This window comes from Aptenodytes patagonicus, chromosome 4 (assembly GCF_965638725.1).
Source record: "Aptenodytes patagonicus chromosome 4, bAptPat1.pri.cur, whole genome shotgun sequence".
Lineage (NCBI taxonomy): Eukaryota > Metazoa > Chordata > Aves > Sphenisciformes > Spheniscidae > Aptenodytes > Aptenodytes patagonicus.
In genome coordinates, this window is record NC_134952.1 from 27,416,241 (window position 1) to 27,619,564 (window position 203,324).

A 203,324-nucleotide genomic window follows, 5' to 3' on the forward strand; every position below is an offset into this window, starting at 1 on the left:
TTAAGCACACCTTGATGCCTGCTTCGCTTTTGAAAGAAGAGAAATGCTGTCAGGTACTGTGCTGACCCTCACACATTTTTGCAAGGCCACGCTCACCCCTTAGCAACAGGAGGAGACGCCTGCAGAGGCGTCGGAGGCACCTGCCGGGGCCCCGCTCCTGGGGCAGGAGCCCCACGGCCCCCGGGTCCGAGGGTCTGGGCGGGGGAGCAAAGCCTTTTCCCGCCGCGGGGGGCTGGAGGCTCTCAGGTGCTTCGTGCAATAACGTTAATTAATCTTAAGGTGTTCAATGCAACAGCCGTAACCAGCAGCTCGCCGCGTGCACGGGCGCCTCCGTGCCCTCCAGGAGCCGCGGGGTGGGGGGATCGGCTGCCCCCCAAAGCCGGGGGGGCCTTGCCACCGCCACCGTCCCCCCGCCCCGAGGGGTGCCCGGCCCCCGCCGCCCCCCATCCCCCCCCAGTCGCAGCGCCGCCTGCGATGCGATGCTCGCGGCGGGGAGGCGGCGGCGCGGGCATTTGCATGGGCTGAAGGCAAAGCGGCTTCGCCCGTCTGTTTTATTTTTAGCTGGCAGCTCAGCTCAGCGCAGCTCCGCTCCGCCGGCGGGGCGGGCGGGGCGGCAGGCGAGGGAGGACCGAGCCGGCAGGGCGGGCGGACGGGGCACCGGCGGAGAGAGGTTACCGCAGGCGAGCTGCAGCCAGCCGGGCTGCAGAGCGCCGCCGCCCCCGGCCCCCGCCTCGGCGGCTGCGAGGCAGGGAGAGGCAGGCAGCGGTCTCCGGCGTCTCCCCGCTGCCGCCGCGGCTCACCTCGGGCTGGCGGCTCGGTGCCTGGCTGCTCCCCCGCCGCAGCCGCGGCGCGCCGGGGCCCTGCAGATGGCCAGTCCCGGCCTGGAGCTGGGAGAGCTTCAGCCTCCCCCCGAGTCCCCGCAACCTGAGCTGGCCTTCACCGAGGCTCAGAAGTGGATCGAGGTAAGACCGCGGGATGGCAGGGGTGCGGGCGCCTGACCCCCATCGGGGCGACCCGGTGTCCTTCCCTCCCTCTTACGCGGGGTCTGTAGGCATTTTATTCCGCGCCGAGCTCCGTTCCGGCCCCCTGCCGCCCTCCCCAGCTTTGCTCGCTGCGGGAAAGCGACTGGGCCCCTCCGAGCCGCTGCTCAGCCCCCGCGCAGCGTGCGCGCCTCTGGATGGATCCCTGCCCCCCTCCCCCCTGCGCATCTCTTCCAAACTTAATCTCTTAATCGCATTTCCCCTCCCCGCCCCCGGGGTTGGGATGAACGGGGCGGCCGTAAACAGGAGCCGCGCAGGTGCGCGGAGCCGCGGAGCGGGCGCGGACGCGTCCCCCTAGCGGGGCTCCCAGCCGCGGCGTCCCGGGGGCGGCGAGGGCCTCCCGCTCTGCTGGGGAAACCTCTGGCCCTGCGCCCTTCCAGCTCCCTTCTCCCGCGGGTGGTGGCCGCGGCCGCGCAGGTAACGCTCCGCAGTGCGCGGAGAGGCGGGCCGGGGCGGGTCAGCACCGCTGCGGCGTGGGGGGGTGCGCACGGGGGGCCTGGGGCAGCGCGTTCCGCGGGGGAGCTCCCCCGCAGCCCCTTCTCCCGTCGCTCAGCCGAGCCAAGGAGAAACGTTCAGTCTCGCTCCTCAGGCAGGGCAGAAAAGCAGATCTGCTTGCTGTTTGCTCGTGCCATAAAATGCAAAGACAGGCAGGTGGCGGGTGAAATTTAATAGTTAAATATTTTGGCGTGTAACAATAGAGACACTTTAAATAGCTCTTCATCTGATTGCTGGTACAGAACATGAGTGAAGGTGGTATAAACCCAGATACCAGGGTAACAGCTCCCTTCAGCTGCAGGCTTGGAATTTAATCTGCAGCTTTTAGTAAGCCTCGGTGGATTCTGTTTTCTGACAGTGGTTAGGCAAACTCTTGTTAAAATTGTTGTGACTTTAAGATTCCCTGGAGCCCTGGGAATTTCAGACCGTAATGGTTCACTCCAATATCAGCCGGAAAGGTAATGCTGTGTCAGGCTTCAGGGAATTGGTACTGACACAGTAAGCTGGCTGGTGTAGGACCAGAGGCAGAAGAACAATGAGGAACGTGAAAAGAAGGGCTTTTGTGCCAAGGAAAGGTGAGTATGCAGCCTGGAAGAGGAGAAGTGAAGTGCGTGTAATCACCGATTGTCTGGGGAAGATGAATATGGTGGTTTCTATATAGCCTTCTGTAGGACTAAGAGAGAGGCACATGACTCCGTCATATGTATGGTACATAAAATACCTTGTGACCATGAGTTCTGCCAATGAAGCCAAGAACTCGATGGCGAAGCAATTCTCTGTAGGTAATGAAGCTGCCAGCAATCACTCCAGGCGTGATAATAATTAAGGGACTATAAGTCTTCCTGTATAAGAGCAGAAACTTGTGGGTCAGGCGGAAACTTCCCTCTTGGGCAGTTTATTCCGCAGTTCACCGTGACGGGAGGTCTCGCGCCTGTTCCTGTGCAACCCAGGGCCTGGTGAGCAGGGCAGAAGGGCTCTTACCTCCTTGTACCCTCCATGCAGGCCCGAGAGGTCCATGTGTACAAAGGAAGCTGCCTATAACTTGTTGTGCTTCGTCCTTCACTTTCTTAATCTGCTCGATGCATGAATGACAAAGCTGTAATGTGCTGTTACTATTGCCACCGTCCTCTTGCCTTGGGAGCCTGGAGCATCACCATGGCTGTGGTGCGAGAGGGAAGTATCTGCCTTTCCAGCAATGGCCAGAGTGGATGCTCCTGCTAAGAGAAAGGAGGAAGAAGCTGCCAGTGAAGCAAATGTGGCTTAATTTGCCTAACACATTATATTTCCTTTTAATCCCAGTTTGGCTTAAGCTCTGGAGCATGAGGGTTATTATCTCTTCCAAAAATCTGGTCAGCGTTCACTGTTCTAAGTCTGGATGATTTGGACTGAGCGAATTATGCAGAACTTGACACATTAGTCCAAAATTACTGCAAAGCAATGTCAATCTTAAAAAGAAATAAAAAATTGAGGAATGTTACAGGTATCAACATTCAGTGTGCCAAGCCCTATTGATTTGGGTGAAAACCAGAAATAGGGATCATGCTGTGTCTGGCTACTAGACCCATCTGCTTCAGCTGGCTCTGTAATTGTCTCTCACCAATTTATTCTTTGGCCTAGAGATGTTAGCAAATGTCCAGTGTGTTGTGTCTTCCAGCTCGCTTCTGACCATTTAAAATGACATCTCTCTCAACTGAAAATAAAAGAAACCATTATGGTTGCAAGCAGGGCTGGTGGACCTCCCTAGTATGGAGAAGACAGGCTAGTGAGGATGTTAGCAGTGTGAGACAGCTTACAACCTGTCTTAGGCTGTAAAATAGTGCCACGCAAGGAAATTAAAGCAGAAATGGACAGATTGAAAACTCTGAGCGTGCTGTGTATTTTTATTTCTAATGATTGTGTGACTCGCTAGTTCGATTCCCATCTGGTTTAAATCCTCATGTGAGCACTGTCACCATTGTGTAGCACTGACAGGAATCCACCCTGTGGTCTGCAGTGCATTTCTCCTCTGGTGGGGCTGGAAAGGGAGGCTGTCCTCTTTTTACAGATGGGGAGCCAAGACACGAAGTGATGAATGTCTAGATCTGCAAGGATCGAGGTACTTCCCTTCTTCTGGTCCAGAGGTCTTAGGGGTCTTTACTCCTTGGGTCTGTGACCTTTCACCAGAGCAGGTCTTCTGGGTGCCAGAAGTCGTCTTTTTCCTCTGCCAACATCAGTTTAATCTGGATGCTGCAGGATAGGGAAGTCTAAGTTGCACTGAAGTTTGGATGGACCCTCATAATAATCCTCTTGTCTCTCACTGGAGTTCTGAACCAGTAGCACTACGGTGTTCCGCTGAGCAGGGAAAAGGGCCAGAGCTCTGACTCTTACTGCGAAGCTGCTTATATATTTAACAGTTTGTGTTTTGTAAGAGAGTATTTTGAGTGGTGATAGATTTGGTGTCATCTGTATGTTGCAGAAGGTGAGATTTTGGAATTCTGTGGACTTTTTGCTTTGATCGCAAGTCACTTTGGGTAGGAAACAGGAGTTCAGCCTTGCACACGTATTTAATTTTGCACAAATATCAACCGTGCTTCCCTCTGTGTAATAGTAAACCAGTCCTACTATTTTAACTTGGCATGTGCTACTTAAGTGAAGAATGCCCTCTTAATGATAAAATAAACCGTATTAGTAGCACTCAGAGGAATTAAAATAAAGGCACCAAATGAAAAACCCTGTGAGAGTGCTACATCAATCTGCATTATTAAAGGTGAGGTATCTTGTTTCAATTAAAGCATCTCAGTTTCACTGAAAGAATATATCAGCCTTGTAAAGCCTAGTGGGTTACTACAGCAAAATAACAAATCTAATTTAATCTAATGGCCTGTAATTTTAAAATGTCAAGGTTCCCTGTATGTGTGTTTAAACTAGAATAACTGATGGTTGAAAGAACATCTGTATAAACAGAGTTATATTCTTGCTGCAGAGATTCGTAAGAAAGTAATACAGTAATAAAGTCGCATTTAATACTGGTGTAACTCCTAAGGGTATTGTTATCTCCTCATCGCACCTCCTAGCCTTGCCTCATTAATATGCTCTCTCCTCATTGTTGAGACTTGGTTCAATTAGGGATGGCTTTTCTGTAGACTTATATTCCTTAGAAACTTTGCCAGCTGATAAGAATGCTTCCCTTGTAGTTGTATGGTAATAATAAACGAGTCATGTTTTTCTGTCCCCTATGGTCAGCGCTTGACTTTGCTGTTCCTTCTCGATGTGTATAGGCTAAAACCCATCAACTTATAAGAAGTCCACTACTTTTCTTCTATATATATATTCCCTTATGAGAATTCTCTTCTTAAGGAGAAATTTGCCAGCCAGAGGGGTTTGCTGAGTGTGTGGGGGTTATTTTATTTTTTCCTTCTAGCAGAACACTTACCTCTGTTAGATTTCCATATTGAAGGTGGCAGTTTTGAGTTGGTAGCAGTGGCATCGCTTCTTGGAGAAGTGGTGGGGCTAGGTGTATTTCTAAGTGCTTCTGGATGTGTCACATCATACAGCAGAATAGGCCTGCCACTTCTTCACCACCCTCTCTGTGAAAGAGTATGAGGGGTATCAAACCAGGAAAGTGACTGAGGCAAATGAACTTCATGTGACTGTCTTGTGCCAGGTAGTCTGGAAACAACGTTTCTTTAGGGTGTCTCTCCTTTGTGGGGACGAAGTGCGAGAGAACTGAGGCTTATGGCTCCCATTGCAAAAACATAACTTCAAAGGGGATGAAGGTAGTTAATTGACAAAATCTTGTCTACTTGATGAAGGGACTTCATTGGAAAATCTGCTGGGGGGGTCTGCAACTTGAGAAATACACAAGTTTGTTTATATGACCTTCAAAATGTGGAATGACACTAACTGGGGTGCCCTCACTTTGAGGAACATCAGAGATAAAGCTCTTTTGATGAAAAGTATTGATTAAGCTAACTAATTCACAGATTACACAAGTAACCTATGTCCCACAGGAGTGTTTCTATTTCCAAATATGTGTAGATATCAGCTTCAAAGCAAAGGAAGAGTAGATGTTAAGATCCTTGAATAGGCATTGTAGTTCCACCGGACATTGATACAGTTCTTAGAATGGTGGTGCCTCTAGCCAGACTGGGACCTTTGGGTGCCACTGCAGTCTTGCTGTTACTTGGATAGGAGTGGATCAAATCCAAGAAGCATTTTCTCCAGTGAGCAGTTCCAGAGAAGGCAGTCCGGCTGCCCGTGAGAGTATTTGAATACAACCATTTAAGTATAGAATGATGCACTAAGCTTTAAGACTGCATGGTTTTATTGATCAAATATTGTAGGAAAGTTGTTGAATTAGCCTCCAAGCAGTGCCTACAGTTCAAATTTCTCAGCATTTAGCCTTTCTTTATTTTTTTCTTTTTTTTTCTTCTGCTGGAAGAGTGTCTTACCTATATACTTTACATAATGTATTGGGAATGAATTTATTAAAGTGAGCAAGTGTATTCTCAGACTAGAAGAAACCTGTGCAAATGGCTTAGACAAGTTGTCTGATTTGTGGTCAGCTAAAGTTAGGCCACATGAATCCTTCCCACAGTGTCTATGAAACAACCATGAAGAGTCAAAAGGCTTCTGGTCCTAGATGGATGTGAATGCAGAATAACTTTACTGTGGTTATAGTGACTGGACTTGGAAATGAATTCTTCACTGCTATCTCTACATCTCCGGTGGGCAGTGTTTAGGGATTGCAGACAGGGCAGATGGGATGCTCTTCATTCTGGCTAAGTTAGTCATTCAGTGGAATGAAACTAAATTGATTTAAAGTGGGTAGAAGAACCCGCCCAAACTCTCTGACCCTGTCAGACTACCACCTTCTAGAAATTTTTTCCTCTCCCAGTTGCCTGGCAGCCAACCTCCTGTCCTGTATACATGGACCCAATTCCCTTGTCATGAGATCCGTTTAAGCCATGTTACAAGTAGCGCTTGGCACTGGGGTGAGAATAATCAGAACAGCAATGCTATTGATAAAGGGATAATGTCAGGAAATGCCGGACTGAGCTGTTAATTGTCTTAAAACTGAATTAATTTCTCCTTTCAGTACTGAAATTTTAAAATAGGTAAAAGATCTGCCCTTAACGCCAGTCTGGAATGCCATTATGCAGTTGGTGATGAAGATCAGTTAACGCAGCTATGTAACCTCATTGCACTTTTTCTGCTAGTGTTAACTACATCTTTTAATTATTATTTTTTAAGTATTGGTCCTCTAGAAAGGAAGGTGGAATCTTTTCCCAAGTATGGAGGATAAATAGCAGACTGATACAGCAGAATTGTTTTCTGGCTTCTAAAATGTGTTGGCCAATCTGAGAAGTGTTATTCTACAACAGGTTATGAAAACTGTATTACTTTTTGTTTGGAAAAGCTACCAGTCTAGAAGCTTTTCATCCATGGATGAATGCTTCTGTGTGTTCTCTGCAAGCATCCCAACAAGAACAGTTTTTAAATAAGGTTACAGAAAAAGTAAGATTTATAGGGGTGAAGTGTCATTTAAAAGGGCAGCTGCATAGGGGGAAGGTATGAACGTTTTGGTATGCAGACTCTGAAGATCTAAGCTTTCCCTCCTTCTCCTCCCAATATATCATTTAAATAAGAAAGTACTGTCTTTCCTTGCCCCGCTCAGTCCCTTAGATCACAATGACTACAACAGCTACTATGGCACCAATAACATAACATCAAAATTGATAGCTGAAACTTCTCCCAGCTATGTTAATTGCTGTCTCAGGGGAAAGGGCTTCAGTGTGTGTCCTCGAGACAGCCTTGTAAGAATGTGAAGAACTATTACACACCCCAGCTTAAAATGAAAAAAAACCCCAACCAACCCTGCGTATTACTGCCTTTTGTTTTATAAACAGAATAAGTGTACTCCCTGTACCTGGGACAGGGTGGGGGGTGACCGCTGGGGCAGCAGCTCTGCTGGAAAGGACCTGGGGAGACCTGCGGGACAACAGGCTCGGCATGAGTCTGCAGTGTCCTGGCAGGAGGAGAGGTTAGCCCTTTATGGTTATTCTGGAGCCGGCAGATTGATGGACATAGTTGGTTGCTTCTGCTTGGCACTTGCTAGGCCACACCTGGAAGACTGCATCCAGTTTTGGGGCCCAGAGTGCGGGAGGGACATTGGTAAGCTGGAAGGAGTTGAGCAGAGAGCCCCCAGGCTCGTTGGGGCTGGAGGACTTGCCCTGAGAGAGAGAGACTGACGGAGCTGGGCTTCTTCAGGAGAGGTGGCTTTGTGGGGACATGGCAGCAGCCTCCCAGCACCTGTGGGCAGGTTTTTGAGAAGACGGAGCCAGGCACTTCGCAGAGGTATGTGGCAGGAGGGTGAGATACTTGTCATAAACTGAAATAGGGTTGGTTATGACTTGGCATAAGGAAAAGTTTCTTCGCTGCAAGGCCAGTTGAGCATTGATGCAGGTCGCCCAGAGAGGCTGGGAGATCACCATCCCTGGAAGATTTCATGCCCGACTGGGCAAAGCTGGAAACGGCCTGGTCAGACTTGAGAGCTGCCCTTGCATGGAGCAGGAGGTTGGACTAGAGGCCCTCCGAGGTCCCTACCAACCTGAATTACTCTGTGCATCTATGACTTCTTGACAGTGGGTGAGTGAACATCACTTAATTTTATTTTCAATGCTACTTTATTTGTTGCTTATATTATTGTAGTGCTTAAGAGCCTGTTTACATGAACAAGATCCTTCTCTATGCAAAAGCAAAACTCCTATGGCTTACGGCAGGCATTTTCAGGGTATGCTACTGAGTTTCCTTTGTAGAAACTCCTCAAGGCAGTGTAAAATATGTTTGGCTTCCAAACTAACTATTTTTGCTAAACCTGTTTTATTTTAGAAAACTGTAAATACGACTGATTTCCTTGGCTTGGTGAGACTTTTTTTCTTTTGTTATTTAATTCATTGTGTACTGCTATAATTGACCAGTAAGGAATTAAAATTATTTCCCTTGCTTTTCAGATCTCGAGAAGATGATGTGCAGGCTTAATTCTTGAGAATTCAGATGCTAAATCCTTAAGAAGTTTTTTGTTTGTGGTATTAGTTGGTTTTAAGAATCCTCTACCTTGATAGTCACTTTGCTCAGTTCTAGTGTAACTTGCTACTGTTCACTAGTTTTTTTTATTGTATGTGTGTATATGATGATTATTGCTGGTAATCCTTACCTTAGCAGAATGGCTAGCTTAATGATAGAGTTAATAATAGAACTTGCATCTGATGTTAAAATAGACTTAAAATAGTCTAGTGACTTCTTGGTTGGTGAGGAAAGGAGACAATCCACTTCATTTGCCCATTTTGCTGGTTTCTGCTGTTTTGAGGTCTTGTGCCTAGTATCAAAGACAGCTTGATTTTGAAATCAACTTTGACAAACTAAGATCTTGAAAAATAATACTGCTGTGGCTTCTTGGCTCTGGCGTCGTTGTCAGTGATTCACAGAGCACTTCACAGGCTAAGGAGCAGCGTGGTGGAGGCAGGGGAAGCAATTCTTTAATTCTGCTTTGTACGGCTGAATGACTAAGGTAAGGGGGAAATGCTCTTCATTAATCTCTCCTTCACAGAATTTTCTCCATGATCCTGGTTCGTGCTGGAAATCAGACAGGGATTTTTGCACTATGTGATCCCACAGTGAGTTTCAGGAACAGCATGAAAGGAAAAATTCTGTGATTTCTTTTCCCTATACTATTCCAGCCTCCAAAAATCTCCCTACCTCCATCTGACCTTCCCATGAGATTCAGAAGAATCCCAGCCCTCCGGTTATCTACAGGCTATAGGGAAAGTGGCTGCACATACTCTATATAGTGCAAAAAACCAGGAGTCCTCATCCTGAGACTGTAAATACATTCCCTGTTGTTTCCTTTCCTGTAGGCATGGGTGGATCTCAGTACAGTATTGCAATCATGAGCAATCAACTCTCTGGCTGGATTACAGTATAATTTAAAAGATAAATTAGGCTGTTACCTCCCTTCTGTTCCTCTGATCACACATTGCTGTGATTCAGGTTTTTCTCGCCAACAGTGAGGAGCTGAAATCTCTAAAAAGATTAATACAGAAAAGTTCCCAAAATTTATTTTAGATCCGATACATTCAGCAAAAGTGCAGGTCAAGGGCTTTAACATACGGTATTGGTAATACCTGATAGCACTGCATCATGTGAAGTCCCTTACACAGGATAGGACTCTTGAAAGGAGAAGTTGTGAACTGAAGATGAAGAAAAGTGTATCTTCCAGTATTGGAACTTTCCATTTCCAGAGTGGCAGAAAAATGCTCCAAATGACCTTTCCACTAAAACCAGAAGGCCAAGAAACTCAGATGAATTTGTACTTCAGGAGCAGGCCACAGACTGGCACAGATGACTGTAACCTTTGCTCTGACTTGAGAAGCACAGTCTTGCTTTTGCGTAAGTGGAGGCTGATGCCCCTAAATAACTGATTTCAAGCGGGAGCAGAATGATTGCACAGCTACAGAGGACAGGGAGCTGAGGTTAAAATCTCTTTGTGGTGCTTTGCTTTGCAAGCACTGTTTTCCATGAAATGCACAGAGCTACGTTAGGCTGTTGTATCACAGCAGAAGATTGTGGCTCTGGTGGAATTGAGAGGTTGTCCTACAATGCCTTAAAACAAATGTAAGCCCCAAATCCAAACCTATCACTTCAGTCTTTAATAGCGTATAAATATTATAGGAAATTGTGGAACTCATAATAATTTAATTTCTTGAATGTCAGTGATGCATGTTTTATACCTGACATGGGTGTATTGGGTACTCCCCTCCATCTTCTCCCAAACAAACTCTGAAAGTCCTTCATCCAAATGCCTACTTTACTAATCTAGAAAATTCTTAAATAAGAGATTTTTCTTCAGTCTGCTGTCAGAGAAAGCCTCAGTGTCTGAGGAAAAGCACTGAAGTCTCCTCTCCCCTCCCACCCCCAAATTTTCTTGCATAATTCTTTGTTTTAAGTATTATTAACTGCTTGCCTTTGTTAACAGTTTTTCTTAGATTTTCCAATTTTTTTTCCAATACAAAAAGGAGACATGGTGTGTTAGCTAAAGTCTGCTATTTGTCAATGAGCATTTTCTGACTGGGTTTGGGGAAGGGGAGGGAGGAATGAGGAGAGGCAGAAGCGACCGCCTCACCTCTGTCAGACCGGCATGGGCAGGGATGCCCAGTGTGCCAGGGCATTCAGTGCTGAATCCCTTGGCTCTGTTTCCGTGCAATTGTTGTGATTCATTTCAGTGGGCTAACTTGCATGTATTGTGGCAACAAAAACAACTTTGGAAACTTTCTTTCAGTCCAGAAGCATAACTGTAAATATCTAATCTAAATAGAAAAAAAAATGACAGCAGCTAGATAAGTGTTTTTTCTGTTTATCGTTTTCCTGATTCTGATGAATTGGTTTTTTAAAGTTGTGGTTTGGAAAAAGGAAAGTCCTGATTTGGGAGCATGCATGTACGGTGTCTGTCTTCTGCCAGTGTTTGGATCAATTAACGACAGCCAAGAAAATAAACTGTTTTCCAGAAAAAATTACACTGGCAAGAAAAAGGAGGTGTCAGAATTGGTGAGTCATAAAGGTGACTCTCTTCTGAATTGAAAGAAATCATATAAAAGCTTAGCCTAACATCCTACCCCTCCCAAAACCAATTTTTATTTCAGCAAGGGGGGCCTTCAGTTTTGGAATAACATGAAAAAACTCATAAATCAGCAAAGTTCAAGCGACTCAAATGATCCTTTATTAGAAACAGCTTGTCTTTTCTGAAGAGAAGCAAAAATACGCTCAAAACATTTTAATTATGAACATGCAGATCTTCAGTCTTGCTGGGGCCTTATTTTCTCCTTCCCTCAGATCAGTGCCACTCTACCCATGTCGCTCCTCTGCCGAGGGTGCTGGGCTGATGGGTGCTTTCTGTCAAGGTGGGCACTTCTGCCTGCTGGAGGTGCAGGCTGTAGGCAATGTTACGTTTTTCCCTCCAAACAGCCCAGGCACGTGGCCACTTCTGAAAGTGGAGGCGGTGGCTGTTGCGTTGCGGTTCCTGGCATCCAGAGCCTCTTAGATTGGCACAGCACAGCTGAGGGTTTAGATATTCCCTTTGAGGAGATGAGTGTAAAGGGAGCAGGGTGTTAAAAATAAAGCTAGTGAAGCTGCAAAGTAATTTCACCTCCCTCGCTTATCTTTCAATGATTATTTTCTCCCAGGAAGCAGTCCCCCAGTTAGATTTGCAGAGGTTCACTTGGTATGGGTGCTCTTCAAAGGCGAACATCAAACTGGATTTATTCCAGCCTCGCATATGAAGGATGCACTGCAGTTGGTGCTAGAGCCTTCTCAGAGTATCCTAAACAAAAAGATCCATACTTGCCTTGAAAAATGCATCTCGGTAATAAATGCTTTGCTACTTCATTCCTTTCCCTCATTTTGTTTCTTGTGAGTAGCTTCAGGGGAGAAAGTAAGCAAAACTGTTGTAGATAGCTGTGGGATAACTTAATGAAAATTCACAGGGGTAGCTCTGAGGTGACATTCCAGTAAGATTTAATAGAAAACTTGTCTACCAGTGCTTGTGGGATTTTTTCCATTAATTTCCACTCATTGTAGTTAGGTAGTGTCTCTGATGTAGCACTGCTGAATAATAGTTTTAATTCTCTACTTTTTATTTTTGGATTTCAACCGAGACTCTTGAGTGCATATTCTGGTTATAGGCAGATCTGGTATTTGTGGTTTTTCTGCCCCCCTCAATATTTCTTAGTTTTTCAGTGCAGCGCTTAATTCTCCAGTGCCATACTGGGTTTTCTGTTTTATTTTAGAATTGTGTGGAGAAAACTTGCATTTCAGCTTCCCACATTAAGGGCCTTGAAATCAATAGATCAAAGCCAGAGCAGGCTTCTTGGAAGTGGTGCAATCTCAAACTGTGTTGAAAGCTTTTGTTTTCTGCATTTTTCCTGTCTCTTGGTATCTCCCAAGAGAAGGAATAGTGTAAGGGGGATCTCTGTGTAGGGAAAGGGGAGTATCCCATCACTGTATGCTTGGGGTACAGGGCTATGTGACTAGGAGGAGCTGACTTCCAGAAGTAGCAGTCGTGGCAGCCTTTGTACGGGATGGGGAGCTCCAATATGAAGCATCAAAGTGACAGTTCCCTGCAGCTTGAAGTGGGCTCCAGTATTCCCAGTAAATAGGTGCTGTTGGAAAAAGTGCTAGTGGAGAAGAGGCTGTCAGTGTTAGCTATGGGCAGTGAACATTTCCAGTGTGTGCAACCCCAACCAGGTTAAAGTTTTCTTTTAGGATTGAGCGGGAAAAGATAGGCATCTCATACATGAAAAGGTATGGAGACAGCAAAACATAAGCTCCTATTTTTGTATTTGGTGGGGAGGGAGAGTGCTTTAGACTTAAAACTGCAACTGCATGCAAGGTATAAGTGGTTGGTGAAGCAGATGTGATAGAGTCAACAAAGTTGAGATGCCTACGCATGTCAAAAACTGTTGCTGGTACTCTGTTTACTTTGAGGAGAAGCTTTCATTTCTTCAACAAAAAGCAAGTTAGAAAAATGGCTCTTCTACAATGTAGAAAGCTTCTGGCGAGGGGAGAAGTCACTCCAACTGTGTACAGTCGTGTCCTGTGTTGCCCAGAGGTGTATTGCAGCAGATTTCCTTAGGACAATGGCATGAGACAGAAGGAGCTGCTGTCTGACAATTCTTCCACAACCAATTGCATTTATGGATTGCCATGAAAGTGTCTTATAAATGACTGAGCTCAAAGCAGTATTTGTTGGCCTGTGCACTTGTTCTGCTCCTCAGAGCTGTGATTTCTTCCTGTCAGAAGTCTAATGAGGCTGTTGGAGGGAAAGAGTGCATTTGGGAATTTCTAGAGTGTGGTAACTATAGCTCTTTCACTCCCAGCACAGTGACAGGTTATTTGGACTAATACAACTAGGAGAATTATGATTTTGTTCTTGCTAATAAATCAAAGTGCCTCTTTCTTGCTCATCAACAACCCATCTGATTTCAAATCTGACTTTTGATTGACTAGAGGGCTCTGGGCCATTTTACTTGCTGTTTGTGTGGGCAAGGTTGGGGGATTTTGTTGTCTGTAAATGGCTGCCCAGTAACCCATCTGTTAATGCAGAGCAGTATAGGTTGCAAAAGGCACTCACTTGATGCATCTGTCACATGTATGCTGCCAGCTGTCTGCATCCTATGTGCCCTAAGTGCTTTAAATATCCTTATGTAGGGGAATGGCTATTGCAAGCTCACTTGAATAATTTGTGTGTAGTTGGTCATCCATCCTCCTTGTATCTTCCTATCTTCTGGTGCATATAGCTTCAAGGTTTTTCTTCCAGACTTGTTCCTGGGTTTCTGAATGGGCCCTTCTTTTTGGTGGTGTTTTGAAGGACTGATAAAGCTGCATTGCCACTGCAAGCACCATCATAGGAATCAGAGTATATTTCTTAGGTAAGAAATGCAGTATCTCTTATTTCCTGTGCTGTACGTTGGAGCTTAACCAAGTAGGTAAGGTCTTGGCTCAGAGCAACTGCTATGCCTTGAGCTTCTGATGAATAATCTTATACTGTCTTATCATTTGGACAAGCCAGTCTAAATATGATATAGAGGAAAAAAAGGTTAAGCAATTTAGTTGAGAGAAGGGAAGAGATGAGGAGGAGCAGAGTCTGGACAAAGAGCATCAAGAGAACGCAACCTGTAACAGATAGGCACTTCAGAAGATATAACTTAGATCAGGCATTTCTAATCCACTGTAAAATCCTTTTATTTTTCTGGGGAGTTCTGGTTGGAGTCAGGATCATGATGCAGGGGAGATGCAGCTCTTTCTACTGGAAATATAGGATAGCAATTCTACCTTCACTAAGCTGCTCGGCAGAGCCTGATAGAGCTCCTCTGGTACATAGTTTCTGTGAAGTTGTTTCTTTTCTGAACAGTTACTCTGTGCCAGTCTTTAGTATCCCTTTGCACCTTAGTGGAAAGTGAGAAGCATTGAGTACAGATAGGTGCTGACTTGCCTCATCTTCTCTTTGGAAGAGACTTGGATAACTCTCAAATTCATTCCAGAGTTACACTGCTGTGTTTCTGAAGAGAACAGTTGCTTCTTTGCTTTGCTGCTTTTCTCTTCCTCCTTCATACTCCCATTTTTAAGGTAGAAGGTGGTGGTGGAGGCAGATGTTAGTTAAACTGTGGTGTCAGCTCCTGCTCTTTTGCTTCGAGGTTGGGCTGAACATACTGCTTTCCAGCTCTAGGCGGTTGTTCCTTTAGTCAACTTGAACAGCGTTTCATCCTGACAGCTGTTTTGCTGACATTATTCCCAGTTAGTTATTCATTCGGATTAAGGGCTTTCTGCAGCCAGAACTCTTTGCCGGGAGTGTGTCGTCGTTTGGCAGACCCATTAAACCAGTCATTATACAGTGCTTAAAATTTTTAATTTGCCCTGCATCCTTCATATTTAGAGTTCCAGCTTCATTGTCCCGCGGGCAAAGAGTAAAGACTTGCCATACATACTCTCCTTTTTCTAACTTTCCCCCTCCCCTACAGTATTTTTCAAGCCAAAACCTTAAAAGCCAGACTTTGTTCAGCTTTGCTTGTTCTTGGGGCACCACAGATATCATGTGTGTGTGTTCTTGGGGCTCTGTATACAACTGTTCCCTGAACACTTAGTGAAGTCTGTAAGCAACAAGAAGGTCTCCCTCAGCATGTGTTTGTATTGTTCACTCCCTGAAGATGATTATTGCAGTTTCCAAATTTGGTCATATGGGTAGCACAGTCTTGGGAAGACAGTTCTTGTAATGGTGGTGATGGTAGCACTGGTTGCCAGTGCCTTCTGACAGTGCTGAAGGTGCAGGTGGTGTCCCTCCGACCTGGCATCCTCCTCTCTCGTGGAGGTGGCAACAGTGGTTCTTGTCAGCACGGTTGGGCTGGGTGTAGCTAGAGGAGAGTACTCTGTTTTTTGGGGACACTTGGTGCTTGAATGGCCATTCTTCTTGCTTCTCTGCTGCTCGGCAGTCACGCGGAAGTAACTTGTGTCTTACGGTTTAGGAGCTCCAGTTTTAAGCTAAGGTGCGAGCATTCCTCCTGTAATTAAAATCAAGAATCAGTTCTATTTTGCATCTGTAGCTTAGTTTGTCTTGGCACTGGTCCAGGCTGGATGGAGAGGCTTTGTTTCCTTATGCAGGTGGTTTTGCTGCTGATAAGCAAGTAAAAGGAAGAACTCTGGGGTGCGTGCTCTCACCACATCTGTTTCTTTTCTAATACGTTTCTTGCTGGGCTTGGATCTCTTGCATGATGAAGAGAATGTTAAGCATATGTATTGGTCTCTCATGGTCTGCATCTGACTTCAGCTCCAGTGACACCTATTCACACATTGTGTCTGTAATGTTCTGTGCAATTCTAGAAAGAATTGTGATAACCCCTTAATTTTTATCATACCAATACCCTTTCCCTAGGCTCATCAATTTGTTCTGATTTATCGTGCTGCCAGAGTGCACCGAATGAATTTGATATGCTTCTGGTGAGCAGTTCTCTCGTGGGCTAACCATGGGTGTGAAAGGAGAAAAACAAAGGTGGTTTTCATTATTAGAAAGAACAAAGCTATGAATAAAAGGGCAAAAGAACTGATGTCCCTTTCAACAGGAGATAAATTTCCAATACTCTGTTCAGCTGATATGTGTTGTATTCTTAGACTTAACTGACTTTGATTTAAGACACTACTAATTTCAAATACCAGCCCATTTTATATTTGGAAAAGCAGGTGTGTGTTCATGAGTGTGATCTGACGCAACAGAATTCTGTCTCTGGAAGGACAGAATAATGTTAAATCCTATTTAAAAAAAAAAAAATAATTCCTGCTACCATGTCTGTAATCAAAAGGTTCATCTTCTTGAAACTGAAGACTATAAAAACTGACTTGCTTACTTAAATGTCATCAGCAGAAAGACTTACTAGGTGAGTACTGAGAAATGGATTTTTTTCTTAAATGGGAGACTGAGTTCACGTGTCCAGCTTTCTCTCAAAGACCAAAGAATTTTAATCCCATGTCTTCTGTTTGTACTGTCTTGTACTTGGCTATCCCAAGGATAGGTTTAGAGCCACATTGCAGACCAAGCAGATGATCCAGCTAAGCTTGGTGGAAGTGGGAGTGGAACATGGCTTTCTGAGCCTCTGTTTTTTTGCAGTTAAAGTAAAAACTGCCAGCCTTGCCCTACAAACCCAAAGCACATCAGCATCCAAAAGCCCACCACTTTGCTTCCATTTTCATTTCAATTATAGTTTTATAAAGTAGCCTACAGAGATTCCTATGTAATATGTCTATTACCAATTTTGCCTGGAGTTTGACAGCCTTTGACAGTGGTCCAGGCTGGAGTCAAGATTCTAGCTCGAGATGAGCTCTTTAATCATTTAGTCCCTGACTGGAAGATTGCGTAAGTGAGTGTCTTGAAAGACCACATTTTTTTTGCATTTCCATCATTGGTGGTGGCTTCTTTCCTTGTTGAGTCCAGGCATCCACTAGCTTTGTTTTCTAGCACTCTGATGTTAGGATAAGTTTTGTAACTTTAGATAGTGACTCCTTCTGGTTTCTTGATGATTGTTGTTGTTACTGTAAGATTATATACTTAAACTTTTTCAGGAGACTTATAATTTTGCCTTGGAAATTTGGTGTGCTAAGACTAACTTGGCCGTAGGTCAGTTTGCTCCCTTTTGTTGTGGCTTTAAGTTAGGTTAACAGAAGTAAATTCCATAACCCAAAGGATGAAGAACTAGCTGTTTGCTATGCAAAAAGAAATTATTTGTGGTTTTACAATGTACAAGTACATTGATTTTTTTTTTTTTTTTTTTTAATCTATTATGATGGCTTCTAATACCATACAGATCAGCTGGTATAATATTGCAGAGAGCTGAGGAAGGCTCAGTGTATTCTTCTGAGCATACCTGACTTTCTACGCCAATAGGGCTTTCACGTATACAGCACCAGAAGATCCAGCTTCATACTTTCTTACGAGCTCTGCTGTAAGACAAGTGAATACTAATGCAAATGATAGTTAGCTGTATAAATAGAGTATCTCTGCTATGCATGGGCTACTGTTGGAGTTTTAGTCTCCACCAAAGCCCAGCCAAGCTATTTGACTTCAGGACAGCACAAGAAAGCTTCTTCCATTGGACTTAATTTTTTTTTTCTTACTGTTTTTCATTTGAGCATATACTTTGCCTGACCGTTCACTCTTTTGGTACTTCATCTCCTGGCCTGTGCTTGCGGCATTTGTTAGACTGAATTGCATGTACAAACTTAAAAATGTTAAATTACCGAGAGGTGTGCTGTATTTTCTCTGGGGAAATAGATAGGTTTTTACTTTACTCTTACAGTGCCCAGCATCTTAGAATCTGATCTCACTGAAGACTGCTAAATACAAGTGAAATAAGAATTATCTGAATAATTACATGTGTTAGTTTCTGTCTTCAGTCTTGGAGAACGTGATGAAATTTGCAAGGTCAGGCCTGCTAAAATAATACAATAGTGTTGTCTCTGCAAGCTCAATTCTCCTTCATGGGCATGCATATTAAATACGTGGTCACTGCTGTGTTTCTTCTGGGTATCTCTTTAGTGCACAGAATGAATAGCACAGCTCGTAATGAACAGCTATTCAGTGTTTCACTTTCTCCTTACTGTTCAACATGCAGTTCTATGCCATGTTTATTATGTGCTATTCAAACCAAATCCTGAGGACAGAATTACTTTCTCGGACTTCTGTAGTGCTCATCACGACAGTATCTTTGCAAAAAAGTTCTTTGCAAACATGAATCTTATTTCATGCCATCACTGTAAGTACCAGGACTGTGGTACGGAGAAAATAGATTCAAGACTGTATGCTAATTTGAGACTTTTAAGACCTTGTATTCTTTGCTGCGTACTTAGCATTCTGTAGCATTATAGAGGCACGGCTATGGCTCTCTTCCATGTGCTGGGTTGTCAGGCACTCATAGCAAATGAGCAACGTGTGACTAGTCATCAGCTATCAAAAGCTTGATAAAAATGACTTGACTAGTAACACAACTGAGTACAGTGGCACAAGTCAGGAGAGTATTCAAATCTCAGAGCAAGCCATGTAGCTGGCTGAAATATAAGATCATCTCTTCGACTCCCTGCAATTCTATCCTACTTTTGCTGCCTATATACAAATTATACAGGCAAGGAAATACCAGATTTGTCCTTGCCTGAACTGTTTCTGTCTAAGGCTTTCACTCTCAGTCTCCTGTGATATGAGTGACCTAATGAGTTTTTCTTGTTTTAATACCGGTTCTTTGTTCTTTATCATTCTCAGGCAGTTTCCTTTTCATGTCTTCTCATTTCCATTGCTGTCATACCTCACTGGACTGTGTGCTTTAAAGTTGGCACCAGCCTAAATGAGAGAGCAGCGTGGGTGCTGTTGAGTCACAAGATTTGGGACTGTGTGCCACCCTTACCTGTTCTAACAGGAAAGAAGCAGGGCTGGAATGCCCTTAGCTAGGAAACTTTTTTTATCCTACCAGGATACAGTCCTAGTGATTTATTTCCCTTGCTAACAGATAATAAACTGCTGTAATTATTAGCACTTTTCTGACTAGCATTGCAGACCTTCTGTCTTCACGTCCCTGGATAAAGCTGATCAAAGGCCTTGTCCAGCACGAATTTTCTGGCTTACTATACGCTTTTCAACTGGAATATAACATTTTTCATGCTTATGATCACTTTTTGGAAGAAGTCATGATGAATTAGGAGTCCATACATTAGGAGTTTTGAAATGACCTGTGGTAGGAGAGAGGGCTGGGCAGACTAGTCAGTAACATCTGTCCTGTTGTGTGGAGTCATCTGTTCCTTGGTATTCAGGTTGTCTGAATTCTTTGCCTGAAAATTCAGCATGTGGAGGTTAATAGATGAAAATTTGTCTGTCATAAAGGCTGTGGAAGCTTACTCTGTCAGTTTGTCTTGGTAGTGGATCTGCTTGCTATCACTATGCTAGTCTAAATCTGCTTTATCTCAATAACATCTTCACTAACTTCTGTAGTTAGAATGAAAAGCCAAACTGAAATGATTCATTTAATACTCACTATGCTCTCTTTTTTTTTTGGTATACTGTACAAGAGTATTCATTTGGAACTCTCTAAAATCTAAAATATCTTGTGGCAGATTTATGTTATGGAAGTAGGACGACTTAGAGTCCAAGTGGTATGTCTGGTGTGACCCACAATACAACAATGTTTTGAACTTAGTGTGCTAAATGTTCACAGGTAGTGGGCATTCAACAAAATAAAGGATTCATAGGGAATTTGGTGTGGGACCTGGGATCAACCTAAACCAGTATAGTTGACCTTTTTACTTTTTTGTCCCCATAGTCCTTCTTTGGGCATGTACAAGTCAATGCAGTTTTAGGGACAGCACTGTCTCAATGTATAACCCTTCACTTGTAAAATATGCCAAGTATTTTTGAGGCAAACTGTTGATAAACTCAGGTCCTACTAGCTGGTGATTCTTTGTGGTACTGGGAGGTCTGAAGAGAAGGTGCGTGTCAAGTGAGTACACAGGCACACCAACCATGCATTTAAAGTGATGTCACATTTCCCCGCAGCTAATTCTTGGAAGGCTGTGGGCACAGCAAAGTGATACTATCACATACAGGTAGGAGGTAAATTTCTGGCTCATCTCAGAGAATAACTCTTGCCTTGGAGACTCTTCAGGTTTTAAAAAAATTTTGGCTGTTTCCAAAGTACATGGTGACCCTTTAAATGTTATGATAGAAGCTTGGTTTTTATATCTGCTTTTGTGCTGCGACTGTAACATGAGCTGGCTTATCTCAAATAAAAGCTTCAGGGAATCGGAAAACTATATATTTAAGTTAAGTTTTAGGATGCCATTGTAAGACTTCTGTTACCATTTTTGTAAGATAAGTGTTGGTCAGAAAGGAAACCTTATCTGTCTGGCTTTGCAGTACAGGGTCTACATCATGAGTCTCTTCTGGTGTGTTGGCATGAAATCATCTCTCGGAACAATAGTTGCACTATGACAGTGGGCAGAAGTAGAGGATAGACTCCCAAATGGGGACACAGGTAAACAGAATAAAAGTTTTGGCTGGAACCCTGGGAAAATGCTTGCAGCTAGTGTCTCTTGTGGAAATGAGGAGAAACTTGAGATTTTAGCACAAGGTAGCTTTGTGCAGGTTTCTGCTGATGGCAAAGAGAACGTGGAAAGTTGCATGGCAGACACTTGATAACCAGGCACCAAGAAAAATACCTTTTGATGTTAAATCCTGTAGGTCCAGGTGGTTTCTGAAAAACTGAGAATACACCTTTTTTGCCGAAGTAGCTGACCTTGAAGTAAGGGGAGGAGCTGACAGAATGAAGCTACCCGAAAGAGAATTTTTGCAGCTGGAGTGTGCCTGTTGCACTGACTTCATCCAGATATTATCTTGTGTGGGCTCTAGAAAAAGCCCCAAATACAGTAAAGATGGTAGTTGTATCCTGCTGGCAAGAGTGTGGTCATCATATCTGGGGCTTGTTTATTTTTTCCATTCCTTCATATGTGTGAGCACCATCAGTTTCCCATCTCTGAAAATCAGACTTTCTATTCTGTAAAGGGTGGAAGAAGGCAGCTGGCTAACTCCCTCTGTGCTTTCTTGGGTGCTCTTGCAGAAAGCCTTACAGAAGACAGGCACAATATATCAGTCTTTATCTAGTTACCCTAAAATTTTAGGGTTGAGGTTATGGGCAGTAGGGTATGTTTTTGTAGGCTCATTAGTAGCTTTTTTCCTGTGATTTCTCTGACTAGGGTCTCGCAGCATTTGCCTGAAAGCGTTATGACTTTTCTAAGTCCTGTTGTGGTTTTGTTTAATGTGGTATTAGAACAACATCAAGCATTTTGAGTAAAAGACTGTGCTTTATTGATATCTTCTACTGTATGGCCATTCAGTTCACCCATTAGATGTTACTAAGGACCCAATTTCTGAATACAAATATAAATTGGGGAGGAAATAAACAAGCAGACAAATACACATGAAGAAAAGATTTGCAAAGTAACTCTCAGTCACAAATTTGAATAAACAAAGTTGATTAATAGAATCATAGAATAGTTTGGGTTGGAAGGGACCTCTAAAGGCCATCTAGTCCAACCCCCCTGCCGTGGGCAGGGACATCTTCAACTAGATCAGGTTGCTCAGAGCCCCATCCAACCTGACCTTGAATGTTTCCAGTGATGGGGCATCCACCACCTCTCTGGGCAACCTGTGCCAGTGTTTCACCACCCTCAGTGTAAAAACTCTCTTCCTTCTATCTAGTCTAAATCTACCCCCCTTTAGTTTAAAGCCATTCCCCCTTGTCCTGTCGCAACAGGCCCTGCTCAAAAGTTTGCCGCCATCTTTTTTAGAAGCCCCCTTGAAGTACTGATAGGCTGCAATAAGGTCTCCCCAAAGCCTTCTCTTCTCCAGCCTGAACAACCCCAACTCTCTCAGCCTTTCTTCAGAGGAGACGTGTTCCGTCCCCCTGATCATTTTTGTGACCCTCCTGGACCCGCTCCAACAGGTCCGTGTCTTTCTTCTGCTGAGGGCTCCAGAGCTGGACGCAGTACTCCAGGTGGGGTCTCAGCAGAGCAGAGTAGAGGGGCAGAATCCCCTCCCTCGACCTGCTGGCCACGCTTCTGTTGATGCAGCCCAGGGTACGATTGGCCTTCTGGGCTGCGAGCGCACATTGCTGGCTCATGTCCAGCTTTCCATCCACCAGTACCCCCAAGTCCTTCTCGGCAGGACTGCTCTCAATCCCTTCATCCCCCAGCCTGTATTGATACTGGGGGGTTGCCCCAACCCAGGTGCAGGACCTTGCGCTTGGCCTTGTTAAACCTCACAAGGTTCACACAGGCCCACTTCTCGAGCTTGTCCAGGTCCCTCTGGATGGCATCCCTTCCCTCTGGCATGTCGACCGCACCACTCAGCTTGGTGTCACCTGCAAACTTGCTGAGGGTGCACTCGATCCCACTGTCTATGGCATTGATCAAGATATTAAACAGTACCGGTCCCAGTACGGACCCCTGCGGGATGCCACTCGTCACCAGTCTCCATCTGGACATTGAGCCGTTGACCACTACCCTCTGGATGCGACCACCTAACCAATTTCTCACCCACCGGACAGTCCACCCATCAAATCCATACCTCTCCAGTCTAGAGAGAAGGATGTTGTGGGGGACCGTGTCAAAGGCCTTACAGAGGTCCAGATAGACTCAAGACTTAGTCACATCTTACCACCTCTTAAAGATCTTGATGGTTTTTCTTCCAGTACTTAAGTAAATGTGGTAAATTCTAGCTTTAGAATTTTCATTTTTCTGAATTGGTTTTGTCAAAAAGTAGACTATTGGCTCACATGAACTAAATATCTGAGCTTTATGTAAACTATTTGCTTGGCATATTAATTTTTGACTGGGGAAAGATGGTGTTGAAGCTTAAATTTATTCTGCAAATTCAGTTCCTGTGGAGACTTTTGTGACTGCCAGAATGAGGAGCATCACCGTCTTTATTTCAGGGGAAAATGAGTTTCAACATAACAATGTTATGACATACTCAGTTGAAGTTTCTTTTACAATTGTTCATATGTGTTTATGAGTCAAAGCAGAGACTGCAGTAGGATTTTGATTGTCAGTCTTCAACTGACTTTTATTCTATCTAGCCATATATACAATGTGGAATATATGTAGGTATGGGACACCTGACCTTTTCATCCCTCCCTCTTAGATTCAGTTAAGGAATTGAGGTTAGAGGAATGAAGACAGTGACCAGCTTCACACAGCTGGAGGCAATGCCACCTGCTCTAGGCTGGCCCTTAGCTCTAGCCAAAAGACCACCCGTCTCTGAGGGCTGACCTCAGAGATGGACTTTGCTATGAGGTGAGGCTGCCTGAGCACAACATCCTTTTCCATCGGGCTTGGCTGGCATGCTGGGAAATAGCTTGTTTGTGGATTTTCTTTTTTAATTGTGAGGGTTTAACTCACTATAGCACAGATCTCATTGTTGCTGAACCTGGGAACATGCTTAGCTATTGATGTGGGCATCTGCCAGTCTTCTGACCTAACTCTTGGCTTTCAAAAAATCCCCAGGTGCTGTTGTTGCATGACATGTTTAAGAGCCTTGATGCCTCAGTAAGGTTAAGGGTCTGCTGTTTGCAGCCCTTCCACCCAAGCCACTGAGCCCCTGTGGCAGTATTTCCCCCTTATTTTTCTCCTGCTGTTATTTTCATGCTGTTGGTTCCTTGGCCTTGCAGCTGTGACCCCTGAGAGTGTTATTAGGCAGGTTCCCCTGGGAGGTCATTCTCCCTGGTGTGAGTCATGGCTCTTTCCCTCCTTTTCTTTATCTCTTGCTTTGTCGATTTTAGCTCTTATTAGAGGAAGAGCAAGACCTAGTGCACAGCAAAGTAGATGAGTCATTTGAATACTAGATAACTGTTATCCCATGGTATATATACACAGAATCTTAACAGTTAAACAGTACAAAACACTTGTACCTAATCGACATTATCCAATCAGCACTAATAGCATCATATATGGGAACAACTGTACTGCAACATTCAGGTGCAAAATCTGCCTCTAGTTGGGCAGCTGTGCAGGTGAATGGGCATTGTCTCCAGCTGGACCTAGGAATGGGCCTTTTGAACTTGGAGGTCTGAAACAAGACAGAGTATCGTTAGCCAGCTCTGCTGCCCAGAAAATGTTCTGTAATAAATGGTGACATGTGAGTGCCTTCACTGAAGTGCCTCGCCTGTCAGTTTGGTGACAGGACTCACCCAGCTGTATCACTGATGCAGCTCAATGGGGAATACTCCAGAAGGGGAAGGCTGTATCAAGAGCACAGCTTGACTGATGCCTGTGGCCATCTTTAAGCATGCCATCCCTTTTCTAAAACATACATGGAAACCAAATATCTCTGACGTGTCCAACTGTTCCTGGAATTCCCTCCTCCTCCCTCTCTCCCCAGATCCTGATGCATTCCCTCCTCTTCTGTCTCACTCAAATGGTTTGTTGGCCTCAGAAAAGACTACTCCTAACCTGGTGTCAGCCACTCTTCCTGGCCATGAGACTTTCAGTGTTTTCTCTCTGTTTTTAAGCGCTGTCCCCACTCTGCCAGCAGAAGGGATGCCATGGAGATGGCTTGCTGTCTTAGGTACCTTTTTAGCCCAGCCAAGACCCATTCTAGCGATGGGCTGACCCACTCAAATGCTGAGCAGGCCCTGCAACAGCCTTTAGGCAGGGCTTTATCAGGGGAAAAGTGTCAACTGGAAATGTAATAGATCAAAATACACCAGAATGTGGATTTAATGTCTGATTTCATTGCAGCTGATATATGGGTAGATGGTTACCGCTGCCATAGTGTCATCCATCAAAGAGAGAATATGGTGGACACAATTATTGACCTAGCCTCTAGCTTTCTTAGGGGCAATGAGCTCAAAGAAAGGGTGTATAAATTTGTATTTTTTAAGTGTCGTGTTTAAGTTAAGCCAGAAAAATGGCGTGTCCTTGCTATTCTCAGAGCTACGAGGGAAAGGCTGTGCCGCAGTGGCTATCTGGTTAAAAGCAGGGTGGCTGCTCTTAAACGTGCTGTCAGGTGATGCTTCACCGCAGCCTCCCAGAGCCTGAGGTTAACCTCAGACTGCAGCTGCGGTGCTTGGCTCTGGTGCAGGACTTCCCGGCTGCTCCCGGGGCCAGAAGTGGGCTCTCATGGTTTTTCTGTTTAGTTCAAAGATGAGAAAAAATTACCTGGCTGGAGAAAAAAAGAAAACAAACCCAGAACTAAGAGGACTGCAGGATGATGATTGATATACACAGATTTTTAAGGAAAACATAGTTTGTAAACTACAGCTTTGTCTTCACACATATGTTCTTTCAGAGAAGCTAAAGACAGCTCCATCCTTTTCTTCTGTACGTCAGTCATTTAGAGATGATATATGTTCAGGAAATCAAATTTTGCAATGAAATGAGCTCCTGTAATGGGCTTGGCAGGTGCTCTGCAGGGTCAGAGCATTTTGGAATTTGTGGATTTGGGTTTTTTCCCCCATTTTCTTAATCCCCGCCCCCTTTCTAGAAGCTGTGTTTGTGTGTGGCTTTTTCAAGTTGTGTTTGCATGTGGTTTGTTTTTGGTTTTTGTTTTTTTTTCCCTTTAAGGGGTAGTTATGAAACTCTTAGCATTTCTGGGTGTTCTTACTTGCAGTTGTTGTGTGTCGTTCATTTTCATCGCCGAATGGGAAAGAAGAGGGATAGGTTAAGGCTCCTATAGCAGTCTGCCTAAACTTACTGCAGAAAAAAACCAGCTTTGCTTGTCTTTGAATATATATGAGTAAAATAAAAATATCTCAGATTTCTTTTGATTGCCCGTTGTTTGCTGGCATGTATATATATTCATTAAACTATCTCTGCAGTCCCGGGGAGGGCAGCTGAGTCCTGCCTTGTGCCAAGTCCAGCGGCGTGCTCTTGTGTCATTGCTTACAGCTGCTGGGCTGAACTGTCTCAATTAGTTGTGGAATTAATCTGGTAGCAAAGGGCATTGTTTGTCTTTTGCCAGGGAGGTCTTCGAAATAGTTCAGGTCTGGAGCTTCTGACTCTATCGGGGTTTTTTTTCTGTCCTCTATCCTTAAGCCTTTGCAACAAGTCCAAATGGCTTCTTCCTTTTGGACAAATTTAGGAACTGCTGTCATGTAGCTTGTGGCATGCAGCAGAACCGCGAACAAATGTCTGTACAATGATATATTTGATACCATTTGATCTATGGAATGCCACGCTCCACCCCCATCCCCCAATTTTTTTCTCCATTTCCCAACCCCCTCACTCCTATGGAGCTGCCTAGTAATTTTAAATTCTGCCAGCTCTTAAGAACAACAAAATCATCCACATGTTGTACTGAAAGACTGAGATAACGAAAATTTTCTATTTGCAGAACATGACGCTAAAGCCTTTATTACAAAAAAAAAAAAAAAATCAACTCCTTCAAAAATTCAAAAAGCCTGGTTATAAATCAGGAGTAAAGGGGCATTCTTAGTGTGCATGTGTGCTGAGTCTGTGATGTGAAAAACCACTATGAAACTGCAGTTACTTAAACCTTCCTGCACTATGCTGGCTTGCATTCTTGTGGGATGTTGAAAGCTTTCATTGCTATGCAGTTTCTCCCTCTGTGGCTGATGCTGTGATCCTTCTGCTTTCTAACTCTTGTTACTTAAACAAGGGGGAAATGAAAGCTCTTGTTCACAGATTTACTGTCCCAAAGAATTCATTTTAGCAAGGGGTGTCTCTGTTTTTTGGTGTGGGGTGGTGTGGTTTTTTTTTTCCTTCCCCTTTTTCCTGGCTGTTCAGTATTAGCAGTGTATTGGAAGAGTGTTTCTAACTTATGGCCATAGGGAATACAGGTGTCAGCTGTCTCATACAAGAGTTGTCGCTGATTAATTTGGAAATTAGTAGTAGACTGATTTCAAAAGTGTGGTTTTCCCACTCAGCTTTACATGGCTTATCAATTAAAGGGGTATTCCTAGCAACTAAATTGTACTGTATTCTTTCAAACCATAATGTTAATGCATTTGCATTATTAATGAAGGTTGGATGGGCTTTGGGACAGCCCTGTTGCTGCTGAATTTTCTCCTCTTTTAAAGCTGAAGGTTGCTGGATTTATTAAACGGATGCTACCTGGCAACCTTGCTCTTGGCATTGACTCCCGCTGTACAGGTCAGCGTTGCAGCATTCACGGCAGTGAGGAGGTGATCCAGCTCACGCGAGGCACCTGTAGGCAGTGCCGAGTCCCTGGCAGTGCCAGTTGCCTTAGGCCGGTCACGGTGACTTCTGTTCTGTATTACGGTGACCAAAGGTGTAGCAGTAAGCCGGCAGCAGGTAGAGGGTGGTTGCATTTGAGAAGTTAGCTGTGTGCTAACTCAAAGGAAGGTTTGACTCAGAGTAAAGACTTCTCACTAGTCTCCAAGGAGACCCTGGGAACTCAGTGAAAAGTAACCATTCTTCTTCAGAGACATCTGCTCTGTGAAGTGTGGGGAGAGGACATGGTTTGAGAATGGATGTTCTGCAAATGGTTCCTGTGAGTCCTTCCAGGTTTGTTGGTTTTTGTTTTGTTTTGTTTTGTTTTTTTTTTTTTAAATGCTTAGCTGCTCTTCATGTTTCAGTCTGGTCCTACCATGAATGGTCTCTTGCACTGTGCAATCTCTTACTGGGGAAAGGGCAGTCAAACAATAAATAGTAGATTTATGTTTGGTCTCTGACTGTAGATTGAAACAGTTCTTTTAAGTTGGAGTAGTGCTGAGGTTTGACTTTCCATAAGTCATATCTCATCAGTATTTTGCCAGCATTTCTGGCCAGATGTAACACAATGGTTTAAATCCTCTGGAACAGAATTTGGAGGCCTTATGTACTTGGATACTTCACTTACTAGTGACTGCTATGAAATGCCATCATCAAATTTATGCTGGTGTATTAGTTTTGCTCAGCCCTACAGGTCAGAGCACACATTGGCAGGAAGGGTCCCAGGTTTAGGGGACAGGAAATTACACCGGACAGGAAAAATGGCACTGCTGATAAAGGCGTGATTTCAGCGTAGGTCGTGGTTGTCGAGCGTCAGGATTGGAAAGGTAGCTTTTGGGTTGTGTTAAATGAAGTTATGATAAAGGATGTGGACAAGAATATCCCGTTTAGACTAGTCAAGCGAAATGGCTTCTGTGCAGAGTTTGTCTGAGTATTTTGTATGAGAGCTTTTCAAGTGGTAAGTTAAAATTGCCCGCTTCTTTTTCCTTACTATAAAATCACCCTTATTTACATACTTTTAAAATATCTGTAGTACAGTAAGTACATACAAATGTATAGATTCTTTGCTCCTGTTCCTTGTTTATAATATCGATTAGCGTTTTCAAACAATAAACGGAAATAAGGTCAAAGAAATTATTTGTATTGTGCTAAAGAAAACACCATCATATGGAAAAATGTAACAGCTGCTTATCAGCAAGATAACACTTCTGTCTTAGATGATATCATCTCTGTCTGAAGATAAACTACTGACAGTGTGTAAAGAGGTCAATATTAGGAATTATTAGTTTTCAGCAGCTTTACAATGTTTCTCCTTCAGTATTTTAAGTGTTCTGTATGAAATTATATCTGTGCATGATATTGCAAAATGTTTGGGAAAACTCAAAAGAAAACACAGTGGCAAATAACTAGAATAATCATTTGACCCTTAGAATTTCATATACACTGATGATTTGTGGTGGTTGTAGTTATTGTCCTAAAGGACTTATATGAGGCATGAAAAGATCTAGAGGAGGAGGGTTGTCCTGCCAGGAAAATTCTAATAATTAAAGCTATTTCACAAGAGCAAATGACTGAGGAAATATTTGTATGAATATTGTTTTGTCCCTGTAGAATTCTAGTAGCTTTGAAAATGTTTACTATTCCTTACTTGGTTTCACTTATGAATTCCCTCCCAAGTACTTTATGGCATTCACTAAAATTAATCTTGGGTTTGACCTGGCATAGAAGCTCTCCATGAAGAACTGCAAATGCAGAAAGATTTGGCTATGCTAAATACACAGTTAATATAAGTCACGACTAGCTAATATACACATAGATATCCATAGATATAGGGTACTGATTTTGTAGAATCCCATTATTTGTCTTTTAAAACTTTTTTTTCCCAACAAAATTATTTAAAATACCATTTTTGTACCTTGTTTAAACCCTCCTTCAGACCCGTGGGTGCTGCTTCAAAACCAGAACTGGGGCAGAAATGCAAAAGTCTGTTAAGTGTACATCGAGCTAGGAGAGCTCTCTGACCCTCTACTCATTACAAAATTACATTGTGTAGAGACTGATAGTTAAGTGGGAGTCCTCCCTTTTATATGACTTAAACCAAAATGAAACTGGCTGTGTCTTTCAGTTAATCTACCCAAACTCTTTTGTAAGAATTGTAGATGGGATGCTCTCATGACCAAGGTTCTTATGGGACTGAAGTTAAAGACAGTCTCCAACTTGTGGGTTGCTTGTAATCAAAATAGTTGTTTCTTTTGCAGTCTGGTGTTAAAGGCAACCTTTATAGGCACTGTTTTGGCCTTGTTTGATTTAACAACTCCTTGAATCAGTATGACTTAACGCCTCTCATGGAGCTTCGTGTAGAGCACAGAGTCCTGCCAGGTGGATTTGAGCTGGGAACTACTGTCTTCACTAGGTCCTTGGGGTACCCACCACTTGAGCTTGAATTGGTGCATTACATGAGGCAGGATTCAGTGAATGGAGAATGCAAAGGGTACTTTGGAGCTTTTTCTAGACCTTAACATTTCAAGGAATATAGTTGGCTTCCCTTGCTCCCCACACCTTCTGTTTGCTTATTATAGTCACAGCTGTATATAGAAAATCAAATCTTCTTGCTTATTGCAGCTCTACATCTAGTTAATCAGATCAAAGATAGCATCACACTTATCTTCACTGGAAACTTAGGTAATAGACCTGAGCTTCCTTTGAGTTGTTCCTCAAGAAGCTGGTATGATACCAGTCAGTAATTCCCACTAAAAACATCTGTCTGTTGTATACTTCATACTAACTTACCGGTTTCAGTCCCTAAACCAAACTTTTACTGACACTTTAGTTGAAGCGCAAAACAGTCTTGGTATGTAGTAACTCATTTTTGCAGCTCGGTCCTCCTTCTAGGAGGACCCTCTTAAATTCTCTTAAATTTAAGAGACTCCCTCTCTTGAATTCTTTCTGTCTCTTTGGTACAGGTTGTAGTTAAAGGCATTTCATGTGTCTACTGTGTAGGATTTCCTTAGTGTAACAATTGAAAGCAGATGTGTGACTACGCACACTCTCCCATACTCGCATACAGGCATACGGAGCTAATGAATTTTGACTGAGCCACAGATGATGCAATGAATCTATATGGCAGGTTTAGGAGTGTTGCCACTTGTAGATATACGCATATGGTATGTCCACTTTCTGCTCTCTCCTCCAATATTACTTGTATCTAAACAAGAGGCATATCAGAATGACCCTTGGGAACGCTAGTATGAACATATTTCTTTTAAATTTTGTGACTTTCAAAAAAGTTTAATGCAATTCTGGCTGGATTTTTTTTACAATTTTTTTTTTCTCCAAAATTATGAAAGGTGTTGGCTGATTTTCTTCCCATTAACACTGCCTTTCCATAGCATTTCATTATGGTATAGAATGAGACCAGTGTATAAGTTTTGGTGGGTGGCATTGTTTTGTTTCTGACGTGGAGGATTTCAGAAGATAAATGCTTGGAATTTATGCTCGGAAAGAGTGGAGTGATTAGAGTTCTGTATGGAAACAAAATCAGCCTCCCTAGCCATAAAGCTTAAAAATGACATAATCTTCTGTATCATTCATTTCCATCAGGTTCATCCTTTATGTAATGCTTTTGCTATGGACAAAATAGTTGGTGGCTGTGTCAGGATACCAAATTAGGCTTCTCCTTTTGAGCAAGGAGAGGAAAACCAAGCTGCTTTCTTTACTTTTAAGACATTTGCTTTCTAACTTGCTTCTACAGTTCTTCCTGAGTTCTCAAGTCCACGTCAGTTTTATAGTGAAGGCTTCGTTACAAACACACACCCACGCCTCCTGAGGAACCTTTACCCTTTAGACAGCAAGTCAGTTTTAGCCTGCATTCCCGTCCCTGGCCCCTTGCCATGTTTAAGTAGCACGGTATCTGTGCTACTCTCACGCTGTGCGGGTTGTACTCTTCTTCACCATTAGCGCTGCCTCTGTGAAGCAGAGGAATGAAACTGCGAGCCAAGAAAATACTGATTGAAAGTTGACTTGGGACTTTGTTGTGGGTGATGACCACGATGAATGGTTTGGCTATTTGAACATCTTTTAAATTAATTGATCATACCATGTAGGGTCCCCTCTCTGACTCCCACCCACAAGCTGACAGGAGAAACCCACTGCAATTATGTGTGACAAATCCAGCAATATTCATAGCAAAGCTGCTGTCTATTGCCAGCCAGCGCTGACTGGGGGATATTGTTGTAACCCGTTAGCTCTAAAGAGTTTAGGACTTGGTTTCTCTTGACTTTTAATTGTTTTGAGTACAGTTTGGTATGCAGTTCAACTTGCGCCTTAAAGGAGACAAAGTGCAATTATGAGCATGAAAAGCTGTCATAGGTTTTACTCGAGTTTCTGTTGATCCTTACCAAAGTTGTCTCCTAGAGGCTACTGAAGTCCTGTAACAGGCAAAGAGCAGGTGAGGAATTTAAAGTGGGTGTTTGAGCATCAGAGACCACTTTAAGTTCTGCACCTTATGAGCTGCAAAATTCCAGGAATTGCTTCTCTTACCATGAAGATAGCCCTGATGCAATACTGGAGTTTGTGCTACCTGTAAGTTCAAAATGGTTTGTATGTAGGAGTGAATGATCTGTAGCTGTTGGAATACGAGTTAGAGAGTATTTTTAATGTATTATTCTGATCAATTGGAGTTTTTTCCTCCTACAGCCCAAATCCGATAGTCTGTGAAGTTTTGCATAAACAGCTTTTCAGAGTTGATTTTTTTTAAACGGTTATTTCAAACTAAGACTTTGTCTTATTTACAGTTGTTTGGACTTGAGTCATATTGCGTGAAATAGACTGTCTTTTTAGCCTCTAATAAAACACAGTTGGTGACGTTTGGTGTATTGAACGTGGTTGAGAGGCTTTAGCGATATAAATGTATATAGATCACCCCCCAGTGCAAATTTGGTTTTGAGCTGACTGAGCAAAAACCTGTTAAATGAATGATTTAGCCACAAAGCCAATAATTTCATAATGTAAACTTTAGTATCTAAGGCTGTTTCACCTTTCCCACTTCCTAGATCATGACTGTTGACGTACATTTGTGATGACTTCTGGAGAAGGTGTTTGTGGCACAAGATTCAAATAAGTAGCTTAATATGTGGTTTCAAGTCTCCTGATACATCAGGAGGGTAATATGAACAAATTCATATGCTTTTTGTGAAATTAATATGAGCAAATTCCAGAACTCCATCTAGATCTGTTCTCAGTGGTAGATGGCAGGAAAAAATGTCTGGCTTGTTGAAAGGTTGACTAATAGCAAATTTTCTGCTGGAGAAGATAGAAGACAGGTATGCTGGAAAATGGTACAGGAATTACTCTGACTGTAGGTGAGAATATCTCTCTTTTTAAGCCAAGTTTTTTTAACTGAGAAAAGTGAGTAGGTCTTACGAATTCTCTTAATGTTAGTCAGTGCAGTGTCTGCTTCACGTCTAGTGGTAAAGCTTACAAAGAACAAAGGCTTCAATAGGAATTACTCTCGGGGCTGTTACAGCCAGTGTTTGCTGATTACAGCATGTGTAATACTGTAATCATGCTTTGAACAAATGCCTTTTCTAGCAATATAGCAAGGTAGCCCTCTGCCCCCCGAGAACCCTGCCCATACACTGCATGGTCTAGTTTTTCTGGTTTCCCTACTGACCTGCAATATTTAAAAAAAAAAAAACAAAAAAGAAAAAAACAAACGCTCTAAGCTTAATACAACAGGGCTACTTAGTAGTGGGAACAGTGCAAAAAGTCTTGCTTAACTGTCTCAACCTTGAATTTCATTAATGGTATTGGCTGCAACGTGAGCAGCTAATACATGTCCATTGCTGAAGCTTCATTATTGAGCACTGTGCCTTCTGTGGTGGTTTTGTAGTTAGAGAAGGGAGAAAACCTGAATACCATTGAATTTCAGGAAGACTTACATATGCATCCCTGGCTTGGAGCCTGCACCTGTGGTTTTGGAGCCTGCCTGGACATTCAGATATGGCCAAGTTTTCTCCAGAACAGCTGTTCTTATAAGATTTAGAACAAGAAGAGGAAATCTCCCAAGAACTGCTGATTGTTGTGAAACTCCTTGCCATTTTGGCAGAAAACTTGCTTTAAAAATTAAGGACAGATCCTAAAGTGCTTAAGCGCATAAGTAACTTTACACACCCGAGTAGTTCTACTGCACTCGGAGGACTTCCATCTCTATGCAGAAAACTGCTGCTGCACTTGAGTGCTTGCAGGTTCAGGCTTGAGTAGTATTTTGTTGATGAGCCTCATGTTCTTGAAACTTGAATCCACAGATGGAAGACATGTAGGCGGGAGTTTTGAAGTCATGGGAAAGGCAGAGGCTGAAATACAAACAACGTAAAACTAGAACTTGAGCGTACTTATGCATATAGAAATGAGGGCATCAGTATTGCTCAGGTCTTAAAATTGGGGAGGGAAGAATGAAAACTAAGTAATGTTAGATGCCTTAAGTTATATGGGACATCAAGAAAGGGAAGGAATTAGTTTTCTTAGGTGCCTGTAAATCAATGGAGTTGGGCCTCTTAAGTTGAGCTTCTGGTGGAAAGACCTATAAAGTTAGGTGACAAAGTTGGTTGGTAGGAATCACCTTCCTTGCCAAGTGTCAAAACACAGCCAGTGTAGTCAACGCTAAGAGGATGTACCTCCCAGGGATGGCAAAACCCAAGTTCAGCCGTTATTTTAAATGGCCGTACTACAAAGTAACCAGTAATTGTCCATAAAAATGAGCAAAAGTGGGGAAGTGACTTCTTATGCCAGATGATCGTACTCAAATAAGTGTAAAAAGTAAAATTTTTTGATGGGAGCTGAAATGCAATGGGAAAGGCAGTTAGGATGAGGTATTTATGGTGGTGCTGAGAAAGGGGCTTTCTTCTGTTTCTTTCTTCTTTGTGATGTATGCATAACTGCATGCAGGGAGAGCTGTCCATACTTGTGTTGGGCTAAATACAGATCCCAAAGAAAAGCAAACCAGGTCAATGATAATGCTGAAGGCATATTATACATACTCTTTGTTCAGGAGATATACCACATATGATCAAGTTGTAATTGTGCTACTAGTTACTCTGATGCTTGAGATCATCTGTTTTGTGTAAAAGCTCGTAAGGGGAAGTTCTATGATAATTTTTACTGGTGCTAAGATGCTAGGATAGACCAGCTTGGGGTTCCCCCTCCCCCTCCCTCTCCCCTTTTTTTTTTTTAATGAAGGATCTTTCCTCCTCCTCACACAATGTATAGGCACATTTCCAAAACACTGTACTAATGAACGCACTAATTTAAAAGCATGCAGTCTGTAGTGCCGAATTTGGGAACTTTCTATGGACAGATGGAATTCCCCCCCCCGCCCCCCAATGAACAGATGAAGTGAGAGACAAGACAGGCTTCTTGGATTTCCTGAGGGTTTTCATTGGTAAGATGCTGAAGCCCTTCTTTTGTAGGGGTAGACTGTGCTTTCCTGTCAAACTTCCATGTTTCAGTTCAGAGTAGTCCGTGGTCAAGTCAAGTCTGTGACTTGCTTTCAGAGTTCACTTTCTGAATATGTGTGGCTTCCTATTGCAGGCTCACGTTAAAAAACCCCAACACTTCTTAAAATGTGGAATTCTTGCAGCTAAAGCCAACTTGTGGAATTGCTTTGAAATGAGACAGCTTAACTGCTTGGAGCTGGGAGATGGAGTCAGTACTTCCGTGCAACTCCTTGAAGTCATTGAAGCACTGCTTTAGTCCAAGATATTTAACTTTCCAAGCCAGTGAAATTTACTGCAAGAGTTATAGGTTATTGCTTCATTTGGCTGCCCCAGTCACATCTGAGTTACTAAATTTTGTGGAGGTGTCAGCAGAGAATCTCATGGGATGAGGACAGTAGATTGATGGATGGAGTGGGAATGCTTAACCAGTTTTAATAGGGTGGGGGGGTAACCTAATTAGATGGTAGCCAAGGCAGGAAGAGCCTTTTTCAGAGACAGTGCTGTGTTAAAACAAAGGGATAAACTTTTACGTTAGTACACGGGAACTAGGAACTAGTGGGAATCACTTTATATCATTGCTGCAGTTACTCTGCAGATGTGGTTCGTTGAGATTTTTCAAGCTTCTTTCCAAAATGAATCTGGCTCCTTTGGCTTTTAAAGAATTTTTTTTCTTTCGTCTGTGAAAGCATGTGGTATCAACTCATTTAAAAAAATAAAAACAAAAAACGAATGAAAAACCCTTTACTGCATATTGCCTTTAGCAGTAAATGGTTACCAACTGTATAAACAATGAAAAATTTTATGGAAGTCTCGGTTTGCATATGTCTTGGTGTGTAGCATGTCTTCAAGTATCTGAGCTTTGAGTTAGCATGAACTGAGACTGTTATATGCCTATCAGGAAGTCTTGGTCAAATTGAACCATTTTCATTTTGTTACCCAAGTTAATTTTGTAAAGGTTACAACATAACTGATGCAAACCTATTTTCTCTGAAACTTGTTCAGTGCTTTTGCATTGTGATAGGGGCAAAACTTTGTCCACACTTGAATCCTGTGTTTTGGTCTCAGATGGTTTTTGAAAGGCATGGTTTGTTATTCCTAAATGAAGTTTTAAGGTTGACGTAGCAGATGTCCTGTGTACTGATTTTTGAATTCAGTAGGACATCCCATTTTTGGGGCACTGGGGGTCTCAGAAGTTCATTAGAACCATTCTCTTGAGCTTTTTTATCTGCAGTGCAGGCTTGCTGATTCTTGGGTATATTTTACCTGCAACGAAGTGGAAGAAAAGCAGGGACCAGACGCCATCTCATCTGGGTGCGGCTTGGGTTGCTGGGCCAGTGAGACTGACTGTAGTGTTGGATCTGCTGGATGGAGCAAAAAGAGCAGGTGTTCTCTGGAATTGTGGGCCAAACAAGAGTTTTTGTTGGGTAGGGAGAGCTCATCAAGAAAAGGTAAGTATCACTAGCATGCCAAAACCCTTTCCTGGAAAAACTTTACAAAGAGGCTAGTTTTTTGGGATCCATCAGGTTGCATGCATGCTGTTGGGAAAGATTTGTGCCTTGGCCATAGCAGGAGCACAAAGGACACAGGAGCAAAGACCTCATTGACAGCACTCTTGGTTTTGGGGTTTTTTTTGAGTCACCTTACATTTTCACAGGGGGCAAAAATAAGGAACTGTGTTTTACTGTAAAGCAGATAATTTAGTCTTGTCCTATTAAATCCAAATTAATATATTCTATTTTGACTTTCCATTGCTTTGAGCTTAGGCTGTTTGAACTTGGGCAGATGTTGGCATAGCTTGTTTCTGCCATTTTATAGAAGCCATTGTGGCTATGAGGCAGATATGACGTTTGTATTGCTAGCTAGCCATCACAATATTTTTACCATTTTCTCTAAATGTTGTACATAATTTAATGAGTAGAGCTCAGATGGTTCTAAAGTGCTGTATTCAGTGACTTACTGTATTTGAGCTTTGGTGTTTTATTTTTTGTCCCTTAAACTGATGGCTTAGTGACTAGGAGATTATTAACCTTGTTTTCTTCTGACACTGATTTAGATTTGTCATTTCTGAATGGTATTATATGAATTTCTTAACTATTAATTATTTTAGTTTTCTTGCAGTCTTAATGCATGCATGTGAAGCCTTCTCTTGTCCCATGTGTGCATTTTGGTAATGTAACAAACTCAAGACTTTCTTTTTGGTTGGTTTTAACTAAGTGAAAATAAACAGGCAGCTGGCTATGTAATGACATCAGAAAGCCCACATAAGCCAGGAGAATGTTACAGTCATAGCTAAATTGAAAAGAAGCTCTCAGAAAATTCTATTCTGATGGAAGAAGCAATCCTTCCACCTAGGAAACTGCAATATTGCTGTTTCTTTTTTTTTATCTCAAGTCCTAGTAGGCTTGAACAATAGTGGAAAGTATCGTGTAGCTTAAATAGAACTGGTTCTCTTTCTCTGGGTTGCGAATGCTTACTTTGGTCCAAAGGTACAACTGGTTTAATACTACAGAATGAATGCAGATGAAGTTAGGTAGATAAAACATAATTTGTAAGATGAAATATCATTAAATATGTTATTTATCTGTCTATCAGTAATTAGTGATAACAGCTGTTGATTATCTGTTGCAAAAATCCTCCCTGTGTTTGCATAAGGGGAAACTATTCTTGAGTTCCTTTCTTTTTGGTAGCCTTTCTACTCCTTTTGATGCCTTTGCATCAATCCCTTCATACCATATTCTGTGGGAGTTTTATGACTGCACATTTATGACTGTTTATTATGACTATTTGTGCTTATAAATGGGTCTGGAAAGTTTCACAAACTGTTTGCTAATGCTGCATGCTAGAGGTAGTTGTGTGCGATAAGGGATGAAGAACCGTCACTAGGGAAAAGTAAGCCCATGTCTTTCCATCTCTTCTTGTGCAGAGATGCTATTGAGGAAAAATGTGTGTGAGGGGTGTTACATATCTTTTGAATAGAATTGTGTCCTCATGAATATAGAGGGGCCTTCATAGATGTACAGAGCTTTATTTCTTGTAATCTATGACCTTAATGACCAACTATTCCCACATGTGCCATATTGGAAGGGGAAGGGGGAGTATAAATTGCAAACTTACTCTGTCCTTAAGGAAAGTATTGTTTCACAAAACAAAGAGCAAGGGCATGTAGAACTGTTATCACATGCTGAGGGGTGTGTAAGGTGTCTGTATTAAAAATATTGCCAGCTCTGCGCAATAATTACGTCGATGCAGGGCTCTACTGGATTATTGGACGTCTTACTGATGAGGAGCTTCCCAATCCTTCCTTCTGTTCTTTCAGTGTTGTTTTTTCCCTGTTACACTTCTTTTCCTGAGCTGCACCCAAACTGTAGCTTTTCTGTGGGCCTGATACAACTCTTGCAATGCTATAGTATGCATTGTGGGGATAGAAAACAGGGACAATCATGTTATTCCCACAGCAATTTTGCAAATGCACATCAGATGACTAAAGTTCCTTATTTATTTATTTTTAAGCCTCTTTGGCAAGGATTTATAGGTCTTAGCACTAACAACTATTTTGCCAGGTGTCAGTAAAGATTATGCATTCTTGAAATTCTCAGTATTTTTCACTATCTGTGTAGTTCGCTTCGAACTTCCAGTTAGACCTTAAGTGTGGAGTGACTTTCAGTAGCAGGAAGGTAGCTTGGGAAATAGTGAAACGTTGCTTACTACTAAAGACTGTTCCTGTGCGTAGCTGCTCCAGAAGTCCTCTTGGAGGGCTGCATGTGTGTGTTGGGTCTACTTCTTCAAACTGGAGGATTCAGTGTTTTCATACTGTGTTTCATACTGAGTGTGGTATGAAGTTTCATTTCACACCTTTGACTCTCATACAGCTCTCTTGCTTGGAGGGTAAGCTCTAAGCATGGCTAGGGTTGTCAGCCTTTAGTTGGGAAAAGTATTGATTGAAAAATAATATTGGCAAACGTCTGTCTTCAGCTGAATGGTCTGTACTGTAGACTAGCAGAAAAGCAAACACGAAGCCACTTTGGAGAAGATTGTAACGTGCATGTCTTCTGACAGTCTGCCATCAGAATAAGATGGCTTTGCAGGGAGCAGAAGCCTAAGAACCTGGAAGGTATTGTCCACAAAGGCCAAAACCAAAGCAAATCCACAGCTAACTATCTAAAATGCTGCAGCCTTCTGTAGGCTCTTTGAACCATGACCGTGTGACCCATGGCAGTATGAATGTCCAAGCAGAGGAGATGGCCTACTAGGCGATTTCAGAACTCTGCCACTTGAAAAGCCTGAGGAGAGGATTCCTGATTAAAATCTTCTCATGAAAGATGACCTCCGTATTTTACCCTTCCTTGATCGATGCTTGACCTAAAAAATAAAATAAAATAAAAAAACATAGTACTTGAACATTAGTCTAGACCTAGTGCAGTATATTAGCGGTCTCCAGTTTTTCAGAGACCTCCTTTCTGTTGTCGAAATCCAAACATTCATTCAGGTTTCTCATCAGACAATGATATTTTAATACTCAAACAGAACATAAATAGACCAGACTTCTTTCACTGTGGCTCCCCAACGACTGTACACTGGCTCTGTTATTTGTGTGTTGGACATCTGGACTCTGTTTCCCTTCGTGACAGTCAAATCCTTCTGAAAATTCCATGTATGCCGGAGATAGAGATCCTCAAAATGATAAACAAAGACTATGTTGTCAAATTCCATAACTGTCTCTTTCATTTCTCCCTTTTCCATTTTCTTAAGAATACTGAAAAGCTAGACTGACATCAGTGCATATTCCTGATGCACTTAAATTAAGCTCTTCAGCCTCCAAAGAATTCAGATGGCCGCTAAAGGTATGTTGGACCTCTGTGGAAGTCACGCCTGAAGTTGTGCCTGGGAAATGCCCTGTGTTGGATCCTCTCTAAACAACCGGTGGTTCTGTGCATCGTGAGAGAAGAGCAAAGGCAGAGCACTGATTTTTGGCTGTGCTTTTTGACTGTTAGCCCACCAAATCTTATGTAAAACAAATGTAATCATACAGTTTCCCATATGATGAAACTGTGCATTGCCTGGAAGCTGCAGCCCATACCCCTAGTAGTTGTTTCTGGGTCTTTTGACACAGGTGCTGGACAAGCTGATTAGCAGAGCAGTTCTGTCAGACCTACTACTCGTGAATAAGGAAGAATGGATTTGGGGTTGATGACAGCTTTGGCAGCAAGCAACTGTGAAATGGTGACATTTAAAATTGTCAGGGAAGAGAAAGCTGATAATAGAACTACCACCTTGGACTTCAGCAGACTTCAGCTTGCTCAGGGAACTGGTAGGGAGGGATCCTATAGGAGGCTGATCTGAAGGAGAGGGACCAGGGGAGCTGGCTGGTCTTCAAGGACAATCTCCTCAACTCCATTCCTCAGTCTCTTCCACTCTGATGTGCAGGAAGTCAGGCAGATGCCAGTGAGTAGGGAATGCAAACAGATTGTATGGAAGGTGAAAAGAAGAATGAGCAGACTGTCTGGGAGGAATACAGAAACTTTACCTGGGCATGCGGGGAATGAATTGGAAGGGCCAGAATTCAGCTGGAGTTGAGATGTATGGGGGGTGTTAATAGCAATAAAAGGGTCTTCCACAGTACACTGGCAGTGAAAGGAAGACTAAGGAAAATGTGCACCTTCTGCTGAATGGAGCAGAGGATATAGCGATCAAGGACATGGAAAACACTGAGGTGTTCATTGCTTTCTTTGCTTCAGATAAGGTCTTCTTTCAGGAACTCACAGTTCCCTGTGCCTAGTGACAGTGTTTGATGGAGTGAAGTACTATCCATGATGGGAGAAGATCAAGTAAGGGACTTGTTAAATAAAACTGTACACGCACAAGTCCAGGGAATGTGATGGGGCGCATCCAAGGTCCTGAGAGAAATGGCTGATGTCACTGTAGTGCTGCTGACTGTCACTGGAAGGTCATGGCGATTGCGAGAGTTCCACCATGGCTGGAATTGGGCAAATATCAGGTTCGTCTTCACGAAGGGCCAACAGGAGCCCTGAGGGGGTCAGCCTCACCTTAGTCCCTAGGAAGGTTATGGCAGAAATAGATTTTCCTGGAAGCTGTTTGCAGGTACATGAAGAACAAGGAGGTGATTTGGAATAGTCAGCTTGAATTTTCTAAGGGCTAATTATAGCTGACCAACTTGATTGCCTTCTGTGGTGAGATAACTGGCTCAGTGGCTCAGAGGAGTGCAGCAGATGTCCTTTGCCTTTATTTTTCATGTTGTCTCCCACAGTGTTCTTCAAGACAAATTGGAAAGCAATCGACTGAGGTCTGCCAGACAGGTGGAAAACAGGTTGGACACAAGGACCAGTGATTAGTAGTTGTTAAGTCCAGCTGGTGGCCATTTACTGCTGGTGTTCCATATTGTGACCAAGTTTGGTCCTTCCATTCTTTGTATCTTTCTGTAGGCATCTGCCTAAGAAAATTGTGGCTACGTAGCTTTCTGTCAGGAAGCTTGCGGACTTTCAGGCTGATTCATCATTATCCACCTAGCCATATACAAGTACACTTACACTGTTTCTGAGATCCCACGCTTGTTCTTCTTTTGCTACTACTGTTGGCAGTCATCCAGCTTCCTCTGCAGGAGCCATGCTAGTGCTTTGGATTTTGCTTTCTACTCCACTGTATGTCATGCAAGTGTCCACAGCCCTTTGCTTAGCAGTGTCTTTACATTGTATATTAGTTCTTGCACACAGTGACAGGACCTTGTGTGTTTTGCTGAGCTCAGTTTGGTTGCGTGGTGTGATTTGGTTGGGTTTTGGGTTGTTTGTTTGTTTTTTAATGCAGAGTTAGATGTGGATAATGCATCTAACAGATTGTGCCGTGCTATATGGAAAGCCAAAGGGAATTGCGTCCTGACTCGCTTAGGTCATTGGCTTTATGCTCGGAGTATCGTTACCATTAGCTGGGCTTGTGTAGCTTCACAGCTACTTTGCACATCTTGGTTCTGTTAGGGACACCTGTTTTGTGAGGCAGAAGGGGAAGATAAGAAAGACCATAGAGACCAGAGCATGGTTTCTCTGGCTTCTGTCCACAAGCAGCCTTTAGGAGGAATTGAGAGCAAGCTGGCTGAAGATGTCAAGTGCCCATTATTGTCAGTTAGGTATTTAATAGAACCCCAGAAAAAGGAAATGGGAAGAGAACAATTCCCTTTTAAGGAAGGTTATTGCTTCCTTGTGAAAAAAAAAAAAACCCTCTCCATTTAGGGCTAATATTGTTTTTGGATCATGTTTTAGTCAGGTCTGCAGCACAGGTATGACAAGTCTTACATGTGGAAAAGTGGGAAGTATTTCTGTGTTCAATATGTGTCTTAAGAGGCATAAATGCCAGAGCTCAGGCTGGACTCCATGCTTAGACTCCTTTGATGCCTGACATTTAAAACTATTATTGGTTCCATGACAGGTGAGCTGTGATGGCCAGTAATGGTTTTCATTACAAATCAAAAGAAATCTTTATGTTCGATGCAAACCTCTGTTTATCCAGCTGCTGCATGTGTTGGATGATGACTAGTGCAGAAGCATGAACTAGTGAGAGATGCAAGATTTTCTTAGCAGTCTTCAAACACCAGAGCAGGGCGTTCAGTCTGTCAACTCCAGCGTCTTATGTGAGCTGGATTGTGGAGCTTTGCAACAGAGACTTTGGATTGTCCAGCTACATCGGCCTTTTTGGTCAGGAGCTTTTGGTCTATCTAACCATCTTCATGTACAAATTTTCTGGAGGCTGTGATACTCCACTCTCCTCATCTCTCTCCTGTGAATAAGGACCAAAGCATTTAAAAGCAGAGGGAACGCGGTGCCTACTGTAATCTGATTCTATAAAGCATAAAAGTGATTTCATATGCTAAGTGATCCACAAATTGGCCTCTTTGTTACAAAATGGGACTTAAAGTGCATTGAAGATATGTACTTCCTTAGCTGTTCTTTCTACTGCCGCTTGCCCAAAGCACAGCTTTGTTTTTTCTGACTTGTAAAGCTGTGTTGAGGTTCATTGTCTGTGCACACCGTTTCTGGTCCTTTTACCTAAACCCTAAAATCAACTCTCTAGAGTTGCCTGGAGCAGTCTAAGATCTGGCAACCTAGGCTGTGTTTTCACATCCTCTTCCAAATAACACTTTTGTCCTTCATGAAGCATAACAAATGTAGAATTGATGACTTCTCTGGTAGTTCATATATACTTGTCTAAATATCTAAACTACCTGTTCTAGGCAAGGGCTGTCCACTTGGCATTTTAGAGCAACCCTTGAAAATGTGTGCTTATCTCTGTAGGTTTTTCTTAGAATTAGGAGAACTTCATACTGAAATAATTTAGGTGGCTATGTGTTTAGGAGTTGCTCTCAAAGGCAATACAAAGAATTAATCATTTTCCTAATTTAGCTTGCAGTTTTTAGGGCTTATCTAATTTCTTGCAGTTATTAGGGCTTACTGAATACTTTAGACTTCTGTGTGCAAATTCTGCCATGGTTCAAACAAGATCTAGCAATATTCACTTGTGGGCATTCTAATAAGATGTCATAGCTATAACATTCTTCAGAGGGTGTTAAATTTATATTCAATATTTGTACATGAATTGCATTACAGTAGTAAAAAAAGCAGAGTGAATTTGAAGGTAAGCACTCAGAAGTTGCTGTGGGTATTTAGGTTGCCTCTCTAGTCTGACTTCTAAGATGCAGCATAGGTTGTGATCTTTCCTTACATGATCTTTGTCCAGCAGTCTTTGTTTCTTTCAATGTATAAGATGCATAGAGCTAAGGCAGCTGTTCAGTATTGATCTTCTTTATTTGGTGTGTGGCATCACTTCAGGCTTACTGCACAATATCTAAACACGGTACTGAAAACAGTTTTGTTAATTCATTGTTTTGAGTTTTCATCCTTGTCTTTTTGATAATATTTCAGTGTCCCTGGGCAGTTACGTGAGCTCACAGATAGGAGAAGAAAAATAACTACTTGCCTGTCCTATTGGTCCTATTCTTAGCTTATCTAACCTGTTAGGTCTTCCTCTACAGTGGGGTTGACTGTGCTTCACAACCTAATTCTAGCACAAGTGAATCTTCATTCACGTACGGAGAACCTAATCCCAGCACAAGTGTAATTCAGCCTTGAAATACCACCAATAAAAATCATCATATTGCAGTTCAGAGTTTGCACGTTTGTAGTAGAAAGATGAGGAAGATACTAAAAAAGCTGAAATAGGTGCACAGAAGAGCGCTGTACAAAGTCATGGGTCTATAATAGTTGTGAGAGGAAAACTCGGTATGTATGGATGTGGCCAAAATCTTGGCTGCTGTCAGCACTAGAATAGTTTTGGAAAAAGAGACCTCAGAATGCAGGACTAGAGAGGATTGACGTCGTGTGGGAACCCTTGCTATTACAGACAACTGGGGCATGTAATTCCATAAAACCGTCAGATGGTCAAGCTTTGTCTTAAAAGTCATAAGAAACAGCGAAGCGATGCACCTACGAAATGCTGTCTGAATAGCCCTTGAGTCTTTCCATGGCTAGAAACACTCTAATTTTCAACATACATCAGTGACAACCCCATCTAGACCTGCTTATTCCTGTGCCACAGTGTTGTCCTTTGACTTTAAAATAACTCTCCTGGTTCCAAATGCACCGCATTCTTTAACATTATCATATAGCTCAGCAGTCTCAACAGGAAGTTGAATGACTTAAGAGTGGAAATAATTTCCCTGGGTGAGGTGGTAGTTTGAAGGCTAGCCCTGCCTTGGGAATCTTTTGATAAAGAATGGAAAAAAAAAAAATAAATTGACTACAAAGCAGAACTCATGAGTGTATGTATAGGTTACTACCATGCAATGTATTCCACGTAGGAAGAGGTGATGTCTCAGCCCCAGGCTCATTGGAACATTATTAACACAGGTTGTAATGGGAAACCAGAAATAGGCCATCTCTGAAATATAATTGAAAATAGACTGCTGTTAAAGATTTTGTGTTTATGTGTTTATGTAAAAAATTGATTACATACCATTCCAATTCAGAATATAATTTTCTTTTCTTGTGGAAACTATATTTCAAGGGGGGTTGCTTTTCAATTTATTTTGCTTGTGGATAACACCATCACAACCCCTTCATTTTCTGACTCTTCATACAGCGAGACTTTTCAACAGCCAGTGAACTGGCTTTGGAATTGTTGAGGGGTGAAGTTATCTTTGCCTTTATGTTTACTTGTAACCACTGTAAGGTGTAAAAAATAAAATAAAAAAAATTTACTGCCTTGCAACTGTGCTTTTGTCTATTAAGAGCATGATGCTTGTGTGCGTGGTAGGCAACAGAGAACTTTCTTCCCTTTTGTCTCTGTAGTGGGCAGGCTGCTTCGTTAGGTGATGAGCCAATTTGCTCTTAGTGTGGATAAGAAAGACCTGTCTGAAGCTATATCCAGGGGACCTGTGTGGAAGACTTGCTTCTTAAGGGGTTAATGGTCTGGAATTTCACACATAACGCAAAATGATTATGCTGTATGCATTCTCTGCGAATTTTCTCACTGATCACAAAAGACTTTTGTTTGGTGTGCTTGAATGGTCCATAGACTAAACATACCCTGTTCTTTTAATTGGATGGAAAATAACTCTGCTAATTGGAGAAAGCAGTTGGTGCTACATGCCAAATGACAAATCTTTTACAAGAAATATAGCTTGTCTTTTATATGCATCAACAGAGTTCTAGTATAAACGTGTAATACAAAATGAAGCTGACTTACTCAGAATCAATTCTGTCATTTTACAGAGACTTAAAAGTTTTAGAAGGCATCCTTACCTGAGATGTGTTAGTGTTTATTTTGCAAGCTGGGGCAGGTGTAGAAAATTGACTTTGCCTGAGAGAAGGATGTGACTGAGTGCTTGATGAGAATGATGGTGTTTAGCATGCCTCCAGCAGAACAGCCTCTAATGCAGAAGAAAAGAGCAACACGTTCCCCCTCCGCCCCTAGTCTGTGTGGCAAAGGGAAGAGTTGGATGCCCTTTTAATAAAGACTAACTACTTGGTGTGGAGGATCACAGATTTTTAAGATCATGACCCTAGCTTTTCCCATGTTGATAAGAGCTGCTTGCATTCACTAGTAACTTACTATTAAGGACGATTAATTTCATTAATAAAGGAGGCTCAGAAAGATGAAAACACCCCCCTAGCATAGCTTTAATCCTTTTATATTGCTGGTAATGACTCCTAGGTAAACATCTCGGTGTCCTGGTAAAATCCCCTAATCCTTTTAGTGTTCCTCTGTAGCGTGAAAAGCAGGTTGATGGTGACAGAGTACACTTTGCAATGCTGCCTTCTAAATAAAACACTTTGGATAAGACAGGGTGTGCCTAGCCAGGCTGAGACCCTGCAGGACGATTTGAAATTCAGAAGTCTTTTATACTGTCCCTCGAGTAACAGAACAAAAGGATGCTGGTGACGTACAAATTGCGTAGAATTGTTTGCAAAACGTGCAATCTACTAACCTGATAATTTGAGAAGAGGGTGTGAAGATAATTTATAATGCCAAGCCAAAAAGAACTATCCTATGGATTCCATGGTCTGCAGCTGAATGCTTGGTGTGTCTCTGTTAAGGAGTGCTGTCTGCTTTATCACACAGCCACCTTTATGAATTCGGGAGAGCTAGTGTTAAATGGATGTGAGTGGAGTAAATGCTGGTTTGTCTTCAGGCAATATTTATGGTATCATAACTAAGTGAAATGATATTGGTGAGAAAAAAATAAAATACAAATTTAAAAATGCATGTTTTAAGATAGGGAGGATAGGACTGAGGACAGTTGAATGGATATAAACTACTCTGTCTTTAAGATGGTGGAATTAGTTATCTCTTCAAGATGAACAAAATAATGAGATTTCATGAATGTAGGCAATAAAAATGTAGATACTTGTCTTTATGTGGTTGGGTTTTGTCTGATATAGAATAAACAGAATGCATTGGTGGACACTTTCTGAAGGGTAAGTAAAAGGGAAAAGTGCATAGGCTTGTTTGTGTTTTTTTTTTTTTTTATAAACTACTTTGGACCAAGGTTGTCATGTGAAAAACATGGATCTCTGATGCATTTGACTGTTAAACAGATACGCTTTCATTCTCGTTTGTACTGCATGGAGCAATTCCTGGTATATTACAAATCTTTCCCTGGGACAAATAGCGAGTCATTCAAATATACATGGTAAACACTTCATGCCCCCCGAAGTTAATTATAATTGCTTTAGTAAATTTCAAGTTATGGCCTTGAATAGAGTAGCCACCAGAACTTTTTGTAGAGTTCATTGGTCATTGGAGGAATTGAGGGAGAAATAAGAATTGCATGAGATAAAAGAGCAACTTGACTTTTTTTTTACCTTTTATTGTGTATCTTTTACAAGTAAGCTGGCAGAGTACATTCAGCTATAGAGACTATTCTCCCTTATCATGGAGTTTGCAGCCACAAGGTTTTTATGACTCCAGTTGGAAGCACAGACTAGCTGAATTCAACTTCTAAAGGCATATCAAGGGATAGGCAGAAAGAGACAGCAGCTTATATATACCTCAGTTTTTAAAATCTACTTTCAGAAAGACCCTTTTAGATGCTACTCCTGAACAAGTCTCAAAGTTAAATGGCTCCAGTCCAGAGTTTTTGAGGAAAACACCCACACGTGCTCCTGTATGTGGTCCTGGACGGTTGGTGAGCTGGTCGTGGGTCCTTGGTGAGTCAGGGCTGGTTGGAGGAGAAGGGACAGTTGAGCTTCTCTGAGCATGCAGGTGCAGAGACAGGTCCTTGGAGCCGGTGGGGAGAGGGGGGACTGGTGTACAGCTCCAGCAGTCCCATGGTGACTCCTTCGTGGCAGTCCCCCACTCGCGCTGGAGATCCCGTCCTTTTGTACGATGTGGGAGCCTGTAGATGGGTCTCATCCTTTGGCCTACATGCCCTGGGCTGTGTACTGTGTGTTGTGGATGGTGTCTCTTTCCCAGGCTGGATCAAGTGCCTTTTCCTGTTGCTTTTCTTTCTGTCAAGCTTAAAGCAGTCTTTTCCGGGCTCTCAAGATTGCTTTTCTCCATTGACCAACAACTGACCGTCAGTGAGTTGCGTACAGTCCTGGGGTCTCTGTTGTCAGCCTGTGCCCACATTTCGGGGCCTTTGCTGTTATCCCATGCTTATACTCCACGCTGTAACGAGCAACACCGGGCACCAAGCACCAGCTCGTACAGCAAGTTCTCCTGACCTGTTGGTAATGAGCCCAACAGGCTAGGACTGGGGCACTGCAAAGTTAGCACGAGGCATGGTTAGCATAAGGCATGTGGCCTCTTACTAGTGATGGCAATATTGATTTTGTGGCACCACTGGGCAATTCAAGGGTGTGGTAATTATCTGGACATTTAAAACACTATTTGTGTGTGCATTTCCCTGCTAAATTTTCATAGCATAGTGTGAGTTGTTGTGGTTTGGTTTTTTTTTTTTTTTGAGACCTGTGAAGTCCTGTGTTATGCAAGTGGACTGCCATAGATGATGCGTTCTGTTATATCATCTATTAATTTGTAGAGTTTCAAAGCTCAAGGAATTTATTTTTTCTTAATGCTATAGTTGAAATGCATGGGTTTTGATCCTGTGGCTTAGTGGCCTTAGCGTTTTGCTGATAGGTGTCTTTGCATGTAATGTTTGTTTTAGCTTGCTGCTAGTTTTTCATTCACACACACAGCAGACTAAATTCTTTATTGCATAATAGTACATTCTTATGAAAGAAGCCCAGTTAGTTCAGTGTGAGATTTTCAAAAGGAATAGAAGCCAATTCTTAACAGAGTCAATAATAAACCCATATCTAATGTTGTTTCAGAAGGAGGCTGTTTATTGACTTCCACGTCATTGGACATGCAGGGAATCATGGTCTTCAATGGTCTGTGCTTGCTATGCATCCTCCCTGTGATTTCCTTCAAAGACAGTGTAAAAAGCGTTTCAGGCTATTCTGCATCAGTATGACTGCTTATGTGATCTTTTTAGATTGATAAAACAAAGCGTCAATACATGTCAGAGCTAGTTCCCTGAGAGTACTGGAGCTTAGAGCAGAATTACAGAAAAATTTGCATAGTAAAAATAATAATAATAAAAAAAAAAGAAATTAGTGCTTTCCTTTGGATTTACTAAGGGAAGAATAACTGCTGCTGTGGAAGGGTTTTCTTGGTAATGGTTAATGTCAAAACATTTGGTTTTTATTTAATTTGATTTAAACTAAACTTCAAATGTTTTGAGTTTGAAATATTTGATTCAACTTTGAGACAGAGACGATTTGGCCTCTAAGGGCCTTTCCAAACATCAGGGTTTTTTTCCAGCAGAGTCTCTAAATGAAGCAAGTGGCCGCCTGGGAATAACACAAGATAAAGCAATATTGCCATCATAGTGGAGGAGGAAATGCTTATATTTATGTTCATTCTTACTCCTTGGGAGGGCATTTACTTCAAAAGGTAATGTGCAGACTGCCATTACATCTCTTGGTTCCAGCTTACCGCATTTTGAGTGACACGTTAACCAGAATATTCTCTGTATTCAGACGCACTAGGAGAAGTAAGATGCTGTAGTCAGCTCTGACTTGGCCTAAGTATGTACTGAATTGAATTCTCTGTAGCTTCATGAGGGACTGAAAAGTGCTATTGTGGAAGGTGAGAACTGATCTGCGAAGGGAGAGGAAGAAAAATGTGAGAATATGAAGGACCAGCTTCATGGTGTCTCAGTGATTTGAGAAGTGGAGAAAAGCTCATCTCCAGAGAGAGTAACGGAGATGGCAAATGCAAATTTGGTACATGATATGTATTTCGTGCTGTTTACATGCTCCCCCCCCCCCGCAGCTGCGTGACTAGTGGGAGCCTCAGGAACTGAGAGTAGTTTGTTTTGAATCGCAGATTATTTTCTTACAACAAAATGAACATTGTATTCTATATAGGGAAAGAAATTTTAGCTCTTAACTGTGGTGAAAGCTTTCTATTTGTTTCTATAGTTGTAGGGAACTTACAGATAAAAACGCAATTTTCAGGAGTTACTTACTTTTAATGAAGAGCGCATTTGAGGAGGTTTAGCATCTGTTTTTACAGAACTATTAATCCAAGATTCTTGCATTCCTTTCTCTGTGTGTCCTACTTAATCTGACAGTTGTGAGTAGGTGGTTTTTTTTTTTTTTTACTGTAGAGAGTGCCTCCATCTCTACTATGTAAGTGCTTATACCTGCAAATTGGGTGGCCTGATTTGTGCAAAGTTAACTGTATTATGTCAGAGACTGGTCCAGAAAAATAATTAGATTTTAAAAGCTTATGAGAGGTGCATTGTTTTGTAAAAAAATACACTGATTAAATAGCTAACCTGAAAGATAACATTAAAAAAAAAAAAATCCCCATGCAAAGAGAGATTGAAAATCCTGGCCGAGTGGCTGGGTTTGTATAATGCAATTGGTCTGTTGAGAATTTTGTCTTAAGCCAAGCAGCTTGTGGCTGAGCTGCAAACTGGACCCAGATACCTGTGTCTTAGGCGTCATAACTCCAGGAGAACTTGTTTTGGCAGTAGTGTTTGTCCTTCTCCTCCCGCTGAGTTCCAGATTTCTCTAGGACTCAGTCACTCACAGCCAGCCTGGGAGCGGCTCCGAAGTTCTTCCAGCAGCTGGTGGTGGTGGTGGGAAGGCGAGCATCAGCAGGAGCTGATGGTGGGAGGTGGTGTGACAGGGGCCCCGGGAGGTCTCCAGCAGGGCTCAGGGCGGTGCTGGGCTGGTCCAGCGGTGGCCGAGGGAGCTGTTGGGCTGCAGGTGCAGGCATCTGGTTTGGGCTTGGAGTGTAACAGGGAATTCCCTATTTCCTGACTTTTGGATCGGATAGCTGCTTTTATCTCATGCCTTGGTTACATGAGTAACTAGGGTATGGGAGGGGGGATAACCTCTCCAAAGCATGCATATATTTGGTGTGGCTCTATGTAGTTCAGAAGTTGCACAGCTGGATGTTTCTAAACTTTTAGTTTTAGAAGAGAGTTCATTTTTTTTCCCCTCTGTCTCAATAGCAAAAAGACTGAATTTTGAGCTCAGTGGGAAATGTAGAAAATGTTTTAATTGCAGGAAGCACTGTTTTAATCTGAATTTCATAGATAAATGTGTTTAACAAGTCTGACCTTTGGCTGGGTTTTGTTTCTGGGCTTTTTCCTGAAGAAGAGTTAGATATTTAAAACCTATTAGCTCTTTTCAAAAATAAATTAAACTCTTAAACAGAATTTTGAGATGAAGCTTTGGCATCTGTTCATTGAATCAGATGAATATTAAAAAATTCCTAGCTAAACCACAAATAGTTACATGAGAAATACTAAAAAGAAAAGCAGCTGAAATGCTTCCAAGCACATTTTTAAAATTTAGATTTGTTTTTATTTTGCAGCTTCCTTCAGAAGTCTTCAATACAGGTTATGCTCAATGTTCAAATCCAATTCAGTTATTCAGATTTTTTTGTTTTATTTGCTATTTGATTTTTAAAGATTCAATGAATACAAAAATTGTATTGAATATTTGTGATGATATTATTTAACACACTTAGATGTGGCAACCACTGATATGGATGAGACTGAAGTTTCTGATTCAAGTCAGCTGCCTGCCGTCGTGCATCAGGACCTGTGTAGTCACACACACATCGCAGACACGGACACAAGCTGCAAACAGTTTGTTAGCAGCGTAACCATGTGGTTTCACTAACGCGTATAGATAATCTCCAGACAAAAGTCTTGGAAGGGGCTAGGGAACCATCGCCCTTTCGGTCTCCACTTCCTCTCCTCTCTCACACCCTCAGCCTTTACACTGGGAGGCTCTGCCAATATTTCTCAGCTCCCTCCTACTCTCTGGGGTTGCAGTCAGCCTAAGAGCTGGCAGGTTTATTGCTGATGTTTCTTTTTTCTGAGCTAATTACAAACAGCCTCATTAGTGTCTTGTTCTGCGACTATGTCAAATTGTTGCTTCTTTTTTTTTTTTTTTTTTAAATTCAGAAAGGTACTGTACTGTTCCAGAGTCCTTTTTTAGGCACTGCTCTCCCAGCATTAAGGTGACTTTGAGCAGAGATTCAGGTTGTGCTGTATTCCTGAGAATTTGGAAATAGTTCTGACTTCTAAAGTATGGGAAAAAATTATTTTAGTGGTATTTGTTTATGCTAATACTGCAGTCAGCACACACCTTGTTTTATTTACTAAATGCCTTCTGAGGACTGCAGATTTTGTTTGTTTTGATTGTGAGACATGTAAGTGTTGGTCCCTGGGAGGTTGCTCTGTGAATTTGCAAACTGATAAAACCCGTAAAATGTGTTAGCTGGAGCAATCATCTTGCCTGTTAAATTGTTGGTTGTATTCAGCTGTTGAATGAATGCAAATCAACAATATGAAGATTTAAAAGCCTTTTATGTAGACAGATATAAAAATGATAGATTAAAAAATGATTTTTGTGCATAAGGCCATCAAGAAGTTGTGTAAGATCTAGCAATGACTTGGAGAAAACCAGCTGTTTATAATAAAATGGATATAATCAGGAAAACGTTTGTTTGATTTTTCCCATCTGGTCCCTCCTGTTACTACAAGGGGAAGGAACAAAGGGGTTTGTTTACTTTAGGGCACTTGAAAGAAGCAGCAAATTTCAACCCTCTTGCCTTGCATGGGAGTTACTAGCTGCAGATGGTAGCACCTTCTTTAATTCTTGTACAGAAATGGGCTGTAAATAGCTGAACTGGTTAAAACACAGTTCCCTGTTGAGAACTGAATGGCTTAGTTTTCACTAATCTTAATAGAAGTTGGGGTGGTTGTTATTACCTTGGGATCAAATACCACGTGCCTAACTGAAAATGAATGAGAAACCAAACTGGAAGCTCAAGGGATATTTAACTAGACGTTAGTTTCCACTCCTGAGTGGAAATACTTATTTTCTATTCTTAGCAAATACTTAACTGGGAAAACCAGAGGAAATGTGCTACTGTAACTATAATAGCAAGAGTGAGACAATCAAAAATGAGAAGATAGGTGGTATGTGGGTGGCAATAGCAAACCAGAGCGGTTTGAAGAGGGTCACAGCAATGTTAGTGAAGATAAAGAGATCATGAGGTAGCATTAGGAATAGACTGAGATAAACTTTGCATTTTCACTTTTAGTTTTATCACCTCCACACAGTATTGTGACAGCTCATCTAAAATGCATCAGCTTGGATTTCTGTTGTTTCTATTTGTTGGGTTTTTTCCTCATTATCCACATGTGGTTTATTTCACAACAATCAATCACAAGAGTTGTGGGTGCTGTGTGATCACGTGGGTCACTGACTTACCCTGGACAAGTCTTTAAAAAGACCTTGCCTTTCATCTTAGTAAGCACCTCTGCTCAGCTTTGCAAGGGTTGTCTTTCAAATTTTTATAGAAGAAACAAATGGCAGATTTGGGCACCTAGGTGTAGTGGCCTGCTTCTACTTACGAGGTCTGCAAAAGACATCACCGTCTGTTGGTGATGTAGCAAGGGACAGCAAATTTGTTATTTAATTTGCCTGTTCGATACTACTTTTTAATTTTGGCTTTAGACAGGGCCATTCCATCTTCCCTTGCTATCCGAAACCAAAAAGAATGCCACTAAAATGCGAAAATATGAGGTGGTTTAATCTGAAGCTTGTCTCTACAGAATACTGCTTCAATTCCTCTAACAAGTGGCCAGAATTGGTCCTATTGTACAGAGTTAAACCGGAGAGGAGAGGGGAGAAAATGGCACGACTGAATCATGGAGAGGATGTGGTTTCGTGGAGCAGCTCAAGAGGCAGTTCAGAGCGAGGTGGAGGGGTGCTAAACAGTATTCAAAACCCAGCTTCAATTGTCTAAATGTTCATTTGCATTTGCTGTCTGGTTTAAATTGTAAATCCTGCTACATAAAAACAAAGTTTTAAAGCAATGTATCTGGTTTTAACGCAGTAACCAAAGACCGCAAAGTAACTTAACTTTTATTAGTCTTGGAGAAAATTCTAGTGCTTGCTGGCTTGTGGTTTGGATGTGAAACATACGAAAACAGTATTATTTTTTCTGATGTTGAATCTGTTTTTTTCATATTAATAGACATCCAATTTTGTTCCATTATATAATGATTCTTCAGACAGGCAGTAAGAAGATACAATTAACTCTTGAGACATAGTTTATTTAACTTGATAATTTTGTACTATTGCAAATGCCTTTGCGTTACATGGTGTCAGCTCATCAAGATAAAAACGAAGTAACTATAATGAATGTTGTGAGGCCTCTTGTTGTGTTCCTGGAGTTTGGATGAACATAGGTTTTGTAATTTTTGGAGACAGCAGCTGTGCTTCTCTGTAGGCGTTAACCTGCATCAAAAGGACTTACATGTAGCTCCTAATGGATAAAGTACTTTCTGTCTGCAACTTCATTTTTATCCTCATGTGGCTTCTCTTATTTTTACCCAAGTCAAACTTTGAGAAAGCAGAGAAAATTCATGCACAGACTTCATCTGACAGTGACATGCACAAACTTGATGGGATGCAATGTTATGCAGTCAAGGCACTTGGCACTGCTTGCCCTTCTCTTCCTCCTGCCCCCTTGCCTCCACCATCCACCATGGAGTCAGCAGGAAGATTAACTTTCTCTCTTTTAACATCCCTGTATTAAATTCCTTTGTTCCCACATAAGTGTTTGTCCTGCTAAACATTTGTACCTGCTGGTGGTGTGTGATTGAGGAAAAATATATCTCTTTATTGCTGAGGGGTAAAAATCACTGAAGTTTTGAAAGGTAAGAGAGGGATGAGTATAAGCAAGTATCACTTCAAGCTAATTGGGAGAAAATTTCTAGCAGTTTTTTAAAATGTGGAGTCAGAGTGCAGAGTATGCAAAACACTACAAAAGCGCTGGGCTTAAAATTATTTGGCCAACCTTTGCAGTGTATGGTAAAAACAGATGGTTGGAGAATGTGCTGGTATTCCTGTTTTGGCTAAAACGAGCCAGCTCATACTCAGATACCTGGTGCCTCTCGTCATGTACAAAACCAGCAATGTTAGGATTGATACCAGAAGAAAAATTAGCTTTAAAACAGATTAACTGGCATAGCTAAATCAGGTGGTGGTTGCAAATGTATCAGCAGATCAGTCTTGGCAAAATAACACTGGTTTTCCAGTGGCCTCTCCAACTCCGTATAAACCTTTTCATATTCTGCTGAGCAGTCTGCCCCTAGTCATGGAGTGAAAAATTAGGAAGCATATTCAGAAACTGGATTGACTGTTAAGATGACACTGTCCAAATTTCAGTGCGGTGTCAACTGATGCTTTTGTAGCAAATCTGTGTTGGTTGCTTTTTTGTGTTTTTCTTTTTCCCCTCTCATGGGAAGCCTTAAATGCTTGCCCTTAATTCCAGACAACAGGTTGTTATCAGGCAGCTGTTCCTGGTGGCTTGCTGTAGGTGACTGCTTCTTCCAGCCTAAGCTGGGCAATATTTAGCACGAGGCGTTTAGAATTTGCACCTATTAGAGTCAGCTGATTGCAAGAGACACTTTTAATTTTAGCTAGGGAGAAAGAAGCTTTGGGTTCTTCCTGAGCTTTCACTTTTAAAACATCACAGGGTTATCATCTTAGGTTTTAATACAGCTTTGGTGCACTTGGAGACTGTCAGGATTGAAAAACTATATGAACATGTGAACTTAGCAACAAAGCTCCTGCTGTCATGCAAATACCTTTTCACATTAAAAAAACAAGGAAAGAGAAATACAATTTCCTATAAGTTAATGCCTTCTCAAAAGAATGTTGTGCAGTGTTGTCCAAAAAATGTTGGCTGATACACAGAATATCTGTATTATTTAAATATGTTGTAGTGGTTTTTTGGTGGTGGTGTGTTGTGGTGGGTTTTGGGTTTTTTGTTTGTTTATTTGTTTGTGGGGGTTTTTTTTGTTTTGTTTTTTGTTTTCATGTTGTCTGTAATTTTGCTTGCAGATTAGGCAGGTATTCCTGTTCTGACAGTTCTGGTTCATATTCCTGTTTGTAAGACAGTAGTGCTCTTCCACGGTTAGAAGTACAATATTACTGATGAGTGCCACATGACATTGTCAATACCCATGTGCTTTTTAATAGGAACAGAGAAAGTTGTTGATGATATTTATTTGCCTTTAATTTCATCTACTCTTTGAATAATATGTGAAATTTGAAAACAACTTACTTAGGAAAGTAACTCAAAGAAACTTTATTAATCATATGACTATCTTATAAGGGAAGTTAATGAATAGTTTCAACATCTCTGGATTTTTTTTTTTTTTAATTATTTCAGATTTGAAGAAGGTTGCTCAGTGTACCTGTCAGGAGGTACATGGAAAATCAATGTGCTGATAAAGAACTTCAAATAATCATGCTTTTTCCTCTCATTTTGACAGCTGAAAGTTGTGAATTAATCAACTAATTCTGAAAAGTGCTTTGCAATCCAATGCTGATAATATTTAAATATACTTTTCAATGTTGCGTCCTGCTGATGCTTCATGTTTAAAGTAGCATTTGAGTTGCCTTGTTGGCATGAGTGAGGTACTCCGCATTGGTAGCGTGAGGGAAGCATGAAAATGTTCATGGGACAGGTCTGATTCTGCCAACTCAGAAGACTTCTTGGAATTGTAGAAATGTAGCAAATGTTTTGACACTTGCAGTTCTTATTGTTTAGATTGGAAATGTTAAGCATGTTTTTAATAGGCTCCTTTTCCACTATTAAAGCATTACGGTGAAATAATTACATTCCTTTCAATCCATTTTAGACCTTACATGGTTTCCACTAACAGTAAAAATAAAAGTAACAGCAATTAAAATAGTTGTCGGGTTTTCTGCTCTCTTCAGAAATTTATTTACTACAAGGCTAAATGACAATTTTTGTTGAAGGCAAATTTCTTTTATTCCTCTGTCTGTATTTGAACCAGATGCTTAATCTAACTGTTCCTAGTAGTTGTTTCACCCAGCAGTAAACAGGGAAGAGAGAGAGTGCTAGTGCAGCTCATTGATTTGATAATGAGAGGTTGCTCATTCTGTGCCTTGCTCCTTGGTCAGGTCTGTCATGGCTTCAGAGCTGGTGCTTCTGGAGCTGTCGCTGCTGGCGTGCTGCATAATGGATGAGCCTGAACTGATGGAGGCAGCAGGTGCTCTAGCAATAGAAAAGAGCAGTGTTTGTTATTGTTGTAAGCATCATCAATCCTCCTCCCTTTCTCCCTCTGTTCTCAACGTCCTCCAAACAAAGACTCCCTGTATCTGCAGCAGCAGGGGAGAAAATAGCAACAACCCACCCTGTGTAACATTGCCTTTTTCTGTCTCAGGGGCAACCTTGTAAATAGGTCTTGATTTGATGCTCTGGATCTGTAAGTGGCTTGTTTATCATTGCAGGAGACAATACTGATTTATGAATTCCATTTAGCAGAAAACTCTATCAGTATCTGTGTGTAACTGTCCTATTTCAGCTCAATAGGATGAATGAAAAATGGCTTTCAATTCTAGTACTCATTATGCACTGCAAGATCGCCAGCTCTTGTGGGAGCAATCTGCTGAAAGATAGGTCTAAACATTCTTCAGTTGGGGAAAAATGTAATTTTGGGAGGTTGGGAGGAGCAGGGGAGAGAAGTAGATATTGCAGAAGGGGGGAAAAAGAATAGGAGGATCTTTTTCTTGGTTTTATCTAAGCTGATGGTTGCTCTTAGAAGTGCCTTTTCAAGAGTAGGCTGTGATTTGAAATCTTACAGAAGTACTTTCTTTTCTATTTAAAGGCAGTCAAATCTACAACCATATCAAGTCCACTTGCTCTAAACCATCAGTTGATTCTAGCTATTCTTAAGTGTTTCTCTTGTCTGGAGCATTAATGACAGACCTTCTGCAGGGCTACTGCCTCTCCTTTAGGGTTTGGGATGCAGGAGGCATGGAGCAGAGTGGGGGAGAACAGAAAACCAGTTTACTCCAGTGGAGGCTGCAGTAGGCTCTCTATTCTGCTTGTAATGTCATCATAATTTGGAGAGAAATAGTTGTTCTCTTTCACCATACCTTCCTATTTCTTTTCTGTTTTTGTTTCTTCCCTTATGGCAGCATTCTCTTTGTGGATATGTTATCCTCTCCAGCTCTCGTGCAAGATGTGAGGGGAGAAGAAGGAGGTTTTTCGATTGCCGTAGGTTGGGTAAAGTGAATCAGAATGTCATTGAGAACCAGTAATTGTCATGGATTGCAGGGGTATTACCATTCCTATTGGTATCTGGAAGTCTGGAGTATCTGGCAGCAGAGACGGCATTTGCAGAATGAGCCTTCTGGTTGCTCGTTCTGTTTCTTGCTCCTTGGTCAGGTTTGTCATGGCTTCAGAGCTGGTGCTTCTGAAGCCGTTGCTGTTGGTGTGCAGCATAATGCTGTAGGTACCTTGTCTCCTGGATGGACCCCTTGTACGTACATTGTAGGTTGTGTCCATTCCTTGTCTTTGGTCCTGGCTCCTGGATGAACTTTGGACCCACGTTGTAGCCTTGTTTCCAGTTCTGTCTCTGGCCCCGTCTCCTTTTGTTGGACTCCCTGGACAGACCCCGGACCCAGTTCATCACTTTGCCATGTCTGATGCCATGGATGGACCTTGTTACCAATACGTGGCTTTACCTGCCAGTTCATGGCCTGTGCAACTGTCCCCCAGCAGTAAGGACACAGCCTGTGCTGGGGCCACTCTTGGCTCGCCTGCCCTTAGGGAGCAGATAGCCCTTGCTGCTCCCTGACAGCGCTATGGATATAGCTCCACCCTTGCTTGGTGGCCAAATGGTGTTTAAAAACTGGCTTAGCTGGAAAAGCATTCAGGGTGTGAATGCTTTTCCTTAACTCTGTCTCTATAGAGGCAGGAACAAAATAGATGTACTTACAAAGAGTTATTAATGAAGGCCTCAAACCTGTATGACTGAATTAAGGTTAGCCTTCTTTCTGCGGGAAAGTGGATAATTTTTCTTCATTCAGTGATTTTTGAAATGCACATTTTTTCCCTGTTTAGAAGCTGGTAGTTCTGCTGTTTGTCTGCAAGTGACTGCAAAGCTGTGGCACGCAGCTCTGTTCCTGCCGGAGAACGTGCCAAGTGACGATCCAGAGTTTGGAGGGAACATCTAAGGAGCTCAGATATTGCTTTCAGAAGTGTTAGGTTTTTTTCCTCTTTCCATTTTATTTGGAAGGAGCAAAGTTTTGCAGAGTTATATTGACAGTGGATAGAATTATGCTTTTCATCGGTGTCAGTATGAAGTGACTTATTCCCCATAGACAGTTTCCTGCTTTGCTTGCTCTGGGCTTCCAGGCTTATTGTCTGCAGAACCAGGTCTTAAAATGCCTTGCTGAGCTATACTTTTTTTTATATATATATTTAAATTGTACAGACTGTAAATGGGATACTTTACATATGGAGTTGTCTTGATATGACTTGATGACATTAAATTTAAAAGCTTCAAGGTAGACTGGTGCCTAGTGATGCTCATCATCGGCATTTCAGCGGCTCCACTGAGACCTAAAGTCATCTTTAAATGGCTGGTTAAATTCAGTAATGGTTTGCTCAAGTGAACACCTAATTTCTTCAAAAAGGGAAGCTGGTGTCTCCTAGCAGACATTTTTCATTGCAAAAGCTCAGTAATTACTGAGCTTTGGTAGTCTCTCTGACAGTGGTTAATGACAAGCTGAAGTGCTTCTAGTGTTGGGCCTGTCTAACTTGGAGCTTCTTGTATGTTTGTATTCCCGTCTCTGTCCAGCTTTAAATGTGTGCAGTTTTAAAGTTGTCTGCCAAGATGCACATTCCTGGCAAAAAGCAACACGCTGGTGTCAAATTTGCTCGTCCAAGAAGTAGCGCAGTGGTCTTGTAAAACACAAATGCAGCGATAATGTAAAATAGGTTAGAGCAGTGTGAAGTGGGGATTAACAAATCTAGATGCTGCGGCGATCCCATCATCTCCTACAGAGCTGTTGATCTCTTCATTGCTTTGAGGGTGAGACAAGATGTTGGGCTCAATGAGGAGTCTGCTGCCTGTGTTTTGCCCTGCCTCTGCAGTAATTAGTTGACAGAGCTTTAAACACTTCTGATGCAGGACTGTCTAAACTTTCTAAAGCTGGAGGAGAGAAAATAGAGAGTTTTATTAGCAGATGCTTCAGTTGCAACATGTAGATGATGCAATGTAGCATATATTTTGGAGGAGCAGTTTTTCAAGACCATGGGATACTGCAACTAGAAAAAGGAATTAAAGGATAAAACAATGTCTATTCTAATTCTTTGCTCTTTTAGAGATGGCCAGAAACCCAATTTCCTGTTTTGCTGGATAGTTGCTAGTGTAATCAACCTGAGGCAAAGGAAAAAATTTCTCCTGGCCTTTGCTGAAAAAGCTTTGGCTTGGTGATAAAATGTGAGGCTGACATGTATTGGTCTGACACTACTCTGAGTTTAGTAGCCAGAGCTTGAGTTATCTCTCTCTCTCTCTCTCTCCATCAGCACTGATTCCAGCTTCAAGAAGCATCACGTTAGGGAAATAATAAGGGCTAAATCAATAGTTACTGCTTTTGAGAGTGGTTCCCTGTATACACTTTTTTTTCTGCATGCAACGAAAGAGGGACAATAGAAGGCAGTGCAGGTGCTTGTCTGCCCATGACAAGCCCCAGGGGATCGCACTAAAGAGGTTGGAAAATTCCTAATAACTTTAATCAGCCTTTCTATTTTTCAGTGAGCAGACTGCTTGTTTAGCCTGGTTGGGTAAGAAAAAAAGACCTTGGGAAAAGGTGTTCATGATAGCTAGTAATTATTAGTAATCTGCTCCTCTTCCCTTCAAAGGTGCAGGAACTACCATTAAGTACTGGTTCACCCTGAGCTGGGACAGGTTGTGTAGTAGTAAAAGGGGTAGCCGAACAGGGAGCTTTCTCCAGACGGTGTAGAGGAGCGAGGCCAGGCTCTCCAGATGGCCAGGACTAGATTAAAAGAGGGCCTCAAATTGAGGAGATGCATTCTGTGCTCTTGCCTTCTGGTTTGTTGTACTAGTTGGCTCCACATTGTACATGCTAATCCTGATCTCTGCTCCTCTGACCATCTGCATGGGGTCTTGTTTTCACAGACAAGAGTACAGAGCTGAAGAACGTATCAGTATGGTAAGATGTAGCTTCCATCAAATAAGTTATTTTCCTGAAATAATGCTTTATTCCTCCTTCTCCCCAGTCAAGAAGGAGGATGACCACTTAGCTGATAAATCTATGGCAGGAGCCTACACCCCCCCCTTCTTTAATTCACATTGAAACTAACAAAGAGATGATGGATCCCACAGTACAGGAAATAAGTTTTTATCAGTTTTTTTTCTTTTCTTTCCTTTTTTTTTTTTTAATGTTTTAACAATAAAAAGAACCCTAAATTGAACCACTGATTAAAACCAGGTATCTTACGGTGTTCCGTCATGTCTGTCATCTGGTATCTAATTTTGGTAATACTGCTTGAAGTACAGATAAAAAGTTGGTTACTCATAAAACAACGAGGCAATACCAATTTACTGACTGTCAAATACAAATTTGATGTAACAGATGACCTGCTGCTAGGTGAAGCTTTCAGGGCTTGCGCTGCAGCCGGGACAAGTCTGATGGAAGTCGCTTTTAAGTTCTCTCTTGCTGCTCTTTGCTCTTTTTCTCCACAAAATGTTCAACCTTGAATGACACTTTCTGCCTCGCCCCACCCCAAAGGGAAGGCTGCAATGTTTGGCAATGCACCTGGGAATGTATACAAACAGCATTAGGGAAGGGAGACAAAAAAGGAGGCTGATTTTACTCTACCATGAAATTTTAACACCCCTTAGCAGCTTGCCAGCCAAGCAGGATTATACTACCAGATGTCCTGGCAGAAACGTGCGTGGCTCTGCGAGATCATAAATCCAAACAACGTATGGCAACCCTGCGTGTATAATACTACAGTTAGCAATGCAGAATTTCAGTGTGGAAAGCTCTGGTGACGGGCAGGATTAGTAAGGACAAAACTTTCCCAGACTTAGCTTTAAAGCCTTAGGTGGGTAATAGCTGCTGATGGCGGTGGTATGTTAATGGGAAAAGGAAAAATATAGTGATGCCTGTGCTTTATCAGCAGCAATAAGCCTCGTTTGCTTGCAGTTGTCTTCTCCCATCATGTCTTGGCCTTTCAGCAGGCAGGATTGTAGTGCAGATGCTCAGAGGCTGATCTCTCTGTTGGTGTATACGAAAGCACCGAGGGGGTGTTCTCAAAGACCTGCTAATCTCAAGGCCTGAGTCAACAGAGCAGTGCCACTCTGTAAGCAGTTCAGAGTTGGCTTGTGGTTTGTCTTGAGTGTCAGTGGAGCTCTGTTGTCTTCATCTTGGTAAATTCTTGTTTAATAGGAAGAACGGGGATGGTGGAGGCCTGGTGTGGAAGTTTGTGTCCAGTGCATTTGTTTTACTCTTCTTTCTTTGTTTCTTTTGTCATGTTTCCCAAATGGTGTACTGACTGACCCTGTTCTTTTAGTCTACACGTTAAATATAAATGCATGTGTCCATTCATAGGATCATTTCCTCACTAAACTATGCAAAGAATTGGAAAAAATCAGCTGTTGTGTTTCTTTTAGTTGTCTCTCCCTTCATGGAAAAGAAAAGGCACTCACTGGCATCCTATAGCAAAGAAATCATTCATTTGGTGAGGACTTAAAATTGGGTCCACCAAAGGTGTTGGTAGTATGTTTGTGTCAGTGGGTATGGTTCTCCCATGCTATATGTTGACACCAAATTGTCAGCTAACCCAACTGACAGTGTGGCAGACAGAAATTTAAAGCAAGTGGAGGAGAATATGCTGTCCCCTGTTTTATTCTGTTGTTGCTAGAAAAAAGTTGAGTTCCTATGAAGTGTGAAAAAGAGCAAGTCAACTCCCTGGCTCTTTAAAGAGTAGTACGAGGGTGAATAGCCAGAGGAAAAGAACAAAGGGGACTTCAGCATGGCTAGTTAACTTTGCAAATTGCAGTTAAACTTAAGTGACCAGAAGGTGGAAGATCTAAAAATAAATAATGTTAAGTGCTTTTTTTGCAGGTTAATCATGCTACCCAACTGTGAAATCTCCCCCCTTCTTCCCATGCATTCTTTAAATTTTCAAGTTCCTATACCACAGGATTTCAGGTGGTTCACTGCTGGCTACATTAGTCATTCTGAGCTTATGCTGGTTTTGTCCTTGAGAGTAGAAATACACGCTAAAGATATTTAAGTTGTTCGCCCTTTTATTGATTTTAGTAGTAAATGACCTCAATACTGTAATGGCTTGGAAAGCTTTGTGCGGAGTGCTTGTCATCATTCAGCTTTCCTGGAAGATAGGTACGCCTAGACCAGTGTTTGTTGCTCTTGGGAAGCTCCATTCATGCAGTCTTCAAGTTTGTCTGTGCTAAACCAACTAGCTTCCTAATATTTGTAATAAAGCTGTTTAGGACTGGCTTATATTGCTGTAATTTTAGCAATTTAAATCCCTCTGCTATGGAGTAAGAGGGAGGGAGCTCATGCCTGGATGATGTGTTCTGTCCACTTCTGCAGACAGAGCAAAGCATGCGATATGTGCAGGACATGGCAGAACCAGGAGCCGGTGAAGGGTCTCCAAATCCTATTGCGCTGCCATAGCAATGTGGTACAATTCTGGTCTGCAAATGTAAAGCTGGCTTTAAGTTTGTCAGTGGTGGTTAGTTCAGAAATCTCTTGTCTATGCTACATGAAAAAGGAATTTAACTTGCATATTCATGTTGTTAGCTCAAATGATATGTCAGAAATGGGGAAGTAGGAATTCATTACTCTAGAGGCACCAAATCCTGATGCCCTAAAAACTGTCATGCTTCTTTTGGTGGTTTGTGTTCCCTGCTGCTTATATGATCCAATGCTTTCTATTTACACACCTGTGATTATTACAGTTTTGACCTTACTTTCACATCTCCCTCAAGTAAAAGCAGTATGTTTTCTAGTTAAGTAGCAGGGGGGCTTTTTTTCATTTAAGTAAAAAATTATATAGGGGAAAATAGTGGTTGTACAAAATTGAAATGCAGCGTACCCATGTAGAAAGAAATGAACAGCCTACCAAACTTCTTGAGAATCTTTCTTTCATTGCTGTCATGCCTCACGAGGTCTCCAAAATGCGTAATGAGTAACAAAGACCTCTCCCTGCTGTGTCTATATTTTTGTTCACTGCTTTACATGCTATTTTGAGATGTGCATGTAGAAAATGAAGCTAACTATATTCAAAGTGTTGTCCCCAATGATTTAGTGTTTATTCAACTACTTACATCTTGTTGGCCCAGATAAATTTCACCTGAGGCTAGCATCTGCTCACTAATTTGTCACCTTTTCTTTTTCATGCCCTTAAGCTGTTTTGACACCAGAGGCTTTGCAAGCTCCATCTCAGGAAGCACCAGCAGCAATACAAAACACAAGGAAAACAATGTGAACTGAAGCTTAGTGAAAATAGAGTTGTGTAATATGGCACTGGTTAGTGACTGGATGACAGCCATCCTTGATGACATACATTTAGTGGCATGTGTAACTGCAAAGAACAAAGGAGTTAATCAGCAACAATACTGTATATAAGAAGTGTTACTGTGTGTCAATACATATTAAAGCTTATGTTGCCATAAGCTTGTGATAGAGAGTCAGCGTGCTGTGGTTTAGTCTCTTAATACTCCTTTTGGAAAAACTTCTATTATTCATTTTAGGTTTGTTTTCTGGGTTGTTAAGTGTCAGGGAAACTGAGAAACGCATATGGCCGTCAAATAATTGCCCTGGTTGAAAACGCTTGCAGCTTTTTACAGAGAAGAAAATATCATCCAGATGATGAATAAAAACAACTCCTCCTCACATAAATGAAGCACGACAATAAATTATATTGCGTTTTGCTTCTGTTCTCTATTTAAGTTACAATATGATATGGAAAGGCAGCTTTTTTCCTTTCAGCTTTATAGAACTTATTTTTTAGTAATCATTAGCAGGATACAACTTGCGTTTTGCCTTTAAGGTGCTTTGTTCTAACTTTTGTACCCCTGCACTGCAGAGAATTACAATGTGCTGGCATTGCAGAAGTGAATAGGGGACTCTTCCATGTATCCTGCTTCTTCCTGTATTGCCCAAGTGTGCTGGTCTGTACCTTTGACCTGGGGGTTTCATCAAGCAGTCAAACTGGAGGCTTTTTTCCAGAGATGGAAGAAGATAAGCTAGTAGGAACAGACCAGTGCTTAGATTAACAACATGAACACGATCCTGTGACACATGCAATGGTTTTGTGAGACTGTGTTAACGCACGTGCTTCCCTTTTCACATGGGTTTGGGCAAACTTCAGTATGCACTTAGCTATGCAGGACTCGTGCAAATATCAGAGTGCCAATCCTTTTACCTGAAGTCACTTTAAGTCCTCGCTCTGCCCACTGTGCGCTGAGCAAAGGTTATCTCAGACACGCATAGGAGGCTGGCCTGTGGGCCTGCTGTAGTTGTTCTTGAGGGTATGGCCCAAAGTGGCCTCCTGCAGACAGCGGGGGGTGGGGGGTGGGGTGGGGGTGTGTGTGGGTGTGTGTGCACGCACATGTTTACATGTGTGCATACGCCAAGAAACTGAGCTCTAATTTCCTCTGGAAAAGCTGGACCCAGCTTCTTGCTCATCTCAGTCCCCTTTTGGGTTATCTTTGTCATTTATAATGTCATTTTCATGCTTATTTTTAGTTTCTAGCCTTTCTCTGTTGAACTGCTCTTACATTTTAATTGGCTAAATCAGGAGACTTGTAGCTGATTAATGTTTCCCCTCTGCAGCTGGATCATCTAGAATAGGCATAAACCTTTCCATGCCTCATTTACTTCCAGTTCCTTTTCGAACAGACGTGCACTGTTCCTGGACTTTCCTGTCTTTCCTCACCTGCTGTCAGTTTTTGTTGTACCTCTCGCTGGATGAATTGTTGTTCCAGCTGTGCATTTGCATTTCATGATTTTATTCGTGCGGCCAGAAATTATGTATGAAACCTTCCTATATCAGCAGTAATGACAGCAATACTCAGGTGACAGCTTTTGGCAGGTAGATTCTTACCTGAATTTTGTTACCAGCTTCGGTACTGCTCCCTGCTGCATGAGGGTGTTCAACAAACACATAAACAGATTGACTTCCATAGCTGGAACGTTTGATGTTGAGGAGTGAAATAGGATTACTATCTTCTTTATTTTATTTCTTTTTTCCTGCATAGATGAAAAAAACACTACGAATCACGCTGTTAGGAAATAGCTCTTCCTACTCCTTTGTGTACTGTACTTTATGCTATGGATGAAATAAGAGTCAGTTTTGATGTGCTCTGTCTATCGTTCATCCCAAATGCTAATGGTTTTATTGTCATGATTTCCCTTTGTCCCAGCAGATCGAGATTAGAGATGACTTACTATGGTTAGAGATAGTTTAAATGATTAGAGGTCACTTAATACTGGCAAATTGCATCTAGTTCCTTCTGAGGCATGAGGGCAACACAGTGCCTTGTTCTACTTTATGTATTTGCATAAAATGATTGTCAACTGATGTCATTATGATACACTTTTCAGAGTATGGGGGGTTAAAGTTTGCACACTGTCATACCAGTTTGTTAGGAGAAGTTCCTTCACATTGAAAAAAAAAAAGTTTATAATTAAGTGGGGGATTAGGTTTTAGGCTTTGCATTTGCACTTCAATTCAAAAAAAGTGTTGTTCTCTGTCTAAGACTGTGCATAGCTATAACCAGCATTTGTGAAGCCGGTGCATTCGCTAATCCCGTGAGAAAGTGCCAAACTTGTCAGTTTTTATAAATTGCTGTCTTTATGACAGGAAACTGGGAGGGGAAGGGTCTTGTATCTGAATAGAACAGCAAGGAGAAAATAGGGACGTAAGGACAGATGTGTCCCCAAGTCACTATTCTGTATGGTGGAAGCAACGCCCAGAGCAAGGTTCTTGCTGAAAGATTGGATGCGAGCCATGAGAACTCTATAAGCATCCGGTAAATGTTTTGGCTGGGTGAGGAGAAGACCTCCTGGAGGACAATTAAAAAATAGGCAGGCTTTTTTTGCTTTGTTTTGTTTCTGTTCAGAGCTCTCTAAACATAGCAACTATTTTTATATATTTGTTGGTGGTAATAAAAAGTATTCTTTTAACTGAACACATCATCTGTTGAGAATGATTTGAGGATGAATGGCAAGTCATTGTCAACATGGTAGTGAGTCATAAACAGGGGTTCAGTCATGCCTGTATCATCCAGCACCCTCAGGCGAGATTGGGATTCCTAGACGGTTCCTAGATGGTCCATCCCTAAGCAGCACAGACTGGCTGTACTGGAACGTACAGCCTGGTCCAAGCATCCCTGACAAGCTGCGGACTGTGAGTAGGTGCCTAAACCTTAGCTTCCACCGAGTTTGTATTCACGCTCACAGTTGACTTCATGATATGAAATATCATTTAATATGACCAGGAGTATTGTGGCATGTGTGTGAAGGGCTACAACTCATGCAAGTGCTTCCAGTTGCTTTTGCTTATTCTGTAAAGGTGGTAGGTTAAAGGCCAGGAGTTCAAGCCCGGTACAAGATTTTTAACATGATGCAAAAAAAGCAGTAAAAATACATAGTTTGTCTAAATACAATAGTTTTAAAATTCAAAACACTATAGAATAAAATTTTAAAAACATTCTGAAGGTTACATTGTAGTTTTTGGTTTGTAGTTTTTGTTTTTTTACTTCTAGGAAACAGCTCAGTTATAATCTGTAATTGCACTGGCTGGAGCAAATACTTTGTTCTATGTGTTAAATAGCTCGATGAAATGGGAAGGAGGAAGCTGGTTGACGGACACAACTTAGTCCTTTGGCAAGGCCTGTAAAGCTTGGATGTTTCCTATGCAGCAGATGCTTTAACTGAATGTTATGAATTGCTCTTGTAAAGTACACCTTCTAATAGATGTCACTCTTCTGTTTCCCCCTACTCTTTTGCAGCAAGTGACGGGCAGAAGTTTTGGTGAGAAAGATTTTCGTTCTGGATTAGAAAACGGCATTCTTCTGTGTGAGTAAGTAACACTTACAGTTTTGAGCCTTGAATACAATCTTGACTAAAGCTGAAATGAACTTTAACTACTATTTCCAATTGTTGGTTTCCTTCTGCGAGTTTTGACATTGCGCACACTGGTGTTTCACTGCAGCATCATTTCAGTGCCAAAGCTATTGTTATGGTGAGGATTGAAATATGGCTTAAAGAAAACAGGTTTTGCAAAGTGCTTCCCTCACTCCACCCCAGCTCCTTAGTTGAGTTATGTAACGTAAAAATGATGTTTGCTTTTTGGTTTCCTTTTATTTAAAGATGTTAACCACAGATTGGCAAATGGTGTTCCACACCTGCCTGTGGACGTCTCTGCTACAGTGAGGCGTTTTGGACCAACTCCAGGTCTGAGCACTGTCAAGAGTTAGCCATCTGAATACCATCAATACTCAGCTGCTTTTATAGTTTCTGGAAAGGTTAGGCATCCTCTAAATTTTACCTAAAGGTGTATTTGAATGATGTGTTTTGTAATTTTTGGACAAGAGACGCAAGTTTGCTTTTGCACGTTTCTCTCTGGTTTTAATAGCTAGTTTTTAGGCAGAGTCTTCCAAAAGCATGTTGAGGGCTTAGATGCCAAAGCTGGTGACTCTTAAGAGCAATTTGGAAGTGTGCCCTAATGCCCGTAGTTCTTTGAAAATCCCATGCAGCAGGTCAGGAGTTTGGGATCTGAATCACCTGCATGGACCGATTTCCTTCCCTCAGCATGCAGGGCTGTCACTGAAGTTGGTAAAAGCTGTCTTCGCACACCAGAAGGATGAAGTTTGTGCAGAACTGAATGCATATAGAAGTTTATAAATGAGATCTCCTGAGATGTTTAGCTGGACCGTTGCAGCTATTGGTTAAGTCTTATACTATGAAAGGTACTGGAACTTGGAAACTGTTTTCAGCAGTAGAGTTGAGCTAATATCCTGTAACTCAGCTCTAGGTAGCTTATGATAGCTTTGAAACCTACCTGTGTAAATACTGTCTTATATCTCACTGGTGTCATTAATCAGACAGCTTGAACTTTAGCCGTCAAAGGGGAAAAAAAGCATAAAGGAAATGATATGATCTGGTTTGACTGTGGTTGCATGTCTTTGCTGAGGAGGGAAGTAGTTGTTGTTGTTGATCAAAAGTTGTGTAACTCGGAAGGAGCATGTAGTTTACCTCTTTGTATTTAAGGGTTGCCTCTTGCACAAGATCTCTCTCCTCTGTGTATTCAAGGGAAGTACTGTGTGCTGAATCATTTCACAGTGCTCTTTAAATGTTAAGGTTGAATTGTGTTCCATGAAAAATAAGGGATGTGTGTTTCAAGATTAGATCTTATCTTATCTGCAAGTAAGCAGAGGTAGTCTGATTTAAATGCTGTAAATCTTTGAGATGTAAAGCTTAACTAACTAATGTTTTACTAACGAAATGCATAAATATGTATTTTTTTAAGAGGCTGTGAGCTCCAGTAATAAGCAGGTCAAGGGACACCACTTGGTTATACTACTAAATTGCTCTGTGATGTTGGGCAAATCGCTTGGCTTTGTTTACCACCTGTGGATCAGTGCAAACCAATCTAAAGGATCTGTCTCCTCAACCTCAAATCTGAGAGGCCGTGATGTTTGTATTGCATCCTGCTCCTGGCAGCTGTGGCTAGTGGATAAAACTCTATAGGCTACAGAGCATTAACCAGAGAGCTACCAGCTTGGCCTTCAGGTTTGGCTTTCTGACGATGAGCAAATTATGAGTCTGACAATAAAAGCGTGCTCTTCACTGGTCCACTGTAAAATAAAGAACTCAACAGAAATTTGCGGTGTAACACTGAGAGCTCTTAATGTATCTTCAAAAAGTACAGGTTTTGGCAGGTGAAGCACTGAGAGGTAATTTTTTAATCTCTTGCTCAGTGAAGAAGTGCTAGTGAAACTGCCACAGGCAATAATGTCTCCGTAGACAGGAATTTTCTGGTTTATCAGAGACCTACCTGGGTACCTCATGAACAAAATCCAGCAGTATTTGATCTCTCTCAACCTCTTTCCAATCTGTTGTGCTTTCATCACAGCTGACCTCAACAAGCAGATGACAATCTGATCTCAAAGTCTCTGATAAGCTACTGAAGGCAAGAAAGAAATTATAGCTGTCTTTCTGAAGATGGAAGAATTCATTGCCTTTGGTCTGGCTTATCTGATTTGTTGACATTTTAGGGAGAAGCTAAACTTGCCTCAGTTTATCTCCACAGTACTCACTGCTAGTGTCATTAACTGGCAACTCATAGCCGGACACTTGTGTGGGTGATGTCCACGTGAGCATGGAATGGTGCTTACTTCCACATGGCTGTTTCAGTGTTTTCCTTGCCTGTTGTATTTTGTGATGAGGCCTGAAAGTGAACTCGGGTCCTGAGGGATCTCAGCAGCTAGAGGACTTGGAAACTGATGTCAGGAATGGGGGCATAGCCAGTATGCCCCAAGTCTTCCAAACATGTCTCAAGCTACCCTCTGACTTTGCAAGCATTTTGCAGAAGGGAGGGGATGGGCGGTAGCTACCATGCCAGAGTCCATTCCCCAAACAGTCAGACAAGCCATGTGCAAAATGGCACAGGGGAAATCTTTGTCTATGTCTAGAGCAGGATTGTTGGAGCTTTAGGCACAGTAATGCCAGGCCTCCCTCCAGTTGATCCCGATGTCTGTGGCCTACACATCCTGCAAACTCAGGCAGACATCACTACACTGGTTATAAACGATTCATTCACGTCTGGCAACTATCCACATATTTTAATAAATGGAAACGAATACAACTGTGCGATGCCAAAAGCTTGGACTCTTGGGACGGATGTGTTGTGGACCACCGGCCTGACTAGCGGAGCAGCCCTGCATGCATGTGCTAGCCACAGGCACCTGCAAACCTCATGCCTGCCTCTCTGGTAGTGTTTACGCTGTGGCTGGCATCTAGACCTGGCCTCGCTATGACACTTTTATAGCTTGCCATGCTCAGCTCGGGAGCTGAGGAGCATATTTAAACAATGCAGGATGCCATAAAGCAGCAAGCTGACAGATGAGAGTAACACAAGCCCTTCCTTCTTTCTGGATATTTGAACGCCCACTTGTGCAGTTGCCCTGACAGTGCCAGCTCTACTTGTTCTCCCAGCTGTGCTGAGAAGCCAGTGACTATGACTTCTGTTTGTCTGACATGAGTTCATGGCTTTTTAGCATAGCTGTCTGATATCAGTGCAGATGGTGATTTCAGCAAGGGACTTCATAGCTAGGCGAAGGCAATTCTTGCTCTGTTCTTGCTTTGTGTATTAAATTCTCATATGTAAAGACGGAGGAGTTTCCTGGCTACACTTCTGCATGGGTGGGCAAAGGTGCCCTGCTGGGGACATGGTGGAAAGATATATGAGGCAGGAATACAACTACCAGTAGCAGGAAATACAACTAGAAATCCTCAATTTCTGCTTCAGCACGTGTTCTTTTTTTTTTTCTTGTTACATAGCTTTAACATTTAGGTTTGACCCAGATATCATAAGAAGCTAGAGGATTAGTCAGGAATAAATTAATCTGCTTGTTGCAATGTTTAGGTGTTCCTATTCTACAGATTCAGACATTTGAATGAAGGTTGATTGCAAAAGAAAAAGTATATGCTGTCTTCATCCGCCTGCCCCACTGATTTGGGTAGTTCTGTTGCTTTTCTGAAACAGCAGATAAGGAAGCTGAAGTTGCTTTTATTTCTAACCATGTAACAATTGCTATTAATAAGTTTAAAAATTACTACATGAAGACAAAAATGCATACGTCTTCCTGCAACCTTGTCCAGTTGTTACTGCTCTAATATTCTTGCAAGTGTGTTTTTAAGGTGAGCAGTTCATCCCCGTTCTCTCTGCCATCCACCTCCTGTTGCCCAGCTCTGCTACTGCAGGATTCCTTCTTTCACATTGGGCAATCAGCAGTTAGAGAGGTCTCTGTGGGGATGTGACACTTGGAAAATCCAAGTTATTTACTTGCTTTGATATGACTATCCAAGGGTGATACATATCCAATATATCTGTAAACATTTCTGACACGCAATTGGGATCATGTTTTTCTCTCAGGCTTTCTCTGGAATCAAGCAGTACTAGGAGTCCAGCCACCCTGAAAGTTTGTATTACTGGTAATGAGAGTCTAATGTCAGGAATAGGACCAAACCATAAAGAAGAGTAACAACAACCGCTGGGACATGGATCCTGGGCAAAGGACCTTAAACAACAAACTCAAAACAGAATCCAGATTTAGGTATCGGCAGAAATGATTTGGCCTTGCGGTGGAGTCCAACAGCATCATGATTGTGTGTAAGACCTTGGGTTCTATATGTAGAACAGTTTAGCTGTGTGTCTGTTTTATGTATGTATGTAAATCAATTTATAGCAGTAAATGCAGGCACGATAAATCTTTGATTTTTCTCAAGCATGAAAGTTCTAACAAATATTTAACTGCATACCTTGAGAAGTCATGGCATAAACACGTGAAAGTGAAAGAGGAACCATATGTGGTTAAAGATGGATGTCACCTGCATACACAATTCTGGATACCAACTTATGAGCATTTTCCCAAACTTTTCTTTGTCTCTTAGAGACACTTATTTTGTATATTAGCACATGGTGTTACGTAGCTTAGTAAGATGTGCAGAAACTATGCTTATTTTTTGAAACCAGGATTCTTTGACTCTTTTTCATTATTTTTTGAAAGAGCAGATAAGAAGTATTTTATTGCTTTTAAGTAATCCTGGTAAAATTGGGTATGTACAGTGAGTTAAGGAAAAATTTTTACACCTTTTCTCCTGTAGGACAATATCTAGGAAAGGCAGTTCCCTTCAGCTCTGCATGTTAGGAATATATGCTCTTAAAAAGAAAGGTTTTAGGTTTTACTTTTAAATGAGAAAAAAAAAAGTGAGAAGTTAGTCATGCACATAGATTATTTTAATAGTATTTAAAGAAAAAGTGAAGTGTGGCTATAAATCTGAGTGAGCTGAAAGTGATTGTGATCAAGAATTACGTAATGGAATTTATAATTTACTGTCATGAGAATAGTTTTCATCTATAAATAAGAAATCTCCTTAGCTTGTGTTCTTCATGTCACTGGTGATGAATGAGCTGCTTTTTCTCAGAGAGCAGTTTCTTTGGGCTTGCATCATGGTTACAGTACATCTGACCAAGCTTTGGGCTGACATGAATGCTGTTTTCAGCAAGGGCTGGATGTGTGCCAGATCAGTGCAAGTGTAATGCTATGGAATAGTAAAACTTTGTCTTCTGAGTCAGTGGTACCGTTAGGTATGGAGAGTAGCCTTCACTGTATATATGGTGTTTCAGTTGTTTGGCTGTTTAAAAATCAAGTTCTTCTTGCAAGTTAACATCACTTATGTAAAATTGCCATGCCACTTACGGAGACTTGGGAGGGGAAAACAAGTACTGAGTTATCTTTGTAGACTGTAGGATTTTGCAGATGTGTTATTCTACTTGTCTGTCAGTGGTATAGGCCTGGCATCAGTTCAGCACTTGGCTGTGTAGTGTACAGTGCAGAGACTCTTGTCTTGCCAGATACCTCACTGGAGGAGTTAGTGGATGCCCAGCCCTTACGCTTAATTAGGCTTTTGCTTGAATTTCCTGTTCCTGGAAACTAAGAAGGTATTTGAGTTTCATAGGCATACTTTAAGTTTTGAATGTGACCCATGCCTTGAGGTGAGAAGGGATTGGTGTTCTGCAGTTTTCAGGCTCTGCGCTGTAATGCCAAAACATTATCAACATCATGGATTTGGCATGTCTCCAGTTTAGAGAGACGGGCCCCGAGGCTCGTTCAGCATTAAGATTTAGGTTCATGTGAGGACATTTGAAACAGTTTTGTATGAATCCAGAGTTTTTAATCTCTAAGTTTTATTGCCGTGTTATAATGAAGAGCTATTTATTAGCACAGTTTAGGTGAGGGGTCAAAGGTAACAGACTGTAGTGCTCAGCTGTGTGCATGAGGAGAATAGCCATTGAGGGGCATGCTTGAGTACACCCAGAATGGCCTGTCTTTGTATTTAAGTTTAAAAAAAAAAAAAAAAAAAAAAATGCATCTCAGCAGACTAAATAGTAGAGTTTTTTCAGTGGAGCTTAGTAATTGACAGGGCAAGAGACTGTGGAACACTGACCCATTCAAACGGAGTGTTGCTCAAGTGCAAAGCAAGGTAATCCTGTGAGAGGTTTCAGCTTTCCAAGAGTGAATGTTTAAGAAATTATATTGGATACGTACTTTGGGCAATTATCCATGGCCATTACTACTCAGTGTAAAACTATGTGTGAATTGTAAATCTATAGGTGCATGGGACGCTCTTCATGTCAGTCGTTGTGGTGGTAGGTTCTGTATAAGTAGCTTGTGAAGGCATTTACACAATCTTCCCTGTTGCCTTTCTTGAGCTGTTTTGCAAGGCCTCTATCTTGTTCATATTTTTAGTCTTTGGCAGAGCAAGACTCATGCTATCCTGTGTTTAGCATACTTGTTTTCTCAATCCTACACATTTGCATAGTTCTTTATTCTCCTTTTACTTATCAGACTGGACTGTGAGCCCTTTATAGGGCAAAGTCAGTTCTGTCCTGCTTGTTAAAAAAGCACCTTGTTCATCTGATCCTAAATAAATAGTGTCAGGGGCATCATTAGCAATCACTCAAGAATGTTTTCCCAAAAATATTTTTGTGACCTCAAGAACATCTCTTTTGAGATGATATATTTTGAAACTTCTTTACCACTTCCTTTGCAACAAAATATTTTGAGTTTTCATTGTCTGCTGTTTCAATGTGATTTGTTCATCTTTAAGACTGATAGTGGATTTTTCTCTCCTTTTCAACTATTTGGGGGCATTTTGGAGCTGCCACTAGAGTATGAGTTTAAAATATGTGGATACTGAAGCTGTCTGGGCTAATAATTATCAAGTGCTGAAAGGCTGCTTGTTAGAATGTAAATCTGTAAAACTTAATTTAAAAAGAGAAATGTCTTCGTGAAGGTTTACTGTGGGTAGAATTTCCTGAACTCTCAAATGTGAAATGCCCTTTTACTTTAAGATCAGGTCATTAGCCAGCTTTTCTTTTTAGGAATATGATCTGTTATTTGACTAAAGAGCTCTGTTGGATACCTATCCCTCTAGCCTGTATTGATCTGTGAACACACATCACTTTAACCTTTTCTTTTTTTCCCTTTCTGAAGCTTATTCTCTGAAAGTGCTTCTCCTCCATTTCCTCTTAGAAACAAGGTCTTTTTGGAGGCTGGATTTTGGCAGCCATCCTCCGAATATTTTCTTAACTGACGCTTTCTTGCAAGAATTTCATGGGCAGTTGTCTTGGTGCTTTTCATTAGATCTTTTATCAGCTGTTGCCTGAAACGCCTTCTCTTCCTGGCAGAAGCTTTTCAAATTCTTAACTGGTGATAAACAACCCCAGAAAGGTCTAATAGGTTAGCCACACAGTGGCTAGTACTGATTTCAGCTTGTCTGACCTGCTGTGGAGATACCTTATCTCCTGGAATGCCAAGCCTTGGGGACAGCACCGAATAGAGCAATTGATTCTTCCCATACCTATCAGAGCTGGTTTTTATCAGGGGAAGGAAATGACCTAGCTTCTCCCTATAAGAGTGGGGATGGAGCAATTTTCCACTTCCATCGTGCCCTGCCGTTTCCATAAGGTAAGGCAGTTCTAAGGTTTTGGCTTCTATGCACTGTCTTACTGTGCTTCATCTAACAGCTAACTATGGAAGAGTCCAAGCCAGCACCTGGTGCAGGGGAACGGGAGGCTGGGTGTGTAGATGTTGGACTGAAAGTGGCAGGAGGACTTTGAGAAGTGAAGAACAGAGGATTGTCCTGACTCAGGACAGGTGCATAAATGGCAGGGGTGGTGGGCAGAAATCCCAGCTGAGAGCCTGAAGAGTCTGGAGAATAGGTCAGGCGTGCGTATAGAGACTCGAGTTCTGTGGATGGAGCCTGAAGAGGCTTGGTTTTATCCTGTTTTGGGTTATTGTATTTTGGGTGTTTGGTGGGATTGTTGGGTTTTTTTGCCTTCATCATATTTTGTTTGAATTCTTTTAAGAACTATTTTATCTGTATTTCTTTTTGTCATGTCTTTGCTCCTTTTACTGTTAAAAAGTTCCTTGAGATTTCATTATCATATCTTCCTTCTGGTCATGTCAGAGAAACCCTGGTCATAGCACGTAACCAGAAAGCCTCAATAGAAGTATTACAGTCTTTATATTTCTGTTCTTTCTTTTTTCCTCCCCACGTCATTTAACTTCTTGCATAAGTAGCTGTTAATACTCCAGAATAATTTCTGTGAGAAACAAGTTGGCTGAAAGCTAAAGTTTTAAAAAGTCCTCCCTAAACTTGTTTTGCCAGTCATCTCTAAAATGTCTACTGGTCCCCAAACCCCAGCTACCAAAAAGGTCAAGCTTGGGAAATGTACCTGCATTCTCCTTTTGAAAACAGTACTGAAGGACATTGTTTTATGGTTTGTTTTAACCACTATTACCTCACCGTGTGGTGTCAGACCTTAAATTAGCAGTATCTTACTGGAGGGGAAGGAAAAAGGAGAAAATAATGGAAGATTTAAAATCATCCTGTTCTTGTTATCTCTCAGGACTGCTTAGTTGGACTTGTCCCATTGACATCCGTTTTCTTAGATGCAGGAGTATGAAAAATAGTACCAAGACCTTAAAAACAAAACAAAAGCAAAAAACCCCACAAAAATTCGAAATAAATAAACAAAAAAAAACCCTACCAAAAGCAACACTTCTGTTCCGACTTTGACACTTCCACTCTGACCAGTTGTACAGTAGCTCACCAACCTTGGCATAGCAGAATATGGTACACAGTGATATAAAGGTTTTGCTTTGTTCTTTAGAAGATGCACATCCACTTGAGGATTTTTTTATGCTTGAATGCACAGCTGTACAAAAAAACTGAACTAAATTTGTGCTTGGGAAAACCTGGGCTTGTAACTGGTGGTAGTTTGGGGCAAGACTGAGGTCTGACATTTACATTAGGAGTGAGCAGTGTGTCTGCCCTCGATGCCCTCGCGAGGATGAATATACTTAAGCCCCGATGATTTTTACTGCACAAGAAAAAGGACTGCTTCCTTGGAGGAAAGAGTTAGTATCAGACAGGGTCAGCAGGAGTTGGGAGGTACTCGGAGAAGTGAGTGATCATTCAAAGTCTCAGTACAACTCAGGACCTGTTAGGCTTCAACCCTTTGTCTGAACCTGCCAGTAGGGACCTTAGTGCCTTCCTTAGACTCATTAGTATTGCTAAACTGGCCAGACAGATCAGATGTCTGGGGCAGAGGATCTTAATGTGCCATCAACTAGGTGTGTTTTTTGAGCAAGTGCCTTCAAGTGTCTTCCTGCTGCAAGAATGGGTGATGGAAGTAACTTGTCTAACATGATCTGGGGATAGGACCTTAAATTTATGTTGTAGCAAGGCTTATGTTGTTTACCTGCCCTCTGTGACTTGGTATGAAGGTGGTATGGTTAACTTTTGTAATGGAAGTAAATGTTGTGAAAATAAAACACTGAAGAATGTGTGTGTTTTTCAGCTGATGTAGAAGCTGATGGGTTCTGTGTTGCTCCTGTAACACTTGTCCTGCCACTGTGTTTTCCATACCTTTCTCGGGGATTGCTGCAATACAAATATATTTTTAAAGATTTAATGTCCTAGAACGATCCATTCAGCAGGACTTCTGATGCTTTTTTAAGTCATCAAATTTGTGATTCCAGAAGAATGTGAAGTTGTTTTGTCTTTTTTTGGGGGGAGTAATGTGATGGCCATACAAAATTTTCAGAGATAACCGTGAGGTTGGACAACAGATGCTGGAATTGTTCCCCTGTCCATAGATGCCTACAGTGCAGGTATCTAGACTTGTTGTGCAGCTAAGTGCAGAAAAAAAGCTGCTTCTGGTTATGGTCATGTTGACGACTGCCTGATGTCTGACTTTTCTGCTGTCTGCAATGCAGTAGGCAGGACAGTACTCTGCCATGTACTGGTTGCCAAGGTTTCTGAATCGTAACCGGTGGGGTTTTCTTACAAAATCTTTTTTTTGAGTGGTACAGAAAAATAACAACAAATGTTTATTAACAGGTCAACACACATTATTATGGTCAGGTCTAGGGCTGGGAGAGTGACAGAGCCCACAGCTATAACTGTAGCGGGGCTGGAAATAGGGCCAGCATAGTAGGGCCGGAGGAAGGTTTAGGCTGCAAATGTTTTCTTCTCTGTGAACTTAGACGTGACCCCAGTGACCGAGTGTCTTCATGTCAGAATGAGCCAAGGGATAGGGTTAGGGTTACGATTAGGACTGGGGGAGAGACAAAGGCTAGAGCTGCAGATGCAGTGGGGCTGCCAGAAGAAGGTGTGCGCTGCAAGTTTTCTTCCTTGCAAACTCTTTAACCTGAGACATGGCTGCCCTGGGCCTCAGGTGCCCAGCAAAGTCCTTTGGTTAGGGTCAGCAGGGCAAGAAAGCGTGGGACAGCAGTTGTAGGGGGCTGCCAGGGGAAGGCGTGGGTTAGGAAGTGTTTTCTCCCCTGCAGACTCTTTCCCCTGGGCCATGGCCGAGGGCCTTGCGCCAGGTCGCCAGTGCAAAATGGTTAGGGTTTTTGTTTGCCCTGAATTTCAACAGAAACCTACTGGAGCTGATAAAACTTTACATATCAAGACAGATGCTCTATATGAATCTAAATAGGCACAGAAAATTTAGTTTGTGTGTGTTGACCTATGTGGGAAGAGGTGTATTCAGTGGCTTTTTCGAGAAGCAGGAACAGATAGTAAATGTGACTGAAGGTGATCATTGAGACACTCTGCATAAACAGTACGGCTTTTCAGCCAGGCTGGTGGCCGAGCAAGCTTAAGCCACTTGATATTTTGGCATCTGGACTGTTGCTGTAGATGAGGCAATAATTTAGAAGCAGACAGTCTGCTTTGGAAGAAATCTCCCTTTGGCACATTCTGCAGTGAGCAAGTCCTGGGGGTTTTGGTGCCAAACTGTTTAGAGATGTTTCCAACAGGAGGTAAACATTTTAATAATAGAGACCTTTCTTCCTCAGGCTTTTCCATCTTGCTCCATCCCATCTCCTCCCTCTTCAGACTCCAAACGGTGATCTAAAATGTTGCTTATTCCCTGCTCCTTTCCTTTCTCTCATTTTATCCTTCTCCCATATTTCACAGGGACGCCTGTACAAGCCATTTTGAAGATTTATTTAGAATGGGCGTTTGCATTTGAGGTTTCCATTAAGACCTCTTTATTTTACTTTCTATTACTGTCTATGGCTTTTGATCTGCACCTGCAATATTGGTTGTGGTGCCTAATGTATTCATGTTTGAGTAATAAAGAAAATGGGATGCTTTAGCTAATATATCCTTTTTTTTTTCCTGAGACAGAATAGGCAGATTGAAGATGGAAATCACATCAGAGCTAGAGTATTTGGAAAGAAGTGCTCTGATGAAAAAAATAAAGATCTTAAGTTGCCTGTTGCCGCAGCTAAATGGAAAATAATAGTTTATAGGGTTGCTGCTGTGGAAGTCTGAAAGGCTTGTGCCTTTTTGGGGAAAAAAAGTAATGCTTGTTTGTCATCTGTGAAATAAATTAATGATTATAGGAAGTGAGATATGTGGTTCTTTTCTTGCCATTCTGTGCATCTCGGAGGGGAGAAGTGAATTGTTTGTATATAAAAGTATATTTTTTTCATCATTTGTTTTTAGGACATAATAGTGTTAGATTCTACCTTAAGCAAAAGGCAGGGATAGCACAGCAATCTGTATGAGCTTGGGTTACAGTTTTTAACTGCAAGAAGATTAAGAAAATACCCCCAACTCCCAAAAATGTCATTCACATTGGGTTTGTTGCCACTCCTGATTATGGTGGTGTTGGAGGTGTGGGGACTCCAAGTGTGTAATAACACAAGTACAATTTAGGACAGGTTGGACAGAAGCTTTATTAACTATGATCATAGAGTACATTTAGAATAGCATCTCCCCCTCTGCTCCCCTGTCCTCTCCAAGTGATTGCAGAGACCCAACCTGTTTACTGTTTCAGGGGAAAAAAGAAAGAGGTGAGGAAAAACAATCATTTCAATGTTAACAAAGCCAGATATCCACCCCTGGAGGGGATGGACTCCTTAATGAGCTTGCTAACTGCCACAATCCTAACAAGGAATCAAACAGTAAATAACGTGACAATATGGAGAGATGGCTCTTGCAGGAACCTATAGGAGTGGCATATCCCGTGTTATTTTAGCTCGGAAGTGGGCAGTTGGAAACAATCACAGACTGTTAGTTTTGAGTTGAAAGGAATGTTCTTTTAGTTAGGATAAACTTCTTAGCCAGACCTCTCAAATCTTAAATATTAATATTTTTACCACCACAATAGGCTGCTAGAAGAGTCAGTTCTTGAATGGAGACAGTGTCAGCACAAAGTGAGATTCCTCTCTTCCATAGTGGGTATACTAATTTTTTGAGAGCTTTACATTATCATAGACATCTTTGTTTCTCTTCAGTTATCTTGAATTTGAAGTGAGTGTCTTGACCTGATGATTTTCTTCCCAATGGATGGGACTGGTTGAATTTTATTCCTTTGGATAAAAGGCATAAGGGTTTTCTCTTGGGGGAAGGGTGGTAAAGAAACAGTGTTTGTAGCAACAGGATTTTATAATTAAAATTCCTCTAAATTAAATTTAGAGGCTTGGTCGTTTTTTGGAATGTTCTAACAATGAGTCATGTCAGCAGTTCTTATAGCGTGTTCATGGGTGATGGGGAACTTTGGGAGGATTGCTAATCTTTGGACACTGAACAGTGTCCAACTGTGGTATCACTGGCCCAATGATGTTTTCATGAGGTGTGGGGTGGTTTCTTTTTTGGACTCCCTTTTTATTTGTCTCCTCACATGGACGTTTTATGGGGACCTCTGTTCTCCACAACATATGCAAGGATGGCATTTAATTAATTAAGTACAGATGCAGAAAAATAGACAGGCCACCCATAAAGTAAGTGTACGTCCTTTCTCACTTTCCTGCAGCATAGAAACTGCTGGACTGTTCTTCCCAAGCTGTGGCAATACCCAGACGCCTTCTGGGTTTCTGCTCTCAGGCCCTTCTAGGCATGACTTTCCTCTAGGCAGTGGAGGCAGACTGATGTGACAGAATTCACCCACAGCCTGTGAAGACTGATGTGATCTAGATACATTTAGGATATAAAAGAAATATTGTTTTGGTACTGTGCTGTGGATATTTTTCCTCCTAGTTTTTCTTCATTTCAGTGGCGGGTCTTTGGGTACACACATGTGTTTTCAGGAGAGGAGAAAGGGGGAACATCTTCCTTTCCAGCCATACTGAAATCCTTGTGTGCTGGGGACAAGTGTTTGATAATTTGGATTTTGTGACTTACCACTCATAAATACTCCTTTCTCGTAACAGGTTGCTGAATGCAATAAAGCCTGGATTGGTAAAAAAGATCAATAGACTACCGACCCCCATTGCAGGTTTGGTGAGTATGTCAAATAGAGAAAAAAAATCTTTCAGTGCTGCTTTTTGCACCTTGATTTTATGACTGTGTGATTTAGATAGCAATTATTTTTGTAATTTGAACTCTTCTAACCTACTAAATTCATACAGTCCTTCTGAAATCTGAACTCTCGGTCTAGTCATGTTAAGACCTTCCAGTCTTTTTTTCGGAAGTGGGCAGTATTCAAGAGGCAGAGTATGTTTTTAGAGGAAGAATATCTTCTTTGTTATATGTCATCTTCCAGTTGTGGTGTTAGCTTTAGAAAGACTGGAACATATGCGTTAGAAGCCATCACCACAAAAAGATAGCTGTTTGGAAAGAAAGAAAAATGTACTTGTATATTTTGTCTCATTTTCTCTTTCCCCAAAATACCACAGTCTGCAGATAACATTCATTGTGGGACTATCTAGGGAACTGTTTCCTGTTGACTTTAAGGGCAGAGTAGAAGTTGGCCATAATCTGTTATAAGTGAGGAAGACCACAGAGGACATGCTGTCAGCCTGCGGGCTCTCAGGAGCGCTGGGTGCTCAGGAGGTCACCTTCAAGGGGTGGCACAGTCCTGTGCCTGCTGTTGGGGAAGAAGGTGGCGGTATGAATGGATGTTGGGTCTAACAGGATTAGCCACATAGAAACATGGCTGTATTGATTTTACCTTGAGAGGTGGCTGGAAATAAAAGGGCCCCTGAGCATATGGAAGGCGGCCATCCTCGATTTAGACTAATGATATACTTATATATGTGGTTCCTTTCTGTTCTGGCACTACTCACATTGGAGTTTAGTTGTGCAAGATTCAGAACGTATTACTTGTTGATAGCTGAGGTTAACGTTCCTTTATATAAACTGCATTAAAAAGTTTTAGTGTATTAGAAACCACGTTACATTCATTTTTAAATTGGTTCTATAATGTAATTATATAGCCTTTTAGACTGGGTCCTTCAACCTGTAGATTGACAGGCATATTTCTGCATGAATACTGCCTAGTTTTAGGATTTAATTTGTGATTCCCACCACTCTTTCTCTAAAGTTTCCTTGTGTGCCTTTCTTTTGCCTCTAAAACCCATCTAGTTTTATTCCTACGCAGTCCTATTTGAAAGGAGTATTTGATATAAACAGCTGCAAAAGATACCAGTAGTGCAGTTTTCTTTTCCTTGGCTCCCTTTCAGGAAAGACTCAATTTTTGTTATGACTGTTTTAAGAGGATGATATTGAATTACATTGGTTTTTTTCTTATTCATATGTAAAATCCCAAAGGTAAGGTGGTTTTAGTAGGAGGGACATAGAAAAAGTCATTATGTGTGTGTATTTTTCTCATTCCTTGAGATAAATCTCCCTTGCAAGATATGTATCTTCAAAGCATTACCAAAAAAACAGTTTTCAGGCTATTAATGATACAGCAGATCTTTTTTGTGTTGGAAGGTGACTCTTTTACCTCTGTACCTGTGTCCTCTACTTACCTTTAGTAATTACTTTTCTAAATTTTTTTTCTAATGAATAATTAGGCTATTAAAAAAGTTCACTGGTGCTTCTGGCTTCTTGAACATTACCAACGGGTGTTTTTATCTACTGTTCTGTGAATAAATTGCTCCAAACAAAGCAAGCTATCCAAATGTCCCCTTGCTTTCAAAGGTGTCTAGTTCCATACCTGCTGACTTTTGTTGCCATTTTTACTTACAGTGGTGAGTAAGTGGCTGTTTTAAGGATTGCATGTGAATTTAAATGATCAAGTGTTCTAGTCTGTTATGTGTATTTATGGTGTATTGTTTTAAAGTACAGACATCGGGAGCATGTTTGAGTGCAGGGTGTATCTTTTTCTCTTACCTGTACTATGTCTGTGTGTCTGGGGGGAAAAAAAAAAATTTTTTTGACACTATAGTCCAGAAGCAGTTATACCTCCTAGTTAGTTGACCACATATGAGGGACATTCCTTTATTTATTGCCAATTTTTCTTTATTATCTTAGCCTTGGTTGGCTTGATGTAGTATATAGTTACTTCTTTTCGGTTATTTCACCCCAGTGAGTGTGACTTCCTCCAGTACACGTAGAATTAGTGTGAAAGCTTCAGGACCTTTTCTGCCTTGTGTGAGATAACATACTTTTGAACTCCCAGATACTGCTTCTGCCTAAAAAGTGTAACTTAATCATTCTAACAGAATTAATTAATTAATTTCTTCCAGATAGCTGATAGAATAATTACTTAGTTCACTAGTAGAGACAATAGGTCGGTTTTCTTTTTTACAGAGTTGGAGCTAAAACTTAGGAGTAATTGTGAAGTACTCAAAGTGCCTTTTGTTTCATTTTTAACCTCCAGAGACACAAGCAGTCATATGTAGCTCTACAAAATATCTACTTGAGTTTAATTCTCCAGATGATACTCTATTTTTCTCCTTTGTTATTGTAAGGACAAATGAAGAAGTATGCTTTATTGAAGGAAAGTAACAGTAAACTTGAAGCCTGTATCGGAGACGTGCTGAGATGTTCATCTGGGAGTATTATCAAGTGTAAAAATTTTGCCTATATTTCGTGTTTGAGTAATTTCTCATAACAGTGCTGTGAAGTATTATGTATAACTGGTCTAGTGTCGACAGATTGAATTCTTCAAACTTTTCCTGGTGTCTAAAGCTAGATGAATCTGCAGTTACTCCGAAATTCTTACCAGTGACTTGCTCCTGTGGTTTAAGAGGGAATGGCTTATTTGCAGATCTTTTGTATACCAGAACACCAATCATGTAAGTAAAATTTACTGGTTATAGTGTTGTAGTGTTAAAGTAAGGACTCGAGGATCTGCACACCACCATACTAAGCACAGGCCATATAAATACACAAAGATGATCTTTGTCTCGTTGCAAGTCTAAGTCAGGATGTGGATTGTATGCAGCATTACATATAGAATTACATATGTTCAGCTTGGCAGGCTTGTTTGTAATTTGCTTTGATCTCCAGAAGTGTCGACTGCTTCTGTTATCACAGCAGAAATGATACATTGCTTTAATGAAATAAAAAGTAGGACCAATGGTTTGGTATTCAGACTTATAGTGAGTATTAAATTTGATGAAATGCTTTCTCATTCCTGTTCAGTATTCATTAATCCAGAAAGCTAATGCTCCCATGAAAAAGCAAATTCACAAAACATCCAAAGACCATATTAAACCTAGGTAGGAATAACAGGCTTTGCTGAAAGAGCCGTGTTGCCAGAAGAAACTTTCTCATGTGAGAAATAGATACTGAACATCTTTGTTTTAAGACTGTCAGCTTTCTAGAAGCATCATTTCATGTATTTAATTGTGCAAGGCTGGGAAAGTATTTTGGCTGAGTCATTAATTAAAAGACCATCTGAAGCTGCAGAAGTCTTACAAAGATGGATTATTAGAGAACAATGAATATAATTAAGGTATAAGTGATTTTTACAAATTTTTTTCACAATTTTTTCAGTGAGTTGCTGTTGGTTTCTTTCATTTTGTATGATGTTCATAGTGGGCACAACTAATTTTTAAGGTTTCTACTATGCAATTTTGTACAGTTATGCCTTATTATATATTTAATTCTATAGAAATAAAAAATTTCCAGCATCATCGTAGATAAGCTTTGCTTTATAACGCTAACCACTGTATGTTGACTATCTTTTTCCCTTAAAAAAAAATTCTAGTTTTTGCTTCCTGTCCCTGAATAATGTCACTCTGAGAAAAGAAAAGGTTTCTGCCTTATCTTTTGTTTGACAGGGTTTAGGAGAGTTTATAGCATTACTTCAGTTCCTTGAACAATCCCCACAGGAGCTCAGACGCTTACTTCAGAGGCTATGTGAAAGAATCTCACTTATAATAGTAGGAAGTAGTCAAGACAAAGTTGGAGAGCTGAACTTTAGCTTGGATCTTGGCTCATGTTTCAGCACTACTGAATAAAAATCTGTTTACTGTGGCATCCAGTTTTCAGCTTGTGTACGGTCCTCATCTTTGTGACATTTGTATGATTTAGCAATGGAAAAAATAGCTCTGCAAAAGTCACCTGGTTGCACGGTTATTGCACCAAGACGAACAGAACTGTAACGTGCTGTTTAAAAAAGCTTGTCCCTTTGAAAACAAGGGGTTTTTTTTTCTGTGATTATTTTCCTAGGAAGTTTCTCTTGGCAAAGCGTTCTCTGGGAACTTGCTATGAACTTTATTAAGAATAGCTACCTGTCTGCTGGTGCTGGTAATTTGCTCTTATGCTGTACTGTTGCATGAATTCCAGTATTTTTTTTATGTCATATGATGTCCCTAAGAAATTTCAGTAGTGTATTAACTTTCAGGAGTTTGTGCTTCTAATTAAGTTCAGCAAATGAGATCTTTTTTCTTCATGCAGATATGAACCTGAAAATAAAATAACAAGACCCAAATATAGTGTAGTGTGTTTCACAGAATTAAAAATCATTAGAGAAGATAAATACATGCATTATTCTTATCACTCTTTCCACTTGTACTTCAGTGTTACTATATGGGGTTTTTTTCATAAAAAATTGTCTTCTCATTCTTCCTTCTAATTTCTCACTCTCCCTTTAATTTCCCTTTCTGGAAAGAGCCTGCTCCTATTGTAAGATCTAGATTCATAATACATGATTAATTTCTGTTTCCTTATTTTGTACTACTTCTTGCTGCTGGACAAATTCATTTGCCAGCACAATTGTATCCATAAAAAAAGTCTTGCTGTGTAAGCTGTGGTACATGTGAAGTAAACAGAAGCAAAATTTCCTAACTGACTAAAACCAGTAAGTTCTTGGCACTCACATCCCAAAAGCATTTTTGTGAATGTTGATGGAAAGCGAAGTGTCAACATCATAGCAAAATGCTGTGCAAACCGTTCTGCCATGGTTTCTGTGGATCTTCCTTGCTAAATGGTAATTGGCTTCTCTATACCTCCTGTGCCTGCCTTCAGTTCTGATAATCTGAATATTTGACTAAAACAATACTTAGGGTCTGGCCAGTGGTTAGGAGCAGCACTGTGTGCTTTGGCTCACCACATACTATAATATATATTGAATCCCTTCACTAAAACAATAGTATCCTTAAAAAAAAAAAAAAAATTATTTGCATTGTTGTGTCCTTGTATGCTTGTGGTGTTTGGGTTTTTTTTACCCCCCAGGCTTTCTAGACTCTGCCTTTGAATTCATTTTTCACTTAGATTTTCCAGCCTGTTTGTTTTGATGTCATCTGAGCTGGACAGAGCTACTATAAAGTTCCTGTTTAATGAATTTAGCCATATGCTGTACTCACAAACACTTCTAAGTTTCATGAAGAATACAAAAGTAAACGAACAGGTGTTTCTTAACCAGGCTGTTTGTAAACAGAGTCCATGTGGAACAATCTACAGTGACTGTAGTTAATTCATCACAGAAGAGGGAAAACAGCCATCAATTCAAATTTGGCAGGAAGCATAGAGGAAGCAGCATTGATGGGGAAAAAATGAGATGCAAACCAATAAAAACTAAAACTTTACATTGACATGCAGCTGTGTTTTTTTTTTTTTTTTTGTAGACTTGATTGAAGGTTTTTATTGCTCCCAATTAACCACGCAAATGCTGTCCAGAAAGGATTACTCTTCTCCCATTTAGAGAAAAACTAGTGAGTTACATGCAAAACACAATGATGGCATTTCATTTAGTATTTTATTGATTGAAATGGATGTGCTTGCTATGGTGTCGGGTTTGGCTCCAAAACGCTCATACTTTTGATGCTGGAAACTAATCATCGCTCTGACAGTAGCATATGTGCTGGAGATGTATTCCACTGCTGCACTTGGGTTCAGCCTGTGTTGCCCAGGCTTCCAAGTTTGAACTTTAACCTGATATATGGATGTAAGAGAGGCTGAAATAATAGGAAATTAATAAAATACATGAACTGTCAAAAAAACCCCAAGGGAGGTTAATGACCCCACCTGTTTACTTGCTTTTGATGGTCTGAGCTGCGTTTAGCTATAAAGAGTACCCTCAGAGAAGTGTGAGTTAAGCCAGCTCCTAGTAGTCTTCATGTTCATCATCCCATTCTAGCTCATGAGCTGTCCTTAAGATCCATAAGTGGTGCCTTCTGTCCTCAGCTACCAGCTGGAGTGTTGTGTTTATGATGGCTGGAGGCAAAACTTGAAGTGAGTGACGCTTGCTTCTGAATTGGCCATTATTGATCCCTCGCAGGCTTCTGTGTGCTTCCTGCACCGCTGGTCCCAGCCAGCACTCAGCCAGGGCTTCTGCAGACCAACCTCACTGCTGGCCTTAAAGTCCCTTCTTCTGGATGCTTCCTTGGCTGCAATGCTTACAGTGCACTCAATAAGCTAAGCTGTTTGTTGGCTGAGACCACTACTTGTCATGCTAAGGATACCGTCCCTTTCTGCCGGTGTCCACGAATTTGTCCCTTGTTACAAGCTTGAAGTGCTCTCATTTAGTGTCCAGAACGCCCTGAACAGTTTCCTTGTTGGGTCAGGATGGTACCAGCCAAGATGGGAAAGGTTTGTAGGACACACGTGAAGGACAGCTGTGAAGTGCAGCTGCTGTGGACAGATGCAAACTTTGTCATGTTGTTGAGGCCCATTCCCAAATGAGACTGGCTAGGATTCAAAGGTGCAGCAGTTTCACAGTCAGCTTAAGCGGTGCCCTGAGTGTGCTGAGCTCTGCCACTGAGAATGTCATGACTTGGTTTGGCCAAATGCTAATAATATGTGTAAGCTTTTTGTGGCAAGGATCATCTGCTAGTCTGTTTTTGTCTAACACTTCACCCCATGAGTCCTGCTCCGTGGCCAGGACTCCTAGACAGTATGTTAATACAAATAATAAATAACACTTACAAAAGTATCACAGGTATTCCTGTGTCATTCATAGCCTGTTTTTGAGACTGCTCTCCCAACTTGAGTCTTTAACCATGGCTTTAATCAATAGGTTTATAATTAGCTTTATTCACATTAAATAATTTAAAATGCTAATATGCAAATTCAGAGGTAAGGAGAACCTTTTCTGTGTTAAAACCAAGAGAGGATAGTCACTGCAGAGGATCTCCTTTTGGATTTTTTTTTTTTCCCCTGTTTTACACAGAGACCATTTTATTGCCCAGCCTTGAGAAGGGAAAGCCAACTACCACACTTTAGAAAAAAGTGCTTGATTAAAAGCAAAGAGTCTACCTGGCTTTGGGCTGTCAAGTGACTTCACAAAGTTGTTATTTATAGAACTGTATAGATAAAGGCTTGGTGTAATGATTGTTTACTTTTTTTTTTTTTTTTACATAGGAGGTTTAATAAAGTGAAGGATTCCAGGGATAACATTTCAAAATGGCAAAAAGAAAAACATTGCTGCTGCTGAAGCCCTAATGCTAGGCAGCTGAAATGTGAACTTGCCCTTATCATGGCATTAACCTTTACTATAAATGGCAGAGTCTTTCCTCGGGTTGGGGAAGGCAGCTGGCTTCCAGGAGGAGCTCATTTTGTACCCGTGGAAAATGCATGTTGCCCACTGGATTAATTTTTAGATTTGTTTTCAGATCCTAAAGTGTCCTTCTACAAGTTCAGCCATGACTTGCATTATGTTGGTTTCCTGACTCTGGTTGAGTATTTCAGAAATGGCAAGCTTTTGAAGAACAATCTCTTAAGTATTTGTAAGTATCAGAAAAAATGATAGTTTAACAAACAAAATGCCGTTCAGTATGTAGCTTAGGGCTACACTAAATGAAGTGAAGAATCCAGTGCCTTCCTCAAGCTGTTGTCTTAGAAACGAAAGGTCTCCTGAGCAGAATGACTTAAATGCTTCAGGACAAAGCCCCCTGTTGGAGCTTATGACTTCTTTTAATAGTTGGGCAAATGTCACGTCCTCTGGAGGCGTGTACCATCTTCAGGAGTTTTCAGTGGAGGAGTTGGATGCCCTGAGTCTGCAAATGTTTTGCCTGTGCCCTGTGATGAATGTGGCACTGTTGGAGATATATCCAGGCACCTGCAATCTTTGGGTGACTTCTGTTGCAAAATTGATTAGTTTGCCAAGCAGGATATAAAAAGAAGCACTGAGCTGGTGTGCTGCATGTGTGTAGGCCAGCACACATAAAATAAGCAGAGCTGTGGCTATGCATGTCTTGAGGCTAAAAGAAGTATCAGCTTTTGTCCTTAACAAGAAGAACTAGACCTAAGGCTATGGTTGCTTTCAGCTGTTCTAAAGTTGACTTTCCTACACCCTCTGCTAGGCCAGCGCTGGCACTCATATGGCTATTAGCTGGAGCGGGCAACTGATCTCGCTGAAAAATACCCTTTTCCTTCACCTCACAGTGTGCAACTGCATGGGCAGAAGGGAGGGGACAGGCTTGCTGTGTTGGAGGATGGAGGTGTCATTCGATCAGCTTAAAGTAGTTGCAAAGCTGCAGCTAGGGAGTTTAAACTTAGATGCAATCCTTAAGTTACTGGCCAAAATCAAAGGACATAGGGACCTGGGAAAGTCTCATCCCGAAATCCCCATTTTAAAGGTTGTCTGTGTTTAAAACTATATTTAGTAGCACTCTCACTCCCTAATTCTGGAAAGCCTCTCACAGGTTGGAGTCTGTAGGTCTGCACTATAAATACCATCTCTGACCATCAACTGTCTTTTTCAATGACATATAGCCTCTGCTGTAGGGAACAGCTAGATGCTAGTATTTATCTGAGAGAGTGAGAGCTAAAGTCAGTGTAAATGGGGTTGACCAGAGTAAGAACGTTTGCTGTATTTGCTGCTACCCTGCATTCTCACAGCATCCTAGAGGTGAGTGCTGCTGCCCATAAAATCCACGTGATATGATCTGGAGAATGTTGATAACCGGATAACAGTAACACTGGAGATGTGAAAGGGGAGGGTACCTTCCAAAGAGCTCTTAACATGACCAGTCCCTGGGAGGCGAGCAGGAACAAAAGTTTCCACAGTGTGGTCAGACCAACAGATCTACCACCTCAAAATGGGCCAGGGAGGCTCAAGCTTCCTCTTACCTCCTCCTCTTGTGAAAAGGGGGCAAGTGTGAGTTAGCAACGGTCTGCTGTGACCCCGGCTCTTAGGCTGAAGGTGGTGGCAGAAGAATGCTGTCTCTAATCCCCTTCTTGGCTGCGAATCAACTCGGTGAAGTCTGTTGCAGTTTATGTCTGCTAGCAACTGTTCGTACTGTTTCTATGCTGAAAACCTTTCCGGGCGCTCTAAGTGGATTTCTGTCAGATGATGTGCATGTCGCTAGCAGGAGCCTACGTGCTGAATGCAGATGATGGAACGTGTCTTGCTCCAAAGATCATATTGCAGTTGTTTCCCTGGCTTAAAGCAAACAAGCAAAAAGGCAAACTAGTGGAAAACTAGTGTCTTAAGGATCTGAGTGCAGCGACTTCTTTGGTTTAAGAGCCCTGTAAAATTCTGCAGTCTGGTGCTGTGGTCAAGAGTTCATAGAGGCTGAAATATTTGACACTGAAGTCTCCTTGCCTTCTGCATTCCTCAGTGCTCCTGGATTAAAGCCACTCGCTTCCTGCTTGGCATGGTACTTTCCAATTGTAATGTGCTTCCTCTTAAATGTCCAGAGGTCTAATGATACTATTGTAAACCTGTTAAAATTAATGCTGCAGAGGAAGCAGCTTAGTTAATTGCTTGTGCAAAAATACGGTGGTAGGCTGAACTATCTGACTGAGGGGCATCAAAGCCATTAACTATTAACCTTTTAAAAGCTGAATAGCCTTGTGATACTATGTGGAAATCTGTCGCACAGCTTAGTAGGATAATTATACATTCATTTCTGGACAAGCAATATAACTAACGGTGTAGAAAATTAACATTGCAGTACAGAAGCAATCCTCAGCTATTTGAAGTGGTGTCCTTCTGTTAAAGTCCTTTCTATTGCCACTTCTTTGTTTGCTTCGGCCTCCTCATCTTCATGCGGGAAGCACTGTTACTCAGATGGCAAATGTCTCTTTCTGTTTGGGGCAATAGTGTGCACTGATTTATTACTGTGAAACATGTGAAAGGGAGTTCTCTTTTCAGACTTTTCAAGAGAGAGTATTGAACTTGCTAAATGTGTGCATGCATCCAAGTGTGTACTGAGTTCAACTCAGCTTTTTTCAGTCCATTCTGTATGCTCCTTCATCACCTCGGCTTTTCTCTTTGAATTGTACTAGTTCTCATGCACCGTTTAGAATCAAGCTTGTGCTTTCCCATAAGGCCGATGGTAAACGTTATGCTTTTCCCTCCTTCCCCTTTCTTTTCCTTTTTAGTCATAATGTTGGTATTATTTGCTCTCCTTTTACTGCAACAGCTAGAGAGATGTTACTCAGTGCATTACAAAGTTGTATCGATGTGTTGGGAGGCACATTGGACTGAGTGCCTGATTTGAGTCTCATCTTGCACCTGTTGTGGGGCAACAAACTTCAGGCCTTAAACTGGTAGCCTGGGCTGCTGGTGCTCTGCTAGCTTCTTGCCTTTTATAACTGTTGGGTTGGTTGGGTGCTGTGTAGCTTGGCTGCGCAGCCAACAAATCCCATGGGTGTTTCCAAGCATTCCTGGATGTTTCTAATACCTTCTCTTAACGAAAGCTGCCTTGTCGCTGTTGTCCTTTGAATACCGTTTCTAGTTTAGTTGGAAGGAAGCTTGCTGTTTTTTCCAAAACCAATCCTAACTTTACCACTCCTGCCTAGCAACAGCATTAGGGATCTTAGAGCTAATGCCTGGCGTTGCCTGAATGCATGAGTTGCCAGTAGGTCTTTGCATCCTCATCTTCACATTCAAGCTCTGATCATGCAGTCATAGAGGTTCCCCTGAAGCTGCTTGGTGAGCGCCTTCAGGGAGAATCATAGAATCATAGAATCATTAAGGTTGGAAAAGACCTTCAAGATCATCAAGTCCAACCGTCAACCCAACGCCACCATGTCCACTAAACCATGTACCTAAGTGCCGCATCTACATGTCTTTTAAATACTTCCAGGGATGGTGACTCCACCACTTCCCTGGGCAGCCTGTTCCAATGGTTAACCACTCTTTTAGTAAAGAAATTTTTCCTCATGTCCAATCTAAACCTCCCCTGGCGCAACTTGAGGCCATTTCCTCTCGTCCTAGAGAAGCTGTAGGCCTGATTGCCCGGTGACGGGCACGAGGAGATGGAGCCCAGTAGCCACAACTGTAAAAGCTCAAGAGTCAGTGGGATGTATAATTAATCATGCAGGCAGCAGTGAGTCTTTGGCTGACGACGGGGGGGATCCGCGGTCATTTTGTGAAGTAGGGAGGGCTGAACTGTGAAGCAGCTCTGTTTCCTTGGCCAGTGGTGCGTGGATCAGGAGTGCTGGTCAGTGGTTTTTGGTTTTAACCTTCCTGTCCTTCCTACCTCCTATCTCCTCCTGCCCTGCAGCCCACGGCAGTGAGTAGGACCATGCTATAAATGCTCTCTGCCTCTTGAGCCTGCTTTTCAGTCCAAAGCTGACAGGCCTGCTAGATAAGAAGTGTGACGTTTATGTATTAATTTCTGGAGTTACAGGGATCAGCCACAAAGTATTAGCACCACTATACAGTATGTCCCCTGTTATTTAAAAGGGAGAACGATGAATAGGTTCAGTTATTTGAGGTTTCAAGTAATCCAGGGCAATTTTCAATGTAATTAATACATGTCAGGAATTTGACCCTTGTTGGGATAACAAGAAGTTCTGGATAACTGAGGTGATACTGTAAACAAGTCGTGAAAATTGTGCCAGAAAACTGTCTGCACAGGTCAGTAGCACAAGCTAATAAAATTTCTCAAGAAAAAGAATTTATACAGCTTTTACTTGACATATGCAGGAGAGGAAAAAAATCTTTTTTTGTACAATTCCCGGATGTTTTCTTTTCATTAAATTTCTCCTGTTACTCCTAAAGAGGTCAGACAGTAGTTGCTTCTTAAACCATAACAACTGCTTGAAAAGTGTAACTTGAAATGTCCTGAGTGCCACATGCATCCGACACGCTGTTTTGCTGTGCTGTTTAGTTTCAAAGAAAATACAAGCAAATTTAAAAAAAAAAACCCTACTACTACTACTACAAGCTTAATACTGTGTATTGGAAACAATGTACATTCTGACATTTCATGAATTATGAACAAATGCAGGAATTGCATCAATCATTGGCAAAACTAGTTGCAAACTGGTAAATCAAATGGAATGGTCCCCAGAGAGTGCTGTCAGAGCTTTTATAAAAGCAAAGAGAGGTAAGTAAGTAAATAAATAAAAGTTGTGCACCAAAAGAACACATAAAATTCATTACTAAAGTCAGTGTTTAGTAACAGACTTATGTAAAAAAGAAACATGACAAAGTTTTTCATAGGAGCCTGGGTTTTGTTTTGTTCTGGGTTTTTTGAGAAACAGCCAACCTAGCTTGATCTTCCTTCTTAGTGTGCACGCCTGTATTTTATTTTTACAGTGCTGAATAGTGGCTGGGTGGAATCTGATATGTCAGTGGACTAGAATTTTAGACAAGGAAGAAGCAAGATAATTACATGCTCTTGGACAAGTGTTGCAGTCAAGCAAAAATTTGAGTAAGCAAGGTATTAGCAGAATTATATTAGAATGGGTGATACTTTATCTTCAGCAATATCACACCAGTTGTTACTTGTTCTTTCATTCTGTCTAAAACAACCAAAAGAGCAAAAGTAAATCCAAGATTATGAATAGTTTGAAGGGAGTTTAGGAGCTGTGTCTTCAGATATGTCTGGCCTCAATTTCTGAGCATCTCAGATCTTTGAATGATACAGTCAGCAATGATCAAAATGTGTTTTCCTGCAAAGTGTAAGTATCAAGCTTACTGGTATGAGTCTCTGCCTTCAGAAGTTTGTAATTAAGAAACAACACATAGATGCGGTTAGAAAGGAAACAGAGAAACAAGTTATTTGTCAGCACAGTGTTATCAGCAAACTTGGGATCTAACTGCCGTTGGCTCTTCGTAGGCATAACTGGAATGCAGAATTTTGGGGAGGATAATGGAGTAATTCTAGTGAAATTTAGAGGAGGCTACTCATAAGGATGAGGACTGTGTGTGAGAAAATACAAAATCCAAAATCTGCCTAGAGTCAGCACCCACAGTATTAGACTAAGTTGGCTAGTTCCCAGGGGTGTTTGAGACCTTAAATGCTCTTTAGTCCTTACCCTCTGGTTGATCAGAGATTAATCACTTGCTTTTTTAAATACTATTACCCAATCTCTTGAGCCACCCAATCCTGATTAAAATTTACTTTCTAAAATACGATCTTAGAGAACTGAAACTCCTTGGATTCCAGACTTTCACATATTTTTTGAAGAACTGTGAGTTCTTGGTGTTCTTGTAGTACTTGCATCAAAAATTTGTGCAGATAGTTTATCTTCCCGAGAGTAGTTCACCTTGCTTATGCTATTTTTTTTGGCTGAAATTTGATGAGCGATATTAGAAATCCACCACTTAAGACTGCGTACAAACTATTATGTAAGCAAATTGCAGACCAAGAACTTCAAAGACTGTGGTCAGTATTCTCCATCACAGATTCCAGTATGATTTATTCTCTTGGTATAACAGTGTACAAATGTTCTTTATAACTTTACAATACAAGTTGGAGGAATAAAAGTGCCAGACTGAGGTTAGGAAGCAGCTGGGAAGTAAATAAGAGGAAAAACAGTCAACTGCTCTATTCAGGATAATTGAAGGTGGAGTTTGGGATATGCCAGAGAATGGAAAAACCCTGGATAAACCTCCGTGTTCTGGGTGTGGGCAACTCACTGAACAGCCTGCTTGGGTTTGGCAGCAGCATCTATCACCCTGGCTCAGCACAGCCGCAGGACAGCTCTTGCAGGAGAGCTGCTCGACACCAGCACCTTTCCCACTTGGGGGCAAGTGGCCCAAAGGCATGAGATCAGCTTAGCAGTGCAGCATAGCACATTTAGGGATTTCCAGGTAGCCAAAAAGCCCCAGAAAGTGGGCACTGCTCATGTGCTAGCTGACTCTCCAGGCTCTCTGCAGTCATATGCAGAGCATGGGGCACACTGAAGCCCCTGTGCAGCTCTGGGCTGGCTGGCATGTACACACAGAGGTACAAAGAACATGTGTGCCCAGGGTCTGGTACCTCCTGGGTGGTTGGGCTCCCTGTGCTGCAGTTTGGGCAGTGTTCCCACATCACCTAAGGCGGTTGCATAGCCCTGTAGCCCCTGTATTTGGATGGGGCTACATCTGTTGACCTTGTAAACCCCAAGTAGCTCTTAGTAGGGTCTCTAGATTTTAAGGGCTGATTAGCTTCAGCATAGTGCTGAGCCTCAGCTGGGTCCATGCATTCAAGCAAGGCAGTAATGTGTCTGATGAATATTTCCCAGTCGCTAGGAAGGGCAGTGTAGAGGTGCTTGCCAAAGCCAGTAAGTCCCATTGGCCTTGAGCTGATTTTGGGTAGCCATGTGTAATGTTTGCGTTCTCCAGAAATCTGCGTCTGCGGGAGTGGTTTGGAGACATGTGAGGTGGCTGGGGCTCTGCAGTGCTTTAAATCATCTAAATTGCTGGCGGCTTCTTGTTGGCTCTGGAGCTAGTACTTTCATGGCCTGTGAAGCCTGGCCTAATAATCTTGCTGGACTCTACTGGTTCTGCTGTCTAGAACTCTGAGTCCCTCTGTTAAGGAAGGGAAAAAAATCATATTTGCTTTAAATTTACCCTTTTCCTTTACATACTCTCATCAGCTAAGTTTTACCTCTATCTATATAAAGTGGCTTTAAATTGCAAAGGTTGTCAGAAGTAGCAGGTGAGGATTTGGAAGCTTGTTGTTTGAGGGTGCATGAACATCTCTGCTAGCTTTACTTGTGACTGTTCTGAGCAGGAGCCACTGGTTATACCCAGGTAAGCTGAATTATAAGCACGGTTAGCTGTTTTCCTCTACAAACAAGAGGTGATCTCAAGTCTGTTTAGGACAGAGGGTAGGGTATAAACCGAAGCTTTAAGAATAAATTATCAGTGATAGCTGACTTGTTTCCCCTTTCTTTTCCCTCCGCCAACAAATGGGACAAGCTATTTCTGCCATCTCCACTCCTTAGTTCCTGTTCCTAAAGACTTGGTGTGATGCATGTATTCATCTTCCTACCCTTGTTGCTTTGTACATTCCTAGGGGTGAGAGGATGTTGCAGAAGTATGCCTCAAGTACACCTCTAGTGTGTTGACAGAAAACTGAACAACAGGAATATCTGTCCTGTAGGAGGAGATCCTTTTCTGTCCTCTGTTGGGCTGCCCAGAGGAACCAGAACCAAGACATTGTAAAAGAGCTGAGAGAAAGCCTTGCAATGGGAATACACTGTATTAAAGAGTTCCTTTCTTTCCCTCTTGTTTTAATCATTGATTTTATGCCCATTAATTTGAGGAAATTCTGCTTCTTAAATACAGTATATTATTGTACTACTTTTTATTCCTCCCGAAAGCTTAGTCTTCACAACTGCAAATGACTCTGACATCCAGATGTAATCCATGAATCCTGCTTTCCAAATGGCCCTTCAAAGGCATATTTGCATGACCTCTATAGACTTAATGAACAGTAGTAATTCAAGTTTGCATAGTCCATCTAGGTTTGCAGCTACCATAGCTTCATGAATAATAGTGCCAGTTCCTGAATTACATCTAGAGAATGCTTTACTGATGGTTGAAAAGGGATGGAAAAGAAATCACTGCCAGACTATTGTGTAGCTCATCTTCCCTTCAATATTTACCATTAAGAAAACCCAAAACTGTAACTATTCAAGATGATGACAGTTATGGCCATGCTACCTAGACACCAAATGTATGTTTTCAAATCTGAGAAACAAACAACAGGGACATGGATTGAGTGTTGTGTTACATAGTAATTTAGGCAGTTACACTATATATGGTCTAAGTTAAGAATGGGCACTGATTTACATAGCATGTTTTTTGCACAGATATTTTGGTTGTCTGTGAAATGCACTTGCAGCAAATTGAAAATTACTGATTTTCTTCCCCTTTTCCTCACTGAAATCATTCTAGACATCTAAATGTGAAAGCTTTCTATTTATTTTTTTTACTGGAAGTAAAAACAATAATGTAGGTTTTCAAAGTGGAATGTACTGGAACTTCATTCAGTAACAAAAGCCAGTTAAAAAAAAACAACAGTGTTTTTTTGACTTGAACAGTTTCTTTTAGAAGTATTTGCAAGGAAACCCCAACCTCTACATTAAAGAAGTCCAGTACGTTTTATGTAATGTTGGCATGAAAATGCAAAGCTGTGAGTGGGGGGAAAATGTATGTCAGGTATCATGTAACAGCAGCAAAGAGATTTCTGATGTTTATCAAACCTTGAACACCACAGATTATTAAAACATATTCCTTGGCAATAAAGAGTAGACGTTTAATTTGAAAGGAGAAATGGAATTTGTTGCTTTTTTTGCAGAGGTCACGAACTGAGCAGGAATGAGTCCTCCTTGGCGGTTTCACTATTTTGCTGTTTGCCTTGGGGAATAGAGACTTGGTCCGATTTTAACAGCTACTGCCAGGCCCCCGGCCCCCACAGGCAGCTTTCTTGCATCTTTTGAGGCCCACCTACAGCACTTGTACTTGGACATGGGGATGCAGAGGCCCTCCAATGGCTCCAGCTGCATAGTATTCTGATCCTTGCATAGTGGATTGCTGTCTTTGCTGAGAGAAGTCCGAGTATTGGCCAACTGTTACTGTTTTTTGGCTTTAAATGAAAGATAGCTTTGCTTAATATACCAAGCAAAAGAGAACATACCACGTAAAAGAAAGGGGCAAGAAAGTAAAGTCATGTTAGTAGTGAGTGGTTGCTGTACTTAGCAGAAGCATTATGAGGCTGCCAGATGGTGGTCATACATTCAGAGGTTTCATGTCAAATTGATTTTAATTTTAGGTACCGATTTCTTTTGTACCTTTACAGTTTCAAACTTTAAAAATAAACTCTACAAAATTTCTGCTGTTCTCTGGCCCTGGATGTTCAAAGTTTTGTGCTCAGCTAGTTCAGTACAGCCGGATGCAGCAAAACTTCAAATGAGATTGATCATGCACATATTTTCATAAAAATCCTGTATTTTCTGGGATTATACAACTTTAATGAAATCTGCTTCTGTGCCTGAGTAGGAGCACAGCTGATAAACAACCAGGGGAAGGTAAAAATTGAGGCTGTAACTCCAATACAGCTTTGTGTCTCTGATTAATTAGGTTCTTGTGTATCAGAAAAGCATCAGGTGTAAATCTCACTATTGATCATTTCCAGTCACTTTTTTTTGTCCTTGACATCTGCTTTGGATGTAGTGAGAGAGGAAAACTAGAAACAGTCTGTAGTGATCACAGATTGAGAAGTATTTTTTCAGATAGTCATCTCTGAACGTGCATGCAGGTACACTGATTATGCTTTAAGTTACCTATACTGGTTTGTAATAGATAATGCTGGTCAGGTAATTAATGACCCTCAGACACACCTTTTCAGGTGGAGAGGCTCACATGATGCACAGGATTTTTCCTCATTTTCTTCTCTGCTAGCCCCACTCCATCCCAAAGGTCCTGTGGCAAGTTTCACCTGACAGTTCCCTAGAGCTGCGTCCCTTGAACGGTCAAAACTGCTCTTCCTGGAAAACAAGGTTATTTTCTCTACAGTCAAGTCAAAATATAGAAAGCAGGCATTGGGTAACAGTGTCCTGAGATATCAAATGTGATCAAAGGGATCCCAAGAAGCTTGGAATCTGTAGGCAGAGAAAGGAAGGCATGGTATGTGAAAAAAGGTAGTATCTTTTACTAGATGTGCTAATATAATTAAGGAAAACATGGAATAAATTTTAGCACATAGATTTGCTTTGCATAGGTAATCTTCTTTATCACCATAGTACAATATCTTAGCAGGAACACATAAATAGCTTTTTAAAAGCATCTGTTGTGCCATGGCTTAACACACAATTGCCCTGACAGCAGTCCGGAAAGGCAAAGGTTTGTTCAGCAGTGTTTGGTTGTAGTTGACAGCTGTACGTAACACGTAAAGGGCTTACCTGTGTTGGAGCTTAAGCTCTTTGCAGTGTTTCTTTGGATTACCCCAGGGCTGTACTTTTTGGATATATCATTCAGAAGGTAATTCAACTTTATTCATCTATTAATTTCCTTTTTTTTTTTTTTTTTTAATTGTATGCAAGGTGATAAGCTTTAAGAGTACGTCTAGTGAAAAACCATACTCTCCCATATTTAATGCTTAGGTTAGTTTCTTTGGTGGTCCCATTGCTTGGACCCCCCTGACTTACAGACTGGTTTTGTTTTCACAATATCTGGTGTAGTAGTTCTTATGACTTATAACTCTAGATTTAAAGTTTACGTGTTTTTTGTTTACTTTAAGCAGTTTGTTTGGGATAGCTGCCTTTGAGACCGTTTACTTTCCTTAATGCTTTATTGTGTCCTGATAATTACACACAAATAAACCAAACTTAGAAAACAGCATGTTCTCCTTAGTTGTGAATTTCTTGCCCATTTTTATGTTTTGCTGTAGAGCTCAGTTGTGGGGGCAGCAGCCTCAGGGATGTGCCGAGAATGGAGAGTGTCCAGTTTCCCCAAGAGGATGTCCTGAGGGAAGCGTTGTGGCACTAGCCGTGGTTTCAGGGTTCTTTGAAATCTGTGTTTAGGTTAGTCATACTCCCAGTACTCGTAATGTGAGTGCAAATAAAGGTCAAATTTGTCGTCGTGACCTTTTTTCCCTCCTTCAGATAGCACAACTATTGCCAGGAGGATGGGTAAGAAAGGGTAGATGCCACAGATGCTGAGCTCCAGCTGCACTGAAGAACATTGCTGTTGTGCTGTTTCTTTCTTTCTTGTCTTTTTTGTAGCTCTCTCCCCAACCTGCTCTGTGGTAAGTTTTGTATTGACCCACTTCATAGCCCAACCAACAAGGCAGAGCCGAGGTAAATAACAGTCCTTTCCATCACAGCAGAAGGAACCATGCTTTGCTTTTTTGGTGGTGTCTCTCCTGTCCTTATGTTTTTATCCATCTGACTATGGATTTGCAAGGTGAATTCCCAGCAGCTTCTAGGAGTGCTTGGCTGCACTTCACTGTACGTGAGCTTGTTTTTAACCCTACTCTTGGTAAGCTTTATTCATCAAAAATGTGAAAAGTGGGTAACAGAAGAAGTCATGAAACTGAGGCCCAAACCCTCACAAGCCAAGTGCTATTATCTGGTACTAAAAAGCTCCGGAGAGGGGATGGAAGTGTTGTCCTCTTCCTTGACCATAGCATGGCTGTTACCATAGAATATGGCATCAGATAGGCACCCCCTCTCCAAGATTGGGTGAAATCTGACATCTGGCTGACATCTGGCTGTGACTTCATCAGCATCAGAGCCAGTGAATACCCTGGAAATGCTTTGGGCTTTTTTCCCTGCCTGCCTATGTTCTGTCTTCATTGCTGTAAACAAAGCCATCTTACTCAGGGTGTATCTTGGGTTTGGCAAATCTGAGGGAATGCACATCATCTGATTGCTCTCTCCCCCAAAGACAAGGATGTTGACTGGGCCCCCATTTGTTTAAATGTTTTGTTTGTGCCTTCAGGGATAATGACCTGATGCAGCAAGGAGAAATATCAGGACCTACTTAACTAGTGAAGTCATAGGGTCAGCCTTGTGCTCATGCTGTGTGCACCCCTCCCACCCCCCCGTGGTTTGCTTTTGCCTGTTGAGTTGAAGGCTGCTCTCGCCCATGTTCTTCCATATGGTCCCCTCCCATTATTTTCTTCTCTCTTCCCCTGTTATCCTTCTCCTTTCCTGTCCACAGTGTCTCTTCCCTCCTTTTACATCGTACCATGCTGCAGGGATTTTAAGCTCATTTTAAAAATTTGCGGAAATAAGATACATCATCCATTCTGTATCCAGCATGAAATTTTCACTACCTGCCCAGGACCTGCAGTGCCATTTTCTATTCTGAACTCCTTGCATTTGCCTTTCATTGTACACAATATGGCTATTCCTGTTTGGGGATTTTTTGTTACAAACATCATAGAAGTGATAGTAATACACTGCATTGCATAAGAAGCTTATAAACGTGGTTGAAACTTGTTACAGGGCAAGTATCTTAAAAAGCAAATAATCTGATGGTGAAGGGCAGATTTAGGAAAACGTCAAAGACAATTTCTTGAGTATTGCTGCTGTACTTCTGATTTTTCTCAAAGAATTGCAAGCTTTTAATTTTCAACAATGTGCTTTTTGATATCTGGAGGACAAGTGTACTTACAATTTGATTTGCTTTACGCATCTCATTTATTTTGTGCTTGTTTTTTAGAGCCCTCCCATCAATTCTTATGGTGTGATTTTGAGTTGGTTTTGTTGTTGGTTGTTTTCAGTTTATTAACGTAGCTTGAATGCGCTCGTGTTTCATATGAGACTAATGACTGGAACTATTAGCAAAAGATTTTGCTGGGTGCCAAAAATGCTAAGAGCAGCTCTCTGAGAAGATAAATGGAGTATGTTCTTTCCTTTGCCCAGCTTTTCCTTCACACTGTCAAAGGAGGGTAAGTTTTATACTACCAAAGTAGTGGTATCAAAGTTGTGAACAATCTTCTTGCTCTAGGCACTTGCAATTTTCCGACCTAGCAAGCCTGGTTGGAAGCAGCAGGATCTAAGCACCTTGGTAGGAATTCGGCACTTCCAGCGCGATCTTCAGGGTCTGGTACTGAACATCTTCTGGCAGCCTTAGATATGATCTGAAGATTGCTTAGAGCCGTGTTTGGGGTTTCTGGTATGTTTTGTGTAGTTGCACTATGCTCTCAACAGACCCATTTTCTTCACAGAGTTCTTAAGGTGGTTTTTGCCTTTTTGTTAAGGGACCGGGGCTGCCGTTTGAGGAGACGCATCTTTTCCTTGTTGATTGCCCAAAAAGAAGGAGAAAAAGGCTTGGCTTTCTTTGCAAAGACAGTCTTTGCTGTCTTCTCTGCTGAGCTCTTAGAGGTACTGCTTTCGGGCATTCTGGCCTGCTGCTGCTCCCGGCAAGCCTGGCCCTTCTCCCTGCTATTCCTGCAGCCCTGCCTTCGGGGTGGTTGGTAGGGCTTCATCTCCTGCCAGCGTGCCTTATTCCTGCCGTTTTAATCTACTCATCTCTGCATTTGTTCTCCGGACCTATTTTTTTGCCTCCGGGTCTCCCACGAGTCCACACGCGGTGACCGTTTTCCTCCTTCGCCCTTCTGCTGCTTTCTGCCCCTGCGGGGGCCGGGAGCGGGGCCAGCCGCCGCCCGGCCGCCCTGCCCTGTCTCAGGGTTTCGGGGTGGCGTCCGGGGCCGCGCTGCCCGCTCTGCAGCTCCGGGGATGGCGGTGGGTGGAGTTTGGGGTTTGCAGCCCCCGCCAACGGCAGCTGTGCGGCTCCCGGAGGCTCCGGCTGTCATTCCCGCCGCTCCGCAGGTTTATTGCGCTTTGGGAGGCGAGGGTCGGGTCAGGCTGACGGGCTGGTAAGTCCTGCTTTCCCTCCCTGGTCCCACGGTCGCGCTCTTTCTGTTTTTCTCCCACGTAGCGTTTAATTTTCATTAGGTGAGGCTGTTGTGTGCCAGGATCCTTCTGGGGCGTACGCAGCCTTGTCTCCCCTTGCTGCTCTGGTGGGGCTTGCCTTCAGTTCTGGTGTGCTGTCGTCCTTCATCTTCTGGAGGTTGAGCATCCGAAGTGTCTAAGTGAATGTGTCCTGACTACGATCGAGTTGCTTCTAAATCTATTGGTTTGGAATCTGTCACAGAAAACAATGTTTTGTGAAAGTGTAGTTTTACTGCATATACAGTAAAGTATACTGTATAAACAGTAAAACATATATATAGTAAAACATATACAGCAAAGCATATTGGATAAATAGTAAAACATATATACGTGTGTGTGTATATATATATCTGAAAATATGAAAAGTTCCCAGCTTCTCTCATAAAAGTTCTTTCCTGGTGGACTTGAACTGAATATTTCACTGTTTCCTTTCCCTCTGCTTGTGAATCAGTCAAGATCCATTGCTTTCATATAACTAAATTATCACCACTAATTATTTATTTAAAATGGAAGAATGAGGGAATTAGGAAGAAATGTTGAGAGTAAATAAAAGGCTTTTAAAAGTCTGTATCGGAAATTGCTCAGAAAAGCAGTTTGGAAATTATATATATATATACATATATTTTTAGAAATCTTCCAATTTATTCTGGAACAGGGAAAATTTCAGCATTCCAGAAATGAAAAAGGCCACCTGTTTGTCTGCAGCTGTCCTGCAAAACAGCGTGGTGCTGCTGGCAACTAATAATATCTCTAACTTGCAGAAGTGCCACGCACTTGGCATTTTATTCAGCGTTCTGTGCAGACATACAGCTTGGCTTGCTTTTGTTTTCCCCGAGTTTATCTGTATATCTCATCCCGGCCATGTAGTAGCGCATCTGACAAATGATGGTTCCACAGCGATAAGCTGCAGGTCTGATTTGCAGCGTGGATACAGTGAGAATATTTTGTATACTATTGTGGCAGATGAAAGGAATGGAAGTGGGCCAAATTCAAGCTGTTTGCCATTGCATCTGATCAGCAGATCCTATGGAGAGAATTTGCCTGCTGTGAATATTTGATTCTCGCTAGCTTGAACTATCTTGTGTGTTGGCAGTGCTACTGTGTGAATTTGCGGTGGCTTTCCAGGGTGTCTGTCCTGCACAACTGCCAATTTCTGGGGCTTTTTTACAGGGTTCAGGATTTTGTGCTCCACATCATGTGTGAGGAAAATGACCTAATGCTATACAGTGAACACTTTTTCATATTTATAGCACATGGGTTATCAGTCTTCTAAAAACAGGAAAAAAAAAAAAGATTACAGGTGAGCAGCATATTATTTCGTCTTCCCTCCCCCCACCTTCATGGAGGTGTAACCCCTCTGCCTCCCGTTCTCTCTGCATTACCTGCAGGTGGTTGTCCTGGCAGAGTGGTTTTGTAGAGGTGAGTCGTGCAGGTTACACACCAGAAAGGATGAAAAGGCGATGGTGTTGAAATGCAGTTGTGAGAGAAGGAGCAGCTTTACAGTCCCTTCCTTCCCATGCGTCCTTCTGACTCAGGGAGTCAGTGCCCCACGCTCCTGTTCATCCTTCCCTGCTCCTCCCCGGCCCTTCTTGCTGGTTCGTGGCTGGCTTTGCCCGAGAGTTTGTAGTGTTTTGTGCGTTGGTTAATTTTTCTGTTCTGAAATTCAGCATAGCAAAACATTTACATTAATAACTTTTGCATTTCTAATACTTACAAGTAAATGACATTGCTTATAGTGCTGATCTAATAGTAACTGTCAGGACTCTGCTTAGGCAAGCAGAAAAGGGTTGGGGTTTAACCTATCAGTGTATCCCGTGCTTGTGTCCTCTGTCTGTCACCACACTGAAGCATTTGCCTTCTGTAAGCAGCCTATTTAGAGTTCATGTCATTTTATAGAGAAAACATAAAATTTTATAGATATCTATAGATTATAGATATAAAATTTTATAGACAAAAAATAGATAAAATTTGCAAAATAAATTTAGACTGTAATCTGTAAGCTTGCTCTTTCTCTGGGTGTACAAGGACAAAACCCAGAAGATTTTTCATTGAATAGTGGTGCGGACTGAAACCAAGCGGAGCCAGCAGGAGACAGTTGCATGTCCTCTGGGGCTGTAGGAAATGACGGGCTGACCAAATGACCCATCCTCCGCCTACTCCAATTCTGCAACTGCAGCAAGTAACCGCTCAGAGAGAGGCAATATCATCTCCATTTAATGTATGGAGGAAATGGTGTGTTAGTGCCTTGTAGGGGCTGCCAGAGGGACTGAATTCTAGTCGTGTGTCTTCTGAGACCACTGTAAAAGATACTGCCCTGTTAACTGAGGCACGGCAGCTGGCCGTGCTGCAATCCTTGCCATTGCAGTGTGACCCATTTGCACGACCTATTTAAGTCTGCCAAGTGGTAAGGAGCTGGACATGCACATTAGGTGTGTGTTTTCAGTCCCTTATTTAAGGTAAGGGTGTTTTATATATGTTGCTGCTTGTAAACATGTTTTGTTGGGTTTTTTCTTTTTTAGTTTCTTCAACAGCAACGAAGAAGTGGCACTTTAGAATAGGTGACTAAAAAATTGTGTAGCTACAGCTAACAGATATGGAACTATAATTTCTCTCAAAAAAATTAAGCAAAATTCTCTGAGAACTGAAGAAATCAGGACTTGGCCAATGGAAGGTGTAGTAATCCAGAGAGAAAGCTTTCCTGGGAGCTGGGTCTTCATGATAAGACGACTTTCTCCTTTTAGTGGCTTAGGAGTGGTGTTCTCCTGTGTCTCAATAGAAGTAACATAAAAATTTCAAATGTACTGAAGCAAACCAAGAAAAGTTTAGTTTTGCAGTAGTATGAGATACATTTTGGCTTGGGGATATGCAGCCTGGGCAGGTTTACCTGAATACCTGTCATTTGAAAACAATTTCTTTGTTGGCCTTTTTTTTTAATCCTTTTAAACAAATTGCCATTTTTAGGACCATTGGGAAATAAAACTATGAGATTGTTAACAGAAGCAAAAACTTTCAGTGCTGACTGATTGCATCTTGTTGACATGCATGGTTATTTATGCCCATATAAGATACCAGCTTTCTGAGGAATTGTTTGGGTGATGGTGTTAGTGACTGTTGGCAAATGTTATTCTTATGATGACTATCAAAATAAAAGCATGTACAAAAACAGGCACAGGGTGGTGACACTGTTTGTTTGTTTTGGTTTGGGTTTTTTTTTTGAGAAGTGGGCATTTCTTCATCAACAGAACAACTGAGTTTCCAAACTACATGGCTGCCAAATGGCTGATATTTTTGTTGCTGCTTATCATAACTTGGATGTGAACTTTTGGCATAAAGATGGGTGCAATTAGTTATCCCCGGAGTTCCCCCTCCTTTGATTGTTTTCTAAACCTATTAGGTTACTGTGTCCTGTATATTCTGTATATTTTCGTTAGGAAATATTGTTAGGAACTTTTTTTAATATTTTTGCATTTTTATTAGATTTACACATTGCTCCATCCACCATTTGGAAGTGACCAGGACTGTCCTCCATCAAAGGCTAAACACAAAAGTTATTCACATTGCAGTTTGAAAAATTATAATGCAAACAGTAAGCCAGATGGGGAGTTTTACAAGCATCTTTTCATGTCATGAATGATGCTGTCTCTCTGGGTTATGGGCTCTCTGCTCTCTCGACTGCTGTTCCTTTCCCCCTGGCTCCCCTCCAGAGCTGTTAAGTTTCAGCCAGGGAAGAAAGGGAGATTTGGACTCCTCTAAATTTCCAAGTCCGTATTTTTTTTGTGGTGTGGCTGGTGACAGCGAGCTTTGTGAGCGAGAGCGTTGGCATGCAGAGAGCTGCAGAGATTAGCATGCTGATCGCTGCGCTCCGACAGAATAAACAGGGTTGCTCTCGCCGAGCTGTGGCTGTGCCACCCAAACAAAAGCCTGGGAGCAGATGTGGGGAGAGCCCTGCTCACGAATCCTGCTCTGTCACGCAGGGTGGGCAAGAGCTGAATGCTGCCCAGGCTCCTCTGCTTCCAGTTTTTACAAAAAATTGAGGTTTCTGCCCCACGCTGTGCTTCTGCTCCTCTCTTAACTCTTCACGTGGCAGCTTTACCTCCAGTTGGAGGTTTAAGAGGCCTCGGAGAATATCAAGCTGTACATTGTATCCTTAGTTGTCCACACGTGTACCATTGCAGTTGCTGATCTAGCAACATATATATCTAAAAACTTGTTCTTTACTGACCTTCAAGATTTATCTGCATAAGAAAGGTTCACTGGTTCTATAAAAGGGGGGCAGTGTACATGCATATGTGTACGCAAGTATAAAACATATATTAAATGTACATGCACACAGACAGATTTATTCCCCTCAGTGCAAACCCATGTGTCATCACTTGTATTTGGTTTGAAAGAGGCTTATATCAGTTTGTGCTTAATCTCTCTTAGTTATTGTTTTTTATTTTTTACACTCTGAAAAGTGTAAATCCTCCATAAAAAAGTGTTACAAAATAGGTGGTGTTTCTTCTTACAGACAGTGGTCACATAAAGTGTAGCTTCAAGCATTTTATTTGGGGAGAAGACACTTAGCTTTTTTCCCCAGTGGCTTCTGGCTGGTTAAGGTTGGAGAGGCAAGACACTGGTTGTGTTAATTAGGAGTAACTGGCTTGTTTGTATCGACATGCAAAATGTTTTCTGAACAAACTGCAAGCTTAAATGGTGGTGGGCTGTTTTATATCTACCCTTCCTGCTCCTTTCAGAAATCCAGCCTTTTCTTGTCTGCCCCGTAACACACTGAAGCTGTGTTGGCAGCCTACAGCAGTACATGGGGAAATTAGCAGGGCCTTTTCAGTTAAAGAAGTTGCCAACATCTGGGTTTGGAAAGAGAAAAGTCAACAAGCTTGTTGCAGTTACATATTTAAAATTTAAAAAAAAAAAAAAAAGAAGTTTTGTTTCATATTTGGTTTTCAAACAGAACATTTACTGACTTCTTAAATTATGTGACTGGAAATGTCTTTGGTTCTTCATTTAACTAATGATACAACTGTTTGTGAGGTGTTGCTGAGTCAGGGAGAGGTTGGTTCAGTAGGATTATTTTTTCAATAAAGAAGAGTTAAAAGTATTTTATTTTTTTGCCTCATTTCAGGATAACATCATCTTATTCTTAAGAGGCTGCAAAGAGCTGGGACTTAAAGAATCTCAGCTTTTTGATCCTGGTGATCTGCAGGACACATCAAACAGAGTAACCATCAAGTAAGTACAACAGCAGTTTGCAATTAGCATGTTACAACCTCAGATGCATGTGATGCAATAGTAAATATTTAAGGATGAGCAAAAAAGGCTATAGAATTGTCATTTGTATAAAGCAAATGGGAAGCTGAGGTTTGGGAAACCCTCAGCGCTGGGAAGAATACATTGTTCCCTTCAACAGGCTTTCTCTAAGGGCTGTTATTTTTCCCAGAGAGATCAACCACAGCTCTTTTAAAATACTGTTTTAGTTAAGCAATGAGATTCTGTGGGACTTAGGGGTTTTCCTGAGTCTAAATTGATGGCATTCTTTTTTGTCTGTCCAACTAATGAACTATAAAGGCTGGTAGGGGGAAAAATCACAGCTCTGTTATTTCAGATTAAACTGTTTTGAAGATGCATTATAGGACATTTGTAGGCCTCTCAGACTCTACAAGGTGCAGACATGAGCACGGTCTGTTTATTTTCTAACAAACTATAGGTTGGGATGTGATACTTGGGCTGAGGATGTCTGTGTGAACTGGAAATGCCACAGTTTAGATACTTTTTCACCAAAGCCACACACCTACTACCACACAAATTACCACACACATATTAAGAGGTTCTCCTTCCTAATAACTAATTCATGTTTTTTGGGGGGTGAAGTGATTTTTTTAAAATTCTCCTTTCAATCAACAGCTTTTTAGTGATGGTATGTGCACATCCCTCACTGCAAAGGGTACTAGGTGCTTAGACTCCAATGCTTGTATTTTCAGCATTTCACCCCACAAAGTGATTTAAAATATAGATGTGAAACCAACACAGAAAGTGACTTGCCTAAGGTCACACAGAGCAGGCTTGAATCAAAGTCCATATAGTCATAGATTGAGGTCTTAAATAGGAACTGTTGTCCCTTTCAGGGAAGACTTTGGCATCGTGGACTAGAGGAACAGCAGCAGTCAAACTGTATTTTTCTCTCGTTTATATTAATGGCAATCAAGCTCCCCACTCCCCAAAAGCAAGAGCACCCCACACTTTCATAAAATTAACAAAATTTGTAATTGGTGTTACTTAGAAGTTTTCCTGAAATTTTTGGGTCTATCATGTGTACTATTAAAAAGTTATTGCTCTACAGACAAGCAAATACTGCTGAGTTGATTGAATGGCCTTGTTTCATTTGGCCAAAAAGATCACTAACGAAATCCTGGTCAGACATACCCATTTTAGAAAAGTATATGGAAACAATTTACTAAATTTCAGCGGCATTCTGTTTTTTTTTCCCTTCTGGCAGTGGAAGCTGGGCAAGTTTTCATGGTGTTCAAGCACTGTCTGGGAAAATTCAAAGGTTCTGAAAATGGAATTGGCCACTTTCCTTGTTTTAAGGAACGGTCTCCCACTTTTTGCTCCCTTCCAAGTTTCTGGCTGTAATATGAGGTTCTTCTCGCCTGTACATACCAGTGAGAGGGGGCTATGTAACGTATTTCTTGTAAATCTGGAAGTATTGCAATGAAAGAGGTTCTTCACGACATCCTGTAAAATCATGACAATGAGTGGCTGAAGAGAGTCGCAAAACAATCTCTAGTCTCCATATAAAACCAGAGAGAAAGAGTCTTTCTGATAAGAAGCCTTGATCTTTTGGGGTTGAGGATGGTGGAGTGCCTCGGAGGAGGCAGGTTGAGAGGCTGGGACTAGCATGGAGCTCCAAGGAGAGCTGTCCAGCACGTAAGCAAGTTAAACCAGGAGTAATAAACTCTGCGGAGCTGGCTTGGCCCTCCGCTGAATATGATGCTAGATAGATGTGAAGTGTCTCACTGGCATGGATTTTTTTCCCCGTCAACTCTTTAGAGAAAGCAGCTGTGGAAATGAGCCAAAGGTTTTCTTAGCACTGTCCAAGTTCATGCTGAGTAACTGAGTTGAGGTGTACAAGCCAAGTCCATGACTGTTGTAGAGAAATATGTTCAAGACTGTCTTCTGCTAGCTAGTTCCCAAAGCATGAAGGTGATTTCCCCCACCACCACCACCTTTGAAGACTTTTGGGTTATTTTTTAAACATGGTAAAAGTGGTATTTGTTCTGTGGTAAAGGATGAATATGACATTATTGCACATGATTAAGATAATGACATTTTTAACCAGTTTTTTTCATACAGATGTTAATGGAAGTATGCATTAGATCTATTTTTTTTGGAACATTCAGCTTATAAAAGTTATGAGCTAGTGCTGTAAAGCATTTCTTCTTGACTTGTTAAGCAAGACTCTCTTCCATTGCTATTTTATAAAGAAAAAAATAGGACTGTTTTATTTTTCTTAGTATGTGGGTAATGGTGGATAAAATTTTGGCTTAAAAAAGATGTTATCAAAAATACTTCAGTTTAGTATTGCCTATATTTAGGCTTTTGCTGTTCTCGCAGATTTAAGTACATTTATTTTTGTTTTTATCGGGTAACCTTTAATGCTGGTGTGGGCTTACTGTTATAGTAGAAGGCAATTCCGTTATAAATAATCAGGAGACAATCTATACTAAATCTGAAGTGCTCTTACTTATTTTTCAGCACCTAAATGTAATGCACATTTCCTCCATTCTTTTTTTTATGGCTTCTTTGCTGAATTTTGAAGTGGTGTTTATGTTTGTGCAAACTTTGTGTTTTGTTGTTTCTAACATAAAACTTCCACCCTTTGAAGGTAGGTGAAATTGAGAAGGATGCCAATGTTCAGTCTGAGTGCTCGAGTATACATTCAAAAAATAAATGTTTTCCACAGCAGGTTCTCTTGCAAGTGGCAGGATCTTTGTTGCTTCACCCATCTACTTTGTTCTTTGTGATGCTTGTTTCCACAGAAGCACCTGCTCCATGTCCTTAATGTTTGGTGATGATTTCCTCAGTCTCCTATGCATATCCAGTTGCTTCCAGAATCTGTACGGGTTGCATGATTTATCACAGAGCAGGATCTGACTTGGATTACTGCAGAACGCATTTTAGCAGTGAGGACTTCGGTCTTCTTTTTTGAAGAAATCAGCAATACTGTTTAAAGGAAATATTTTTGGCACTGCCCTACTTTACTGTGGGACCATTATAAACACATTTGCTTTTTGTACTTCCAGAATTCTAATTTAATGATTGAAGTAATGGTGACAAAATACTCCCACGTTATGAATAAATGAATGTGTGAACTACATCTTCTTAGCTTTCATGTGTTTCCAGCCAGCAGAAGCATTCTGCAGGCTTTTGTTAGGGAAAACGTGATCTGCTGCATACACGCTCTTGGAAAGTGTGTCTGCTTTCTGATTATTTTTTTTTTTCCTCTTTTTGTGTGTGTATGTGCAACCAGGAACATTGACTATAGTAGGAAGCTGAAAAATGTAAGTACATGACTTAGAGTATTTTTTTTTTTGTCTGGTTAATCCTGTATTTGGCCTGAGCAAGAATTATGTCAGTAAAAACTTAGTACAGATGAGTATCGCTGAAAAGTTCTTCTGAACCTAACCAGGTTCTACTGCAAACTTTGGTAGAGCTGCTTATGGCAAAGCAGCCTTATGATAAAAATACAATGGAGAATGTTTGCCTCTGCTTAATTAAGGGATAAAGAATGGATCTCTGTGCTGTCCATCATGGTTTTCACTGGGAATGGTCTGACTCACCCATGAAGCTACGCTTTGGTAGCCTTTCATGAATATATAGGCATAAAGTAAATTTGCACAAAGTATTTAAAATGAGGCAAAATGATCATTAGATCTGGGTGCAAGTCTTTGCTGTCAAATTTGCTAGCTTTCTTGTTGTTCTTCCAAATAAATGAGTGTTTTCTCAGAAAGGCTAATTCCATTTAACTTTAATTTCTTGTTGATTTAAACTAATAGCAATGATATGGATCCTGTAATTGTTAAGTAGAAAAGAAAATGGCTAAACTTTGCTGGTCTCAGAGTTTGTTGTTATCCTAAAGCCTAGCAAGCTAGCTGTCCTTAGTCAGCTGTAAACTGCTATAAATTCATTTTATATTTAGCTCACATCCCTATAAACTGCTAAGAAATGCCAAGACCTTTTCCTAATAACTTTGCAACGCAGTAATCATGACTGCAGGTAAAACAAACAAACAAACAAACAAAAAACCAAGAACATACACACACCACCACCACCACCCCCCCCGATTATTTCATCCTGTCTTTGCCATCAGCATTAGAGTAATACCTTCTGCATCCAGCACACAAAATTGCAGGGGAGGAGTTCAGCTTTGGCATTTTAGCACCTTTGTGAGCACTGGCTAAATATCTTTGTACAGATGTATTGTTTTAAACGCAAAGTTTCAAAAGTATGCTCCACAATGTGCTTGTAGGCAATATATGCTTTCCAGGTGCATGATCCTGCAACCTTGGCTGGCAGCCAGTCGGAATTGCTTGCAAATGTGACATTATTGGGGGGGGGGGAGGGGGGAAAGTGGCTAAAGAAAGGAAGAAGAGAGAAAGTGATCAAATGCTAGCAGAAATAAATAAAAATACCACAACCTTCATCAGAGAACTGAATGGCAAAATGAATTGGACAGTTTCCTTGTTGCTAGGAATACTATATTTGCAAGTGTTTTCACTTAACTTGAGAACATGTACTGTAAGAATTTTTTACATAAATTTGTTGAGTAGTGCTGGTTGAAGGAAAACAGCTCAGATAAAGGTTGTTTCAAGACCAAAAAAAAATCAGTATTGGCAAACCCACCTCCTTTCCCTCAGCACAGTAGTATCAATTTGGATGTAATTTTAAAAACAAGGGGAAAATTTCTGAACTTTATTAAAAATGTTATTCAGTTATTTCATGGCATGTATATTATCTATAAACTAAAGGGAAATATAAACTGTATTTATATATAAAATATGATATATTTTACATTATGCATCACAGTTGGTTTTAGGGGATCTGTGTGACACATGCTGTATCCTTTTCTGGCAGGACCTCAGCTGGAGTGCTGTGTGTGATTTTGGACACCACACTTAAATGAAAAATGGGGATGTTAGAGAAAGTTGATGAGAAAAGGCTAATCGGAAGTCTAGCGTATGTGACTGAGGAGGAGGCACTGAAGGAATCTGGGTTTCCTAAAAGCATGTTTTAGGGAAGAAGAGTCTGACAGAGATGTCTGTCCCCAACACCCCCTCGGGATTTCTCCTAGTTCTGTTTTCTTTAGCTCACTATATAGTATGAATTATATGGCCCTGTCCCATCAAAACATAAAATACTATATTTCCGTTTATTTAACTTTTTTGAGACAGTTAATGGCAACTATTATTTATTATTGGTTGCACATCTTTTCCGCATCAAAATATTTCCTGTTTGTTCTGCAGTTAAATACTTCACAATGTCATGGAATATGCAGAAATGATGAGCATTAAATGAGAAAAAGCCCTAAGTTCTGAGGTGGTGGTTTGGCATTTTTAACCAGTGCAAAACACTGAACTGAATTGCCTTTGACAATCAGTTTCCAGTCCAAATTGCTGCTGCACAGGTACCATTAAAGACATTGCTTTAGGTGGAGACATATGTGGGTGCAGAGGAAGACTGTTTGCTTTCCCTGCATAATATAAATATCAGCGTTTTTGGAGGTGTTGAATTTGACCATCCTGAGCATCTTAATTTCTCCTTCCCTAAAACAAGTACAGCACCAGCAGTCTCAGATCAGATTTCTTTGCTACCTAAAGGAGTGAGAGGGTATAAAAAGATTTGCAAGAGCAATTCTTGGCTTTTTTCCGCGCTAGTTTTGAAGTGACTTTTGAGTTATGGAGAGACATCAAGTCAGAACTTGAATGAAACCACTAACTCTGTCTGCTTCAGTCTGGTAGAAACAACCAGATGCTCATGGCTTTTGATTAATCTTGGGCTAAGCATTTCTTAAGCTAGCAGAAGCCTGGAAGTAAATGTTCCCATGTCATCTGGTTAATTACATTAAAATGATTAAAAATGGAACTACCTTTTCTGTCCTTGAAATAGGCAGGCGCACGTTTCAGATGTTTTATTTATTCCATTAGTCTTAAAGTTTTTAATTAATGACCACTAGTATTAGTATTCTTTAGGGATTTTTTTTTTTCCTATTGGATTTACAAACAGATATATTTATAAGTGTGTCTTCTAGACAGTTTCAAATATCTTGCCTAGATTTTCTATTCAGATTTATTTTTGCTGTTTATTTTACAGGCAGACATGACAGTTTGATTTTTTTTTTTTTTTTTTAAATAAAAATACCAGGAAGATAATGTGTTAAGTTACATATTCTGTAGGACTGTTTAAATTTTCGTAGTTGCCCGATGTATTTATGGTTAGCCACTGACAGACACTTCCCTTTCAATTCTGATTTATAATAAAATCTTGTGCTGCTGTGCAGTTTAGAATAAATGAGAGATGCTGAAGGGAAGTAAATTTAGCTAAGTGACTGTGTAGATGGCTTCAATTAATTCTTATTAACTTCTGCAGGTATTAGTCACCATTTATTGGCTAGGGAAAGCGGCAAACAGCTGCACATCATATAGTGGATCAACCCTGAACCTGAAGGAGTTCGAAGGTTTGCTGGCACAAATGAGAAAGGTATCTTTTTGTTATGTTTTGGGAATGGAAATTTCATTCGAATTATTACTCCCATAAATAACCTGTTTGTTGCTAAAAATGAGCGAAGTAGGGGGCTGGAGTACAAATTACTTAGTAAACCCCTACCTCCTTTGAAAATGTTTCTGACTCTACCAAGCCATGAACACAACTTTCTTTAGCAGCCAGCTTTGTGGTGATATCAGTGATGCAGCACGTGATGTCAAACAGGGCTTTAGAATTGCCACGTGGCTCTGTCATCTTCATTTCCATAGGTTTTGGTTTGAATTATTTTCATTTGTGACACAGAGTTTCAGCTAGGAGAGCTGAGACTCAAAAGTAAGGTGGCAGGACTCTCAGGAACAGAGATTTTTCTTCTTTAAAACATTCAGTCTCATGGGCAGCTCTTTTGTTTTTAAGTTGCAACATAAAGCATCAAACCAAAGTATCTAAATAAAGCTGAAGGGTAGAAGGAAGAGATTATGTTTCACCAAGGGTATAGTTATGATGAATCTGTGTTTTGCCAAGCTCTAAATTCTGGCTGAAATCATATTTGGTGGTTTATGATGAGCTGAACTCTGTTGGAAAGGAAAAGTTGTGATCGCTGTAGGGTGGTTTGGGGACTTTTGGTTGAGCGCTCCAGCATGCCCTGAACCTCGGCTTGAGACACTTAACCTCAGTAATGGTTAGCGTTGATATCCAAGCCTGCATTTACTGGGGATGGAAGGGGCAAGGAGCAGACATGTAAGAAGACGGCAGCACCTGGTGCTAGCATTGCATGTGTTGGACATACTGCTCATGAAAGGCCATGCAGATACATTCTCCAGCCCACAGAGAGCTTCGTGCCTGCTGCTCCCTCCCCATCTCACGTAACGGCCGAGTGACCACAGGCAGTAGGGTTTGGGGACCATAGGAAACTCTTTGCTCTTTACTCTCCTTGAGCTCTGTGCTACTGCATCTCCACCAGCTGCAGCTCTTCATTCTGGGATCTCAGAGGGCCAGCACCAGATTGCTACTAGAGAGGAAGAAATACCTGGCTGACTGATAGCAGTTCCTACACCCTAGTGTGACCAGAGAGCCTTAACTAGATGGGTAAAATCCCTGTTTGTGAGCCCAGTTCCTGTGAACAAGCAGGTGGAAACGGAGGGGAAGAGAAAACATCCTGCTTCTCTGTAGAGGTTTATTTTTGTCTTTATTTGAAATGACCTGCGCTAATCGCTCGGGACTTTGCCACTGTGATGGCAAAGTGATATCACTGAGTGATATGAGTGAGACCAAGCAATAAAAAAATTTAAGTTAATACTTGAGTTGTTTCCAAATAGAAGATGCAGGGAAGGAGCAGTCCCCGCTCCAAAGAGTCTGAAAGGTGAAACAAAGACGGACAAGGGAGCTAAGGCAGAAAGATTGCCAAAGTGCAGGTTGCTATAATGTTAGTGCCACATGGTATCATGGTTTATTTTTTAATGTTTAATCTTGCAGTATGAGGCTCCTCTTTCTCCAGGTGATGTTTACCCATCAAACTATAATCATCAGAGCATTTTGAAGGTCCTGTCTTGAGCACTTTTGTGGGATGAAGTAGGCTGGGGCCAAAAGGCAGTGTTCTCCGGGGAGCTGATGATCGTGGAGCGCCTGGCTGGGCAGTGCAGGGCGCTGCAGGTCGAGGACAAAAGCAAGAGGCTGGGACTTGATTCATTGCAGATGTTGGAGCTGGGAGAAGAGTAGATATCTCATAAAAGCTGAAAGCTATATATTCCATTAATGTAAAAACAGAGCACTTTGCAGTCCTGAAAGGTCTTGTTTAGGTGGTACTGTTAGGAGGGCCGCTGGTGTCTTATGTTAAGGTCAGTTCCCTACTCCTGTACCCCTGCAGTATTTCCCACTGGCAATTGTGGGCTTGCCTGTTACTGAATTTGAAGAGGATTTGGTTGTAAAATAGAACATGTTAATCATGCTGTGCAACACTCTGATGTTCTTTATAGCTGAGGTCGAGTGATGAAAAGACACTTTATCACATTCTCTACTGGCTTTTTTTTCCACTGAATTTAATAATTAAATCGACCATAAATTCAGTGTGGTTTAGTTTTTTTGTTACAAATCCTCTCTGCCCTCCTTTTTTTATAAGCAGATCAAAAGATGGCTCAGATGTAAGTCGTCTCAGACCCATCTTTTTCTACTTCTCATACTGAAAGGGCTATTCATTTCTAATTTTATTCATGCTACTCTGTTTTTAATTTCATTAACTATTTGGATACACATTCTTCTTTACTTTTAAACTAGAAATACCCAACGACAAAACATCCATGGCTTTATGATTATATTTAGTGGGTGGAACTTCCTGGAGAAATGTATCTTATATTTGGCAGTCACACTTTTACTACCACTCGGTAACATACTGTGTTTTTAATTAGATAATATGAAAGACTAATGTGCTGTTGTGTGTCATGTTATGGTGTTATCGGTCCTGCAGATAACCGCTTTCTTTTTCCCATTGATAACATTTGGGAGATGACGTTTGCCCCAGAGCAGGACAAGTACCCGTCTGTGAGACAGCATCAGGCTGGGAGAGTAGCTTTGCCAAGGGGAAGGCTGTAAAGAACATGTTTACAAAAGTCTAGGATCCCATCCTGGTGCCTGCCTCCTAATTCCTGGTGAGCGGCATGCAAAATTAACATCAACAGGCCTTTGAAAGTAGGGTCTGCAGAACTCATTAGTTCACAATTGGACTGTTTTCAAACGCTGGGAGATAGTGAATGCGGGATGGGGCTTTTTGCCTGAGTTTAAGTCGCTGTAGCTGCTGAGCAGTTCTGTGTCATTCAAATACAGTAATTTAGGAAAATGGAAGTGTGCCTGAGGATTGAGAATAGCTGATTGGTATGAAGGGATGAGGGGATTTAGGGAATTTGGATTTTTAAAAAGATTTTTGGATCATGTCACAAACCGGATTTTGATAGGATTTTTAGATTTGTATTTGGATGTGTGTAACTCCTGCAGATTTCAGGGAGACAGATATTTGTTGTCTAGTGTTTCTGTCAGTATTTTAGTTCACTAAGGAGGACTGGGGAAGGAAATTACATAGGATCCAATTACTACTTTGTTAGATGAATTTTACTTGTTTTTAGAAAATAATTTCACTTCAGTTTGCAGTGAGGTTACTTACTGACATTACCACAGCTTAGCTTGGCCTTAGGGAACCTTTGCCACTGCCCTTAATGTGGTATTTTGGTGGCGTAATAGTGAGTGGCACTAATTAAGCCTTCTTCCTGAAAAGTCTGCAGGACGTTGGGTCTGATCTCTCCGTCTTGCTTTGAGCCTCCCTCTTTTCCAGCGCGGAAGCTTTGGTGTGTTACTGCAGGGCTCTCCTCCCTCCATCGCTTCTACAGCAAACCCGCTTTCTTGTGGAGGTGGCCTGCCATAGCATACTGTGATGTTCTTGATTGATGATCTCAATGGCGATAGTAGCAACGGGTGAAAGCTTAGCAGTCAAGGACAGTGGGAGCTGTGCTCAACATAGCCATTGTGCTCCAGCTAGTGGTAAGCAGGGGGTGCTTCTTAATTAGGAATTAATATTCAAATGCTTCTGGGGGGGAAAAAAAGAAAAAGAAAAAAATCACATTCCAACCTCTTTGGGTCACAAAATGTCAGTCTGATAATGGCACCCACATCTCTGACTTTACTTACTGTCGGGGGAGAAAAAAACAGATTTATCTTTGCATAAAAGTAGTTATTTTTGTTTTTTCTCAGCCTGCGTGATTGTAATTAATGTTAAGATGCTCTCTAAAACAAGGGATTTATTATAATGCAAGGGTGAGGATGGCTTCTATTGACCTTTTCCTCTGCTGGAGTTTCAGTGTTTTAGTATGTGCTGCTTGCACTGGAAAGAATTTATAATCACAGGGCTGTCAAAGACAGCCATTGTTCTCCCTGCTCTGAACATGTGGGTCAGCTACAAGTGCTTTCATATCCCCCAGAGCCAGGAGCTGGCAAAGAGTAAAGAGCACAACCGAATTCTTCTGAGGCATCAGGAAAAGCATTTTGCATATTTTTCATTGCTGATTGCTTCAGAAAGACATCCCTCTTTCATAACAGGAATTTCTCTTCAAGGTAGAGGGAGGCTGGGGCACACTGCTTCATTATTTTGCCGAGCTGAAGCAGCAACAACAAATGCTGTCTGCTGGTGTCCTGGCCAGATACAATAGATGGGCAAGGGGAGGCGGGGGATCTTTTGGAAAGCAGCAGACTTAAACCTGATGCAGGCACGATGTTAAAATTGTGGTGCCTTTGCCTGTGCTATGGACTATGGACGACAAGTCAAGTTTCAGGTTACTTTCAGTTCTGATCTGTTTGTTAACTTGCCTATTGCAACTTTTTCTCAGTTCATCTTACTAATCTAATGAGCAGGGTTTCCTCTTAATCAGCATAAAATTGGGGTTTATTGCAAGCTTGCACTTTTGTTTTGAAGGGGAGAAGGGGCAGAAAACAAGGAAACCCTTTTTGGGGAGGAGATTTTTAGTATTTGGGAAGATGCTTTGTTGTCTGGTGTGTAATGGATCTCACAGGTGTGTCAGTGGCTTCTTTATGAAGGGGTACCTGCTGTACTTCCATGTAGGAAACGGAGGATATTGAGAGCCCAAAGCGCAGCATTCGTGACAGCGGCTATATAGACTGCTGGGACTCTGAACGCAGCGATTCCCTCTCCCCGCCTCGCCACGGCAGAGATGATTCCTTTGACAGTCTGGACTCCTTTGGCTCCCGCTCGCAGCAGACACCGTCTCCAGATGTAGTGCTCAGAGGGAGCAGCGATGGTAAGTACCGGTCACAGTGCAGCACATGCGTAACGTTGTGACATATAAGTAACATTTCTGGAGCAAACGTGCCCTTCGGAAGCTGGACACAGCCCCTCAATAGTGCTCATCTGGTGGGAGAACTTCTCTGTGAATGCTGATTTGTGCTCCCTGAGGTTTAGATGACTTTGCCAACAACTTACTTGAAGCCTGTCTCAGTTAGGATAGCGTAGCGTTGGAAAATGAGTTACATCATTGCAGTGTAATTTTATGATGGGAAGAGTGCTTTTCTGGGTTACGGTGTAAGAGGTTGTTATGCAGACTCGTTTTAAGTTATAAACTAGGCTGGAGCAAGAAATAAAAGCGCAGGAACAAGGCGAATATTGAAGTGAATAAAATGTTTGCCTAAGTAAACTCTGGGCAGATAAATGACAGAAATATCTTGGAAATGTCTGATACTTGACAGAGTTTTGAAGTCTGATGTACAACATTTTACCAAATGTCATATTTGTTTTCATGGTATTTAGAAAATTGGGTAAATTAATAGCTCCCAGCATCAGAGCTGTGGCCATCTTTGTACACATTTGAGTGAGGACATGCAGCTCTAGGCTTACAGAAGGGGTGCTGCTTCTCTACCTTTCTTGTCTGATTCCCAGAGACTTCCAGAGGCTTGTAAACACAGCATGCTGGATGAGGAAGGATTTGCTAGGGGTAGGTGTGGAGCGTGCACTTAGGTTACCTGTTGTGAGCAGGATTTCTCGTTCAGAACAAAAGGATGCTTGATTGAGGCTCCCTCTGCACGGTTACATTCCTGATGAATGGATGAATCAGTCAGACTTCATCATCAGATGAAGTTATGTTCCACACATGAATCACTTCTCCTCAGTAATGTTATTTATTTAATAAAAAAAGGAAGGGCAGAAAGACTTTTTGGTAGGAACCAGATGTTCATACTGCCTTTGGCAGTGTGAAAGAAACTGGTGCTAATCATAACCGGACACATGAGAGATTTCCTGAGGTGATGGGGAACTCCTTAAAACTGAAAAGCTGGCAGGGATATCTGGTATCACAGCAGAATTACGAAAGAGCTATGGGGAAAGCAGGGCTAAGATCTGCTCTGCTGTTTTGAGTGGCCTGTGGTATTGGGGCTGTTGCTGGTTGACCATCCAGAACCAGCTACTGGGACTGATTCCCTGAAACAGCCTTGTGCCCCCTCAGACACTGAACAGAGCACAGTCTCCACATGACAAAACATTTTTCTGCCTTCCCAAATGAGACAGAACTGTGGTGTTGGCAAATAGGAACACCTCACATGTCCTAATCAAGAAACGTTGCTCCATCCTGGGTGCTGAAGGAGTGTCCAGTGTCCCTGCCTACGTGGAGCTGGTGGGCAGCCAGTTACATATGTCCTGTAGCTGCTTCCTATCAACTTCTGCTGTATTAGCAGATTTTAGTAAGGTTTTGTGGTTGGTTGCCACAGCTAAGACATGTTATCTTGTCACATTCTTGAGTCCATAACAAACACAAAATAAGATGCAAGCATTCAAAGCTTGTTCTTGAAAATTAGTCTTTAACAATATCCAGACCCAGGGTGCATGCAGATGCTGTGTGCACAAGTATGACTTGTCTAGCTGGCCCTTTCTAGTATGTCCCATTTTCCCTGCTTGCTGCTGCCATAACTTCACAGCTGTCTCCTCCAAGGGTTGCAGGTGAGGTGTAGCTTGGCTGACCTCTTTTCTGTTGAACCTCTTCCTGTGGCCCCAGCAGGCCAGTGTTTCGCTCAGCTGCATGTAGTTTTTGATAGAAATAATGTATATGCAAAGCTGGATGAAGGAAAAGGTTCTGCTTGCATTACTTCTCCCTCCATTCAGATAGGAGCTTTGTAAACCCAATAATATGATAGTGAAATAAAACTATGATTCCTTCCACTCCTAGAAAAAAAAAATTAATGAATGGAGATCATTTCAGTGGTCCTAAGGTGATGATAGTTTAGGTGGAAGCAATAAGTAATACTACCTTCACGAATGCCAACTGTGATTAGCCCCAATGTTTAGAAACTGCTCTGGTGTCCTATGCAGACCCTGTCCCTTGGCAAAAAGCAAACAAAACCAGTGGTATAGCAGAACAGTTTGTTTAAAATGCAGTAGAATTGCAGACTGACCTGCCTGTAGAGTTGCTAAAGTACTCAGGAATGAATAAAATCCTCTGCTTGGCCGGCAGTTGCGCACAGATCCTTGTACGAAGGATCTGTGCGCATCTGTGGTATATAACTGCTTGTTACGGGTTGTGGAAACTGGCTGCTGCTTCTTCTACTTGGAAATGCAGAGCAACAAAGTTAAGGTTATAAATGTAGAGCATGGCTGCATCTTCCATTCGGTGCTTTGGCTTCAAGTGCTTTTTTTGCAAATTTGAGCTGAAAATATTTTCATGAGTAAAATATGAATAATTAAAGAAGCTGTTTGTCTTTGAAGTACTCAGCTTGGGGATACTGGTAGGCACATCAGTAATGAGGGAGAGGAATCTGTTCTAATTCCTCTGCTACTGTGGTTTTCTATTCCAGCATTTCTGTCTGCCGGTTCAAGACTGGTTTTCATGTGATACAAAAATAAACACCAGAACAAAGTCAAGAGCAAACAGAATAGCAAATAACAGTAAGGGATCTTTTCATTTTCTTTTAGCTCCTCTGTGGCCCTGCTCAGTCTAATGATTTTACAGCTCTTCAAACCTCAGCTATCCTCAGACGCCCATGATTCTGTGGTTGTGTCTCCACTTTTTGTTTAGACATAGACTCAGGTTACCAATCTTGGTGCTAGTTATCATATGCTCTTAACCAAAATTGTTCAAGCAAAAGATTACTGGCAAAAAGTGCATTGTGATTTTTGTCTGTCTAGTTCGTTTCCATTGTGTCCTGTCTTTTCTTACTGTTCCCTTTCACTCTTCTTCGTCTCTCTCCAAGCAAACATTGAATAACTCAATCTGCTGCAAAAGCTCTTTGCAAATAACATTCCTAGCATATTTAGACCTCTTTTCCTTCCCCCACTTTGAATTATACACAAGCTACTTGTGATTTTTATTACTTCATTGTTTTCAGTTGTTCATTAGGTAGCTCAGTGAATTAGCTAGTAATTTACTAGTGTGGTGAATTAGCAAGAGGACACAACCTGGGTGGCTTCCCCTCACCCAGAGGGGAACAGCTATTGCATATGCAAGTGTTACAAAGGGGCCAAGGGCCAGAGACATCCAACGCTCCAAAGCTGGGAGAAGATTTGAATGCTGGTGGGAGAAATGGATGAATATGCTCCATTTCACTCAGCAAACCAGGGCCTGTGGTGATGTTACACTGCTGGGAGAGAACTATTTGCATATCTTCTTTGTGAATTACTTAAAAAGGCTCATGATGGTGCAGGGAATCTAGTGAATGTCTATGAAGTTGCTTCCGAAATGGCTATGAGGGCAGTTCCACTGCAAATGCTCTTTAAGGTATTTGTCCTACCATTTGGGAGTTTTGTTTTCAAGTTGGAAAAATGTTGCCTAAGTTTCTGTGTTTTAAATGGGTTGTAAATATCAGGAAGCTTAGTTCATTTGAACAAAATAAAGTAGTCACTCAGCTCTGTTGATCTCCCATCTTAATTCTCTGTAACTCTCAATTTTTCTCTCTCACCTTCTTTCTTTTCTTTGCCAGCAAGTATTCTTCAGTCTTTGCTGTACTGATCTAACCTCTAAATCCTGAGATCCCTTCCCTCTCTCCTTGCACCTTCCCATCTGAGGATCAAGTCTCTCTGTCTATTTTGCAGTGTACTAGACTGATTGACCAGGCAACCGATGAGACTGGAGAGAGACCATCTGAGTCTTCTGGTTTATAGCAGCTGATGCTTATTCTCAGATTTTGATCAAAGCTGATGCTGCGTGCGTTCAAATTGCCATTAATATGTGTGTGTAGAAACATCCACAGATTCCTGCCATTCTGTAAATATACAGTATGCAGCCCTTTTTTGCTTGAGCTTGTGCTATGCACATGTAAGTGTAGGTTAAAGAGTGTGAATCAGGTCAAACGTACCCATATGTACAGCTAGGAGTCATTTGGGCTTTAGTCAGGTAAGCTTCTGTAGCTGTCCTGTGTGATTGACAAGTCTGGCTTAATCTGACCCTGAGTTTTTTGATGTGGCCTGTGGCTGAAGATGAGTTTTTCAGGGGTAGAAAATAAGAGTTGATGGAAAAAAATGGTTACTGTCTGTGTAGATATTATGGCTACTACCTTCAGTGACTGATTTTAAAATATAAATACAGGTAAAAGTGGCCTCATTTTTTGGTGCTCACATGCTAAATGTAATTTTTTGGTGGTGTCTTCTCTGATTTATAATTTAAAAAAAAAAAATGGATGAAAGTGAAAAGAAGAGGGTTTTTTTTTCTCCTTCCTCACTAGGGAGAGGAAGTGACTCGGAAACTGACCTGCCACACAGAAAGATGCCAGATGTGAAAAAAGATGATATGTTGGCGAGGCGGACCTCACATGGTGAACCTAAATCAGCTGTGCCTTTTAACCAGTACCTCCCTAACAAGAGTAATCAGACTTTCTATGTACCTGCTCCACTTCGGAAAAAGAAAGCTGAACGAGAAGAGTACCGAAAGAGCTGGAGCACGGCGACTTCACCACTAGGAGACAGACCTTTCAGGTAAGACTGGCCTATCCAACTTCTCCCTTCCTCAGTGATGATGCTTTAACACTTGTCTAACTTTTGTTCTTCTCATAACATGTATGAAGCGCCTTCTGCTGTAGTAAATCTCTTGCTGAGATGGTACTGATAAATTGTTTGTAGCAACAGGCAAAGGTGGTAGAAAAGCAATGAGTGGAAAATCATTGTCTTGATGTCATTATTTACCATACAATGCAATGTATAGCTTATGTTTGACAAGATGTTGGTTAATATAAGTACCATGGACGTTGACTCAAACCCAAGGCTGGACAAAAATGTTCTGGATGATCTGTCTCGGTTCTCAAGATGGTTACTCACTGACAAATGATACTTAGAAGTAATGTTTGATGTATTCAGTCGAAATAGGTAATATTTTTGCTATGTTTTTTTAAAATCAATTTATTTGTATGTTGTATTCTATATACCAGTACAGTTTATATAGCTGTGACTATGTGTTTCTGCATGCTGGTTTTGTCAACTGGTATTTCACTTTTGATTTGGCCTAAGAAGCAACTTCCATTAAAGTGCATAATTATCTTCCCGGATCATTCATCAGAATTTCCTTTGGCATCTTGGTATCAACAAAATGTGCTTATAATAAATAAGTGTATATGTTTCAGGCACAGCATACATTAAACTGCCTTGTATAATTCAATAGCAAACCCCACCCTGAAACCATAGAAGAAGAACAGAATGAAACATCAGGACTGTGTGAAAAGGAGAAAGTGGGCTCTCTGGCTCCTGAGGCAAGCTCCCTTAAAAATCAAGTAGGTTTGAATCAAAACGAAGGAAACTCCATAGACCAGTCTCCTTCATGTAGTGCAAAAGAAACATCAGCACCCAAGGGGAAAGATGCAGAAGAGATCAAAAAGTTAAGAAGACTCGAACAAGCTGGCATTAAGGTCATGTCAGCAGCCCAGCGCTATGGCAGGTTAGCCCAACAGTGCGGGAAATTGTGCACGCTTCACATTTTTAGTGTTGGCTGAAGTGTGGGTTTCCTCGATCCACTGTGATTTCACTTCTTCTAACAAAAATCCAGTCTGCTAAGCACTCACAATTGCTAGTGAAGGTCTTGGTCTGAAAAGGCTTGTGATGTGGCAGAGTTGTATGATGCTAACTGCATTTGTGTTGAGAAATTGTATTGTCTTACACCATAATGTAAACAGACTCCAAGAAAACTACTACACAGACTGCTTGTCACATTCCACCTAATGCTTTCTTGCATTTAATAAAAAATACATATAAATGTACATTAAAAATGTAAAAATGCCTTTTTAGGCAAAAGTTTCAGAAGCTTACTTTACTTGTTGCCGATGGAATGGTTTAGTTTCCTGAACCACGCTTTTGAGGTGGTTAATATTTTTAGCTGGGTTAATAAATGATGCATTTATTTTTAATGGCAGGAACTATAAAAGTACAGTGCTTGTTAACACATGTACCAGTTAAAGCATGGAGGCATAGTTCAGCAATCATAGTTTGACTGACTTTGGCATGGAGTATCAGTAGTTATTCACCTATTACTTGTGTTATTTATTTTTGGATGTTGTTCAATTTCGTTATTTCCTGTTCTTTAACTCGAGAGCTGAATGATGGCTAGGCTCACTGCCCATGCCTTTCCGTCATCTGATATCGGGTCCTTGTGAAAAATCTCTCTTTCTCATGGGGATGGCCCACAAAGCAGAGTTTTAACCGACATATCAGAAGACTAGGCTCTTAAATGATCAAAATGGTTTGACTAAAGGGTAAGTGTCCAAATGTCCTCCTGTCTAAAACATTTTATTTTGGATTGTGGGGTGAAATCCCAACAGTGAGCAGTTTAGCAAATGCTGGTTTACAGTCTGGGCTTTGAAGTGTAGTAGTAAAAAGTACAGCTCTTATGTGATACAGCCTGTTTATAGGTACAGTGAAGCTTGTCTGCAGCCATATATAGATGTGCCGTATGCAGTTAAAACAGTCACAGTATATACACTGTCATATGTCCCCTTCTCAGGTTTGCTTCACTGTTGTCAGGTTGTAATGAACCAATGTTTGTGTGTGGTTGTGGAGTACTACTTTAACAAAGCCAAATACTAACGAAGAGGAACTATCAGTCATAAATGAGTCCTTCAGGCTGAGTTAGAGTGCTAGTTGATCAGGAACCTGTAAACTGGTAGGATACTGGTATAATCCTGTTCTGAGTCCAAGGCTGTAGCATTAATGTTAGGGATGTAGTAATATGCAGTAAAACGTAGTAATAGCTTTTGTCTCGGGTCTCCTCTTTCCTTGGACAATCTGTTGTCCTGACAGGGCTGAAGGAGAAGGGAACAGAAATAACAAGGCATTTTCCCTCCTTGCTCTCAGCAGAAGCAACTCCTGGAATTTGGCAGCTGGAAGAAGGAGGTGCTGCTGGTTTTCTGCCCCAGCTGAGGGTCAAAGAGCAGAGCTTTGTAGCCCAAGCTTCACCATAGTGAAGTAGGAGCCTGTTCCTGGGGACTGTAGGAAGAGACAGCAGAAAAGGCACTGGGGTCAGAGGTCTGTTAAGGAAAAATATTTGTATGTGTAAATAGAAGAATAGTGGGTGAGGAGAAGGGAAGAGTTCAGTAGTGACATTTCAGGATACAAGGGAGCATTTGATCATCTCTCTTAATGTCTCATCCTCGTTCCCTGTTCTTTGAACCTCTCAACTGTCTCTCTCTTCTTGGCATCAAATTCAAATTTCTGTGCACTAATGGCACTGAGCAATTCTCAATCCCTTTTGTTTCTGTATTCTGATCTTTTTTTTTTTCCTTTAACCCCTCTTACTCCCTCATCTCTCTCTGATGCCAGCCTCTCTTTTTTTCACCTGAGTTTGTCAGTCATCTTCCACTTGCTTTGAGTTGTTTACAGGCTGTTTCCTCTCAACATTTTGACCTCTGGAGGACACCCAGTGTGACTTTGAGTTCTACAAGGCATCTAATTGTTCCTAAAGCTGAAACTCAGTTGGGGACCTTTCTGGGTCCAGCACAGGAAGGATTTGAACTTGTATGCAAATGCATTTTTTGCTTGGAATCAAAGTACTTATCTCCATTGCTGTAACATGTTCTAGGAAAGGACTCCATTGGACTAGATGCTATACAAATGCATGCCAAAAAGCATTCCCCCTTCCCAAAGGAGTATATTGTCTCTTTATAGCACGTTGTTTTATTGATATGTAATCCTCCTTGCTTGCTTGTTGTCTGCATCTGTCTTATTTACACTGTTGTATCTGAAAGATAAGGATCAGATTCATGGCTACTCCCTAAAAAGAGAAAGAGAATTAAGTCTGTTCTAATAAATGATGGAGAGGGGGAGGGTAAGAGAGAAATGTGAGCAGATGAAGAATCCTTGGCACGTTCATTGCAAAAGGGACATGGACTCTTATCTTGACAGTGCATAAGTATGCAAAACCCTTTCGTTGTTCTGAAATGCAATAGAAGGATCCACAAACCTGTATGAGACCCTGCTTCAGTGAGTGCAAACACCCATGGTCTGACACTTTGGAAGCACCTGCTGTACGAGCATGGACCTGTGTGTGGTTTCTGCAAGGGCTGGGGCTGGCTATGCAAGAGTGATTTGCAAATCTGCAGGGAATTCTGATCCATTGCAAGCTTCAAATCTACACTCTTTGCTATCTCTGTGGTGAAGCGACCTTAAAAGGTACTTTTGAGACCTCACAAAGCAGCTCAGAGCCATCTGTTCCAGCTGTTTCTGAAGCTGTTGTGAACAGAGGTGCTCATGAGGGAGAGGGACAGCAGCTCCCTTTGGAGCGCTGTCTGCCAGTGATGTCTATTGCCTTAAATGATACCTTGATCCTGCAGAGAGATCTAAGGACAATGTTGCCTTTGGCTAATTTGAGAGCATGCTCTCCACATTGCTAACAGGGTGGGGGGGCGGGGGTCCTGTGTGTTGCAGCGCAACAAGGTGAAGGCAGGCAGTTTCATATTGCTCCTCTGTCCTCCGAGGCCTGAGCCAGGCTGACCTGTCAGGGATGCTTTATGGCTTCCCCATAACTTTCTCCAGCAACTTTGTTGAGCAGTACTTTGAAAGGGCAGCTGGGGCCGTAAAGTAAGTGGCTTGTATAGTGGGCTTGCAGGGCTTTAAAATGTTTTAGAAAAGCAGCTAATTATAGCACCACTGTTTTCTTAAATAGAAGAGAAACTTGAAGCAACCCCTGAGCTGTTTAGATTTGCTTTCTTAATGTCACTCTGTTTAATCCTTTGTGATACCATCTTTTTCCCTTTGTGTAGCAAGGTGGTGCTGTATGAAAGAGGAAATGCAAGGTATTTGCAGCCTACAAAAGTACTGCATGGAACAGTCTACTATTTGATATCCAACTTCCTAAAATATCAATAAATAACAATTTGATTTTTAAATGGGAGAGTCGCATAGCTCTTGCCATCTGTCTTTTCAGTTTGTGCAAGAGTATTGACTGTTACAAGTTAAAATAAGCTTAATCTTTCTGGGTACCAGCTGTCAAGGGTCTTCCTTGTCGTAATCTTTAGTAACAACAAGGCTGTGTTGATATCAGTCTCGTTTCTGACCAAGGCAGACGGCAGTGTGTTCCAGCATATGCCAGTATCATTGGCATACTGGTGCTATCGTTGTCGCTACTGTATGTCAGCATTGGCATAGAGGGCTTATTCTGGGGGAAAGGGAAGGCTAGTTAGGGAGAGAATCAAGCGTGGATGTGTGTGAGCAGAAAAGCAGTTAAGAATATTAGGGTAAGCACCCTCAGTGATTACTCAGGTCTTAAAAAAAAAAATAGAGCCATTAAGAATAAAAAGTGCCAAATGTCTGGTATTTCAGGATTCAGCAATGTTGGCCAAGGATCAAGTATTTGCATCAAACCTCTTTGTTTGAAGTGTTTGAGAAGTTTAATACTGCCATTTACAGTACTACATTCACTCCATCTAGTATGTTAAACTAGTTCTTACTGGTTCTTCTAGCTATAGCTAAAATAAGTAAAGATCCAACGCTACTGATTTTCTGCGTGAAGTCCTTGTGGATTTGTTACCTGTATATGATAAGTTTTATTTATAACAAGGCTTTGCCCAATCTAACAGCAGCCTGAAGCATATTTTGATTAACTGTGCTTGTTTTATGACCTGGAGATGAGTGCTGCCACTCCCTTCTCCTCCCCTGATGCATCAAGAGCTTTCTTTAATTTTGCTCTGTGTCAGTAAAAAGCCAACATGTGAAGACAACGGAAGCACCCCAGACATCATCCTTCGCAGGGACAACCCCTTCATGACACATTACCAAGGGAAGGATTCTGGTTCAGAAGATGAAGCAGCCAGCAGAGTTCCTGATTTAGAAAAGGATGACTTTGCCACCCGGAGAGCCAGAATGAATCAACCCAAACACATAGTTCCGTTTAACCCCTTTTTAATTGGACCCTATACAAGTAAAGATAAAGGTAAACTGGAAGACATTAAAAAGCCATTGCAGATGGAAAAGCAGGAACATGCAAGGTGTGCATTCATGGTCTTTTTCTTTCTATTATAATGCTTAATTTCACATGGCTTATTGCTGTGTAGGACTAAAGCTGTCTTGGCTACAAAAAACTTACAGGCTAAAGTAAATGCAAATGCTTTATCATAAAGTGAACAAAAAAAGAGATGTAGATTACTTACTGTAATTTTTTTGTTAGATTATTAGGACCAGGAGCTTAAATTGACTATGAGTGTAAATAACAAAGACTAGACACTTTTGTTATCTCAGCTCATGAGCATGAATAGTGGAGAATAAACTTAGAAGATATGTTTTGCATCTCAGCTCTTTTGCTGAGCGTTTTCAATGCACGTTTTTGGATGCATTTTTTCTATCTAATGCCATTCTTTTAATACCCTGCAGAAAACATGGACTTAGTCTTTAGTTAACGCACTGAATATATATACCTGCTATACTGCACCGAATTGTGTTACACATAGTCCTAATGTTTCTTATATAGCATTGTTTTTGGAAGTGGTGCATGGCTTACAAGGTTTCAGCCTAGAAAATCTCTTCTGTCTTCAGTTCAGTGATACAGACCTTTAAGAAGTTGCTGAACACACATATCTACTAGGCACACATCTTCTTCAGGAAACAAGTATATTTGTTGTATTTGTGCAAAGAGGAGTGATCCTGGATAAAACCACTATATACACATTACAGTGGACCTTAACTGTACTAACTGATACATTCAGAAAATTATCTTAGTATCTAGTAGCTCTTTTCATTAATGCAAAATGTGCCTTTCAGCTGCTGGTAATTTGTTTATATAAACATTTTCTAATGACTAGTTTGGCAGGGCATCTGAAAAGCACATAACCAAATTTTAATATTCTAATGCTATTGACATGACTAAGATCAAAGAAATTCTGTAGTATGCTTGCAAGCAAAACTTGAATTCACTTTGCTAATAATATGAAAATGAGATATTTGTAACTATTTATGCTGGCTGAGGTTAAACCACAACAAAAGCTTATTGCAGAAATGCTGAATACAGTACTAACTTAAAGATTTTTCTTGCTTGAACTAGGAGTAGAAGTCATGTGATGAAGTCTCAATAGTGCATGAGCGGGGTAGCATAGATGAGAGGTTTCAACTTCAAATGATTCCATGTTTACTTCCTAAAATTAATGTAAAATTAATCTGCTTATAAATTCAGTTTTATCTTCTTGTGCTCTGAACCTCTTCTATTGACACTGATTTATCATTGCTCCCTCGAAATACCTTTTCTTGCTGAACTTGAATGTGCGTTAAATTAGAAGAAGACGGGTGCATATGGCATCAACAAGGCAAATAGTGACAAGCAAAGAGAACCCACTTCTGCAAACTGAGAAGACTGAGTCAGAGGAGGAACAGCAGGTGAAAGTGCCAGATACTGAGAGCGATGATTTGGCTAAACAGAAATCTCAAAGTACCCTTCCTCAGCTACGAGAAGATGCGATTTTTGTGAATGCCTCTATAACAAAAGCAGATCTGGAGACCTGGAAAAGATTGAAACTGTCAGGGGAGCCCAGGTACGGTTTCTGCCTGTGGACAGGATTGGCACCCTAGGAAGCATGTTTAGTATGTCGTGATCCACTGTGTGTGCTTGTGGTTTTAAACTTGAAGAATGCCTTGATGACAACCAGTCCTTACCTGTTCAAATTTTCAGGAGGAATCCAAAATCTGTACAGGGATGCTATCTATCTATCATGAAATGAAAGTGTGTCCATTATTTAGAACTACTACAGTAGTTTCACAGTCACTTCCCCAGTGAACACTCTTAACGTCATATTAGAAAGGTCCCTCTTGTCTCATGGATCAACCTGCTTTGAAGCTGCTCTAAGTTGAGTAGCACAAAGATCCATGTGGCACCACTAACTCAGTAGCACTGTGCTGCTGCTAACCAAGCTATCTTCAGGGCTTGGGGCATTATACCTTGGGGGTATTAACTGAGGATCAGCATCTCTTTGCATTATTGTGGCTATACTGCTTTTGAGATCTGAGCTAATATATCTGCATGGCATTGTACTCCAGTGCTGAGTAAATACACCAGCACTGTTTGTCCCTGCAGCAGGAGTTTCAGGAGCCTCGTTGTATGGTGTAGACATGCTCTTATTGTAAACTAAACCTCCAGAAAGGGAGCCAGTATAAAGCAGTTATTCTAAGCTATTTCCCTATGGAGGTCGGCTATAATGTATGCAGGTGATTTGTGACTCAGTAGGAAAGGATAACAACTCCTAGCCTTCCTGTTTAGGCGCATGCCATTTTCCAATTACAGGTGGCCATCTGTTCAGGCATTCTTCTAACAATGTGGTTACTGTGTGTCATTTTAGCTTTAATACAAACCATCAAAACTCAATCATTCTCTCATCTCAAAGATGTTAGTACTCTCTCTGTTACTTTTGAGGTGATTTGTTAAAATCAAGATTCAGTCCCCTTGGTTTAGGATAAGCGAATTGCCCTTCCTGGTGCTCTCATGCCACTGGAACTCCCCCATGACAAGGTGGGTATGGTGGTGCTTGTGCAGTCCCATGTAACACAGGGCCCAGTTCTATGTGAGCAGATGAGAGAACTGTGGCTTTGTTAGGGTGAATAACTGAGTCTGGAATGGGCCGTATGCTACGTTCCTTCCCCTAAGGAAGGGCTTCCATGGATGTCCTCCCAGAGCTTCCCCAACAGGTCTGCGGTATCTTTGGATTTTATCTGTCATTTGGGCCTCAGTATACCACAGCTGTTTGTACTTTTGTCCTTGAGTTTTAAAATAAAAACCCTCCAAAACCTTAGGAGCATTTAATTTGCTTTATTCTGGGGTCTTATTTGGGGGGGATTCTTTTATTCCTCATTCGTACTAGTGAAGAAGATTTCAAATGTCCCAGTGACACTCTGCCACCAGCTGAAATCACGGTGAAAGCAGCGGCCCACGATGATTTTGCTGTCCGCAAAGCCAGAGCAAACAAAAAGGCTGGTAGCCCCAAGCAGAAGTTTGTGCATTTTGGGCCAGTAACTGAGATTGATCAACAGAAATGGGACAAGCTCGTTATTGGCAGAGCTTCATCCAAAAATGGAACAGAAGAGGAAAGCAAGAAAGACAGTGTGGAGAATCACTCTGCTGTTGAAAGCTCTCTTTCAACCACTGTTGGCAGTCTCGGGTTCGCTGAACACAGCGATGAAGTATCTAAGCCACAGAATGAATCCAGGTATTTGGTGTGGCTTAGGAAGTGCTGCTGAGCTGGAAATGAGACCTGTTCTTGCAAGACGCTGATCTGCATGGGGGTGGACTGCAGCATAGACCTAAGAGCTGTTTACACGCACGGCCTTGTTCAGAAGTCATCTGACGCCTTCACAGTATCTTAACATGTTTAGGGTTATGCAAAACAACGCTGTGCAAAGGTCTTCTGAGAGCTTGCCTCAGAATTTCTGATGAGCGGTGAAATCACTGGTATCTCAGTCTGAGCTGTCGTTTGAGCTTTTTCTGCTTCTTGAATTCCAGCAGCTTTGCTCTGCCTGCTTTCAGCACAGTAGGAATTTGTCTTTCAGCTTGTTGGCCTTGCTGATGTTCAAAAAATGCTTTCTTCAAACCTAATGGATTTACTTTCTTTTTGAAGATGTAATGCTGAAACCAAGGTGTATTGGTGCTCTGTGTTTCTGGCATTTATCTGGAGGAGAATTACAGCTCTGGGAAGTTAACATATTAACAGAGCTTACGTTTATTTGGCTTTTCTTTAATCACTTAGTCTGTGGCTGTAGCAAGAATTTTTAATGAATGCTTTTAGTGAGCAATTAATTCAGTTAAGTTTGTGTGTTTATAAAACATTTGCAAACTGAGTTGGAGGACTCCTCTTCTTACCTTTCATTTGACCTGAATGTGTTTTGTCTGTCACCCTTCCTCTCAATCGCATCGTTAGTGAGGTAGCCACGTCAGGTACAGATGACTCTTGCAGGAGAATGCTATCACCTGTCCCGGCTTTTGGCATCGTCTCTGAGAAACAAACCCTGTGCAGTTTGAACAAACGGCAAGAAGGCACCGAGGAAGACTGCGTCGGGCATTTACCAGACATTGAGAGAGATGATATGTTGGTTAGAAGGATGGGAACTTTTCAGAGGCGTACCACTAGCCCTGTTCCCATACATTGTCCTCCCCTGTCAGTAGCTCCTCATCTGCTGCAGCAGCGGCAAGGGGAGGCAGTAGCTTGTGAGAAGGATTTGAAGACTCCATGGGAAGCAGAAAGGTCAGAGAACAGAAACAGATCCCTCTGAGCCTCATGCCTGGTTTGTGTGTGGTGTTAGGTTGGATCAGTCAGCAATGTTGTTCCATTCTTCACACAGCCTTTAAAGATGTGTTTTACTCATTCATCATGGCATGTGTTCTGTTTTATGAAGTTACTTACAAGAATGTATCCTATGAACATAAAACAGTCTGTTTTCTTCAATAATGTTGAAGTACTTCAGTTGTTAATTGCTGTTCAGCATGAAAACAGTCTTTCATCTTTTGGGGGGATTTCTTTTGCAATCAACGGTGCTTTGTCCAGACTTTTATGCTAGCTTCCAAGTGAATAATTCCTCGCATACATTTTTATGCAATTCCCAACTTCTAACGTATCACCTACATAGGTGTGGCATTCAACATAGTTTCCTCTTGCTCTCACTCCCTGCGCTGTAGCTAAAGATGCCTAGTTGTCCATCCCTCCGCAACTGTGTTTTGAGTAACAGTACCCCACGTTGCCTCAGCAGCCGCTTGCCTTTGGGCTGCACAAGTGAGCATTATCATGGAACAGTGTCACTTGTCTCTCTGAGCAGTACTGTCACACGAGAAGAGAGCCAAGAACAGCCTGAAATCCCTCAGCAGCAGAGCGGTGGAACAGAAAACAAAGTGAAATTTCCAGACCCGCAAAGAGATGACATGTTGGCCAGAAGAACTGGAGCTTTCCTAAAACAGGCTGGGCCCAGTGTTAAGCAGTTCCTTCCCATGCCATTTTCAAAGCAGCAGAATAAGCAGGGCACAGCTAGAGATCTTGAGAAGAAAAATACGAGGTAAGAAAGTTGTGCTTCTCTCTTTCCCTTGGAACTGGCCCTGTGTGCTGTTTGTCAAGATCTCTTGATCTGGAAGACTTGCTGTTGGCCCAGCAGTGGTTTCTTCCGTACTTGTCCTCGATTCTGTGCTGACTCTTTCTGCTCAAAAGAAGGCAACGCAGGGTTTCTGGCCCTTTTGGTAGAGCCCTGTAAAGACTCGGAGCAGAGCTCTACCGGATACAAAATTCTAACAGCGTGTGGAAATGGATATGCATAGCAAGATTGTGTTACATTTGCAGAGGTTTCTAGTTAAATATGAGCTAATCATTACAAATGTTTCCAGCTAGAAATAGAGGTGCTGGATATGGTAGGTTAGATGCTTGTCTGTGGCTTAGCTGATGCCAGTGACTTCCAAACAGGAAATTAAGAGATCCCGAGATCCCTCCTGATAATGCTCAGTGTCTTTCTAAGCACTTTTGTTCAGATGCGTAAGGCTATGTGGGGAAGTTGGCGGTTTAAGCCTTTGAACAGAGTTATCGTTGGCTGGTTGAGCCACATGCAAGCGGGAGCGGAAAGGTTCTTATTCATCAGCCTCTTCAGAGTACATGAGGAGAAGGATATGCATGCGTCTGTGCATACACAGATGAAAAACTAGTGTACAGCTCAGCCAGGAGAAGAAAAACTGTCATCTACGGTAGAATTGAACTGTGGTTTGGTGTTGAGAAGACCTTAAGTTGAATGGCTTAGTTAAAATACGTGCTTAATACTTTAATCTTTGGCAGTGTCCAGGACAGCTTGTGTTTCTGACTTAGAGGAATAGAAGTACAAGCATTTGACTCTCTGTTAAAATTATTTTGTGCACTTGCCTCGCTTACCTTGTTACCTATCAGCTCTTTTTTTTTTTTTTTTTTGGGGGGGGGGGGATGTTAATTTACAGTTAGGCTTTTTATTATGTATATGTGATTTTTCAAATGTTGCTTAATAAGTCTCTTTGCACTGCTGCCTTTGGCTCATTCAGGCCTGAAAAGTCTCCACAAGTCTGCATTAATAGCTCTGGAAAACCTGTAGTACAACCGCCGCAAGAACAGCAGCAAGGGCAGGAAAAATGCAATCTCCCTCCTGCAGGACAAGATGAGACTATTTGTACTGCCCAAGTGGGTGAAGGTAGCCTTAATGAAGTCCACCTTGGTCAAGTGTCTAAGCTTCAGGAGGTTCCTGAGGAAAACAAAACGGAAACATGGTCATCCAAGGATGAGCATCTGCAAACGTGAGCTCTCTGTGGTGTGAATCACGCAGCTTGTACGCCCCTGTGTCCACACTTCAGAATTCAGATTGTGCATTGCCTGGTGTGTTTTCAGTCCAGACTAAAATACTGATTGTCAGTAATACACATTTTAGAAACAAACAGAATAGTTGTGTAATGTATTTTCTTTTGAAATATTTGAAATATTGAAATGAAAGCTAATTGAAAGGAAATATTTTACTACAGTATATATGTTGAATTGCAAAAAAGGTTTATGAATAGCAGAGGTTCAATTGGACTCTGCTCTTTGAGATGTGTCTTGCTTCTCCATGATTAGAAAATGTTACGTGTCGACTTTTGTACTTGATGTTCTTTTCTGATAAATCCCAGATACAAATATGTGGTTTGCATGGCTCTAAACAGGACTGTCACTTTAGTGAATGACACTGACTTGTGTATTACCAGTACCTTTTTTCAGCTACCCCTCCCCCCCCCCCCAAAAAAAACCCCCAACAACAACAACAAAAAGGAAATCCTGTGGCTCGCTTTCTGACTATAATATTTGTCTCTTCCTGCTTCAGTAACAGTGATTCTGAGCACTGCTGTGGAATGTAACTATTAAGTTTTGTCTCCATTCATCGCATGTGTGGCACTTAATATAAATGTTAATATATTGTCTATTTTCAATAACCATTTTCTACACCCATTTTAGGTATACTTCAGCAGATTTTTATAATGGGGGCATTAGTATGGGGTCAGGGAGGGATGGGTGGTGTTCTTACGTAGTTTGACCTCCAAATGATTAGGTTAAATCTTGCTTGCTGAATACGTAATCCCTGAACAGTATGATTCTTTTTTGGTCAGCCTTACTAGTACAGGTTGGATGGTAAAGTGACAGTTACCCAAATTGTATGGGTCCAGTTGCAACTACTACTTAATGTATTTACCAACACTCTAATTTTATATTTGGTCTTGTAGATTCGGCCCCAGAACTGCTGTGTCTGATGACGCAGAGTAAGTTGTCTTGTGTTCACAAGATTTTATTTTAAACAACTTACACTGCATGCTTTCCCGTCTTTCTACTAATTTAAAATGCAGTTGATGCCTCGTTATTATTTTGCAGTGTTCCAGCAAATAAATTTTTCAGAAAAGCACTGAAAAATGGAATGCAATATGGCTTACATTGCAGCTAAAAATAATTTTTATATAAAAGCCCATAAAAACTGGGCGTAACACTAATGTCCAGCTGTTGCTTAAAGTATTGTTTCCTCTTTTTTTCTTTTCTTTTGTTTTTCTTCTGAATTTCCATTGCCTCTAATCAGCTACAGGTAAAGAGAGTTGGGTTGAATCTGGGCTGGGTGTTGAGGAAAAAAAATGAAGTATGACCTATACAGGAAGAAAAATGAAATCCCAAAGTAAAATAAAATCCATTGTGATCTTCAGAATAATTACCAGGAAAATACGTCTTCAGCTGTTCCTTTATTGTCTTTTAAAAACTTTCTCTTGAATCCCTTCTAGGTTGGGTTTAATTTAATAATATACTAAACATCATTTTTTTAAGCTCTTCACCTTGATGCTTTACTTTTGGCAGAAGGAGTAGGACTGTGACATTTATTGCACTCAAACATTTTAATTGTGTGTGTATGCATGTAAACTGTAGTTCAGAATAGTATGCAATGCCATTTAGAAAGCTCTGTGAAAGTATTAGCTATTCTTACAAAGTGCAGGCATTTAGAAGCAAAGAAATAGTTGGGAACTACCCACATAGTAATGTCCTTAATATCCTTCTTCTGTTCACAGAAACGCACATCTGTCTCCCAGATTAAATCACAAAATAGAAACAGCATGGAGGGTTTTTTAATAACAAGTATATACAGAGACTCATATATAATGTTTCACCCTTTCCTCTAATAATAAAGGCTAGAATCACGGGCTGAATATTCTTTACAAGATCTGTAATACCTTTATGCTGAGCAAAGCCTGTGTCCTCTGACCACAGAGTAAATGTGATCATTTTCAAGCAGCAGAAATCTGTTCAATCAAATGAAGAGATGAGATAAAAAGAGCATAACAACACAGAAGTGTTATACTTAACAATGGAGACTTCCCTGCCATTTCAGAAAGCCTACCTGACTGATTTGTTCAGTTGTTTTCCAACATTTTTGCATGTCTGTATTAAATGCAAACGTGAGAGAAGGTACATGGAGATGCCTTCAAAGAGGCATTGGAAGGCGTTTGGTTGTATAATGTGAGAGTAGCAAAGATGAATAAATTATATTGTTTATTCCGTATTGATTCTGATTTTGTTTTAAAAGGCAAAACAATAAATGTTAAAGCCTCGTTGTCATCATTTCCAGATGTGCCACAGTTTCAGAGCAACTATTTTCCTAAACTGTCTCTTAAGTTCTTATAAACGTAAGATTGTGTTTTTCCTTCTGAAGACAAAGTACTTACAAAGAATCTAAAAAAATTTGGCTCTCAAGTAGGAAAAATAAATTGAACTGACATTTAAAATGCATCCAAAATGTTTATCAAGTCTCCTTTGAAAACTCTGTAACTTAAATTCAGTCTTAGACTAGGTGCTGTTTATTCCAGGAGCAAAACTAGAAACCCCTTTATTAGACTGACAAAGTTCCCTTCGCTGGTTAGTGAATGCTAGATATTGTCATCAGCCCTGCTCTGTCTCAAGGTCCAGAAGAGGCAATACTTAGTGTGTTGCTGCTGAGCAGCCCCATTCCCATCTCCCGAAGAGATGGGGCTGAATTCTGGTGGTAGTGTGACAGTCCAGTGTGAGTTTAGGCTTATGCTTTATACGTTAAGCCTGACAAGCAAATAATAGTGAGCTGAGATTTTTTTAGTATTTGTTTACTAGAGTCTGATTCTTTAGCCAGTCTGTTGCTTTTTATGTTTTGTTGGGGTTTCTTAAGTCTTAGCATGCCTGTAAAATGGTAATGCAGCCACATAATAAATGCCTTGCATAAGGATTTTTAACAAATTCTCATAAAAAGACGTTTTTTACCTTATTTCTCACTTTCAAATTAAAAAGTCTGAACACTCAAGTCCTTGAGGACTTTTTTTATCCAACACTTGTTCAGAACTGTTTAAAAGAAAAAAAAATTGCTGCATGATATCACTGACAAGAACTGTAATTTGAGAGAATAAAGTAGCATAACTTAAAAATCACATCATCCCAAAGATCTAGCCCTCCAAAATACACTGTTGGTCTGCACAGTGTTTTTTCCCAGATCTTTGTTAGAACAGCAGGTCTGGTACACTGGTCAGCAGGAAGGTCTCTTGATTCCAGACAGAGTTTAGATAAAATCCCCAGAGCTTTGCTAATGGCAGAAAATTCATGAGCATGAATTCGGTACAGTTACATCTCCCCCATCTACTTGCATGCTGTGTGCCTGCTGGCCCAGCGCATGGTTGAAGGAAGGAGTGAATCTAGTTCTGTTCATGCAGGTGTTGGTGATGGGCTGGAGCTATTTGTAGTTTATATAGGACAAAATGATGTGGGATTCATAGTGAAGTGTCTTTTGGCAGAAGCTCAGAGTTTTGGCCTCTTTGGTTCTTTTCTAAGGATGAACTTGTCAGGCAGAGAAGTTGATGTAGACCTTTCAGTTGGCCTTGTCCATGTATTCAGGAAAGTAGGTGGTTCTCCTTAATGGTCACTACATGTTGGTCAGAGCAGAGCACAGTGCTTTGAGATGTGACTCCTTCAGATTGCTCTCTTGGGAAGATACATTTGCGCAATAACATGTTGCTGCAGAATTGATGTTTGAACCTACCTGGTCGCTTATCCATGGCAATGAAGGCCCAGCAGCAGGAGGTGACAACTAGAGTAGAAGGTGCACGTGGGGTTGTAGCGTATAGTTTGATTCCTGGCCTGGGCTGAAGCCTTTTCCAGAGTACCTTTTTTTACCGCATTGTTAGTAGCCATAAAACCTTTAGTTTTGCTGTCTCTGTGTACCCTGAGAGACCCGAATGAATGCAGGGAATAAATACTAGCCTTTCATCAGGACATCAGGGGATTCTTGGTAGAAAGTATTTTTATTTTCCCATCCCAAATGGCAGAGGGCAAGTACTCGTGCACTCTACTAGAACCAGTTACCACCATTTCAGGTCTTCTGTTTTCTTCTACTGTGTATGAATGAAACATTCTCTGACATGTGGGAAGGGTACAAGAAAGGAGCTACACAACCAGTTTGACCCAGTAGGCACAAGGTGGTAAATACTTAACACTAAAGGTTTTTCTTAGTGTGGGTTTCAAAAGCTCTTAAACTGGAATAAACCCTTTAAGGGTGACTTCATTACAAGTTATGCATCTCCCAGCCTACCTCACCAGTCTGCAAAATATGACTGATATTTAAATGTTCCTTAGTAGGTGGTATGCCTTTAGTTTTAAAAACAACAAAACTTGCCATCTTTTTAGGTTCTGTTATTTAGGAGTGCTGCAATCCAATCTTGAGCAATACAACCCTTAAACTACCCACAGAGAAACCCAAATTAGTGTACCACTCAGCATTCTGTTTAAGGGGTGAAGCACGGTAATACGCTAACCTCGCTGTTCGTGCTTAAAGGCAATAGGATGTGTATTCTGTCCTTCATTTCTGAGTAAATACCTACTAACAGGATGGGATCTGTGCATGGCCTTTTCCATCCACTGTCTAGATCTTTCAGTTTTCGCTTGAGAGTGGTTCATTCCCATCTTTGCTTGCCTGAATACAAATGTTGGCTAAATACATATATATGCACAGCTTTCTGTGTCTATTCACTTTGATTACTGTGGACACAGCCACCTACAATTTTATCCTCATTGGGTGTTTCTCCTGCTGGTTGGCTCGTTGGCTCACCTAAAGCTACTGATGATCGTTTGAAGACTGCTGTGAAATCACTTCATGTGGAACTGCATGGCTTTTTTTTTTCTTTTTGCTTTTAATGGCACAACTGAGGTCATGTTTTACTAATAATAGGTAGTAGGGGGGGAGTAATAAGTACGTTATCTTCATGTGAAGATCTTTATATAATATGAATTGATGTATAATATCAAACCATGACCTTTTTTTCCTTTAAGTCTCCAAAGGTCAGGGACAGAAATAGAATGTGTAGGACAAAACAGTTTCTTTCTGAACGTCAGCTTTTCCTTGTTAGGCTAGCTGTATTAACAAGTTGGTGCTGATAGCATTGAGTTTCTTCGAGGCAGGGAGGGGAAAGGAGGAAGCACCATGCTGTTTGTGCTGCGTGTACTTCTCTGGGCAGGCTCTCCCCAGTTTTGTAGCCCTAGCATTTAGCCTGCTATGCTGCCCCTAATATACTTCTCAAGCCTCTCTTGTTTTACACTGAAATGTAAACTTCTGTCTGTGGTGTTAATTGGAGGGGTCTTGAAAACTCATTGGGAAACAAATCTTCAGAAAGTAAAATGTTCTGAACTCTGCTCTGAATAGAATGATTTTAATAAGAACTGTTGATGGAGGTGTAATGTTAGTAATGCTTCTTAGTGAGAGGCAAAGTTGTAGTCAACTAACAAAAACAAGAGAAAGTTGAGGAGTATAATTCCTGAAGTACTATGTGGGAGCCATAGGGATGCTAGCTGGTCTTTCTAGGGGGACTGCTGCTTTTGGGAGCTTCGTAATGGTGCAGGTGTCTGATGCTGCTGTACACCCTCATGTGGCTTTAGCTCTAACAAGCTGGAGCAATATAAGCCTCTAAATAATGCCGCACTTCTTATTTTCCCCTTGTTTAGGAGTATGAGCATGTTTGACATGAGATGTGAAGAAGAAGCTGTGACTCAGCCTCATAGCAAAGCTCGCCATGAGAAACTGCAGAACGTACACAACCAGCTGAAAGAGGATGAGACCAGATGGCAAGATGTGAGTATGCAACATTGTCTGCAGTGCTGGCGTTGAGGCCAGCTAGGTAGGCAAAAAAGTGCAACCTGCTAAATCTACAGTTGTTCTCTAGCACTAAAATAATCAGGAGCTTTTTTCCCCTCCCCCCCGCAATGGATTGTTGCTAAAAGCATAGAAGTTCATAATTTGATGTAAATTACAGAATACAAGGTCTTCTGGTGCCTCTGCCTGTGCACCACGTATTTTGCTTTTTTAAAAAATGTAATTAAACTGTGATTAGCTAAAAATGGAAGCAGAACAGCTTCTAACTGCTGATTTCTCTAACTTTTATAATTAGTAAATGCCCAAAGTGACAAAATACAAGACTCAGCAGGACAGTGAATAAATAGGTTTGACTTGGCTTTAATAAATTTGCATAGATACAGAAAATGATAACATTTTCCATTTTGTCCAAACAAACAAATTACCCTTCAAGTTAGCTACACCGTGCTTGGGTTACAAGTCCTTTCCAAACCCTCTTTCCTCAATGTTTGGGTTTTTTTAAGCTGTCCTGGCATTTGGCATTATCTTCAGCAAATTAGTAAAGACAGAAAAGCATGATTTGCAGGTAATTTAGTATCAGGAGTTTTAGTATCAATCCTGTTCATTCCTAAAGACTGGTTTTAAATGAGGAATTTTGGGCATTTTTTTTTTTTTAATTTAAAAAACCCCAAAAAACCCCAAAAAACAACAAAAAAACATATCCCTTCAAGCAGCTAGTACAGTAATTTCACATTATAAGGACAGCTACTGTGAAACACCTCAGAGAGGTTTTTGGTAGAAAATTTGAGGAAAAGTCTAAAAAAGAACAACTAAGAAATAACTTTTCGTAGTAGAACAATGAAGGATTTCAGCTGAGAGGTCTGTATGTGTGGGAAGCCATAATTTCCCAGCAGAGATAAGAATGAGTCCAAAAGCATTCAAGAGGTTTGAGAACTCTTTGCTGTTGAATGGAAAATCCTCTGAGCTGAAGTGCATAAGTTTTCCAGGCCCTCAGCACCTTCTACACTGAACTAAAAGTTCTGAAGAACCACTAAAAATGCCCTTGCTGGAATGTCCTTGGCATTCAAAGGGCATTACGGAGACGACACCGCATTCATGGTCAGATATTTTTTTATATGCCCATGCTGTAAATTTGCCAACAATTAACAGTTTCATGGCTTTTTTTAATTATTGTTATTCTAAAGCATCAGAGCTGGAAAAGATAAACATGTCTAGTTTTTAATTACAAAAAGAGGAGGAGGGCTTATGTTAGGAAATTTGCTAATGAAAAACTAATTTCCAAACAATAGGCAATAGTGGGAGTAGCTGAATAAAGAAATGCTTTGGTACTTCAAAGAGAATAATTAGTAACTGAGGAAAATGAAAGGCCTATGTTTCAAGAAGGGGATTATAGGCTGATATATGTAGGTCATGTGAAGAAATACTTTAATGAGCATTCCCTTGAGTGTAACGTCAATAATTTGTGGTTTTAAGCTAAATTAAAAGTGACAAGGTTTGTTCCTGGTTTTAATAAAATAAGTTATGCTTGCAGTACCTTCTGCTGTTTACCAATAAAAATGCAATTAAAATATTTGGAAAACCATGTAATTAATGAAATAGCCTTTGAACTGAGTATGTGTGCAGAATCTCTGGTTTTTATTAAAACCAGAATTTGTTAAAGTGCGTGAAATACAATCTGTATACTAATCTCCTGATGTTGTAAAGTTAATGACAAATGTGCCCCTACAGTTACCTAGGAAGTTATTTTTCTTTGCAGACGTTCTGTAGAGGTTATTTTTTACATATAAAATTTTGTTCCCTTACTAGTTGGCTGCAAAGAAATTTTACAGCTTAGGAAACTCCTTTTCTGTAATACTCTTACTGTGAAACAGATCTTGTGTCTGTACCCTCCAGGACTTGTGAATTCATAACCCAAGTAGGATGCAAGACATAGGTGTTCGTAACAGGTTTCTGCTGTGACTCTCTGGTTTAGTGTCAGGCTGGTTTTGCAAGACAGGTAAAGAACCAGAATCAGTGGATCTTCTGGACAATTTTGGGCAGGCAGATTCCAAAGAGAGAAGGATCATTACTTCAACAAGGACATACCTATATAGCTGGATACAAACCATAGGCTTTTTGCTCTGCCATGTCTCATACCAACCAGGTGTGAGCCACTTTAGTCCCTAGCCTGTGTTGCTCAGATCTGGGTCCAAACTATTGGAAGGTGCCCATGAGGAAGAATTTAAGTTTGGATGCTTCACTGGATTTTTCTGTCAAAAAAAAAAAAAGAACGTGGGCCAACCATGCTTGCATGTAGTTGGCTGATGGCATGGGCAAAGTGTGGGACTATCAGCTCTCCAAGGCAGACTGTCAGTGCGGCTGTAGTTCATGATGAAACGACATCGCTTCCTCCAATGAACTCCTGCCTCCCACACATCTGATTATTAAAATTCTTCACCAAACATAATTTTTCTACTTCATCTTCCTGGGGAATCAGGTTTTGTCCCTAATGTTGGCCTGAGTGGAAATGAGTGCCCTGACTGGTCCTTTTAGGCCAAATTTCCTGGTGTTATTACCTAGTGTGCTTCTGCTACACTACAAAGTCAAGAAGAAAATACACCAGTAGAGTTATGAAATCCTTACTGGATCCTGCTGTTAGGAGAAAAATCAGTCAGGCAACATCTTCATTTTATGGTATAATCTCCTTTTCTTTTTAAAATAAACATCGCTGCCTGCAGGTGATGGGAGCCTGGGCCACAACCAGGAACAAGCATTGCAAAACGGCTGGCTGGGTTCATTGGTTTCTGTGGCCAGTTTTTAGCTATTTGCAACTCTGCATTCAGGTGCCTTCCTTTTCTCACAGGACCTGGCTCGGTGGAAGAGTCGTCGAAGGAGCGCTTCACAGGATTTAATAAAAAAAGAAGCTGAGAGGAAGAAAATGGAAAGGTTATTGTCTGGAGATGGAACGAATGAGCGCAGAAAAAGCATCAAAACTTACCGAGAAATTGTGGAAGAGAAGTACGTTGTTTTACTGAAGTGCAGTGGCATGTCTGAAAATACTGTGTGCTCCATAGGTGATAGGTAACTGTGGGCAGCCATGCCTGCAGGCCTGGGGTGAGGGAGAGGGAAGGACGTTGATGGAGCAGAGGAAATAGGAGTGATTTCCAGCATTAATTTTAATGTGATGGTCTCCCTTGTGTTGTCTCCCTTGCAGAGAGAGAAGAGAGCGGGAGCTTCATGAGGCATACAAGAATGCAAAGTCACAAGAGGAGGCTGAAAGCATCCTCCAGCAGTACATCGAAAGATTCACTATCAGTGAAGCTGTCCTTGAGCGTTTGCAGATGCCAAAAATTCTGGAAAGAAGCCATTCAGTGGAGCCAAATTCCCCACTGAAAGACCCAAATCCTCTGAGATATTTAAGGCAACAGTCACTGCCTGCTCCAAAATTCACTGCCACCATTGAAGCAACTATTGTTCCCACCACTGAACTAGAGCCCAGTGGTTCGGCGGGCCGCACATCTCCCAGCAAAAGCATTGTCTCCAAGGCTGTGCCTATGCTGACACCCAAGCCTTACTCACAACCCAAAAACACACAGGAAGTTTTAAAGAACTTTAAGGTAGGATACGTTGCACTCCCCAAAATCAATCAGGAAGCAAAGAGATCCTGACTAAATCATCTGAACATATAAATGTTTAATGTAATTAAGTAGAAAATGATTGCAGCGTTCTGATGTTATAAAACTCAGCTTCGTGCTCTGTGCTGCCCAGTCTAGTGGTCTCTTCTTGGTTACCAACCTTCTTAGAAACTTGACCTGTTCAGACTGCAATATTTGTGCTGGTCGTTTTTCCTCAGGCTAAATTTCTTTGGGGAAAGACAGGGAAAGGGGGGGCTCTAAGAAAAAAGCAAGGCGTTTTCTGAGAAAGAGGGTAGGAAAGAGTATGTTGTCATGTTTTTTGTTTATAAACAAAAGGGAAGGGGCAGGGAGCGTGTAGGCCCTGACTTTTGGAGCAAGACCTGAACTGGCTTTTGTCAGGGGTCTGATTTTTGCCATATCAAACAAGTCTGTCCCATTCAGCCAAGTCATAAGCTTTTGAAACACTGCAGTGTGCATGTATTCAGTGTGGAGAGTCCCCTGCTCCTTCAGAGTCAAGAGCCAGCTTGCCCAAAGATACTCTGTCCTAAACATGCTTCTCACCAGGGATGAATGGGGAAAGCTGCTTTGCTGGCGTAAAGAGGGGATATAGGCTGTCCATGCAGGTTTAGGGAAACAGATTGGTACTGGGGCAGCGGTGTAACTGGGGATTGCTGGTGAGAGAGGGGGAGCGACTGCGTTGGGTTGCAAGAACTGCACAAAGATGATGGGAATAAAGGAAGTAAGAGAGCTTGGACAAAAGCAGGGCTGCCTAGAATAGGGAGCCAGCTATGAGATTTGTGGGGGAAGGGGATAGAAGAAAAGACACTAACTGGGATATGAAACCTGAGGAGTATATCTTTGGACTGGGTGGGTGTGGAGAATGGGAGTAAGGTACTGAACCAATGATGAAGAAAAAGAACTGGGATGTGTTAGAGAGAACAGGCCAGAATAAGTCAAGTTTGAAGAAATCTGCTTCTCACAGTGCCTGTACCAAAACTGGAGCTTCCCGAGGTCTCATTGTAGCCTTGTTGTAAGCAGTGCGAAGCCTACTGGCATGTGTGCCCCCAGCCTGTAGAGTTCTGGTCCCCTTGTGTCTGCCATTGCTATCTGATACTTTGCTAGTGGCATGGAGGGGTCCCTGCAGCCCTGCTGATGTCCCAGTAGCATTGCTACCATGTATATTCAGGTTGTTTACTTTTTAAAAAAAAAGTCAGCTTTGTATAGCTAGTGAAAAAGCATCTTGTGATGTCTGTAATTTCTTGAAGTCTGTCCCAGCTCTTGTGGAAACCCCCCCACCATGTTTCCTAGTTGAAATGTGAAACTGGTAATTCCTATTTCTCCTATACCTCAGTTGGTATTCCCCTAGAATTTACATTTTAGACATCAGTGAACCACAGATCTTTGGTTTTTTTCTGATCCATGCCACTTTTTTCCTCAGAGGACCAAGATATATGTGTGTATCACCTTCACATTAATGCATATATAGTTCATGTATGTGGGGAGAAACTAACCCACGGATGCTTCTACCCCCCACCAACCACCATTAAAAGTCTCTCTAGATCTTGTTCGCTTGATGTGAAGAATGTGATTTGTCTCAGTAGGAATCATTCCCTAGCACATGTAGCTGTAGCATTATTTTCCCTTGAAACACCAGTCTGTCGATGATTTCTTGGCTCTGGTGACAATGTGTTGACTTGCTCCAGATCAGAAGGAAAGAAGTATGTTTGTTTAACTCTGCAGCCAGGGCATCTGTCCTGATCATTCAAACATTTGGTTTTCCTCCCTAATATAAATAGAGAAATGTCTTAGTCTAAACAGAGACACTAAAATGGATGGTGCGGCCTGCCAGAGTTTTCCTGGCTTTTTTATTTCTGAGATCTTTCATGACCTGCCTCTTTAGTAGATAATCCAGCACACAGTCCCAGAAGACCTGGGGCTCAGTGTCTGCTCACACTTGCATTTGGAAATGAACCCTAAGAGTGGTACTGTGTTGAGTGGATGATGGCAGTGAGGAAAGGGAGGGAACCTTTTCTTCTGAAAAAGCAGTCAGAAGGGGTGAAACCGCTTGCAGAGCTGGGCTGTTTCTCCTCTGCCTGGGAGCTGATCACGCGAGGTGCTAACTGCCTTCACCTCCCTGCATGTCCATCAGAGCTGAGGATGCCCAGCACCTCGGAGATGGCCCCTTAATTAATCACCCTCAGATAGAGAACAGACCTCTGGATGCATGTATACAAGTCGTCGACGGGAGGAGTTTGCCCTCAGTTTAGCACTGATGGCATATACTAACTTGGAGTGCTGCTCTTGAAGCATCCAAGCTGTTTACTCAAGAAGTAAAGTACTGAAGATAAGTAAATGGTGAAATAAGGAGTGGGGCAGGGAGGAAGAGATGGGAAGAACTTTGTTTTTTTTAAACTGTGTTTCAGTTCGATAAGCAGTTTTGACACTTGTTGCATCAGTTTTCAATAACAGTGGAATAAGTTAAAAGTCCCCATGGAATGGCTTACCTCTGAGCTTGTTTTTACACGTGATTTTTGTTTATGCAGTACCTGTGGAGAAATCTGAAATGACTAAGCACCATATATATCCCAGATAGCTTCTCTAAGAAATCACTGATCTATGCCATTATTTCCCCAAAGTCCAATGATTAGCAGAGAAGAGTCTGTCCGTATTTACTCCCTCACCTTTGCATTGTCTCCCATGATGACCGTTTTGCAAGGAAGGATCTCTGTGCACAGTAGCAAAGCCCTCCTTCAAACCTATTTAAAACTCACCCCTGCTGACAAGCCTATAAACATCTGTGCTGTAGCTAGGCAGGAGCAATATTGTGTTGCTGACACCTGGTCCTCTCCTGGTCTCTCTCCAGCTGGGCCCTCTTATGGTGAATGGCTTGTGAGTTCTTTGTAGCAAGACTTTTTTCATGTATACCATGGCTTCTACAAACAGCCCTTCAAATTGAAGGAAGTCTTTGCATGCCACCTCCATTCAGAACATAATTGTGAAGTATTAAAGTCCCGAGAGGAAGCTGTATCAGTGCAGAGGAAGAAGCTAGAGCTTATTTTGTATTTTCTTCCTTGCTTAAGGGTTCCTTAGCGGAAATATATGCCCACCAAGGAGCTAGCCTGACCCTGAGAACAAACTGTTTCTATGCTCTCCTTTTCATGGAGACGGCATAAAATCATTTTCTGGAAAAGCAGCTATTTATTTTATGGCCTCATGGAGAAGGTGGAATGCCCAGTTTTATTTGTTCATTCCTTGTTTCCCTGTTATGAACAGTAAAGAAACAAGTGGATGAACTCTGCTGCTCCTGACCCTTCAAAGTTCACATGACAGTGCTTCAGAAAGCACTGTCTGCTAATACTGTGGTGAGGTCGTCAGGGTACATAGCAGTTCATCAGCGTAATTAGTCCTGGAGAACCTGCTTGCTTCTTGCACGAGGCAATGCAAAACCCAGCAGTTTTTGTCTAAATTTAACATAAATCTTTGTTGTTCTTCTAAAATCCATTGATCTGTGATACACACAAAGGGTGTCTGTATGTTACTGGGAGAATGAAATGTGGGAAACCAGGGAATCCAGAAAAATTATTACCTTCTGTCTGTATTTTGTTTATGCCCCCCCCTAGAATAGGGTTTTCTTCTATCTTGGCCCATTGAATGAAATGTGTGCTTGGCTCTGTCCTTCACTGATGGCACAGACTGTGTTAACAATTGTAATATCATGTTGAAGTCCTAATTTCCTAAATTCCTTTGAATGCTAATCGCCTCCGCATATTTATTAACTGTATTCTGCAGGTAGATGGAAAAGTCAGCATGAATGGAGAAAATTTCAACGGTGTGGAAGAGAAGGATAAAGAGTGTACAACAGTAATACTTACTCCTTCGCCAAGCAGATCTCTGAAATTTGACGGAGTAGCCAGAGGGGACAGGCCCCCGGTAGAGTCGAAGAAGGACCCCACAAGTGTTGAGCTCAGTTTACAGAGGCCTGCCACTCAGAGTGTGCACAAAGAGCCAACAGTAAGACCAACACAAACAAACCAGCCTTACTTTCTCTGCCAATTTTCTATCTCATAACGTATTTAATCACTAACTAATGAAACCCAAGTGCTTATGTTTGCTTTATTTCAAGAGGGTGTGCCCAGACCAGGGGGGAAAAAAAAAAAATCCTTTGTAAATTAAAGGCTTCTTTCTTTGGGATGTGGGTAGAAATGGGAAGGGAAGATTCAAAAAATTTTTTGCAGCCAGCATCTCTTTTTTTTCGGATGTCATGCAGCTGATAAGCATGCTTTAAATGTGCTGGGCCAGGGAGAAATTGACTCTGTGTCCTAGCTATTGTGCAGATTTATTCAGCGCTTCTCCTGATGTTAGCTGATTAGATCAGCAACATAATTGGACTGTGCAAGCCATTATAATTAGTCTCAGTTTTCAATTTTCAAAGAAGAGGATGTGGATGTGCTGGCAGTTTTGAGCATTCAGCTTTCATTCCCCTCTCAGAAATATTAGAAAAGGGGATAAGCTGTTGAAATGCTCGGGGGGACCAACATGCTGCTTAACTGCTTTATCAAAGAAACAAATTAATTTTACCTTTTCATCTTTCTCTCCCCCTCTTCCCCAGAGAAAAAGGCAGGAATAAAACTGAGCATATCACAGCAGGAATCTAGATGCTGTAATAAAAGTAGATAGTAAAAACAAAACAAGAAATAAGGACCGGCCTGCAAATAAAGCATGTAAAAGGGTTGCATACAAGTGGCAGGAGAGGGAATTCTCACTGCTTTTTTCTGTGTAACAACAAAGAGAATCGGAGATGTGGTGAGAGTTGGAGTATGATGATTTTTTGCTTTCATCTCAGATTTCATCGAAGCATTGGCCAGATGGATAACAGGGAGCGGGCAGGAATCTATCCCAGGGAGTGATGGTTCATTCATGCCAAAGGCCTTGTGTCTTATTTTACTCCCCTGCTTCATGCCAGTCTCTGGCCATGGACAACCAAGCCATGGAGCCTGCAGCAAGCACGGGAGCTGGGATGTGCTGTGAGCACGGACTTGATCCTGTCAGAGGGAACTGGTATAGAGTCAAAAGTGAATGATTTGCAGGAAAGCAGGCAGGGATGGCAGAGCAGAAGCTGCTCAGAATGAATTGGCTGTAAGGGAAAAGCCAGGTAAGCATTGTATCTGATATGGGAGAGCTGGTAATGGGAATGTTTGGAGGATAGGGAAGAGCCTTAGCTTGCTGTAGATTAGAAACACAATGGTGATCAGAAAAGTAGCCGAATGAAAGTGTTACTGTCTCCTTTTTTAGGATTTCCAGACCAGTGTAGCTGTGGAAGAGTTGAGAGGAAATTCAGCAACAGAAGCCACTGTTAGGGCTTGGGTGTGTTTGTACCTGTTTGATGCCCTCTCATCCTTCCCTTTCTACAGCTTTGAGGATGATGTGGCCAGCTGAACGCAGATTTTTCTGTGTCCGGTTTCTGCTTCCAGTGTCTTAGTCCTCATGGTGATATTGGCAGAGGAGGCCAACTGAATTCTTAGATTCCTTGTGACTCTTGACATTTGCAGAATACCTCCTGGTTTGTAAGCTTGAGTGCACTTAATGATGAAGCCTTCTAGAGAGGAGGAGTGTGCACCCAAATGGTGCTATTGACAGAGTTTCTCTGCTCTAACTAAGGATTTTCTATCGCTAGCTTCACGATTTCATCAATAATGTGACTGGGTAGTGCAAATCATTATAATTACTCCTGGTGCTTCAAGCAAAGGTATGTGTGTCAAGCATGTCAAGGGCAGAGCAAGGAGAGGAGACTGCTTTGAGGGGGATCTTACATGGGGAAACAAGTGGAATACACTGAGTGTGATGGGGGAAAGAGAAGGAGACCTGCCTGTGGCTAGAAGGGAATTTGCCAGCCTAAGATAAGATTACAGGTTCTGTTCCTTCTAGATGTTTGCTTCTCTTTACCCAGCTGCTTCGTTTTAATTTTCCAGGTCCCAATGCATTAGACTAAGGCATGGGCAGTAAATTAGCTATTGAGCATACAGGAGTGCCCTGGTTCATGGATGGGAAGGGCTTAGATGCCAGGTTACAGAGATGGGGCATGGTACTGATGCTTGACTTCTTTACTGTGTGTGTTGGGGCACAGACCAGCACTGCGATAGGCAGCTCAATATGGATGCAATTGGTCTGGGGCCTTATCTGCAAGAATCGGGCAGCTACGCTGGACTCACTTCACTCAGCCTTCTCCCTGTACCTATTTTACTTCGGTTTCTGGACAGACACAACGTCAGCCTGCATCTGCAGTGTCCGAAATGCTAAACTCCTCTCTGAAGGTATAACCCCTCCTCGGAAGGTTGGGAATCCAAATTAGGAAAGAAAAGAGCCTCCTGGGCTTGTCCCACGCCTCATAAAACGTGGCCTCTTGCTCAGTAGGATGCTGAATAACTCTAGCTGTCACTGCGAGCCCTCCAGAGGGGAAGAAGGGGTTTGCTTTCTTCCCCAGCAGGATGGGGCTTCCAAGCTACACATTCTTGGAAGTAAGAAAGCCTTCTGAAGCTGCCGCTGTAGCACCTCCTGCAAGGAGAAACCAGGGCTATAGTTTTTGTCTGATGCTTAACCCTACTGAATTTTTAGGAGAGGAGGAGAAGATGACAGAAACAGGGATAGAAAAGTAGCTGAGATGAAGAAGCAGAGCTGTCTGGAATGGAAGAAATGACTACATTTCTTTTGCCTTGAGAAAACTTTTACAAATTGAGCATGTTTTCAAAGCCTTTTCTAAACTTGCTTTCACTGCCTTTATTTGTATACTTTCCTTTATTGATATAGTTCTTGTTAGCTATGTCCTTCCCAGGCTTTGAATAAGATTCACAGGCACTATTTCCTCTGCCTGTTGAGATGCTGTTTCTAGGGGGTTTTCCCCCTCTAGTTGCTCTGAGATTTGTTTTGGGTTTGTATTTTATTCATTCATTTCTGCCCCAAGTCTCTTTTGTGAAGTATATATTCCTTTTCATAGATGCGTTACCTTTGGCCCTCCTGTCCTCCCCTTCTGATTCTCTTCCTGTTCTTTGCATGCCCCTTCCTCCTCCTCCATCCCTCTTATGGCTGCTCCCCTGCTGTTTCAGTTCAGTTGTCAAATGGACTAGTCCTGTCTTCTCTCCGCCTGGCAGGCTTCCCTTTGAAGCTCTGTAGCCCTGCTCTAAATCTGTCCGGCTGGCCTCAGGCGTCGTCTGCAGTATGGGAAGATGCTGTGCAGCTGTATTTCAACAGCTCTTTTGGTCTGAAGTTTGGAAAACGGTTTAGTCAAGTTGCACCACTTAAAATGCTAATATGATTGAGGTTTTTGGGGAGCTAGAGAAATGCAGGGATCATTTCATATGGGTGAGACCTCAGTGTCGGTTGTCTTTTTGATAGAGAACCCCCTCTGTATGTGAATCAAATAATGATTGGCAATCAGAGACTGACTGGGAAACATAGGTAACTCCTGCCTAAATCTATGAAATGAGATGCAAAAAGCTGCAGCAGGTGGGAAGGACGGTAAAGAAAAATATTATCAAGAAACTATACTTGTGTCTGTAGTGTATAGGTAGAGTACTTAGATTGGGGGGGGGGGAATTTTACAAAAGCCTTACCTTTACTAAAAGTAGCTTATGAAATTTTCCTTATGATTTAAGGCTAGAAAGGATAAATTTGGCCTATAAGCAGGATGAAAATATCCCACTGGTGTTTGTGGAGCGATGTGCTGCTAAGAGAGGCAGTAGGTAAAGCACACCTCTCTTATTGCAGCTGGAAAAACTGGGGCAAAGGCCCAAAGACTGACTGATCAGTCAGTGCCAATGCCGGCAATAACATGAGAATCATCTCCTCACCCCAGTCCTACCTGTCAGCCATTAGGTCGTGTTTTCTTTCCATTATACAGAACAATTAGGCACATTACAAATGCTGAGAAGTTGTATCCTCTAGCTCTTTGAATCAGAAGTTGGCAAAGTAAATGTTTTGTTTTAAAACAATATTTGTGCAGATTTTAGTGTAGGAGGGTTAATTTGTCAGTGAGTAACATCACACTATTTTACCAATCTTTGTATGAGCGTTTAGAAATTATTGGCTTGTTATAGCTCTAATTATAGCCTTGCTCTGATCAACCAAAAAAAAAAAAAATATATAGACAGCAACTTTAAAAAGATCAGGGCGAGGTGGTGATGGTGGGGAGAGATTTTGGCTTTCTTTTAATTTTTCACTAGCTAGCTTAAACTTGTCCATTTCTACTCACTGCATGCTTGGCATAAAATAAACTTTTTTTCTATATCCAAGTAACACTCTCCTTCATCTTCAAAAATCCCCTGATTGAACTGAGATTAAAGTATAAGCTTTCTTGTGGTTGAGGATTGTTGGCCAAGCTACAGGAGAGCAGGGTTGAAATCCTGATTTGTACATATCTGGTAGGACAAGTCTTTGTTCTTTGATTCATTACAAGAAACACTTGTAGAGTAAGTACATCTGTTCCAGATTGACAGCTTTGCCTTGAACCACACATGGGAAGGTGGGTGGAGGGCTGGACTACCTGAAGGGAAGAAGGTTTAGGATGAGAAGTGAGAGCAGCAAAGCTTCAAAGCAGCTAGAAGGGAACTCTGCTCAGGATGTGGTTACGAATCTAGCGTCTGTGTCTCCCATCCTCCAGACACCCATGCACTTTTCAGTGTCTATGAGTGACAGGAGCTTATTTTACATCCCAATTGAGCAGTAATAACTCTAGAAAAATGACTAGCAGGAATACTTAACACTATTTCTTGCAACACTTTCAAGGCTTCTCTGTCAATTACTGATCCACCCTGATCTTTGATTGTAATAGCTGGCCTGAGTATAGCATTACATAGCTGCCAGATGAGGCAGATGACTTAACATGTCAGAGCAGCGTTCTGGCTGTAGTACTATACTGGCCTAGCATGCAAGGCACTTAGCTGTGGCAGCCCAAGGTCATGCCACCGTTACAACTCACAACAACAGAAAACGCTAGCTTTGATGAGGAAATCATCGTATGAAAATTCTAAAGTCAATGATACGTGTACAATTTTAGTCACAGAAGTTTGAAAGATGTGTCAGGCAATTTCTACATGTGGCTATTGACACTGCAGCCAATTTCATTTCGGAGTGATTTTACAGAATTTAAACTGTGGTTCTAACCTGATTCTTCCCAATACCTACATTCTCACTGGTTCCAGACAGCTTGTTTTGTCATGTTTTCATAGAAAATACAGTAACGATATTTCATGTGATTTTGTGTACAAGTAGTGTTACCTGACCTACGTTTTGATTTAATTTCCAATAAGGGTTAATAAAGTTCTACTGTAACTTCCTTTGGAGTTTGAATTCTTGTAGTAGTTGTGATGTTCTGTGTTTTAGGAGTTCCTAGTTATTTTATTTTTAGGGTTTTGTAAGGATGTAAGGTTCTGCCACAGCAATAGGCAATGTGGCTATTTCTGGCTTGTATGGTCTTAATTAAAGAAACACTTGGACTGATATCCTAGTTTATGGGATAAAAATTCTGTCTGCCACAAACTGAACTAAGTTATTTTCATGCCTAGTAGGTGTTTGATAACACTATATAGTCAGCTGTGCTTGTGTCTTTGTTAAATGGATACCTTGGTTAGCAGAACTGAGGTGTTGCTTTGTTCTCTGTTACTGATGTGCTCATAACTGCACCTGCAGTCACGGTATTTAACTTTCCATCATGGACTAAGGCTCCTAAATCCTAAATGGGGAAGTTCACTTTAACTCCTGGGTAGCTAGGTGCATGGGGTAATAAAAACACCAGTCCAAGTAGACAGCATTCTTCAGTTTTCGGGAGTTAACGAGACAGAGTCTTCACACCCGCCTGGATCTGGGGGCAGAGATAACCACGGCCCCTACACAGCAAGGTTTTTCCTACTTCCCTTGAAGGCTTCATTGCCTGAGGCGGTGGACCAGCAGGTGTTGTGTGACCTTCCCTCGTAGGCACCTCCAGCAGAGCCAGCGTATGGAGTGGCTCTGTGGTCCTGCAAAATGACACCTCTGCCCACACGAACGCATGTGACTGCAGCGGGGTGGTGCCAAGAGGCTGTGTGGGTCTGGTCCTTCATCCCAAAGCGTGAGAGCTCCTCTGAAACACCTCAGAAATGTCGCTCGCCAAGTTGTTCGGTTTTTCAGTGTCCATGTCAAAATATGATCCTCTTAGGTACAATGAAATGCTTGTATGCCTTTTTCATGTTCAGTGATAACATCATCATTTGATTACAAAATATTTATGAAAAGTGAATGATGATAGTCTGTGGTAGAAAAGACATTTTATCGGCTGTATCAGTACAAGAATTTTCTTAAATGTATCATATATCTGTGGATATTGGTATTATAAATAGAATTAGATATACTGGGAATGAGAGAGTTCCCCAGTGAAGTTGACTTAATTTTTTTTATAAATTACTTACTAATCAGTTTTATATTTTTAGCTGTATGTCGCTAGCATTTAATTGCTCAGCAGAGGGAGGAGGAAGAGTCAAGTCTCGTGAGCAGGAACAGAACTTCTGCAGCATGCCATTGCAAAATTCAATTTTCCTGCAGCAAGTAGTAGCTCTTTTTTTTTTTTTTTTTTTTTTTTTTTTTACTCCTCTTTGAAAGAACTTCTATAAATAGCATCTATGTCTATACCTGGTTCAACCTCCTGGATATAGGTTATGGGTAGATTTAGTTATTGCACTTGTGCAGGATAGCTACATGACACAGCACCATGTTGAGGTTCTCGAAGTAACTCTAGACCCAGAAGTGATAAAAGTACGTCATGTCTGTGCATTTGCTGAGTTTTTTAAACCCTCTGAGAGGCCAGTGTGGCTGTGCTCTTTCCCCAGCTCCAGATGCCATCGGCACTTGACTTACCTGGGTGTGTGTAACGCTGTTTAACACTTTTTGTATCAGCCCCAGTTTATCACTGTTTATAGTTCTAAAGCCTCTGAGGTTGAAATTAAAGCTGGATTTCTTTTTTTTTTTTTTTCCCCCATTTGGAGAGTTGCTTTTTGAGAGTGGAGGGTGAGTTCCATTGCTTTACCAAAAATAATAACAATATAAACATTAATTATTTACATTTGCAACAATTTCTTTGGAAGGGCTTATGCTTTGGAGCAGTGGGTAGAGTTGTCAGGTAGGTGCCTCTTGCTTTTCCAGTTAAAATCTACCTTGTTTAGGGCAAACCCTGAGCTCTCGATAATAGCCATTTGTTTAGGTTTTACAGAGGTTTGTAGAATGACAGAATAATTCAGGTTGTAGGTCTCTGAGTCTTCTGCTCAAAGGCAAAGGCTCAAAGGATCAGGCATGAGATCAGACTGGGTTGCTAAGGGTTTGACCATTCAAGTCTTGAAAACCTCAAAGGACAGAGATGGCACAGCCTGTCTGGGCAGCCTGTTCTGCTGCCTGGCTGTCCTGATGGAGAAAAGAAATACTTACTTCTGCATTGAGCAAGGTCGGGAGGGGTTTCCAGTAGCTTCTCCCCTGGCTGCTGTCATGTCAGGAGCCAGAACTGAGGCTGAAGGAGACATTTTCTTCAGTTGCAGTGTTCTGCTGGGCTTTCAGTGAGAAAGCTCTCACTGAAACACAGGCTGGCATCAAGATGGACTGGGGAAGGGAGAGGTGGGTTATAGGGGAGAAAAGAGCAACAGAATGGCAAGGGGCAAATCTCTGGGGCACAGGACTTGCAGTCTTTGGAACATTTCTCTGGGGCCTGTGCCTCATCTCCAGTGACTGTCCCTCCTTGGAGTGTGTATAGAGGGGGAGCTTCGTGCCTTGTTTGCTCTTGGTATAGGCGCGCTTACAGGTGGACATGGCAGAGAGGAGGTCCTCAAATTTTCCATGCTGCCTTTTTGGAGTGTGTATTTCACCCTCTGCCTCGTCCAGTTTGAGAACCGCTTTTAGGCAGAGGGGGATGTGTCCAAAGAAGAGCAACAAAGTTGGTGAAGGGCCTAGAGAACAAGTCCTGTGAGGAGCAGCTGAGGGAACTGGGGTGGTTTAGTCTGGAGAAAAGGAGGCTGAGGGGAGACCTCATCGCTCTCTGCAACTACCTGAAAGGAGGTTGTAGCGAGGTGGGTGTCGGTCTCTTCTCCCTACAAGTGATAGGATGAGAGGAAACAGCCTCAAGTTGTACCAGGGGAGGTTTAGATTGGATATTAGGAAAAATTTCTTCACCGAAAGGGTTTTGAAGCATTGGAACAGGCTGCCCAGGGAAGTGGTTAAGTCACCATCCCCGAAGGTATTTAAAAGACGTGTAGATGTGATGCTTAGGGACATGGTTTAGTGGTGGACTTGGCAGTGTTAGGTTTATGGTTGGACTCGATGATCTTAAGGGTCTTTTCCAACCTAAATGATTCTATGATTTTATGATTCTATGTGTCCCCATGCCTTGCCTGGGGTGGAGGATTTGGGTGGGCGGAGGTGAGGGTGCAGTGGAAAGCACCAGGCGGTGGGGAGGGCAGCGAGTAGCCAGCCCCAGCAGGCACCAGAGGAGACGTACTGCCACTTCTAGAGGCTCATGGCTGTGATCTGGCACCTGTCCTGCTGCAAGTGGCAGCACAGCCCTTGGCAGCCGGGGGCTCCTGTTGTTCCCGGCACTGCTCACTGCCTGCTGGGCTTGCCCACGTTGCTGCCCCGGGCCACAGCCCCACACCGGTCCCCACCATTTCTTCCCAGGGCATCTTCCCAGACATGTTCCCTGCCTCTCTCCAGAGTATGCCTCCTTCCAAAGAGAAGAGAGGCAGGGATTCCCAAGCACTGCCAACAGCAAAGCTCTCTGGAGCCAAAGTGTGTCCACAGGCGTTGGTGTCCTGTTGGCACTGCCAGCGGACATCCCTGATGACTGAGCTGTGAGAGCCCAGGTCTGCTCTCCATGGGGCATGGACGGATGAGGGGCTGTAGGCTCATGTGGGTCTGTGGGGGTGGGAAACAGGATCCGTGCAGAACATGGATGTCTGAATCCTGCCCCCAGAAAAGAGGAAATTTAATCAGATTTCCTCCCTTGCAGCTGTTAATAAGATAGAGGGGTGGGAGAAGGACAGGAAAGTGAGTCTACAATAGACTACTTCTGAAATATGTTACTTTTTATTTCTAAAAGTAGTCTGCTTTTTTTATTTTCCTCTGTTGAATGTGCCATTTTCTAGATCTTTCATGCATTAGAAGCACTGTGCAGCGGCTGATCGGTTTGCTGCAGATTTTTCTTGATTTGCCTACTGGGAAAGCAGATATATGGTGGAAGCTGCTAAACAGATCAGCTGAAGCGCTACCCTTGTTTTGACAGTGTGGTTTTAACTCTGCAACAGCCTTGTCCTGTGTCAGGAAGCTGGCTTTTCAAAGGGATTTGGATTATTGGCTCGATATGCTCTCACCATATTTTTTCAGTCCTGTCTTAATAGTGTTTCAAGTATTTCATTACCTTTAATACTGACTCTGGCTTTTCCCTTCAGATAACGGATTGTTTAGACAACCGTGAAATAAAGGAAGTATTTAATTACTTTGCCACTTTTCAAACCCTAGTATGTGCTATGTATTCACTAATGCATACGTTTTTGTGTTATTCTGGAAGAGGAAACTAGGGGTGAAATGTATGCTTATCTCCAGCTAACACAATCCAAGATATCCTACAATTTTAAAAGCTTGTAGGAGCTATTCCAAACCAACTGCATGATGGTTGCTGATGAACAGTTTGAAAAGGAGATTAAAGCCCAGTGATTGACCACCCGAGTGGCACGTACTGCTCTGAAACGTACTCCCCAGCTCCCTGCTGAGCTCTGAACCAGTCTGGTTCAAACACATTACAAAGAAGCAGCAAGTACTGCCTTGAGGAATTAACACATGCTTTTATTTCCACTGTACTCACTGTGTTTCTACTGCATTATTCTCTGCAGGCCTCACCGGTGGAAGCAGATAGAGCTGCCAGCAAACAGGTCGAGGCTAGCCCTGGAAGTGCAGGACCTGTGAGCCCGGTGTGCCCGTGCCCAGGTGGGTTGTTGCTGCTGCCCTCGCCCCTGCCCTTGCCCACCCCGGGCTGGGGTTTAGGCCCAGCCTGCAGCAGGAGTCTGATAAGTGCATCTGCAGCGGCACCAAGAGGGTTTATTAGAAAATGCAGAAGATATCAGATATCTTGACATAAGAAAGACATTTTTTACAGTAAGGATGATCATTCAGTGCAACAACCTACCCGGGGATATGGTGGAGTCCCCATGGCTGGAGGTTTTGAAGGTGTGACTGAACAGGGTGCTAGATAATCTCATCCAGGCTCCCTTTGCCACGAAAGGTGGGACCAGATGATCTTTCGAGGTCCCTTCCAACCTGGGCTGTTCTGTCATTCTGTGGTTGAAATGACACACCTGGCTGCACGTTGCTTGGGATGTGAGTTGTCTGCTTTGCCGTTTGTGTGTGAAAAGCTGGTGCCACAGCATGCTGTAACCAGAAAGCAATCAGGGCAGAAACTATCAGTCAGTAATAGCTTCTGTTTAACACTTTTTTTTTCCCCAAGACATTAAGAAATGGGGAAGGAGAATAAGAAGGGGCACTTCAGTCCTCGTAGGGGCTTTAAATGGACAGTATTGTGCACACTCCTGATTTTCTGCTTTAAAGCCTTTATGCATGATTCCTAATCTGGGGAAAGGAATTTGCTGGTAAAATTTGAAGCTATTTTCCTTATAAGGGTTTTTCTGAAACGTTACCTTTGAGTAGGCATTTTATCTAATGCCTGCTGTCATACTAAGTTCATGGGGTTTTTTTGTTGCTCATTTTTTAAAATGGGTCTATCAAAGTTCAGCTTGGTATGGGTAAGTAAAAAGTACTATTTGAAGTAGGTGTTTAAATGAGACCTCTGGCTGTAATTGGTATATAAGCATAGTGCTCCTCTTTGTTGGGGATAAATGTGACAAACAATTGAGCTTTGCCCTCAAATATCAGTGGGGTACCATTCCCCCAAGATGAGAAGCATATCCAGCCTTTTCTTGATGTGCTGCAAGACTCTGAAGCACATGGGCTGTTAGCAAGGACTCATCAGCTGACTTAATTACTTTGGCTCATAGATGCCAAAGCGCAGAGGTTAACAATCTTGAATTGCACCTGGCAGGTAATGTAGAAGCTGCAATCTTGTGGTGAACCAACCAAACTCTCCTCTCGAGTCAGCAGTGATGAGCTGGTGATACTTGTCTACAAATCACAAAGCTACCTTGTGTTAGGCTCCACACCTGTGAGAAATGCTAAACTTCAAGTATTGATAGCAAAGTTTAATATTGGCTGGCAAGGAAAACTGAGGTAGCATTGCAAAAATTGAAATGGTAAAGGAACATGGGTTTTCATTATGTCTGCTTTGTAGGGATAGATGTGATCCAAACTGACACCTTCTTGTAGAATAAGCAACCTCCTCTGCTGTTCAGTACAAGCCAGATACTTCCATGCTGTGACCCCTATGCCACTAATGGTGTGGGAGCTGCTCCAAAGTGGTGTGCATCTGCCTGGCAGCAGGACCAACTCTTGTCTCTGCCCGCATGCAGGTTCTTAGTGGAGCCTTGGGGTGCATCTCTTTCTTAGCTCACTCTCCTAGCCTGTCAACAAGGTACATTTGGAAGCTGCTGCTGTGGTTGGAGACGGGGCAGGATCTGAAGCTGAGATTCTGTTTTAGGAGGTTAGAGAGAGATGTCTGGGTGCTTGTGCACTGCCTGGGATGCTGGAAACTGCTCTGCTTCCAGTGGTCGTACCAGCTGACAGTAGTTTAGCTGACACAGTCCTCAGCTATAGGCCTGTGCACTCCTGGTCCCTTCTCCCATAAACCAGCATCAACTTGGTGGGTTTTTTTAAGAACTGAATGACAACTAGGTTATTCCAGTCCAAGGCTTCCTGTTAGCACAATTTGTTTGCTGTCTGATGCTTGACTGCCCTGGTTTAGTGGAAACAGGCAAGCTGGAATATCCTCCAGTGCTGACAGTGAGACCATGTTAATTGTGATAAGCTACTTGTCTGGGTAGCATCTTAAGATAGGATTCATCACACAACTTCAGTAAAGAGATTATAGCTCAGTAGGCACATTGTAGGTTACAGCTCATCTCAGCCGAAGAGGAGTGTCTGAAATAGTCAGTCACCCAAATAGTTTGGGTGACTCTTCCCCAAGAACTGCCTCTCTGTCTTCGTTGACGATGAAGGGTGTCCCATGATGCCCAAGTTAAGTGTAAGCACCTACATTTTTGTCAGGTGAATTTCACCCTTAAAGCCTTGTCTTCTCTGAGAGATTAATTTTACCTGTGTTGAAGAAAGATTATTTTTTCGAAACATACAGTTTATGGGCTCACGGTATATCCAGTAAGAAATCGGATTGTAAGAAATAGGTCTACATTTTATTTGAAAAAATGTCTTAACCTTGCAACATTATTTCTTGTATGTGTGGATTAGGTTCAGATCAAAACCAATTCAAGTCAACTGCAGCTTGTGCCAGCCCTGTTGTGAAGAGATTAGAATTTCTTCCCAGTCCGTTCCCTTCAGAGGAAGCTGCTTCAAGTGAGAAAGATGTGAAGAAACCTGAAATGGAGCAGCAGAAGGAAGCAGAGCTTCCTGCTGCACCGGAGGTACGTATGGGCAAGAAAGAGAGGGAGTGGAAAACAAAATTAAAAAAGAAGAAAGTTCTCACACGGAAATGTTTATTGTGCAAATTGGTATTTTTCTCTATATAACGTCACTTCAGGAGTTCATTCAAAACGATCTGCCAGGGAATGACCCTGGAGGATGGTTTCTGTGCCAAATCCTATGGTCATCAGAGAGTTCCCCCTCCAAAGGAACTCCCCAGTGTCTGCTTGTAGCATTTGAACCTGTAAACTGGCTGGAGCAGAAAGTAGAACTTAACCTGCAAACCCCAGTCCCACCGCGTGTTGGGAGGGCAGAGTATCCAGAAGGTGTAGACAGTGGAGCTTACCCTCTTAATCCTCTTGAAGTGCTGAACAAGTGCAGGTGGTGGCAGAGGTAACAAATGGCCACAACCATACTGTTCTGTCAGGTAAGTTAGATGTTGGTCCTGGGTTAGGATCAGTTTTGGTGTGCAGGGCAGTGTGAATGTCAACAACAAACAGCTACCGGTTGTTTCCAGGACTTCAGTACTGCAACTCCATGTTGTAATTCCGGAGATAGAGGCTTCATCTTTGATAATGTTGATTCAGAAAATAAGTAGAAAGGGTTTAAGTTAACCTTTGATTGAACCTGCTGATTTTTGAATGCTGTTTTCTGCTCCCAAATGTCTGAACAGGTGATGAAACCAAAAGCCCTGGAACAAGAGGGGAGTGTAGTATTGCCATTTTTAAAGAAACTACCCGAGACCAGCCAAGTTACTCTGCAGAATTCTGGTCTACAAGGTGAGCAAACAGCATTTGGAGAACTCAGCTGGACAGTAACTGGATATGTGTGTGTGGTGTTCAGGGAGAAGTGCCTAATCAACAACCTGGAGGGTTTTGGAGCTAAAATGGTTCTTTTCTAGTTGCATCTGACTGATATTGGTAGTGTGGCTTCTGTGATGCAAAGGACTCTTCTGGCTGTTCCCCTTAAACACAACAGCAGAATTGTGACACAATAGAGGGGGGCAGGGAGAGCCCTATCTTGCACTTACCTGGCCTAGCAATAAAAGCTGTATTATATCAGTGAGTATTGTATTTTATTAGTACCGCTGCTCACAGATGAAAATGGCTTAGCAATTGGTTTTATCTCACAGTAAAAACTTCTGGAGATAAATTCGGCACTCAGCTGCTCATGTGGAGCTCCTTTTCATAGATGAACAATACGTGTATCTGGCCACATCCCTCAATTTGACGTGTGCCCATCACGAGTTCTTGCAAAGCAGAACTTTTTTTTTTTTTTGCCTTCACGACAAAGTTGTGCTTGAGATTGATAATGTTTAGTAGTTTGATTTTATATTGATTTTAGAGATGCATATATGTAGGTATTGTGAAAGAAAGAGAGAGAAAAAAATCATCTGAAGTTTTCTTCCCCCTGAGAACTTACTAGGTTGTTAGTTTATGTATAGGTAGTATACTGATTATCCTAGTGTTTTCAAGATTGAAACTACTGAAGGTGATCCACTCTGGAAAACAGGATTGTCTGAAAAGGAATAGAAGTCTCACTTGTTTTAAGTGCGGGGGGTGCTTTCCAAACAGGCTTTGAGAACAGCATCATTTTATGTTAGGCACGAATCAATCCGAACATCAAGTTCGGATTGTAGGTCTCACCTATTTTCTGAGTGATGCTGAAACACTTGGCTGCTCTCTAGTGTTCGCAGCACATAAAGCACTGAAAGGATCACATAATCCTTTAAAATGTGTATCTGCAATAGGAATGAATGTGAGCACCATGCAAAGACTGGAAGGAGTGGCTGCCCTTGACTAGCATTAGTTTACTAGAGCTCCCATGTAAGGTCAGGTGCCATGTTACAACAGTAGCATTTATATACGGGCAGTCCATATGATCTGCAGGTCCGTTGTAAACTAGCTGCGATGGGCCAAAGCGATTGTAGTCAAAATCCTTCTTGTGGCCGAGGTGGCTGGGGTCTGAGAGTCCATCATCACCTTTGACCACGCTGTGTTTCTTATTTTGTCTCCGTGCCGTTGCCTGCAGAGCCGCCCCGTGGGGCTGCGGTTCCGCTTAGGGTTCGCAACAACTGGCGGCGCTCACAGTTTTTCTCGCAGTCAGGTAAATGCGGAGCTAAGACCAGCTTCAGCCCTTCTGCTGCCTCCAGTCGTAGGAGTCTTTGGACGTGGGGCTGGGGTGAAAGCTGATGATCACGGGGACTTGTTCTACCTCTCGCTTTCGTAGAAAGTGTCTATTCCTGCTGCACAGTTGACAGAGAGCTGTTGGGTTGCACGTTGTTGTGATGCTCTGGTTTCAGGCACCCAAATGAAATCACTTGCCTAATAAATACCTTTTCCTTAATTTCTTTAAATCAGCCTAATTCAAAGACATTTGAATAGAAAATGGCAATGGTTCTCTTCATAACTGTGACTCTTGAATAGTGTAGTCCATCCTTTTAGCTTTGCTGTGCTTTTTCCTTCCTTGCACTGAATCACGAAGGGAAAAGTAAATCAAAGTAGGTAACACTCAGAGTCTGAACACTGCTAACGTCTGTGGCCAGAAGTAGATGGCATTAGCTAGTGGTAGAGTAGAACCTAATGTTAGTTAATATTGTGCTCCTCTATAGCCAGATAAAAAGTAGTTTTGTTGGTGATGGGTGTAATCTGTTTCTCTGGTTTATTTGCTTGTGATTCATCCTTGCATTTGGTTGTGGGAGCAAATAGGAAACTAACATGAAGCTTTTTTATACAGATACAATGTAGCTTTAATTGCAGGCTACGCACATTTTGCTGTGTTTAAATTTAATTTTTCCTTTTTCTGTTTTTTTTTAATAGCTGATTCTGATAGTGGTGACAAATCAAATGTGAGTACCTTTTTTGCATCGTTGTTTGTTTAAGAGATATGTGTTTAGCAAAAGTGATTTTTTTATGCAAACTGTCTTGTAACATCCCCAAATCAGAATAAGAGGGTTTTTTTCTCATGGACATGAGAGAGGAAAAAATACAACCCAAATCAAGACCTGGTCTGAATCTGGAATTTTTGTGTTCTTCCCTAGTCCGGAAGGAATGCTAGCTATACAGTACTGGTTTGCTGGAACCACTAAAGCATCATAATCTCAAAATAATATGTAACTCCAAGTTATCCATTCTACTTTAAATGCATAGAAATTAGAGACCACAATTCTACTGTCTCCCCAATGCAGAAAAAAAAGAAAAAAACCCACCACAAATGCTACACTAAAGTACACAGTATTTCATATTCTGTTTGCCACGTAAAAATAGACATAATCTCTTCCTATCAGATTCTAATACAACTCTTAGTGGAAAGGAATATGACATCAAGTGTCTACAATTGCCCTTGATTATAAGGATTTTAGACATGTAAATGTATCATGTAATGGGATCCTTACTGAAGCCTGAGATTTTATTTCCTTATGGATAAAAATTTAAAACAAGGCTATAGGCTGTTGTGCTGGCAGCCATATGAAATGAGAGAATATATTTTACAAATCGCTTTGCATGTTGTGCAGAAGATTATAGGAAAGAAAAATAGAGATTTTCTTTAAATTTGAGTACCTGCAGGTATCCCTGTTCATTGCTGCTTAGAGCTTTCTTTAAGATCTTTTTCCTTTTTTTTCCCCCTCCAGTTGAAGTTTTCCGAGCCTTTCTTTGCAAACCAAATGATTATTTTATCATTTGGATACCTGTGGGCAATCCCAAGTGTCAATGAAGCTAAGAATATTATCTGCTGAGAGAACCATAATCTAGTTCTTAATTTCCCATTTTAACGTTGGCTGCCAGGGTGGGCCAGATGAAGTGCAGCTTTCTTGGTAGCCTTGTGAAGTACAGTGTTAAAGTCTAATAGCTTGGCTTTCCTCTACACAAGCGTTTCAATTTCTGGTCCTGGGATCCAGAAGAAGAGCGAAAGCGTCAGGAAAGGTGGCAGCATGAGCAAGAACGCTTGCTTCAGGTAAGGAAGAAACTACATTTCTTCGGCTGTGTGGCTCAGCTGTTGCATTGTCCCTTTGGACAAAAGTTGGGCATTTCATGTCATGTCTTCCATGAAGAAGAGACATCCATCTGTGGATGCTTGAGCGAATTCTGTAGCAGATGAATAAGAACATGAGCATACACACACGTTCTCTGTGGTTCGGGCACTCTTAACATCTCCCTTCCCCGCTCCGTGGAAAGACCGAAAGGACTTAGTTCTGCGTGCTAGTGCGGAGTTAAACCAAATGTTGATCCTCAACTATATTTAAACTATGTTGAGCATAGACTGTGAGACTTAATTACTTGGAGCCTTTTTCTCGAGACTAGTATTTTGCTGGCCCTGACACCTATGCAACTCTTTTTTAAAACGACGGTCATAATAGATTTTTGTAGACTTCTGCTTTGTTCACAGGTTCTTCTTGGAAAATGTCAAGCTAAATTTGGACACGAAGGGCTTGGGGTCTTTTTGTGAGGGGGGAAACCCCCTCAAAACAACCACTGGTTTTGCCTAGTGGTAGAATAAGCTGTAAAAGGTCTGGTTTTGTGTCCTAGTTGGGAGAAGCGCAGTGGCCTTGAGAACTTGAATTTCCCTGTCAGTCAGTAGTGTCTTTTGAAACTGTGATTAGGTTTGGTCCCAAAGAAATCATATCTTTCCTCCATGTAACAGGAGAGCAAACAACTGTCAGAGGATGGAGAATAATAAATTGGAGTCTTTTCATCTTTTGAGAATGACTTGTGTGTCTCTCTACTGCTTTATTAAGATTATTTCTTTTTAGCTAATATGGTTGTTTCCTCTTAAAATGGTGTAAAATTCTCATCGTAATTTTTCTGGCATATGTGTGTGTTCTCTCAATAGTGAATATATCTCTTCTGGATTAGGCAGATGTGGTTTCTAATCTGAACAGAAGTTGGAACTGGTGTGAAAGGGATATGGAAGTCACTGTTCTTCCCCATATTCAAACCAGTTCTATCAAACAATTTTAAAGATCTCTTTGAGATAATTTTTCATGCAAAACTATGTGAAAACAATTCTCAAGAAATAGTTCCATCAAGGAGGAAAATAAACTACTTTTAGCTAATTATAAGCTGGCCCTCTTCAAACCTTTACACATTATTTATTTGTCTTTTAAACTTGCACAGGTATTCATCATTCATTAAATTGTACTGGCATCTCTCTTAAATTAGTACCAGTATCTGTAAAACCTGCTTGTTTATATGCTACTTTGCTGAAGTTATTAACGTAAAATCCATGCCCAAGTGTTTTGGGGTGTGTGATAGCTTTTTGGAACTCTTAATACTGTATAATAAACAAGGAATTATTGAAATTGTTGAGCATAAATTTCATTTCTGACCAAAGATTTAAAAACTGCTAACAAATTAAACTTCTAGTATGTTAAAAGTTTCTCATGGTTTGAAGGTGTTAAATGTAAGTGCGAGAAACAAGTGGGGAGAGGAGGAAAAGAAGCTTTTTTTGACACCCATGGATGTTTCAGATTTTTATCTTCCTATTTCAACCTATTTCTGATTAAACCACTCTTAGCAGGTTCATTTTCACTGCGGAGATACTACAGAATTTACTCCAAATGCAGAATGCTCTGAATTTACCTGTATCTGTATCCTCTTACAGGAGAAGTATCAGAAGGAGCAGGACAAGCTGAAAGAGGAATGGGAAAAGGCCCAGAGAGAAGTTGAAGAGGAGGAGCGTAGATACTATGAGGAGGTATAAGGCTGAGAGGAGGAGGTTGTTATTGACTTTTTTTGTATTTAAATGCACCCACTTACGTAACTAAAAAAATGCCGTACCTAGATTAATTAATGAAAAGCCTTCTTCTCAAGGCTGAATTCTCAGGAGGATTGTTTCTCTTAAACACTACCATAGGCACTGAGGAAAAATATTTAAATATTTAGACAGGTATCCTCAGAACCTCCACATAGGTGGAGGTGTCTAATTGCTGTGCAAGTCAGGGTGAGTCAGTATGGCTGTGTCTGGGCATGCTCAGACTTCCCTCCGGGGGCAGAGCCTTGTGCATTTTGGCGTATACTTAGTGTTTGGACTTGGTGGAACTCCAGATGAAATTGTTGTCTACCTTGGGCTTGATCATGTAGATGTTTTGTAAACTGGCCTTGTTTTTCAAAAAAAATTCACAGGAAACGTTCAAAGCTTGCAGCTGTAGAATATTAACAGTATAGAAGACAGTGGTTTTCTTCTGTTGTATGTGGGTCATTATTGCAGGAAATTGGAAAATATTTATGTTTTCAGTTTGACTAGTAGTACATTATGCAAATTGATGTCTTATCATCTGTGCTTGAGGGCCATACTTGTGATCTGAACAAGAAATTTTTTTTTCAACTTTCAGAAGTTGTTTCTCACGTACCATATTTTTATATGAAATTTAATAGACTGGTGTTTTGAGAAACAGTGGTGCCATCCCAAGTGGAATATTCTTTCCAGTTTTGGACATCCCATCTCAAAGATGGTAATGATGAAAGGAAAGGGAGTGCAAAACCTTGAAGCAAATTAAAAATTGAAGTGTTACCGTTACTCTTGGTACCACAGGTCCTTACCTAGCCATCTAAATGTGAGCGTGTAGCCAAACTTTATGATTCTACTTTTTAAGCTTATAGTTGACATTCTGTATTTTTAACCCCTGCTCTCTCCTGATCCTCTTTTTTTTTTAGGAACGTAAGATAATTGAGGATACTGTAGTTCCATTCATTGTTTCTTCAAACTCTGCTGAGCTCCTCTCCTCCTCTTCCTCTACCACTGAAGGAAACAAGACAGCGGTGAGTTTCTCATGGATTAGTAAGGCAATAAAGACTAAGCTATCTTCAGTGCAAAGTTTCATTCTTCACTAAAGGCTAACAAAGTCTGGGAACAGTAAGAGTAAGAGTATTCCCTGGATCCTCTCCATAGCTGGTGATACCTCAGTGTGCTGTAGCTTGGATATTTTTACAACTGAAGAGCCATACTCCCAAGCAAACTGCTGCCATCCTATTTTGGGCTAGAACAGAGGGTGATAATTCCGCTCTTTGCAGCTGCTTCTCTTCTTTAACTGGTGCTGTCAAAAAACAGTCACCCGTTTACTATTTGTTTTAACTACCTTCTCAAAGCCAATAAAACCTGAAGTGATTTCTCTGCATCCAAAATCTTGAGTGTAAGACAGTTCTGTAAGTATATCTGAGATGAGACTGAATCCTGCCTCCCCACTTTTCTTCCTTTTCTCTCCCACCATCCCTCCTAGAAAGCAGCAAAAGAACGGAGGAATTTTCACTCTCTACTCTCTTTTGGCTTATGCAGCACAAAATGGTCAACTCGATGCATCTAGCATCTAATTAAATAAGTGTTTGCTGGAGATCAGAGAATGACACCCCAGGTGAGATCAGTAGAATAAATGTGGGATTCCCAGCCTTAATTTTCTCCTGCCTAAGGCACCCACACCAAAGAAGACATCTGCCTTTTTCCATTCAACTCCAGGATTAAGAGTACTGTATCCTCTGGTTCTCCTCTCACCCTTCCTACCCCCTCTTATCACTCATCCCTGTGCAGGGGCATCAGCAATGGCCCTTTGCCCACATGCATGTGTAGGGGTAACTTCCTGAATGGGGTTGCTTATGCCACATTCAGGGCAGTGCCTGCACCCAGAAATGAAGGATCTCATGCCATGGCTTACTGAAGCTCCACCAGTCAGGTATGACCCACTCCAGTACCATTTTGGAAGTAGTACCGGTGTTGCCATTTGAGAATGCCCAGAGCATGTGAGAAATGCTCTGCCTCCTGGCAGAGTCAAGAAGCTGAGGTCCCTCACAAAGTCCTTCCAAGTCCAATGGGAGACTGTCTAGACTCTCAAAGTCATTCAAGGATTTCTGCCAAAAATATGTAGTGGCAAGTTCTATTTTGTCATCCTGAACACCATCTCATCATTGGTCAGTCCCGCACTTTTTTGTTTCGTGCTCAATTTAATACAATTAGTTGATTGTTTTAGCTGAAGTCTTTGTTAAATCCAGAGTTAGCCTTACCAAGGTCAAATGATTCCACTGTATAATGTGAGATGTTATTTATGATAATAAGGTGTGTCAACACGATATATCTGGGGGCAGCCTGTGCTTTTTTCATGCGTGTGCTGATGCCGAATTCAAGTGAAGCTCCTTGTTCCCTCCCCTGCTGTCTTCTAGAACACAACTGATTCAAACAGCTCTCCAGAGGAAGTCAAACAAAAAGAAGTTACAAGGCAGAAAAAGTTGCTCTGGGAGCAGGACAGTATACCATCTCCGAAAAGCAAGGAAAATGAACTCTGGCAAGAAAAGAGGAGGTATGGATCGAGCCTAAGCATTTCTTAGCCCTGTGGAGCTTTGTGTTCTGTAGAGTTCTGGGATGTCACATCTGCCCGTGATTAATGCTGGAGCATCAGCATCTGGTGGCCTGGTGATAGGTATAATATATCCTGATCAATATTCCCTTGCCGCAGGCTTACGCATATATGGCAATGTGCAGTGCTAGTTTTGCATATCAGAAGGGTCGCCTTTTCAGTATATGGCTTTGCTGAAAGGCTGTCACATCAACCAGATCAGAGCTTAGATAGCTCGGGCAGCTCTGTGTGGCACTGCACCGTGTCTCGCGTACAAGTTTCACGAGCCATTTGGAGGAATAAAGGAGCAGTAGCTATTTTCATTCAGAATCTGTGTGAGATTGCCTGGCTATCTCAAAGTGCCGTACCCGAACTTGCCAGATGGTGTTCAAAGTCCTAGCCTTTGCCCAACTGCTAATAACAGCTTTCACAAAGACGAGAAGCATCTGATGATGCTGAACACTGGATAGAGAACACTAAGAAAAGGTGTTTCTCTGGCAAAGAAGCCATTTTCCACAAATCCAGAATGATCTTTAGGGCATGTAAGTGGCAGTGTGTGAGGGAAGTAGGAAGACTTGGCATGTTTGGAGACTTGTTAATTCATGACAGTTTATCCTCATTGTTTTGTCATTGCTGACACAGTAACAAAAATCTTGTTGCAAAAAATAGACTGATATACAAAAGTATAATTTTGCCATTATATTTTAGGTGGCATTTTTCCCAGCATTATTTATACAATGTGACTTATTTTTATTGGCAGTGGAAATAAAGTGCTCTCAGGACACCCGGAGATGGGTATCTTGAAAGGAGGTGAACAGGAGCACCAGGTGCCAGAGATGGAGCACAGCTCGCCTGCCAGGCTGAATCTGCCGTTGACTCAGGGTGAGAGTCAAGACTCTTCATACGCATGTATTCTTTTCCAAATAGAAATCTCGCAGGTATATACAGTGGCTTGAAATCTAACTCAAAGAATTTTGGAAATTAACAGTACACATATATCTTCAAAATTTGAATGTCTCAGATTCAAAAGTTATTTTCTGTTAGCAAAGATAAATATGTTAAGGTGAAATTTAAAATCTTGTTTTCATCAGAGATGAACATTTCAGCTGCAGGTAGGAATCTCGTTTATAGGCCTGCATGTTCACAGTAGTAATTAAACACAGTTATCTTCCATCTTTTACATACTCTTACGTACATATAGGATTTATCTTGTTACAGAGAGCATATTTCCAACACTTCTTTTTGTGTTTTGATGGCTAATTAGATTCTTTATGACCATTTCAGTTCAGTAAAAATCACTACTTGTGATGTGTAACCATTTCAAGCCAAGTCTAAAGTGACACCTGTCTCAATTTTGTCATTAGAAATTAATAGATTTTTTTAAGCTGCCATAAATATTGATGTGTTTTGAATGAAGGAATTTCCCCAAAGCATTACCCAAGTCAACAGGGTCACCCTAAAAAAAAGGCAAATTCACTAATTTAGCATCATTATCTAATGCAAGTGAACAGTGGAGAGTAAATAAGTAGGACTAAAGATTTTGAAATTGAGTTTTAGATTTTTGTTTTCAGTTTAGCATCAAAATTGATGATTCTAAAAAATGAAACGACTAGGTATAGAAAAGGTTTCAGTGTTATTACTTGCTCCAAATGCAAATTCAATTTGTTAAACTTAGCAGGTTTGCTTTCCCTGTCCACAATTTTATTGTATTCTTAGTGCTTTGATAAAGGTTTATCAAATAAAGTAAACAGAAGATATTGCCCAGCAATCCATCCTTGTGGATTTGTAGTAGTGATTAAACAAACTTCAAAGATTTGATAATTTTTAACAACTTCTGCTAATCAGGCTTTTTTTCTAGGTTCTCTTTTCAACAACTTGGTCCCTTACAAATATTCTGACAGCTTCTTTCTTGCCCCTTAACATATCGCATCCTTGCTCTCTCCTTAAGTCCCTAAATAGTCAGGACTAGGATTTTTTTGGTCTTGATACTAAAAATAGGTAACAGGCTTTTCGTAGGCCCCATTGAAGTTTTTCTTCTCCTCTAAACCAGCTAGTTGGTGCACAACAGGGTAAGGCCCTCCCCAACCTGCGAGCCACAAAATTCATCTGGAAGGATCCAGGTAGTGTGCTCTGTCTCAAAGATGGGATGGTCGGCTGCCTGGGCATCACAGATCATTGCCTATTGCTGGGAGGCTGTTATTGTCACTGAGCCTTGTGCAGCCATCTGAAACGCAGAAGGAAATTACAAGGGAAGAAGTCTGTTTATCAGTAGGCTTATGGAGAGCAGTGACTACACCGCCTTCCTCTTAACTCTTGATATTGAGAAGTTTGGATCCCCAGGCACCATGGGAAGTTTCTGTCTCTCTGGTGCTTCCTTCCTGAGGACAGAAGTACTTTCTTTTCCCAAGTGCTATTCATGGACAGCTGTTTGACCTCTCCCTTTCCCCCTTCAGAAACTGAGATTCAGCAGCAGGCTAGGTCATGTGTATGCAAAGGTAATTCAAGGGGATGTTGTCACACAGAGGTCTTCTGGTGCAGCAGAGCCTGTCTCTGACTTTGTGTGGGGTTTCTGAGAACTTACTTTTAAGTAACAGTACATCTCGTGTCTTCTTTATGGTGTGCCCACAAGCTATGCTGGTCTATAAGTATTGACAAAAGCATTTTATCACAAGTATTGAGATTTCCCCACCTCTCATTGTAGACGTCTCCTGGAATCAGCAGTTGCTGACAAAGCAGTCCCCACATCGTGCAGAGGACATTCGGCAGAGACCATTCCTGAGCCAGAGTGCGGGACAACAGCCGAGCTCCGCAGGAGAAACGAGGAGGTGAGACCATAAAATAAAGATTATTGCAGAGGTTGAGAAGTCCTGCTCACTCTGTTCTCCCTTACATTCCTACTCAGCATTCTTTATCCGTTAAGTTTCATGGGCAGTCCTGCATCCAGAGATGCAGACATCTCTGATTCCTGGCTTTCCCACCAAGACTGCTAACTTACTCACTTCATTTCTCATTACGGGTACCCCAGTAACTAGTTTCACAAGGGAGGACACCTCCTGCTTGCCATTCTCTGTCCTCTTTCTCCTTAGGTCTTTAAACAGTTATCTGCATAACTGTTCATGTGCTTCACTTGTTTTAATTCCCGAAGACAAACATCAATAGCTAGCAAGTGGCTAAATATCAGGGTGGGAATACCAGGAGAAGTCTGCCTCTTTGAAGTTGGTATCGGAGAGCTTCATTCCCCAGCTTCTAAACACGCATTGGTTGCTATTTTCTAGTTCTTTAAGGGTTATGGCTTTTAAAAGAAGATACATAGAGATTAGTATTTTCTTTCTGCTATAAAGTTGGTGAGGTTTTTTTCTTATCTGATGCTTTGCCTTGTGTTTTTGAGTGAGCATTACTAAAAAGTAACACCAGTTCTTTCAGTAAGCAAGGGATATGTTTACCTAATATTTGCAAAAAGTGTATCTCTGTAATGAGAAAGGAACATCTGTTTTCATTAGCATATATATGAACACAGTCTCTTGCAAGATATGTGTTAAGTCTATGAAGCTTGTATCCACTCAAAACTATTGCAGATTGAGGTTTGATTACCTATTCCTCATAACAAACTGCTAGTGTGTGTTTGAGAAAATTGTTATTTAATCTATAAACAGCTTTAAGCAGTGAGAGGTTGAATCGATCCTACGATTTCTGATAACAAAAACCATCCATCGTTTTTCTCACCAAATTCTTGCAGGGTAGCATGGGCACAAATAAGAATAAACCACTTTTCAGTGTTGGTAGCTTCCTTTTTACTCAGTAAAGGGCACAGACCCTCCATCAACAGCCCCACATCTGCTCTACCAGCCTGCTTCTGTGCACATCCCCTGAGGAACAGAGAGTACAAGGTGGTGTGCCTTGGCTTAACCCTCCTTCGTCATGGCGTGAGCTATGTTGGGTTGATATGTGGGTAGGAGTCTGCACATGGCTGATTATCTTGTGAGTTATCTGATTGAGCAATAGCAAGCAGACCAAGACTCAAATGTGTGCTATTTTTCATTGTATCAAAATGGCAGTGGACAGCAAATTTATACCTTGTTTTCCTTAGATAAAATTTTAGAGCTGGGAATCCTGCTGGAATTTAATCAGCTGGAATTTCTCAGTACAAACCCACTGGTTTTAGTTGTTCTTCAGCTATAGTAATGCATTTTCTCTCATGTATTTTAGGGCAGGCTATCATGAGAACTTCCAATCTGGGCCATCATCTCCCTGCTCTCCTGCTGCTCCGAGTCAGTCACCCAACAGGTACAAAAGGTCAATAAGGAATTCTGCAGTCCAAATACATCTTGTAGTCACTGGTGAACTGCCGCAGTGTAAATCACATTAGTATTATGTGGATGCACTGTTAATTCTTCTAAATGTTGCAATTCATAACCGTCCACGAAATAAACACATAGGTCCCTCTCCCATATTTCTTGCCTACTTCAGCAGTATTGTTATGTTTTCAAATAACACAGTTCAGAAAGCAGCTGTAGGACTCTGCTTGATCATTGAAATTTCAATAAAATTTAAATGGGATAATATAAGCCCCAGCCAAAGTAAGCAGTAAAGTGTGAGTTCAGAGCATTTAAGCCAAAGGATGTTGTCTTCACTGTGAATAGTCACATGCTCAGGAGCAAGGTATGCGCTAGATGTTGTCACTGGCTGACACATTTCAACACTTGCTGATTTAAAAAGAAATCCTTCCCTTAATTTCCAAACTTGAAACACATTTTGCTTTTTTCTGGTTTTTTTGTGGGTTTGGGGTTTTTTTTAATTTTTTTACATTTGTGCTAATCTCCTGGAGATTTGATTCTCTCAGGCAATGAGATATTGAGCTGAATGCAGCTTTCAGTGAGATATGTGTACGAACTCTAAATAAATGTTAACTGTAGCCTGATAGAATCACTGATGACTTGAGGTGTATTAAAATCAGTTGGCTTATTAAACAGGGTAAAGTAATGCAGCACAGAAAACATAGCAAGTTTTTGTTCTATTTAAATAACATTTTTCTTCACGTTCGATAGCAAAGGCCTCCTTCCAGTGCCATTTGCATTGACATGAAACTATTAGGATTTTTTTATGCGAACAATTTCTTCTGTTTTTTCTAATTGTAACTGCAGTTTTGGTGGGATTGCAGATCATTTCTTGCTACGTGTAGCTAGTCGTCATAGCTACTTCATATTATTTAGCAGCTATATCCTGATCTGAGGCCCTTTTCCAAGATCTCTTCCTGAAATAAATCTTAGTTCTGGAAACAATGAATGGGACGTAATTCGTTGTTCCACTAAAAGATGAGAAAACTTCTCTTAAAAAATTTCCCAAAGCACTTTATTCTTTGATCCAACACTTTAACTTGTCCTTGTAATAACTCTTGATAGTGGAGAAGAAGTGAAAACAAAGGTGGACTCAAGAATAACACAGAGGGATGTGAGCAGAAGGCTTAAGGTTGTAGTGGAGGAGAAGAAACCAGGGAAGTTATTCTAAAAGGAATAGTGAGACTAAAGCAACAAGACAGTGATGTGCCTGTGCTGTCAGTGTACATGGTGGGATAAAGAATGATGGGCTCAGGAGTGACAGAGATTAGATGGAAGCAAAGACAGTTTTCTCATTGTGATGAGTCTTTCTGCTGCTTCTGTCTCTCTTTTTTTTTCTTTTTTTTTTTTTTAAATGGCTTTTTAATCATGATGCAGTCCAGATCTGTCTTTGTTGGTGGCTTATTATGTTGTTGCACCAAAACCATAAAGCAAGATACTATAAACTTGCTTATCTGTGTACAATTTCATCAAACCGTCTTTTCAAAACTCATGAAGTATCCCAAAGTTTCTCTCCTGGTTTCAGCCCTGGCTGAAAAAACCATGGATGACGCATAATGCCAAAGGATCCCTTTTGGTCTCAAGTTCATCTTGCTAGACAAACATCAGTTCTGGCAGGCTGGCAGACAGGTGCGAAGGGAAGAGCATGAAACACATAGAAGTGTGCACCTGCACTGCCATTAAAACCATTATGAAAAAGGGTACCAGTTATTCCTGGGGCTCCAGTCCCTCACCCCACTCTCCTCAAACAGCTGATTTACTAGAAAGGTCTAGTAAATGGACTGAAGCTTAAGGAGAGAGTTGAAGTAGTTTTGCGTTGCGGATGGAGATCTGATTTCAGCTTTACTCCAACTAGTTGGAGTACTAACAGGCATGTAGGTGCAGCAGCATAGACTAAAATTAGTTAGCAAGTGCCTGATGCCTGGTCTGTGCTACTGCAGTTATGCTTCTACTGTTGACTTTGCCAGCTTATTTGGGTGTAAGAGCAGCATCCCTGCCTTCTGACTTGCAGTAAGCAAACCTATTTGCAAACAAATTGAAAAATTTCCAGGCTGGGAGTCTGACTCGGATAGTTTGTGTGAATATCTGCTTTGATTGCTGTGGCATTGACTGGGTCTAGGTAATCCACAGGTATCATTCCCTGGCATCTGGGTCTCTGTTAAGAGCCTTGCATCTCCCTCAATCTAGCACAGCAGACTGGCAGGGAAATGGATCTGAGCTGCTGTGCATTCGAGCATTTTAAGTCCTCTGCTTGCTTGTCTGCGAGGTAGGTGTGCAGGCTGATCAGCAAGATGGTTGAAGGGTCAATGTGTATTTATGTGACACCTGCCAGTGCTCCCTCCTCCCATCCTGTCCCTCTCCATAAACCTGTGTAAACATTTGGCTGCATTTTAGCATCATTTGCTCTTCTGTTTTCTTAAAGTCATGTTTGTCTCCTAGGTCTGTTAGCGGAAAGAAGCTTTGTTCTACCTGTGGGCTTCCTCTTGGGAAAGGAGCTGCCATGATTATTGAAACGCTTGGTCTTTATTTCCATATTCAGTGCTTCAGGGTATGTTTCTTGTTTTATTAAGAAAAATCTCAAATCATGCACAGTGTGAGGAGAGAGTATATTGAGGGCTGTAGATGTGAAATTGAAAATGAGAGGACCAAGGGATTCACGTGTTTGTTCTGTATGTGTGTGTGTGTAGAGAAGTGGAAGTAATGCAGCTAATGTGTTATTTCGTTGTCAGACATGTTAATTGGACTAAAACATGTGATTTAGCAAGCAAACTTAGCTTCCTGACTTACAGAGGGAAGCATCGTATACTTTCCCAGTTGTACTTGTTTTTAAATACAAAATTAGTTACCTTGTGATTTTTTTTTTTTTTCCCCCCCAAAAAAAAAAACCCCATTCAGTCCCAAAGCCATCTTTGATCTGACCCATAGTTGGAAAGCTTTGACTATGGAATGTATGATGTCTTTGACCTTTCACCAGAACTCTCAACAGAAATACTTCACAACTGTTCTTGAGTGTCTGAAAATAGTGTTTTCCAGAGAACTCAGAAAGTGTCCATTTCCATTATCTTTGGCCCAATTGGTTTTAGACATTTATGAAGCCTTCTTTGGTTTTAGACATTTACCCAAACTGAACCTCTGGCCTCTGTAAGCTTTGTCCAGCACAAATGGGCTGGCTCCAGAACGCAATGTCAAAATCAAATGTCCCTTAAAATCACTAGACTTCACTTCTGTGTAAGTGGAAACTGCCGAAATCCAGTCCTAAGTACTGTTGGCTCTAAAATAAACCTTTCACTGATTTGCAGTGCTCCTTAGGAGTATGGGCTGGGTTCTGGGGGTTATTTTTTTCTCACTGTTCCAAGAACTATTGAAACAAAAGTCAAAATTTGGGGAGAGTTGTGACAGATAGTAGGGCATGGTCTCTCTTACTTTCTCTGTTCTGCAATTGACAGTGTGGCATTTGCAAGGGACAGCTGGGAGACGCAGCAAGCGGGACAGATGTCAGGATTAGAAATGGTCTTCTTAACTGCACCGATTGTTATATCCGATCCAGAAGTAAGTACCAAATCCTGTCCAAAGGACAGTGAACTCTAACAATACTGTTGCCATGATTTTAACTGATGAGTTTTCTCCTCCTGGAAGAAATGTGTTCTCCCTTATGCCCAAATGGCTTTCCCACGCCGGCATAGCTTTGCCATGGGAAGAGGAGCCTTCCCATGCTATTTTAATCATCCTCTTGTATCAAAAAAGATTTCCGAGCCCATTAAACTTTGCCCAGAGGATCTCTGCTCAGCAGTATTAGACTTGAAGGCTGTTCCTGTGCATAAATATAAACTCCTACACTGTGCACACACATTGCGTATCCTGAAGGCTTGGATCTGTCACATCACATGAGACAATGTAGATACTTCTACTAGGTCTAGGACCCTGGGCCTTGTTTGGAGAAGTTCCCATTTTTTATGTCTCCAGGCCTCCATTTGCAGACAAAATGATCAAGGAAAATATTAGGAACATTCTGTAACTCATAATGAATCCTTGTGGTGGTATTCCCAGACATGTGCTAAAGTGTTGCTTGTTGCAAGTTTGGAAGAATGAGCCAGTCAATTGCATGTCAGAAAAAAACTTGATGGTTTTTCTGCCTTAGAGCAGGTCACTTGAATGTCCTTCCTAGTCCCGAATTTCTGTGACTGATAGCAAATTGCTAGAGCATTTCAGCTTCACCCTGATGTCACCAGGGACAGGAGATCGGCAGTGCTCATGCTGGCTTTCTACTTTGTGGAAAACAGTAAGACGCAGAAAAAAAACATGGGAGTAATTGTTGCCTTCCTGATACGTGTTACTGTTCAGTATATTCACTGCCTACAGTCCTAACTGATGAGTGGAGATACAGAGTTATTTTCACTTACTATTTCCCTTCTTCTCTCTTAAAAGCAGTGGCTGTAGAAATCCAGGAGTAGGAAAGGTACCTACCTACCTTTGCCAGCAGAAGAATAGATATTTTTTTTTCTCCGATGTTTCAGGAGAGAGATATTTCCCCATCAGCAGAGCTAGAGGGTGCTATTGTATAACCATTTGTTTGGTGATTTTTTTTTTTTTTTAAATTCTACTAAGAAATGTTAGCAACTTATTATTTATTTAACCTGACACATTTAGAAATAGCTTTTCCCCTTCAGGCTTGATACTATAAACCTTCCTCATGTGGATGAGGTCCTGACCCTTAAAATGCACGTTTGCACATCCATCTTTACACAAAAAAGAGAGGAAGGTGATAAAAGTCACATTCTCCTTTTATTCTTAATCCTTTTTGCTCAAATAAAAATTGAGGTCCTTTAAGGATAAATGAAGGCTCAAATAAATTATTTATCAGCTATCACCCCCTCCATCATCATTTCTACAGCAGCGGTGCTAGAAAATGCAGTACAGAGCTGTGTACAGTGTTTCATGCAGTAAGGTTTTGCATTTGTACATACGTAGCACAACGGGAACCAGGTCCATGAGAGAAGGAATAGGTTTTGAGGAAATGTATGGTTCCTGAAGAATAATAATGGCAAGGGTTTGTCTTTTTTCCTACAAATTGCCTCTTCCTGCTGTGTTCACTCCTCATGCAAAATCTCAAAATACGAGTTAGTTGAATTCAAGTTACACTGGCTCTTGTTGACAGTTTCAAAGGCACTGCTTTTGACAGAACTGCAAATCTGGTTAGTTGCTCATTTTTAACTAGAATTCGACGGACTCCACATCTGAAATGAAGAACAAACTGGTGCAATGTTAGTGTTTTGCCTTTCAGTTCTGGGAAGTCTGATGCTAAATATAAAATCATTTGCTTGATTGCACAGCTCGTGCCTTCCTGCCCCCACGGCTGCATCTGAAAACCTGTGCAGCAGTGTGCACAACAGTCTCTGACCAATCCAGAATTAATCAGTATTGTTTTGAGATGCTTATGGACATCTCGATGAAATATTTTGGCTGCCAGAAGCTTATTTGAAACTGTGGATGATTCTGTTTCAAAACACGTTATCAAAAACCTTAAGAGAGAAAAGCATTAAAGATTATGTAGTGGTCCAGGGTCCAAAATATTTCTGTTTTTCAAATAAAAGTGGATGGGGTTTTATTGGTAGGTTATTTCTGTACAACAAAACCTCCCAAGGAAGGGAACTCGGTATTCGATGTCATACATGGGGAATAGTTACAGGTTTGTGAGTGTCGAAGTCAAAGGCAAATTGACAAAGGCAAAGGTAAATTCATGAGATTCCCTGTACGGCCAAGTAGCACAAGGGCTCTGTATTACCACGTAACACAAACCAGGCACAGCTAAAGATGACTCATCAGTCCTTTGCTTTACTATTCTGCCACTGCAGAGCCTGAAAGTAAATATACCCACAAGTACTTTGGGAGTAAAATGAAATAATTTTCATGCATGCAGAATACATTTGTCCATGTGGCATGGAAAATACATTTCCACTGGAGTTATGCTGAATCCTTCTTTGCAGTTAGTGCCCCAGCTTTGCAGGAAGAAAGAGAAGCAGGGCACAAATGATATATATTTCCAGATGTGGATTTTTGAATTGTAGAGATCATATGAGGGAAAAGCCTATGTATGTTTGTTAAAATTTGTCAGCTGATGACTTGGTTTCGTTCTGTTTTATCCAGCTGCTGGACAGCCAACTACATTGTGACATGACTTGCAGTCCTAATAACTTTCAAGAAGGAACTCTCTTCTTATATGTATCGGCTGCCTCCAGACAATCACTTGTAAGAGCTTGAATCCATGGACGTCATGGCTCTCATCTCATTTTGAAAAACTCATAAAAATGCTGCACCTGCTCCTTTAAAATGCAATATGTTGGTTTTTCCCTTTCTTAAGAAATTTGCAAAATATGTATGACCATGTTTGGGAAGGCAAAGCCTAAGTACTATAAAAAAAAAATCCCACCTTTCAGGTATGTTTATGATTTCCAGTCTGTCACCTTGTTCTTTTGAAAGTAATAAGAAAATAAACATGCAATAAAGCTGTTTTGTTTTAATATTTCTAGGAATTAAAAAGTTTAAGTTTACAGAACCTTTATAGAATATGCCAACTTGAGCTGAGAAGTAATTTTAAGATAGTATCTAATCAGTGCATTTGAAAAACTAAACATCACAGCACGACTTCTCTGTTATAACTGAAGCTATAACTTTTTTTATACAGAGACTAGTTTGATAATACATCCTGTAATTCTGAAGCATTTTGTGTTTATATTACCTTCAGTGGAGGGTAGGAGTTATACAAATAAATTATTGCACCTTTAGTGATAGGATTTTTTTGTTTGTGTACTTCAAGTAATGTTCATGACTATAGCTTAATATTCTCTCCAATAAAGATTTCTTCATTAAACCTAAAGACTGTATACCATTAACGATGGCAAGATTCCCATTAGGAGCAATCCTTCTTATTAAGTTCAGCAGCCCGTGTTGTTATTAAACTTGATGAAAGGTGATGTGGGGGAGAGGCAACTGAGCGGGCGGACACAGCTGAATTGTGAGCCTCCGAGCTGCAGTTTGATGCTACGGTGAAGCTTTTCTCTTTGGCGTGTAACTTGCCCATTCATGGTCTGAGTTGGTTTGAGATCTGCTCGTTCACTCGCAAACATTACGGTTGATTGAAGTCTCATGCAGAGAAACACGTGTGGTTTGGGTGCCCTCCAGAGCAGGGAATTAAACAGCCTTGAGCCTGTGTTCCTCCATACACCACCCCAATAAAGTCAACAAAACCCGGGGGTGCGGAAGGCGGGCAGGGAGGAGGCTGGCAGCGGCAGGCAAAAAACTTTAACTTGCCTGTGTTTGGGCCAGTTTTCCTTTGTGCTTTGTGATTAAGCATGTGCTCCTTACTAAAGTGATCCAGCAGCTTGTTGAAACAGCGGTCAGAGCTGTGTCACTTTATCTACAATACACAGACAAGGTTAGGGGATGTGTTGCAATTGTAAAATATCCTAGCACTTTTTGGTAAACAGTTATTGGAAATATCCCATTTTAGCAGTTCATGGTGCAACTTAAAATGGAGGAAAAAAAATGTACTTATTCTGCCTTAAAACCGTGATAAAACTAAATTAAGAGAGATTTATTTTATCTATGTGCACACCCATTGTCTTTTGATATGTTGGTAAATGGAAATGAAGTGGTTATTAGGGAAGCAATAATTTTGAGTTGTTCTATAGCTAGCAACTATTTAAACACTAGACAGTTGCTTGCGTGTGACTTGCATACCCATGCAAAACTGCGTGTCATTGAAAACTCATGTACGGTGTTGTCGTTGGAGGACATTGTGACTATCTGCTGGAAAGTTACATGTTACCTCCTTAAAATTGTGCCTTAGAAAATGCAAAGCTGTTGCACACAGTCAACGATGACTTAGGGATGCAATAAATCCAAAAAGCTGAAGTCCTTTGTGGACTTCACCTGGGGAATATTAAAAAAAAAAAAAAAAAAATCAGAAAAATGTTTTGGAAATAAAAGTGATGTCCAATATTTTGATTAACCATCTGCACGATTTACTGTTAAGGGGTTTTGATAACCAGGATGCTTACACTTTGCATGTGGTCATCATAACGTTTTCCCGCAAATAGTGCGTAACGTGGAAATTCAAGAAGCAGATTTTATAACCAACTTTGTACATCTGTGTAATTCCATGCACTGCATTAAGGATATGTGAACATATGATGTCTGGGCCTGATTTTTAAACGAGACCCTGCATGCTTGTGCATCTTATTTGGTATGAGTCACTAACACTGCTTCACCCGTGTGATAGAGTTTAGATGTGCAAATCGGTCCCCAGGTGTATAAGAGGGTTGGTTGTCACAGAGGTTAGATCTGCTTCTCATTCACATAGGGGTAATGGTTGGGACGAAAATGCATGGGCGAGGGGTGGGGCGGGGGTATGCATCGCACTGCAGACACACCACCGGATCTCTGAAGCTGCTTAGAAACTGATCCCAGTGTCTATCAATTAGTTTCATATATGCATGTTTTAGCCAAGTTTGATTGTATGCACAGCAAAATGAAGCGGCTTTCTCAGACAACAGGTTTTTCCCCCCTCATGAACATCTGTTCACCAGCACAGAATAATTTTTGACAGTTTTCTGAATTGTACTTGCCAACTGTTTATGTTTGATTTTATATTTCCTTTGGAGTCCTACATGGCAAATTCATTCATGCTAAGATCTTCCCCCCCCCCTTTATTTTTTCTCATTTTAAGCACATAAATATGATACATTTCTTATCAGGAACTTTGAGCACAGAAAAAAATAACGCTTTACTACAATTGAACTACAATGTAAATGTATTTGTTGCAAAAAACGATTTATTATTGCTAAGCAAGTACAATGTATGTAATGGATTTTAGATGTTTCAGAATTTTAGTCTCTTACTACTTCAGAGAGCCTGAACAGGTGTCATAACCTTCTGTGTTTCACAACCCCATTTTCCATGGTGTATTTTTTCCTTGCTCTTGCTATGTAGTGTTACTGATGCAGTACATCTGTAGTTCTTGGTGAATGTCCTAAAGGTTGGTGAACCAGAAGGGGACCATCCTTATCTGCATGTCCATTCAAGGACAAGGATTGCTGTTCTAGCTGGGGCTAATGTTGAATACCAATTATGCTAATCTTTCCTTTATTTTATTTATTCTAAAATGCCTCTGGAAATTAGGAAAACTTGTCTAAAATGCAACAGCTTTTATAGTAAATGTATGTTTATAAATAAAATGTTGATTACCTTTGGTTCTGTTGATTTTACTCATTATAACTAATTTCTCCTATTGCATGCAATGTGTCTGTGAAACTGGATTGCAGAGTGTGTACGTCCTGCTGGTAAAAGCTTCTGCTTGATTGGGGTAGGCTGAACCAAGCTATATTCCACAAAACGTAGCGTATGAGATGAGACAATAAAAGAGACATACATGAGATGGGATGATACCCTGTGGATTGCTGCTGTAAGCTGTATTTCCAAGAGCACGTGTGGCTGTCGTGGTAAAAGACGAGTAGAGATGGCTTTCTGTGGGTCAAACCCAAAGTCCTCAGAAGATCTTTCATTGGTGTCGGTGGATTGTGGTTCAGACTTTGACTCAATAAAGCACTTTATGTACTGCAAAGCTAAATATGTGCTTGGTTAATTCCATTTCTACATAGCAAAGATCCTTGAGTTTGTGCTTAGTTATGCATGTGCTGCAGTATCACCGATTCTTGAATCTCAATGAGTATGTGGCTTCACCAGTAACCAGCAAAAAGTTCACACAAAATTTTAAACTAATAACTGCCCCCCCCCTTCTTTTTTTTCTTTTTAATTGGGTCTTCAGTGGATGACGGGTTTGGTTTTGTGCCAGAAGCGCATCTTGGCTGTTAGATGAGTCATGGGGAAGTACTGACAATTTAATTTTTTGAAAGCAGATTTTTATCCCGGTGCCTTAATGGAAATGGTAGTGGTCTTACATTATTGCCGCATGTACGTCTCTGGACAGAGGGCCAGCGTTGCTTTGTGGTGGAAGAGGTACGCTGGGGTTCCCAGAGGTGAGCATCGGTGCTGTGTTTGCGGGAACGGCTTCCTGCCGCTGGAGGTTGCTCTGAGGCTGGATTTGGAGGCAGCTGGACAGCTATTTCTGCTTCAGCTGCTCTGCACCAAGGTTGCCAGGCACCCAGACAAGAACCGTTTCGGTGATTGTGACCCTTATGAGCCAAGTAAAATGGTGGAAATCCTGGATTGATTATTTTTTTAAAAATTATTTCCTGGTGAATGTGACCTGGCAGCTCTGACCTGACCAGAGCTGTTTATGATCCTAAAAGGGCACCAATGGGGGTGCACTCCACCGGCACTGATTTAATGCCAAAATAATTCCACAAACCTTATAAAAGGGGAGTTGTCTCACCTGCTCACCTCACCAGCACCTTCATCTGCAGGTAGCAAAGGCTGCCAGGAGGGCCCCAAGGGAGACCACCCTGCTAACAGGGCCTCAGCGTGCCCCGGGAGAGGACGATGGCTTGCCAAGCAGCAGGGTGAAGCTGGGGGGCATATGGAAGAAATAGGAGGTAGTGTGTGAGAGGAGTGGGCTGCGACAGCTGAGGTTCAGACATCGGGGCAGAGGATACCCCATGCAAAGGGGCATGTGTGCCAGGTCCCCCAGGAGAGCTCTGTGCCTCCTCCGCACCCCGTCCAGGCGTGATGCCTCCTTTCCTTCCCTTTCCCCCATCTCAGCGGGACAAGGGCTCCGTTTCCTCCTCCGCACCCTTGCTCCGGGGTCCAGCCGACCCTCTTTGTTTTGCTGTTTGTTTTCTCTCTTTAGCAACTGTTTTGGTGCAGAGATCATCAGTGAACACAGCCAGGCGCTGGTGGCTGTTGGAGGCTCTAGGCACAGGTAATAAACAGCAGTAGCTTGCTCATCTCATGAGTATTGATCCTTATCCGGACAACTCTTCTGGGGGATAGTTAAAAGCAGGCAGCTACCACTTTGTTTAGAAAATTAGCTTTAGGTACAGTTCTTGCTGCCCGATTTAGCAGAGATTTGGTCTCAGATGGATCCCCTTCCTGATAATGGGAAGCTGGTTAAGTACTTACTCAATAAACTTTGCGGAGAGGGGGCTCGCCCCGCTTTTCTCCCCCCCTTGTCTCTGCTCTCCGGAGAACAGGTTGGGTAACTGGGGAACAAGATGACAAAATGCTCATTTTAAAAGACACGTCTGCAGTGAAAATCAGAAGGGGTTGTGGACACTGGAAGTAAGCAGATGACCGCTTGGCTGGAAAAAAAGAAAAGATGCCAGAAAAATACATCTCCTGTAAAGGCCAACAGGACTCCTGTATACCTCTAAAAGCCTCCGGTAGGAATGTAATTTCATCTGAATTCCCTGATAAGGGGAAATGACTAAACTGGAAGCCGCTCAAGTTTTGCAAGCAGTAAGAGCCCAAAACAGAGATAGAAAGTACAGGGTGACCGTAACTCTTCTCACAGTACGGTGTGGGGTTGGTATTTTTTTGGGGGGGTCTGTTTTCTTGTTCATCTTTGTAATAAAATGTAGCATGAGTTAAACATGCAAGAGGGATGCTTACCCCTCTGCAAGGCTATAGCTGCTGCTCTGTTGACCTTACTGAATACCCCATGCTCTGCAAGAGTAGCTATTGGAGTTCTCCCCAAAGCGTATGGGTTTTTAAGCCATTTAGGGGAAAAAAAATTCCATTATTTAAGACAATCTTATGAGTCACTGTTAACTCATCCGTAGAGTCCACCTGCTTCACTGCACGTGATGCACTGCAAATTCTTTTAGCTAATGCCACATCCATAGTTCACATATGCATTTTTTCTAAGCAGGTAACCTGCTGCTTAAAACATGGTGAAGCCAGTCGCATGGGTCTAGAGACTAAACCAAAATTAACAGAAATGCAAATCTTTCCTTGAAATAACAGAATTTGTTAAACAGAAGAAAACAAGATTTTAAAAATTCATTTTGTCTATCACCTCTGATTATAGACAACAAACTACTCCAGTGACAAGCATACAGAGACATGCCAGCCACATCTCTGGAAACTACCTGGTAGCTTCCTGTGTTGAGTGTCAGAGCAGAGCATTAGGGCTTGCGGGACAGCAAATGTCTCAGGTGGTTGGGTCAAACCTTTTCTTCCAGAAAGCTAAGCACCAATATCGGATAGCAAATGATGCTTATTCTGTAACACATGATGTAGCTCTTCAAAGCAATCTTTTGCCTAGTCTCTTGTTTGCAGGAGCTCGCTAAAACATACTTTCCATACAATACACCTGGCACCTGACACATTTCTTGTGGAAGGGCGAAGAGGATCTCTGGCAATATTGCACCTCAAGCGTGTGTGACGCCCTGTGGGAAACCCTGTTGCTCACCACAGTATACTCTGACTTTGAGACTCTCCTAGAGAATTTTGCATGACCCTAAATACAGGTGCCTACTTCTGATGTTTGTATACTTCCTGCAAGGCCTGGTTCCATTAGTCTTTCAGCTGTTTAAAGAGCTTGCAAAAAAACCTTCATAAAAATAACCAAACGATGTTTTCAGGGCATTCACAAATACGCATTATGGGGTAACAGGATGATCATTAAGTCTGCGTTCCCAGAAACAAAATCACCAATGCAACAGATATTAGCCAGTCATGCTATTCCTATATAGGTTCAACAGTGTAAACTATGAAGATCAACGTTTTCTGCAAATGAGAAAATTTCCTGTATTCAATCCTAGCTGAGAGAGTACTAAAATATGTCTTGGGAGAAGACTTTCACAACAGAATAAAATCAAGTGCCTGTACCTGGCACCTGAGGATGGGATGTCATGCCCCAGCATGGCATGACACAATTGCTGTGTCTCGAAGCATCCTCAATCACTTAAAAGACCTATATCGATATGAATATGAACCTTTATAGAATATATACTTGGACGGATCCCTCTCAGGTGCTAATGGGGATAAAAAGGTTGCAAACGTATCAGGAAGGTCTCAGAAACAGAGTCATCAAATCTTTTCCAGCTCAGAAAATGAGTAGGAGGTACCAGACAAACGAGCTGCTTCTGTAACAACTTCTGTGTTAATGGTAATGCCAGAACTGCTGTTCCAGGGACATGGACCCAGGTGCTTGTGACAGATATCCCCTCTTCTCTGTGGCCAAGTGCTCTTTGGTTGCCTTTGGGGTGGTTCATAAAACACTGTGAAAGTGCACAAGCCCGAGGGGGAGGCGTTGCACTAATCCTCCTGTTTCTCAGTATGTCCCTGTCGCTCAGATTGGAGGTGTCACCTCCAAATGAACTTTCCTGGGACCACGTCTAAGCATTGCCATGTGAGAACAAAGTGGTTATTTTTCCAAAGGATATTAAATGTAAGGGTGTTTTTTTAGTCTAATTACAAACTTTTCTTAGGAAAGATGAATTCTGGTGAGTGATTTGGCATCTGTATGGTCTATTAACTAATACTAATGTATTGAAGTAGACTAGACTTCAGCATGGGCTTTCTGTGTTGGACTTTGTGCTACTATTCAAGTCTTAGTTTAAAGCTTTTCCTTACTGACACGTGATGATAACACTCAGATCATCATCAACCTGAGAGTGAAACTGAGCTCTCTGAACTGTTTCATGAACTGATATTTTTGGATGATTTTTAGAAAACATTTGGATTGGTTCATATTTGACGTAGCTTTTTGGTGCCCTTCCTGGTTCCATGGGTTTACATTGGAACCACTCTTGGGCAGAGGGCAGTGCTTATGGCGTGCCCGTCCCCTGGAGAGCGGGAGGCACTGCTTACGGAGTCTGGTGGGGGAGAGCCTCGTGCTGAAGCTGCACATGACTCCTGCAAACCCTCTTTGCTCAGCCACGTCCCAGTTAGGCTTTAGATAAGTGTGAAGAGGGCAATGTTAGAGCTGTGAAATGCGTTCTGCCTTCTTGTTCTAAGTATTCACAGGTCTTAGGCTGAGTTTAAAACATAAGGGTAAAAGGACAGCACTCTACGTAAAGAAGCCAGTTAACACATATCTTACCAGCAGTCCTAAATATATTTTGTATCTTGTTATTAGTTTGGAAAAGGTAGGACGACATTGAAAAGGGAACTATGATGAAGTGTGCTGCTAACTGATATAATTACAAGTCTGTTCCAACGGACCAAAGCTGAATTTCAAAATTAATTTGCAGCCTCACAAAACCACTTTCAAACACTTATCTTGGGATGCAACCTATGTGTTTAACATGCATACGCGTGCTTCGGCAAAGCGGGGAGGTAATGGCGGAGGCAAATCAGCCGGTCCCAACTCTCATCCATTTACCTCAGCCAAAGCTGTTATCTCTCAGAGCATTTGTTACGGATACACATGGGCACACAACAGTTGAAAAGCCATTATCTATTTTAAAGGTAGTGACTAATGTGGTCTTGCCCACAGCAGTGTGGAAATACATGGGAAGGTTTTGCTGCAGAATCTGCTCTAGTCACCTTGCAGAAAGGCAGCTGCATTTTTCAAATCTTTTTACAGGAATAGAGGTCTTTATTTCTTGCAAACCTTTGCTGGTAGCTTTCTTCTTATATTTCTCCTGGAACTGTTGATTAGTATTTTTATATCTTTCTGTGCTTAGCAAATAGTCAATTTTAAGGTTTGGGTTTTTTTCTCTGAGTAGTGTAAAAGAATATTTCACTTGACTGGATGATACAGTCCAGTATAAGTGCATGTGGTTCGATAATCAAAACTAGAAGTAACTTTCAACAAAAATCGGGACATCTGACTGTTTTTGCCTGCAATGACAAAGCCCATTTACCACAATATTCTGCAATATTGGGGCCAGGCATGTCCCCGACTGGTAACAACGCACAGAGGCTTTCCCTAAGTGAATCAAAATTGTCACAGCTAACTGATGCCTTCGCTGCGCTGTGTTTTATACAGAAGAGGGTGGTGCTTGTAGTTTCATTTGCAAGGCTAGCCTCATTAAATCACCTTTGCAGATGATGGACTTCTGAGAAACCTTTGGGTAAACCGAAGACCAAGGAGCTCAGGCGGCTGCACTGCCTTTGCAGTGAATCACTTCGGTGGGGGGGGTGAGGGGGAAAGGGAAGGAGAAAACTTTTGACTTGCACAAGCTGCAAGTCTTCCGTGTAGTTGGGTTTACATCGGGAAAAAAGCCTGGGTGACTATGTACAGTGACATTTACAGCTATTGCATTTCTTTATATACTGTTCAAATTTATGTAGGTGGTACATTAACTTCAAAGCTGTATTTTTTCACATGGGGCTGTGTGCTAAGTAGACAAAATAATTGAGCGAAGTATAGATGCAGATAAACAGTTCATGATTGAATATTATCACTCAGTACTTGGCTTTCTCAATATCTCTCTTCATCTTTTGAATGGTTAAAATCTGCTTACAGCGTGAATACAATTAAACACATGAATACATTTCTCTTTGCTGCTTCAAGGCTTTTCGAGTATCCTCTATACCTGAAGCAGCATGTGGCTATTTTCACACACTTCCAGTTGACAACAACCCTCACACGTTGTTAACCCGAGAGCTGAAAGCTTACACTGTACTGAGTAAGTTCTGACTTAAAAAGTAATCAACTTTAGCTCCTACCAGCTATAGGCAAGGTAAAATGAAGTGTGCGAATAAATCGTCAGATGCAGAAGAGTTGTGATAAGTAATGTCCAGGAACTGCGTGCCTATGATGGAAAAATGACTTCAGCAAGGAGCAAGCTCTCAAAGGGTAAATCGTGGAGTTGCAGCACTTCTCCCCTCTTGTTCTTGACTTGGGACATAGACAGTTTCTCAGCCTTGTCCTGCACGCAGATAAAATCCAGCTGTGCTCCCATGGCACATCCCAGCTCGCCAGGAGCAGCGTTTGGCCAGAGCCTGCTCTGCACAGCCGCCCAGCGCTGCCAGGGCCCTGCTGTCTGCACCGCGCAGCCCAGCCCGGCTCAGGGTCCCCCGCTCCTCTCTCTGCTGTCGTTTACTGTCACCGTCTGCTGCAGACAGTTTCATTTTTTCCCTCAGATGCCAGCCACAAATTCTTCTCAATTGATCAATATAGCATTTCTCAGGTGCTTGCTGTCCATTTGCAGTTAGAAAGAAGGGCTCTAAATAAACATCGTCGCTTCCCAGGAGGCTTTGGAAAGGTGCGCGCAAACAGGGCAGACACTGCTTGCTGTGGGGACTCTTGCAGAAATAGGGAGATAATAAGATGGTTGAAGCACCCCAAGTGTGGCAAAGTTATGTGCATGCTGCACCGAGAATCTTTATGAAATCCTTGTGGCTAGTGAGGCAAATGTAAGAAGACGTATTTCTCCACAGGCTGCCATAGTACTTTTCATCATGGAAAGGAAATAAATTCTACAATATTATTTTATTTGTTTACAGTTTTAAGGCAAGTCTCTCTTTTGATAGCACTGAGCTGCAGCTTGAATACAAATATCAGTTACTTCATTTGTATTGCAGTAATAGAAAATAATTTGGACAAGACTTTGAATCGTTTTGAATACCACAATACCTGAGCACCCAATGTCAGGGACCTAGAAACAGCTGGATTTTCGAGGATACCTGATTGCAATCCCCAGATAATCAGACATTAGTAGGCCTCAAGTCAGGTACCCAGAGCCACTGGTCTTGTGTAAAAGCATAGGTACCTAGACTTGTTTTTTCAGGTTTTTCAACTATTTTCAGTTTTTCAACTGTATTTCAAGTAGCACAAGCAGAAAAGGGGGACTGGAGTCAGTGGGGTACTTCTTGGACCAGACACTTAATCACCAGTGCTTACAGAGCCCGTCATCACCAGAAAACAGTAAAGCACTTTGCAATTGTTAGTTGAATAAGATTTGAAAACACCGCTGTGAGGCAGAAAAATATTATTATATATCTATTTCCAAATGAATAAATTGGACACAGAAACTAATTTGTGCAGAGAAAGAATGTCTTCACTAGGGAATTTAATTTAGTCTACAACCTGGCAATAAAGATGCTAGAAACTCAGTATAGATAACAAAAACCCAAACAAAATCAACAAAAAAAAAACAACCAAAAAAGCATGCATTTAACAGTTACTGTGACTACAGCATAGTGACTGCAGAGTTCAGAAGGACCTGGCTATCCGGCTACTGCAGTAAAAGTCACCAGAGCAAGAAGCCCATCAGGAGTGGAGTCAGCTTGTCTAGAAATGCGGCACATGAAGCGGCAGGACGCTTTGCACTGCCTCAGCCAGACTACCAGGAGCGGCCGGCTGGGCTGAAGCCAGCTCCAGCATCTCCGTGCAGACCGCAGTTATTTAGCATACAGACCTGTTGCATTAGCAGATCATTTCCTATGCTTGGAGCTGAGTGAGGCAAGCTGAATCCTTCTGGTTAAATTCCCTTTTGAGAGGAAAACATGGCAAAAGGTGTTCCCTTTCTGGAAGAAAGGAGATTTAAAAACTGTAAGCAAAATGTTTTCATGAGTGATGCCTGCCGCAGTGAGGCAGGCACATGTGGTTTATTTATCTGGTCTTCTCTACAGGCTGGGTTTCTTAGCTAGGTGATGTTAGCTTGGCCTCCCACGTTTCACTTACGGAGAAGGAGAGCTGGAAACATCTGCACTGCTGTTCCCAGAGCAGCAGTTGTATCTTCTGCCCAGAGAATAACAGACATTTTATCTTAGTAAAATAAATGTAAAAGAAATCTAAAAATCTATTTACTGGGAGGAGAGGTGAAGAAAAGATTTTTTCACTAAGCTTTGATGCCAAATCATCTTCTCCAGTTAATTACACAATTACTCAAATGTTCCACATGGTGCTTACCCTTTGGAGATGGTTATGCTATGTAACATGCCTGTCGGGATGCTGGGACACGCCAGGATATGCTCATTCAGGACAAGCCACGTGCATGTATGCAAAGATACCTACCCCTGCCAAGAGCAGGCGGCAGCCTAGAGGGCTACCTCTGAGAGCAGATGTTTGTGGTCATCTATTATTTTTCATGCCCGTTCTGCAGGACTTCGTGATATGAATTGCCACCTCATGTACTCCTCACGTGACAAAAACCTGATTTCCCAGGAAAATGGTGGCCCACACAAGGTTGGGGCTGGCCTGCAGCTGAAACAAATGGTCCTGCTGGCTCAGCAGTGACCTCGAGTGCCCAGAAAGCAGCCTGACCTAACTGCTGGCAAGAAGAAGCCCAAAGCTAGGTTGGGCTGGAAGGAGAACATGGAGGCTAAAAGCTTTCTGCATTAACCATTAGACCAGCTAATCCAAAACAAATATTGTAAAAATAAACTGCATAGATGCTACCTGTATTCTGCACCAAGAGTTTAATGTATGTTGCAAAAAAAAATTCCACTATTTCCTTTGGAGCGTGGCAGACATCGCATGACAGTATTTTCTGGACTGAGCTCATTGACGTATGAGGACATGAAATGGTTAAAAGGATTCTTTCATCTCAGTGAATCCACCGCTAGAAGAAAATAAACACACAAGGAAAAACTGCCCAGATTGTGCTCCTACTTCGAGTCATGACAAGTGTTGTGACGGTGACTGCTGCCACCCAGCTAAAGGACTGAGGCACTTTGTAAATCAAATTTCAAGTAAAGAGATTGGTTTGCGAAACCTCCTCGGCGTGGAGTCACAAGCTGTCAGAGTGTATTAGCATTATGTTACTGGAGTAAAAAGCAAAACAAATTAAGATGTTTAACAGCTGAAATCTGAAACAAAATTGTGTTTAATGCTGAAAATCTTGTTAACATATTTTCAGGCTTCCCTTTCCCCAGATATTAAATCTCAGTGTGTGTTTGCAAGCATCTTTTTATCACACATAGAAACCTACTGCGGGAGAATAAGAACTATACACAACATATGGTAAGGAAGGGTATTTCACCCTGAATGCAAAAGCCTGTTCAGCATTGCCGCAGTGTACAGCGGCACACAGGAAGATTTTAAGGACCAGGGGACAAGCGCAGCTGGAATTCTCCGTGTGTCCGTGGTGACAGAAAGCATTGCGTCAACAGCCACGGGCCCAACCTGAAGATTACACATGTTCCAGCATTTAATGTGAGGGGTAATTTGAACTCCCAAACTGGTTTTTCTTTCATATTGGCTCCCACAATGAAAGAACCATTAAGGGTTTTAGTGATCTTCCAAGATTCTGCTTCCAGCAGAAAATTGGCTCCTTCTCCTTGGACACAAGACCAATTTTTAATTGAATTTCGAGAGATGATGGATGTTGTACTTTATTCCAAGTCTATATGCTAAATTAACAAGGCTGTCTGCTTAGTTTCCTCTTTTGAAACCACATTGAGATGAGTTTCTGCTAATTCTCTTACACAGGGCATTAGACATGTGAACCGAGTCCTTATTTGAGAGTCGAAATAATAGACATTTTTGCCAAGGTTATTACTTTGGATAATAAATTGGAGCTGTGAGGCAGCGACAATAATTTGCTTTCTGAAAAAGACTTACCAGTTGAATTATTTCAAATGGAATAGAACTAAACGTATCATGTATTTTCACCAAAGTATTTAAAAATTATTAGTTAACACTTAAAATGTCTATCTTAGAGCAGGGATCGTTCCATTAATTCTGCACATTTAGCGTTTGTTTTTTTCCGCACGCTCCCTCTGGTCACTTCAAAGATAACAGAAAGTCTCTCGGGAGTACGCTAGACTACAGAATATATTTAGCCTGAATTAGGTTTATTTATCCAGCTTTTTACATGTTAACAGATGCCATTGATAAGTTAAACATTCACTATTGTGAAACAGAAAAAATGGCATAGAAGTAAATGTTTTTCTTAACTCTGGCCGCCGCAGTAATATTCACACAGTACTGTACGTGAAGAAGATGCCTCACGGAGGTAAAGCCGTTGGGAAGGCAATTTAGAGAGAAATTTTGGGCTGAACATAGAAAATTTGAAAGCAAAGTTCTGACCAGCTGGGGCAAAACCAGGAACCAGCTCCATTAAGTGCATGTATAGTTGTCTACCCCTAGAAGCTGGGTTGTTTCAGCAAAATATTGGGGTGGGCAAAAAGGAGGCCACCTTCTTCCAGGACGATGGACAGTGTTGCTTGAAGAGCAATGAGCCTGCAGCCAGGAACCACTTTGCATGTATGCTTATTCTTTCCAAATGGGAACATTTAAAAGCAATCGCGTGTGTAATTTTAAAGTGGCTCAGGATAGCAATAAACAGTCTTAATGGCTTCCTTTTGGTAGCGCAGGCCTAGCTGACTTTCTTACCTCGCAAGGAGCTTTTCAGATGGATTGAACAAACTGGCCGTGTGGATTGGGGTTTGCACTTAATTTATCACAAAATTGCGGTTTTCCACTGGAAAACAAGAAACTGTTTGAAAATACAGCTGTCAGTGTCTTCATCACGAGGAGGTCAAAAAGAGAGATGGTGTTTATCAACTAATAAAAGCAACAGGCTGAAAGAGTGTGGTTTAAATAGCTGAGTAATTTAAACATGGGATTAATAGAATAATGTAATACATTCAGCATAACTGAATAATGTCCCTCCCACAGGTGACAGTGTGGAAAAGCACGTTCAGGTCTTTATCCAGATGTGATTATGTTTCCAAACGGTACCCTATTAAATAAAATAGTAATAAAATGCCAACTCTTTCTCATAGCCCTGTATTTCAAATATGCTTCAGTCCTAACCTGTGTCAGACACCAGTCCCATCCTAGTCCTCCCTTGCACAGAGGCTGCCAAAGATTTTTCTTTTCCTTTTTGTTAATGTTTTGTGCTACGACAGAATGACTCAGGACCAGCTTTAATTACAGCTGTAGCCCGAATGCTCCTGCAGAGCATATCGTTAGATCCCAGGAGAAGCTAATGGCTTATCTGTTTGGTGTAATTGTTCAAATCTTCTTTTCCATCAGTTTTCCATCAGTGACATCTCATTTGTTTTTGTATGCTGCTGAGACAACTATCCAGCCCCGGACTCCTATTACAAAAAAAAATTATACTGTGGCAGCCAAATAAGGAATCTTTTGAAGCTATTTCTTTAGAATGTGAAATTGGTGTGGGTTTTGAAATACTGTATCCTCACGGAGCTACACTGATTAGCAGTACCTGATATGTTTTTATAGCTATTGTTTGTCTAGCTCAATGACACAAGTGATTAAGTGATTTGTGCCTCCTGACATAGTAACATAGAAAACTTATTTCTCAACTCTCTCGCAAGCAGCCACTGAAAGTAAGCAATAATTTTAGCATCTTTGTTCAACAGCCAGCAGCGTGGTTAATACCGAGTTTGTTAAACTCACAAATCCCACTTTAATGATGCTAAACAGACAAATAGAAGTGCCTCCACTAAGCAAATTTTTCTTTCACAGCCCCTTGAAGCACGAGGCGGTGGCTCTGCCAGCAGCACCAGTTTGTCAGCATCGATGGGGACACCTGGGCATTTTGAGACCTGTCAACGCAACCCTTTAAACTGTGCGGCAGTTTGGTGGCAGGGCGGAAAGGGAGGGTCCAGGTGCTGACAGCAAAGAGAACTGAACAGCTTTCGGGAGGAGAAATTGTTTGGGGACAATTCATAACCTCAGCAAGCAAACAAGTGACAATAGCAGATTTGGTGCACTTTCTGCTCTGTGTTGGGCATCCCCTGGAGCCTCGCAGCCATTTCTGGGTGGGTGGAACCCATGGTTGCTATGAGAGAAAAAGTAGTTATTATATGGAGGGGAATAAATTGCATTTCTAGCACACCTGTCCCCAAGAAAAAAATCAATACTCTTCAAAAGACACGTCAGCTTTTCTGCTATGCAGAAAAATTTGGGAGGCATATCAGGATGAGGTGGAAAAAGATGACTCCCCCTCGGATAACAGGGTACTCCCAGCTGAAATCCGTGCTCTTTTCTGCCTGAAACTGCCACGCTGAGGGAGCCTGAGGTCTATGTGACTCTCTGCTATCCTCTTCAGAAAACACATCCCTTGTGGCTAATTTATCATCGGGAGGAAAAGGAGACCACACAATCCATACTGCTCTGGGAAATGCAAAAGAAATACCCAGATGTGGTTTTTGAGACCACACTTAAAGACCATGGAGAGGTTTCAGCGCACCCCAGTTTCACTGGGATCGCAGCCCTCTGGACACACGTAGCAGCATGTCTCCCCCTTCCCTTCTCGTCTGCCTCAGGACTGAGAAAGGAGAGTCTTTAAGGGTCTCTTACCCGCTCTGCCCAGAACAGGTGTAATTTTGCTGGGGACTTTTTGGGAATTAATCTATCTGGTCCATCTTTCTCCCCTGCTACCCCAACTAAATACCTGTAAGAGAGCCCTTCCTCTCCCACACTGCATTTCAGCTTCAATATAAACTGTCTCCCAAGCTATGGTTTTATTCTTGAAAGTGATATGCTGATTAGATCCCAGTGAAACCAGTATTAGCTGAAACTTCTCGATAGCTGTAGGTCCAGAAAAACCTCATACGTTTGTGTGTCTCACAAGGCTCTCCATGCTGTGCTAGGACTAGTTTCATTTCAGAGCACCGTTGCGGCTTTGGTTCGGCTGGTCTTTAATCCTCATATACTGGCAATACTGGGGTGTATTGCCATTTTGGGGTATTTACCCCCAGACCTTAACAGATTTTTCTTCTTCTTTAAAATTATATAGTGAGGTGATTTACCCACTACAGCTGTTTTAATTCCTTTATGGGAGTGGCAAGGTCAACACAGAGCTCCTCTTGTCTTTTCTGTAACTCTGTCTGCTCAAGAAGACTCTTCAACTGTACCAACAGTTTTCACGTAGACAAGCCTGAGAGTGAAAGAGCAGTGACCTCAGCACTGGCAAGGAATTAGCTCTATAATCTAATAGGGTTTCTTTTTCCATTTCTAAATAATGGGATTCTATTAGACCAAACTGTAGTCTCGTCTTAATGATAATTTATTATATAGCATATCTGAATTTTGCCTTTTATAAATCATTCAGAATTACAATACACAGTTATATAATTGAATCTTCTCTGGTACCGTTAATATTTTTCATTGTTTAGAGAAACCCCTTTTTGTTCAGAACTCACATGTGACTGGGTTTAGGAATTACAGGAGTTTTTTAATATGCCTAAGTGATTAAATATTTTCATTTTTATTACCTTTAAATATTTTGTAAAAATTCTTAAAAAATAAAATATTTTTAAAGTATTTTAAGCTTATGAGGTTTTGTACAAATGATTCTGGACAGTTTTGAAGACAAATCTGACCTTAAATTTATGTATATATCCCAAAATCTCAAAAAAAAAAGAGTTCTGTTTCATGATCTTTGAAAGGAAATAATTAAGGATAATTAATTCCCACATTGACATTTAAATGTATTAGTGATATGCACCAGTGAAAGTATTGATCAGTGAAAGTAATCAATAATAATAGGAAAAATTAATCACTTTTGCAGATGTATTTGACTTCAGCTGTGGAATGGACTTCGGCCAAGATCGAAGCTGACCCTGTGAATTTAACAGGGACTATTATCCACCAAAAAAGACAATGAAGAAACATAAATGAAGCAAATTTGGGAGGCCATGCTTTCATTTGCTATTAGAATATAGAAACATAGTGAGTGAAGTACAGCCTAAAACTTGTGATCTACAGTTTGTAAACCCATTTCTGGATTTGACCATGATTTAGAAGAACACACAAGAAATCTTTTTTGGGGAAAATATTTGTTAAAGGTCTCATCTGCAATAAGTAGAGATTGGCTTACACCCTGAAATGGGTGGGTTTGTATCAGAAATCTTTCAGAATCATTTATTAACCCAGACTGTACTGGCTGGATATTCTTACTTAAGCACTCTTTTTTTTTGCAGAATTTAGTTAAAATCTTGACCTCAACAAAATCGTGTGGCAATGAGTCTCGGTTTGATTACCTAGCGATTGGAAATATCTTCCTTCAGCAGTTCTAAACTTGCTAAGGCATGAATCAAACGACCACAGTTATACGTTATCCTACTTTTTTTTTTTCTCCTAACCGACATCAGGAGAGAGCTTGAGTGATGCAGTCACTGAAAGGTGATATTAAATGGGTAAAAACCGAAAGTGCTTAATTTAACTTCTCCAGTCTCGTCAGTATTTTAGTATTCGTAGATACATAATATCATACAGTACAGCACACCCCCTTGTTAATACAAGTAACTTTTCCACCTCTCTTGAATGATGTGTGCCCTCGATCATTCTTGCCACCTTTCTGTGAATGCCACCGGATTTGATAGTCAGTGAATGAGCCCAGAAATATTTTAGGAGTGCTATGCTTCCAGTAGGAATTAAATAGGACGGGAGTGAAGGGCTTAGATGTCCATCTAGCGCACCCTCTTTTTCTGCGGCACGACAAAACCACCCACACCATGTTCATCTAACTTTTTGTCTCCACAGAGATATTCCTAGTGATAATTAGCCCTGTGTGTTTAAAGCATCACCGTTCTAAAATAGGCTGTCACATAATGCGTTACAAGTGCATGCAGTAGCAGTAGATAACGGCTTTAACTACCGCTCTTTCTTCCAGATGTAAGAAGACTTTGTTATTAAAAATGAAGATACACTCAGTTTGTAAAGAAAGCATGTAACTTTGGAATTAAAGTGAGAAGGAGTTCCTCAGGAATTAAAGTGAGAGAGGATTCCTCAGATGTTTGCATCCTAGATGTGGTGGCATTTTATTTGCATCAATCTGCACGCTAAATGTGCAGCAAGAGTTACAGACAGGTACTAGTTTAGTAGGTGTCTAAGCATTAATGGTGAGCTTCATGTCCTATTCCTCCCCCATACAGTGGGAATCCTTCCTGTGTGAAGACACACCAGATTTTGCCTTCAGAAAGAGCTCACGCTTCAGACCACAGCAGTGAGCTGCTGGCCTCGAGTGGAGTCAGACTGGTTCAGGGAACTCCTGCTAGGTATTAGTCAACAGTGTCAAAAAAAAGGTGGGAGGAAAAGAGGATTTTAAAAAATATTCTAATGGACCACAGGCACTTCTCATGATACCTCCTTTTCCCACTGGTTGGTAATAGTTTGATAACTTCATTAAGTAAGTGCAGATATGTAGAGATTAAACTATTTAGACACACTTGCTTCTCAGTGAAAGGGACTGTTTTTGTTAATTGTAGTTTTCCTGTATGCTGGCTACATATTCTTTAGTAGCAAAATTAATGTTTGCATTGGCATGCATCCATCCATCTGAGAGATTCATACTGCAGTCAGGGATTACTTTTTCTGTTCATGTATTGGAGAGAAGAAAGTAAGAGTGTGTGCAAGAGCTACCCCAGAGCCAAATTCTACATTAGACCTGAATTCCAAGTCTTGGTATTTAGAAAAGCAGACAATGAAACACTCAGGTTGCTTCAAACACACAATGTGAATTTACCTCTGAACTCTCCAAGATACAATATGTGTTCATATTGAATTTGAGTTGGATAATAAATTATTCTTTATTTGAACCACATGAGGGGGTAAACCCAACAAAAATAACAACCCTTACCCTCATTTCTTTACTGGAGCGTCTTTTGACTTGTTAGGTCCTTCTGCCCAGATCTCCTTGCCTTGCGAACCCCAGAGCATCTCTTGGTGTTATGGATCAGCTTGCCTATTTGGCTTTCACTGGTACCACTGGTAAGCAGCCTCCTGGCATCCTTTTCCTGCCTGGGCTCCCGCTGGGTACCCACGGCCCTCCTAGCCTCTGTGCTTGTAAAGGTCAGCAGCAATCCTGTAGATTACTTATTTAATTAATACTCCTTTTCAAACTCCTGCCTTTGCAGAGAGGTGGGGGAAATAAACTCCACGTATTTTCAAACCATCCATTTCTACCTGCCTGAGCAATCGTGAAGGCTGATGAATTAACCGTTCCAACTGGTCTGCCACAGGCCCGCTGGTCCTTACAAACGGTGGGTGCCATATGCCTCGGGCCTCCCACGGTTCCCTGCGCTGTGGGGGTGACCAGAACATGGAAAACAGTGGCTTGGGGAAGGATTTATGCGTCAGAGAGAATAAGTGGCGGAACAGAAGTTTCCAGAAAGGACTAATGAGAAGCTTAGATACCTAAGTGGAAAATTGTGATCGGAAATAGAGAGGTGATCTTAGCTCTGTATGAACCATTAGTGAGAGAGAGACTGCAGTGTTTGGTACTGTCCTGGTATCCCTTTTGCAAGGCACCTTCAGAAACAGGAGAGAGTGGTTCCAGCTCTGGAAAAGATGTAAAAAGTTTGAGCCTTAGGGAGTGCGGGAGATGTAAAGGACACAGCCTATTTAGTTTATCAGGAACAAGATAGACCAAGATCCAAATCAGTTCACAGTGTAGTAAAATTAAAAGAGAGAAAAGGTCTAGCAGACACGTAGCTAGGTCCACTGTTGGAAGCTGAAACCTTCATGTTAGAAATAAACCCCAAGTTTTAGCAGACAAAGTAGTGAACTTGGCAAAAAAATACCCAAAGAAGTAGCGTGTTGTCATCTCTTAATGTTTTCAAATCATGACTGCATGCCATAAAATAGAAGCTGATCATCTTCACACGGCGAGGCTTGACCAGGAGAGAAATCTTTAAATCACCCTTGGTTGGTTGGTTGGTTCACTGATAATACAGGTCTCGCCTTCCCTAAGAGCTCAGGGATCAGTTCAGCCATGGTAAAGCAGAGGGACTGAGCACTGCAGCTTCTCCAGCGGGAAACTCTTTCCATGTAGATCACTATTAGCAGAACTGCACTGCAGTCCACAGCTGGGTAATTCCTAGAGACAGTCCATCTACTCTGAACAAAGATATTCTTAGATCATGAAATGACTTTCGGAAGAAAAAGTAAAATGGCAAAAGCTACCCCCATTGTAACAAAACATATATTCAAGAAATGCATACAGGTTTTTTTTCTCCAGAAAATAGACTGAATATTTTATTGCAGCATTTTAAAACTGATTATTGAAGTATTTTTATTAGTGCAACAGCACTTGTCCCATTTTTCCTGGCTCTTTTAGTTGTGCTCGGGGGGGTGGCACCCTCTCCCCAGCACCCCAGCCGTGCAGAGGAACGCTCTTGCCATATTTGCTTCTCCGCCAAATCCCCAAACAGTCTTTTTTCTTTTTTTTTTTCTTTCTTGTTTTTTCCACTGACTCTGCCAGAGTCAGACAGAGTTCATCGCCCCGGCGTCCCTGCAGCTAACCCGCAAGCGCCCCGGCTGCGCTGCAGCCCCGGGGCACCCCGGCTCTTCTCGGGGGCGGCGGCCCGCCCCTGCCCGAGGAGTTTTGGTGGAGCTGGATGCCGGATCGTCTGGGCGAGGCCGGGTTTCTGCTGCTACCCCGTGCCCTGCGGGGGGTCTGGCACGGCGACCCCGCTGCCCGCTCCCCCCGGGGCAGGGCCGGGCGAGCAGCGGGGGAGCCGTCGGGGCCGCGCCGCCGGGGCTCCGGCTGCGGCAGCGGCTGGGCGCTACCGCGGCCTCCCGGTAAAGGCAAAGCGGGTGCCCAGGTGTGAGGCCCCTGGACGAGTCCTGGCCCGGGTGGGAACAGAGCCCGTGGCCGCGCCAGTCCCCGCGGACGGCCCCCCTCCCTGCGCTCGGTGTTAGCAGAGGGTTTAAGCGGAAGAACCGTTTGCGAAAAGCTGCAGACCTGTAAAGCCAATTTTACCTTCCGCGTGTTGGTGTAAGGGCTGGCGAAAGCTCTCAGCCGGCCTGCAGGACGCTTCATCCGCTGACAAGCCAGACCTGTAGTTTATGCCCCTTTTTTTTCTTTTAACGGATATCGCTTAATATTGGCCATCTCCAATTTTCGAGGTAGCGACAAAAGGTCAGATCTGACGCATCTTCCGCCCTCCCCCCCCTCCCCCCATCAGCCTGTTTGCAAATAATTAATAACGGCACAATTAGGCAGTAATGACGGGACCCGCAGTTACGGTCTTCCTGATGGTAACGCAGATTAAAAATAATGCTGCCGAGCCCATCGCCCATCTCCTTTGGCTGACTCAGTCCAGGTTCCGCGATGTGCGCCTTCAATCTTAGTCAGGAAGGAAAAAACCCCGAGCCCTCCCCCTAAATAAAGCCCTAACAAGAAGTCGGAAGAGCTACGGTGCTATATTTGCTTTTGGTTTTTATTATCAACAATCAATTAATGGTACACTCTTGGAAAACTATATGCACATGTAGAAATATTTCCCCTTTTAAATAGAAGCATTCATTTTAACCACATATAAATAAATCTGAAAACCCTGAACATAATTTATGACGATTATGCTCACAAACATATTCCAACAGGTAGGGAAAAAAAAAATGAGACGACATGCAACCGATAACAAAAATATATACCATTGCCTGAACCTGGTCTCTCTAAACGCAAAGGGAACCGAACCCGTGAGAACCTTATTTCTCCATAAAGACACGCCATAGAGACTACGAGAAGGGAAAACATTATTTATACGGTCAACTAGACAAGTCTGTACTGATATTAACACTATACAGTTGAGTCACAGAACACAGTTGTAGAAAGACACGGAAAAAGAGAAAGCATACCTGTCAACATTCAACTAAGAGCTATAGTTTGTGCCTTTTAAAATAAAATTAGAAAACCCTAACGGAGATGCCTAAAAACTGCGTGAACCGTGTAATAATAATAATTAATAATAATTAATAATTAATAATAATAAATACAAGCCGTCCGCCGTGAGGGGCGCCGGCCCTGCAGGGGCCGGATCCGCGGTGCGGAGGCGGCGGCGGCCGCCGGGCCAGGGCCGAGCCCGGCGGGGCGCCGGCGGCGGCGGCAACGGAGAGACCCAAGACCCAACCGAGGGACAGTGACACGGGACGGCGGAATAAGAAACGCCCCCGGGCGCGGGGCCGGGGGGCGGCGGGGGGTGGCGGGGCGGGGGGGGGGGGGGGGGGGAGAAGACACTTTGTCGCT

At 41.7% G+C, this 203,324-nt stretch overlaps 1 protein-coding gene across 4 annotated transcripts; it reads left to right on the forward strand.

The window, feature by feature from the left end:
• The first annotated feature begins 797 nt into the window (after positions 1 to 797).
• On the forward strand, positions 798 to 184,147 carry LIMCH1 (LIM and calponin homology domains 1). Of its 4 annotated transcripts, none has more exons than XM_076336171.1 (34): positions 798 to 962; positions 67,782 to 67,852; positions 81,294 to 81,363; positions 107,957 to 108,063; positions 111,362 to 111,392; positions 114,478 to 114,588; positions 119,192 to 119,387; positions 123,790 to 124,039; positions 124,719 to 124,991; positions 129,238 to 129,528; positions 130,807 to 131,061; positions 132,382 to 132,726; positions 133,435 to 133,758; positions 134,327 to 134,560; positions 135,558 to 135,806; positions 136,761 to 136,796; positions 141,526 to 141,652; positions 144,516 to 144,670; positions 144,867 to 145,269; positions 149,077 to 149,298; positions 159,180 to 159,273; positions 161,698 to 161,870; positions 162,542 to 162,647; positions 164,688 to 164,716; positions 165,739 to 165,822; positions 167,470 to 167,562; positions 168,522 to 168,626; positions 170,016 to 170,152; positions 170,949 to 171,070; positions 172,890 to 173,013; positions 174,395 to 174,481; positions 176,962 to 177,070; positions 177,969 to 178,071; positions 180,667 to 184,147. In XM_076336171.1, the coding sequence occupies exons 1-34, from the start codon at positions 867 to 869 to the stop codon at positions 180,690 to 180,692; spliced, it is 5,238 nt and encodes a 1,745-aa protein (XP_076192286.1). In that variant the 5' UTR covers positions 798 to 866; the 3' UTR covers positions 180,693 to 184,147. The 4 variants fall into 4 exon arrangements, with proteins under 4 accessions (XP_076192286.1, XP_076192288.1, XP_076192289.1 ...); XM_076336173.1 differs by having other exon boundaries at positions 799 to 962; positions 174,395 to 174,472; XM_076336174.1 differs by lacking the exon at positions 133,435 to 133,758 and having other exon boundaries at positions 800 to 962.
• Positions 184,148 to 203,324: the final 19,177 nt, after the last annotated feature.

What these genes read in the sequence shown, in the direction of transcription:
- LIMCH1 (XM_076336171.1), top strand. Translation starts at nt 867, where the DNA reads ATGGCCAGTCCCGGCCTGGAGCTGGGAGAGCTTCAGCCTCCCCCCGAG. An exon ending in GAAAAGCAGGAACATGCAAG is followed by an intron (nt 129,529 to 130,806) that starts GTGTGCATTCAT and finishes GCGTTAAATTAG; the next exon opens with AAGAAGACGGGTGCATATGG. An exon ending in GTGTGCACAAAGAGCCAACA is followed by an intron (nt 149,299 to 159,179) that starts GTAAGACCAACA and finishes TATTCTCTGCAG; the next exon opens with GCCTCACCGGTGGAAGCAGA.